The sequence below is a fragment of the Onychomys torridus genome, chromosome 9, assembly GCF_903995425.1.
Source record: "Onychomys torridus chromosome 9, mOncTor1.1, whole genome shotgun sequence".
Lineage (NCBI taxonomy): Eukaryota > Metazoa > Chordata > Mammalia > Rodentia > Cricetidae > Onychomys > Onychomys torridus.
The window spans coordinates 44,875,325-45,132,746 of record NC_050451.1 but is presented as its reverse complement, the minus strand read 5'-3'; the positions used below and the strand labels follow the sequence as shown (position 1 = coordinate 45,132,746).

The 257,422-nt window shown below is 42.6% G+C and overlaps 5 protein-coding genes and 1 long non-coding RNA gene across 9 annotated transcripts in view; 3 read left to right on the top strand and 3 right to left on the bottom strand.

The window, feature by feature from the left end:
- Positions 1-24,229: 24,229 nt before the first annotated feature.
- Positions 24,230-57,387, bottom strand: Mphosph8 (M-phase phosphoprotein 8). Its single transcript, XM_036200068.1, has 14 exons — positions 57,072-57,387; positions 52,561-52,716; positions 49,118-49,957; positions 44,846-44,945; positions 41,985-42,233; positions 38,201-38,326; positions 38,035-38,123; positions 34,608-34,748; positions 34,037-34,123; positions 31,990-32,144; positions 29,440-29,594; positions 25,910-26,037; positions 24,801-24,884; positions 24,230-24,515 (listed from the first exon to the last, which is right to left on the bottom strand). The coding sequence occupies exons 1-14, from the start codon at positions 57,288-57,290 to the stop codon at positions 24,474-24,476; spliced, it is 2,571 nt and encodes an 856-aa protein (XP_036055961.1). The 5' UTR covers positions 57,291-57,387; the 3' UTR covers positions 24,230-24,473.
- Positions 57,388-57,552: 165 nt separating this feature from the next.
- Positions 57,553-60,396, top strand: LOC118591375. The gene is made up of 3 exons (XR_004945923.1): positions 57,553-57,669; positions 59,773-59,818; positions 60,058-60,396. It is a non-coding gene; the product is annotated as an uncharacterized LOC118591375 (long non-coding RNA).
- A 3,038-nt stretch (positions 60,397-63,434) lies between these two features.
- Parp4 (poly(ADP-ribose) polymerase family member 4) lies at positions 63,435-154,413 on the bottom strand. Its single transcript, XM_036198507.1, has 37 exons — positions 154,177-154,413; positions 148,894-149,026; positions 146,058-146,256; positions 144,657-144,720; positions 143,924-143,999; positions 142,535-142,648; positions 138,885-139,034; positions 136,509-136,646; positions 134,815-134,988; positions 132,204-132,364; positions 128,040-128,177; positions 126,023-126,118; positions 121,002-121,185; positions 120,527-120,683; positions 114,284-114,408; positions 113,164-113,295; positions 110,875-110,961; positions 108,187-108,351; positions 107,518-107,564; positions 107,204-107,282; positions 105,344-105,481; positions 101,447-101,642; positions 99,447-99,514; positions 96,838-97,025; positions 94,219-94,318; positions 92,347-92,517; positions 91,710-91,790; positions 88,270-88,350; positions 86,358-86,453; positions 83,448-83,570; positions 82,263-82,325; positions 78,045-78,110; positions 74,538-74,891; positions 73,692-74,399; positions 69,738-69,837; positions 66,668-66,800; positions 63,435-63,691 (listed from the first exon to the last, which is right to left on the bottom strand). The coding sequence occupies exons 2-37, from the start codon at positions 149,023-149,025 to the stop codon at positions 63,499-63,501; spliced, it is 5,277 nt and encodes a 1,758-aa protein (XP_036054400.1). The 5' UTR covers position 149,026; positions 154,177-154,413; the 3' UTR covers positions 63,435-63,498.
- A 9-nt stretch (positions 154,414-154,422) lies between these two features.
- LOC118591374 (protein UXT-like) lies at positions 154,423-156,414 on the top strand. 2 transcript variants are annotated; one of them, XM_036199600.1, is made up of 2 exons: positions 154,423-154,481; positions 155,530-156,414. In XM_036199600.1, the coding sequence occupies exon 2, from the start codon at positions 155,636-155,638 to the stop codon at positions 156,107-156,109; it is 474 nt and encodes a 157-aa protein (XP_036055493.1). In that variant the 5' UTR covers positions 154,423-154,481; positions 155,530-155,635; the 3' UTR covers positions 156,110-156,414. The 2 variants fall into 2 exon arrangements, with proteins under 2 accessions (XP_036055493.1, XP_036055494.1); XM_036199601.1 differs by having other exon boundaries at positions 154,427-154,481; positions 155,575-156,414.
- Cenpj (centromere protein J) lies at positions 154,428-218,679 on the top strand. 3 transcript variants are annotated; one of them, XM_036199597.1, is made up of 17 exons: positions 154,428-154,481; positions 178,354-178,845; positions 179,568-179,691; positions 187,553-187,843; positions 189,924-190,035; positions 191,828-191,930; positions 192,048-193,659; positions 196,231-196,363; positions 199,250-199,415; positions 203,827-204,069; positions 209,868-209,952; positions 213,153-213,217; positions 213,435-213,548; positions 215,565-215,705; positions 215,778-215,862; positions 215,943-216,063; positions 218,358-218,679. In XM_036199597.1, the coding sequence occupies exons 2-17, from the start codon at positions 178,414-178,416 to the stop codon at positions 218,548-218,550; spliced, it is 4,020 nt and encodes a 1,339-aa protein (XP_036055490.1). In that variant the 5' UTR covers positions 154,428-154,481; positions 178,354-178,413; the 3' UTR covers positions 218,551-218,679. The 3 variants fall into 3 exon arrangements, with proteins under 3 accessions (XP_036055490.1, XP_036055491.1, XP_036055492.1); XM_036199598.1 differs by lacking the exon at positions 154,428-154,481 and adding an exon at positions 173,529-173,633; XM_036199599.1 differs by lacking the exon at positions 154,428-154,481 and adding an exon at positions 175,211-175,271.
- A 2,331-nt stretch (positions 218,680-221,010) lies between these two features.
- Positions 221,011-257,422, bottom strand: part of Rnf17 (ring finger protein 17) — a 112,973-nt gene continuing 76,561 nt past the window's right edge. Inside the window, exons 24-35 of the mRNA XM_036198506.1 lie at positions 255,588-255,703; positions 251,992-252,278; positions 241,612-241,775; positions 238,163-238,282; positions 236,227-236,307; positions 234,253-234,378; positions 232,250-232,306; positions 229,944-230,060; positions 227,748-227,916; positions 226,159-226,294; positions 223,515-223,704; positions 221,011-221,109 (exon numbers count right to left, since the gene is read on the bottom strand). Coding sequence (XP_036054399.1) covers positions 221,011-221,109; positions 223,515-223,704; positions 226,159-226,294; positions 227,748-227,916; positions 229,944-230,060; positions 232,250-232,306; positions 234,253-234,378; positions 236,227-236,307; positions 238,163-238,282; positions 241,612-241,775; positions 251,992-252,278; positions 255,588-255,703 — 1,662 coding nt within the window. The remainder of the gene's footprint in view (positions 221,110-223,514; positions 223,705-226,158; positions 226,295-227,747; positions 227,917-229,943; positions 230,061-232,249; positions 232,307-234,252; positions 234,379-236,226; positions 236,308-238,162; positions 238,283-241,611; positions 241,776-251,991; positions 252,279-255,587; positions 255,704-257,422) is intronic.

Below are 257,422 nucleotides of genomic sequence, written 5' to 3'. Positions count from 1 at the left end.
ATCAATTACTTGAAAATAATGATTTTTTGAGATTGTAAAATAATAGCCTGACTAATTTCTATTACATTTTTCATAAACATAAGGTGATGGGGAGTGGAACTTGTTTTAACTTGTAACATTATGAGTTCTTAATTGCATTTTTAAGTGATATATATATTTTTTTAAGAATATTTTCAACTGTCTCTGGTACTATCCTCCAGCAGTTTTTGCCAGTGTATTTGACTCAATCCTGAACTAAGAGTCTGAGATGCTCAATGTTTGGTTGTCAATACCAAGCTGTGGAGTAGTCCTAATCTCCTGAGAGCCTAGTGTCCAGGCTCAACTCTAGCTCCAAGAAAACCGTCTACACAGCCTTTCCTACATCAAGAAAACCCTGTACTTAGAAGGTTTCCCTGAGAAGAGTCACGTGGAACACCCCATGAACTCCTAGTTACTCAGTTGTTAGTGCTTTTTTATATCACAGCTGTTTTATTCAATTTTTTTCTCATTAATTAGCAGACCACAGATGATTTGCATATCATTTGCTTAAAATCAGTAGGAAAAATTCGGTATAGAAATTAGTTTTAGGTTTTCTAATTTAATGTGAAGTTGTATGTGCTATCATAATTCTTTCCAGTAAAAGTTAACATGACATAATTTCAATTTTTTAATACTACAGTCTTCTTTTTGTGTCTTGAAATAATCAAGTTTTGGGTTGGGGATTTAGCTCAGTGGTAGAGCACTTGCCTAGCAAGTGCAAGGCCCTGGGTTCGAGCCTCAGCTTTAAAAAAAAAAAAAAAAAAGAAGTAATCAAGTTTAAAGTCTTATAGAAATGGCGTTAGGGATTTAGCTCAGTGATAGAGAAGGCCCTGGGTTTGGTCCTCAGATGGGGTGGGGGGGGAGGGAGTCTTACAGAATTCAGGATGAATGTGCTAATTGTAGTTAATATAAAATAAAGGACCATCCAATTTTATAATTGTTTTTTTGGAATATCTTTTATTTTGTAAGTTAACACAATAAGTTTCTTCACAGATGTAGTTTTAAAAATGCTTGGATTATCTGTATTTTGTAAAATTTACTGTGACGTTTTTGGGTATAATCTGTAATCTATGTTCACCAAACATTTGGGGAAATATCACTTTTTTTTTATGAAATATCAGTGTATTTGGGCGATTATCTTAGCTTTGGTTGGCATTTACTAGCAATAGGATATATGGACAAGGACAAGGACAAGGTTTTGGCCCGTTTCTCAATCACTAAATTATAACTTAATGTTTACTCAGAAATATTGTTGACTACTAGAGTAACTTGATATTTAAATGTAAATTTTGTATTGCTAAATATCATTGTGAATGACTGATAACAGGAAGCTAAATTGACAGTTAACAACATAGATTATTAATGAGGGAAAGAATGCAATTATGTTATTCAAATGAGTGAAGTTTTGAGAAGGAATACGATCAGATATATGGTTAAACCTTTCAAGTATTGAAATTCATCAAGTCAGATGATACTAGGCAGAAATAACTCTTCATCCTTTGTTTACCTCTCTAGAGGCAGTGGGACAGGGAATTTGAGCTGTTAATGAGGTGGACCAAGGTCTCAGGCAATAGTCAACATCATTCAGAGTAGCAGACAGTTTATACTCTGATGGTTATTAAGAGGAGTCACCTGAATACAATCACAAGGACAAATTGTGTGTGACAAACAAGCCACACATGGCAGAAACATGTTTTTTTCATAGAGGCAGATAGACACATAACAATAGCCAGTTGTGATAATAATCTGAAATAAACTTATTCTGCTGCACCTGGGAAACACATTTCAAGAGCAATTCTGTTTTTGAAAGAACTGAGGTCACTAGACTCTTGTTTTCTTGGCGTTTTTTTCTCACAAACACTCAGAATTCTCCTCAGGTGACTCCATTCTTGGACTGTGTTCCTATTATCCTTAGCTTCACAACTGGTTATACAAGACCAGTTGGGATACATTTAACTCCTATGCCAATGCAAAATATGTGGGATATGTCCTTCAGGGTAAATGAAGGAAGCTTCCTTAAGAATTGAGTGGTGGTGCAATGTTTTCTGTATACTAATTTCATTAGGAACTCTTAAGATACTAAAATACAATCTGAAGGTTGACAGGATGGCTCATTGGATAGAGTCACTTGTCAAGCCTGTGCCTTGAGTTCCAGCACTAGAGTCCACATGGTGGAAGGGAAAAACTCTCTGGCAAGTTGTCTCTGGCTGCATGTGCCTCACACATAGGGTACATAAGATGTAATCCTCCCAACACCGAAGGAAAAAAAACGAAAAAATAAAACCTTTCAAAAATTGATAAACCAAGGTCCTGTCAAGTGTAATCCCAGTCCTCAGGAGGCTGAGACAGGAGAACTGCTTCAAGTTAAAGTCCGGCCCTGCGGTCAGGGTTTCAGGGCTGCTGGTCGTAGCACTCCACCTTGCCCGGTCAAGGCCCTGTGTTCATTCTCCAGTACCACTGAATGAAAAGGAAACAATTTTGTCAGGAGAAAGCAGTGGGTGCTTATCTTTTGGATACCAAAGTTACTGTTTTCCTGTGTTTACTTTCTAGCTAGCTATTTGTAGGCAAGGTTTTGGTTTGGTTTAGTTTGGTGGAGGGAAGTAAATGGATGTGGCTAACATTTTACATACATCACCTAAAAATACCAACGTTTTTAGGCCAACTTCATATAGTGCATTAATTTGTATATGTCAAATCTAAATGTATCTCAGTATGAAATTATTTTATGTTTACAGAAATTGAAAGTTATATTTTTGTTTAAGTATCAAATGCACTGTTTCTAATGGTTTTTTGTTTTGGGGTGGTTTTCTGATCACTACATAATAAAGCTTTAGCTGGACAGTGGTGACATGCCTTTCATCCCAGGAGGGATTATGAGGCAGATGCAGGTCGATCTGGGTGAGTTTGAGGCCTGCCTGGTCTACAGAGCAAGTTCCAGAACAGCCAGGACTATACAGAGAAACTGCTTCAAAAAGCCAAACAAACAAACAAATAAAGCTTTGAACTTTGAAGACACTTAAAATTCCTGGGGTTGTTGACTTTTTGTTGTTCCTATAAAACTATGTCTAGATTGTAACTACCTCTAGAAGTTACTCTTCATTGTTATGTTGTTTACTTGTAAAGTTAATGCCCTATTTTCTCCTATATTTTATTTTCCTTTTGAGTTACAGAAATTTTCAGTGTATTGAGTATTCAGATACACGTGCACATTGTAAAAAGATCCCTTCAGACATATTGTTGTATGGTTTGAAATAACTTTTGCTATTGCTTTCCTGTCTAGGAGAGTGTGAGAGATGTCTTGTCACTTAAAAAAGGCTAATAAGTCAGTTGTTCATTTTTCAATGTGTCTTTTGTTTTAAAAAGCAACTACTAGAGGCAGGGGAGATGGATCAGTGGTTAAGAGCACTCGCTTCTCATAGAGAGGACCTGGGACTGATTCCCAGCATCCACATGTCAGCTCAGAACCTCCTTTAACTCTGAGTCCAGGGATACTGAGTCCTCTTCTGGACTCTGCAGTCACCAGGTGCACAAGGTACACAGACAGACATACATGCAGGCAGAACACTCCTATGCATAGAATATGATAAAACAAACAGGCCTCTTATGAACAAACAAGGTATTAGGGGCTGCTTAATATTTACAGTGGCATTACTCCTGTCTTGTAGCATATAACTACCTCAATTCCCTATGAGGTACTTCAGATCCTAAATTAAAACTAGAATTAGTAGAATTGTTTAGAATTAAGTGCAAGCATACTTAATTTGAACACATTGTTCCCATATTTTAAAGTTCAATCAATAAGAAAAATGTCTAGGGTACTTTCTTAAATGCTGTGTATAAGCAATTTTGACAGTGTTGAAGACTTTAGCATTGATAATTTCACTGAATCTTTTCTGGCTCATGTTCTGAAAGATAAAGTCACAAATTTATGTATTGAGCATATCATGTAAGCTACATGAGTGTCAAACTTCAGAAACCCATGTTCATTCATTAAGTTCCATGCTTTTGTCCTCACTGGGTCTTTGAAATAATTGTTTCATGTTCTAGCTTCTTTTATGAAGAAAGGTACTTTATATTTTTCAGTCCACCATCTCAGTGAGATTTTGCATGTTTCTGAGTTTTCAAAGAACTGTGTAATCCTATACCTATTAACTTTGCTGTATTTGACTATGGGTTACCAACATATTAATTTTCTTACGCCTTTGTAAATGAGTTTTACAAGTTATGTAATTTCATGCAAAAATACATAAAATATCATTTTGTCCATTTTGGTATCATAATTAGAGTTCGTTTTCCTGTTTTCAATTACTAGATAATTATTTCACAGACTTCTTAGATTTAAATGTTAAGTGATATGTTTATGAATGAGAAAATTAAACTGAATCTCAAATTATTCTGTAATTATTAGTAATTTTTCTGAACTTTTTGGTGTTGATAGTAGCAATAATTTCCCCAGAGTTTACTTAACCTCTTCTAATTTTACATATAACTGAATTTGAATATCTTACACATTATCACAGTTTTGGGCCCAACAATAGCAGAATGAAAATGACCAGTGAAGTAATTGTCTACACATGACATTTTTTTAGCCAGAGTTTTGCCCAGTGGGGTGCTGGTAGGATGGCTCAGCCATTAAGGGCGCTGGCTACCCTTGCAAAGAACTATTGGATCTCTCCAGGGGATCTGATGCCTTCTGGCCTCTGTAGGCACTAGACTGTAGGTGGTGGACAGACGTGCAGATGAAACACTTATGTACCTAAAAATAAACATCTTTTTAAAAGGATAACACAGTGGGAACATAGGCTCTTCTAGCAGACATCCCCAATGATCATTTGCCCCTCTAAGTCAGTGTTTCTTGGATCTCTAGAGTAGTTCAGAACCCTGTGAGGCTCTATAAACATAGAACCCCTGTGAGGCTCTGTGAGCACAGAACCTTTGTGAGGCTCCCTAAACACTCTGCTCTCTTAACCTCAGTTTCTGATTTTCAGTAAAATCATAGAATCAAAGAGCACACATTTCTATGTACCAAGTTTTCACGTGATACTGATGCTGGTGGTTTGTTGATCCTACTTGGATAATGTGTTAGACTTTGTTTCTCAGGTACAGGGTTGGCAGGTAGAACACACTGCATGCACTTGTCTCTGGATTTGATCCCCTGCCTGGTAGAGTAGCATTTTGGGCTATGTAATTTTTTAACTTATTTTGGTCATAGCTTAATATCCCAGTAATTGTAGGTTGTTTAAGATTCCTGTCCTCTGCCAATCTTTTATACCCCTAAGTATTTTCACCTGTTCACAGTCAACAAGCGCTGCCAAATCTATTTTTTTTTTTATTAGAAAGTGTACTAGCTTCTGAATTGCTTCATATTAGATTAACATGGTTGTTACACTTTTTTTGAACTTGTTCACGAACCTTTTGGGGGGAGAAGAGGGAGGGTTTTAAGACAGGATTTCTCTGTGTAGTCCTGACTGTCTTTGAAATTGCTCTGTTGATCAGGCTGACCTCTGCCTTCCAAGTGCTGGGATTATAGGCCTTCGTGTGTCACCACTGCCTGGCTACAAACTTTCTTAATGAAAATGAAGAGGATGTGTAGAAAAGTACATTTTGTGAGGAGGGTAGCAACAAGTAGATTCCCTTGAGCTTATAAGCTCCAAGCCATGTAAGAGATCCTGTCTTGGGTGGGCAGAGGTGAACAACATCTGAAGTAGTTCTTTCTATCTCCATACACGTGCTCCTGCACATACGTACACACCTAAATAATTAAATTTTTGAAACTCTCATTAAGAATTTCACTTTGCTGATTCTCACCTGTACCAGTGTTAGTGATAAAACAACCCAACAGGTTAGCCTTGTTGTTGATATATTTGGACTTTCTTAGTGCCAGCTGAAGAGGCACTGGAAACTGTTCTGTTCTTTGCTTATATCCTGGTAAACATGCCTGGAATGATAACATTTTGCTGTAGTAGTAATCGGTTTACTGTGATAATCATACTTCCTAAGTCTATTAAGTATTCTGAACAATCTTCATTTTCTGGCCTTTTTATTAGTCGTGTTAGCCATCAAGGAATACAAGAGGAAAATAAGTAATTTTATTTATTTCTGCGACCAGCATCTGTATGTTTGAAGTTAATTCAAAATTATGTGTATAAAATTTTTAAATTGGTTTGTAATGAGAGCCCATAGTAGATTGATAGTAGATTGTTTCAGAAATGAAGGCTGACCAGCTATGTGGCCCAGCTGTCTGGAGGCAGAGGCAGGGGGCTCTCTGAGTTCAAGGTCAGCCTGGGCTAAAAGGTGAGACCCTGTTTCAAAACAAACAAATGATGAAGACTTTGTTTGAGCATTGTAATATCAGATGGACCTACGTCATTTTGTACAAAAAAACCCCCAAAAAACCAAAAACAAGTTTTCATTTGGAATCCAGATACTTGCCTTTCTTCCCAAAGGTCACTTTTGCATAGAATTTTTAGTGTTTCAAAAATTTCCTCAGGAAGTTTAAATTGCTGAAGCGTTTTGTGATGATTGTTTTTTTGTTTTGTTTTGTTTTTGTTGGGTGTGGTGGTATGCTTTAAAAAAAAAAAAAAAAAAAAGAAATGATTGGATCTTGTCACACTAACATGAGCTGAATCTCTCCAAAAGTCAGGTCTTTACTTTTAGACATAAGAATTCTGTAAAACAGGGAGAGGGTGCTTGGGGGCCAACCTAGTCACTTCATGTGTAGGCAGGTGCCTTCAAAGCTGTATCGTTGGTCCTAATGAAAACATTTTAAAAAGCAAACAGCCTGAACAGTGTTTGCCATCCTGAAGATGACTGAACTCTTCTGATTCCTAAGATGCTTTTCCGGGAATCCTACCCTACAGCAACCCCAAACTACTTACTGTTAAGCAATTGAAACTTTAGATTCTGTCGGTTATGTTTCTGGTGTTCAGCTCATAGTAATTAGCTGGGAAATTAACATTGTTGCTTAACTCTGTGTTATCACATGTCAAGATTTATTTGGAACCATTGCAGTTTTCTAAAAATGAGGGAAGTTAAAAATTCTGGAAAACGACATGTATTGATATTCTTAATTTCTTCCTTGAAATAAAATGTATTTATTTACTAATTTTGCAACAGGGACTAGCGGTGTAGTAAACTAAGCTCAGGGTTTCATACTCCCCTTTGAGACCACTTAATGGCTGCAGTATTCCATAGGGTGTTAGAAACGATGGTTCCCTAATGTGAGTTGCTTTGGAATATTGGACTGATGGAGTAGAAAGATAAGGTGTCACAATTTTCTGCTTATGTTTTTATAAGTTGGTATACCATTAAGTATATGTTAAGTTCTTTAGCAATATCTGAAATTCTTAGTTCAGAACTGACCTCCCAGGGCCGGTCTGTTGGGCCTTGCTGCCTAGGTGTTCTGGTTCCATCTGTGGGGGTGTATGGGCCAGTGCTTTCCCAGGACCCCAATGGGCTTGTGTGTTGTCGTTGAGAAGAGCAAATGCCATGGAAAGAGCTTACCGTGTAGGTACAGGGGAGAAGCAGTAGCAGCTACCCTCTCAGATAAGAGAATGGAAAGTTCTTGGAAAGAAAGAAGTCACTGCTGGCAGAGTGAATTGTGAAGAGGTAACTGGATGACGTGGAGCTTGCTTGAGCTGCCCTGGCCAGCAATATCATCATGTGTGGCTATTGAGTGAGTATCTGGACCTAGTGTGTCTGTGAGACTGAGTTTTTAAATCTGGTTTTGCACCTTCACTTTCTATATTCAAGTTCTTCTTCTTCTTCTTCTTTTTTTTTTTTTTTTAAAGAATGCTGAGTATTTAAATTAGATAAAGGCTAATACCAATAAAAATGCAAAAATGGCTTATGTTAGCTATTTGTTGGGCATGATAATTGGATATTTTGGGCTCAAACTATTTGGGTATCTCTTGCTTTTAGAAACTTGAAATAATCGTGTACTGGACAGGATTTGTCTAACACAGTGACTATGCCAAATTTTATCTCATGGTCAGTGTTCCTAGAATTCCACTCTGTTAAGACCATAATTATGGCTAATACAGGGTTGAATTTTCCATGCTGGAGTGTAACAGCAATTATTGATCATTTGTTGAGCATGAACAAGTCTCTTGTGCTCCCTGCCCTGTGACAACAAGAAAATCAGTTTAAATATCCACGATTTTGCATTCAAATTTGTGTAAGATCTGTTTCTTTAAGCAAAGAGTGGGTGTTTGCCATAGAGCAGGGAAGGGGTTGGAGCTCACACTTCTCTGGAAGTAAGTTATGCCATATTCTTTTTACTGTTACTACTTGTATTTATTACCTGCTTGATAATATCAGTAAAGAAATGTGTACATTCAGTTCCTGAAAAGGATTTGTCATACAATATTTCTCTTAAACGTTTGTATAAACTTTGTTCATTTTTGTTCCACCTCAATACCAGGCCAGCCAGGTGTGGAGAGGCAGGTTGATCACAAAATTTAAAGTCATCCTCAGCTACACAGTGGCTGAAATGAGTTAATCCAGACCTATTGCAAGAAAACTAGCATCAACAGAAATGGCGGGAATATAGCTCAATGGTAGTGGATTTGCCTAGCAGTTGAGGTTCACGATTCAGTGCCCAGTATCACAAGAAAAAGAGCACACCAACCCTTACCCGGTAGGAATCTCATCCATTACATAGTGATTTACTTTTGTTTCCTACAAGTCCTTACTGAGTGTCTGATGAAGGAATGACGCGAACTCAGGCACAAGTGGGGTATTTTACAATGAATGTACGCGAATCTACAAACTCAGGTCCCTGTTGTTAGGATTTAAAGTTTAGTCGTTTGTGGAGAGTGGTACTCTGTTGGTGATGAAAGATACAGAAAGTGCTTGAGGGTAAAGGTGCTTGCATGCACGCCTGCTGTTCCTAGAGCACACATGGTAGAAGGAGAACAGCCTCCCGAAAGGAGTTGTTCTCTGCTAGCACGGGTGCCTGTACTGCACAGTACTAATACAAAGGAAGCACTTTGAAAACCTGGAAGCAAAGAAACTACTTCCGTTTGAGAAGTTTGGGAAGAAGGCACTAGGACGATAACATTTAAACAGGTCATATAGGTGTCTTTAGGTAGCTTAAGTTTACACTGGCTGGGTTTATAGTAATGCTCTAGGAAGGAGAGACCTCAGATGTGTGCTCATGCACACATGTGCACACATACACTCCCTCTCAATGTCTGTTCGGGCATTTAATGACAGTAGGAAATATTGAGTTCCTGATGTAAATGATTCAGAGTGAATTTAACTGGGTAGACTGTTCCCAGAAAGAGGAAGATGCGTGGTATTCCACGGGTTTCTAATGGGAAAGGTAAGTTCAGGAACAATGGAAGTGAGCCCTAAAAGAAGATATTTTGCTCCTTTACTGCAAACAAGTCCTTAGCAGTGGTTTGCTGGGCTTTAAAAAATTTTTATAAAAAAACCAAAAAAGCTTTCTGCGTAATAAATAGTGTCCTCAGGGGCTGATGAGATGGCTCAACAGATAAAAGTGTGGGTTTGAGTCCCAGGCACCCACATGATGGCTTACAGTCATCTGTAAATCCATTCCCAGAGATCCAGCACTCTATTCTGGCCTCCATGGACAGCTGTGTGCATGTCGCAAACATACATGCAGGCAAAATATACACATACATTAAAAATAAGTCTAAAAATTATTTTCAGAGTATTGTCATTAGTTACTGAGACCATGACAACAGCCTTACCATTTCTCCCTTTTGTAATTGTCTCCACCGTCTTGATTGTGCCCTAGGAAAGGAGGAACATCTGGTCCCTTTTGTTGCAAATGCAGTAGCTCCCTATCCATAATGATACAGTTGTATTTAACTACAGGGCTTTGAGTTGTCCTCAGTCTTCTCCATGTACCTCTCCACGTACCTCTCCACCATGTTCACTGAACTATCTCCCAGAGAGCTTGGCGGGTTACTCAGTGGTGTTCCTATACTCTGTAAGTGTATATGTATCTAGTTCTCATGCTTGAATTTATTTATCGGTACTCAAGGTATTTTTACACAGTGCGTGGCAGTAGGTGCAGTTTGCCCTTTCCAAATTCCAAATTCATGGATTCAGTCAACATTATTCTGGCTATGTATAGGGTTTTTCACGTCACTCCCTAAGCAATACAGTATAGCTCATGTCTATGTAGCATTTTTTTTTAGATTATAAGTTGTGATTTAAAATTCTAGCATGTGGCATAGGTTTTATGCATAGTCCCCGTTGTTCTATTAGGGACCTGAACATTGGTGTGTTTTGGTGTCTAACAGTATTCATAGGATTCTAAGCGATGCTATGAAGTGAATTTCAGGAGAAAAAAGTTATCTAAATTTAAAAATGAGTTTTGCAAGACAAATGTGAAAGTGCACACCTGTAATTCCTCCGTCTCTCAGAAAGTCAGGTTAAGGATCTCATAAAGACCAGCCTGCACTAAGCTACACAGTGAAGAGTGGATATTTCAGTACCAATAAAAGCATGTTAATGAGAATCTGAGATAGTGTATTCATTCAATAAATATTTGTTGAACATTTGTGTCTCAGCCTGTGCCTGTAACAATGAAGTACAGTGAGTCCTTTTTGAGTTTAAGGTCTGCTAGATGGAAAGAGAAATACGGGAATAAAGCCCATAAAAAAGTCTTAACTACACCATTATACCAGAGTCAGACCAAGAAGAGCCAGACAAGAACGTGTTACTCGGTTTTCAGTAGAACATGTAAGAATAAGCACATGGAAGACGGGGGAAAGCTGAACGGATAAGCATCAAGGGATCTTTCTCTGAGGCTGGAAAATGAATGAGCAGGTCGGCAATCTGGGAGAAAACAAGATTTTAACAATTGAAATACAACTTAAAACTGAAATTACAGTGTATGTTCGGTATGTCAGCTCTACAAAATGCAATGGTGTGTGGTGTTGGATTCCTAAGCATGAAGACTGGAGGATCTAGAAGTTTCCTGGGCTTACTGGTAGTATCTGCAGAAAAAGTGGCCATTCTCTTTATTGAGAGCAAACTAAGCTAACCAGGTTATACAGCTTTCTTGTTTCCTTTTCTTTTGTCTGCATTGAAGAGAAGATTCAAACCGAAAGTGTAAAGGATGGCTGCTAGGAACCTGTCAAATCTAAAGAGTTAATCTAGCCATTGATTCCAATTCACACCATGTACATGATCATTCATTCTTTACATGACTATACACACTGATGATCTAATTATGTGAATTCTATTAATTGCAAGGACAGAGTTGTAGTCAGGACATAGTCCTTGAGCAGGTTTGGATGAGTAAGTTGGGATTTTATAAACAGCACCTGAGAAGCTGACTGCTGAGTGCTTGGTTTAGTGCAGGAGCACTTGACCTGCGTGCCTAAGGTACCCAGGAAGTGGGGAAATAAAAACCTTACAAACCTCAGTGTAAAAATACGTAATTCATAGTTTGGTGTTAACTTGCAAAACAGCAAAACATCCAGATTGGTCTTTTGTGATGATTATTAAAATACTTGGATAGTAGTATCTTTTGCCTTTAATCCCAGCACTCTTTGAGGCAGGTAGGACTTTGTGAGTTTGAGGCTAGCCTGTTCTATAGAGTGATTTCTAGGACAGCTACACAATGCTACACAGAGAAACCTTGCCTGTTTTTTTGGGGGGTGGGGTGGGGGGATGCTTTGGAGAATTCAAGTCACCAGGTTTCTTTGGTATTTCACATGCTTGCTCCCTTAACATCATGACCTCTGGGCTAGGGCTTCCACTGTGGTGTTGGGGAGTAAGCCCCAGGCTTGTGTGTCAGGCACACAACCTGCTGAGCTGTGTGTGCATTCCCCCTGGGTTAATACCTGATACTGTTCACTAGATGATTGTACAGACTTTAGAAGTTACTAAAGATCTCTCATAACGATTTTCAGTGTTTCTAAGGAGATGCTCCTTTAGGATATGTACTGATATTTTTCTTTATGGCGTATCCATCACTTGTTCGGTCTTCATTTGTAAACTGTGCGGAGTCCCCTCTCACTGTAGTACCTGCTCTGCATTCTATAGTGTGCTGCCATTAGCGTGCACGTGCTGCAGAGCCTGCAGCAGGTTCCTTTCCACTTCAGGTGCTGGCTGGGCCTTATGGTATTTGGGAGCTTTTCAAGTTATATCACTGATACATTGTGTTCATCAGCAAGTTCCACTGGTCATATCTTTTTAGTGCTTTTCCACAGAAATAAGTGGGCTCAACTTAGCTGAAACTGACTTGTTTCTATATAGCCAATACATATGTGAGATGTAAAATACATTTAATAAGAGAATGGTTAAATATTCTAATCTTTCTATACCAGAGTGAACAGCGTACGGTTTTTAAAGACAATTTGTTAGGTCTGTGGAGTATTTATAAACTCCATGGATTCATGCATAAAAACTCAATGTCTTTACTTTTTCTCTAATACTTTCTTATGCTCTTTCATATCATCCTGGCTCTGGTTCTTACTGTAGCCGGGTTCTTCTCTACAGGCTGGCCTTTTCTGCTCTGCTCTGAGCTAATTGTATCTAGAACAGCTGGAGTTCAGGAATGCCCCTCTGGGACAGAAGTATTTGTGGCTGCATTGCTAATTTAATTAAGTCACTTGACTGTTGGGATGGTTAATTGTCTGGTTGTTTTTTCTTTTCTTTTTTTTTTTTTTTTTTTGCTTGTCCTTCAATAGTTCTTCATTTTGGCCACTGCAGTCACAAACACAAATCAACTGGGTACTATATGCATAGGAATAATACAATGTATGTATAGGAATAATACAATGAGCCTGGGTTCCTTCGAAATAATCTTAGTACATTGTTTAAAGTAATTGAGAGTTAAGCATCGTGGCATACACCTTGTTCCAGTATTCAGGAATACAAGGCACATGGTCATGAGTTGGAGGTTAGACCTTTTTTTAAAGTCTGAAATTCAAAAGGTTCCAAATCTGAAACTTTGGGGCATTGGCATGATGCCACGAGTAGACAAGGCTATCTGGCTGTGTGAGGGCTAACAGTCAAAGTGGGGACATTAGAATACTGAGCATCACTCACTCTGTATGGAAAGCCTACATGAATCACTTTTCCTAAATATGTCATTTGCTGGCTCTGGCAGCCAACTCCAGCAGATCAATTCTAGCCTGATCTGCACAGTGAGTTTCAGGTTAGCCAGGGCTACATAGTGAGATCCTACAACTAAAACAAAAACAAACCCCACTTACTGTACATATGCAAACATTCCTGAATTCCTTCCCACTAGAAATTGCAAAATCCAAAACATTCTGCTTCCAGGCATTGTGCTGAGGGATGTTTAGTATATAGTAAAGGTTAATTTAATAGAAATAATTTATACCTGTCATGCTACTCAGATAAAGCAATAAAGGGAACATAGTATTTGGTCAATAAATGGCTTAAAATTGTGCAGGGCTTAAGGATGAATTATTCGAAGATGTTACTGTTGTATTTGTGAAGAATACACATTGTTTCTGCATAGGTAAGAAGACCAGCTGGGTGTAGTGCCAGCCTACAGATGGCTGAGGCAGAAGGATCATGAATTCTTGTGCTGCTGCTACATGGCAAGAACGAATCTCACAAAAGAAGCTACTAGAAGCAGTCTTAGATTATGAATGTCTGGTTCTGTAGCGGGCGTGGGAGCAAGTGTTTGTCTGAAGACCAAGGCAGCGGCATGAAATAGATGGTAGGTGTCTGTCTGCCAGAAACTCCAGCTCTCTGAAAGACGATGGCACACTGTTGACACAATGAAGAAAAGACCAGCAGAGGATCCAGGAAGCACTAGAACTAGATGGTTAACAACTCGAGACTTACTTTGCATACACATGAAGAAGGAAAAACTCAAGGATTCAGAGAGTTGAGTACACAATAGAAGTTGGAGTCCTATTGTACAGGGATTTGGGTGGGTGCAATTGCCTGTGTTGTTTTCCAGTAAGTTACGTCTGTTTTGGGTGGTATATATGACTAGATAGCTTCTCGTAGGATATGTTGGGATCTGGGAAGTGGGTAGGAAGCTGTAGGAGTCCATAGTAAGACTGAACATCTAGCTAGATCTAGTTCTGCTGTTAGGAGCCATTAGGGGATTCTCGCCAAGATATTCATGCTGGTTAAGTCTTGCACAGTGATTGGTACCTCTAGTCCCAACTACTTGGGAGGGTACAGCAAGAGTTCAAAGCCAGCCTGGTTAAAATAGTGACGCCCTATTTTCAAAAACAAACAGGATGAGAGAGCCTGGCTTGGTATTAAGCCTGAAGACCTGAGTCTGATCTCTATGACCCCCATGGTGGAAGGAGAGAACCAACTTCCCCAGATTGTTCTCTGATTCTCAAATGTATGCATGGTATACATCAACCCACACTGACTTGAGAAATGGTAAAGACATTGGGCTTTGTTTTTAAGATAACTAGGTGTTTGGGGAGATTTCCAGTTGAAGCACCTTACACTATAGACAGAAAAGTTAAGACTCAGGCCTTAGGGGCTGAGAGTAGAGAAGTAAGCAATGCCTTACTGCCGGAGTGTTGCAGGTTAGAGCATTGGTAGGTAGGGCACATGGGAGCATGCACACAGATGGAGCCCAAGCACACAGAAGACCTGTGGCGTCATTATCACTGAATTATGGTTAGGACTTAAGTAAACTGGCTGTTGGGGGCCTATGTGAAAGGAGTTCGGCTTCTTAAATCAGTCATAATAATTAGGAGGATCAGTGTCAGGATTGAAGGCTCTTGTGACATATAAAAGTATGTACCACACAAAAACTCTTGATGCTTAGGGAAGAGGTCTTCGCTGATTGTCCTCCGTAAAAGAAGTAGCAATTGGGCTGGAGAGATAGCTCAGTGGGGAATAGTACTTGCTGCTCTTGCAAAGGACCCAGTTCAGTTCCCAGTAACCCTTTTTTGACCCCTGTGAGAACTGCACGCCCACACCCATACCCATATTCATAGTTAGTAAGAACTGTAAAGGTAGCTCTGTTGATAATGAAAAGTGAGACACACTGGACTATGGTGGCACACATCTTTAATCCCCACACTCAGGAGGCAGAGGCAGGTGGATCTCTTGAGTTCGAGGCCAGGCTAGTCTCTAGCAGGTCTACACAAAGAAACACTGTCTTGGAAAACCAAAAAGGAGGGAAAAAGAGGCTGGGACAGAAGTCACTTTCCAGTAAAAACGTTTGCAGTTGAACAGTGCTGACGTGTCCTGTGTACACGCATGTAAAAACCTGGCCTTGTGTTCCATATTGGGATCTCATATTGGGATACATAGAAGACCTTCCTCAGAAGACTGCAGCTGCTCCTGTTTCGAGTGTGCTCCAGAATAGGGTGTTTAGAGTACATGGTTCATTTGTGATGAGCCAGTTGCCAGCGTGAGGAAATAGAAACCCAGAGGTAGACTAACTTTGTTCATAAAAATTAGGTATAGAATGCCACATAACAGCTAATTCCTGGACTGTCTGTGGGCCTCCCAACCTCTCCATTTAAGGCTAGCATTACTGGTTTTCTGTGTATTCCAGAAGTTTCTGTGTGGGCATAGGACACTAGATATATTTCAGTACACACGTTGTGTACAGTATTCTCTGTGGTATTTTAGGCTGTTCTCTTCACCCTCATGATAGGCTGTTTAACATATTCACAAAGTCTTTGGGCAGTTACTACTTTGTGTGTGCCCCCATTCTTCCACATGTGGGCATGTGCTATGAGAGTGTGTTTATAGAATAAACCATGGAGCTGTTTAGTTATTGGGTCCTAAAGCTCTTTTTAATGCTGTCTATTCTAACTGGGTGGGAATTTGTTATTCCCTATAATCCCAACCTAAGACCAATAGATATACTGGTAAGATATTTTAGGAATAGAAATTATAAGCTTGTGTAGTCATCTCATCACAGAAGCCTCTTTAGATGTTTCTTTTTTAATTTGCTTCCATGTAATCCAGGTGACAACCCAAATCACTGCTTATGAGCTGTGTTTTATATGTGCTTCAAATAAGACTTTTCACCCCCAACTCACCCCTGCTGAAGTAAAATCCATACCAGCAGCACTAGAAAAATTTGTGATGATTTTGCCTGAGAAATGGGAAAACAGTGGAGGAGGGCAGTTTGTGTTTTAGAGAGGTTGTTGCTTTTGGAGAATAAACCGGAAGAAGGTCAGAATGAAAAGTAGGTAGACGTTAGAGAGCAGGAGGGTAAGAGGTAGTGACAGGTAGTGATCTCTGAAAGATCATGACAAGGCTGGGTAGAAGGGAAAATGGGTACAACATTAAGTTGAAAATAAGCCAGGTGCTGCGGCTTATGCCTTGAATCCTAGCACTTGATGCCTTTAACCTAGCACTTGGAAGGCAGGTGGAGGCAGGTGGATCTCTTGAGTTCCTGGCCAGCCTGGTCAACAGAGTGGTGCCTGTCTTAAAAAACAAAGAGTGGGAAATAAAGTGATGTCTTCTGGAGACAGAATGATTGTGAGCTTGAGGCCAAACTGGACTGCAAAGTGAGTCTGTCCCTAAAACTTGGCACAGAAAAGTAGGCTTGGATGGTATTGAGCCCTGGACCTGCTCCCTGAACAAAGTGAAGTGGGTTGGGGGGGGGGGGGGGGGGGTCTTTCATAGTTACAAGAAGGGAAACAATGAGAAATGGATGATTGTTAGCCTTGAGTTCCTTTAATTTTTTTCTTTCAGTCCCTTCATCTAAGAAGAGGAAGGAAACATTTGGAGGTGGGTGAAGCCTCAGGCTTATTTCCTCGGCTCTCTGCTCTGAGCAAGCAGCTCGATGCCTGTTGTTTTTGACTTCAAGGTCCAGCCTTCTCTCCCAGCCTGTCTCTGTCCAGCATTGGGTTGTGAACCTTTTCCATCACTTGTAGCTCCCTGTCTGTTGGGTTAAGTGATTCTTAACTACTGTACAATTCTTGGCCCTCTGCTAAGGTGACTTCTCCAGGGCATAGGGACGGACCCTCATTGGTGCTGAGTGCACTTTTGTTGAATTATTGAACAGGCAATTTATTCAAGATAACACTGGGGTCATTAGCAGCATCAGAATGGGATTTCTTTGTACCATGTATTTTGGGCTGGTTGTGACAATGGGAATGTGGGCAATGGGAAGCCAGGGCCACAGTGAAGCCCAAGGTTGACAGGAATTAAGGGAGTTGCTGTTTGCACAGAGCTTGCACTGGGGAAGGCATTGAAGGCAGTTGCATCATTGACATGGAGGCAGACAAATTTGAGATGTAAAGTTTGAGTTTTATTATGATTGATTTTTTTGTGTGTTTATATATGGTTTGTGTGGTCAAAATGTTCTCAAAATTCGATAGTAACAAATAGGATGGCTGCCCTTGAAACTTCCCCGCTAGCCCAGCCGGGCTGGCCTTTTATTTGTGATGTACCTCAGCCTCCCAGGTTGCTGGGTTACAGTCCTGTGCCAGCAGGTGCAGCTGCTGCTCTCTTGGTCTCTGCTGTATCCCTCCCCAGTGGTCCATTGAGAGTGGCAAAGATTGTGGAACTGGATAAATAAGTCTAGAGTTCATACATTCAAATTTCATCATACAAAATCAAGGCCACCATAGCTGTTTAATCATATTAAAAATCTTCTGGCGGTGGTGGCACATGCTGCTAATCCCAGCACTTGGGAGGCAGAGCCAGGTGGATCACTGTGAGTTCGAGGCCAGCCTGGTCTACAGAGCAAGATCCAGGACAGGCACCAAAACTACACAGAGAAACCCTATCTCAAAAAAAAAAAAAAAGCCTTCACTCAGAGTGGGACATTGTGCACTCCAGGGTTGACGTGCTGGAGTCCTGCCTGCTGGCGAACATCCTGGCTCATCACAGTTCATGTTACTGCCTGTTTCATGACTGCACTTCAGTGAACAGTTGGCATAGTGTCTAGTTCCTATAGTGCTACACTGGGACGTTATTTAATGTGTATGACAATATAACAACACCTGCAAAATGTTCTTCCCTCATAGCTTGATTTTCATGTTTTCTGCAAGAGTGCTATTGTAGGTAAATGGTGAGGAAAACTTTACTACTTGATATTTTCCAATGCCTTTAACATTTTAATGAAAAAAATTTAAAGATTTATTTTTATTTCATGTGTGTGAGTTTTACCTGATGTATGTATGTATGTACATCACACAGGTGCTTGGTGCCAAGGAGGCCAGAACAAGGTCCCCTGGAACTAGAGCTGCCCTGTGGGAGCTGGGAACTAACCCAGTCCTCTGAAGGAACAAGTGCTCCTAACCACCGAGCCGTCTCCAGCCCCTCCCGTGCCTTTTATTTGCATGGTCGATACATGAAATATTGGCCAACCTTGGGGATGGAAATAATTTACTTGAAAATTGAACTTTTAAAGAAAATAGTATAACTCTTTATCTTTAAAGTTCATATTCCTCAAACTAAATGAGTTTTCTGGTCCAGGCATGCTGATGCCCACTATTAATTCCAGCACTGAGAGGCATGATCAGGAGGAGCTTAGGTTCCAGGCCAGCCTGCCTTACATAGTGGGATGCTGTTTTAAAAAGCAAAATAAATAATGTACTCACTGTGGTCAGACAAACCCTGATTACACACTCTGGTGGTTTTCTGTGACTGTATTTTTACTTTGACATGCTTAAGAAACTACATAGTGGTGCTGGGTTTTTGCTTTTGAAATGCCTCCTAAAGCTGGGTATTGTGCATCCCTGTAAGCCTAGCTGTTCCAGGAGTTGAGACAGGAGGGTCACAGGTTCAGTCCTGCCTGTGCTGCTGAGCTGGTCCAGGGATTTGGGCAACTTAGACCTCATGTTACCCCCCCCCCCCCAAAAAAAAAGGAGCAAGCAGGATGTGATGCTCACTGGTAGACTTGAGGCCCTAGGAGCAAGTCCCTGCACTGGTGTATGACACTCTCTCGGGAGGCTGGAACAGGGCAGTTACCTCACATTCATCACTGGCCTGGCTTACATACGGAGTTCTAGAGTAGACAGAACCATGTCTCAAAAGCACAAAGTAAAAAGGGGCAAGGTCTGTCAAGTCTGAGGGGTTTTGAGGAGCATCACTCCTTGCTGGCATTTCCCGTTTCCCTTACAACTGCACATCAGGCAGCTGCACATTTTTAATGTTTGTGCCAGAATTTGCTTTATTTATTTCAAGTCTGATGATCTGAACCTGGGATATTTATTTTTGCTTTGAAGTTGTTACTTATCCAGTTGAGGTGGTGCACACCTATAATTCCAGCACTCAGGAGTTGGAGGCAGGAAGATCAGGAACTCAGGGTCACCCTTAGCTACATAGTGTAAAGCCAGCCTGGAATACATAAGATCTGTCTTAGAAAACAAAGTTAAAAATCATAGCTGATTGAAATCATCATTTTGTAAATTACTAGGTTTTATGTATTTGCAAACCTAACATTTATTTGATAACTCAATCAGATGTTACCTATAACCATTAAGGAAAAAAATGAGGTGCCGAGAGAGATGGCTCAGTGGTTACGAGCACTGGCTGCCCTTCCTAATAGTCCAAGATCAATTCCCAGTACCTAGATGGTGGCTCTTTACCCTTTGTAACTCCAGTCACAGGCACACATGTGGTACACAGATGTATGCAGACAAAATACCCATAGACATAAAAGTTTAACTAAAAATATTAAAGGTAAATTTTTTGGGTTGGGGATTTAGCTCAGTGGTAGAACGCTTGCCTAGCAAATGCAAGGCCCTGCGTTTGATCCTCAAAAGATAATTTTTTTCTACGAAATATCCTATCCTACTCTTACTGCTTTAGTGACTGTCAAAATGGAAGGGGCCAAAAACTAACGTGTCTTTAATACACTTGTAATCATAGGAGTATGCATGGTACTGTGTATCTGAAAATATAAAAATGCCCTTGTTGAACTTTCAATGTGCTTAGAGATGCCCCCTTCCCACACTTTGCCAATACAATTATTTGATTTGATTTGTGGCACACTTAAAAAATGATAGAAACCATAGTTTCTATAAATCATCAAGGTACATGGTAGCAGTTGTGTGAGTCCCCAGTGAGCACTTGCAGAACTCTGTAAGCCTGTTTTGCGTGAATATTCATTCCATCCAGATTTGAGTTTGGAGCAGTACTTCTTGCGTCAGATTTTAGACCTCAGCAGCATTTCAGAACAGTACTAGTATAGACAGTTCCGGCATTTGTGGTTATATACTGCTAACTTAAAACTCCTACACACACACACACACACACACAATTAAATCTTTGGGGTGGGGGGGAAGGGGCAAAATTCCTAAGATTTCTTGTTACCTGTTTGCCATAGTGTAGCCCTGGCTGTCCTGGAACTGGCTCTGTAGACCTGGCTGGCTTTGAACTAACAGAGCCTGCCTCTGCCTTTTGAGTGCTGGGATTAAAGGTGTTTGCTACCACTGCCCAGCTTTTCTTTTTTTTTTTTTTCTCTCTCTTTTTTTGTTTTTGTTTTGTTTTGTTTTTCGAGACAGGGTTTCTTGTGTGTAGCTTTGCGCCTTTCCTGGAACTCACCTGGTAGCTCAGGCTGGCCTCGAACTCACAGAGATCCGCCTGCCTCTGCCTCCCGAGTGCTGGGATTAAAGGCGTGCGCCACCACTGCCCGGCTCTTTCTCATTTTAAAATGGGCAATCGATGACTGTGGGTAAAGGCTCTTGCTGCTTACATCTGACCCGTTTGAACTCTGCACTGACATGTTGGAAGGAGAGAATGTCCCCCCAGCGGTTGTCTCCTGACCTGTGTTGTAGCAGCATGTCCCCACACAAAAATTTGGACATAAAATTTTTCAGTTGTTAGCAGATTTGAATCTCTTAGAACTTAGGGTATATAGTTTACTGTTGGGAACTTTCAAGAGATCAGTCACAAGGTCTGATTCTTAAAGGGCTAAAATCTTACTTTTCTATTCTTAGGTTATTAAGACAACATGAAATTGCTGAAAGTCTAGCCACATACAGAAGAGTTTAAAAAGCCAGGAATGCTGGGCTCACACTGCTGCCTTAGGTCAGTTGGTGGCTCTTCCCTTTGGAAAGGCCCTTCCTTGTGGATTGTGCTTACAGCATTGGCATAGGTAATAATAGTCCCTGTGTTGGTGTGGCCTGGGTTGAGGCAGTCTTTCTATGTAACCCACTATGTGGCCCAAACTGGACTTGGACTTTGTTTTTCTTCAATTTTTATGTGTATGAGTGTTTTGTTTGCATGCACGTGTGTACACTACATGTGTGCCCACTGCCTACAGATGCTTGAAAAGGTCATTGGATCCCTGGAACTGGAGTTGCAGGCAGTTGTGAGCGACATGTGGGTGCTGGGATCAGACCTGGGCTGGTGGAGCAGCTGGTCTCTTTCCAGAGCGGTCTTTTTCTTTTGTATTGAGACAGTTTATTTCTCTGTGTAGGTTTGAAGCCTGTCCTGGATCTCACTCTGTAGTCCAGGCTGGCCTTGAACCCAAAGAGATACACCTGGCTCTCAAGTGCTAGCATTAAATGTGTGCGCCAACACCACTTGGCCAGCCACGCAAGATTCTTTTCAATTGTATCTGGTGGTCCTGTGGCTTTGAACCCAGAGCCTTGCTCATGCAAATGGCCTACCACTGATGTACACCTGGGCAGAGTTCCAGTGTTTCCCTTTCTTTTTTGATTGAGACAGTATCTCACTATGTAGTCCTAGCTGGCCAGTTTAACCCCGAGTTCATCTACACTTTTCAGCCCCACCTCACCCCGATGCTGGGATTAAAGGTACGTGCCACACCACCAGGCCCCAATCTTTTGTTGTTGGAAGACAGTTTACAGTTTGAGCTGAAACCTTACAATGCTACCTGTGTCCATGAGGCAACGCTTGTGTTGTCCTGTCTTTGAGAAGGATGTTTTCTGCTCCTTATTGCTCTCTTCCATTCTGTGGGTATAACATAATGTAGTTTTCAGGTATATTGGAGTAAGGGAAATGACACACTAACAGTTTCTTTCTTACACAGAGGAAATGTGTGTATATATGCTCCAGAACCTCCAGGGCTGGCTGCATATAGGAAGACCCTATTTCAAAGGAAGAAAAAGTATCTTTTCCTTCTAGTCTCAATATCCATACATACATGAGTTTTCTTCTTTGGGTTGCTGCCTACGATGAAGCATAGCACAGAAAGTGCTCACTGTGGCCCCAAGCTTCCCATAAGCTGCCTCATCTCACTCATGCATCAAGCTGGGTAAACCATTGGGTGGCTCTCCTTGAGGACCTTGGGAGAAGCACCCCCACATTTTGAATATTTGAAATGGCTACCTGGAGAGCTTGCTTTCTCCATCATCTACAAAATAATTTCTGTCCTTGATCTTGGGGATTAGTTGCTAGGTCCATGTGGCCAACAGAATACAGAATATAAATAGGGCCAGAACCTTCTCATTGCCAGACAGAGAGCCACACTTCAGGTCCTCTCTGCTAAATATCCCCATAGCATTGTGTGTGCATGGGTAGCTGGTTATCAAGAATGGAAATGTCTAGTGAGGTCTAGGGGAGGGAAGCGTCTTCTTGTATGAGCTGATTCAGACATAGGATTTATTTCCTTTTTTTGGCAGGAATCTGTAGAGACATTCCTTGGAACAGAATTGTCTGAAGACACGCACTCACCTGTTTGCAAAATCCCTGCTCAGGTACACCTATAAGCTTGATCATGGTCCTCTTAGCCCCAGATTTACAACTTTTACCTTATGTTCCTTTAGAAAGTGAAAGTATGATACTAAAAATGTTGTGTAATGTAAAGTATATATGTATATATGCTAGGGATACTGGCTCCATTCTCTTACCTGTTTAAGAGAGAATCATCAACTTTGTTTTGTTATGCCAACAAAATAAGATTTTTATAGAAATACTCAATATTTTCTGGTGTTCTTGTCCTGTTCTGGCTATTTCAGGTGTGGTGCTGCTGACCAGCAGTGAGGATGTTGCTTGAGACCTGAGAAGCACATTCACAGGATCAAGGGCTGTGCCACTACCACCTGGCCTATGTGGCCTTCAAAGAGGGAGAAAATACAGATTTTTTTTTTTAAAAGCTTGTAAGTGGATTTGTCATTAAAATACCTGCTTTATAATAGATAAAAATGTAAATCAAGTTAAATTACTAAAGTATCAAATGTACTTTTAAATATGACAAAAGTGACACAAAAATGCCATTTTGTTGGGTATAGTTAGTGTATGCTTATACTTGGGAAAACCTGTTTTGTGACAGGGTTTCTCTATGTAATAGCCCTAGTTGTCCTGGAACTCACTTTTAAAGACCAGGCTGCCTTCAAACTCAGAGAGATCTGCCTGCCTCTGCCTCCCAGTTCTGGGATTAAAGGCGAGGGCCACCACTGCCCAGCTTGATTTAAAAAACAACAACAACAACAACAGGGTTTGTTGGTGTACTTGGAGATAGAGTAAGATTCTTTTAGTTTGAAGATAGTCTGGTCTGCATAGTGAGTTACAAGAGAGCCAAGAAAGGAAGCAAACAGTAATAGCCATTGGATTAGAGAACACTGAATAGGTAAAAATGTATTGACTGTTTATAGCTTGCTGCTTGGTGATTCTAATTTCTTTAGGGCTGAAACCTCTTAAAAAGCCCAGACAGACAGACACATTGTGACCCAGGCATGGTAGAACATGCCTATAATCCTGAGGCAGGTCTGAGCCAGCAGAAATTATGTAGGAAGAGCTTCTCTAGAAACCAGAATAACATTCCTATTTACTGATGAAAGATTTGTCTCTTACAGGCCACAGCATGCTTTGAGAAAAACACCGAATGTCCCAGACAGCAGCAGACCAAAAAGCTTTATTTTGCAATTTATCCTTATAAGCAATCGTGTGCCACAGGACACATTTCTACAATTCATTTCTAACTCATTCTGTAGTCAAAGATGTCCTTGAGCTAACATTCTGCCTCCTCTCATGCACTTTACCAAGTGCATTCACTGCACAAAGCAAATGGGCAAGTTTTTTCAGGTACTTTAGACATGTCTAAATCCTGTCTTCTACATGCTGGGAACACGGGGTGCATCTGTGACTGACTCACCTTTTCAAAGGATGACCATGACATACATGCCTTACCACCTTCAAGAGCATCAGATTCCACTTAGTAAGTGGTTTACAACACCCAAACTGTTTAGAAAGGCTCATGTTGTAGGCCTGGGAGGCCCTGAACCTGCAGCGCTCATGCTTCGGCTGACAACCTGCAGCCACTGTGACCCAGCTTGGATCTGGGCTTTTTTGTTTTTTTCTACAAAGACAACTCACAAAGACTAGTAGGAAATTTCAAGTTCAAAAGTTTTTAATTAAATAGTTCTCATATGTACTGTTCCACATTGTGGAAATAAAAGTATGCAGAACATTGAACATTTTGAACAATGGCACAAACACGTGTAGAGTATGTATGGTGAAGCCCCTGTTGTACCTTACCAGGCAACAGGTGTAAATTGCAAGTTTACAGGGAAAACTACATCTGAACATTTCAGTACACCAGAATTCCAAACTGCTACACAGTTGCAGTCCTGTGGTCAATGCAGCTGCACTCTGTATGCACCTATTAGCAACTTAACCTAAAGAAAAAAAATGAATGTTAGTGTACACCTAAAACACTGGGGTACTGCTCTTCTTAGTAAGCTACTGTATTACATAATAACCATTAAGAGTGGTCTAAAAAGTCCAGCTTCCTTTCATGTGTGAAAGTCAGGATTTGGACTGCTCAGCAGGGATGCCCTCAGACTTTACCTTCAGCCAGGTATGCAGTGCACACCTGCCTCAGTGCCAACATTCAGACACATCAGTGCCCTGTGCACTGACTACCTGAGCAGTAACCCTAAATATGAAACAAAGATTTTCACCTTGGCAAAGGGTGCTTCTGTCAACCTGATAAACAATTTATTGGGGCCGGCCACAGGGCTGAATGAGTAAACAAAGTGACTATCCTGGAGGGAGAAGAGAAAATAAAGTCAGATGGACTCACATCTGTGAGACATCTATAAACCCAAGAACCTTTTACAGTAGAAACCAGAGAACTGAGGGGTTTTTTTCTTTCTCTAAGTTTTGGGATAGGCTCTCTGTGTAGCTCAGACTGGCCTCATACTGGATGGCTCCACAGAGCGAGATCCAGGACAGGCACCAAAACTACACAGAGAAACCCTGTCTAGGGGGTGGGGGAGAGATCACATCTCAGCACATGGGAAGAACAATGGAAGTTCAAGGCCAATGAGGGCTGCATGTTGAGACCCCACCTCAAACAACAAAAACATATATAGCACAATCACAGAAGAAATATGACTGTACTCAATTAACTATGCTTAATTTAGCCTTAGGAAGGAATTCCAAAGTGACAAAATGTACAATTTCCTTCTAAGTTAGGAGTGATGGTGCACATATATGTCTGCAGACCTCTGGAACTCGCTTTGGAGACCAGGCTGGCCTCAAACTCACAGAGATCCACCTGCTTCTGCCTCCCGAGTGCTCGGAGTAAAGGCGTGCGCCACCACTGCCCAGCTGACTGCAGAACTCTGATACTCAGCAATCATGTAAACGTATCAGGAGTTGAAGGTTTGATGATGGCTTTATTTTAACCAAATTATACCAAAAAGCATTCCTTTATATCAAAAGAGAATACACTAATTAAGTGTAAACACAACCACTTCATATATTCTGGCCTCATGTAAAAAGTTCCCAGGGCTATGAAATTGTCAGAATGTTGGTTCTAAGACATTAGTGATAGCATTAAAGTAAATAAATAGGTAAACATTAAATATTTTAATAAAAAAATTGGATTATTTTCTTTTATAATAAATGGGAATTGTCCAAGTCTAATATGGGAATGAACATTTTTTTTGTATTTGTGTGTGGGATGTGTATGTGTGGTATGCACACCCACTCAAAGGTTCTCAAAGCACCTACATGTAGGCATTTTAAAGACCTTAAACTTAAATGAACTATAGAAAAATCTTACCAGAAAAACAGGAAGTTGAAATTTATCATTTAAAACTACAGCTTGTACACTGCATGGTCCACAGAGCCGAGCAATAACTTCTTTACCCAAGAAGTTTGCATGGAAAATAAAGAGCAGGACACCAGAACCTGAAGAAGAGAGCACAAGATGAATGCTATCACAGTGTGGTGGGCAGGGTCATCTCTGCTGACAGGACAGTACCTGGGAGACCCTCCTGCCACTGTACTGAGAAGGCTCCCACTCACAACATTTGCACTGTACCCTACAGTTTACACACCACAGAACTCGAACAACCCTCAGGGAAGAGAGTCATGTATTTCTTCTCTGTCTGTACTGAAGGTAGTGTATGTGTTTGTGTATTTGTGTGTCTGTGAGTGTTTTGCCTGCATGTATATATGTGTACCTGCTGCCTGTAGAGACCAGAAAGGGGGTTAAGAACTCCTGGAAAAGGAGTTATAGTTGTCTGTCATGTGGGTGCTGGAAGCTGAATCCAGGTCCTCTACAAGAGTATCAACCACTTCTAACTGCTGAGCTCTCTCTCCAGCCTCAGTTACTCTGTTTTTAAAACAAAATTTACATGATTTGACATCAATGTGTGATAGTCAGAGGATTACTTATGGGAACGAACTGGTTCTCTCCTTCCATCGTGTGGGCTCCCAGAATCAAGCCCAGGCCTCAGTCTTGGTGGTAAGCATCTCTATGTGTAACATACACATACTTTAAGTCTTATCCCCAGAACTACAAACCAACAACAACAACAAAACCCAATATACTTGGGAGCCAGCAAGATGGTTTAGGAGATAGAAATTCATGTAACCATATGTAAACAACTGGACTTAGTTATAAGCAGTCCAGTTGTTAACAATTCTTAAGAATCGAAAGCCTCTCCAGAAACATATAAAATTCTACATTGCTTACATATCATTGAAGAGTTTTTTTTGTTTTGGTGGTGCTTGGAATTGAACTAAGGAACTTGTGGAAGCTAAGACAAATGTTCTACCACTGAGCTTTACCATACCTCCTTTGAACAGCTTAGAAAGCATGGAGTGGCACAGAATGTCCAGGCTGAGACTTTGAGCCTGCTGCTGGGGTTTGTCTGAAATGCCACATTCTGTGCCTATTAGGGCCTTACATTTCAGGATGACAATAAAAAGATGCTAGAAGAATGTTAGAATTTCTTCTTTATGCACGTAAGGAAAAGCAAAACACAGTAATTATGTAAGTGTGGATGGTCCAGTTATAATAATGCATGGTAGAAACCAAGCCAAATGACCCCTCCCTGCAATGCATTCAGCCTATAATATTCAAAACAATCATGATTCAGTCATGATATTATGTGCTCTAAGGCCAGTACTTAAGTGAATGAGGGATGAGTTGGGCTGTTGGAAGTTTAAGACGAGCCTAAGTCTAAAAATATAAAACTAAACCAAATTCATTAGTCATCAAGTGGCTATAAATAATAAGGCTGTATTTCCTTTAAAAAAAAATTTTTTTTTTGAGACATAGGATTTCAAGTAGCCCAGGATACCTTCAAATTCACTATTATCCAAAAAGATAACCTTGAAATTCTGATTCTCTTGCCCCCACTTCCTGAGTGTGGATATTCCACTAAACGGTTTATCTGATACTATGGACCAAGCTCAGGTTTTTTGCATATTAAGCAAACATTGTACTGGAATTGGTCCTCTTGCCTTAGTCTCACAAGTGCTAAGGTTGTATAAGGTTGTAGCTCAGTGAGTAAAGGCACCTGCTGCCAAGCCTGACCACATAAGCTGGACTCCCAGAGAACCCACACTATAGGAGTAGAGAATTGACTTCCCAAAACTGTTCTCACTTGCACATACATCCTGGCACTAGCACAAATGTAATGAAAAAACAAAAACTGTTTCACATGGTGTTTGTGTGTATGTGTGAGACAGAACAATGGCTTTCCAGGTATAGGGCACTTACTGACCAACCCTGACCACGAGGTCCACCCTAGGCTCCACATGGTGAAGGAGAAAATCGAGTCCTGCAAATCCTCTGACCTCTACCCATGTATCATGGCATGAATGCACACATGGGCACACAAATGTGTAATTTGAAAGTGTTCTAAGTGCTAGGATGATAGGTGTGAATAATGAATACACATTAAAAAATTTTGTTTTTATATTGGCATTTATTATATGTACAAATATCTGTTTAGGTTCCTAGAAATCTTCAAATGCATTATCAGTAGCAGTAATCCACTCATAAATAGCACATTATGATGTAGGTTACAGCAATGCTTTTAAAAAAAATTAAAAAACAAAACTTTTTATTCTATGTGCATGCACCTACATAACCCATGTTTGGAGGCCAGAGGACAACTTTTGGGAGTTAGTTCTCTCTTTCTACCACATGGATTTTAGGGATCAAAATCAGGTCATCAGGCTTGGTGGCAGAAGCCTTACTTAATGAACTACCTCACCAGTCCTAAGTGGACATCTTTAAATTGAGGGAAAAGATGTTTAACAGAATAGCCAGGGCCCTATTTCCCACTTAAAGGGAGAAATAATGTTATCTGCCCTCCTTGAATATGCCATGGTACAAATGTGGAAGACAAGAGGACAGCCCTCAGATGGGTTCTGGCGACTGAACTCAGGTCGGCCCTTCTGCTTTTATTTATTATTTCACAACTTCCTCTATTCATCTAGTATACCCCGATCATATTCCGTCATTACATTCCCATCCCCCATACCCACCAAATCACTTCTTCCCCAGTTTTTTCTCTCCCAGTTTTGTTTTTGTTTGGTGTTGAGACAGGGTTTCTTTATGTGTAACCCCTGGCTGGCCTCGACCTGACAGAGACCCGTCTGCCTCCACGTGCCAGGATTAAAGGTATGAGCCACTATTGCTGGACTACTTTTGTTTTTGATGACCCACTACGTTTAATTAAGGTTGTTGCATGAGCACAGCTAGGCTATCACTTGGGCAAGGGCAGCTTCCGAGCAGCTCCACTACTGAGGAGTATGACTCCCCCAGGCATCAGAACTGCTGATAGCTCTGTCATTCATTCTAATGGGGGGGGACAGCCTCAGAAGGCCCAGACAGGAGGTTTTGGAACAATACTATTAAACAAACAAGCATGGTAGAGCTCATCTTTAATCTCAGCACACAGGGAAGCTGAGCCAGGTGGATATCAAGTTCAAGGCTAGCTTGACTACATAGCAAGTTCCAAGCCAGCCGAAGTACATAGTGAGACCCTGTCTCAAAAACAACAAAAACAAAAACTGAGAAGAAACCAAACAAGGGGGAACCCAGGAGATACATTAAAATTTAAGAGGAAAAAAAAAAAGTTAAAACTCAGTAAACAAGTATGATTATCAAGACCGACTCCTAACCCGGGGAAGGTAAAGTGGGATGGGGAGGCCTCTTGCCAGAGTAGCTCTGCCAGCTATCACCTAGTGGTTTCTGCTACAGACTTCCTTCAAAGTGAAGGTATACACTTAGGAATACACTCATCTTTACAGATGATAGCTTCACACACTCACATTTGAAGGAGAGCTTACCTTCTGGTATGTTCTGAGGGGGCTTGTAATTGAAATCTGTTGAGAAGTCTGGTCCCTCACAGAGCCGATGACAGGCTATTGGGAAAACAGGCTCCAAAAGAGCCAGGCGAGATTCAAAGTAATCCCTTATTGTTTCTTCTGCAACTCTTGAAAGTCTAGTGAGAGAAGACACAAGACTATTAACATAATAGCTGGGTATGGTGATTCATACCTCAGAACTCAGTATGCTGATACACACAGAGTTTGAGGCCAGCCTGGGCTAGAAAGAGACCCTATCTTTTAATGTAGATGTACCCAATTATTACACTGTACCACATAAATATCAACAAATTAAAAAATCTCCACTACCCTGATTTGGTCATTACACATTGTGTACTGCATCAATATAATACTGTATCCTACTGTAAAATTGAAGTTTAAAATATATACATTAGGGGTTGGGGATGTAGCTCAGTTGGTAGGGTGCTTGCTTAGCATGCATGAAACCTAGAGTTTGATCACTAGCCCCACATAAATCAGGTGTGATGGCATGCATCTATAATCCTGGTACTTAGGAGAAAGTCAAAGAAGATCAGGTCAAGGTCAGCCTCAGCTACAGTGAGCCTGAGGCTAGACTGGAATACTTGAGACCCTGCGTTCTCTTCCCCCAGGTAAAAGGAAACCACAAAAAGATGTCTTTATGCCCATAAAGCCTTCTCACTAACTTTGCTTTTTAATCCCCCACCCCACCCCCCAGTCAGGGTTTCTCAATGTAGCCAGGCTGGCCTTGAACTCAGAGATCTGCCTGCCTCTGCCTCCCGAGTGTTGGGATTAAAGATGTGTGCCACCACACCACTCAACACTACTTTGTAACTTTTTATTTTTGGCAGTACCTAAGGCCCTTGCACATGGCTAAGACAAGTGCTCTACCACTAAGCTATATCCCTAGCCCTGATTTCCCCTTTTAGAAACTGCTTTTCTGATTCTGTGTTGTGTAGGCCAGAGCCCAGCACTGTGTGTCATCTTTATCTCTCTGCCTTATCCCTTTGAAGCTGTTCTCTCTGAATCTGGGATCCACTATCCAGCCACTGCCAGCCATCTCCTGTTTCACTATTGCAGTGCTGTGCTCACAAGGAGTGAACAAGACCATGGCCACCCGCCTTGTTCACGTGGGTGCATATCATGCATTCTTACCACTGTGCTCCCTACCTCTCCGGCCTCTCTTTACTTTTGACGTTGAGACTGGCCTTGACCTCATTCTGTAGCCCAAGTAGACTTGAACTTGGAATCTTTATGCTTTAGCTGCCTGAGTAGCTGGGATTGTACCTGAACCACACAACTCAGCACTACCTTTGTGAAAAGGAACTACAGCTGTGGCCTCAGTTGACTTCCCTCTGATGACATGCCCTTTAAAATGTCCTTTTCATCCATCTCCTCTTGTTGGAACAGTAGTTGCACAAGGGCAACTTTTACTCAGTCTTCTCCATAATACTGGCCTTCTTTGAAACCGAGTCATAAAACATGTAGCATTTGGCTAACGCATGAATGAAAAATCAGAAATGAGAGCTTCTTAGTCCTGAGGAAAAGAAGAAGGCTGGGTACCCCATTGCCAGGCACTCTGCAGTTACCCATGTGTTCAGAGAAAAAAATAGGGATGAACTGGCTTCCAGAGATTCTTTATGGGAATGTCAAGGACAGACAGGCTGTAAAATAGACAAACCAGGCAAGATGCAACTCAGTCCCTTGTCTAGAATTTACTTTACTTTCTGTTTAGAATACATGGTATCTAGTTTTCAAGCTTAGAAGGCCAGGGACCTGACTGAATAATAAGGACCCCATCTTCTCTAGCAGCGGTTTTGGCAGGCATTGTCAAAGAATTTTGTGTTTATGTGGTTGGGGGATGGAACCATAGGCTTTAGCACATGCTAGGCAAAAGCTCTACCACAGAACCACACCCCAGTCCATCAAAAGAATTCTTTAGTGAGAAAGATAAACTTCTAATACGGTTCAAAATGCGCTTGAAAAATAATGCACTTGAATAGAGTAGAGAGCCATTGAGGAAGACACAGATATCAACCTCTGGTCTCCACATGCATGCACACCACATACACATACAAAGAAAATGTTAGCCAAGTTAAGACTGGACATAACTTTTTTGAGAAAGAGTCTTTACAGTCTAGGCCAGCCCTGAATTAGCTATGTAGCTAAGGAGCCAAGCCTCCTAAATGCTATTATAGGCACATGCCACTATGGTTGGTTTTAAGAAGTGCTGAGGACTAAACCCAGGGCTCTGCACACATTAGGTAAGCACTTTACTGAGCTACATCTCTGGTCCTAGATTTAACATTTTAAGGAGATGTTCCCAGGGTTTTCTAAGATTTTAGTAACCTGTAGGAATATATACCTAATAAATATGCTAATTGCTAAATGCATGCTCTACTGAGGAGAGAAACCCAACAGGATAGTCTTTTTTGAACATTTTCCTACACAAACTATTCCAAATAAAATGGCTTAAATAAACAGCCATTATCTCACTCTGACTTAACCACAGCACATTCACCTGACACTTACGTTTCCAAATGGCTCTTCAGCAGTTCGTACACAAGCACATTGTTACACTGTTTTGCAAAGTACAATGCACTATTTTGGTGCTTTGACAAAATATTGCAGTCAGCTCCACATTCAATCACAAGGCGCACAATGTCCGAGTTTCCTCTTTTACATGCCTAGGGTCAGAAAAGAGGAGTGGCAATTTCTTCACTGTGAACCATAGTAACTTCAGTTGGTGTGGGTAGTTTTCTCCACATAGGTCTGGCAGCTCTTTTTCAAGAGGGCAAAGCATAATACAGAGAAGGGAAGACACCCAGTGCCAGGTCTTAACCAGCATTAGCAACAGGGCAGCACTGAAGAGGTATACTAGAGGCTTCGATGAGGAGGAGTCGCCCCCAGAGTAAATGTCCTGACACTTCTCTGGGCTCTAGACGTTCATCTACAGTCCCACCTCATCTTTCCCAGCACCCTGTTCTACCTTTCAGTGGTACCCTCTCAAAGAGGGACACTCAGCTTCTGCTTGGCCTTTGGCTGCCAGAGCGCCCTAACTCAGCAAAATCAGCCACCACCTGTTACCATGTTCTGCAAATTCAACCCCTAAAATGCTGGAGAACCGCTCACTTAATCCCTTTTACTATTTAGGTACAGATTAATATTACTTCACTTACTACAGGAACATCCTCTTCCAAGTTTGAAAGGACTGTCTTTTCCTGAATCCACCTTCCTTCTCAAACTAACCTACCTCTTAATCTTGGTATTTCTTTCTCGGTTTCCCAAGTGCCTTCAGGAGTACTCACAATCCTGGATGGTACTGTAGAAAATACTGTGCTTTCCTTCTTGTGCTTTCTTCCACTGAGGTACAACTGTCTGCTGTCTAGTAAGTAGTTTCTCAGTAAGGCAGTGCTCTGAAGTGCTACCTCTGGTCTCCATATGTGTAATAACAGACACACACACAAAGACTAAGACTCCTGCATAAAAGGACTATTTACACAGACTCAAACCAGGCACAGGAGGGCCTCGCAAAGCAATGATCAAGGCCTTATGGGTCTGACAGGAGGCCCACAAGAAGGAAAGAACCCGGGTTATTAGAAGACAGAGTTCAGGACAAGCCTGGGGTTGTACTGCAATCTACCTTACTGCTCATACCTGACAAATACAGACAAATCCCTGCTTAGAGCACAGCTTATGCAAGGCTGTACTTCAGGGAAGAGAGAAGACAGAGTCACTATGGACACCTGGATTTGCTGAGTCCTAGCAGCACTATGAACCAGAAACCTGGAACTACTGCAGAGGAAGGAAGCACTCTGGTCTGAGGCCAGGGAGGTACATGCAATCTACCACTCAAAGAGGAGTACAAGCAGGGAGGCTGGGAAGCAGCAGGAAGATTCAACAATCTTCAACTCAAAACATGTCTGCAAGCCACAATTCCAATGAGAGTACATCATATTCCTTTCCTATTCCCAGGCCTCCAAACCTCTAAAGACGGATGCTGAGCACCCTTTCATTTGACTACAGGATTCCTGGTTATATATATAGTCACGGCATCTTTGGAGTACCTTTGGCACAATTATCCAATTCCTGCTATATTCAGATGAATATGTATGGACCTCTGATGTCAGTTTCTTAACTGGCACCGGACATACTAATTGCTTCTAGGAAAAGCCTATCTCTGTCTAGCTTAGCACACAAACTCTTTCTCACTCTTAGGGAATGATAAGCCACCCAAGACACCTATTTGTAAATTTCTAATAAATTGCACTCTTTGCAGCCCTGGATCTCTCTGCCTCTTTCCAGTACCTTCTGCTTCTAGCAGAGAGTCCCACTCACTTAACACCAGCAGTCCCTTCCATCTCTCCTGACTCAATGCCTACCTCTTCCACCCCATGACTCTTGCTGGGTCCCTTAGACTGAGCTGATTCTAGCACATCACTGACCCTACCATACTCTACTGCTCTGCTGATCCACGTCTACTCCATGGGAGCTGCTGAATTCCAGGGACTACCTTGTTCCTATGATTTTCCCAGTCTGTAGTACCACATCAACACCCAGTGTGAAGCTGAAGACTTACTTTCATGAGTGCAGTCTCACCATTGCTTTGCTGGACATTTACAAAAGCTCCAGCTTCCAAAAGAATAGCCACAGTGGTTAAAAAATTCTATTAAAAAACAAGAAACAAATTTAATTCCAAGAATTCCTTAAAAGTCAGACAAACCTATCTTCAAGATATTTGAAATCAGGGAAAAACTCAGCAGATTGTATTCCATGCAGATGACTGGTCACTGTCTCCCTGACTCTTCACTGTAGGGCTGCAGGTGCCCACTTACTGAGCCTAGTCCCTCACTGATATGTTACCAAGTGCCACAGAAGTCTACCCCTGTGTAGAATTCTACATGTGAGTCTTCTAAATCACTTAAGATTGAAATAAATACTGTCAGGGTAACTAGAGTTTATACTCATTATAAATTATCAACTGGGTAAGTCACATTTTAAATCTGATTACAAAGTGCTACTAATAGCAAAAATTAATTCACATGTCACAGACTCACTGAAACCACAAAGTAAGGCTACATAACATATGCCCATTATATTTCACTACAAAAACTGGTCTCAGTGTTCCTTCACGCAGTCACGTCTCAGACCTTTTCAGCGGCATGAATGAGGGCTGTGGTCCCGTTTTTCTGACGCCCATTCACTTTTGCACCTTTGGTGATGAGGAGTCTCAGCAGGTCATCTTGCCCTCCTGCTGCAGCCAGCATCACCAGCGTCATCCCGCTAGAGTCCTGTGAGTTCGTTAAGGAGAAACCATGCAGTCTTTAATCAGAAACATTTTAGAAGCAAGTCTCTGCTGTCAAGATGTTTCAATGAGAAATCACTGAAGGACTTGATTTAAGCATCCACTTAGGCTAGTTAGCTACTTAGCCTAATAAGTAATCAGAAACTAATAATCTTTAGGATTTTTTCACATGTGTTCATAGTGGGGAAGGTGTACAGATGCCTATGTGTGCAGATACATACAGAGGCCATTGCTTTCATCAAATGCTTGCTATCTTAAGATTCACTTATATTATTGTATATTATTTTAATTATGTAGTATGTCTGTGTATCTCTGTGGGGGTGTGTATGTAAGTCCAGAATTCATCAGATCCCCTGATCTGTAGTTACAGGGATTGTGAGCTCTACCAAACAGGTATGCTGAGAACTGAAGTGCAGCTCTCTGCAAGTATGCCCTTAGTCACTGAGCCACTTCTCTGGCCCCTCTACACCTATTTTTTTGAAACAAAGTTTCTTATCAAATTCAACACTCACCGACTGAGCTACATTGACTGGCCTGTAAGCCCAAGGGATATACCTATCTCTGCCTCCCAGATAGGGGCTGCTATTTGTGCCAGGAATCCAATCTCAGGTCTTTCATGCTTGGGGGGCAAGTGCTTTTCTGACTGAGCCATATTCCCAGCCCTAGAATTTACAAAGTTTGTGTGTATGACGTGTAGGCACAAGGACTGTACATAGGTAGAGATCAGAGGCCAAACTAGGCACTTGCCTCTCACCTTGTTAAAAGCAAGGTCGATTCTTTGTGCACTATTGCACACAGAAGGATTTCTCCTGTCTCTACTTCCTATTTTGATGGCATCAAAAATGTAAGCGACTGAGCCTAGATTTATGTGGATTCTGGGATTCAAACTCGGGTCCTCACACTTGATGACAGCCTTTTATACACTAAGCCCATCTCCCTATCTCCTAGAGTTTTAGAAAGATAAATGTTGCTGTCAGGTATGGTGGTACATCTTTAATCCCAACACTCAAGGCAGAGGCAAGTAGACTGAGTTTCAGCCCTGTGAGGGATATACAGTGAAATCCTGTTAAATAAATAAAATAAGATAAATATTGCCATTAGATTTTACAATCACCCTGTATAAAAAAGAGATATAGTGGCTCATGCACTTAGAAGGTAGAGGCAGAAGGATTTCTACAAGTTTGTGGCTAACCTAACTACATATACATTGAATTTTAGGCCAACCTGAGCCAAAGGGGGACAAGTTAAGGGTCTGGAGAGATGGCTCAATGGTTAAGAGTACTTGTTGCTCTTACAGAAGAGTCATTTCAATTCCCAGCATCCACATGGCAGCTCACAACTAGCTGGCCCTACTCTAGCCTCTGCAGGGTCCTCCATGCACATGAGGCACAGACATACACTTAGGCACACACATAAACATTAAAATTAAATAAGGCCTGGAGAGATGGCTCAGCAGGCAGTATACTGGCTGTTTTTTCTGAGGTCTTGATTTTAATTCTCAGCACCCACATGGCAGCTAACAACTAGTCCCAGGAGATCTGATGGCCTCTTTTGTGTACAGGCACACAAGAACCATATGCATAAATAAACATACACACACACCTTTTCAGAAATGAAATAAATTCACTGTAAGAAATTCTCTATCAAGCTTTCTTGATATAAAATGAATGGCCAGTTTTGGGGCAGATATTGATCAGTTCTCTACCTATAAACCTAAAGCACGATTTAAAATGACCAGGGAAAGAATTTCACTAAGTGAGTGTGGTGACTCACACACATAACCCCAACACTCAGAAGGTAAAAGTAGGAGGATCAGGTGTTGGTCATCCTTGGTTCTACGTGACCCTGGCTCAAAACAAAAAAAAAAAATTCTTTAAGTGACTGAAGGCAACCTATATATACACTTCCCCTACCAATAAATAAAGATTACAAATTTTTAAAAAGATTTTTTCTCAAAAAAAAATCAATAAAAATTTTGTTAATAAAAGATTCTAAAAGTCAAAAACATCATTAAAGAAAAAAAAAAAAAAACACCTATGAGAATATAATCTTCTCTGTATCGTTCCAGTTTTACTATATGTGCTGCCGAAGCAAGCACAAGAATGTAATCATATGGTCTCTAAAGAAGACGAGACACTTAAAAGTCATAAAATACATCAACAGATGTACCTATATAATGTAGAAATTACTAGAGCCAGGTGTACTTGGGAAGTTTAGGCAAGAGAATCACTACAAGTTCAAGGCTAGTCTGGGCTATATAATGAGACTCTACATAAGAAAAAAATTCTCTGCACAATTCAGGTCTCACCTAAAAGGCAGAGGAAAAAACTCCAATATGCTTCCATGTAAAAAGAAAAATCAAAAAACCCACACACACTGGTTTATGAAAATCTTAAGTGACAATGGAAAGCTGGGTAACTGCTATATGGGCTATCATCAAAAGCATACAACAGCCACACGAAAGGGAAGTTCTTTTACACCCTTACACTGCAGCACAGGACAATGCCAGACATGGCTTGAATGATACATGTAGACATAAGTATTTAAACACTTATTTGCCAGCTGGTGGCACTCAATGTGCAGCCTTACTGGCGTACACTACCGGGGACAAGCTCTGCGATACAGCCATGCCGACTTCTAGTTCACTGTGTCTGCTCTGTGTTTCCTTGGGGATGTGAGCTCCTGGTGTCCTGCTGCTGCCAGGACTCTTTGCCATGGTGGACTCCTACCTTCTGGAACGGTCTGCCCAAACAAACTCTCCCTTCTTTAAGTGGCCTCTGATCATAACCTTTTATTACAGCAACAGAAAAGTAAATAACAGCCGGGCGGTGGTGGTGTACCCCTGTAATCCCAGCACTCGGGAGGCAGAGGCAGACAGTTCTCTGTGAGTTCAAGGCCAGCCTGGTCTACAGAGCGAGATTCAGGACGGCCAGGCTGTTGAACAGAGAAACCTTGCTTTGAAAAACCAAAAAAACAGAGGTAGGAGGATCTCTGTGAGTTCCAGGAAAGACACAAAGCTACACAGAGAAACCCTGCTCAAAAAACCAAAAAACAAAACAAAACAAAACAAAAAACAAAAAACTACTTAAACCAGTCATTTTAGAGAGCTGGAATTTCAGGGATTCTAATGTACACTTACAGTCTATAGAATTTTGACCTTTAAAATGTGAACATGTATTTACTTTTCTAAGAAAATAACTGAATTACCACACTGTGCCAGAACTATTACTTTCCATGCTTTTTGTGAGATTTCCCTCCCAAGAACAGAGTACCTCTTGATCTAAGTTATAATCTTCACTGGAGTTCAGTGCAACCTTCACACCAATATAATCGCCATTTTTCACAGCATCCCTCAATAAATCTATAAGGAAAAGAAAAGTGCATTAGATTTTATAAATCTAAATTTATGGAAGAGACAAATAATATGCAATCACTCACTACTTGGAATTGCATTTGTTGTGGTAAAGGTCTCATCTTCCCCATCTAGATGCTTTTGAAAATCTTCTAATTTCATCCACTCCAACTGTAGGTCCATACCCAAACTCAAAATCTGTTGCCTGCCATCTGGAATATATAAAGGAATCATTAACATATAATCTTATGAAGTATTAAAAAAAAAAAAAAAGCAAAACAAAAAGCCATACTGTTGATTTTAAACAAAACTTTTATGTATACTGCACTGGAGCGCACATGATCAACACTGTAACGCACACCTGATCTGCATACTCAGGGTAGTCTAGAACTCCAGCCCTTGAGAGCTCAGGCAGCAGGGCTATCTACGGCAAGCCTCACCTGGGCTTCAGTGTGAGACTGTCTCAGGAACAAACACAAGCTGGGGGGCAGCGGCAGTGCACGCCTTGAATCCCAGAGCTCAGGAGGCAGAGGCAGGTGGATATCTGGGAGTTCGAGGACAGCCTGGGCTACCCAGAGAAACCCTGTCTCAAAAAACAAAAAGAGAAAAGAAAAAACATAGAATACCAAAGAATGAATGCATAATGAATACAAACATTAATGCATGCTTATGACCATACCTGGCTACTCTTTATGGTGTTAGCTACATCGGGAGCCTAAGTTAGAATCTGGATTGATCACACCCTTTGTAAAATTAGTCATTGGCAATCTACCTAAAAATTGTATTTTTGCCTGTTTCTATCTTCCACCATCTTAAATGACAGCTTTGATGATTTATAACTGTTTTTACACTTCTTGGGGTAAGGGGGAGTGTGGAGGACACATGCCACAGCACAGCCAGTCTGTGTCCTCCTTCACACTGCAGGCCCTGGACACCAAACTCAGGTCACCAGGCTTGGTGACAAGCACTTTACTTGCTGAGCCCTTTTGTTGCACCTCTTTTTCTTTTGTTAAGAAATCTTTGGGACTGGAGAATGAATCAGCAGGTAAAAGCACTGGCTATTCTTCAGAGGACTGGGGTTCGATTCCCAGCACCTACATCGTAGCTCGTACTTCCTAGAACTCAGCCACACATGATACACAGACATACACGAAGGCAAAAGACCCATATACATAAAAATACTAAAATCTTTGGAGATAGTAAGATAGCTCGGCAGGTAAGGCAGTTGCTTGGCAAGCATGGCCACCTGAGTTCTGACCCCAACACCACTCCTAGAAGCAGTCCCCTGGCTTGCACACATGTGCAGTAGTACATAACTGTGTGTGCACGGTGTTTCACATATTTACAGTCTTTCCCTACACCAAGGTCAGAAACCTTAGCCCCAGGACTACTAGCATCTAAAGTGGCCCTATTCTATTAAGGATTTGACTTTCACATAAGAGTCTGTGTGTGGATAATCTATTATCCTAAAATAGTGACTAAGAGCTGTTTGTTCATCAGTCGAAATCTAGGACATGTGTCAACTTTTCCCTATCTCACAGCGATGGATGAGCCTTACTGAAGACTCTGTTGTACTAATCAATACAATCTTCCTAGTGCTGAGGAAATAGGGTTTTCTGTTTTGTTTTGTTTTAAAATAAAAAGAAATGTGTATGGGTGTTTTTCTTGAATGCATTTCTATGACATGCATGTAGTACCCTTGGAGGCCAGAAAAGGGTATAAGAAAATAGAATTATTGATGGCTGTGAGCAGCCAAGTGGGTGCCAGGAATTGAACCTGGGTCCTCTGCAGGAGCCGCCATCTCTCCAGCCCAACTGCTACAGTTTAATCTATATAGTAGACTTTGATCACTACTGACAAATTGGATTTGGCTTCTGAGTCTTCCACATAAATCTGAGAGTTGGTATTTGTAAACTCTTTGGGAAATTATTTTGTTTTTGCAGTGTTGATAAGTGGAAACCAGGGCCCTGCACTTTATCACTGAGCTAGATCCCTAGCCAGTGCTAGAGTTTGATTCTAACTAGAGGCAGGCTATGATCAGCTTGAAGTGACAAATCTGTAAAATGTTTTTCTATTAATAAAAATGGCAAAGATCTTAATAGCTTCCTTACAGTGCTGGAGATCAAACCTAGGTCTTCACATAAGCCAGCCAAGCAGATTTTAGTGACTTCCAAGAAATGTTTTACCATTTTCTTCATACAGATCTTATGCTATTTATCTCTTAAAATATTCTTAGCAATCTTAAGTATTAAATATTGCTTGGAAGCTATAGGAAAGGTGGTAAACGTGGGATGCTGACATAGAATTAGGAATTTGACGTAAGCACGGGTTATACAAGACCCCATCTTAAGACAAAAACAATTTTTTCAAAAGTCCATTATGCAAAACTACATCTGGAGATAAAATTTTCTACAACATCTAGTGTATTATATATTCTGAATTATTTTTTTTAAATTTCAATATAGGGGCTGGAGAGATGGCTCAATGATTAAGAGCATTTGTTGCTCTTGCTAGGGAACAGCATCAAGTTTCGGTTCCAAGCACCAACTTGTTGGCTCACTACTACCTTAAGTACAGCTCCATACAGCTCCAGGGGATCCAATAACCTCTTCTGACCTCCTTGGTGCGCGCGCGCGCATGCGCGCGCGCGCACACACACACACACACACACACAAAAACACAACTCATACAAATAACTCTAAAACATTTTTTTTCAATAATAAGACTAGGTCTTATAATCCCAGAACTTGAGATGCAGAGACAGGAGGATTTCTGCGCGCTTTAGGCCCAGCTTCATCTATACAGTAGCTCCTGGCCAACGAGAGCTATGTAGTAAGACCCTGTCACCAAAAAAAAAAAAAAGAAAGAAAGAAAGAAAAAAGTATTTAGAAGAAAAAAAGGCACAGGGCAGGGGTGGTGCACGCCTTTAATCCCAGCCCATGGGAGGTAGAGTCAGGCGAATCTCTGTGAGTTCGAGGCCAGCCTGGTCTATAGAGCAAGATCCAGGATAGGCATCAAAAACTACACAGAAAAACACTGTCTTGAAAAACAAAAAAGGAAAAACATCATCTATTCCTTGACATTCACAGATTATATAATTTCACTTAAGATCAAACTATCTATCTCCCCAGGTGGCAGTGGCACACACCTTTCTTTAATCCCAGCACTCGGGAGGCAGAGGCAGGCATATCTCTGTGAGTTCGAGGCCAGCCTGGTCTATAGAGCAAGATCCTGGACAGGCTCCAAAACTAGAGAGAAACCCTGCCTTGAAAAAACAAACAAACAAAGATCAAGCTCTCTCATTTATTATACAGGTACACATCTAAATTCCTCCTTCCCATAACTTTTGTATTTTGTATTCGACACATGACCCTACCTTTCTCAAAATGTTCCCAGGATAACATTTACAACGGTCTCACTTACATTTCCTATTTTCTGCAAAGTTAAAAATACACAGCAGGGAGTGATGGCACATATCTACTGTCCCAACAACACTCAGGAGGATGCTGAGTGCACAGCTACATGTCCTTGAATTCCCTATGTAGCTGTGGATAACCTTGAATTCTCAATCCTCTTGCCACTACCTACTGAGGGCTGGTGTTACCATGCATAGTTTTTATCTGATCATTTTTGGAATAAAATCTCAAGATAAAAAATTAAGCAGGAAAATAGAAATCTTTATAGTAAGTGTTATTATAAGAACTTAGAAAATATTTGATGCATTTAGATAGCAAAGAACCACCTAAGTCTTCAATATTAAGTTATTCAGGAGATCCAAATAAAATCTATTACATTCTGAGAAAAGAGTAGATAATATAGGGCACGCAACACTCCTGAGTTACTCTACTAAACAATGCCAAGCAAACTCACCACAATTCTCGTCCGTTTGGCATCCACTGTCTGAAACTTCCTGATCCCCTTCTGCAGCAATGTATGCCCAAGTGTCCGTCTCATCTCTAGTATTTCTTTCTTTAAGTGAACACTTGTCCTTGGTTTTGTGATCATCTGTAGTTTTATAATCCACGGGGGTTTCTTCTCTTTTCCAATTATTCTCAAGAACATCATTTTTGTCTTCTGTTTTTTTAAATAAATCAAATGCACTTCTGATTTCCTTAAATGCTAGTTCAAACATTAAAGCCAATGGTTAACTATAAGTTGCAAATTTATGTTACAATTAAAAAAATCTGTATTCATACTGAATAAACATCTTTTCTGTAGTTTTACTAATACTTGCCTTGATTATAAAGCAAAGTAAGATTTACTATCAAAGTCACAAAATCAATTTAACTAGTCTTTGAACTGGCTTCTCAGTATCCAGAAAGCTATGACAAAGGTGTATTCAAGTCTGCTTTGGTATCTTTTCCTCCTTCCTTCATGTTTTTTTTTTTGGGGGGGGGGGGGCAGGGGGAGATTGGTGATTTCCCTGTGCACACTAGACACATCCTATCAGACCAGATCCTTCATCTTTTATGCCAATTTCAAGTGCATTTTTTGCCTTAAATGAAACCACTATTTATTTCATGTATGTAGAGTACTGAGTCTGGTTTCCAATATCCCTGCTAGTAAAAACCTATATAACCAGCACTTAACAACCCTTCCAAATTGTCTAGTGCTTTATGTATTTTTCCTACCCCCTCGCCCATGCCCATTTTTGGTCCTCAGGATAGAAGCCAGGACCTTGCATGCTAAGCACATTCTACCACAAATCTATCCAGTTTCCCCATTTCCTTTTTAGTTCAAAGCTAATGGATTTGGTAGCTCTATCAGGTGCATTGTCTGTGCTCTAACATCATGCTCCTTCCCCCGTTCAGCACCAGTTTCTGCACAGGCTCTAGAACAGTCACTCATAGGCTGATGCCTTTGCCAGGAGAAAAGGAGGGGTGTAACCAGGAAGGCTGAGAGCCCTTCCTTCAGTAGTTCTTTGTCACAACACAGCATAGTAGTTCAGAACACCTGATCGGCAGTGTTTACCCTAGGCATCTTGCGCAAATATTGTTAGTATTTTGAATCTCCAACAAATCTCTGAAATGTAGTGTTTCTTGCACTGTTCAAAATAGATGCAGTCCTTATTGTTACTTTATGTAAGAGCCACTAAGATACATGGCATTACTGCTGCCATGTCTGAGTCTAGACCTAAGATAAAACCTACTTTTACAACTGGAGATGCAGCTAATAAGCACTTGCTTAACATGAATAAGACCCTGAGTTCCACCTCTAACCTGGGGAGGAAAAGGAGTATTAAAAATGTGTGCAGCTAGCCAGGTTCTGTGAGTCTGAGGCCAGCCTAGAAAAACAAAACACCTCAAGTCAGGAAAGCTGAAGAAATGACATAACGTGTAAGAAGGCCTACTGTGTAATCATGAGACCTGAGTTCAAATCCCCCAAATAAAAAAAGCTGGACATGCTTAAAACTCTAGAACTATGTGGAGTGTGGACAAGTGGATTGCTGGGGCTTGCTGATTGGCAATTCACCCCCAGACTCAGTGGAAGAAAGGCCCTGGCTCAAGGGTAGGTAAGGTGGGAGTGACAGAGCAGTAAACCCCAATGTCCTCCCCTCTGGCCTCTGAGTGCATGGGGCAAATGCCCACACACACCTGCCCACACACATACATATACATCAAACACTAGAGAAACTGGAAACACCCCCAAAATTGAACTTGAGTACCAATATGAAGCTTATAAGTAGAAAATTACACTTTTAATTTCATGAGGGCACAAAAACACTGGAACACTAAAAATGTTTATATATAATGTACATATAAAATAAAATTTGGATTTAGAGTTGGGTTTATTCCTAAAAAATCTAATTATATACACATGTGAATATCACTGAACCAGAATGAAAAATGAGAAACACTTTTTGTCCCAAATATTTCAGAGAAAGGACACTCAATCTTGATAGTAAACTAAATTTTTGTTTGTTTTTTTAAACAGGGTTTTTCTGTGACACTCTGGCTCTCTTGGAACTAGCTCTGTGGACCCGACTGACCTTGAACTCACAGAGATCCAACTGCCTCTGGAATTAAAGGTGTTTGCCACCACTGGCCAGCAATAAGCTAAGTTATTAAATAAAGTGTAAAGCTCTAAATTCCCTGAAGAACAAAATTTTGTAACGTGACAGGTAGAAAAGAGCTTATCTTCAGGATAAACTAAGTTCTTCATACAGAAGGTGAGTTAGACATTTACAGATCTTGCAAAGGACCCCAGCTGGGTTCCCAGCACCCATAAAGTGGCTCACAAACTATCCATAACTCCAGTTCCAAGGGATCCAATGCCCTCTTCAAACCCTCAAGGACTCCTGCATAAACGTGCACATATATACACCCAGGCACACACATATACATATAAAATCAATTAATAATTCTGTTTATTTATTAATTTGTTTGTTCATTTCAGGCAGAAATTCCTGGCTCTCCTAGAACTCCCTCTGGAGAGAAGACTGGCTTCGAACTCAGAGATCTGACTGCTTCTGCCTCTGAAGTGCTGGAATTAAAGGACCATCCAGCAATTAATTAATTAACTATTTATTTATTTATTTTGGTTTATGGAGACAGGGTTTCTCTGTGTAGCTTTGCGCCTTTCCTGGAACTCACTTTGGAGACCAGGCTGGCCTCGAACTCAGAGATCCTCCTACCTCTGCCTCCCAAGTGCTGGGATTAAAGGCATGGACCCGGCCAATTAATAATTTCTTAAATGATGGCAATGAACATAGAAATATTTTTTACACTTACATTTTAATCCCTTTGGCTCTTTTCGGCATTTTTCTTCTTTGTCCAAATCATACCTTTTCTGGTATTTTTCTTTGGGTTCATTTTTTTTTGTCTCTTTCTCCTAAAGACAAATACAAAACCCAAAACAAGAATAGATAAAAAGCTGATACTGTATATTTGCAAACCAAAATAGTCAAGCAGCCATGTCTGTCTAAAATACCTGAGCACATAACTGATGATTATTCAATTTTTCTCCCACTGCTCCTCCAATCAAGATTATACTTTAGACATAATAAGCCTATACAAAATGAAACTCAAAACCCAATCCCCTGGCTGGGCAGTGGTGGCGCACACCTTTGATCCCAGCACTCAGGAGGCAGAGCCTGGTCTACAGAGCAAGATCCAAGACAGGCACCAAAACTATACATAGAAATCCTGTCTCAAAAAAACAAAAACAAAAAAGCAAAACAAAACCCAAAACCCAATACCTAATACCCATTTCCCCATTTTCTTTTAAGAATTTATTATTTAAAATGTTTGTGCACAGCATGGTAATGCAAACCTTTCATCTTACACTAGGGAGGCAGGGACAGATCTACATGAATTCAAGGCCAGCTTGCTCTATGGTGAGACCTTGTTTCAAAAACAAACAAAAACACTTGAATATGATCAAAATTCACTATATACATGTATGAAAACATCATTGTGAAATCCAATCTTTTGTACAGTAAGAACTAAATTGCTACAAAATTAAACTCTATGAAAACCTTTAGAAAAAAAAAAAAAAAAAAAAAAAAAAAGCCAGGCAGCCCAGCACTTGGAAGGCAGATCTCTGTGAGTTTGAGGCAAGCCTTGTCTACAGAGTGAGATCCTGGACAGACACCCAAACTAAGAAACCCAGTCTCCAAATACCCCTCCCTAGCCCCCCAAAAAACCTTCATCTTGGGATTGCAGCGATGGTTCAGAGGTTAAGAGCACTTGGTGCTCTTCTAAAGGACCTGGGTTCAGTTCCCAGCACCCATTGTAAGAAACTCCATTCCAGGGGATCTGATGCCCTTCTCTAGACTTTGCAGGTACACACATGACACAGACAAAATATCCATACAAATAAATCTTTAAAAATGTAACAAAAAACTCAAAGCAACCATAATATTTCATTTCTCTACATTCCCCTGTATCCTTGTAAGCACAACAGATAATGCTTTTGTTTTTATTTACATTGTACATGTGGTGTGTGTGTGTGTGTGTGTGTGTGTGTGTGAGTGGTTTTTTTTTTTTTTCTTCTTTTCTCTATCACATTTTCTGAAGTTTTCCTTCTGGTACACTGACCTTACATTTCAATTGACCATTACAGTCCCCAGGTTGAAAAAAAACCCAGTATTTTCTGAACCATTTTCCCCATGGCCTGTCAAACTTACCAGTTTTTCACTAAGGATAAGACTACCACAAATAATCCTTTAAGTTTTTCCAGACAGGATCTTACAATGTAACCACAGGCTGGTCTCAAATTCCCAATCCCTCTGCTTCCCAAATTCTTAGATTGCAGTTATAGACCTGCAAACAGGGCCTAATATCTTCCTATAGACCACAGCTTCAACTATGGGGCTATATAAAACAAATGTCAAGGGAGCAAAAACATTTACAACAGAAACACATTTCTGAATGTTCAACAACCAAAAATTAGTTCAAGCTCAAATGCAATGTCAACTCTGCCAGATTCCTCATACTCAAGTCTATTGTATGTTTTTACTATAATCCTAGTTCAGTTGATAGAGTGCTTGCCTAGCACACACAAAGACCTTGGTTCAAGCCCTACTATTACATAAACTGATGAAAGACAAGCAGTTCAAGGTCATCCTCAGCTACACAGCCAGTTCATTCTAGACTGGCCTGACACATTTCATATCTAATCTTTTAGTCTGAGATTAGAACAATAATCTGCTTTTACTACATACTTGTAAGGGAACATTTTCCTCATCAACAATTATAAAATCAAGACATGGATCAATTCTCAAAAAAATACATCCTGCAGCATTAAATATTCAGCCAAGATTTAAATTTTTATATTAAAATAAGTATATTCATTAGTATGCAAACTTATATATATACTTAATGCTAAAAGTAATGAATACCAGAGGGTTTTTTTTTTTTTTTTTTTTTTTTTTGGTTTTTCGAAACAGGGTTTCTCTGTGTAGCTTTGTGTCTTTCCTGGAACCTGCTTCAGAGAGCAGGCTGGCCTCGAACTCACAGAGATCCGCCTGGCTCTGCCTCCTGAGTGCTGGGATTAAAGGCGTGTGCCACCACCACCTGGCCAGAGATTGTTTTTTTAAAGTAAATTTCTTTATGAATTGTTATTACTAAATGTTTGAATTTTATTATCTCCTTTATATACTTTATATGTAAGGTCACATAAAATTTCTAGGGGAAATGGCCTGGGCGGTGGTGGCACACGCCTTTAATCCTAGCTCAGGAAGCGGAGGCAGGTGGATCTTGAGGCCAATCTGGCCTACAGAGCAGTTCCAGGACAACTAGAGCTGTTACAGTTTGTCTCAAAGAGTGGGAAAAGTTTAACAAAGTTTTTGATATAGAAAGTTTCCTCCCCTTTGAAATGATTAAATTGCCGGGCGGTGGTGGCACACGCCTTTAATCCCAGCACTCAGGAGGCAGAGGCAGGTGGATCTCTGTGAGTTTGAGACCAGCCTGGTCTACAAAGCTACACAAAGAAACCCTGTCTTGAAAAACAAAAACAAAAACAAAAAACAAAAAACAAAAAAAGATTATTAAATTTAATTATAGAATTAAAAAAAGATTAAATTAAAACCAAGAATAATGGAAAGAAACTCATTTTTTATAGTTTTTGACAGATATTTTCATAACTTTGAAAAGTTCTATTTAAAAACATCAAAGTAATTATTATAATACTGGAATATTAACTTTTTAATAACTGAAAAATTTGTAATACTAATGTACTGTGTACTTTTTTCTTTTCTGTACTTAAAATAACTGGGAAAAATACAGAATGTGGCAACTAAGAGTTGGAGAGATGTCTCAGTGACTAAGTGCTTACTGCTCTTACCGAACCAAGCACAGTCCTCAGGGTCCACGTGTCCGATGACTCACACTGCCTCTGACTCCAGCGTCAAGGAGTCTCATACTCTCTGACTTCCCAGGTACCACAGGTGCCAGCATACATGTGGCATGCAGACACATAAACAAAAATCTTAAAAAAGAAAAAAGCACCATCACAGTGGTGCATGTCTTTAATTCCAGAATTCCTAGAGGCAGAGTCAGGTAGATCTCTGTGAGTACCAGGCCAGTCAGGGATACAGAGTGAGTTCCCAACTCAAGAAAAAAGAAAAAAAGTGAAAGCTAAACTTGTAACCCAACCCCCAGGCCCCAGGAGGGAGTAGCAGGATAATCAGTTCAAGGCTAGCCTGGGCTCCAGTGTACGACATTTTGTTAGAGGGGGCAGGAGGAAGTAAGAAAGGCATAAGATCAAACGAGCCAACATTCTAACATGAAGGGAAAGCAAGGGAGTCAGGAAGGATTGTGGAGTTGATGATTTCTGGGAGTGAGCTTTCTCTAAGGTGAAGGGTGACTCTATCATGTGCCAGGGGAGGCCCACAGTCAGGAGTATATGGCCAGTACAAATTGGTCATGACAAAGCTAAAGGAAAAAAAGAGACACAGCGTTGGGGAGGGGAGAAGTGGAAGTGGATCTGGGAGAAGTTAGGGGAGGAGTAGGGGGAAAAACAATGTATCAAATTCTCAAAGAACTTTTTTATATAATTTAGCTGTTATTTTATGAGTTGCCTGCATGTGTGTCTGTGTGAAGGTATCAGGTCTTGGAGTTACAGACAGCTGTGAGCTGCATGTGGGTACTGGGAATTGAACCCGGGACCTCTGGAAGAGCAGCCAGCGCTCTTCACTGCTGAGCCATCTCTCCAGCCCCCTCAACTACTATTTTTTAAAAAGAGAACACATACACCCTAAAATGAAGTTCAGTTGAATTGATGAAGCTAATAGGCCTGTCTCTACAATGCTATACAACACCTGAACACCTCTACAATTTGTCATGTTTGGTAAGCAAGGTGCAAACTTAACTCGGTGCCTGAAGGTCTGGAACATGTAGCAGTCCTCATGACATCATATTCAGTAAGTACCTGAGGAGTTACACTGTATTCTAGCTTGACCATTTCCTTTACCATTTCTCCTTCAAGTTCCTGACCATACAAAACCCAGGATAGTCCGTACCAATTATTTCTATACTCTACAAGTTCTCTACTACCCTCACCTCCTCTGCTGAGTCAGGGGCCCGTAGGCCCTTCTCTTCCCCAGTCAGGTTGGAACTCTTCAGGGCCTGGGCAGACACAGGTGACGGTAACTTACTTAGTAACTCAAGGTTACTTCGGCCCTTGTCCTGACCCCTTTGCTTTTTAGGTGTCATTTTCCTTTCTGAAAAAGTATTTGTGTTTTCTAGCTTCTTGGTTTCTTTTGGGTCCTCAAACTTCCTTGGCTTTTTCTTCTTCCTTCTGACTCTGACACCAGTATGCTCTTCAGGACTAACAAGGCTATCCAGATGTTTCTCAAAAATGCCCTCTTGCACTGTGTCCTGTCCTGCTTTCATCCTTGGAGTCTCTTCTCTGTTGTCAGAAAGGAGGTCCTCCCCATCACCCTCTGGAAGGAGGGGCTCGTCAGGTCCGGGGGACTCAGACTCCAGCGTGGATTCCATGTGCCTCTCTTTCTTTGGTTTCCGGTTGTCCTTGACATCCTCTCTTATTTTAAACTTTAAATCTCTTATTTCAGCCCGTTTAGCTTTCTTTAATTCCTTGGTTTCCTTTATTTCATCCTTTTTGGGCTTTTTGGAGTCCTTCAATTCTTCCTTGACTTCCAAAATCCTTTTCTTTGTCCTTACATCAAAACCTAAGTTTTCAGAGGTGCTCTCCAGCTCTGATTTGAACTTATCTTTCAGTTTTCCCAGTTTTGTTTTTTTTCTCCTCAGATCATCTGGACTTTTCTCTTCTTTGCACTTAATTTTTTTCTTTTTCTTCCTTGGTGAAGTGTCTTCTTTTGTGTCACTCTGCTGGTCACTATCACAGAGTGTCTCAAATATGTCACTGTTTAAAGACAGTCTCTATAAAACACAAAAGGTTAAAACGTTAATATAATTTCAAGAGTTTTGAGAGGCTGTACTAATGAAATCTAATGAAAACGCTTAAAAAGCAGATTTGACTTCTTTACCTAAATTTAACGTGTGTATTACTTATATTTCTGACTTAGCAAACAGGACTTGGAGGTGATGAAAGTCAATTTAAAAAGGAGATACAGCCGGGCGGTGGTGGCCCACACCTGTAATCCCAGCACTCGGGAGGCAGAGGTGGGCGGATCTTTGTGAGTTCGAGACCAGCCTGGTCTACCAAGCGAGATCCAGAAAAGGCGCAAAGCTACACAGAGAAACCCTGTCTGGAAAAACCAAAATAAATAAACAAACAAACAAATAAATAAAAAGGAGATACAAAGTAGAAAAATGTTAGTGCTTTGGAGGTATCAAAATGAAACATGAGTTAAAATAACAGTCTAGTGTATGACAGGCTATAGCTGACTTTTTAAATTATTTGTGTGAGCATGCATGAAAACACATAAATGACACAGTATACATGTAGAGCTCAGAGAACCACATGAGGAATTCTACTTTTTCCTTTCACCATGTGAAGTCTGAGAATTCAACTCAAGTTATCAGGTGTGGCAACAAGCACCCTTATCTGTTCAGTTATTGGCCCTTCTAGAATGTTCTTAAACTTGTTATATTTCAGTTAAATGGAGCAAGCACAGTAACTACATAGGAATCTTACTTGATTAAATGGTGTTACATGATCTTAAACAGTTCCTACTGAAATGCTGTTCTAATCTAAAAAGAAATTCAAGAATAAGGTATTTAGACAGGTATGCTGGTATATGCCTTTCTTTAATCCTAGCACTTGAGAGGCAGAGGCAGGAGGATCTCTGAGTTTAAGGCCTGTAGACCAGCCTGGTCTACAAAGTGAGTTCCAGGACAGCCAGAGTTACATAAAGAAACACTCTCAGAAAAGAAAAAAAGAATATTTGTATAAACAATAACAAAAAACTTGAGCAAACTAATTTTATGACTCATTTCCAAAAACTATACTAAAAGAAATGAACAGAAAGGATGAAAATGTTTTCCTATAGTATCACGACCGTCTTAAGCCTCTGAATCTTCCTGAACCTCTACATAATAGTGCAATGATGGTTGCAGAACAAATGCCCACAACAACATCTACTACAAAATTCAGTGGTTGGGGCTGGAAGGTTTAACTCAGTCATAAAATACAGGCTCAATCCCAACACTGCCAAAATCCATAAAAACTAGCAGAGGAACTAAAAACTGCTTAATTTTGGTAGGTGTGCTACCTGTAATTCCAGTACTCAAGAGACAGAGGCAGGAGGATCAGAAGTTCAAGGCCAGCTTGATCTGCAGTGAAACCCTGTCTCAAAAACAAAGCCAGGCATGATAGTGCACACCTTTAATCCCAGCACTGAGAGGCTGAGATAGGTTTATCTCTGTGAGTTACAAACCAGCCTGGTAGAATTCTAGGCCAGCCAGGGCTACATTATGAGAGCCTGTTTCAAGAAAGAATTATTTAGTTGGTTTGGTGGTGGCACAAGCCTTTAATCGCAGCACTCTGGAGACAGAGGTAGGCAGATCTCTGTGAGTTCAAGGCCAGCCTGGTCTACAGTATGAGTTCTAGGACAGCCAGGGTGACAGAGAAACCCTGTCTCGAAAAAACAAAAAAGGAACAATTATTTAAGTAGCAGAAAAGGGTAAAGATGGTAATAACACAGACTAAATATGAATGTATGTATTATAATCTAACAATATTGTGAACTAGAACAAAATAAGTAAAAAAAAATTATGGCAATAATCACCATATATAATGAATAGTTGCTTACAATATGGGCAAATATGAAATTATGAAGTGTCTGTCTTTATGTTCCTGCATTTTTATGTTTACTACTCCTGCTCTTCAGCATGGCACTGGAGCTTGAATCCAGGGCCTCCACATACTGGGCAGGTGCTGTGCCCCTGAATACACCCTTCTCTTTTGTACAAAACAAGGAAACATTTATTTAGTACATTCACATAGCAACGATTAAGCATCCTTATGTTTGCCTCAATCATCTTTCTAACTGTCCTGAGTACTAGAATCACAAGTATGCTCCTCTTATTAGCCAACATTCATGTCTACTGTGATTTGAGTGTTGAATGTCCTGCAAAGGTCATGTGTTAGAGGCCTGATTCCTGGGGAGGCACTACTGGGAGATGGTAGACTCTTAGGGAGGCGAAGCCTAATAAGAAACCTTCAGTTCATTCATAACATGACACCAAGGAGGAGTGGGGAGCCTGGTTTCTTCTGTGCTTCCTGGCTTATGAAAACAAGCTTACAGTACCGTGGTGCTCCTCATCAGAAGTAGACTAATGCCTCTAGAACTGTAAGGCAAAACTACACCGTATCTTTAAGTCATGGCAGAAATTTCATTAGAGTGTAAGCTAACAGCACAACATACAAACTACATCTATCTACCAAATACAATCACAGGATGGAAAAGAAGAGCTGTCTGTGAGGACAAATCAGCAACATGGAATTCACAACAGAAACACTGGACATTGTATTTTTCATAATTTACTATACATACTTTCTATAAATAAAATTATGATACCTGAATATCTTTCTTTATTGCCTTAGCTTTGTTCTCGGCAAGTTTCTTCCTAAATTCAAGAAGAACTTCTTTACAGTCCTCCAGATGAACCTCAGGCTCCCAGGTATCATCATCAGATGTATATCCTTTCCATCGAACTTTATAAAGGTTCTTACCCTGTAGTATAAGTGAAAACAGACATACTAATGATTAAAATTTCAAAACCATTCAACTACTGAGAACTTGAAAACTGGATCAAAATGAAAATTAATAAACATCATATTGAAAGTATACATATTTATCTCTTGAGGCCAGTGGCCTGGGGGGGGGTACTATTAACATTTTTTTTTTTAAACAAACAAAAGACTTATTGAGGGGGTGTTGGCACATGCCTTTTATCCCAGCAGGGGCAGGTGGAACTCCATGTTAGAGGCATGAGAGTGAGTTCCAGGACAGCCAAGGTATGGTGATATTTTATTTGTACTGAAATGTGATTTTATTTGTATATTAATTAAGTTGCCTTGGGATAAGAGCAAGCCATAGCAGAAGCTGGGTGGTGGTGGTGCATGCCTTTAATCCCAGCACTTGGGAGGCAGAGCTAGGCAGGATCACTGTGTGTTCAAGGATGCAGCCAGCATGGCGACACACACCTTTAATCTCAATACCAACCATAGAAGACCTGGAGGTCTGTACAGCCAGGCAGTGACGAGGAGGTCATGTGGCTGGGTTTACAACCAATGAGAAGGCAGAACAGAAAGTCTATAAAAAGAAAAAACACATAGAAGCAGCTTTTGGAGAAGAAAGACAGAGCAGCAGTGAAGGGTAAGGTTTTCAGCTCTCAGCTATTGCTCTGACCTCTTGGCTTGTAACTCTGCAATTGGCTCTGTGTTTCTTATTTAACAAGATGGTTACATCTACACCAGGGGCTACACAGAGAAACTCTGTCTCAAAACAAACAAACAGAAAAAAACAAACAAAAAACCCCACACAAAAAAGAAGTAAAGACTAATGTCTTTTCTGATCATAAATTATAAAACAATGTATACTCCTAAAATAACAATGAAAAAAAACAAAAAATGGCAAGTTACTCAACAGTGATTTTTAGTAATGAGATTATTCTACCATATAAGCAACACTGCTTAGATTTAAAAAAAAAAAAAAGAGCAGTGGTATATTTGTACTTCTTTGACAATGTTATTATTATTAAACCCTCAAACAGATCAGGGACGTTCTAAGACGGGGTTAGGAGCAGCAGATGGCTTAGCAGGAAAACTGCTTCTGGCATACAGCTGACCTGCGTTAAGAGCCCCAGACCATACTGAAGAGGTGATGGACTCTGACAACAAAATAGCAGCTGGGAGCTGGAGATGTGGCTTAACAGTTAAAAGCACTTTGCTGCTCTTACTCTTTCAGGACTAGAATTTGGTTACGAGAACCAACAGGCAGCTCACTACTGCCAGCAGCTCCAGGGATCTGCTGTCCTCTTCTAGTCTCCAAATGCACTCACATCCACATGCAAATAAATGATAAATCTTTTAAAAGCAAGTAAAATTTGCTGCTGGGTATGGTGGCACACACAATCCTTTGAGAAGCAGCAGAGGAAACAGTTGCAGAGTCTGAGGCAAACCTATGCTTCATAGTAAATTTCAGGCAATCCTGGGCTACATTATGAGAACTGTAGTTCTGGCTGTCTGGAACTCACTATATAGACCAGGCTGGCCTCAAACTCACGGATCTGGCCCTGCTTCATGAGTGCTAGTATTAAAGGGGTGTGCCACCATACCAAGCTTGGATTTTTTTTTTTTTTTTTAAGATATGGAGGCCATAAATTTGAAAAGGAGCAAGGGAGGGTAGATAGGAAGGTTTGGAAGGAGAAAAGGAAAAGGGGAAATGGTGTTACTATAATCTCAAAAAAAAAAAAAAAAAAATGTATCCCAAAACTGAAGCCAGAGCTATAGCATGAGTTAAGGCTGGTTATTGCTCTTACAGAGGACCCTAGTTTGGTTCCCAGAATCCATGTGTAGCAATGGGTTTGGCAAGGCTGCAGGTTACCCTCAGAGGACAAACTCAGTCTTGGATCTTACCTATTCATTTAACACTACAGCAGGAAAGTACAACAGAATTCTTCTCCTGTCTCCATCTCCCTGCAGGAGCACTATGATTACAGACACAGCTGATTGCACCCAGCTTTACATGAGCTCTGGGTATTTGAACTCTTGTCCTCTCTCTCTAGCTCCATAATAATGACACTGAATCTCAATGATTTAACTTGAACTTGATGTGAGAATTTTCCTGTGTCAGTAACTGCAGGAGGGTCTCAAGCTCTAAGCCAGCTTGGACTTCAGAGGAAGATGTGGAGGTGTGGAGTGGGGAATGCCGAGATAAACCTGAAGCGAGGCCTTCCTGGCTAAGAGATGGTTTCTCTTCACAAGATCTGGGATGACTCCCAGTTTCAGGGGACCCAGTGCCCTTTTCTCTGGACAGGCATGTGGTGCACAGATATACACACAGTCCAAACACCCATACACATAAAATAAAAATAAAGGGTAAAAAAACTCTTTTAAAAAGTCTGTACCATCAGGCCAGGCAGTGGTGGCACGCGCCTTTAATCCCAACATCCAGGAGCCAGAGGTAGGCAGATTTCTGAGTTTTAAGGCCAGTCTGGTCTACACAGAGAAATCCTGTCTCAAAAAAACAAGAGGGAGGCAGAAGCAGGAGGATCTCTGTGAGTTCGAGGCCAGGATTACAGAGTGAGCTCCAGGACAGCCAAGGCTGTTTGTTACACAGAGAAACCCTGTCTCCACAAACGAACCAACCAACCAACCAACCAACCAAAACAAACCAACCAACCAACCAACAAAAACAATGAAAAAGGAGCCTCTATTGTTGTTGTTGTTGTGACACAAACTTCTTTATTGCTACCTGATTATACGGACACAAGGAAACACAATAAGCTCAGAGACTCATTAACAAAATAAAGACAATTTGCCAATGGACATTTACTATGCAGATCCTAGGGACTGGCAACCCTTTAGGACAGGACAGGGACCTGTGTTGGCATTCTGGCCCGCCCCTGGGAGACTGGCCCTGTGTGTGTTCTGACTTAAAGCTTCCTTTTAAGAGAAAACTCCACCTTCTCCCCTCTCTCTCTGTTCAGAGGTAGGCACCTTTCCAGCTTGAGCTCCCAACCTCCCTATCTCTCTCTCTTTCCCTCTCCCATCTCTTCCCCCACCAAATATAACTCTTCACCAAGCACTGTCTGTCTGGCATCTCTGTCTCTCACCCGCCATGGTTCGCCTTGGCTACACTCGCCAGGGACTCCGAGTGCTGTATAATAACAGGACCTTTGTCTGTCAAAGGAGCCTCTTAAGATTAAGGCACCACCTTAAAAAAAATCTCTACCATCAAGCCAACATAGTACATGGTAAACAGCAGTTGATTTTAAAGTCTGTCAAAGGACAAAAAAATTAACAGATGAAAGAGCATAAGGCAGATAACAAACGACAGAAACAGGTCATATAAGCATGATACTTATCTATTGCCCTTGCTTCTTTTCTGCAAACCCACACTTCATTCACCCACTTAATAACCCGAGGGCTGGGGATAGAGCACGGGGTAAAGCTCCTGCCTAGCATTAATGAGACCCTGAGTTCAGTCCTCAGTATCAGAGAAAAAAAAAAAACTGGCAAATGCTGTTACTGGACTAAATATCAATGATTCAAACATTAATAAAAGCCACAACCCCAGATTAAAAGGGCCCCAAATCCAGAGCAAACAAGACAGATATAAAGATAAAAGACAATCCACAGAGCATAAGGCCAGAAATGAGAAAGCAATCTGTTCTGCAGGATTCGGGAAAAGGAACGGGGAAGAAAGGCATCACAAACAGATGGGCCCCGAGACCTGGAAGAACAGAGTAAGAATTTCTCCTGGGAACAAGATTCCCAGCAAGGAAGATGCCAAGCGCTCAAGCAGACAAGATTCTCCTTTCAACCTTACTCTACATCTCTGGGTTACAATCATGAACGCTCAGAGGAGAAGGGGATGACACCCAGGTTTCGAAACCGTTTATTTACAGTCCCAACCCCTCGGTGTGATAGGGGTTTTATTGCGAAGACGAATAGGAATTCCTGAATTGAAGGCACCGAGCATTTTCTACTTTTAGAAACTATCGGGACAACGGTGTGGAGGGCGGACCTGTGACAACGCGTATCATTTCCACCAGCCCTTCCTAACGGAGAGCAACAACGGCCCTGACCGTACGCATACCCCAAGGCTGGAGGCATACCCCAAGGCTGGAGGCAACCTAAGTCCCTCCGCCAGCTGTCCTGCGCCCTACGAGTCTCAACGTTACGTGCCACCGCCTCGTCCCGCCTGCCAAAACAACACGGGAAACTTCCCTGAGCATCCGTCCCGCACGGGGGCGGCCAGGGTCCCTTCCGACACGTACCCCACTCCGAGGCTCCCCCGCCGTCCCCGCCGTCCCCGCCCCGGCCCTGCGGCCGCGTCCCCGCCGCGCAGCCCCCACATACTCCCTCGCACTTCATGTCCAGGATCTTCTCCACCTCGAACACGTCGTCCCCATCCTCCTCGCTATCCCCAACGACCTCCGTTCCCTGAGTGGCTGCGTCCTTCTCTTCGCCCGCTGCTCCGACTCCTCCTTCGGCCTCGGGAGACCCGCCAGTGCTGTCGGGAACGGACATGGCTAGCGCGGCCACACTCGGGCTTTCCTCAGCCGCCGCCGCCGCCATCACAGACGCGCTGCAAACCGACGCGAAAAACCGCCGGAGACGCACAGCGAGACCGCTCCGCGCGCCGGCCGCCCCGCCTCGACCCGCTACAGCGGCGTGACTCGGACCGTGAGGGAAGCCAGCCAATTGTGGGCTCCGAGCCCCGGATCGACACACAGAGTAACCAATCACGAAAAGGCGTCCCTCTGCCCCCTCCCCGAGGGGCCCACGGGAAGTGGATGGGCGGGTCGAAGGGCGGAAGAACGCTACCTCGGGGAAGAGCGGAAGGGGTCGCCGGAGGAGAGAGCGGAGGGCGGTCCTAGTGTGTCTCCTGGGTGCTGGGGAGGCCCTCTACCTGAGCAGTCGTGCTGTTGGCTGACTGGAGCGTCCATTTTCCTAGGTGCGAGACCTCGAGGGTTCTGCGAAGGGCCCCTCCGTGTTAACGAGACCTGCCTGCGCGGAATGGCTGCCCAAGAATTATTACGTATAGTTCGGCTGGCTTATAGGGTGCCAGTGATCGAATCAATTAAATATAGCCTCGAGAGATGAATCGTTTCAGTGAGTAACGTTTAAAGATAAAGAACGGAGTGGGTGCTGGAGAGATGGCTTGGCGGTTAAGAGCACTGGCCGCTCTTCCAGAGGTCCTGAGTTCAACTCCCAGCACCTACAGGGCAGCTCACAACTGTAACTCCAGGTCCAGGGGAATCTGGCAACCCTCATACAGACATACATTCAGGCAAAACAGACATAAAAATAATAAATCTCAAAAAAAAAAAGAAAGAAAGAAAGATAAAGAATGGAGGCCAGAGATGGGCGGTGGTGGCACTTGGGAGGTTCGAGGCTCTCAAAAAGGGAAACTTTTTGTTTTTTGGCAATGCATTAAGATAAAAAAATCTCGCCAGGCGGTGGTGGCGCACTTTATTCCCAGCACTCGGGAGGCAGAGTCAGGCGGATCTCTGTGAGTTTGAGGCCAGCCTGGTCTACAGAGCGAGTTCCAGGAAAGGCGCAAAGCTACATAGAGAAACCCTGTCTCAGAAAAAAAAAAAAAGAGAGAGAGAGATAAAAAAAAATCTCTTCGGCTCAAAGAGACTGGAACTTTTGCTGGACCTCACACCAGAGTTAATAATCTGATGTCCTCGACTGGTCTCTGAGGGCACGAGGGCACTCATGTGGTCTATGGGCATACATGTGTCAGGGTGCACCATGTAGAAAGAAGAAAGAAGGCATTCCCAAGATGAAATTTTAAGGCCTAGGTGGCAGCTGGGAGGGCCAGCTTCCCTGATCGACTGAAACCCGAACAGTTTGTTACACCAAGTGTTTCCTCATACCAAGGTCCCTAATCTAATTTACATGTCTTACTAAAGAAGAGCACCACATGCCCCATGACTCTAGTCCTTTATTATGGCATTGTTTGCAATACACAATAATACGAGAGCCTCAGATGTGCCTGAGGCATCTTGTGACCAGTCATGGGATGGTTGCAATGGCCCTTCAGCAAAACAATTTTACAAATCATGGGAAACAATCACTGTTTTCCACAAGGATTCTTTAAGGTCAAAGTACTTCTAAAAGACAGCTGTTCGGTTCTAATATCTACCCCAATATAGTGACTCTGCTAAATTCCTACAGCACACGTGCAAGCAAAATATCCCCACATGTAAAATGAAAGGGGGTAGGCTGAGCGGTGGTTGCACACTCCTTTTCCCAGCACTCAGGAGGCAGAGGTGCGTGGATCTCTGTGAGTTTGAGACCAGCCTGGTCTACCAAGCGAGTTCCAGGACAGGCTCCAAAGCTACACAGAGAAACCTTGTCTCAAAAAAACAAAACAAAACAAAACATAACAAAAAAACGAGAGCCAGGTGGTGGTGGTGGTGGTGGTGGTGGCGGTGGCGGTGGCGCACGCCTTTAATCCCCGGCACTGGGGAGGCAGAGGCAGGTGGATCTCTGTGAGTTTGAGACCAGCCTGGACTACAGAGTGAGTTCCACGAAAGGCACAAAGCTACACAGAGAAACCCTGTCTCAAAAAACAAAACAAAAAACAAGGAAAAAGAAAGGGGGTGGGACTGTTGAATCCAGAATGTGAACTTTCCAATGAGGCAGTTAACACTGTTTCTTCACATTACAGGACAAAAACCGAAAGAGACGTGCATATTTATAAAAACATATAAGCATGCTAATTGATTTACTCCTTTGCCTTTGAGACAGGGTCTTGCTATGTAGTTCAAACTGACTGGGAACAACTTACTTCATAGCCTAAACTCATGGTAATTCTCCTGCTTTCAGTTTCCAAGTGCTAGGATTACAGGTGCACCACTGTGCCTTATCTTCGCTTGGGGTGTTTCATGTGTAAATAACTTTATATATGTCTTAGAAAGATGACACGCTTATGAAACAGTATGAACACTACAGATGAATTTCATGTTTTTTATTTATTATTATTACTGTTGTGTGTGTCGCAACGGTATTTGTGAGGCCTCAGGCTGACTGTGTATTACTTTCTTAGTTCCATCTGCCTGTGGGCTCTGGAGACGGAACTTAAGTCTTGGATGGTAAGTACAGTAAGTGCCTTAACTCATCCATCCATTCATCCACCCCAAATCATCAGCCAGGGAAGAGCCCAAGCGTCGCTTCCACAGCATACTCCTAGTACACGCGGGTGCTGATGGCTCCACCCCCTGACTATGTCTCCCCAGTCCAAATAATGACAGCTTCCCTATCTTGGGGACTCGTGACTTTGGAAGTGCTTCCAACTTCCTTATTTGCATAATTGTGTTGTTGTTCTTCTTAGATTCCCACTGAAAGGGAGTCCCGTTCTGCCATGACAGGCTAGTCCAGTAGAAGTCACTGGGAAAGGAGGCAAAGTGCAGTGGGAACGGAAATCCTGAACCGCTTGAATGAGAGACAGCCCCAGGCTTTAGGTAAATATTGATGAAGAGAACGAGAAGTCTCAATACCCACAAGACTGGATTTATTTTTTAAGTGTTTGCACAGGGGCTTTAGGCAAAGACCTCGCCAAGGAATGTCTGGAGCAGGAGTGCTAACTTTGCCCTGACTATGACAAATACCTTAGGGGAACTGGTAAAGGAAAAAAGTTTGGGGCTGGAGAGATGGCTCAGAGGTCTGCTCTTCCAGAGGTCCTGAGTTCAATTCCCAGCAACCACATGGTGGCTCACAACCCTCTGTAATGAGATCTGGCGCCCTCTTCTGTATTCATAGTAATAATAAATAAATCTTTTTTTTTTTTTAAGGTTTATTTTTGACCCGTTGTTTAAGACGTTTCCAATTACTTATAGTAATTTCTCTTTTTGAGCTGAGGACTGAACCCAGGGCCTTGCACTTGCTAGGCAAGCGCTTTACCACTGAGCTAAATCCCCAACCCCAGTAATTTCTCTTTTGTAATTCTTACACCTTTTAGGCCCTTTCCAACTAAAGAGAGATAGCCAAACTTCTGTGCTTCAAGCTACTTAAATGATTCCTATGTGGTGATTCAGCCATCACCTTGATACTAAGATCTGTCCCAGCTTGGTTTCTGTTTTCTACTTAAAGTGGTGGTTTACTTTGTGTTGTTGGTTGTTTTTTACTCTTTTGGGGGGCCTGCCACCCAGCTCCCAAAATAAATCACACACGGAGGCTTATTCTTAATTATAAATAACCGGTCTTAGCGTGGCTTGTCTTGCCAATTTTCCTTAATTTGAACTACCAAAAACCCAGGCTCCTCCCCCAAAGCTGAAGACCATGCCTACAGAGCCTACAGAGTATTTAAGCCCCCCGACCCTACAGGGTATTTGATTTCTCTCCTGCTTTCTTTCCTGAGTCACCTGGGAGTGCTTTGCTCAGATTAAACCTGGTCCTTTACTTTTGAGTTCAGCTCGATTTGGCTTACTGCATTGGAGGAGAAACCCACTACCGGGGATACCTATCAGAAAGTATGTGGCAGAGGTAAAGCGGGTTTACCTCCTGGCAGATAGGAAGTGGAGAGTGAGAGCAAGAATGAGAGATGATATGTCCTTCAAAGGTACACCTCTATCAGTCTTCTTCTTTCAACCAAGCCCTGCCTCTTGCTTCACAGCATTTTCCAACAAGGGCATCATATGAGAAATCCATCAAGGGATTACTCCAGTGATTAGGTCAGAGCCCCCAGAATGCAATCATTTCCCAAAGGCTCACCTGTTGACAACCAAGCTCCCAGTATGGGAGCCTGTGAGAGCCAAAGTTACATTTTAATTACTATGCCACAGAAATCCATACAACAAAAATGCCTCTGATGGGCAAGCCCCTTGCCCAAGGACAGATAATTCCTGAAATGCTGGAGTGTTGGAGAATATTATTTTAAGGTGTGTTACTTTTGTTTATGCTCTGGAACATTTGTTTAATGATTCAAAGATGTGTTTGATTAAATAAAATTCACCCGCAGTCAGGAGGCTGAGTCAGCAACTAGCTGACAGGAAGTGGGAGGAGCCAGGTGGGGAAGTGTTTGTAGGGAGGGGTGAGGAGAAGCTTGAGGGCTTTTTGGAGGTGGAGAGCGAGGAAAAGAGGTGAGCTACTTGCTATTCAGCCTCTCTGAAGAGCAGGTTCCACCTTAACCTTTGAATCTTGAGTTCTTTAGAGGGACAGAGATTTAACTAAGTTCTCTTCGTAGCTTTGCAAGAGGGAACTGATTTTTTCCTTCAGCTACAGCCCTTGTGGCCTAACCGCTGCTGGTAGCAGTGGAGTTGCAGTTGCTGATTCGGACAGCCATGGCTTAAAAGGCAGCAAAGATCAAATAAAAAGACAGCACTGGAGGCTATTGTTATTGGGAGATAACAAGCCACGTTTTCACTCACCCACTACACAACTTGTCTGCCCCATCTGCACCGATGTGCTCGATCACACGTGAGCAGGAGGTGCATAGGCAGGAAATTGCCCCTGATTGGACCTGAGGGGAAATGCAATGAATTATGGGTTTTCCTTCTTAAGTTCTAGGCCATTTCCTGGGAACCTGGGTATGGACCTGGCCGGAGCCCATTCACCTGACCAGTATTTAATTAAAGCTTGCTTCAAATTTGGCTTTAAACTGTGGTAGTGATCTTATTCTTGATCAGTGGGATTAACAAGCCTATGAGGGACATTTCATAGTCAATCCAAATGTAACAATAAAAAAATGTAACTCAATGTGGATCATAATCCTAAAGTAAAATTCAAGACCTAGGAGGTGAAATAGCAGAAGCTTTAGATGACCTTTGGCTTGTTGAGTTTTAGAATGTGATAACAAACCCAAATCCATGGAAGAATTGCTTATGATGCCATAAGAGGAAATGTGCATCAAGTCATACCCACTGGTGACCAGTGTTGGAATTCCTGGCCACTACCCCAGCTATGTGATGACACATATGCTGTCCAGTAGCCAGGCAAGATGTTTAGTCATTCTAGGGCTTTCTGTCCTATGTAATCTGTGGGCTGCGTGGTCACATAATCTCTGAGCATGTGTAACTATGTAAGCCCATATGCACATGTGCAGGGGAAGCCATAAAAATCGGTCACAGACTCCTCCCCTCTTCATCCTCTCTCTCCCTGCACAATCTTACATAGGCCTAAGTTGTCTTTCCCCTAATAAACCTTTTGTTTGTTTTTGTTTTGTCAAGACAGGATTTCTGTGTAGTTTTGGCTAATAAGCTCTTATAGAGGGCTCTGCTGTACCTCGTGGCTTTTCTTGCACAGTAAACGGCGCCACTTAATGAAGAACACAGCACCACATAGTAACTAACAGGCAGGGCCCCTGAAACAGGCACCGGCCTAGAACACAACTACTAACCAAAGACCAACTCCTTCCTTTACTGCTCGATCTGTTAGCCTCCCACTGGACTCCTGGGTGAAGACCCAGCGAACCCCTCCCAAGGACATTGAGACAGTTTGTAATGTTACAGTTTTTATTGTTAAAATGGTTCATCAATCCTACATCCATTTATTGTATTTTAAAGGGGCTGATAGCTACACTCAAAACAAAAAACCAAAACCAATTACATGTCATCTATTTGATTGTTTTCTACATAGAAATCTGAGAAAGGTAGCCAGGGGGTAGTGGCGCATGCCTTTAATCCCAGCACTCGGGAGGCAGGAGAATCTCTGTGAGTTTGAGGCTAGCCTGGGCTACAGAGGGAGTTCCAGGACAGTCAGGCTACATAGAGAAACCCTGTCTTGAAGAACAACAAAAAGAAATGTGAGAAATGTTTAAAATGCAATTTCATCGGGTTCAGCCCTGACTGCAGTGTAGGATTCGCTGAAGAGAACTGTTGGCTTGGGGCTGGATCCCCAGGAGCTGCTTTGTGGCTGACTCCCAGTCTTGACCCAGCTCGAGCCGCTGGCAGATGGATGGGTACTGCCCTTCTGTTCTTCTGGCCCATTCACTTGCTTTCTTAATGTTCTCAGAAGCCCACGGAATATTCCTAGATTAAAAAAAAAAATGTTTCTATTGGTCCAGAATATGTGAAAGGCAATGTGGTACCAAATCTGTAACATTGTATCAGATGAAATGATTCTGTCAAAAAGGAAGATATTAAATAAAGGCAATTCTTGAAATCTGAATAAAGCTCTCTCCCTCTAGCATGGGGCTTTTGAATGTACTCAGTACACTTCTGCATGACTCACCTGCCTCACTTCCCAGCTCCCACTGTGCACAGCAGTTGTCGTACCCCCCCCCTACCCCGCCCCCCCAGACAGCTGCAGCCTTTCCCTGCCTCTTTGTTTCCTGTTGTTCCTTTTCAGTGTCCACTCACTGTCTGGGAGTTTTCAACTTGTTCCAGATACTTGGAGAACACCCGAGAGTCAGCTGTAAAGAGCTACGTCCCCAGTCCTTTACCAAAGTTTTCAAATGTAATTTAATTTATGGTGGTGTGTTGGGGGGAGCCTGTGTAAGAAAGCTGTGAACTTACTGTGCACTGGGTATTGGGCAGCCCGCAGAATGTTCTTACCACAAGGTGGCTACGCTGAATAGTTTAATGTCAACTTGACACAAGCAAAGTCATCTGAGAGGAAGGAGTGGTAATTAAGAAAATGCCTCCATGAAATCAGGGTGTAGGGAAAGAGTTGCATAAACTATGATAAGCTTGAAAACAAGGACATGAAAAGAATACCCTGGTATGTATGACCTTGTTATCTCTGTGGGAAAGGCAAAGGCCTGGGAGGAATATTCTTGTCTCTTTTCACGTGACCAAAGATGATAAGATATAACACCAGGTGTGTTCCCTACTGTACTTGTCTTTGCTTAAACTAACTCTAAACATTACCTCCTGTTTGTTTGCTTTAATAATAAAAATAAGATAAAAACAAGAAGTGCTTTATTTGAACTTTTTTGTTTGTTTGTTTGTAGCCTTGGCTGTCCTGGAACTCACTCTGTAGTCCAGGCTGGCCTTGAACTCACAGAGATCCACCTGCCTCAGCTTCCCAAGCGCTGGGATTAAAAGCTTGCACCACCACTACCACCACCGGGCTTGTTTATTACATTACTCTGGAACTCCGCCGGGTGGTGGTGGTATACTCCTTTAATCCTGGCACTGGGGAGGCAGAAGCAGGTGGATTTCTGTGAGTTCGAGGCCAGCCTGGACTACAGAGTGAGTTCCACGAAAGGCACAGTGCTACACAGAGAAACCCTGTCTTGAAAAAAAACAAAAAAACAAAACAAAAAAGAGCATGCACCACCACCACCCAGCTTGTTTATTACATTACTCTGGAACCCTAATGCCTGGTACCCTACACAGGTCTTGGAATATTCTTCAATCCTCAGAAACTTAGTCTTGCTGTCCATGGGGCAAGCTGACGTGTATGTGTGTGTGTGTGTGTTAATCTTAGAAGTGCACACCTGGCCATGGTGTGAGTATGGAGGTCCAAGGACAACTTTTTCGATTCAGTTCTCTCCTTCCACCATGTGGATCTGGGAATTGAACTCAGGATGTCAGGCTTACGCAGTAAGTACCATTACTCACTAAGCCATCACACCTACCTTACCACAAAGTTCTTACCAAAAAATCTATTTGGGTGTGGCTCAGTTGGTAGAGACAGGAAGATTAGAAGTTCAAAGTTGGAGGCTGGAGAGATGGCTCAGTGGTTAAGAGCATCGACTGCTCTTCCAGAGGACCTGAGTTCAATTCCCAGCACCCACATGGTGGCTCACAACCATCTGTAATGAGGTCTGGTGCCCTCTTCTGTATACATACATAATAAATAAATCTTTAAAAAAAAAGAAAGAAATATGTTGGTTCTATGGGGCAAATTTAAAGATTCTAGATCTTTTCCATCTTCCGGATTTTTTTCTTTGGGGAAAGGGCCATCATGATGTGCTGTATGAGGTGTGGAGCTGCTTATCCAGGTGGTTATGGGATTGTATTTGTCAATATAACAATCCCAGTTGGGGCCTACAACCCAGCCCCGCATGGTCCAGAAAGCTCATCTTACCCTATTCCTCCCTGCTCCCCCTCTTCCTCGCTCTCCAATCCCCACCCACTTATATAGTCTCTGAACAAAGGACAGGCAACAAAAGCCCAGTTCTACATTCATGGAGGCTACTGCAGCCCCTCCCCCCCCATGCCACCAGCCACCCAAGTCCCCACCTAAGCGCTCAGCTCTTGACCACACTTGGGCACAGAACCAGCTTCACCTCTCACCTACAATCTATAAAATCTCACAGCCTTACTCCGAGTGCTTAACTTCTCTGGCCTCAATCTCTGGGACCAGTGAACCTGCCCAGATTACTGCTTCAGCAGAGAAACTTATCATTGTGTGGGCAGAAAACCTAAAAATAAAAGATTCTTGTTTTGTCCAGACAGAGTCTCTTTGTTATGTAGCTCTGGCTGTCTCGAACTTGCTATGTAGACCAGGCTGGCCTCAAACTCATAGAGATCCACCTGTCGCTGCCTCCTCAGTGCTGAAATTAAAGGCATGCACCACTATGCCAGGCAGAATATTCTAATGTATTTTATTTAATAGTTTGATAGTTTTTCTGTTTGTTTTGGGACAAGGTCCTACTATGTAGCCTGGGCTGGCTTGTAAATCATGACTTCCATCTGTAACCTCTTCAGTGGCTGATACTTTGATACACAGTGCCTGTGAGTTGCTCAGGGCAGCAGGACTGAGCCCAGGTCCCTGTGCACTAGGTGAGTGCTCTACTGAGCTACATTCCCAGCTGTGCTTCATGTCTTTAAATACTTAGACATAGGCACATGGCTCCCATTTATATTCTTGCGCCAGGCTGTGCAGTTGTATGGAACAGGCCAACAATTATATTGTAACTCTTTGAAAAGTCTCTTATTATGGGGTTGGGGATTTAGCTCAGTGGTAGAGTGCTTGCCTAGCAAGCGCAAGGCCCTGGGTTCAGTCCTCAGCTCCGAGGGGTGGGGGGGGAGGTTCTTATTAAAACATTAAAGCACCTGGAGATGAAGGTGTCATCCATCTTTATCAGAGATTTGGCGACCATTCCTTCTTGTTCCAACTTGGTACGAAGAAACTGCAGTACCAGCAACGTGGCAATCAGGTCCAGGAGACAGTCCCTTCCTTTTGTACCTAAGAAAGCAAAGGTTTCCTTTACTTCATGTGGTGGTTTGAATAGAAATGTCCCCCTAGGCTCATTCATGTATTTGAACACTTAGTCACCAGATGGTGTTGCTGTTTGGGAGGTTTGGGATGGTTTAGGACAAGGAGTCTCACTGGAGGACTTGGAACACTCTGGAACCATGAGCCAAGATAAACTTCTTAAGTTGCTTTTGGTATTTTAAGCACAGCAACAAAGAAGTGAGGAATACACTCTGTGCCTCATATTGTGCCAGGGTAAAGTTCTATTAAAGAATTACAAGCTGGGCGGTGGTGGCGCACGCCTTTAATCCCAGCACTCGGGAGGCAGAGCCAGGCCTGGTCTACAAAGCAAGTTCCAGGAAAGGCACAAAACTACACAGAGAAACCCTATCTCAAAAAAAGAAAAAAAAAAAAAAAAAAGAATTACACTTCTAATAAGCCAGGTGTGCTTCCTCATGCCTCTAATCCCAGCACCTGGGACCCTAAGGCAGGAGGATTGCCATGATTTCAAGGCCAGTCTGAGTAACATAGTGCTTTCTGGACCAACAGAATTATACCACAATTGAATCATGATATATTAATAGATCATAAAACTCTATACTATTCCAGAATTATGAGACAATACATTTAGGTTGTGCAAGCCAATAAACCCAACTCCACATATTCTAAAGGTCCTTAATTAGCATTTCATTTCAATAGAAATTGTGAGCAATCAGAACATGTACGCCTATCGCATTATCCTGATGGCTCTTTGGAGACTGATCTGTACCCAGAATCTCTCTCCACCACTTGCTGTCTTCAGTAACCAGAGAGGCATGGAGTATGATGAAGAACTTAGTTTCTAGGTTCTTGCTATAAATATCTCGGAGGAAACCTCAACACAGCATTTAAACAATAGACATATCTGACTATACCAGTGGAGCAAACTCATTCTGCCTATCAGTGACAGACAAATCCAAACCACAGTATAAGTTAGGCATAAGTGGAACTGGCCATTGAGCAGGGGTTACATGCTGTTGTGAGCAACCATGTGGATGCTGGGACCTGAACTTAGGTCCTCTGCAAGAGCAGTAAGTACTCTTAATACTCTAAACCAGTGACCCATCCCTCCAGCTCTGTTCACTTTATTTATTTATTTGTTTATTTATTTATTTTCCGAGACAGAGTTTCTCTGTAGCTTTGGAGGCTGTCCTGGAACTCGCTTTGTAGACCAGGCTGGCCTAGAACTCACAGAGATCCACCTGCCTCTGCCTCCTGGGTGCTGGGATTACAGGCATGTGCCACCACCGCCTGGCCTGTTCACTTATTTTTTAATTGTATATATACAGAATGTAGGGAGAGTCACATGTATGTCACAGTGTGCATGTGGTGATCAGAGGACAACTTTTATAGAGTCAGTTCCTTCCTTTCACCTTTAATGGTCTCTAGGAAGCATGTCAGGCTTGAGCATTAAGTACCTTTAGCCACTGTGCCATCTTGCTAACTCATATGTTATATTTTGAAAATCATTTTCAGAAGACTCATTAAAAAATACTCATTTGCCAGAGTGATAGTGGTGGCACATGCCTTTAATCTCAGCACTTGGGAGGCAAAGGCAGGTGGATTTCTGACTTTGAGACCAGCCCAGTCTACAGAGCAAGTTCAAGGATACCCAGGGTTATACAGAGAAACCTTGTCTTGAAAAATTAAGAAAAGAAAAAAAAGTATGCTCATTTCATTTTAGGGCTTGGAATATAACTCAAGTGGTAGACTGCTTGGCTACCATACATGAGACCCTAAGTTCAATCTCTAGTACTTTCAACAAAACAAACTAAAACACTAGATTTAGTCAATTGTGATGGTGCGCATCTGTAATCCCTACGTGTAGGAGGCTTCAGTAGTAGATTAGTAGCCAGCCTGGGCTGTATAATGAGACTCTATCACAAAGAAAGAATGCTTAAAATCTTTAATAAAACCCCATTTGCTTTAATATATACTATATACATACATAAACACATACAAGGGCTGGAGAGATGGCTCAGAGGTTAAGAGCACTGACTGCTCTTCCAGAGGTCCTGAGTTCAATTCCCAGCAACCACATGGTGGTTCACAACAACCTGTAATGAGATCTGGTGCCCTCTTCTGGCCTGCAGACATACATGCAGGCAGAACACTGTATACATAATAAGTATAAGGCCATGTGTTACGGATGGAAGAGCCATAAAGAAGAAAGTGCCAAGGTCTCAAGGTAAATCACCACTACATGGAAGAGAATGTCCCTGTTGGCCAATAGATACATATGTTGTGGTAAAGAAAGTAATTATTGAGTGTGTTAAATTGAGCTTTTGGATAGTTTTATTACTGGCAGGATCTTGTTATGTAGCCCAGACTAGCCTCAAACTCACGGTCCACCTGGCTTAGCTTACCAAACTGCAGGATTACAGGTGTGTGTCACTATTTCCAGATTTGGGGTTCTGCAGTAGTTGATGCCATGTACTCTAATAAAATTGCCTAAGTAATACTCTCATCATTGGTAAAGGCATGACTTTCCATTGATTGTTAATAAACCTAATTCTAGTAACTGAGTGTGTGGTGTACACCTTTGATCCCAGCACTTGGTAAGCAATGGCAAGCAGATCTCTGTGAGTTCAAAGCCAGCCTGGTCTACATAGAGAGTTCCACAATAGTCAGGGCTCAAAAAAAATCTAATTCTATTCACATGTAACTTACTACTAGGGATTGGGGATTTAGCTCAGTGGTAGAGTGCTTGCCTAGCAAGCACAAGGCCCTGGGTTCGATCCTCAGCTCCACATACAAAAAAAAGTAACTTACTACTAAATGAATGCACTAGTTTACAAAATAATTTATTACAATTAGGAGTTTGCCTACAAATGACTGGAAAAAGGAAGGAACAGAGTGACTTAATTAACTGAAAAAACAGTGACTTACCTAGAGATCGAATGCCTTTTTCTTCAAGAAAATTGCATAGAGCATTTACATTAAGTTTTAATATAAGTCCCAATTCTGGTGTCAGTTTCCAAAAACCATCCTGTAAAATTAAGAAAAAAAAAATCACATTGTTAACCAGAGGTTCTATATCATACAGTATTTTCCCCTTTTCTTTTCTTTCTTTCTTTCTTTCTTTTTTTTTTTTTTTTTTTGAGACAGGATTTCTCTGTGTAGTTTTAGAGCCTGTCCTGTATCTTTCTCTGTCGACCAGGCTGGCCTCGAACTCACAGAGATCTACCTGGCTCTGCCTCCTGAGTATTGGGATTAAAGGTGTGCACCACCACTGCCCGGCCAAGACCATTCTTATCTACATCATGCATTCTGGGCCAGTCAGAGATACAGTATGAGACCTTGTCTCAAAAACTACACAGATGGGGCTGGAGAGATAGTTCAGCAGTTAGGAGCACTGGCTGCTTTCCCGGAGGACCTGGGTTCAATTCCCAGCAACTACATGGCAGCTCACAACCATCTACAACTCCAATTCAGGGAGATCTAGTATCCTCTTCTGTCATCTTCAGGCGCCAGGCATGCACATAAATAATTTAAAATTTTTATTAATGTGTGTGTGTGTGTGTGTGTGTGTGTGTGTGTGTGTGTGTGTGTTTGAGGGAGAGAGAGAACATAAGCAGGCATGCATACAGTGTAGGGGAATAAGCAAGTGTACATGCATATAGTGTAGAGGTCGGAGAAAAGCTTTTGGAAGTGAGTTCTCTTTCCACGGTGGGTCCCAGGGATTAAACTCAGATTGTTGGTTGGGCTTCTGTATCAAACACTTTTACTCACTGAGCCAGCTCACTGGCTCCTAAAACTGATCTACTGAAGGTGCCTTTTAATAATAAAAATAATAATAATAAAAAAGATTTATTTATTATGTATACAGTGTTCTGCCTGCATGCTCATCATAGACGGCTGTGAGCCACCGTGTGGGTGCTGGGAATTGAACTCAGAACCTTAGGAAGAGCAGCCAGTGTTTTTAACCTTTGAGCCATCTCTCCAGCTCCCTGAAGGTGTTCTTAAAGCTACTTTCCTAATATGAAACTCAACAAAACAGACAACAACAATAACAAAGCCCAGTTGGTGGAAAGATGTCTCACTGGTTGGGAGCACTTCCTGCTCTTCTGGAATCCCCAAGTTCAGTTCCCAGTATCCATGTTGGGCCACTCACAAGTACCTGAATCCCTATCTCCAGGGGACTAAACACACTCTTCTGGGCACTCCATGGGCACCCCCCACCCCCCCCCCAAAGGCATCATACACAGAAATAAAAATAAGTCCCGCAAATCCCAAACAACTTTATTTTTTTTGTTTCCCCCCACTTCTTTTTTTGTTGTTGTTTTTGTTTTTGTTTTGTTTTGTTTTTGTTTTTCGAGACAGGGTTTCTTCTGTGTAGCTTTGCTCCTTTCCTGGAACTCGCTTTGTAGACCAGGCTGGCCTTGAACTCACAGAGATCCACCTGTCTCTGCCTCCCAAGTGCTGTCTCTGCCTCCCGAGTGCTGGGATTAAAGGCATGCGCCACCACTGCCCAGCTACACTACTTTCTTAACTAAGCATAGTGGGAAGGTTTATAATCCCAGTCATTCAGAGGCTGAGGCAGGAGGATTGCAAGTTCAAGGCCTGACTGGGCAGCTTAGTGAGATTCTGTCTCAGAAAATGTAAGAGGGCTGAGGACATGACACGGTAAAGTTCCTGGTGAGTAAGCACAGGGACCTGAGTCTGGATCCCAGGCACTCAGATAAAAGCTGGGTGCAGTGTGTGCTTCTGTAACCCTAGTGCTAGAGGGGCAGAGGTAGCAGACCCCAGGAGCTATGTGGTCAGGTGGTCTACCAATGTCAGTGAGGTCCAGGTTCAGTGAGACTCCCTGTTCCAAAGTGGGGCTGGAGAAATAGCTCTTGCTGCTGCAGAAGCGAACTGACTCCACGGAGATGACCTCTGACCTCCACGTGCTCACCTTGATGTGTGTGTGTGTACTCGCAGTCATGTATCATGCACACACGCATAAAATAATTATAAGAAATAATTTTCCCCCGAGATGACAAGGTTTCTCTGAGTAACAGCCTTGGCTGACCTAGAACTTGCTCTGTAGACCAGGCTGGCCTCGAACTCACACAGATCTGCCTGTCTCTACCTCCTGAGTGCTGGGATTCCACCACAACTGTCTATAAATAATTTTTTTAAAGTGGAAAGCAACTGAGGAAGACACTCACCATCCACCTCTAGCCTCTACATGTACACGTGTACAGTCACACTCACCTCCGCACAAACACCTGCACACACACACTTGGTACACACACACAACACACACAAAGAAAAAAAGTCAAAGGAAACGAGAAAGGGCTAGGGTTACAGCCCTGAGGCAGAATGCTTGACTGCATGTGCGATGCCTCATGTCAGTGCTGAAAAACAAAAACTGCATCAAGCATGGCGGCTTATATTCGTAACCCAGCACTTGGGACCTTGAAGCAAGTAGACTGCTGCAAGCCTGAGCCCAGCCCGTGCTACAGAGGGGTTCTAGACCAACCTGGGCTACACGATAAGATCCTATTTAAAAAAAAAAAAATTAAAATAAAGAAGAAGCTGGGCAGCGGTGGCACATCTCTTTAATCCCAGCACTTGGGAGGCAGAGCCAGGAGGATCTCTGTGAGTTTGAGGCTAGTTTGGTCTATAGAGAGAGATCCAGGACAGGCACCAAAACTACACAGAGAAACCCTTTCTCTAAAAACCAAAAGAAAAAAAAAGAAAAAAAAAAAAGAAAAAAAAAACCCATGTCAATAATTCCTGGTACTTGGCAGGCAGGTACTTGGTGGGTCTTAACTTCTAGCCAAACTGCACCACACATAATGTTCCAACTTACCCTGGGCTATATTGCAATATTCTGCTTCAAAAAAAAAAAAAAATTAAAACTAGACCTGGGGAGATGGTTCAGTGGTTAGAGCATTTAATGTTCTGGCAGGGGACCTAGGTACAGTTCCCAATACTCAAATCAGGAAGTTTACAACCACCTGTAAATACAGTTTCAGGGATCCAATGCCTTTTGTCCTCTGCAGACATCTGCATGCACATGGTACACATAAACACATGTAGGCAAAACATGCATACATAGAAAACCCACCTTTATGTGGGTTCCAGAGATCAAACTCAGGCCATCAGGCTTGTGTGACGAGCACTTTTCCCACTGAGCCAGCTTGCCAGCCCTCCACTACACTTTTTTATTAAGATTTTATTTTATAAATATAAATAAATACCTTTTAAAAGCCCTCACTGTATGTGGTAATTATTATTATTATCCCTGTTACGTTGTGGAGACAACCGAAGTAGTATCTGCCTTGCCCACAAACACAAAGTGGTAAAGTCAGGTTACTCTGTCACTGAATGAAGTCCTATCTGCTTTACTAAGTGATTGCCCACTCAAACCATTATGTATGTGAGGCTGGATCTCAGAGCCAGTGCCAGAATTACAGGATGTTGATTAGCTTGACAGATGGAGTGCTGTGCCCCTCCACACCACTACATATTCACTACTATCCATAGCTCCAAGACCCTATAGGAGAAGATTTAGAATACTCACCGCACCTAAGTTTACTAGGCAATAGGAAATTTCTATCAACTTCAATTCCCGGTAGTAGAGCTTAGGAAGCAAGTCCATTCCCCCTCAGGGATGCTAATTTTCAACTGACAAATACTAACAGTCGTTAACAATGAATGATGGACAGCATCCAACACTATGCAGAGAGTTTTGTTCAGCTGACTATCCACTGAGAGACACATTCTTCCATGCTGACGCACACCCCGAGCCACTACAGACTGGCAATACACTGTTCTGTGATCAACTGCTTCGAGAAGCATTGTTGTCAACTGCGCAGCTAACTGACCACAGACTTGAGAAGAGACAAATACCTCGGTTTGTAGAGCAAACAGTGAAGTCCACGGTGCAGGACGGCTTTCTTCGCAGACTACCCATTCCGCATCTTCCTCTGGGGAGGCGTCCCTTGTTACAGAAGATCTCTCAATCCTTTCTAAAATCGTTCTATGGCATGGTCTATACCCTCTTGCTTCACCCATTTCTGCTTTGAAAGAACTTCCACCGGATGAGGCAGGCAAAGCCTCTTCTAGAAAGACGTCTGGTGGTGCATTGCTGGTAGAACCAGCTGATTCCAGTGAATCCATTCTGGTCTCTGCAATTCTGTAATTAGAGCTCCCAGGGACTGAGAGACTTTGAAAACGAAGTGAACAGGGCTCAGAGCTGAGAACATCGGTGGGAAGAGGGCAGACAGAAGGTGCCTTAGGAGGACTGTAAAGAGGTGACCTGAAGGAGGTGAGAAAACGTGACCCATGATGGGAATCCGGCTCCGGGGCTTTGAGAGGGAGTTGGGTAACTTTCCCTAGATCAAAATCCTTTGAACTAGAGATGCTATCTGAGAAGGTAGTAACACCGCCAAAGCCTGAGAAGAGCTGCCCCTGAGAAGACCCTGAGGCCTGGAAGATGCTGGTACCTCCGACAGGCTTAGGGCTTTGGCTGAACTTAGGTGAGGCCAGTATAGGTGGGATGAATCCTCTGGAGGGAGGAGGAAGATGGCTGCCAAAAAGGAGAGGGGGAGGGGGAGGAAGAGGGCTGCCAACAGGGAGAGGGGGAGGGGGAGGAAGAGGGATGCCACCAGGGAGAGGGGGAGGGGGAGGAAGAGGGATGCCAAAAAGGAGAGGGGGAGGGGGAGGAAGAGGGATGCCACCAGGGAGAGGGGGAGGGGGAGAGGGATGGGGAGGAAGGTGGGGGCCACCAGCAGGAGGGGGACGTCCAGCTGAGACCGCAGGGGCAGAAAAACCCATGGAAGCAGGCACTGTTCCTCGTGGCTGAGCTGCCATCAGTCTTTTAAATCCCTGTCTTTCCATTGACTCCTTGCGATTCCCACCTAACGGCTGTTCCACGGCTTCCCATAGCGAGTGGACCTTGAGAGACCTCGCTGTTGCATGCGACTGTGGCTCGAGGATCAAGTCTTCAGGACAGCCGTTAAGTACTCCATGACATGCTTTTAGTCGTTTTTTGGATTTTTTAACTAACTGTGGCTGTTTCTCCTTCGCTTCAGAGGAGGCTGGGAAGGGCTGCCCAGGTGGCAAAGTTGTGCAGTTGTGCGTGTGAAGAGAAAACAGAACAAAATAAATTAGCAAACATTCTTCCAAGTAGCTGGATGGCACCCAAACATCTGGTGCCTTCATTCACGTAAGACCCGACAAAGATAAAAAAGGTTCTAAACACACAATATTGGCGTCAAACGTGGCTTGCTAGTCTCGTGTCTCTCATGATAGCCCCAGTGCAGAGAGGCATCTCCCAGTCACTGCCTATGGGCTGGAGCAGTCAATGCAGCAGCTCCAGAGTGGGCCCGCCAGCACACGTGAACTAAGTGGTATGGTGGGTTTAAGTTTTGCTCATGCAGACAGAAAAGATTAGAGATAGGCAGTAAAGACAGATCCAGACAGAAAAAAAACCTCTAAACGGGTTAAAATGTGTTTAAAAATGTACATAGGATTGGGACAGAAAAGAGAAATGGTATAGACAGTCAAAGAAAATAGTGGCTTATAAATAATAAAGTCTTTAAAGAAAGAATAAAGTAATATAAGAGAAAAGGCCACACAAATGGGAAATACATGGGGAGTCTGGATCCTGCATGTTATTGTGTTGTCTTTAAACTTTCTGATTACTGATGAGGGAATGACAGCTGCTAAGACACATTGGATTATGAAAACTGCTAGATTAAACCAAACTATATGTTTAAAAAATATTTTGGGTTGGGGATTTAGCTCAGTGGTAAAGTGCTTGCCTAGCAAGCGCAAGGCCCTGGGTTCGATTCTCAGCTCAAAAAAAATATTTTGACTTCAAAATGGAAGTCAAAAGGTGTGTTGCTTTTGGGGAGAGGTTATGCTTTCATTTCCACAGAAAGTGAAAGGCTGTGGATTCATTCAAGGTTAAAGATGATCAGGTAGCCGGGCATTGGTGGCACATGCCTTTAATCCCAGCACTTGGGAGGCAGAGGCAGGTGGATCTCTGTGAGTTTGAGACCAGCCTGGTCTACCAAGTGAGTTCCAGGAAAGGAGCAAAGCTACACAGAGAAACCCTGTCTCGCCAAAAAAAAAACCAAACAACAACAACAACAACAACAAAAAAACAAAAACCAAAAAACCAACAACAAAATGATCAGGTTTGATTGAGAAGGACCCCCTGAAAATTCTGACTACAGACAACAAGAAATAAACCTAGAAGAACTACAAGACATGTGATGTTTATTTTACATGTTCAAACATAAAACAAAAATCGTCTTCAGTGAACTTGTGTACAATACACAGTCTATACTTGTATTAATACAGACATGTATGTTATCTTTAAAAGTTTATGTATTTTCAGAAAAAGGGTCCAGACACCAATGAAAATGGATTGGCCAGGTGGTCCAGCATCTCAAAATGCCTCTGTTACAGTCTCCTCAGATTTCTGCATCCAGAACAGCTTCAAGGCTGCTGGCTGAGATACTCAGTCAAGACTTAACACATACTCCAGTCAAGACTTAACAATTATTCTGATTTTCTTAAGGTTCCCCCAAAGATACCAGCACCCACAAATAACAGTGAGTAGTCTAGAACACTATGTCCACATTCCTAGGAGATGGGGTATGCATGGGTTTTGGTTATTCAATGGATAATGAATGTTTATCATTTAAGGGGAGGGTTGGTTACAAGTTGTTATTGGTATAGTCAGGAAAAATGATGAACAAAGGAGATTAGATTCAGAGATCTTGTTCTGAAAAGAAAAAGGGGAGGGGATATAGAAATGATAGGATAACAGGGTAGATTATTGGATCTACTTTTATACCAAAAAAGCAACTACTAGTCTTAAATATTTTACATTGGTATGGATTTTGGTTTATTGATACAAATTTAATGTTATTTTTATTATACTGTATGTATATTTTTACTCTTGTTTGGGGGTATTGTGCTTATGTAGCTCATTTAAAAATATAATGTATAATTAAAAAATACAGGTTAGTAGTTAGTCATCTATAATAAATTTACATAGATAGGTAGTCTTCAAATGCTTCAAAGACCTACAGAATATGGCATTTAATATGTTTAATACTGAAGGCTTTTCATGACAGTGAGACACATCTGCTCCTGACAACACCAATTTACTTCAAAAGAGGATGATGGGCATAGAAGAAACTCCATATGGAGTTTGTTTTCTTTATGGCAAAAGCTACCCACTTGGGCAAGGAAACTGCCCTTGCTTCAGTTGCTGACAGTTACTGTCCAAATTGGACAAGCAGGATAAAAAAAAAAAAAAAGTGACTGCCAAGATTTGCCAAGACAGGGTAGGACAGCCCTTCAAAATTCCCTGCTTCTCAGAAATGTCTATCAGATATACTATGCCTGTAGGCCAAAGTTGGATGCCCCAGTGTTTCAGAAGAACTTTGAGTGGCTGTCAAGGCAGCCAGATGTCCCTATTGTTAGGTAACATTTCACCCTTCTGAGGTGTTTGAAAGACTTGAAGACTAAATAATTCCCACCTGCATTGGCCTATACACACACCTCTTTCTGGATAATATAAAGTTTCTTCTCCTTTACTAACAACAATCAAACTTAGACATTTTCTGTTCCAAATATCCCTAATGTATTTGGATAAGAGACCAAAAAGGCTAATCTGGTCTGAACTGGTTTTAGGTGCATGGGCAGTAAGGCAAACAGTGTCCTCAAAGTGAACTTGTAGAGAGAAACCTCTATTTACTATCTTATGCCTATGCATAACTGGACATGTTTATGATTAAAATCAGAAGGGATATGTGCAGTAGGAAAATGATTAGATGACCTAATCTATCAATTAAAATAGACAACCACCTAAATTATGCCCCTTAGATACAAAACTCCTTTTTCTCTGGAAGTATGCCTCAGATAATAATTGGGGCCTTTAGCGTCTTTGCTTATGTGGCCTGCTATTCCCTCAAAGTGTATTCTCACATATTCTATAGCTCTGCCTGTTGGTTTTATTTATTATGATGATGATTATTTTTATTTTGAGATAGGATTTCACCCTGTAGCCCTGACCAGCCTGAAACTTGTTACATAGACCAGGTTGGCCTCAAACTCACAAGAGACTTGCCTGTCTCTGCCTCCTCAGTACTGGGATTAAAGGCACGCTTCACTATGCCTGACCCTATTGCTTTGCTTTAAACAAGTTTTCTTGAAGCCTGCCTTTCCAGGCCCAGCACCTACCTTGGCTGAGTCAAAACTGTCTGATGTAGCTCCAGCTACAGGGTATCCCATGCTTATTTCAGGCACCTGCATGCAAATGCACACAAACATACATAATTAAAACTAAAAGAATATATAAATAACATTATCTTATTTATGTTGCACATCTACATAAGTCCTTATTGTCAACTCTTAAACCTGGAAACACCTTGCTTAGACCCAGACCTCTGGTAACAGGCCTATAATACCAGCATTTGGGAGGCTGAGGCAGGGGGATCTTGAGTTTGAGGCCAGCCTGGACTACATAGGGATTTCTGGTCAGCCTGGATTACAGTGAGACTCTATCTCAAAGAACAACAACAAAGAGAAAGAGAAAAGGGGGCGGGGAATTGTTTCTCATATTTTATTTAGGGCACTAGGAATAGAACCCAGGACTTCTCACAGGGAAGCCTGCTGGTGAACTACAACCCTAGGCCCTCTTTGTTTGAGAAAAGGCCTTTGAAATTTTGTTTCATTTGTTATTATGCGCGCGCGCATATGAGTGCCATAGTGCATTTGGGAGAGGATAATTTCTTTCTACTGTGGGTTCTGAAGATCATATCCAGGCGGCCCGGCTAACAAGGCAAGCACTTTCACCTGTTCAGCCATCTTGCTGGCCCATGAGACCTTGTTTCTCTTTGTAGCCTTGGCTCACATAAAGCTGGAGAGGTAGGCCAGGCTGGTCTGGGATGTGCTATGATCTTCCTGCCTTAGTCTCCTGGGTTAGGAGTACAGGCCTAAGCCTTCATCCCTAGTGCTATGGTTTAAATGGGAAATGCCTCCCATAGAACCATGAGTTTGAAATCCATGGGGCTTGATGAAGTGGAGCCTTGATGCAGGTGATATGTCACTAGGGGTGGGCCTTGAGGTTTTACAGAAATGTCCCTTTCTCTTTCAGCTTCCAGACTGCTAATGTAATGTTAGGCTATCCCCATGCCCCATGCCTTTCTAATCGAAATGGACAGTGTATCCTCTGGAGCTGTGAACCAAAATAAATACCCTCTCCCATAAGCTGTGTTTGTCAAGGTATTTTATCACAACTGAATGAGACAGGGTCTCACTGTGTAGTCCAGGATGGCCTGGAACTCACTATGAGGCCACGTAGACCCAAAACTCATCACAATCTGCCTATTTCTTTCTCCCAAGTGTTCCTAAGATTAAAGACATTGTACCACCATGTATGGCTTTTATTTATTTATTTTGTTTTTAGTTTTCATTTTGAAACAGTTTCAGTAAGTTGCCCAGGCTGGCCTTGAACTTGCTCTACAGCCTAGGCTGGCCACAGACTTGCTGTGATACTCTTGCCCTGGCCTCTTGTATCAGGGATTATATATGCCTGGGCCATCATGCCTGCTGAGAAACTGGAGTATAAGAAAGATGAGTAATGGGGTTGGGTATTTAGCTCAGTGGTAGAGTGCTTGCCTAACAAGCACAAGGCCCTGGGTTCGATCCTCAGCTTAAAAAAAAAAAAAAAAAAAAAAAAAAGATGAGTAACAGTGGACTAGACCTCTCACATATTAAAGCTCTTGTTAACATTATAATAATTAGAATGTTACTGCAGAGTAGATAGTACAGTCACAGCTACTAAGGCGCAGGACCTTGTCAAGAATGCAAGTGGCATTTTGAGTCAAGTGCTGGGGAGATCAGGTGACTCACTGGAAGAGTGAGGTCGGCTTTACACTTTCATCTTATACCAGGACAAATTTCAGTGAGATGGAAATTTAAATGTAAACATTGGGGCTGGAGAGATGATGGCTCAGAGGTTAAGAGCACTGGCTGCTCCTCCAGAAGTCCTGAGTTCAAGCCCCAGCAACCACATGGTGGATTACAACCATCTGCAATGAGATCTGGTGCCCTCTTCTGGTGTGCAGGTGTACATGCAGGCAGAATACTGCATACATAATAAATAAATGAATAAGCGAATGAATGAATAAATGAATGAATGAATGAATGAATGAATAAATATAAACATAGAACTAATGAGGTGAAGGAGGAAGCTCCGTGGCTAAGGGCCAGCCAAGAGCGTGCAGGCCTTGGCTTCTCTCTTTAACACAGTGAAACCAAAATAAAACAGAATTCCTAAAGGAAATGAAAGTATAACCTATGAATAGGAAAGGTATTTTTAGGCACATCAAAGCAAAACAACCTAAACAAAAGCAAGAAACTGAGAGGGAGAGTTGGGGTGGATACGATCAAGATTCATTGTATAAACGTATGAAACTGTTAAAGAACAAACATAATGGGGTTGGGGATTTAGCTCAGTGGTAGAGCGCTTTCCTAGCAAGCGCAAGGCCCTGGGTTCAGTCCTCAGCTCTAAAAAAAAAAAAGAACAAACAGAAGGAACCTAAACACACACACACACACACACACACACACACACACACACACACACACACAGAAAGAGATTAAAAGAATTTTTAGGGCTGGAGAGGTGGCTCAGTGGTTAAGAGCAATGGCTGCCCTTCCAGAGGTCCTGAGTTCAATTCCCAGCAACCACATGGTGGATTACAACCATCCAACCATCCATAATGAGATCTGGTGCCCTCTTCTGGTATGTAGGCAGAACACTGTGTACATAATAATAATAATAATAATAATAAATAAAAATCTTAAAAAAAAAAAGAATTCTTAAATGTGACAGAAGGGCTGGAGAGATGGCTGTGAAATTATTTGTTTTTTCTTTCAGATGATCCAAATTCAGTTCCCAGCACCTGTAGCCACCTGTAATTCCAGATCCAGGGAATCCAACATCCTCTTCTGGCCTCCACAGATACCTATAAACTTGAGTGAATGCACACACATATGCATACACACACACACACACACACACACACACACACACACACACACACACGCACATGAGCATATGCACAGAAATAAAAATAAAATAAGTCTAAAAAGTGTAATAGGTACCAGCTGCTTGGAAAGCTGAGACCCAAGTATCACAAACAAAAAACTCTACATGACCAAATGATAATAAATAAAATTACAAAACAAATGGCAGCCAGTGGCCTATGCCAGCATCCTTATACTCAGGGGGCTCAGGCTGGAGGATCAGAAGTTGGAGGGCTACCTAGTGAAACTCTGGCTTCAAAAATATAAAATGGGGGGTGAGAGGGAAGCATTGAGATGGGTTAGTGGGTAGAGGCACTCACTGATAAACCTGTCAACCTGACTTCAATCTCTGGACCCATGTGGTGGCAAGAGAGACCTGACTCCCCCAACTTGTTCTCTGACCTCCACACGCATGCCCTGGTACATGCACACAGGAGTACATGTACACACACACACTGTGGGCAGAGTTTTCCTGTCCCAACAGCCTGTTCCCAAATAACTGGAAGCCGTTTCCCAAATAACTGACTCAGAGACTTAATATAAATTATAAATGCTTGGCTGATAGCTCAGGCTTGTTACTAACTAGCTCTTACAATTAAATTAACCCATTTTTTTAACCTATACTTTGTCACATGGCTCATGGCTTGTGTTGGTTTTAAATAATGATAAGTGGTGCTGTCACCATGCGAGGAAAGGTCATGAGCCATGACAAAACCCAGTGTCAGAGCTTTATTAGGAGGAGGGGGTAGACAGAAGAGAGTGACGAAGCCTGGGAAGAGGCACATGCAGAAAGAGAGAGAGAGAGTGTGTGTCTGTGGGGGGGGTGAAGAGTAGAAGAGAAGGGACGAGTCTGTGACCGGCTTTTTAAGAATTTCCCTGCACATGCACAGGTGGGCTTATGGAGCTACGCCATACATGGTCAGATTGCGTGACTGCACTGTGCATTTGAGCAATCACACAGCGCACTGATGATATAATACACCTTGCTTAGCTACTGAACTGTACATGTGTGGTCATATAGCTGGAGTGGCAGAATCCTAACAGCTTATAACCTCATTTTCTACATGGCCTGCTTCCTTGGCAGCTCACTGGCATCTCTCTCTGACTCTGCCCTTCCTCATCCCATCATTCTCTGTTTGGCTTTCCCGCCTAACTTTATCCTGTCCAGCTATTGTCCAGTCAACTTGTTTATTAAGTCAATCATAGTGACATATTCACACAGTGTACAGAAGGATTATTCCACAGCAAGACACATACAGATAAATGTTAAAATAAATAACTATAACCGGCAAACTGGAAAAACAAATTTTCTTTTTTTTTCCATGGAAATTCACCATGCATGCACAGCTCTGTTTAATGGTATACCTGTAACAGTCTGCTGCCATTGATGATTTTATCTTGCATTGGTCCTGCACACTCAATTTCTGCCTATGGTATAAAAGTAAAAGTATGCAAATGAATGTTTTATCAACGTAAGTGTTCTCTAACACCTCCTTTCCCCCACCCTGTGCCATCTAGCTGTCCTCCTGGGAGATGAATGCACTTCAGTTTTAAGGGGCAGTGTAGCCCTTGCTTAGCATATACAAGGTACTGGGTTCAATCTCCAGCACCACTAAAACAGGAAATTTATACAATAAATAAGAGCAAAACCAAGAAAACGAGCCAATAAGCAAATACATTTATGTTGTGTTCTCTTTATAGAAATAGTGGAAACCGCCGGGTGGTGGTGGCGCACTCCTTTAATCCCAGCACTCGGGAGGCAGGGGCAGGTAGATCTCTGTGAGTTCGAGGCCAGCCTAGACTGCAGAGGAAGTAGAAATGGTCCTCACAATGTTTTCCTTGCTTCTCTTGCTCATTCCGCCTTAGGGAATCTTTCCTGTACACAAAGGGTCTCACACTTAATTGCCACACAGATGTAGACACAGTGACCTAAACACATACATGCAAGAAAGCCAAACATTCACACACGTAAAAAATGTCTAAAAAAAGTTTAAATGATAACCGTTTTCATTCCTTTGAGACAGAATCTAATGTATCCCAAGCTGGCCTAGACCTTTCCATGTAGCTGAGGACAACTCTGAACTCTGTGTATACCCACATTCAACTCTTAGACTCTTTATAAATTATCTTTTAGGAGTATGTTCCTTCTGTGGCCAGGTGAAGTGACGTACACCTTTATCCCAGCCTTTAGGAGGCAGAGGTAGGCCAATTTCTGTGTTATAGGACAGCCAGGGTTATGTAGAGAAACCTTGTCTCAAAAAAGAAAAAAGAAAAAGAAAAGGAATGTATGCCTTCTAATCGTTTAATTCAAACAAGGTTACTGTTTGGATTAACAGTCTGCCTTGCCCTAGCAGCAGCTTCATATGTCTGGTGTTCATTGTGTCTCTTGATTTCATGAAGGCCACACATTCAGTAACTGCCCTGGACCACTGGGCCTGTGTGAGTTCACTCCAGGATGTTCACACAGGCATGAAATTTCTTCTGACATACTTCTCAGAACACATCCCCACCATTAAGCAATAAATGCCTGAATTTGGTGATTGTACTTACCTCTGCTATGACGGCCTCTGGATGCTTTTCCTGCCAACTCACGTATGACAGAAAATCTACATCTTCTTTGGCAACAAGTTCCGAAATACTTGGGACATTAGCAGAAGGAATCTCATCACCGTCCTATATAGAATGACAATTGGGTTAAAATTTTTTTTAAAGATATAATCAAATTAAATAATTAACACATTCTTTTTTTGTTTGCTTGTTTGTTTTTTGAGACAGGTTTTTTTCTGTGTAGCTTTGTGCCTTTCCTGGATCTTGCTTTGTAGACCAGGCTGGCTTTGAACTGACAAAGATCCACCTGCCTCTGCCTCCTGAGTGCTGGGATTAAAGGCGTGCGCCACCACCACCTGGCAATTAACACATTCTAAAGCCTTGTGATGTTGGGTTTAGAATATCTGGGCATTTACTTGCATCATATGTCTCTTAATATGAGGGCCTTTTCATATCAATCATTAATCAAGAAAATGCCTCATATGCTGTGGAAAAATCCTCCTGTACACTGTGAATATATATTACTCTCATTGGTTAATAAAAAACTGATTGGCCAATAGCAGGGCAAGAAGAGATTTGGTGAGACAGCCTGACACAGAGAATGATGGGAGGAGGGAGGGTGGAGTTAGGAGAGTCACAGGAGATGCTAGCCAGCCACTGAGAAAGCAGGACCTATAGAAAATGAGGTAATAGGCCATGAGCCACATGGCAAAGCACACCTAGAAACGTGGGTTAATTTAAATGTAAGAGTTAGCTAGTAAGAAGCCTGAGCTATTGGCCAAGCATTTATAAATAATATTAAGTCTCTGTGTGGTAATTTGGAAGCAGCTGATGGGATAAAGATTGGGAGGTCAGGACAGGAAAACTTGCAACTACACCCATAGGCTTTGCTTAAAGGCCAACCTAGAAATTAAAAAAATAATAAAATTATAGTATGTCTTTTTTGTGTATGATTGCATATTGGGGATTAACTATAGTATGATACCACATCCCAGCCCAAAACTACTATAGAGGTTGTGTTTATTTTTGGTTTTGTTTTTGGCTTTTCAAGACAGGGTTCTCTGTGTATTCCTGGCTGTCCTGGAATTCACTCTATAGACCAGGCTGACCTCCAACTCAGAGATCAACCTGCCTCTGCCTCCCAAGTGCTAGGATTAAAGGCATTTGTCACTACTGCCTAGCATCTATAGATGTCTTAAAATATACATATAACTAGTTAATAATCAAAACATTAAAAATACTAACACATATGTGCTGGTTAGTTTTTTGTCAATTTGACACAAGGTAGAATCATCTCAGAAGAAGGGCCCTCAACTGAGAAAATACCTCTATCAGACTGGTTTGTAGGCAACCCTGTGGGACATTTTCTTGATTGACGATTGATTTGGAAGGCCCCTCCTAGCTATGGGTGGCGCCATCCCTGTCAGTTGGTCCTGTGCAAGCCAGGAGAAGCCAGTAAGCAGCTTTCCTCCATGGCCTCTGCTTCAGTTCTTGCTTCCAGGTTCCTACCTTGGTTTCCTTCAATGAGAGACTATTACCTTTAAGATGAAATAAACTCTTTCCTCCCCAAATTGCTTTGGGTCGATATGTTTTATTATGGCAATAGATACCTAACCAGAACAACATGCAATTCATTTAGAGAAATTAGGGCAAGTGCTGGCATGAACATCCTTCTAGGAAGAAGGTCCTGGCTCCTGCCTCTGGGCTCTATCCACTTTGCCCTTCATAGCCCCAAGTGGCCACGGTCATTACTGGTCAGAGCAAGAGTGACCTTCCAGGTTTTGTTCTTTTCTTAATATACAGCCTCCCTGTGTAGCCCTGGATGGCCTAGAGCTCACAATGTTGATCAGGCTGCCCTCACACAGAGGTAACCTGTTTCTACCTCAGAAGTGCTAGGATTATAGGTTTGCGCCACCACAACTGGGTGTTGCTGTTTTTGACACAGAATTTTCATGTGTAGCCTAGGCTGAGCTCGGTCTCCTCCTGCTTCTACTTCCTAAGTGCTAGAATTATAGGCATGCCTCCACACCCAGAGAAATGCTTACTGTTTTTTACATTTCTTTTTATTTATTTACTTTTTGTTGTTGTTGTTTTGTTTTGTATTGAGACAGGTTCTCACTATGTAGCCCTGGCTGGCCTGGAACTCACAGCAATCCACCCGCCTCTGCCTCTCAGTGCTAGAATTAAATGACTGTATCACAACTTCTGGCAGTAATGAGTTTTTAAAAGTCTTTTTAGCTGGATGTGGTGGCACATACCTTTACTCCTAGCCCTCAGGAAGCAGAGATAGGTATAAGTAGATCTCTGTGATTTCAGACAGCCTGGTCTAGTAGTGAGTTCTGGACCAGCCTGGTCTACACAGTAAGATACTGTCTTAAATATATGTATATATATACACACACACAGTAAGATACTATCATATATATATATATATATATATATATATATATGAATATATATATATATACACACACACAGTAAGATACTATCATATATATATATACACACACACACACACACATAAAATTTATGTGTGGGTACCTACAGAAGCCAGAAGAGGATGCCAGATTCTTTGAAGTTAGAGTTGCTATTGTAAGTTGCTATTGTGGGTCTGTGTGTGATGGGAACTGGATTTGGGTTCTAGCTGAGCCATATCTCCAGTCCAATAGTGACTAAATAAAAGTTTAAAAGTTTAATCTTGGGCTGGAGAGATGGCTCAGAGGTTAAGAGCACTGCTTGCTTTTCCAAAGGTCCTGAGTTCAATTCCCAGCAACCACATGGTGGCTCACAACCCTCTGTAATGAGATCTGGCGCCCTCTTCTGGCCTGCAGGGATATGTGCAGACAGAACACTGTATATATAATAAATAAGTAGATCTTTTAAAAAGTTTAATCTTAAATTAATAATACATACCCTTTTCTCAACTGCCACAAAACTTGTAAATTGTGTAATCAGAGAATTTTCTTTACTGAGTTCAATAATCAGAGATTTCATGCTTTTTTTCTTCATCTAGGATAGAATGAAACTGTTAGTTTATGTGTACTGAGATTGAAAAGATATAAAATAATCTAAAGCGTTTTTCTATGACAAATAATTTAATGTATACATTCACTTCCTTTCCTTCCTTCTTTAAAAAAATGTCTTCTTTTGAGACAGCCTTACTATGTACCCCCAGAATTTGCTATGTAGATCAGGTTGGCCTTGAACTCACAGAGATCCACCTGCCCCTACCTCCTGAGTGCTGAGATTAAAAGGTGTGTGCCACCATTCCCAGCTCATCCATTTCTTTTGAGACAGCATCTCATGTATCTTAGGCTGGCCTGGAACTCAGCTATGTTGCTGCTGATGACTTTGAACTTCTGAACTTTCTGCCCATACTTCCCAAGTGCTGGGAGATTATAGGTATGCACCATCATACTTTATTTATCCAGTGCTGGATATTGAATTCAGAGCCTTGCAAAAACTAGGTAAGCCCTCTACCAACTGAGCTATATCTCCTGCCTTAAGTAAATAATTTTATTTTTATTTTTATGTGCATTGGTGTTTTGCCCACATGTATATCTGTGTGAGGGTGTCAGATCTTGGAGTTACAAACAGTTGTGAGCTGCCATGTGAGTGCTGGGAATTGAACCTTGGTTCTCTGGAAGAGCAACCAGTGCTCTTAACTGCTGAGCCATCTCTCCAGCCCCCTAAATAAACAATTTTATAATTAGTACTTTGAATTAGACACTGAGTCAGGGGTCCTGTCTAAGTATCTTGGGTATGTTTTCAGTGACTTGAGATGGCTGGCTTAGCCAAGTCATAGAAGAACATTAGCTACACAGCTCTCTACAGTTTCAGAGTTCTCTCACATGATGTGAGTCTCCCCATTCTCTGAAAGCTCCACTGTGAAGCTGAAGAATCATTACTGGTTTAGGATTATTCAAGGCAAAGCTAGTCAGATGCACTCAGGGATAAATAAATGGGCCTTAAGTCAAAGAGAACGTAGTGCTAACCCAAGCGGTCACTGAAGGAGCAGACAAAGGCACCTTGGCCTGAGGACTGCCATTTTTACTTCAGACTCAATTTTTCCGGCAGGGTGAAACACAGTTCAAGTTTCCAGACCCTAGGGGAGCTGGGAACTTTCCAGTAGCCACTAACCTCCTCCTTAAACAATAGCAATGGTCTGCTATGTCCCTTAGTTCCCTAAAACATTGTGGCTCTTCTTAACAACAGAAAGAACAAATGAATCTGATTGGTTGGACTGAAAAGCTTACATTCTGTGTCAGTTGGTAATGATGGAACACATAAGGAAAGCCCCTAATCTTTGAATCCTGATTGGTGGAAAAATATAACCATGATCTGGCAAGACGCATTTGTGGCTTCTGTGCGTCTAAGCTGTGCTTCAACCCTGGCTTGGGGCTGCCAGGAGAAACAGGGCTCCCGAGTCCTTGTCTACAGTCCTGTGATGGTCAGTGGTGCCTACATGGTATGGCATCCTTTTTAGGAATGCCATTGGACACCAATGCTTGAACCTCATTTAAGAACACAGCTTGACTGTCACAGTAGCTGGCCACGGGGGCCCCTCTGTCAGGACCCCTCCAGACTATTTCTCATGGGGAGAAAATCACAGAAGTCTCAGAAAGTCATTTTCATTAGCTCTGTCATTAGTGAATTCCACAAACCCACTGAGCACCTGCACCCCAGACTGACATTACAGATGTTGATGGCTGCCCTGACGTCACTTCCTTCTTTAGTCAGCCACCCCCACTTTGTGTTGATATGAACAAATCAATTTAAGAATGACACAGAACAATGCTTGATGGCTTTCACTGGGAGAACAAACCTCGTGTTTGGTTTCGTTGTCATGGAGAATACCATCTTCATAATCTCTGATCAGCGCCCGAGCTGCCAGCTTGTGAATCATCTGTGTTTAAGCAGTGAGGGGAGAAGAGGATTAAAATGGCTTTATGTGTGTGTGTGTGTGTGTGACGTGTGTGTGACATGTGAGTGTGTGTGACATGTGAGTGTGTGTGAGAGAGAGACATGTGAGTGTGTGTGTGTGTGAGAGAGAGACATGTGTGTGTGAGAGAGACGTGTGTGTGAGAGAGACGTGTGTGTGAGAGAGACATGTGTGTATGAGAGAGACGTGTGTGTGTGAGAAAGACGAGTGTGTGTGTGAGAGAGACATGTGTGTGTGTGAAAGAGTCGTGTGTGAGAGAGATGTGTGTGAGAGAGAGACGTGTGTGTGTGCTCATGTGTGTGTGTGAGAGAGTGACGTGTGTGTGTAAGAGACGTGTGCGTGTGTGAGAGACGTGTGTGTGTGTGTGTGTGCGTGCGCGCGCGCGCGCGCGCGCACGCTCATGTGTGTGGTTCAGACACACTAGAAAAGTATGCATGGAGGTCAGAGCACAGCCTTCAGGTGTCTGTGCCCCCCTTTTGACCCTGTTTAAGACTGGGTCTCTTTGCTGCTGTGGAAGCAAGGCTAGCTGGCCAGCAGGCTTGGCGGGTCTTGCATGTCTGCTGCCTTCCTCCTTCCTCCTCCAGGACTGTGCTGGGATTGCAGACATGCACACTATTCTGTCTGCCTTTTCCACGCGTGTTCTAGGGATCCAAATGGAGGTCGTCAGATTTGCTTTTACCCACTGAGTCATGTCCCCAGCTCCCTCCCCTACCTAGGCTGGTCAAACATAATGATTCTTCTGCCTCAGCCATTTCTGGGCAGGAATCACAGGCAGGAGCCACTGCAGCAAGCTCAAATAGGTTCTCTTCTGCCATGCCAGCAATAACGATCTTACTGTCGAGCACCCAAGTGAGTTCCAGGACATCCAGGGCTATGCAGAAAGACTCTTTCAATCTCACACACACTCCCAACCCCAGCAGAACAACAACATGCAGCAAAGAATACACAAGGGATAGACAGTATTCTTTAAAAAAACAAACAAACAAAAAAACCAAAAATTAAAAAAAAAAACCCAAACAACCAACTTATTTATTTATTGTGTGTTTACTCCCCCCCCCCCCCGCCTTTTTTTTTTTTTTTTTTTTGTAAATGAGATCATAGGTAGTTTATAGTACACTGTGAAGTTTACTAGGCTGATGAGATAAAAACACAGGGCTGATGAGGTAGTTCAACGGGTAAAGGCTCCTGCTGCCACACCCAAGGACCCAAGTTCAGTCTCTGGGACCCACTCGGTAGAAAGAGAGAAATGATTCTCACAAGGTGTCCTCTGATGTCCACACTAATGCAGTGGCAGGCAGTGGCACACACACAATAAATAAATAAATGTAATAAAAAAAAATTTAAAGATAAGAACCTAGCTCCACAGGGCTCATCACAGAAGAGAGGGCAGAAAGATTCTAAGAGGCAGCGGTAGTGGAGGGCTGCTGTGAGTCAGCGTTCTATGGCCATGGCAGGGCTGTGGCACACATGAATATATGGGAAGCTCTGACTGCACACACAAGACCCGCAAGATCAAGCCAGCCAAAATTCCAGCGTGAGGGAGGGCCTCAGGAACGCCCACTCCCAGCCGAGGAGCTATTGGTGACGCTGCTATGTAAGGAAGAGGCCGTTTTCTTCAGGGACGCTGCCCTGGTGGGTTGTCCATGCTCCAGGAGGCAGTCCTATACTCCTGCGCACGCAGGCAGCACTAAGTGGGTTCACTGGGTTTACAGGAGAGCACGTGAAGTTGCAAGGGAAAGGCAGTGGTGCTATGGGAAGAGCGGGAGGGAGCGGGGTTGGATTTGATCAAAACACAAATTCATGTATGAAATCCTCAAACAATAAATTCAGAAAATAGGTCCAAAAAATCAAAAGAAGCTGGGCATAATGGTACATATCTGAATCCCAGCATTTAAAAGGTAGGGGTCAAGGGCCTTGACTACCTGAGGAGGCCAGCTGGTCCTCATGGGAAAGTAGGCTCTGGCTCTCTGGCCGTGCATTACCAGCAAAGTAACTTGTTTGTTGTTATTTTGGATTGAACCTACAGTTTGCCAAGTACTCTTCCACTGCTCTATGAGATGACTGTAGAATTAAAAGCAAAGCCAGTGAGGATCTCTAAATTCATAGGCCTTACAGAGCCCCCTGACAGATTATTCAGTTCTGTGTGGTCAGCCCTAAGCATGTGTACATAAGAGCAACAGTAAATGGGCTCAACAGGTTTTATTTATTTGTGTGTGTGTGTGTGTGTGTGTGTGTGTGTGTGTGTGTGTGAGAGAGAGAGAGACAGAGAGAGACAGAGAGAGAGACAGAGAGACAGAGACAGAGAGAGAGAGACAGAGAGAGAGAGACAGAGAGAGAGAGGAGAGAGAGAGCACAAGAGAGAATAATTATACAAGAGGTCATGAACTTGAGAGAGTGGGGGAGGAGTCGACACAGGAGTTGGAGAGAGAAGGAGGGATAGAAATGATGTAAATACAGTACCCATGTGTGAAATTCTCAGAAGGATAAAAAAATTAGTTAAAAATGCTGTTAGAAAAAAAGAAAAAAAGATCTTTAAATTGCTGTAATTTGGGCCTTCACTGTAATAATCAGCAACAGTAAATGATCCATTTTCCTGAGTTCTGAGAAAGGGCTTAGGGAACCTCCAACTCCTATCCAATTTTGCCAAGCTGGACAAGTGCGTAATGTGAGGACCAAGACTGGTGTTTGGCATTTGAACTGGGGAGTCTTGTGGGGCTGAGCCCTTACCCAGGGGGTCTGTGACAACTTCTGTTAGACAGTGTCAGAATGTGGTGGTGTGTGCATGGACCATTAGCACTCAAGAGGCTGAGGCAGGAGAAATGCTTCATATTCAAGGCCATCTTGAGCTAGACAGTATCTCAAACAAAACAAAACAGATGATCGCATTTTGTTTGGAGAAAAGGTCTCATGTAGCCTAGGCTGACTTCAAACTTGCTTTGTATCCAAGGAGGACCTCAAGTTCCCAATCTTAATGCCTCTGCCTCCCACGTGCTGGGTTGTAAGTATTGTATACACAATTACACCTTGAAGTTACTCATAATCATGGATACCTGTAGAGATACACCCAGATCCACGAATCCCAGATGAAGACCCATCCCGATGGCACAGAGAGCCCCTGACCACCCTTCATGTGTACTGACACATCAGCACGGAAAACAAAGGAAGTACATGGAGCTTATAGGTGAAAACTGAGAATTATTACTTTCTCTCCATAGCGTTAAGCGTGTGTGTACCTGGAAATGGAAGAGAGACTTCCACCTGCCTGGCTAGGCTCTCCCACTGAGTTCTACCCACAGCCCAGTACTTGAAGGTTTGAATCTTACAGTCCCAGTTGTCTTCTGGAGCTCAGTAGTTGACACCATCGTACAAAATTCCTTCTCTTGGATGAACGCACACAGAGTTGCCTGAAATAGGAGTGTTTCATTAGCTTTTTTTTCTTTTCTTTCTTTCTTTCTTTCTTTCTTTCTTTATTTCTTTCTTTCTTTCCTTTCTTTCTCTCTTTCTTTCTTTCTTTCTTTCTTTCTTTCTTTCTTTCTTTCTTTCTTTCTTTCTTTCTTTCTTTCTTTCTTTTTCATTTGGTTTGGTTTTTCCAGACAGGGCTTCTCTGTGTAGCTTTGTGCCTTTCCTGGAACTCACTTTGTAGTCCAGGCTGGCCTCGAACTCACAGAGATCCTCCTGCCTCTGCCTCCCGAGTGCTGGGATCAAAGGCGGGCGCCATCACCGCCATTTATTAGCATTTCTACTCCCACTGTGTCAGTTAGTTTAACAGCAGCTCTTCTGGTAGCATCCTCCCCTCTCAAGAGAAATCAAGAGCTTCCTTGAGGCATGGGGAGTGGGGTGTGTGGCGGGTGTGGGGGGGTTCGGGCCATAATGCCAATAGGAGGCAAAGGGGTGGGGTGGGGAGAAGAGCAGTAGCAGCGTTGTCTTTGCCATGGTGTAAGGAATTATGCATCTTCTTACCTGTGTGCAATGAGGAATGAATCCGTAGACAAGGAGTCGGTCATTATGGAACAAGGAAGGCACCTGGACTGGAGCCTGCAGAGGCTCAGGGGCGTCTCTGCTGAGCTGCTGCCACTTGACGGAGACAGAGTGGCAGCCTGGGGACCGTACCCTGGTCATCTGGGCTTCTATCTATAATAAAAGAAAATGCTTCTCCTTCACTGTTACCATCTGACAAAACAGGCCTGGGGTATATCTCAGTTGGCAGAATGCCTTGTATGGATGATTAATCCCCAGCACCCTAAGGCCAACAAACCACAAAAAATAGCTACTTAACACTTGAAAGCTTAATTCTGTCTTTGGGATTTTATAGCTTTTTTGGTTTTTCTTTTCTTCCTGCCATGGAGCATTTTTCCAAAGTGGGAACAATTTGAGACGGGGTCTTACTATGCAGCCCTGGCTGGCCTGGAACTCGCTTTGTAAACCAGGCTGGCCTCAAACTCATAGTGATCCACCTGCCTCTACCACCTGAGTGCTGGGACTAAAGGTGCCACCAGCTTAAATATATATATTTTAAGTTTTTCTATTTCAGTTTGTGGTGAAGGCTAACCAGTGGAGGCCCTTGCCACACAAGCTTGACAGCTCTGGAACGTTGCCAGTGGGAATGTGAACTGTGTAGCTGCTGTGGAGAAAAGAGTGATAAATCCTAAGAAAACTAAACAGTTACTCCATGAGTCAGTAATTTCACTTCTGAGTACAAACCCAGAAGTGAACCAATGGAAGGGCCAGACAGGTACTGTAGGCCAGCGTTCACATCAGGGCCTTTCACAGCAGCATATGGTGGGAATGAGCCACGTCCATTGATAGGTCAACGAAGAAAACGAGTGTGTGTGAGATCTGTATCTATCTATCTATCCATCACCTATCTATCTACCTATCATCTACCTATCTACCTATCTATCTATCTATCAATCATCTATCTATCTATCTATCTATCTATCTATCTATCTATCTATCATCTCTCTATCTATCTATCATCTCTCTATCTATCCATGATGGAATTATTTTATTTGCATATTTGATAGACTATTATTCATCCCTAAAATGGGTATTGTGGAACACACCTGAAACCTCAACACTGGAGTAATGGAAACAGAAGGATCAGGAGTTCAAGTCCAGTCTCAGCTCAGCCTGGGTTACATGAGACTCCTTTTTCAAAACCCAATATAAAAATAATAAAATATTTGGCCTTAAAGTGAAAAGAAATCTTGTCAAAAACATGACACAGATGAGTCTTTTGGACATTACACTGAGTTTAAAAAGTTAGACAGAAAAGAACAAATGCCTCAGGCCTCAACATCTACAAGTATCTGGAGAGAACAAATTCATATAGGTACTGTGCGCTAACCAATTGCCACTGGAGCTCTGAGCAAATTCATAAAGACCAGAAGTAGAACAGACATTGTGTCAGGTGCTGGAGGCAGAAGGCAATACAGAGTTACTATTTAGACTTTTGTCAGGGATTGTGAAGAAGTTCTGGAAATGGCTGGTAATGCTGGTTACATAACACTGTGGATAAGTTTATACGAATGAAATGGACTTGTAAATCTCATGTGTATTTTATCCCAGTGAAACACTAGCGTCTGGGTGTGGTCACCTCTGTAACACCAGCACTGTAGAGAAGAGAACAGGAGTGCTGTAAAGGCATGAACCATCACCTCTGGCTTGGCCCTTCTTATTATTTATGAAAATGTTTTTAAAAGCTTTGGCCTCCTTGTAGGTCTTGTCTATTCACAAAAGGACAGAAGTTACTACAGACTTGCAAGAAAACAGGATTTGCACATGTAAACACAGGAGTACAGATAAGATGTTAAAAAAAACAACCCCACATACCTGTTTTTTCCAACTCTGTTTGGATTTTGAGTTAAAATATTCAAATACTCCAGCACCATACTGAGACAAGGTCCTCAAGATGTGATGATTTGCTGTAGAACTGATCACATTTCACACATTTTAATTTTTGTTGTTATTATTTTTGTTTGTTTTTTGAGACAGGGTTTCTTTGTGTAAAAGCCCTGACTGTCCTGGAACTCTATAGACCAGGCTGGCCTCGAACTCAGAAATCCACCTGCCTCTGCCTCCTGGGTACTGGGATTAAAGATGTTTGCCACCACACCTGGCTTCCACGTTTTAAATGTTAAGACACTTAGGGTTGGTTGTCTCTTCAAAGGAATAGATGTATAACCTGTTTTCTACCCAGAAGGCTGGGAATGGATGTGGTTAATAACCTGATGAACTCTATCCTTATGCTTGAGGCTACACTTGGTCCCTCCAGACTCTTACAAACAGGATCAGAGGTGGTTAACAGCCTAGGTGACCTCTGTGCTATCTGTGTGACTGAGGCCACACCAGACCCTCCCCCAAGCCCTTAAGATAACACAAAAGAAGTGACAGGTACTTTAGAAAGAGTTTTGATATAATTATGCCTTAAGCTTTATTGTGCACATGGGGTTGTATTACACCAGGAAACTTTTCCCCCCCAAATTGTACTGTACTTAAATATGCCTAAAATAAAATGCCTGGTGTCAGACTCTAGAGTTTGAACCAATACCGGCTGCTAAGTCATATTGAACCAGACTTTCTTCTTGTCTCACATGGATGACACTTTGCAGGCCATGGTGCATTAGCAGAGACCTCCATGGCAAAAATATTAAACAATAAATAAATAAAATCTAGTACTTCCATACTTAAAAACTAACAACAACAACCCCAAAAGGTACTGGGCATGATGTCATACTTGGGAGATGGAGGCAGGGGGGAATCAGGAACCCCAGGGGATCCTTGGTTACATTTTGAGGCCAGCCTGGGCCACACAGAGACCTTTCATAAACTAAACAAACAGAAAACTCAACAGATATCAGAATGATACTTGATAAAGATAGCAACCTAAAGAGCTAGAATGTAGCTCACATTATAGAGTGTTTGCCTGGCATGCACAAGGCACTGGGTTCAATCCCCAGCCCTGAGCAAACCAGGTGTGCCAGAACACATCTGTAATTCCACCCTTGGGAGGCAAAGGTAGGAGGATCAGAGTTCAAGCTCTCTCTCTGCTATTTTGAGAGTTCATGGCCAGCCTGGGCTACATGAGGCCCTGTCACAAAACAGAACATATCAGCCTAGCCAGGCATGGTGGCATATGCCTGTAATCTCAGCATGCGACGATCTGAGGGGAGAGGACCACAAGTTCCAGGCCAGCATGGTCTGCATAGTAATTTCCTGGCTAGCCTGGGCCATTGAGTGAGACATTGTCCTAAGACAAAACAGTTGATACAAAGGGAAATAAGCAGACATGGAGAGTTGCCGGGGCAGCAAGAACTACTTTAATCACCAATATCCGTGGAGCGCCTTCAGGGCTGTGAAGGGACAGGAACGGAATGCTGGGAAGGTATGTGGATGTCCTGGACACCAGAAAATGGGGGCTTGTAGTCAGAGCTCATTTGTGAGGACTGCACAGCAGTCTACATGTCACCTCACTGATCTGGCTCATGTCCTGCCTCGGAACAGGGACACCTGGTGTCCTGGGGAGGGAGTGTGCAGGAAGACCATAGGAGCTTCAGGGGCAGGCTCCAGATGGGGGGCTCTACACAAACAGTAGGAGCCCCCCCAATTTTCCTTACACAGATTCTAACTACAATTTGTAATGGAGTTTTCCTGTCCTGACCACCTGCTCCCAAATAACGAACACAGAGGCTGAATATTACTTATAAATGATCAGCTGAAAGCTCGGGCTTGTTTCTACCTAACTCTTACACTTAAATTAACCCACTTATCTCTGCTTTGCCATGTGGCTCATGGCTTGTTCCTTCATTTTCCATACATCCTGCCTCTTCGGCAGCTGGCTGGCTGGCGTCTCTACAGACTCCGCTCTTCTTCATCCCAGTATCTTCAGTTAGACTGCCCCACCTAACTTCATCCTGCCTTGCTATAGGCCAATCAGCTTCTTTATTAGCCAATGAGATTCATACACATTCACAGTGTCTAAAGGATTATCCCACAGCAACAATTGGCGAGTCATTCCAACAACTTGTGGAAAGACTGTGGCTCCAGGATTTCAATGCAAATGTAGGAAACTGATGGCACATGAGCAGGAGAAGGCAGGTGTGAGGCAGGGGTAGCCCCAAGTGCAGGCATTGCTAACCGTACCCAAATCAGCCCCAGGGAGCTGTGCCAGGCCCCCAAGGACAAGCTAGTCACCTGAATTCTAATGCAAAATAATAATCCCATGACGTAGGTATTTCTTTTTCACCTTCATTTTACAAATCAAACAGCCTGCCCAAGATCCCTGTAGCTGTGAGACCCTGGCAGCATGGTCCCAAGCCAAGAGCTCGGCCTCTGCAATGTATAGATTCTATATACTCATACCAACTTCCAAGCTTGCAAAACCCCCGACAGGCCAACTAAAGACTTGTCCACTGCCTTTGTCACTTCGGTGACCAGATCTCTGGGACTTACCCAACAGCACAGGTGAACAGTCTGGTGTGCTGGGTATTTCTTCTCACAAGCTGCAATGTCAGACTCTCACTTTGGAGGTGCCCATCAGATATGAGGAGAATGTTCCGTAACCCTTCAGATGGGTACAGGAGACTTAAGTAGCGGAGAATTTTCCAGAAGTCTGTGTTCCCCATGTTAGGTTCTGCGGACTGCAGGGGAGGAAGCGTCATATCATCATTAACTGTGGGGTGAACATAGTAACCACTACACTCTGGATGTGATGACAAATTAAGGCTCCCTCCGGCCCCCTACTGAGGATCCAAATACCCAGGGACTGCTGCAGAAGAGGCTCTTTGATAATAGTGCCTATCTGGTTCCAGTGACTGTCCAAAGAGAAACTGGTCCCAAACAGAAATCCTGTACAGCTTGGATAGGTTTTGAGCTATAGCACTGCACAGACGCTGTCACCTGGAAATCTCTGATAGGTCCTAGATCCAAGTCACACTCTGAGCAATTAAACATGTCTTACAGAGACAGAAACTGCAAGCTTGGCCATTTTGGACAAAGGGAGATTTACACAGCAAAAACATTGTCCCGGTTGTTGTTCTTGGGTAGTTGTTAACCCAGGTCCTCCTGCCTGGCTGGCAGTCTTGGTGAACAAAGCTTAACAGAAATGTATCCTCGGTTGTGATGATATATTGTGTACCCTAATAAAATCCTGCCTGAGGATCAGAGGACAGAACAAGACACTAGATTAAACATAGAGGTCAGGCAGTGGTGGCATACAACCTTTAATCCTAGCACTAGGGAGGCAGAGATCCATCTGGATCTCTGTGAGGTCAAAGCTACACTGGACTACATGAGATTGACTCAGTCTAGGAGAAAAACAGAGCCAGGCAGTGGTGGCACACACCTTTAATCCCAGCACTTGAGATCTCATACCTTTAATCCCAGTGTTTGGGAAGCACACACCTTTAATCCCAGCACTAAGAAGGAAGTGATATGGCTCAGGTAGAAAGGTATAAGGTGTGAGGAGACAGGAAGAAAAAGGCTTTTTCAGGACTGAGGACTGAGGCTTTCAAACAGGATTTGTGGAGTTGTCGAGGTGAGACAGGCAGTGGCTTGTTCCTTTGTCTCTCTGATCTTTCAGCATTCACCCCACTATCAGGTTCTGGGTTTTTTTATTATAAGACCATTTTAGATTTCTAGCAACACTTGGTAACCCTGAGCTCTAATTACATTAGAGGTCAGCTCTGCTTTTCTTATCTTTCAGTAGTTCCTAAGAAGCCTGGTTAGTGCACTACTTACCTTACAGTCAGATTTGAGGCAGCGTTCCTTTAACTAAATTCTACCTCTGTATAACTTAAGATTTCCTAAGCAAGTTTATTGGTAAATCCTTTATAACATCAGTTTATTACTTCCATCATGGAGACCTGCATGCTGTCATTAATTCCTCATTCATTGAAACAAGCATGTCAGAACATAGTGTCATAAAAAATTATATACTCATAGAATGAAGATACTTATAACCTTTTAGTTTATTCCATGCCCCACAGCAACTATAATATTACCACCGAACATCTAGAAACTAGTTTTCAAAGAACTAAACATCTGTGCAGAGAAACATGCCGTCAAATCACTATTGACTTTGCTGGCCTAGGTGATACCACTGTTCATTTTAAAACAATGGACAGAAGAAAAATTTCCAAAATGCTTATGGGATCATATTGAGGGGTAGGAATGAAGGCAATTTTTCTTCCTGGTTGTTTAATTTTTTTAATTATATTTTTGATGTGTGTGTGTGTGTGTGTGTGTGTGTGAGGCGGGGGTCACGGGGGTGGGCCATGGTGCATGTGTAGAGGTCACACAGCTTGTGAAAGCCAGTTTTCTCCTTCTAACATGTGGGTCCTAGGGTGGAACTCAGCCACTGCCTTTACCCACTGAGCCATCTCCCCAGCCCCCCTTTTTTAGTTTTTTTGAGACAGGCACAGCTCAGGCTGGCCTCAAAGTTACTAGGTAGCTAACCTCCTTGTTCTTGAACTCCCGATCCTCCTGCCTCTGCCTGTTGAGTGCTGGGATTGCAAGTTTGATTTTTCTCTTTTCACTTTTGCTAAATTCCAATTAAAGAAAGGTCAAACCATCCTCACCATCACCATCACCATCACCATCACCATCACCATCACCATCACCATCACCATCACCAGAGTCACTGCTGTGGGATGGACAACTGACTTCTCCCACCCCACAAGGTTTTATTATCTGCCTGTGGTGCTATTGAGAGTTGATGGGACCTAGTGTACTAGGATTCAGACTGGGGTATGCCCTTGAAGAAGGGGATACTGGGCCCCTGGCCCTGCCTTTCTCTGCTCCTGAGCCCTTGGGTGAATGACCCACCTCCCCCTGCTGTAACACGCTGTGCTGCCAAAGGACCAAAGCCAGAGGGCCAAGCAAATATAGACTGGGACCTCTGAAAGTGTGAGCTAAAGAGACTTCCCTCCTTATAAATTGTTTATATCTCATGCATTTATAGAAAAAGCTGACTCACATCCACCAATGTGCAAACATCCCAGGATTAAGTCCTGGACAGCACCTTCGCAAAGACTCGGGGTGGGTGGGGATAGTTCTCTTACCATAATGAATTCTGTGGCCATTTTATTGCTTGTAATGTACTTAGGATATGAAAACAGCTCCTTGTAACCTGTGTAATAAGAAGGTATGATATATTGCCATTAAATACTCACCAGATTAACCACTAACAAACACCAATGCTACTTTATACTACTACTTCTACCATAAAGAACATAAGATATTTATGTGGTATATGTTTCCTTTTCAGAAAACTATGTACAAATACTTTAACATACAAACACCACTCATGTTTCAAGCATATTCTATAAACTCTACTATATGAGAAGTTCTGAGTCAAGCTCTAGGTAGAGATCTGTGCATCATCCATGGAAAGCAAAGTTCAGGACACTTCGGTGGCATGGGTGGCTCAGCCCTGGCAGTGCAGAGTCCCCAGCAAAGTGCTCGCCATCCCGATATAATCATGTTCCTGGCAGAACAATCCTAGCTTCAATGTAAAAAAAGCTAGGTGGATGGCATAGAAGATGAGACTCAATGGGATAGGACTGTCCCTGACCCTACTCTGTGCTCCTTCTTTCATCCCTGGGATGCCTTAATTATTTATTTCTTTGAGACAGGGTCTTGCTATGTAGCTCAGGCTAGCCTGGAATTCTCAATGTAGCCCAGGCTAGCCTTGAAGTCTTGTCAGTCCTACTGCCTCCGTCTCTGGGGCTCTAGGATTACAAAGCCACTGTGCCCAGAACAAAGGCACCATTAACCATATGATTGGTTACCCTAAGATTATTTTTGTAATCCCTTTGCCAGTAGGTAATGCCCAACTAGGATGGCATAGCCAAATAACTGTGTTTCAAGCCATTTAAGTAATTTGGTGCTTAAGTCATTAACCTGATCCGTAGATTTGAGCCACCACTCCAAGCTCTGCCCTGTCATAGTCTTGAGTTGTCCCTGCTGTCCTTCCTGGAGGGTGACACTGACCTAGTAACAGCGTTGGCCTGGTGCTGCCTGAGCCCATTCCTAACACATTATCTATGACTGCGCTGGTTGCAAATGTCAGTCTTGACTCTTTGGACCTTCTATTAAATAAACCAAGGTTCTTGTGTTTTGTTTAGTAGATGATTACATTGGTCACACTTGTACCCACTATATAGCAAAGCTTAAAATCTTTTGTGGTGGTATTGTGTTCCCCACAATATTGTGCACCCTAATAAATTTTTCTGGGGTCAGAGAACAGACAGCCACTAGAACAGAGCCAGAAATGGTGGCTAGAAAATGGGTCAGAGCAAGCCATAGCAGAAGTTGGGCGGTGGTGGTGCACGCCTTTAATCCCATTTAATCCCAGCACTTGGGAGGCAGAGCTAGCCGGATATCTGAGTTCAAGGCCACTTTAGAAACAGCTAGGCATGGTGACACAGCCTTTAATACCAGAAACCCAGCCTTTAATCCCAGGGAGTGATAGCAGAAAGCAGAAAGGTATATAAGGCCTGAGAACCAGGAACTAAGCTAGTTAAGCATTTAGTTAGTTAAGCATTTGGCTGGTTTAGCATTCAGGCTTTGGAGCAGCACAGTTCAGCTGAAAGCCATTCAGATGAGGACTCAGAAGCTTCCAGCCTGAGGAAACAGGATCACCTGAGGAACTAGCAAGATGAGATAGCTGTGGCTTGTTCTGCGTCTCTGATCTTCCAGCGTTCACCCCAATAACTGGCCTCGGGTTTGATTTCATTAATAAGAACCTTTAAGATTCATACTACAATCTTCGGCCTACATTAGCTCTATACTTACAAGACTACGATGTAAGGGCTATCATCATGCCGATGGAAGAACCAAGGCACCAAAAGTTTAAGCAGACTTGCCCAAAGTGACTACTGAGCTTATGAACAGGAGAGGTGGGATCTTCTCCAAGAGGCTCCGATGTAGCCTTCTGTGCGTCAGATTCATGCTAAGCTGTCTCCCACTGACAGACAGGGCCAGCCGGGCTGCAACACTCACGTCTGCACATGCTCGCATTAAGGAAGAGATACATGAAGGACTGGGACAGTGCACTCACCTGTGCCAAACTGCAGAACATTCACTTTTTGCTCTCTACCCACCAGAGACAGAGCGTACAAGGCGACTTGCTTGGCTTGCACGAAGGTCACACCCTCCATGGAACTGGAACAGTCAAGACAAATAATCACTTCATTCTTTTCACGGAGGCCAGGAAGGGTGGCCGCAAGATCTGGTTGAAAGACGAGCATGCAAGCCTAAAAGGAGAAAAAGACACTGGGTCAGAGGATTTTGGAACTTAAATGGTGAGACACCTGCAATTCTGAAAGTGTCTAGGGCCTGTGAGATGGCTCAGTAGGTAAAAATGCCTTCTGTTTAAGCCTGATGACCGGACTTCAACCCCAGAAGCCACAGGGAAATAGAGAACATGCTCAAAGTTTTCTTCTGGCCCTTCTAGGCTTTCTGTGGCACATGTTTACAACACACACACACACACACACACTCTCTCTCTGTCTCTCTCTCTCTCTCTCTCTCTCTCTCTCTCTCTCTCTCGCACACATGAGAAGAAAACCTTCTGGTAAACCAATGCTACCAAAATAAAACAGAACAGTTTCTCTTTTTATTCTTTTGAGGCAGGGTCTCCATTATGTGACAAAAGCTAGCCTAAAAATGCTATATAGTCAAGGTCACCTTGAACTTTTGATTCTCTTACTTATTCTTCCAAAGTTCTAAGACTACAGGTATATATCACCACTCAAAGTTATTATTTTTCCAATAATAAAATGACCTACTAGGAGTTAAAGGAGGGGGCATCCCAGGCATTCAAATAAAAAGCCGAATGTAGGAGATGGAGATGTAAACACATAGGGCAAAACCAGGGAGAAATCACAAGTCTACATGGGGTTGGGGGATGCAGCTCATTGGTACAGTGTTGCCTAGTAAACACAAAGGCCTTGGTTTGATCTCCAGCACTGCATAGAATGGAGGTGGTAGTTCCTTATAATTTCTTCCATGGGCAAGAGAGGCAGGGAGATCCGAAGTTTAATGACTTTCAGGCTAGCCTGAGCTACATAAGACTCTGGTACTGAAACACAGACTATCTAAAACAAAACCAAACCAACAAAAATCACAGGACCTGGCCTTGTGCCAATAATGAATGGCCACATCTCTCTCACTCACACACTACTATCAAAGGAACACAGATGCTGTGGTGATTGCTCAAGTCCATGCACAGACAGACCTCTTATTAGCCAGTATGTAAACTAGTCCCCCTATCTTTAGGTTTCAGTTTTAAGTTCTGTTTTAATTGTATTTTTCTGTGCATGGGTGTTTTGTCTGCATGATAATTTATATGTACCACGTGGATACTGGGTGTCCCTGAAACCAAAAAGAGGGTATGGGATCCTCTGAACCAGAGTTACAGAGGGTTGTGGTCACCATGTGGGTGCTGGGAATCAAACCCAGGACCTCTGGAAGAGCAGCTAGAGCTCTTAACCACTGAACCATCTCTCCAGCCCTTTAAGCTAATTTTTTTTTTTTTTTAGATTTATTTATTTTGTATACAGTGCTCTGTCTGCATGTGTGCCTCCATGTCAGAAGAGGGCGCCAGATCTCATTACAGATGGTTGTGAGCCACCATATGGGTGCTGGGAATTGAACTCAGGACCTCTGGAAAAGCAGCCTGTGCTCTTAACCTCTGAGCCATCTCTCCAGCCCCAGCTATTTTTATTATATTTTTCCTTATTTCTAAATTTCTTTGTTTATTTAGTGTGCATGTATGTATGGGCACATGGATGTGGACGTGAGAGGACAGTTTGTGGGGGCCTGTTCTCCTACCAAGTGGGTCTCTGAGATCAAACTTAGGTCTTCAGACTTCCTTCTCAGCCCCAAGGTTCAGTTTAAATTTTAACCGAAGTAGCAATTCTTTGTTACAAACGCACACAATTGGAACCTACATGGGACTAGACTAGGCCCTCTGCATAGGGGAGACAGTTGTGTAGCTGGGTCTGTGATCAGGATCTATCCCTGAGGCATGAGCTGGCTTTCTAGAGCCCATTACCTATGATGGGACCCTGCTCAGCCTTGATGCAGGGGGAGGGGCTTGGACCTGCCTCAACTGAATGTACCAGGCTCTGCTAACTCCCCGTGGGAGGCCTTACCCCCACATAGACTGGAGGGGGTAGCTGGGGAGGGGAGTGGGAAGAGGGCGAGAGAGGATCTGTGGTTGGAATATAAAATGAATGAAAATATTTTAAAATAAAAAACAAGCAATTAGAGCCGGGCGGTACTGGCACATGCCTGTAATGCCGGCACTCGGTCTGAGGAAAATTTATGGGAGTCATTTCTCTCTTTCTACCATGTGGGTCCCAGGGATCTAAACTCAAGACTGTTAAGACTGGGCAGCGAGCACCTTTAACTGCTGAGCCATCTCTCTGGCCTTTAGTAGTTATTTTTTAGTATCAGCTTTTTTAAAATTTCTATATTTGTATGTGTGTGCACATGCATGTGTATATGTACACACACACACACACACACACACACACACACACACACGACATGTCCTCATGTGGAGAGTGGAGGACAACTTGCAGAAGTCAGTTCTCTTTCCACCATGTGGGTTCCAGGCAACTGAGGAATACCGGATGTATTTTAGTAGCTGTGTCTCCTGGCATATAAAATGCCTCATGAGGTGAAACATCCTTGAAGCTATAGTCAGGTTGTTCCGGCTATATCAGAAACTAAGGCACCAAGGCATTTCGTGTGCACTAAGATAGAGTCTACATCCTTAAGAGACCCCCACCCTGACTGGGTGGTAGTGGCACACGCCTGTAATCCCAGCACTCGGGAGGCAGAGGCAGGTGGATCTCTGTGAGTTCGAGGCCAGCCTGGCCTACAGAGCTAGTCCAGGACAGGCTCCAAAGCTACAGAGAAACCCTGTCTCAAAAAACCAAAAAAAAAAAAAAAAAAAGACTTCACCCTTGTAACATCACTTAGACTGTGATTATGTACCACTTACTCTGTGGGATTTTCTAGAAGATCATAGGAAGAAATGCCCCAAGAGGAAAGTCTGACCCACCATGATTTGGGAGGCAAAGGGTCACCTCACCCCATGAAAAAACCACCACTTTGTAAGTGTTCATGAAACTTGTTGAAAATCCATGAAAAAGGCACTGGACTGCTTGCCTTTGGGGCAGCCCATTGAGTCTCTTTGGAATGTTTGCTTTGCTTAGCTTTGCTAAACAAACTGGTTAAACTATGTCTCTAGACTGTCTTCTTTCCTTCACGGAGACAAGGACCAATATCTACCCTCACCCCATCAACACTGGATGGGGTGGCACATGCCTGTACTTCTAGCATCTGGGAGACTAAATCAAGAGGACCACAAGTTCAAGGCCAGTCTGGGATAGAAAGAAAGTTCAAGACCAGCCTAAATTACATAGAAAGATCCTGTTTCAAAATACAAACAGGGTTGGGGATTTAGCTCAGTGGTAGAGCGCTTGCCTAGCAAGTGTCAAGGCCCTGGGTTCGATCCTCAGCTTCAAAAAAAAAAAATACAAATTCCAACTTTAGTAACATATTTATTCATACATTTTTCCAGTATACAGTACCTCCTACTTCTATTACTATCATCATTATTATATTTTTGAGACAAGGTCTCAGAAAGCACATGCTGGTCTTAAATTTTTATGTAAGGATAACACCAAACTCCTGATTTCCCCTTGACTCTATTTCCCAAGCATTGGATTAATAGGCATGAGGCACTATGCTCAGCTATTTCATGTATGTATGTATGTATGTATGTATGTATGTATGTATGTATGTATGTACGTATGTTGGTGTTTTCTTGCTATATAGTTAAGGCATGCTTTGAACTAGTGGTAATTCTCCTGCCTCAGCTTTCCTAAATGAACTACCACATCTGGCAGTGTTTCTGACTCCTAAGTAAGAAGGAACGTACCTCACTTTCTTTTTCTGGATGTTTTTCAACCCACATTCTTGGGAGGTAGGCATCACGCAGACCAATGTGGAGAGAAAATCCATTCTTGTCTAGGGAGCTGCCTTCCACAGTGCTGATCACAGCTTTACAGTCCGTACTCTGCAAAAGAGAACAAGCACATACACACAGTTCAGAACGACAGCATCCTGTCTGTCTGTAATGACCTGCCAAGTGGTAAGTATCTGCGTTAGTTACATAGCTCCATTATGAATCAACACTGCAGTAATATATCCCAAAGTTATTAATGACCACTCTCAGATGGGCTAAGTGTCTGAAACTCTCAGGTAGAGTTATACAGTCAAATCTAGTTAAGTCTGAGACAATTCTGTATCTAAAGATCATAGATCAGTATGTTTATCTGAATACAGCAGAAAGCATACCATATCATCAGAACCTGGAATGATAAAACACATTCACGAGACACCTAGGGATCACACTTGTAAAGCATGTATTTATAAATATGAAACATCTTTTGAAGACAGGGATGATAAGTTTTAAAATAATGAGGACAACACAGCACACTGTAAAATGGCCACAGGACTCTACCCCGGGACACTGAGCATTTTGCAGTGACTTAGAGCTCCCCCGTTTAGCAGTGGTATCTATTGCCAATGGGTTTGACCATGTGACTTACTTTGATCAATACTACTGGCAAATACGATGCAAGCAGGAGACTGAACAGTATGCCATAGAGCTGACCTTGACTTATTGCTAACAGGTGTTGGAGAATATTATTTTAAGATGTGTTACATTTGTTTGTGCTGTGGAACATTTCTTTTAATGATGCAAAGATAGGTTGCATTTGTTTAACTCTGTGAAGCTGGGTTACTTTGCCTGTCTAAAACATCCGATTGATCTAATAAAGAGTTGAATGGCCAATAGCAAGGCAGGAGAAAGGATGGGTGGGGCTGGTGGGCAGAGAGAATAAATAGGGGAATTCTGGGAAGAAAAAAAGAAGGAACCAGAGAAGGAAGGGGACAAGCCACAGAGTAAGAAACAAAGAAAGATATATAGGAATAGAGAACAATAAAAGCCCAGAAGCAAAAGATAAATGGAATATTTAAGTTAAGAAAAGCTGGCTAGAAATAAGCCAAGCTAAGGCCAGGCATTTACAATTAAGAATAAGCCTCTGGGGTTGGGGATTTAGCTCAGTGGTAAAGCGCTTGCCTAGTAAGCCCAAGGCCCTAGGTTCGATCCTCAGCTCAAAAAAAAAAAAAAAAAGAATAAGCCTCTGTAAGCCAGGCAGTGGTGGCCCATGCCTCTAATCCCAGCAATCTAGAGGCAGAGGCAGGTGGATCTCTGTGAGTTCAAGGCCAGCCTGGGCTACAGAGTGAGTTCCAGGACAGGCTCCAAAGCTACACAGAGAAACCCTGTCTTGAAAAACCAAAATAAATAAATAATAAAAAATAAAATGCCATTGTGATACTGGCTCAATTACAGACATTGCTTACATACTCCCATCAAAACAGGATGTCAAAAGGCAACTTGCCCCCCCCCCAATAATGAGGATCAAAGCCAGGGCTCCATATGTGCTGGGCAAACAATTCACAACTGAGCTACCTCCCATCCTTACATGAAGCAGATGAATCAAGACAAAACAGTGAGAACCATTATTAACAGCCCCGAGGCTACGGCAGAGAAGCAGCTTGAACATCCAAAGTGACAGCTGGACTCCAACCTGGGGAGCAGCAAGGGACACTGGCGGCCACTGTGGAAGCCCATGTCGCGCTAGCTCCCTTTTATACCACGTATGTATATTCTTGATACGATAACATGGATGGGAAACGAAGCTCTCCAGAAATCAAAGGAGGATTCACTGACCTTTTGTCTCAGTTCATGTGTGTCACTGGAGATAAAGTCGATCTTGTAGGGCATCTCAATGGACATGGCCAGGGAGAAGCTACCGAAAACGAAGAGGTCATATTAGTACAAGAGCTTAAATTCCCACTTGCAGTTGTTTCTAATTGTCTTTCTTCTTTTTTGCATCACTGAGAATTAGTCACACGTATGAGCACACAGTCTAGCACTGAACCCTACCTCCCAGCCTCTCCAACAATTGTAAATGAAAATTGAAGCTATACAGCCAATGCCCATTGCATGAGGTTGTCCACAGGATCCATATTTTAGGTACTAACCTTTGCTTTGTCCCTATTTCCTTTACACAGACCTTCTCCACTGTATCCTGTTAGAAGAAAAGCTTATGTGAATAACAGAATCCAGGAAGCTTTTAGGGTACTACGGTGATGAGCCAGGCATAGCAGACAGCACCGAGAATTTCATTTCCAAGCGATGACACAGGGCATTGGGTCAGGAGATGACATTAGCTTCTGACATTCTACTGTGTCAGGAACACCTCTGACCATTACCACAAAGATTTTTTTCTTTTTTGAAGATTTATTTATTTATTTTTAATTTTATGGGTATAGGTGTTTTGCTTGCATATGCGTAAGGTACACGAGTTCAGTGCCTGAGAAAGCCAGAAGAGGGCGCTGAATCCTCTGGTTACAGACACTTCTTAGCTGTCACAAGGGTGCTGGGACTTGAACCCAGGTCTTCTGCAATAGCAGCAAGTGCTCTTAAACCACTGAGCCATCTCTCCTGAACCCGCCCACCACCACTATATACATACATATGGGCTTTTTGAGACAGAGTGTCACTATGGTGCTCTGACTTTCCTAGAATTCCCTCTGTAGACCAGGCTGGCTTTGAACTCACAGAAATCTGCCCACCTCTGCCTCCCAAGTGCTGGGATTAAAGGCATGCTGTACCTGGCTTCCATCAAATCTCATCTTAAGCACACCCACCTGAAGGTTCTCATTCAAAGCCTTGTCCTGTTGCCAGGGCGCCACAGTGGCAGGCATGAAGAAGATGGCCACAGGGCTTTGGATGCTGAGTTCCGTGATGTAGGTGATTTTGATGAGAACCTTCGCCCGAGGGGGTAAGTTTCCAACACTGACAGTGAAAACATCCTGAAATGCAAACGGCGACTGAGAAGCACATCCACTCTCTGCTAGTTGATGCCTTGTATTCACTAGAGTGACTCAAAGACAGCCAGCCAAGTTCTTCCTGAGAAAGTGGTGATATATCATTGCTAGTGTCCAGGGGAACTCTGGAGCAACTCGCTAGTGATGGGGACAGGGAAGAGGGTGGCCACTGGGTAAGTGCTCACGGGACTCCACACTGCAGGCACATACTTTGCACTTGGCCACATGGGTGTCTCCATCCAACCCCTTCGCTGAGGGACCTGTGGCTTCTTTGACTTGATGGCAATTGGCACCAGTGGGTGCAGGCAGCAGCATTCACCTCGTCCTAAGCTTAATCTGCTCACTAAAGGGTAAGCTTATGATCACACTTTTTAAAGTATTTAACAGCCTTTGAATGGAATGCTGGTAATTAGTGTAGAAGCCGGCAACCCAATGAGCAGCAAAGATGGAAGAATAAGAAGTATCTTTCATTCCTTTCCTGTTTTCTGTTTTGCTCTCTCCCTTTCTTCCCTTCTCTCCAGACAGTCTCATTGACCCTACGCTTGCCTCAAACTCACTACCCAGCCAAGGATGACCTTGAACTTCCGGGGCCCCGCCTTACTCCTTTCAAGCAAAGATTCACAGGTGTGTCCCACCAGGCCTGGTTTGTCTGGCGCTACAGGGACTCAGGGCTTCAAGCAAACACTACTGCCCGAGCTACTGATACAGGAGAAACCGAGAATAATAAAGTGAATTATAAAGCCTCTACTAAGACTGTTCAGGAACCATGAGGTCTCACAAAGTAGAATTTAACTAAAGGAGGGCCCCCAGCTCTCTCACTATCAGGAAGGGCATATTTCTGCCAGGCAAACAGGAAACAGAACAACCCTGGTTGACAGCTGCCTGGGAGAAGCAACCCTGGTCTGTCTTAGGGTAACTATGGCAGTATTTTACTTTGTAAATCTCCCCATTTGACCAAACAGCCAAACCTTGGAACTTCTGTCTCTGAGAAACAAGTTTAATGACTCAAAGTGTAACATGGGGCTGTGAAACTACACAAGCTAATTCGGGTTCTGTTCAGGGATGGCTCTCTTCTATGCATTAGCCAGAGCCCGTCACGCACTGTTAGTAAAGAGTCCTTACTCACCTCTATGTGCTGGACTCCTTTCTCACTGGGAAGGCTGTCAATTCTGTAACAATATGTGCTCAGTTCTAGATATACCTTTTCCCTGATATCTAAGGAGCTCATTTCAACATCTCTAAGTACACTTGCCATTCTATCTCTATGATAAAAATTTAACACGGCTGGATTAGAAGAGTAGAAGATTAATGATTAATGTAGGATTAAGTGTTAGTACTATTTTGTTTGTTTCTAAACTTAGTGAGTCTGTGTATGCATGATGTGTGTATGTGTGGCATAAAGTGTGTGAGTATGGATGGGCATGAATTGTGTGTGAATGTGGGCGTGTGTGTGCAGTGGTGTGGATATATGAGCACTGCCTTCCATATGCATGTGGAGGTCAGATGACAGTTGACCGAGGAAATCTATTTTCTTGTGCTACCTTTACGAGGGTTCTGGGGAGCTAAATCAGAGTGCCAAGCTTGCAGAGTGGACACTTTTACCTGCTACCTCACCAGCCCTAAATTACTGCTTTTGACATTAAGTACATCCTGTAGGAAAGAGCTAAAGCAATGAAGGGGAATTATTAAAGAATTCACAGTGCCAATCCTTAAAGCAATTGAATGGGGGCCAGAAATGGCTTGGTGTGATGGTAAAGGCACTAGCCACCAAGCTGATGACTGAGTTCAGTTTCCTGGACCTATGTGGTAGAAGGAGAGAACTGACTCCAGAAAACTGTTCTTCGACTTCTGCATGCTGCGTTGTGAGTGTGTGTGCACACACAATGAATAAATGAATGTGAAAAAATTAAAGCAACTTATCCCTTAGATCTGCATTAACGTTCAGTGTGTTCTTTCCTCAACCAAACATGAACTTTCTAAAGCTCTTACAGGAATGCCTTCTGGGTTTATAAACTTGGTGAAAATTGGACACGTTGATAGGTGAGTTTAGTTCTGGGAAAAACATAAATATATTACACTTTACAGTTGGGATGAAAATCATGTACTCCAAATGTGTGCCATCAGTTCTGGCAAGCCAGTGCCCAGTGGCAGTACCAGCTCTTCCTGTTTCCCATAGTTTGTCTCCCCCTTTGTTTAGACAACTCACAGAGCTGGCTTGGCCTCCTTTACTTCTAGGGGATTTTCATTAGTGTGTTTGAGACAAGGTCTTGCTAGGTAGCTCTGCGTAGCCTAGAGCTCACTATGCAGAACAGGTGGGCCTGGAACTTGTAGCAATTCTCCTGCCTCTCCCTCTGAGTGCTGAGATTATGGTGTGTGGCACCTTGTGTGGCATTTACGAGAGATCTTATAAGCCCAGAGTACTGTAAATGATCTTGGTTCCGATTATGGATTCCTATTTCAAATAATTTCCCATAATACGCTAGCTACTGGATGAATAATGTGCTGTACCGTAGTGTCCTGGTCCATCAAGTAAGCACCGTGGCCTTGGCTGATAGCCTCTCTGTATTTCTGCTGGGCTTCTTCCTTCTCCTTTATCTGGAAAAGACAATTATTATTGAGGAAAAAAATTAGAGATACATTTTACAATTGCAAATTGCTGACTTTTCTTCTGTAAACTTGCTTGAGTTAGACACTGACCCATCCTCTCCCTGGAAATAAGTAAAAAGTTTCAGAGCCCAGCCGTTGGCCTTGGGACAAGGTCTGCAATTACAGATTAAAATAATAATAAGTCTCTGTTTTAAAAAATTCCTCAAATGGGACCCAAGATAAGGACCACCTGGCGAGTCCAGCAAACTAGGTCAAATGTCAGCCAATCACAAGCCTGTAACTATGCAAACTCCCCTCCAGAGTAACCGCTCCCCCTAGACCTCCCCTGAGCCAACCAGTTTATGACTAATGTTACAAAATTTCCCGTGTAACAAAATGATTGCTGAAATATATGATGATTTTTAAATTGGGCCAAACCCGGGGCACCTGGTCTCTTATGCTAATTTTGTAGTTTCTGCCTTTAAAAATGCTTGTAACTGCTGCTCCGGGCTCTCTGACTGACCTGGACAGAGAGCCCACTTCCGCCAGTGCTGAATACATTCCCCATGCGTGTTGCATCTGCTGGTTTGGAATCTTGGTTTCTGGGGGGCCCTCTCGCAGACGAAAGTATCCCAGGGCTCTGGGGTCTTTCAATTATGATGATTTGATTTGTTTTGATTTTTTTCCAGACAAAGTCTCACTCTGTATTAGACTAGCCTACAATTTACCACGTACCCCAGACTGGTCTTGAACTTGCAACAATTGCCAGGTGGTGTTGGTACATGCCTTTAATCCCAGGCAGAGCCAGGCAGATCTCTGAATTCATGGCCAGCCTGGTCTACAGAGTGAGATCCAGGACAGGCACCAAAACTATAGAGACCCCCCCCCCCCAAAAAAAAAAAAGGAACTTGCAACAATCCTCCTGCCTCTGCTGAGGTCACAGGTGTGAGGTGCCATGCCCAACTTTGGGAAAGGCTTTTGAAATGTTTATTATAGGATGTGGTGATATTTTATTTGTGCTGAAATGTGGTATTTTATTTGTATGTTAAAAAATAAAGTTTGCCTGGAGATCAGAGGTCATGGCTATAAATAGAAGTCAGGTGGTGGTAGCACACACCTTAATCTGATCCCATGGCAGGCAGAGTCTCTGTGTGGTCAAGGACACAGCCAAGTGTGGTGATACACGCCTTTAATCCTAGTACCAACCATAGAGACCTGGAGGTCTGTATAGACAGGCAGTGATAAGGAAGTGATGTGGCTGGGCTTAGAGCCAATGAGAAGTCAGAACAGGAAGGCAATAAAGGTGCAGGTTAGACAGGAAGAGGTTCTCTTGGGAAGCTACGGTGACGTGGTGAGCTAAGGTTAGTTGACGGTTATTAATCTGATGTCTATGGCTTGTACTTCTGTATTTGGCTCTGTGCTTCTAAGTCCAGCTAAAGTGAATCCTCTCTAAGTTAGGTCCAAATTCCAGTCAGTAGTTGAAAGTTAAAGTTTGGAACTTTGGTCAGACACAATAAAAAAGTGTATTTTACTTATTTTTTTAATGTAGTGATTTTTCAACTGTGCCTGCTTTACACCGTGTTGTCCAGGCTGCCTGCAGCTCACCTTATTAGCGAGACTTATCTCAGCCCTTGTCACAGCCTCTGGGGGCTAGGACAGCCTATGTGCCTATGTCCTCCTCTGTCACTGTGTCCTCCTGTCTGTCTGTCCTCCTCTGTCAGTCTGTCACTGGATCCTCCTCAGTCTCTCTGACCTTGGACACTAAAGTAATTCCCTCTGTGGCCAGCAGGTGGCTCGGTGGAAGAGGCCTGCGTCACAAGCGGAATGATGGGAATTTAGTCCTGGGACCCACATGTAGAAGAAATGGCCAGGCACGGTGACACATGTCTTTAATCGACTCCTGCAAGTCATCCTCCGACCTCCACACAGACTGTGGCATGTGTGCATGTGCACACAAATAAAAACACAATAATTCTTTTTAAAAAAAAAGACAGACAAAAAGGAATTAACTGTCTTTGTTTAAATTACCTAAACAAAGGTTAGGGAGGGACAGTGGAGGCTGCCTGTAGGAGCCATTCTTCAAAGAGTGTTTGGTTTTAATTTCCCAACCTTACAGTCCTGGGTACTCCGATGATGGAGATTTGGGAACACGGGGACTCTGCGCTTTCTCTTCTTACCTCTCCTACTATGTGCTTTGCTCTCTCTTCTTACCTCTCCTACTATGTGCTTTCCGTTGATGAATGCCTCGAAGCCACACACAGCTGCCTTGTCATCCAAAGGAAAGATGTATTTTGCCTCAATAGGCACGTGACTTTGATTTGTGTATGTCTGAAAAACAATGACCTGAAAGAGGAAGGGGAAAGAATTCTGCATAATTGATAAAATCACATGGAACATTTGCAAGAACAACTAATGAAAATAATTATACACACTCATTTCCTAAAATTTTTTTGGTTTTTGTTTTTTTGCTTTTTTCAGATAGGGTCACATGCAGCCCAGGCTGGTCATGAACTTGAACTCAGGACCCTCCTACCTTCCTTCACTTTCCAAGTGCTAGGGTTACAGGTGTGGACCACTGACCACAGTTTAAATCCCTTAAATTTTCAACATGCCCTCCAAATTCACAAGCCTGGTTTCTGGGGTCCATGTTTCCTACCACCACAAGGGACTGTTCATGCCACATGACCCAGGGCACCAGCTGCATATTTGGGTAGTTATATACACCTGACCAGAGCAGAAGTCAAAAAGCCCCCTCATGATAAGAATTTTGCTACCCTCAAGTGTCATGAGGCTGGGGACACCTGGAATACTGACATTCCTGGCCCTATGATGGGACCATGCCCAATAAGTCCAAAAGAAGTTAAAAATGTAAGTGGAAAATGTGTTTAATGAATATATTTTAGAATAATATACAATTGGTATTCTGTATCTGCAGATGCCAATTCCATGATGGATTCAACCAACTATAGATAGAATAGGAAAAAAAACATGTGTTTGTACTAAATATTTAATTAAGACAATTTCCCGGCTGGGCAGTGGTGGCGCATGCCTTTAATCCCATCACTCGGGAGGCAGAGCCAGGAGGATCTCTGTGAGTTCGAGGCCAGCCTGGGCTACCAAGTGAGTTCCAGGAAAGGCACAAAGCTACACAGAGAAATCCTGTCTCGGAAAACAAAAAACAAAACAAAACAAAATTTCTTTCCATTATTCCTTAAATAAGTGACATATGTATTTCAATGTGTATTTCATTTAGTTCATGTAACTGTAACCAAATTCTCATTTATGACTTATATTCATTTATTTACCTGTCATAAAACCACAAAAAGCATACCTGGGCTACAAAGTCTATTATTCTTCCCTTGATGTGAACACTTTCAAGAGGGACAGAATTCGCTGATGCGTCCTGAAGGCCAGCTTTGACGTTGGTGAGGGGCTTGATGTCTGGTAACTGGAAATCTGCAATTCACAACCATGTCAGCTTTAAAACGGCCACATCTCTGTTGGTATCACCTTCATCCCTATTACCTACTCCATTGTTTAGACATTATAGTTAGGAAGAGATGGAAAATAGTACTATACTCATAGTATCCTATGAGTTTTTGTTTAAGGTAAGATCTCCCTATGGAGCTAGCCTCGTCTATTCTCAAGCAGGAAAGCTGCCTGCCTCGGCCTCAGGTGCTGGGATGACAGGTGTGTGCCGCCGCATCCAGCTGTTCTTTCTTATTTGTTGTCTTTTTGCTTCTGTGCTGGTGGTGCTCAGGGCCCGACCCAGGCTCCACTCAGATGACACCAGCGCTCAGCGACACTGAAAGCCACCGTGGGTTTTAACCTCCGGCTAGGAAATTAAACCCAGGGAGAAAGAACTCTCAAATACATTTCTCCTTTTTTATTTCGTTAAAGAAGTTTGTTATTGGGCTGGTGAGCTGGCTTGTTGAGTAAAGGCATGTGCTCTCAAGCTTGACAACTTGAGTTTGATCCCTAGGGCCCATGTGGGAAGGAAAGAACTATTTACCATGGATTGTCTCCTGATCTCCACATGTGATCTCCACACACACATTAATTTTTTAAAAAGTATTTATGGGTTGGGGATTTAGCTCAGTGGTAGAGCGCTTGCCTAGCAAGTGCAAGGCCCTGGGTTCGATCCTCAGCTCAAAAAAAAAAAGTATTTATTATTTGGAGACCAAAGTAGGACCTAAATCTTTCTTCTTTCCCAAAACCAACTCTTTGTTTCATTGATTCTTTGTATTTTCTTGTTTTCTGTCTGCTTCTATTTTTAAATTATTTAAAATTTTTTTTATTTTATGTGTATGGTATATTGCCTGCATGTATGTCTGTGTACGAAGTGTGTGCCTGATGCCCACAGAGGCCAGAAGAGGGTGCAGGATCCCCTGAAACTGGAGTTACAGATGGTTGCGAGATGCCATGTAGATGCTAGGAAGTGGATCCAGACCCTCTGGGGGAGCAGCCAGTACTCTTCCTATTTATTTATTTATTTATTTATTTGAGCTGAGGATCGAACCCAGGGCCTTGTGCTTGCTAGGAAGGTGCTCTACCACTGAGCTAAATCCCCAACCCAACAGCCAGTACTCTTAAGCACTAAGCCATCTCTCCACCCCTCTGATGAATAGTTCTCTTCCAATGTGATAAGATAGAAAACACGGAATCCTTAGATTTTTCTGATATTTGTAAAGATAGAAAAACTTAAATTAATAAAATTAGTGATGAAAGAGAGTCATTAAGACAGTTAATAATCAAATTCAAAGCCACTATGATATACCTTAAAAAATTCATGCCACTAAATTTGAAAAACCGAAAAAGAAATAGATGGAGTTCTAGATGTATATAATCTACCAAACTTTTAGAACTCTTTATCTTTGTGTATGGGTGTTTTGCCTGTATCTGTGTCTGGCACTATGAGTGTTCCTGGCCTTTGGAGGCCAGAAAGAGCATTGTATCCTCTAGAACTGGAGTAACAGACAGCTGTGAGCTGCCTTGTGGGTGCTGAGAACAGAACCTGGGTCATCTGAAGAATAGCTGGAGTTCTTAACCCCTGAACCATCTCTCCAGCTTCTGACTGACCAAATTTAAACCAAGATTAGATATATAATTTATATATATATAATTTAATTTATATTATATTTATATTACTATGTATAAAATGTATAATTTAAGCATATCTATAAGAAGAATGATGCAGCGATTAAATATCTCATAACTTAAAAAGCTCAGGCTCCCGCTCTTACTTGGTACAGTGCAGGGAGTCACACCCAGAGCATCAGATGGGAGACGCAAGAAAAGGGATGCAATGGGAAAGAGCCAGCCTACCCTTACTGCAGACACTATGATTCTCTATAAAACCCCAAATCCACACCAGAAAACCCTTAGAGCCGATAAAACACGCTGAACAAAGACGCAAGATTAAAAATTAAAATAGAAAAATCTGTAGCTTTTGTATATGCCAATAACAAACAGCATGTTGAGAAAGAAATCGGGGGAAAGAATCCCATTCCTAACAGCTTCAAAACCCCACCACCATCCTGGAATAAAGTGAAAGACCACTATAACAAAAACTCTAAAACACTTAGAGGGGGCTGCAGAGAAGGTTCAGTAATTAAGAGCACTTCCTGCTCTTCTGAAGAGTCCCAGAATCATGTGGGGCTCCAAAAAGCTGCTTTTAACTCCAGCTCCAGGGGAGCCTATGTCCTCTTCTGGCCTCTGCAGGCACCTAAACACATTAGCAGGGACCTTGAACATGGAGGAAATTCTGGTCCTCCTGCCTCTCTGTCTGTGTGGTAGCCCACAAAAGCTTCCTAGTGAGATCTGAGCTTGCTTTACACAGCCGGGCTGCATTAGGGGATGGCTGGACCATGTGCATCCTCATTAGGTATCTGGGATGGTCTGCACTTGGCTATGCTGGGAAGAGGTCTTTTGCTCTACCCCTTGGCATTCCTTTAAAAAGCCCTTTAGTAGAAACGGAAGAGGCCGGTGGGTTTGACCCAGGCCTTTCTGAGCTATCCTATGTTTCTGTCTGTCTTTCTCCTTTATATTTTTATCTACATACTCCTCACTTCTCCCTCCTCAAAAGTACCCTGGGGGAAAAATAGGGAGCTAGTCTCCCTCATGCCTGCTGAGATTACATGGATTCCCAAACGTCAGTTTTTCTATTTCTGCTTTTTTTTTTTTTTTTTTTTTGGTTTTTCGAAACAGGGTTTCTCTGTAGCTTTGGAGCCTGTCCTGGAACTCACTTTGTAGACCAGGCTGGCCCTCGAACTCACAGAGATCCACCTGCCTCTGCCTCCCGAGTGCTAGGATTACAGGCTTGCACCACCACTGCCCAGGTTTTTTTTTTTTTTTTTTTTTTTTTTTTTTTTTTTTTTTGTTAAAGATTTTATTTATTATGTATACAGCATGTATGACTTCCGGCCAGAAGAGGGCACCAGAACTCATCTCAGATGGTTGTGAGCCACCATGTGGGTGCTGGGAATTGAACTCAGGACCTCTGGAAGAGCAGTCAGTGTTCTTAACCTCTCAGCTATCTCTCCAACCCTATTTCTGCCTTTTAAAACTTGAGGGAGGGGTTGGGGATTTAGCTCATCAGTAGAGCGCTTGCCTAGCAAGTGTAAGGCCCTGGGTTCGGTCCTCAGCTCTGGTTAAAAAACAATTAATAAAACCTGAGGCTTTGAAGCATCAACTTGAAGTCTAGAATTGTATATTACTTGAAAGACTTACATTTAAACACACACAAAGATACAGAGTTCCTGAGACGGTCTCAGTAAGCATAGTGAAATTCAAACAGCTATGTGTATTCCCTGATTATCATTTGAATTGATCAGTCACTATCATTCATTGTGCCAAAATGGCTTTTGGAGCAAAATGAAACTAGAATTTTCAGTCCAAGGAAGTCTAAATCAAACTACTATAGCATACTGGAAAATTATGGGCTGGTGCACATCTTGAATCCCAGAATTTGGGAGGCAGAGACTGAAGGATCTCTACGAGTTCCTGGCTATACTGGCTTATTTAATGAATTCCAGGTCAGCCAGGAATGCATAATTAGACTCTGTCTCAAAGCAAACAAATAAAAAATTTAATATCCTTTATTAACTGATATATGGTTATTTATCTATAAATAGGCAACATCTTGTCAGACAGTTTGTTTAATGACTCCTAGTGAAAAATTTAGCAGCATCTCCTTGAACAGATTTGAATGCATACATTTCCAATTAAAAAAATGATTTGGATAGTGTGGTTTGAAAGAAAATGGCCCCCAAAGGGAGTGGCGATATTAGGAGGTGTGACCTTGTTGGAAGAAGTGTGTCACTGTGGGGGTGGGCTTTGAGGTCTCCTTTGCTCAGCTACACTCAGTATGGCACACAGTTCATTTCTTGTTGCCTGTGGATCAAGATGTAGGACTCTCAGCTCCTTCTCCAGCACCATGTCTGTCTGCATGCCACCATGTCCCACCATGACAATAATGGACTAAGCCTCTGAAACTGTAAACCAGCCCCAATCAAATGTTTTCTTTATAGGAGTTGCCATGGTCATGGTATCTCTTCACAGCAACAGAAAACCCTAAGACAGATGGTATAGACCTGTTATCCAAAATATTCGTGAGACTGAGAGAAGAGAAATGAAAATTTCAGAGCCTGTGTAGACTATAGAGTGAGTACATGGGCAGCCTAGGCAACCTGAAAAACCTTGTGTCAAAAATAAATAAAAGTAAAAAGGGCTGGGATGTAACTCAGTAACAGAGCACTTACTTGGCTAGCATGTATGAGGCTCTTTGCTCAATCCGTAGCACAGGAAAGAAATAAAGGAAAAAAGAACAAATAAAAAGCCCTGGGATATGGGGCTCAGTGGGCCAGTTCAGCATGTCCAAGCATCTGGATCAGTCCCTAGCATCACAACAGACACACAAACTAACAAACCCAAACAAACTTGGTTGTCAATAGAAGTGCTAGCTTTTGGGGAGGGGTGTTGTCAGGGGTCTTGCTGTGCAGCCTTGGCAAGCCTCAAACTTGTGGCAAGCATCCTCCCTAAGCTCCTAGGTGCTGGGATTATAAGCATGCATCATCATGGCTGGCTTCTAACATGTTTTCACTGTTTTATTAGGTGGGCCATGGTCTTCTAGGAAATTAGTATTTTCTGCTATTTGACCTAAGTGTGCATTACAATTTGTGGGCCCCTTTCTCTTTTCTTATTCATCCTTATTGCAACACTTAACAAGAACATGTGCTTATGACCATCTGAGAGGTCAAGTGTCCAAGAAGCTTCTACTTGTTAAGTGGGAGTCACAGTCAATACAAGCTTCCTGACTCTACAGCCACATCTGCTAATTCCACCCACCTTTACTATTGTACTCTGGCCTCGTTCTGTGGATGCCATGGCTTGGATGTAGTTCATCTCCCAAAGGTTCATGGGTTAGAAGCTTAGTCACCAGGGTGTGATGTTTGGGGGTGGGCGGAACCTTTACAAGGTAGGACCTAGTGGGAGTTTGCTGCTGGTCTCATTCCTGCTCTGGCTGACTGTCTCTTGGTGTGATCTCTCCCATGTTTCCGTTGTGAGACCATCTGCCTTGAGGTCCAGAACCAAGCTTATGGCAGCAGCATCAGGCCCCCAAACCTCTGAAACTGTGAGCCAGACAAGCCCTTCCTTGTTCCGGTTTGTTCTGAGACACAGGCTTGCTGTGTAGTCCAGGAGGGCCTGGAATTCAAGGCCCTCCTGCCCACTGAGTCCAATCCCCAGGGCCTACAGCTGAAAAGAGGAAAATCCTTGCAGGTTGTTCTCTGACCTCCACATCTGCACACACACACACACACACACACACACACACACACACACACACAACATACACACACACACACACACACACACACATACACACACAAAAGCAAATATTACAAACATTTTTTCTTTATAACACATTTAGTATTTTGCTATAGCAATAAAAAAAACGAAGACCCATAAAATGAATTGCATTATTAGGCCATCCCCAAGAACAAGGTAACTTAGGCATGCCAGTGACAAGGCAGGAGATTCTGAGATCACTTGATCTTTCTTAAGCATCTTGTTTTTTGTTTTTTTAAGATGAGGTCTCTCTGTAGCTTTGGAGCCTGTCCTGGATTAGCTCTGTAGACCAGGCTGGCCTCGAATTTACAGAGATCCACCTGCCTCTGCCTCTGAGTGCTGGGATTACAGGCGTTCCCTCACCCCCTTCCCGCCCCCCATCTTGGTTTTTATATGTTCAAGATACAATGAAAAAAGGAGGTCATAGATGCTGCATACCAAAAATGTATGTACAAAAAACAAAAAACAAGCCAGGTGGTGGCGCATGCCTTTAATCCCAGTACTTGGGAGGCAGAGGCAGGCAGATCTTTGTGAGTTTGAGGCCAGCCTGGGCTACCGAGTGAGTTCCAGGAAAGGCGCAAAGCTACACAGAGAAACCCTGTCTCAAAAAAACCCAAATCAAAACAAACAAATAACAACAACAACAAAAATGAATGTAAATGTTTTCAAAAAAAATTTCCGTTTTATATTATCTCATAAAAAAGAGCACTCAAGAAACTTGTCTTACCTTCAACCTTTGAAACATTTGAAGGCTCAGCTCTGGGTTCCTCTAATTCAGTATTTTCATGAGGATGGAAGTCCTTTACTTGATCTCCAGGAATGCAAAATTTAACAATGTACTTCATTTTAACTTGATTAGTTTTATAAACAACAAATTCGTCATCCTAGAAATGGAAATCGATGAGGGGTAACTAAGCACAGAGAAGAACAGCCAGGTGTCCCAGAGAAGCAGAAACTCCCATTTGCTAATTTAGCAAAGACTAGATTTGGGTGGTGGATGGCTGGGCATGACTTACATGAAAACATATTTAATAAAAATAGAAGCAACCCTCTGGGGCTGGTCTTTGCACATTTGGGGCCCATTTTGTTTGTTTTGGCTTTTTGTTTGTTTGTTTGCCCAACTGATTTGTTTTTAAGTGCTATGCAAGGTCTTGGCTACTGACCCACAACCCTGGGTCTGCGCGTCTCCTGAAATAAAATACCTCAAAGTCTGTAGGGACAGAGGCCATTTCCGAAACTCCATGCACACTGTCATAGCCTGGTGGTGCCTCAGTTAAAGAAAAGTCCTTCTTGAATAAGTCCATACACTTTCCCAGGGCAACGTCACAGATAACCAGGAGTCTGGAGCCATCCGTCTCTCCTGCATGTGAGTACTTAATGCTTGTACTGCATGAAGAAGGAAATAAAGCACAGGTTATACCAGCTACGGCCAGCCTCACTTCGTTGTACAAGAAGCACAGGTTGGCCATCTGAAATTCAAAACTGTGAATCAAAATCTGAAATGACTTTGAAATTGAAAACTTTGAGCACTGGTGTGATACCACAGTTGGAACATTCTACCCCAACCTTGTGATGGCTGCAATCTGAGGGATGGCACACCAAACATACTGTATAAAATCACCAGCAGGTAGCCAGGCGGTGGTGGCGCATGCCTGTAATCCCAGCACTCAGGAGGCAGAGACAGGTGAGTTAGAGGCCAACCTGGTCCACAGAGCTAGTTCCAAGACAGCTAGTGCTATTACACAAAGAAACCTTGTCTGGAAACAAAGAAACAACAGCAAATCACCAGCAGGCTACACTGATCAGTTGTAGCAACATAAACGAATTTCACATTTGGATTTGGATGTTCCCAAAGATATCTCCTCATGCATACACAAACAATCTCAAATCTGAAACAAACATCTAACTCCACAGACAAGGGATACTCAAGCCTGAACTGTCGAAAGACTTTTAGGGAGAACCTTCCAGAGTCTACCACCAAGACACAAGTTAGAACTTCACTGTGAAAAGTTGGGCAGGTGCGCACCTATAGCCCAACACTGGGGAGATTTAGGCAGGAGGATCAGGAGTTCAAGGCCATCTTAGGCGACTTCGTAAAACCCCCGCTGAAGAAGAGGAGGAGGAGGGGAGAAGACAAAGAGAAGGAAGAGGAGCTGTTCATTACGTACTTACTTGAGAACTTCAGTATCGGACACATCTGTGATTCTAGTTCTTAGAAAGTTGAGGCAGCAGGATCACTGCAAGTTCCAGGCTAGCCTAGGGTACATCATGAGTTCCCAGACAGTCTGGGCTAGACCCTCAGGAGACCCTCTCTCAAAAGAATAAAAACGGGCTGGAGAGATGGCTCAGAGGGTAAGAGCACCGGCTGCTCTTCCAGAGGTCCTGGGTTCAATTCCCAGCACCCACATGGCGGCTCACAACCATCTGTAATGAGATCTGGCGCCCTGTTCTGGTGTTCAGGTGCAAGCAAGCAGAACACTGTGTATAGATAGTAATAAATAAATAAATAAATAAACAAATAAATAAATAAATAATTAAAACAAACAAAATCTTAGGTTGAAGTATGATAGTGTCCTTCTTTACAGCAGTCAAAGCCCTTTGTTCTCAGGGACTCAGTCTATACTGTGCTGTGAGGAATGAAGAAAAAGAAAAAACTTTTTCACGTAAAAATAGCTAGTTTACTTTACAAACACCGTCCTCCTCCTCCTTCTTCTTCTTCTTCTTCTTTTTTTTTTTTTTGAGACAGGGTTTTTCTGTGTAGCCTTGGCTGTTCTGAAGCTCACTCTGTAGACCAGGCTGGATTTTGAACTCACAGAGATCCGCCTGCCTCTGGCTCCCGAGTGCTGGGATGAAAGGTGTGTGCCACCACTGCCCAGCTACAATCCCATTTAAAAAAAACGGATAAGAAATGTGTGAGACAGTGGTAAATCAAAGCTCTAGCCAGTTTCCTTTCTTTCTTTCTTTCTTTCTTTCTTTCTTTCTTTCTTTCTTTCTTTCTTTCTTCCTGTTTTTCTTTCTCAATTCTTCTCTCAAACATTCCATCCTGACTGCAATTTCCCCTCCCTTCACTCCTCCCAGTCCCCCAAACACCTCCTCTCGCCCCCAGATCCACTCCTCCTCCACTTCCCTTCAGAAAGGAGCAGGCCTCTAGGGGATATCAACCTAACACAGTGTAACAAGTTGCAATAAAACTAGGCATAGACCCTCATATCAAGGCTAGGTGAGGCTACCCAGTAGGAGGAAAAGGGTCCTAAGAGCAGACCAAAGAGTCATAGACACCCCCACCCCAACTGTTAGGAGTCCCACAAAAAAAAAAAAGTTACACAACCATAACATATATGCAGAAGATCTAGTATGTCACCAGACATACTGATTGTCTCTTCAGTCTCTGTGAATCCCTGTGAAACTTGCTTAGTTGATTCTGTGGACCATGTTCTCATGGTGTCCTTGACCCCTCTGGCTCCTACAATCCTTCCTCCCTCTCAAAGAAAAACCGTTTTGTTAGATAAGAAAGCTGTATTGAACTTGCTTGCACTAAAGCTCACAAAGATCATTAAATACTAAGCAAGTAGGCACTGGCCAAAGGAAAGAGGCTTCCTAGTCTCCTAGCCTCTGAGTCAACGTGGAGAGTGACGTTTCCTTGTGACAACCAGATCAGAGATGGGGACTCAACAGCTTCTCTCTCTCTCTCTCTCTCTCTCTCTCCTTTCTTCCTTCCTTCCTTCCTTTTTTTAAAACAGGGTCTTGTTGTAGCTTAGACTGGTCTTGAATCCACTACAGGGCCAGGGCTAACCATTAACTCTGAATTCTCTTGTCTTCACCTCCATAGTTTGAGGATTATGGGAGTGTGCTGCCATGCCTGAGGGGCCTGCTCTTTTTTTCCCAGAGAAGGGGGTCTCACAGCTACCACACTAGCCCCCTACCAACTGTTTTGCTCGCATGTATGTCTGTAAATTACATGTGTGTCTAGTGCCCATAGGGGCTGGACAGACATACACGTAGGCAAAACACTCAAACACGTGAAAAAATAATAAATACTTTAAAGATTAAAGTAAAGTAATAAGTAAAGTAACTCAATTGGTAGGGTGCTTGGCTAACACATGAGGCCTTGGTGTCCATCTCCAGTGCCTGACAAACCGTGTGTGTGTGTGTGTGTGCGCGCACATGTGTGATGGCTGGACACCTGGGCCACAGCATGACTGTGGAGGTCAGAGGACACCTTTGTGGAGTCACTTCTTGCCAGGCATGTGCTCTAAGAGCCTTTACTGGCTTGATGGCCCCTATACTATGAATTTTAAGAATTACAAGGAGCCGTGGGTGGGAGGCAGAGGCAGGCAGATCTCTGTGAGTTTGAGGCCAATCTGATCTGTATAGCAAGTTCTAGGCCAGCAAGTGTTAGTTATTTTGGCGCTCTTACCCTCGTGGAATACGTCCCGAACACGACAAATCCACAGAAGAGCTGTTTATTAATATAGGATAGAGGATAGAGGTGACAGGCCTGTGTGAAGCACACACGTGGGTGAGAAGACAAGAGAGAGAAGAGAGAGAGAAGAGAGGAAAGAGAGAAGTGAGACCTATGCAACATAGCGCTGGCTTTTTAAAGAGTGAGCCGCGCATGCGTACAGGACCACATGTGGCTACTCCATGCATGCGCGTAGATTACATGTGATAGACAATTACATGCTTACACGGTTGGGCTTGCCCGGGGGACCGCCTAACTATTTCCGGTGTAGAATAGCCATCTCTGGGTCAGACATCTCGCGGGACCGGGACTCTGGCCTTACGCGGTTGTGTAAAGCGCGCGCGCAGCCATGTAATCTACGCACATGCGTGGAGTACACACAGGAGTCCCTGTACGCATGCGCGGCCCAACCTTTAAAAAGCCGGCGCCATCTTGCATGACTCTCTCAGGCGCTCAGGCTCTCAGTCTCTCTCTCTCCCTCTCTCCTCTTCCTCCTCCCCCCCTGGTCTCCTCACCCATGTGTGTTTCACCCAGGCCTGTCACCTCTATCCTCTTTAATAAAACTCTCCCGTGGTCTTGTCGTGTTCGGGACGTGTTCCTAGCGCCGCTTAACTACTAACAACATGGCCGCGCGCGCTTTACGCAACCATGTAAAGCCACGGAGTCCTAGTCATTCGAGATGTTCTGACCTGGAAATGTCTATTTTGAACCGGAAATAACTAGGCAGTCTGCCGGGCAAGCCCAACCTTGTGGACATGGGTTACACAGGGAGACTCCATCTCAAGAAAAATTAAGTAACAAGGAGACAGAGTCCACTGGATGGAGAGTGGGAGAAAGCAGTGGCCAGCAAAAGCAAGCAAGGCTGGTGTGATATTTGAATGAGATGTCCCCCCTAGTGAACACCTAGTCCCCAGATGACAGCACTGTTTCTGGAGACTCAGCAGTGAGTGGAGTTATGGAGGAAGTGTGTGCTGGGGGCTGGTGTGATATTTGAATGACATGTCCCCCCCAGTGAACGCCAGGCCCCCAGATGACAACTCTGTTGGCATTTTCAGCGTGCTCTGTTTTGTGCTCAGGATGTGAGCCCTTGGCTTCCTTCTCCTGAAGTCAAGTCTCCACCATAACGGACTCAAACTCCCAGGAACCACTGGCCCAGACAAACTCTTCCTTCTATTGTTGTCTTGTGGTGTCTGCAAAGGCCTCCTCCCTCACGGGTCCTACTTTAGTTCATGTCCTGAGGCAAGCGCCCCCTGGTGGCCTTAAGGTCCTGTGATATGAGAGGGGAGTGGGAGTAGAGGAGGGGAGGGGTGCTGGAGAAGATCCAGCCAGGAAATACATGTAAAAGCTGAGGTGGCCTGGCAAGACGGCCCAATGGGTAGAGGAGCCTGCTACCAAGCCTGACGACCCGAAGTGGATCCCTGGGACCTACTTGGTGGAAGGGAAGAACTGATTGGAGGTCGAGTTCACCTTTGACCTCCGCAAATACACTGTGGAATGCCCAGGTCTCCCCCACCTCACCCCCAACCCCACAGCACATCCACATGTCCACAACCCTAAATAAACAGGTAAGAGTAACAACAACAACAATTTAAAAGGCCCAGAGGGGAAGGAAAACACTAAGAAGATTTCAAACACAATTTCCCAGACGTTCACCACAGAAGCCATGCTTTTACAGCGTGGTGAGGGAACTCCCTCACTAAAGGAAGAGAAGGAGCTTTGTGTGAGGCCTCAGTGGTGGGGGATGAGACAGAACACTCTAACCTGAGTGAGTCGCTGAAGTAAATCCCGCTCCCCAGATTCCCAGCGTCTGTTCTTTGCACACCTCGGTCTTCGGCTACTTTAGGTAAAAGCAGCCCACTGAAAGAGAAGGGCGGGATCATGATTTACCAGAAGAAAGGACTCTTCCACACAGCCTTTAAAATCAGTGACCAACAGCAAATTCACCTGTCTTTACAAACCTCAGGTCAGAGTTCAGTTGGCCCTCCATACCTGCAGTCAACCAGCCATGGATTCAAAATATTCAGAAAAAAAAAAATCTGCACTGAATATGTAGATTTTTCTTGTCATTAGTTTCAAACAACACTTCCTGGCAACAGCTTTCCTAGCATTCACACTGTATCAGACACTATTAAGCCATGTAGATCTAATTTAAGTACATGGGAAAACCCACTTCTGTGCTATGCAGATTCTACACCAAAGCTGACTGGTTCCCTCCACTGCTCAGGATCTTATACAGGTTCCCACTGGATTCTGAACATTCAGAATTTTCTCAGCACGAAAACATGACCTTCTCTATACAGACAGGCCAAGGCAGGCTTCTGTTCTTGATCACAGAAATAACAATTGTTTGAATTTTGCACCAGAAGATTGAATAGATTTTATAAGATGGCTTTTGGGATTTTGTCCTATTTTCTATACAATTAATTAATTTGTTTTCTAGCACTTGGGATTGAACCCAGGACCTCACTCATGTGAGGCAAACATTCTACCTCTAAGCCACATCCCCAGCCCTTGAGTTTTGGCTCCTTCTTCTTCCTTCTCTCCTCCCCCTCCTCCTTCTCCTTCTTGCTTCCTCTTCTTCTTCTTTTTAGACAGAGTCTCACTAGGTAATCCTGGGAGAACTGGAACTTGCTATGTAGACCAAGTTGGCTTTGAACTCACAGAGATCTGCCTGCCTCTGCCTCCAGGATGCTGGGATTATTGCATCACCAGGTGGTACCTTTTAATTTTCCTAGGTGCTTGATAATTCCCCTTGTCCCTATAACTTCAGGTTCTCCTCCAATATTAAGAAATTATTCAAAGCAACCAGAAAACTAAGGTTGTACTTTGGATAAGTAATTCATATTCCCTGGACATTCTGTGAGATGTAGACTGGCTCTTTTTTATATGAGGAGCATACTTGTGAAGGAGCAATTTATTGTTTTGGTTTTTGGTGTGTGTGTGTGTGTGTGTGTGTGTGTGTGTGTGTATGTGTGTGTGTTCATTTGCAGTTTTGTTTTTTGAGCTAGGGTCTTGGTACATAGCCCTGGCTTACTGTGGAACAATCTTTGTACACTATAAATATGTATTACTCTCATTGGTTAATAAAGAGCTGACTGGCCTACAGCTCGACAGCTGGGTAGGAAGAGATTGGGCGGGAGAGCCAGACTAGGAGAATGCTGGGAAGAAGAAGGGCAGGGTCTGAGGAGTCGCCAGGAGATGTAGAGGAAGCAGGAAGTAGAATATGCCCTACTGAGATAAGGTACTGAGCCACATAGTAAAACATAGATGAAATATGGTTTAATTTAAAATGTAAAAGTTATCTAGTAACAAGCCTGCTTGAGCTATTGGCCAAGCATTTATAATTAATATTAAGTCTCCGTGCATTTATTTGGGAGCAGCTGCTGGGACAGGAAAACTCCGCACACACTTGCTGGCCTTGAATTCATTCTGTAGCCAAGGCTGGGACTGAACTAGATGCAACCGTCCTGCCTCAGCCTGTTGAATGCTGGGATTATAAGCATCACCATGCCCAGATTTCAAGGAGCATTCATACCTATGTAGGACACTTAAAAAAACCCACAAATATATAGATAATCACAAATACAAAACTCAAATGACATATAATTTTTTCCATGTATAGATTTGCTGCTTTTAACTGCAAAGCCTATGTGATTTGTTTATTTACTTTGGTATTGTTTAGGATCAAAGACACACAATTTAGATAAAAGTAGACAAGAAAGGGGATATTTCACATTCATGAGTCTGAAAACTAAAAACTAAAGAAGGCACATCTTACCGAGACAAGATTCCAAGAATGTTCCGTACACGAGATCCATGAAATAAGGGCCTCACATTGCCCAGTTTGCTCAAAAACTCTGTGGCTTCATTCACTCTGCCAACTCTAAATATCTGCAAGACATCTACTGGACTTTCACTGGAAGAATTAGAAGGAAAACGTTGAGGTCATACAGTTAGAAGAAAAGTAAATCATTAATAAGTGAAATCTCAAGAAAACTCATATGTCCATAGTTCAGCAGTTAAAGGCTTGCCAGTAAGTCTGATGGTCTCCAGAGCCCACATGGTGGAAGTGGAGGGGGGGGCAGCCCCAGCAAACTGTCCTCTGATCTTCAAGAGGACACTGTGGCAAGTGCATGCATTTACACACACACACACACACACACACACACACACACACACACACACACACACAGGTTTTGCTTTCTGTTGCTATGATCAACACCATGACCCAAAGCATGTTTGTATTATAAGTTACAGTCGGGGTTGGGGATTTAGCTCAGTGGTAGAGCAGTTGCCTAGCAAGCACAAGGCCCTGGGTTCGATCCTCAGCTAAAAAAAAAAAAAAGAAAGAAAAAAGTTACAGTCCATCACAGAGGGAAGCCAAGGCAGAAACTCAAGCAGGAAACCTGGAGGCAGGAACTGAAGCAGAGACCACAGAGAAATGCTGCTGACTGTCTTGCTCCCCATGGCCTGCTTTCTTATACAACCCAGGACCACATGCCTAGGTCTGCCACTGTCCACAGTGGGCTGGGCCATCTGTACCAATCATTAATCAAGAAAATGTTCCAGAGACTTGCCTACAGGTCAACCTGATGGAGGCAACTCCTCAGTTGAGGTCCCCTCTTCCCAGATGACTCTAATTTATGTCAAGGTGACAGAGACTAAGCAACACACACATATAATATCATCTGTGCTCTAAATCCACCATCCATGGGCTGGGCCAAGCTATAGCAGGATCCCTCTGGCCATGGGTAGGGCATGCATTTGTTTGTGCTTTCACTCATAATCCACGCTGAGTATTTCCCCAGGATTAGAAATAAGACAACGGGGCCTCTGGCTTCATTGAGTCTACATTCTAATGGGAGAGACAAAAATTAGGAAGTTACTAAATTATTTATGTTACTTAGAAAACCAACGAGGTCCAGAAAAAGGCGTGGTGGAAAGGCCTTTCTTTTTAGGTGACATTTATTGGAGTATGGCACGGTGCAGTGCACATGCTATGATCTAACTGGTTGTTATAGGAACTCAAGTGGATGGGGCAGGAGAGGAAAACATATCAGGGGGGATGTGGCAGACCCTGGATGGGATGATATCATCCTAACCAAAGATGACTGCAGAGTAAATGGAGAGAGGCTGATAAATAAAAGGTGCTTTGGAGGAAAAATGGCTAGGATGTAACGAAAGAATTCATGATGGCTGGGAATGGCTGGCCAAGACTGGGAGGCACTGAACACCAGGACACTGCTGGGGGACAGTGGGCTTGGTCAGAAGTATTCTGCTGTACCTTGACATTGGCCATGGGTGGAGTATTTATACCACAGAAATGAACAGATGTCACTCAAAGCTGTGTGTGCATGGTGGTGCACACTTGCTATCCTAGCAGTTGGGAAACAGGCAAGAGGATTGGTATTTCAAGGCCAGCCTGGTCTACATAATGAGTTTCAGATTAGCCTGGGCTACATAGTAAGACCATGCTCGAACTCACTAACTGTCAGGGTATTTAATCCAGAGAGCTGATTTACCAGCACATCAAAGGTGAATCAAAGGAAGAATAATTCAGAATGAGGTATGCTCCACTCCATGATACTACAGTGGTTATGTTTTGTGGGTGATTCCTTCTTTGTAGTTACATGGTTTCTAAACTTTCATGAAATACATTAGTCTTAGCTATACATGGTGTTCAAACCTGTAATCCCATCCCCGTGGAGGCTGAAGCAAGAGGATCTCTCTAAGTAAGTTCAAGGCCATCCTGTGCCAAAGAATGAGGCCCTGTCTCAAACCAAACCAAACCAAACCAAACCAAACCAAACCAAACCAAACCAAACCCAACCCAACCCAACCCAAATCAGACCGTCTCAGCCAGGGGAAATGTAATGTGGAGGAATTATTAATCACAGGCTGAGGATGGGAATCAACTCATATTTAATGGCCTGTGACCTGGTGTCATCTCTGTTGCTATTATAAAGTACCTTGACCAAAAGCAACTCAAGGATTCACTTGGTTTACAGTTCCAGACTAAAGTCTATTGCTGACAGAGGGTCCAGGCAGAGCTCAGAGCATCTGGACACACCACATCTACAACCCAGAGCAAGGAGAGCGAGAAAGGGCAGAGATCCTCGCTTGTTTGTTTCCTTTCAGCTAGCTTTTCCCTCTCTTACACTATTCAGGACCCCATCCCAGGGAGTGGTGTTGGCCACTCTTCCTAGCTCAGATAACGACCAAGACAGCCTCCTACAGAAGCACCCACAGGTGACAGGGTATAGCAAGTTGACGACCAAAAACTAAGCAGCACAGAGTTGGCAGGCTCCAAATGTGACAACCTGAGTTTCATCTCCGAGGCCGTCATGGTGGAAGGAGTTACCTGACCCCCTGACACCACTTAAATAAAATGCAATAATAATAAAAATTTCCCAAGTTTTTCAATTGCATTTTTTTCATTCCATAGATGGACATGTCAGAAGAGTGCACACATATGCTATTATCTGTTTAAATCTGAACTAGAATAGACTTTTTTTTTTTTTGGTCAGAGCTGAAGACTGAATCCAGGGCCTTGAGCTTGCTAGGCAAGTGCTTTACCACTGAGCTAAATCCCCAGTCCCTTAGACTTTCTTTTGTAATGCCCTTCATAACACAAACTCAAACACTGTGTATGTGCTGGTGTGATGCTGGGGATGGAACTCAAGGCCTTATGGATGCTAGAGAAGCTGTGCCACCTTTAGTTGAGCTACACCTTTAGCCTTTGGAAGTTTAAGTCTAACCTTCAGCAAGATTAGGTCACAGGCTGGCAAGATGGTCCAGTGGGTCAAGAGCTTGTTGAATAAACCAGAGATCACAGTGAAGAAGAGGGACGACTCCAGAACATTGTCCTATGACATCTACATGGGTGCTGGGATATGTGTGTACCTACACTCACACGCACACATCATATATGCACACAATCAACATAATAATAGCAATAAACTTGAAGTCACTGAGGAAGCAGAGTGGGAGAATGGGAAAACTTGTTAGCACAGGATACTCCCCCAGATAAGACTGATTTTTCTTTTTAAAATTGCATTTATTTATTTGTCATGTGTGCATGTATGTACGTATGTACATACGTGTGTGTGTGTGTGTGTGTGTGTGTGTGTGTGTGTGTGTGTGTGTGTTTGTGTGTGCCCATGGGTGTCATGGCACTCCTGTGAAGGTCAGAGGACAGCTTGTGGGAGTCGGTTCTCTCCTTCTACTATGTGGGTCCTGGGGATCAAACTCAGGTCCTGGGTTTAGAAACAAGTGCTTTGACCCACTGCATCATCTTGCTAGCCCCTCAAGACAATATTGTAAACACAGAAGAAAGCACTTCTCTGTCATCATGTTACATCTATCTTGTTTGAATGTAGAGGGTTACTTTATCTTCCTAGATATCTTTTAAAAGGATCTCAAAGAGCAACACTGTTGTAGAATATTATTCTAAAATGTGTTAATTTTGTTTATGTTGTATTTTTTAACTCTACGAAGTTGTGTTACTTTGCCTATCTAAAACACCTGATTGACTAATAAAGAACTGAATGGTCAATAGCAAGGCAGGAGAAAGGAGAGACGGGGCTGGCAGGCAGAGAGAACATATAGGAGGAGAAATCTAGGAGGAGAGGGAGAGGAACCAAAGAAGAAGGAGGACTCCAGGGGCCAGCCACCCAGCTATACAACCAGCAATGGAGTAAGAAACCAAGGAAGGTATACAGGAATAGAAAAAGAAAAGCCCAAAGGCAAAAGATAGGCAGGATAATTTAAAGTTAAGAAAAGCTGACAAGAAACAAGCCAAGCTAAGGCCAGGCATTTACAATTAAGAATAAGCCTCTGTGTGTGATTTATTTGGGAGCTGGGTGGCAGGCCCTCCAAAAGAACAAAAACAAACAACAACACAACACTGTTACAGATCCCAAGAGACTTGCTTTGTGCTTACCCATGATTACTCTGCAACAGTTCTTTTCTAACCCTGGAAAATTCTTCAGTATTCTGTTCAACATGTTCTATTTTGCATCTCAAAGCTCGGTATTTAGCAAGAGATGGCGGGTTGGGTTTGGATAAATTAGTTTCACAAACATTCACCATGTCTCTTATTAGCTGTGGGTAGAAATGGTACAGAGATGTTAGAGATACCACATATCAAAGTTAATATCTATATTACATTAATATTTTCCACAAAGATAAAAATTAGTTTTTTTCCCCCCCGCAAAGTTTTAGATTAACATTTGGTATTGGTAGTATACTAAACTGAAGAAATGCTGGGTACAAAGCTAGGCATGGCTCACATCTATAACCTTAGCACTTGGGGAGAGGCAGGAGGATTACCATGAGTTCAAGGCTAACCTAGGTTAAATTCCAGGCCAGCCCAAGTTGCAGTGCAAGACTGTTCTCAAAAGTAAAAATGAAGTTTCTAAAAGTCAGAAGGCTTGGTACAATGCTAGTTTTCCTGGCTACTTGGGAGACTGAGGCAGGATTACTTGAGCCCAGAAGTTGAAGGCTAGCCTGGGATGCATACAGAAATCCCCATCTCAAAGATAGACAGACAGACAGATAGACAGACGGACAGAGAGATAGATGGTAGATAGATAGTAGATAGATGGTAGATAGATAGATGGTAGATAGATAGATGATAGATAGATGATAGATAGATAGATAGATGATAGATAGATAGATAGATGGTAGATAGATGATAGATAGATAGATGATAGATAGATAGATAGATGATAGATAGATAGATAGATAGATAGATAGATAGATGGTAGATAGATGATAGATAGATAGATAGATGGTAGATAGATGGTAGATAGATGATAGATAGATAGATAGATGGTAGATAGATGGTAGATAGATGATAGATAGATAGATAGATAGATAGGTAGATAGATAGATAGGTAGGTAGGTGAGATAGAATTGCCTCACTGATAGCACAGTACAACTGTTCATTAGCATAGTACTTTAAATTAGTTACTTTTCCTATTGCTGTGTCAAAATGCCCAACAAAGGCAACTTAAAGAAGGATTTCCTTGGTTCCCGGTTTAGGGAGGATACAGCCTGTCATGGCAGAGAAAGCATGGCGGCAGGATTGTGAGACTGCTGGCCACACTGTGTGCAGACAGGAAGCAGAGTGTCCGTGCACTGTCTCCTTTTATTCAGTCTTGGACCCCAGCCAGTGGGGTGCTGCTGCCCACATTCAGGGTGAATCTTCCCTCCCCAGTCACACAATTCTGGAAACATCCTCACAGATATGTCAAGAAGTGTGACTCCAAATCTCAACAAATTGACAGCAAGAGTGCACACAACCATCACAGGTATCACATTTTGTTTGTTTTGTTTTTTTCACTTTTTTGGAGACAGGGTCTCTCTACATAGCCCTGCTGTTCTAGAACTCGCTATGTAGATCAGGTTGGTCTGGAATTCAAAGAGGTTCACCTGCCTCTGCCTCCTGAGTGCTGGGATTAAAGGTGTGTGCCATTCTGCCCAGCACATGCATCATGTTTAAAAGATTTGTTTATTTTTTATTTTATATGTACAAATGTTTTGCCTGTATGTCTGTATGTGTACTGTGCACATGCCTGGTGCTGAAGTGGAGATATGGATGGCTGTGAGCCACCTTGTGGGTGCCAGGAACCGAAACTGGGTCTTTGGCAAGAGCAACAAGTGCTCTTAATCACCGAGCTATCTCTCCAGCTCCTCCGCTTTTTTTCTCCCGAGACAGGGTCTCATGTAGCCCAGGCTGGCCTCAGATTTGCTATGTAGTTGGGACTGCCCTTGAACTCCTGATCCTTCTGCCTCTGCCTCCCTTGAGTGCTGGGATCACAGGTGTGCACCACCATGCCTGGATATATTATTGTTGTTGTTGTTATTATTATTATTATTATTATTATTATTATTATTATTATATCTTTGTTTTTTGAGACAGAGTCTTTCTACATAGCCCTGGATATCCTTGAACTCACTCTGTAGACCAGGCTGGCCTCGAATCCACAGAGATCTGCCTGTCTCTGCCTGCTGAGTGCTGGGATTAAAGGTACGCGCCATCACATCCAATTTTATTTTATTTTTTAAAGGTTTATTTGTTTTTTTGTTTTGTTTTGTTTTGTTTTGTTTTGTTTTTCGAGACAGAGTTTCTCAGTGTAGCTTTGCGCCTTTCCTGGAACTCACTTGGTAGACCAGGCTGGCCTTGAACTCACAGAGATCTGCCCACCTCTGCCTCCCACGTGCTGGGATTAAAGGCGTGCGCCACCACCGCCTGGCTAAAGGTTTATTTGTTTTATTTTTATCTGTATTAGTATTTTTCTCACATGCATGTATGTATACCACACACATGTCTGGTGCCTACAGATACCAGAATATGACTGAGTCCCTTAGAACTGTAGTTAAAGATGATTGTGAGCCACCACGTGGGTGCTGGGAGCTGAATTCAGGTACCCTGAAAGAGGGGCCAGTGCCCTTAACCACTGGGCAATCTTCCTAGCCTCAATTCACCATAATTTAAAGACATGACCCTGCAACACACTTAAACTGAATTCTTCATTCCAGGGGCATACCTGACAAAGGTCCTCTTTCTGAGCTAACAACCTCAGGTTAATTTCTTCTGATGCCGGGTGCTTGTGAGGAATTAATCGGTAGAAATCGGCCATTGTCTTTTGCAGCTGCTCTGCTGTGTCTCCATTCTTCAGAGCTGATTTTACGAGAAGGAGAATCCCCTCTGCTTTACTCACCTGCAAACAGAAAGCAAATGTGATTATTAAAAAATTTAAATCCTGATAATCATAGAAGAGACATGCATAAAAATTCCTAAAACAGCTGCTGGAGACACCGGATCTATGAGTTTCTATAGATCGCTGACTCTGCTACAGTTTAGGCCTTTTGAAAAACAGAATATCTTTTATTAACTCTTTCATAGTTTCAATCCTGTTAGTTTGAGTCTTAACTGTTTTTCTAAGCTTAGTCCCTAGGGAGGTGCTTTGGGGAAGTGTGGGGACCTTTAGAGGAAGAGCCTAGTGGAACCCCAGTCCACTCTTTCCTTTGGTTTCTTAGCCTTGAACCGAGTGAGTTCTGCATCACTATAAACTCCTGATACGATGCGCTGCCTCATCAGAAGCCCGAAACAACAGGGTCAGTCCATCACAGCCAGAGATCTACTACCCTGTGAGCTATAAGAAAGCTTCTCGTTATAAACAGACTGTCCTTGGTATTTCCTTATAGTGACGGAAAACTGACTAACACAGCCTCTAGAACAAGTGCTGACCTTGAGGTCCGGCTAGGCTGTGACTGATGCTAGGGAGGAGATGCTTGCAAAACTGGTCTCAGCTCAACTGCGGGGACCAACCAGGGGCTCTTCGCTTCTTTCTTTTGAAGAACAATTTTTAATGTATCCTTGGACAGTCTTATACACGTATGCACTCCTCTAATCCTCTCCTGTTCCTTCTGGATCCTTCTTCTTCTCAACACGTCCCCCTGCTACACAAACATCTTCCTAAAAAACGACCCACCGAGTTCACTTAGGGTCGCTTGTGGTTGTCCAAGTGCAGGGCTGTTCTCCGGATCGTGGGCTGCTTATGAGTGGCTAACCTCTGAGGAGACATGCAGCATCATGTACTACACATATGTGAACACGAACAGACAGGAATACAAGGCACCGGTAGGAGACTTGCTTCTCATTGAGAAACGTAGAGCGATGTCAACATCAAAGCAGGGCCATGTTCCTAATTATGAGAAGGCCTTACGAACTGAACAGCAGGGAATCTGTTTCTCCCTGAAACAATTAGTCTCACTCCACAGGGAAAGCTGCCTGCACTGTCTTCGTTTGACTGCTCAGTTGCATGAGTTGGATCATTGGGAATATCTTCTGTAAGTCACGTGTTTTTGTCAATCACCGTGATACATGATGGAAGAGAGAACAGCATGTCCTGGTGTGCTAGAAGCAAGCCTGCCTTTCCTAAGACAGTGAGGAGCTGAAAGGCTGAAGGGATTGTTTCCAAGTAGGTCAGGATCTGGATATCTAAGCGGGGGCACTACCACTCTGTTCCCTGACACGGTGCTTAGGCCCACACTGACCATCACCGAGAACTGACATGACAGAGACATCTGGTTCTCCCGATGCTCCCTTCCTTCAGAGAGCGAGAAAAGAGCAGTGAGGGGGTGGACTTCGGAGTAAACCACCAGCACGTGACTGTCAGCGCTAGTGTTCACGCCAAGCCACAGGAAGTAGGTCCATTCAATGACACGCCTGACTTACGTCATTCAGGCTTATGCTGGTCACTGGCTTGAGAAGTGTGTGTTCCAGGTGTCCCAGAGCTTCTGCCCAGACCATCTCCACCAAATGGCTCACCTCCTGGCTCAGAGTGCCTGAACTTATGACCTCCTCCAAAAGCAACTGAAACAACAGAGCAACAAAGAATTACCACCACCACTTCCAAAAAAAATGTCCTCGTGAGCACTGTGTAAGACGGACACAGAAGCTGGCTGTGGGTCAGTAGTCAAGCACCTGCTTAGTGTATCTGAGAACCTGGGTTTCACTTCCAACCTCACAAACAACAACCAACAAAACAACAGTATAGACCTGGAAACAAAGTTTAAGAAAAAAATAATGACAGAGCCCAAGAGAGGCACCCACTCCCATAGCCAGACACTATGGTTAAATGGCTTGAGTGTCCCTCAAGGCTCATATGCTGGCAGCTGGGTCCCCACTGTGGAGTAGTGGGATAGTAGACCCTTTAAGAGGTGGAGACTGGGGGTTGGGGATTTAGCTCAGTGGTTCGATCCTCAGCTTAAAAAAAAAAAAGGGAAATAACGAGGGCTGGAGAGCATGGCTCAGCGGTTAAGAGCACTGACTGCTCTTCCAGAGGTCCTGAGTTCAATTCCCAGCAACCACATGGTGACTCACAACCATCTGTAATGAGGTCTGGTGCCCTCTTCTGGCCTGCAGTCATACATGCTGTATACATAATAAATAAATAAATCTTTTAGGAAAAAAAAAAAAAAAAGAGGTGGAGACTGGTGGAAGTTACTCAGAACCCAGGGCAGAGCTTCAGAGTACATGGATGCTTTTCTTGAGGGAGGAACTTTGCTCTCCATGGTATTTTTTCCCTCTCTCTCCATGGTTGTTGTTGTTCGGGGTTTTTTGTTGCTGTTGTTGTTTTTTTTTGTTTTTGTTTTTTTGTTATTTTTTTGTTTTTGTTTTTTTTTCTTCAAGATGGTTTCTCTGTGAAACAGTCCTGGCTGCCCTAGAACTCACTCTGTAGACTAGGCTGGCCTCGAACTCTCTGCCTCCCAAGTGCTGGGATTAAAAGTGTGCTCCACCACCGCCCGGCTTGCTCTCCATGGTATTATGTAGACAAGGGGCCTTCCACAGGATGCCAGAGCCATGGGGCTTATACTTTCAAGCCACTAGATGGTGAGCCAAGCAACTTCTTGATAAGGTTTTTGCCTCATGTGTCTTGTGGCGGCAACACAAACATCCTGGGATCCCAGCCAGGCTTCCTGTCCCCACTGGGCTCCTGCCCCCCACCCCTCTGCCATGTACTCCTGTTGGAGGGCCCCCACTACCACCTTTCTCCTGTTCTCCTCTTCCTCTTGTCTTTTCCTCTACTCTGTAAGGTGTAGGCCCATCAGTGGCATTAAACATATGCAGTAAGAGTTAGGGAGCTTGGAGTCATAGCCCCGACTGTAGTGAAATCTTTCAAAGATGTGAGAGCTTGTTGCTGAGATAAATAATACACCTTGTGGCTCGTCCCACATCTCAACCAGTGGTCATGTCTTCCTTTTAAGTTTATTTTTTCTTAGCTTCCCTTCTCCTCTGCCAGTTTTTTTTTTTTTTTTTTTTTTTTTTTTTAAATAAAGAAAGTATTTCTGCTGGACGGTGGTGGCTCACACCTTTAATCCCAGCACTTGGGAGGCAAAGGCAGGCAGATCTTTGAGTTGAGGACATCCTGGTCTACAGGGCAAGTTTCAGGACAGCCAGAACTACACAAAGAAACCCCATCTCTCCCCGCCCCCCCAGCCCCCCAGGGTTTCTCTGTGTAGCTTTGCGCCTTTCCTGGAACTCGCTTTGTAGACCAGGCTGGCCTCGAACTCACAGAGATCAGCCTGGCTCTGCCTCCTGAGTGCTGGGATTAAAGGCGTGTGCCACTGCTGCCTGGTGAGAAACCCCATCTCAAAACCAAAACAAAACGAAAACAGACAGCCTGGTCTACGTCATAAGGTCTAAGTCTGCCAGAGTTACATGGTAAGACCCTACATTAAAAAAAAAAAAAAAAATTAGCCGGGCGGTGGTGGCACACTTGGTTGGGAGGCAGAGGCAGGCGGATCTCTGTGAGTTTGAGGCCAGCCTGGTCTACAGAGCAAGATCCAGGACAGGCACCAAAACTACACTGAGAAACCCTGTCTAGAAAAACAAACAAACAAACAAACAAACAAAATTAATCAATCATCAGCTGGGTATGGTGCCCACTGAGAAGGCTGAGGCAGGAGGTTTGTTTGCGTTTGATGCCTGGACTAAAGAGTGAGGAGTATCTAAAATAACAAACCAACCCCAACAACAATCACAGCACTCCCTCCCTCCCAGTTCAGCCAAGGCTTGAGAGGACACAATCCTATCAAGCAGCTAGCTTACTGCTTGCAGCTTTTCAGATGCTAATTGCGTTGCTTCAGCCGTGAAGTGTTCCTGGAGCAGAAATCCTTGTCTCTTCAGGTCTTCAATGTAACGCTCATAATACTCACTGGCACCTTCAGAGGTTTGCTTTCCAGCGCTCTCTCTTCGAGTCTGGGAATTACAGTGCACAGAAAGGACATAGGAACTTAGGAACACACTCATCCTCAGTGAACACCTACACTCTGCTTTTCTTTTCCCTTCCTTCCTTCCTTCCTTCCTTCCTTCCTTCCTTCCTTCCTTCCTTCCTTCCTCTCTCTCTCTCTCTCTCTCTCTCTCTCTCTCTCTCTCTCTCTTCCTTCCTTCCTTCCTTCCTATTAGGACACTGTATTGAAACAATATTTGCACCTTGCTTTTCTTAAAGAATTATGTTGGTTTGAATGAAAGTACCCCCCACCGGCTGATCTCAGTGCTTGGTCTCTAGTTGGCAGGTGTTTTTGGAGGAGTCTCAGGTGTGGCCTTTGCTGGGGGAAAGTACATCATGGAGGCGGGGCCAGCTTTGTTTCAAGTTTCAAGTCACAGGGCTCATTCCTCCTTCCCTCTCTGCTTTCTGTGCCAGGCAGCAGCTCTCAGCTTACCTTCCAGCTGCCTTCCAGCTGCCTTCCAGCTGCCTTCCAGCTGCCTTCCAGCTGCCACACTTCCCTGCCATGACTGTATGATAAGACTCTTATTCCCCGGAACGGAAAGTCCAAATCAGCCCTTCCATCTCTAAGTTGCCTTGGTCATGACGTTTTGAATCGCAGCAACAGAAAAGGAACACTTAAATTGTTCAGTTTTCACGAAGACAGCCTTAAAGGTGGAGAGGAGGGAGCAAATCCCGAGTGGGCAGAACAGAGGAAAGACTCCTTGCGGGACGCATTCATTCAAGCACTCGTTCAGAGCCTGTGGCTGCATGAACTTGGAAGACTGGCATTCCACCCCTTTTTGGAAATGTAGAAAGTCAATCAAGGACAGGGAAGAAAAGGAAAACTACCCTGTAAAGGATGCCAGCCGGGGACAGGCATCAGTCAGGACAAAGTGAGCTCCCAGTGAGGGAAGGGGCAGGCAAGCTCTGGTCAGGCAGATGATGTGAAAGGCACAGGCTTCTCCTCAGCCAAGACAGCACTCACACGTGGCACTTTCTGATCTTCTACTTCCCTTTTTTAGTTTATGTACATAAGTGCTCTATCTGTATGTATGGCTTTATGCCTGAAGAGGGCATCAGATCCTACTATAGATGATTGTGAGCCACCATGTGGGTGCTGGGAACTGAACTCAGGACCTTAACCACTGAGCCATCCATCTCTCCAACCCTCGGCTCTTCTGGGAAACCCATCCCATGACTGAACAACTCAGCTTACACTGACCCCAGATGATGGAAGAAAATTGAGAATCCTGGTGTCCCCTAGATGTTGGCTAATCCTGACTCTGAGGTGCACAGCTCCAGACAGATGTCACATTCACAGGCTGTTCACTGGGGGGTGTCTCTGAAACCTGTAGAAACGAGTTATACTCCCAGGTCACTCCATTTAAAAGGTAGATGCTGGAGTTTGGGTCTCAGTTGTCCCAGGGCCAAAGAGAACCACACGGGCCTCAGATCTGCTAGGCAAGACTCTTACTGCTGAGCAACAGCCCTGCCCTTAAAGCTTTTTTTCTTTTCTTTTAATTGTTAAACACGAGTGCTGGGAGCCAAACTCCTCTGGATAAGAAGCAAGCACGTGGCCTCTGAGCCATCTGTCTAGTATCTACCTTTTCTAAGTTAATTATTTCAGGTATTTGTTAAGTGATGGAGAGTGGCCTAGGGATGAATTTTTTTTTTTTTTTTTTTTTGAGATTTATCCTAAGATGGCTTCATGAGGCTGGACAAGCCTCTTCTACAGAACATCTCTCATTACTGCTTAGGTGAGGCTTACTCCTGGCAGGTGGACACCTCAGCGAGCCTCTGCTGGAGTGCTTGAGTGAGCTTGCTAAGCCTGGTGGGAACCAAGATGCACCAGGACGGTCTACGCAGCGTTACGCTTCTTTCTTAAAGATATAACACAGTCCATTGTGGTTTTTTGGTTTTGTTTTATTTTGAATTACTTTTTATCCAAATAACAAAATAACCACATATTTTGGGGCAGAAGGTTAAATATCTTCTACTTGGATACACCTGACCCTGGATTAAGGGTCTAGCTCTGTTTCCATGGAAACCTTATTAAAGGCAGCTATAAGGCTGGTGCAGTAATGTAGGCTTGCAATCCCAACATTTGAGAGGTTGAGGCAAGAGTAAGAGCCGTCTCAAAATGCAAACCTTCCACCCCTCCCAAAACAGTCGGCTGTAACTGTAGTGACATCTTTGGTAAGTCTGCACCAAGATTAGGACTTCAGTGAGTGCAAAGAGCTTTGGAAACCAAAGCTTTTGACTTTCTTCAGAGTAATTTATAGAACAGGGTGCATCTCCAGGGTCACCTGGAATCCGTGCTATGAGAGATATGAGCTTCTGAGGGTCAGGGCTTCTGGGATGGTCCCATTTGACGTGTGTGTCTTTACTCCTGAGTGACATCCGGGCTAGGGGCCAGATGAGAAGCTTCCAGAGCCAGTGTGGACCCGTGTGAAGGCCTCTCTCACTGAAGAATGGACTCTGTGCCCCGCCGTCTGTGTTTCGGGCCACAGTAGATCTGCATGGCTGAATATCTATGTGAGAAGGCTCCCCAGTGGGCGATGCTTGGTGCATACTATATTTAATCGTTGGGCGTTTGTTCTGGATCTATTTTTATTTCAGAATTGTTTTAGACCACAGCTGGGCTCCTGGCTTGACACTGAACTAGGACAAAGTTTATGGCTTCTGTGAAGCCTTCCTTGTGATTTCCATCTTTGTATGACCATGAGCCCTGAGTATTTCACATGTACAGCAGTGCCAGAACTGTCACAGTCAGTCCCAGGGACGCATCTGATGTGAGGCAGGAGTGGTTCATGCCAGTAATGGTGACACTGTGGAGGCTCTGAAGGAGGAGTGCCATGTTTGAGGCAAGCCTGTGTAGTGGATAGCCATCCCAGCATTGGCCTGGAAGTTCCAACCCCCATTGAGGCTTCGGTAATGGTCACGCCCACAAGGCGGGATGGAGGAGGAAGCAGAAGACGAAGGATCTGGAGGAGGTCACTCTCTTGGTTCAGGGACGCTGGACGCTGGAGGTAGACCGAGCAGAGTTCTCCAGAGAACACCGCTGGACTGCGCTATACCTTTGCCAGACCCTACAACCTACCCCTTCATTTGTAAGTTACCCCACAAAATAAACCTCCCTTTTAACTACGTGGAGTGGCCTGAATAATTTCACCAATAAGCCTGGAATCCTCTGTCTCATTTTTAAAGGTGGGTGGGTGGCTGGGTGGGAGGAGAAAGGAACAAAGGAGGAACAGATAGAAGAAAAGAAGGACAGATGGAGGAGGGAATGATGGACGAGGAGGATCTCTGCTACCTTTTCATCTTCGACGTTCAGCCTCCAGCACAGGGAGAAACAGATTCTGATGCTTAAGCCACCTAGGCCCATTCCAGTCATTTCTGCAGCCCCAGCTGACTACGGCCCCAGATAAGGAGAAAACTTCAGCATGCTGGCTAACAACGGGAAGAGTAAAGGCACAGGACTCTAACTCACCTGCGTGCTGCCAGCCAGGAGGAAGTGTGCCGATACCACAAAGGGACAGGCCCCTGGGTCCCGGGGGCACTGCAGCTCTACTACCACAGTCTCCTGGCCTCCGTCCACTCCCACCTGCAAGACAGGGTACATTTCAGAAGCGGAGCTATGGAAACTAGCCACTCTCCACATCAGAAAAGGCTGCCTACTATGCTGGAGCAATGCCTGTTCATTTGGAGAAGTATATTAGAAAACACAAAAGTATCCAGAGAGTAAAAATCACCTGAAACCCTGTCACAGCAATATAATCACTATCAGCATGTTTGTATATTTTTCTCTGTGTGTTTATAATATGTCACTTTTCACATTATAGAAGGAAATATCCTCTTAAATTTATATTTTATTCAAACATCTAAAAAGTGTTTGAAGGCAAGTGTTGATTTTAATTTGTGTGACTCTGTCCATAAAGTCTTCTTCTGTTTCCTTTAAAGCAAAAAGAACAGTTCAACATGGTATAAATATTTGGTGTCAAATCTGTCCTTTCCAAATATGAGAAACAGTCAATAACAGGGTAGAGGTTTATTTCTAATGCCATATTGATGCTTTATATTGTTTAATATTTGTTGTAAGTGGCTAGATTGTAGCTCAGTTGGGAGAATGTTTGATTAGCATGCCTCTAACTTGGGTTTGATCTCAGACACTGCACAAACTGGATGCTGCATAATTATAATCCTAGCTCTTGGGAGGTTGAGGCAGAAGGATCAGGAACTCAAAGTCATTTTTCACATGTAGCAAGTTCAAGGCCAGCCTGGGATACATGAGATCCTGTCTCAAAAAAAAAACAAACAATATATTATGAGCAAGAATTACTTTCATTAAGAACACTAAAAAAGTTTCTTTTTCTTCTTTAAAATTTATTTAGTTTTTGGGCTTTATTTGAGAGGGGGTTTCATTGTGTAGCTAGGGATGTCCTTGAACTCATAACCCTCTGGCTTGGCTTTCTAAGTGTTGGGATTATAGGCATGAGCTACGACACCAGGAAAAAATTTAAACAAACATTTTCTTTTCTTTCTTGCTTTTTTTTGTTTTTTTGTTTGTTTTTTTGTTTTTTGTTTTTTGAGACAGGGTTTCTCTGTGTAGGCTGTCCTGGAACTTGCTCTGTAGACTGGGCTGGCCTCAAACTCACAGAAATCTACCTGCCTCTGCCTCCCAAGTGTTGAGATTAAAGGTGTGTGCTACCACCGCCCAGCAAACAAATATTTTCAAAGTAGTAAAAACCAACTCTTGTTACAGGAGTTATGATATTTAGAATATGAACAACTTTTCAAAACAATGAGAAAAATCATCAAAAATGAAATGTTTTCAGAAATTATTCAGTCTCTTTTCTCTAATTAGAAATCAGACTCTTACTTTTTCCAAGATGTTATATTTCGCAACTTCAAAGTCTTGAAGAAAATGAGGAATTTCAACATTCTCTGCAGAAACCCTGAAATTTGTATAATTAAACGTTTAAAATTGAAATGGAACTTTAGACCACACTGAATCTCCCAACAGATCCCCTAATTCCTTATGAGGTACGTAGTAAGTCCCTGATGCCTCCTTAAATAGTCTAGAAATAGTTAAGCAATTACGAAAAATGAGCTGGATTCATCCTCTGCATAACTAATTTATTAGTTATTATTTTCTGATTTTACATATTTGTGGGTGGAGTGTGATAATTTAACCTGTGCATTCAGTGAGGGATGATCAGGGAGATCTCCATCCTCCTCTTCTGAATTTCCAAGCACTGATGCCCAGAACCTTGAGTGCACAGGGAGTCAAGGGCAGATACAGAAGCAGAGATACCAAAAACACGGCCACCTTCTCTGGTCGCCACCTTCTCTGGTCACCACGTTCTGGGGCTCTGACTCCTAGCAATGGTTTTCTGGGCTACATCAAGTCCTTTTATAATATAAAGGAGTCCAGTGTATATCACCTGTCCTTTGCTTGTTCGTTTTTATTTTTGTTTTTTTGAGACAGGGTCCCTGTAGGTAGCTCAGCCCTGCCTCAACCTCCCTAGTGCTGGTAACAGGCAGGCATCACCACCCTCAGCATATTTGTGCTTTTAATACTATGAATGAAGTTTACAAAATATTTTGCTTACTGAATGACTTCAGTGTTGTCATTCTCTGGGGTGTTGTCCAAAGACACATCTTCTGTTTCCACCTCTAGAAATAAAAGGAAAACTTGTTGACTGTTCAAAGACTTATAATTAACTGTGAAACTAACTGCTAGAATTACTAAGTTCTTTTGTTTGTTTTGTTTTTTCTTTTTCTTTTTTAAGATCTATTTATTTATTATGTATACAATGTTCTGCCTGTATGTATGCCTGTATGCCAGAAGAGGGCACCAGATCTCATTCTAGATGGTTGTGAGCCACCATGTGGTTGCTGGGAATTGAACTCAGGACCTCTGGAAGAACAGCCAGTGCTCTTAACCTCTGAGCCATCTCTCCAGCCCTTGTTTTGTTTTTTTTCAAGACAGGGTTTCCCTGTGTAGCTCTGGTTGTCAGTGGAACTCACTCTATAGATCAGTCTTGAACTCAGAGATCTACCTGCCTCTGCCTCCCAAGTGCCGAGATCAAAGGCATGCTCCACCACCACTTGACCTAGTTATGATTCTTAAGTAGAGCTGTTTGCTCTATAATTCCCCTCCCCCTTCAATGTTCTGGGGACTCAAACTCAGGGCCTTACGCATGCTAGGTAAACACTCTATTGCTGAGCCACACTCTCAACCTGTTCTGTTTTGTTTTGTTCGTTTTTTTGGATACTTTTAGTTGAAGGTTTCACCCTGTTGCCCGAGCTGGCCATGAACTCTGAGGCTCCTGTGATCATCCTGTACCATCTTACCAGTACAGCTATCACTTTCTTAACACCAAGGATTATTCTACTCCAGGTTAAAATTATACACAGGCCTGGGGATGCCGTAGATAGTAAAGCACTTTGCAAGCATGCGGACCTGAGTTTTATCCCCAGCCCCTAAGCTAAAGGTTGAGAATGGCAGGGAGATCTAGTAATCCCTGGTGCTGGGGAGAGGAAAATAGGAGGCTGCCTGGGGCTCCCTCACAAGCCATGTTAGATAATTAGTGAGTCCACACCAGTCGGAGACCCTATCTGAAAGGAGATGGGCAGCATCCCAAAGGACAATACTCATGCTTGTCCTCTGATCTTCACAAGTACACCATAGGACATACATTTACACACATACACAAAATAAAGAAATTAAAATACAATGATTTTTAAAGAAAATTACACATCAAATATTTTTAGACCATCAGGGTTTTTTAGTCATCTTGAGTCTGACCTCACTAGACTTCACATTGAAAAATCTATTGCTAAGCTGGCCTTTTATCCTTCAGGACTTTATTTCCTGTTTCTGAGGTAAAATGAAGCATAATTATTTTGTAGTATTCCTGGACGATTTGTTTTTCTCATAACATTGCTGACGTCCAAATGTCTACCATGGCATCTATAATCATAACTTGTGCTAGGTAGGAGGCACTCACCAGCACAGCTCTTTTCACTTGGCGGTGGCATCATAGCCAGTGACTGGAGATCATAATTCTTCACGTCCAAAAGTCTCCTCTCTTTGACAGAGTCCCAGATGAAATCTGGGTTTGCAATCTGGACATCATTCTTTTGGATGGAGTTCAGTTGACACCGACTCAGGACGATGTCAGCATTGTCTAAGATTATGTGTGTGCACTAAGGAAAGACAGTAAGTTCATTACACAGCAGCAAAAACAAAATTAAACAACAGTGTTTGTATCTGTAACTTTAACCCCCTAAAGGTCTTATTCCAAGGCAGTTCATAGTGATTTTTTTCATTAAACATTAAACATTAAAATTTACAGTTCTAGAAAAACTTTAAAAAATAAACAGGTTATTGTATCATCCCTCCCACCCCCAACCATAGTTCTAGAGCAAACCTAGAGCCATGATCATGCTGGGAAAGCGCTCTACCACTGAGCGACATCCCCTGCCCTATGCCAACAGTGATTACACTTTGGGGTACGGATGGTCTACATCACAGGTTGCTTCCAAGTTCTTCATGCTGTGAATGTACTCATGCATACATCTTTATGGACTTGTCCTGTTACTTCTTGACACAGAGGCAGGCAGATCTCTGTGAGTTTGAGGCCAGCCTGGTCTACAGAGTGAGTTCCAGGACAGCCAGGGCTACACAGAGAAACCTTGTCTCAAAAATAAAAAAAATGAAAGAAAGAGAGAGAAAGGAAGGAAGGAAGGAAGGAGGGAAGGAAGGAAAGAAGGAAGAAAAGGTAGCTACCAAAAGGCATATTTTGCTACTTTGTAGTTCTACCTTAGTTTTTTTAAAAACGGAGTACACATGTGTGCATGTGGGTGATGCGTTTGTTCACCTGTGTGAGTGTGGGTGCACACATAAGCTACTGTGCATGTCAAGGTCAGAGGACAACATTGGATGCCAGTCTTCATGTCTACCTTGTTTGAGATAGGATCTTTTTTTTTTCCACTTGCCACAAATAATGTGTGTGTGTATGTATGTATGTATGCATGCATGTATGTATATTTGCATATGTTTGCATGTATGTATGTATGCATGTGTGTGTATGTATGTATGTATGTATGTATGTATGTATGCCAATAACTTACAGGGATTCTTTTGTTTCTTCTTCCCATTTTACTGTAGGAGCTCAGGGATTACAGACTATGTTTCTTCATTTACATAGGGTCTGGGGGTCGAAACTCAGAAATTTATGATGGTGTGGCAAGCACATTGCCCACTGAACCATCACCCCAGTCTCCAATTTTTTTTTATATAGTGTGAGAAAGAGTTCATGCATATTGTCAACATCTATAAAGTAATAATAGGGACCTGCTAACCCTCCCCCATTGCTCCAGTGCCTCCCCCAGAGGTACTACTGTGGTTTGCTCCTCATAGATATTTCCAGAGCTCTTCTTTGCAGACAATGGGTATAACTGAACAAAGGGTAGCATGCTCTCATACTATCTGAGCTGCTTTTCCACTTCAAAAAAGTTTATCTTCAAGTTCATCCCTCATCCTTAGGTATATGCAGACGTTTACTTATTGTTATGTCTGATTGTATTTTTCCCTTTTAAGTCCGTCTTGTGTAGCCCAGCCTCGTCTGGAACTTGATCCTCCCACCTCAGCCTTCCAAATGCTGAGATTACAGATGTGAGCCACCACATCTGGCTTTGTGTCTCTATCTCTGCTGCCATGCACATTTCAAACATTTATAGACATTGGCAAAAATAAATAAAAGTCTGAAAGGTCTCATACACAGTATGTGAGAGTTTCCCAAACAGCAGAGACCATGGGCAGCTCTTTACTCAGAAGACAGCTTACTTATTACTTCTTTTTTCTTTTTGTTTTTTTTTGAGACAGGGTTTCTCTGTGTAACTGCCCTGGCTGTCCTGGAACTCACTCTGTAGACAAGGCTGACCTCGAACTCACAGAGATCTGCCTGGCTCTGCCTCCTGAATGCTGGGATTAAAGGCGTGTACCACTGCCTCCTGGCTTATTTACTACTTTTAAGTGGATTATCTGTCCACCCATGGAAATGGTGAGGCTTGGGAAGTCGGGAAGCCGTGTGATAGAAGAGCTGTGCCTGAACTGGAGGGAAGTGGGGATATTCTCCTTGTGGTACCCTGATGGGATTGAACTTGCCTCCGGGAGTAGATGAGGCTCTCTATGGCTAGTACCTGGGATAGACCCAGGGAGAGGCAGCCAGGGTCAGACCTATCAACAGAGGGAAGAGAAAAAGACAGGGCCAGCAAGTCTGGGACATAATACCTTAAGACTTCCATTTTGTCTTCTTAAAAAAAAAGGAGGAAATTGCCTTAACATTTTTAAGATAGGGTCCACTTGTGAAACTGTATCTGAATGCTTAGGCCTTCAGTTCACCTCTTGAGAAGCAGTAGCTTCCTTCAGCTCTTATGAGATAAACTCCCGCCGAAAGGGCTAACTAGTTCACATTGTACTTCGGCCCCCAGTGGTCAGTCCTGCGCTGACCCACTGCCAGTGACAGAGCGGGCCGTTTGCGAGCAGGTACAATATGACGTTTCTCTTTTAAGAACAGGTGTGGCTGGTCTGAAATTTTATTTACATCTTTGGCTAAACCCGAATGATAGCAGATTCACAGGTCCGGGACAATGTTGGGAAACTCCCAGAGCAGAAGACTGGGCTGGGTCCTCTGGCATCCTCTGCTTCTTCTGGTCCATCCTCCAGGGGACCATGGCCCAGCGTCTCCTGTGGCCAGTCTTCTCTGCTTACTCTTTAACGAGCCGGGTTCCCTGAAAGTTCATATTAATCAGAGAGTAATCAGTGAGACTTGGAAATACCTGAGGATTTAATAAAAAGGAAAACTCTCCACCATTTTCTTTAATATCAGCTTGCAGCTTTTTCTTCTGTTGACGAGGTAAGTATTTGACTTTCAAGCAGAATATACAGTTTGCAAAGATTCCCAAAGTCATCCTGAAAGAAAAGATGGTTTTGAGTCATAGGCTTCTGCTTGTTGTGGCCATTATTTGATCTTTAAGTTTCATATATGTGTATATTATACATGGAGCACACTCCCTTTCATATCTCTGTCCCTTTCCACTCCTGTTGATCTTCTCCATCCTCCTAGACAGCTTTCTTCTACATGCACACACACACACACTACACAGATACACATACAGGTGTGAGCTGAGATATTTATATGAAATTCACCAAGCACAAAGGACAGAAAACATATTTGTCTTTCTGTGATTGCTTTAAGCTACTTGTATCCATTTTTCTGCAAACAACATGATTTTGTTCTTCTTCAATGCTGAAAAACAATTCGATTGTGTATGTACATCACATTTTCCTTATCTGTTCCTGTTGTTGGATACCTAGGTTGCTTCCATAATTTAACCATTGTGAATAAACACTGATGTGCAAATATCTCTGTGATATGTCAATTTGCTTTTTTTTTCTTTTCTTTTCTTTCTTTCTTTCTTTTTTTTTTTTTTTTTTTTTTTTTTGGTTTTTTGAGACAGGGTTTCTCTGTGTAGCTTTGGTGCCTTTCCTGGAACTCACTCTGCAGTTCAGCCTGGCCTCGAACTCACAGAGATCCGCCTGCCTCTGCTTCCTGAGTGCTGGGATTAAAGACGTGTGCCACCACTGCCCGAAACTTGGTTGTTTTTTTTGAGACACTGTTTTACGTAGTCACTTTGGACCCCTGATTCCACCTCTAAAGTGCTGGGATCACAGGCATGAGCCACTACAGACAGTTTATACGGCACTTGAGGTTGGAACCAGGGCATGCCAGGCAAGCATTCCAGCAGTCAGCTACATCCCCAGCTTGATTATAGATTTTGACACTTTATCCCCATTTCACAGAGGAGGAACTGTGTCCAAAGTCTCATGACTCAGTATAACAAAGGTACAGGGCTGGAGTCTAGTTTCAGCCTTCATGCCCCTCCCCCCACCACCCCACACTCCTGTGCAGAACTTCCCATCTTCCCAGAGAATGTGACTCACTATTTTCTGAGTGAGTCAGACTTGAATAGAAGCAGACTACAACCCAATGAGCGATGACCAAGATTACTGTATCCAGCAGCTATAATTTACATTTGACTGAGAAGTGAAGGCATTTCAGGAAAAGCACAGTCTAAGTTCATGGCCAACAAGCCAGCACTGCAGAAGATACTTAGAGAATGATGTACATACTATCCACAGAGGAGGGAAAAATATTCTCAGTACAAGAGCAGAAGAAATAATAAATTTCTGGGAGGAATGAAAGACAAAGCTGGGTCAACACAGTAAACCAAAACACTCCTAACAGGAATGAGAAAAGAAAAGGATGAACACTATCCACCCAACCAGAAAAACAACCACACGAGGACAGGAAGCAGTACATCTCTCAGTATCAACCTCAGAAGGAAATGGCTTGACTCACCGATCAAGAGATACAGACTGGGAGACTCAACCAAGGCCAGTCTGGGTTACCAAAAAGTTGTTTCTCTGAAAAGATAAGCAAGACTGACCACCTCCTAGGCAGGCCGACCAAAACTAGAGTTTGTAGAGTGCTTAAGCAAAGTCGTGGGTTTGCTCCCCAGTGTCAGCTAAAACTGGGCATCCCTTCATGACAAAGCCGAACAGGGCTGTACCTCAACACAGGAAGACTAAGTGTGACATTGCACTAACTGGGGAATTTCCTCTACAATTGGAAAGGAGACAGGGGTAAATAATGCCCACTCTTTTCAACATAGTGCTACAAGTTTACTGGACTAGTAAGGCGAGAGAGAAGTGAAAGAGACACACATCTGACAGAAAAAGCCAGTTTATCCCTGCTTCCACGTGATGTGATCCTTCCTCAAGAGATCTGAAGACTCCACCAGAATCTTTGCATTGTTGTTTTTTGTTGAATGTATTTGGTTTGCTTTAGGTTTTTGTTGTTTATTTTTGTGGCTTTGGCTAGCCCAGAACTTGCTATGTAGACCAGGCTGGGCTTGAACTCAGAGATCTAGCTGTCTACCTCTATTGCCCAAGTCCTAGGATTGAAGGCATGCACCACCACACCTCACTGGCCTGGTTTAGTGTTGAGCTAGGGTCTCATTGTTGTATTGGTACTGGCTGACCTAGAACTCACTGGGAAGCCCAGGCCTCAAACTCATGGTAATCCTCCTGTCGTAGCCTTCAGAGTGTTGGGACTGAAAGTGTGTGCTCCCATGCCTGGCTCCTACCAGAAAATCCTTAGACTTGGTAAACACTTTCAGAAAAGGGGCAGGGAATAAAACCAACAAAGAAGGTAGGCATCCTTTTACGAACCAACAACAAACTTATCAAAAAGACCTGGGCGGGGGGAATCATTTCCAATAGCTTTTAAAAATCCAATTGGAAATAACCCTAATAAAAGGAGGGGAAATACCTGTGTGATGGAAAATTAAAACACAATGGGAAGAAGAAAGAGGAAGGAGAAGCCTCCCATGGGAATGTACTGACAGGATAGTATAAAAAATAGCTGCATTATTGAAAATGATCCACAGATTCAAAGCAATGCCCATCAAAATCCCAAAGTTATTTTTCAAAGAAGTAGAAAAAAAAATTCATGTGGGAGCACAAAAGGTTCCTAATAGCCAGAGCAATTCTTAGCAGAAAGAGCAATACTCATCTCAGGTTATACTGGACATCATAGTAACCAAACTCTATGGAACTGCCGTAAAAACAGACATATACATGGATGGAATAGAGGATTGAGAGCCCACCTAGTGACAGAGGCCTGATTTCTGACAGAAGTTTACAAAACACACTGGAGGAAAGGCTGCCTCTCTAAGAAGTGGTAGTGGGGAGTCTTTACCAGCTACACTTCTTCATTTTTGGAAAGTCCCAGTGCTGACCCTTCAAGAACTGTCTTCCTATTGGTCACCTGCCATCGGTCCCAGAACTGACCGACTCCTACTCTGTGCTTATCGGCTCTTCTCCACCCTTGTCATCATGTCTACACGAAGGCTAATTCTACTTAGGAACTATGCTTTATTTATATGCCTCGCTAGAATCCAGATCACTTTAAAACACTCACAGATAAAGCCCTGGATTCTAGAAAAGCCTTCTGACACCATTAGCATGAGCAGACTAAATGACATCCACAACGCACCTCTGCAATGAGAAGCAGATGTTCTGCATCTCTTTGGCACACAGTGTTAAACCTATGTATCTAAAAACTACTTCCTGAAGAAAGATGGAGTCGAAGGTGACAAAAAATTCTGCAGTACGCTCATACTCAGAATGACTTTCTCCCTTAAAACACCACACTTGATTTGCTGCTATTTATGTGTTATCATTTACAGTCCAGAATCCATAGAAGGCTGAGGGCTACCACTCCACCTTCCAATGAATCATTCTGAATCATGGCAGGAACTATTTTACTTACTTGAATGTGTTATAACCTGGCCTTGTGAAATAGGATCCCAACAGGAAATACCACTGTAGGAATTAAGGAATTAAGAGACCTGCTCAAGAGCCTTGTTTTAATTAGGTTTCTATTCTTTTGTTTTGTTTTTTTTTTTGTTTGTTTGTTTGTTTTTCGAGACAGGGTTTCTCTGTAGCTTTGGAGACTGTCCTGGACTAGCTCTGTAGACCAGGCTGGCCTCGAACTCACAGAGATCCACCTGCCTCTGCCTCCCGAGTGCTGCCACCACTGCCCGGCCTATTTTTTAAAAAATATTATTATTTTTAAAGATTTATTTGTTTATTATGTATACAGTATTCTGCCTGCATGTGTCCTTGCAGGCCAGAAGAGGGCACCAGATTTCAATACAAGTGGCTGTGAGTCACCATGTGGTTACAGGGAATTGAACTCAGGACCTCAGGGAGAGCAGTCAGTGCTCTTAACTGCTGAGTCATCTCTCCAGCCCCAGGTTTCTTTCTTTCTTTTTTTTTTTTTGGAGCTGAGGACCGAACCCAGGGCCTTGTGCTTGCTAGGCAAGTGCTCTACCACTGAGCTAAATCCCCAACCCCTATAGTGCACGAAACTATTCTTGTAATAAAGACCATAACCAAAAGCAACTTGAAGAGGACAGAGTTTATTTCCTCTCACAGATTATAGTCCATCATGAAAGGAAGTCAGGGCATGACCTCCAGACAGAGGTTCTCCATCTGTGGGTCGCGTCCCCAGAGCCAACCGATTCTTCCACAGAGGGGTTGCCTAAGACCGTTGGAAAACAGATATTTACATTATGAGCAAAATTACAGTTATGAAATGGCACCGAGAATAACTGGCTGGTGGTCACGGTCAGCATTAGGCAGGTGGAGAACCACTGCTAGAGACAGAGGCCTGGAGGCGCGGTTTACGGGTTTGCTTTCAGCTCTGCTCACCTGGGTGCCCAGAAATGACACCTACAGCGGGCTAACCAGGTCGCAATCGAGAAAATGCTGGGCAGACACACCCCAGAGGCCAATCTGACGGAGACAGTTACTGAACTGAGGTGCAGTCTTCCCAGGTGCGTCAACTGGACAACCAAGAATATGGCTATAACGTGAGAAGGACCTCCTGGTAGGGCAGAGGCACAAATTCAGCGCAAGGACAAACCTACATGGGCGTATTTCATGCCCTTTCTCTTTTCCTTTTAAATTGTAACATTGCCACAGGCGAGGCCCAGACAGATTAAGAATTTCTCTATTCCCGGTCTTGGCTAAAACTGTAAACTAACCTACCCACCCCCTACCTTTTAAAAGTATGTATGTATGTATGTATGTATGTATGTATGTATGTATGCATGCATGTAGTTAGTTAGTTAGTTAGTTAGTTAGTTAGCTAGTTAGTCGTATTAGGACCAGTCAGGTTTAGCTAAATTTCAACTCCAGACCTCAATGAGCCCATTTCTTCCACTACCGTGTTTCCTGCATTCTCTGCAGAATACTGCAGTATTCACAGAACTATCGTGCTTTTGCCTAAGTTTCCTTGGAAATCCGACTTGCAGCGTCAAGAAACGTAGCGATCGCTGCGGCTCTCGGGGAGGTCTGGTCGCGCAGACAAGGTTGACTTCCCGGCCCACCCGGCCTAAGTGCGTCAGCGAAGGTCACGGCCACCCAGCCAGGGCTTCCCGGCCCTCGGAGCGATCCGACGGCCTCCTGGGCACCCTGGGTCACCCACGCACCTGCTTGGAGGTCCCGCCTGGACGTCCCGGGAGCCCGACGGTCCGCTCCTGGGTTCCCCGAAGCCAGCGTTCCTGCCGCGGTGCTTCCGCTCCGGGCGCAGCGGGGCGCGGCGGGGCGGTACCGAGCCTGCGCCTCCTGAACCCCGAGCCGGAGCTGCTGTCAGCGTCCCTCTGCGACTGTCTCTATCACTTCCGCCTGCCGAGAGAAGGCGTGACACCCTTCGCCCGCCGAACTCTGCTTCCAAGATCAGCCAAGGCGTCAGGACTTTCAGTTTCGTCGTTGAGACTGTCAATGGCCAGTAGAGGTAAATCCAAAATTTGAATCTGGGAGACGTAATGTATGGCGATTTTGACAGAGAAATAATTGTGGATGGGTGCTAGGTAGAGTGCCGGAATCCCAGGACAGGGAAGAAACAAGTTTCCCAAAGGTTTGGGATCAAACAGGATTTTAAGGCTGAAGAGGGAGCTCAAAGGTAGAGGCCCTGGGTTCGCTTTTCAGAATCCTCAGAGGAAGAAAATGAGAACTTCTTGAGTTTGAAGCACATGATAGCATCCACCACTAATCCGAGACACTCAAACGGTGAGCTAGGGCTATATAGATCAGTTGGTTGATCGCATGTGTGGGCCCTGTGTGCTAGGATCAGAAATGGACTGAATAGGGACTAATTTGGAAATAATTTGATTCCTCAGAATAAGATGAACTAAATGAGAATAAAAGGTCTAGAATTGAGAAGTGAGTGTAAAAGGTATGGAGCTGAATCCTAACGCCATGATTTATGGCTGGGGAGTTGTAGACAAGGTACTTTACCTGGGTGTGGGGTTCAAATTTCATCATACAACCCACTTTATGAGGTTGTATCAGAATCACTTTATGCTGAACATGACTGCTCACTTTTGTAATCCCAGCACTGGGGAGGCAGAGGCCGGAAGAACTCAAGTAGAGCTGGCCAAATAGCTAGTTCCAGGCTGGGTGGGGCAGCAAGGGAGACACTTTTTTTTTTTTTTTTTTAAAATAGGGTCTCTCTGCATAACCATGGCTGGCCTGGAACTTACTATGTAGACCAGGCTAGCCTCAACCTCACAATGATCCATCTGCCTCTGCCTCTGGAGTTACTACACCAGACAGAAACACCCTATCTTTAAAAAAGAAATCAACTTATGATTTAATAGACAAATGGAAATGTGTAACACAATCATTGCAAAGCATACTGTAAAAAGGAAGGATTTGTGACATTACAGGCACTATGTAAAAAGGTATAATTTGTGATAAAACCCTGTAGGTGTGGAAAAATGGAGATGTATAATGAGCATAGTTTTTGTATGTTTTCACATGAGTTGATCATATTTTTATAGGAAAAGACCAAGGCACCAGAAATAATCTATGTTCAACAATTCTAGGAAAATTTAACATAATAAAAATCATAGAGTTATTATTGCCAGTGGCACTAAGGAGCCCATTATGGCGACACCCACCAATCGGCAGGCCTTGGATACTGCAGGAGAGAAAGTGCTGTTGTACGAGGCCTTTGTCAGTGATGTACTGCAAAGGGACTTGCGAAAGGTGCTGGGTCACCGAGACAAGGTGTACGAGCAGCTGTCTGTGTACCTTCGACTGAGAAACGTCATTGAGCGACTCCAGGAAACGAAGCGCTCGGAGTTACGTATGCAGGTGGATTTGGGCTGGAACTTCTTCGTTGACACAGTGGTCCCCGACACTTCACGCATCTACATGGCCCTGGGATGTGGCTTTTTCCTGGAGTTGACACTGGCTGAAGCTCTCAAGTTCGTGGACCGGAAGAGTTCTCTCCTCACAGAGCTCAGTGACAACCTCACCAAGGACGCTGTGAATATCAAGGCTCATATCCGCATGATGCTAGAGGGACTTAGAGAACTTCAAGGCCTACAGAATTTCCCAGAGCCATCTCCCCATTGACTGCTTCTTCCCACCTAATATTAAAGAGCCGAATACCTTGGGAAAAAAAATCATAGAAAATACCATCTCTGAACCATAATGAAATGAGACTGAAAACCTGGAACAGGGAAAATTGACAGCATAAAACATATGGCAATTAATGTTTTCACTTACGGTGAAAGAAGTCACAAAGAACAGTAGGAACCATTCTGAGATGAATAATAAAAGAAAAACAACACACCAACATTGGTGAGGTAGAGTTATTGTTGTGTTTTTGCTCTTTAAGGGGGTCTGCCACCCAGCTCCCAAATAAATCACACACACGGAGGCTTATTCTTAATTATGAATGCCTGGCCTTAGCTTAGCTTGTTTCTTGCCAGCTTTTCTTAACCTAAATTAGCCCATCTACCCTTTGCCTCTTTTCTTTTTGTATTCCTGTATAGCTTTCTTGGTTTCTTACTCCATGGCTGGCTGTGTAACTGGGTGGCTGACCCCTGGAGTCCTCCTCCTTCTCTGGCTACTTCTTTTCTCCTCCCAGATTCCTCCTATACATTCTGTCTGCCTGCCAGCCCTGCCTGTCCTTTCTCCTGCCTTGCTATTGGCCATTTAGCACTTTATTAGAGAGCATCAGGTGTTTTAGACAGGCACAGTAACACAGCTTCACAGAGTTAAACAAATGCAACATAAACAAAAGTAACACACCTTAAAATAATATTCCCCAACACTTTTGTGCTGCACCACAGCACAGAGTAAGGCAGAACTCTCCTCTTTTGTGTACTTGAACATTCTAGAATTGGTAGACCTGATAAACCTTTGCTATACAGACTTATTTGTTTTAATGATCTTTTGCTGCAAACTCAAGGCACCAGTAATAGTTAAATCTATACAAAAATAGTTTTATAAAATCTTTTAGCATCCAACATTGTTGTTAGAAGCTGTGTGTGTTCACATATGTATGTGTGTGCTTGGTAATCGTGGAGGTCTGTGCTGTGTGGAGGTTAGAGGACAAGCTTGTGCTGGGGGATGTCTTTCTGTACACTGTGAATATATGTTGTTCCCATTGGTTAATAAATAAGCTGAGCCAGGTGGTGGTGGCACACACCTGTAATCCCAGCACTCAGGAGGCAGAGGCAGGTGGATCTCTGTGAGTTCGAGGCCAGCCTGGGCTATAGAGCTAGTCCAGGACAGGCTCCAAAGCTACAGAGAAAACCTGTCTCGAAAAACCAAAAGTAATAAATAAATAAATAAATAAATAAATAAATAAATAAATAAGCTGCTTTGGCCTATGGCAAGGCAGCTTAGAGGCAGGCAGGAAAGGAGAGAGACAGGAAGAAGAAAGGCAGAGTAAGGAGAGACACCAACCTGCTGCCCAAGGAACAAGATGCCAGCAGACTGGTAACCCATGGCCATGTGCCAACTTATAGATGAATAGAAATGGGTTAAGATATAAGAGCTAGCTAGCAAGAGGCCTGCCATAGACCATACAGTTTGTAAATAGTATTAAGCCTCTGAGTGATTATTTTATAAGCAACAGTGGGACTGGGCAGGACTGGAGAAACCTTTCGACCACAAGCTTGGGTGTTGTTCCTCAGATGTCATCCACAGGGACTAGAACTCATTTAAGTGTGTTAGATTTGCTAGCCAGTGAACACTAGGGATCTACCAGTATCTGCCTCCCAGCACTGGGATTACAAACACATACAACTATGCCTGACTTTGTGTGTGTGTGTGTGTGTGTGTGTGTGTGTGTGTGTGTGTGTGTGTACATGTGTATGCATATGGGTTCTCTTCTTTGACATGGGTTCTGGGATGGAACTCAGGTCATTAGGCTTGTAGGGCAAATGCTTTATCCACTGAGCCATCTTGCCAGCGTCCAGCTTTTTTTCTTTCCAAAATGCTGGTATTGTGGGTTGAACTCTGGTCTTTATGCTTACAAGACAAGCTCGGACTGAGCTATCTGCCCATTCCTAGAAACCTCTCTACAGGGCTGGGGATATGGTTGAGTAGGTTGGAGTGCTGGTCTAACCTTTGTGAAGCCCTGGCTTCAGTCCCTAGCAATGTGTAAAAAACAGGCTTGGTGGTATAGGTCTGTAATCCCTGCAATCCAGAGGCAGAGACAGGAGGAGCAGAAATTGAAGGTTATCCTCAGCTAATTAATGAGTTCAAGGTCAGCCTGGGCTATACGAAACCCTGTCTGAAAAAAGCAACCAGAAAGAGAAAGATTTTTACTGTATAGTTACTTGTCTTATGGCTGTGACATTATTTGACAGAAGGGGTGTCAGGAAGGAAAGCTGTGCTTTGGCTCACACTCCTAGGGATACAGTCCATCACAGCAGCGACCGTGGCTCATCACATCTTGTCCACATCAGGAAGGAGAGAGTAATGTCTGTTTCCCTTTAATTCAACCCAGGTCCTCAGCCTGTGGAATGCTCCCACCCATGTTAGAGTGGGTATTGTCACCTCAATGAACCTAATGTAGAAAGACTCACACATACATGCCCAGAGGTTTGTTTCCATGGTGATTTCTGAATCCTGCCCAAGTGACAAAACTAACCATCATGTTCTAATGGAACTTTTTAGGAATCTGAGGTTGACTCTTGCTCTCCCTACAAGTGGAGTTGCTGTGGGGTTTCTTGCGTTTACCTGGGGGCCAGGTACTTTGTCACTCAGAGTGTTTCCTCTTTATGCTAGAATTGACCTTTCAAGCCTGGATCTGTCAGCTCTCAGCAGTTCTACCACTGGTCTAGAGAAGAAAGGGCCTCTGAACATCTCTTCACACCTGTCTTTCATAATTATACTAAGAAGAGCTGTTGAAGCCAAGCACTGTCCGAACAGGTTCCACGAAGCTGTGCGAGGGGGATTCTGATTGTTGTGAGAAAACTCCTGAAGCCAGGGCTCAGCCCTTCAAGCACAAAATTGTTCTTGGAATGTGCTTTCATGCCCCTCATTGGTGTGTAAAGTAGCAGTGGGTTTCCTGAAGATTATGTTACTGCTCAGATGATATTCCTGATTTTTGGTTGTCCTTGGGATCATATGAACATGCATTCATGTGAACATGCATTCATGACTTCATACAGCTTGAACTCGTGCGAATTTTGCTCATATGACCTTGCTTAACCCTCAGAATATCAATTGTCTGATGCCCTCAATAAAGTTAGTTATTGCATGAAACGTTAGTTTGGCTCATTTTCAGGTGTCACTCTCCCAGGTTTACACCACTAATTATAATGGTAACAAGGCACGATGGTACAGTCCTGTAAACTCAGCACTTGGGAATTATGGGAACTGTAGGATCAGGCATTCAAGGCTAGTGTTGCTGAAATGGTATGTTCAAAGCTATTCCGGACTATACAAGATCTTGTCTCTCAAAAGAAAAAGTAAATTTAAAATCTAACAAAGGCTATTGGGGTCCAGCCCTCGAGAGCCTTTTCTCAGGGTCCATGGAAGAATCTACAACCAGCTGATAACCTAATCTTAGATGATATCAAATGAATCTACATACATGAAACTCTTTCGTTCATTCACTTTATTCTTCTGAGTCAGTTCTTTGTCTACACAGCTTCTTTTCTGCTCTCAAGCCTAGCTCCTTTCTTGGCTGATTCTCTCTACATTTTTCTGCTGTTTCCTCTAAATGCTATGTTAATTCCTTCATCTAGTTCTGCCCCATCTTGGTTCTCATCCATCTAGTTCTTCCCCATCTTAGTTCTTCTTTGTCCTTAGTTTCTCTCTTTATTCTTCTAAGTTCTCTCTCTTGTTCTTCCCCATCTGACTCTTTCCCATCTGCTGTGGGATGTCCTGTATGCTGTGAATATATGTTGCTATGATTGATTGATAAATAAAACGCTGATTGGCCAGTAGCCAGGCAGGAAGGATAATGTAGGCAGGATAAGGAGAGAAGAGAATGCTGGGTGGAAGAAGGCAGAGTCAGAGATGCTGCCAGCTGCCACCATGTAAGATACCAGTAAGCTACAAGACATGTGGCAAGGTAGAGATTTATAATTTTTTTAAACAGAGGCTCTGTTAGTGATTTCTTTTATTTATTTATTTACTTTGGTTTTTCGAGACAGGGTTTCTCTGTGTAGCTTTGCGCCTTTCCTGGAACTCACTTGGTAGCCCAGGCTGGCCTCGAACTCACAGAGATCCACCTGGCTCTGCCTCCCGAGTGCTGGGATTAAAGTTAATTTAAGATATAAGAACTAGATAGCAAGAAGCCTGCCACAGCCATACAGTTTATAAGTAATATAAGTATCTGTGTGTTTGCTTGGGTCCATACAGTTTATAAGTAATATAAGTATCTGTGTGTTTGCTTGGGTCCATACAGTTTATAAGTAATATAAGTATCTGTGTGTTTGCTTGGGTCCATACAGTTTATAAGTAATATAAGTATCTGTGTGTTTGCTTGGGTCCATACAGTTTATAAGTAATATAAGTATCTGTGTGTTTGCTTGGGTCCGAGCAGCTGCGGAAATGGCGAGTGAGAGATATTTGTCCTGACCATGGGCCAGGCAGGACCGGGAAACCTTCAGCTACACCCATCTAGTCCTCTTCCATCTGGTCTTCCTCCTCTAGTTTTTTTTCCATCTTCAATTCCATTCTCCTAGTTCTCAATCTAGTCCTCTCTGAGGTTGTGATTATAAACTCTTGTAATAGCAATGCTCTGGCTAAGGCAAGGTCACTGGGCTTGAATTCCTTCTGGGTCAAAGGGAGGGGCAATAAGGTCCCTACAAAGAGCAGTAATTGTCAGCTATCATTTACAACTCCAAAGGGAAGTGACTAATAGGGAATAGAATCAACTGAGGGTCAAATTCTGTTAATATCTAAGCAAAGGAGATTTTATGAACTCAAGCTATGTTCTTAGAAGTGGTTTGGTAAGGTGTTGGGAGTCTATCAGTGATGAGTGAAAATAAAACTGCCTTATTTTCCTTTGGCCCCTTATCTGTCCAAGCTAACTCGGCTGCTGCCATTTTCTGGCAGGGCAAGGGAGTACACTTGGTAGCTAGGCAACCTGAGTCACAGCTTGAAGTACCTGGTAAGTAAGAACCCTTTACTTCTGAGTTAATTGATCTAGAGCAAATATAGCATTAGAAGAGAAGAAAGTTAAGCTTGATTAGCACATCTGCCAGGCCTCAATCCAGACAGTCTGGATGTTTACGTCTATTCTTAGAAAGTCTGGGAGGCATCTCAGAGAAGATACTTTCTTCTGGAGAAGGTCCTGGCCAGATATTGCTAAGGATGATAATTACAGAAAGGCCTGAAATTAGGGATCTTGACTGTGTTTGTTGTAGGCATAGTTGGCGAAAGTTATAAAAATACTTTAATTGTAGAGGGGAAATTATGCCCAATGAATGATCAAACACACTGACCTAGGAATGGAAAAGCTACAATAGCACAGGAGAAATCCATAGCAGGAAACAGCTAATATTCAAAAGCCAGTATCACCAAGACTCCTGGAAAGACTCTTGATTTCTTCCAGGTATAACTTTGTCACAGTCAGCCAAATTTCTACTTCATATTTCTGTGTCCTGCAGCAAAAATCAAAACAGTTATGGAGGTAGGCCTGATCCCCAGTACCAAATAAACCAAGCAAGGTAGGGTAGGCCAGTAGTCCCAGCACACAGGAAGCAAGAAGATGAGAAATTCATGGTCACCTTCAGCTATGCAGCAAGTTCAAGGTGGCTACATGAAACCCTCTATCCAAAAAAAAAAAAAAAGTTATTGAAGGAAGAGGAGAGGATGGAGAATTTGGTTGGCCATCGGGGCATTAGTTAGACAAAAGAATAACTTTGTTTTGTGTTTGTGTGCTCATGTGCTCATGAGGCTGTAAGCCACAGATTGTCATCATCAGGCATTTTCCTCCATCGCTATCCACCGTATTTTTTAAATTAAGTCACTTTTATGTATGTGCATGCATATGCACATGTGTGAAGAAGACAACATTCCTGAGTCACTTCATCTTCCACCATATATATGGGTTCCAGGGAGTGAACTCACGCAGTCATTAGGCTCAGAGGCAAGCACCTTTACCTGCTGAGCCATCTCACTGGCCCTCTAGCTTACTTATTTAGTTTATTTATTGTTTATGTTTTATGTGTGTGTGCTGTGGAACAATCTCTGTACACTGTAAATATGTATCGCTCTCATTGTTAATAGAAAGCTGATTGGCTGATGGCGAGGCAGGATTTTTGGGGCAGAGAGAATGCTGGGAAGAAGCAGGGCCAGACACAAAGAGGAAATAGGAAGTGCAAGATGAAAGAGAGGTAATGCCATATGGCAGAATGTAGATTAATATAAATGTGTTAATTTAAGTTGTAAGAACTAGTTAGTAATAAGCCTGAGCTATCAGCTGAGCATCTATTTATTTATTTATTTATTTATTTATTTATTTATTTATCCAAGACAGGGTTTCTCTGTGTAGCTTTGGGACTTTCCTGGGACTCACTCTGTAGACCAGGCTGGCCTTGAACTCACAGAGATCTGCCTGGCTCTGCCTCCCAAGTGCTGGGATTAAAGGCATGTGCCACCACCACCCGGCCCCAGCTGAACATTTATAATTAAGTCTCTGAGTGGCTATTTAGAAGCAGCTGGCGGGACAGACTGCCCTGACAGAAACTCCACCTACATATGAGTGTTTCACTATATGTATGTCTGTGCCTTGCGTACATGCCTCGTGCCCTGGCACGCCAGAGGAGGGGGTTGGATTCCCTGGAAATGGAGTTACGGATAGTGTGAGCTATCATATGGGTGCTGGGAATTGACCCTGGTCCTCTATAAGAGCAACAAGTGCTCTTAACTGCTGAGCCATCTGTCCAGCCCACTTCTATCTCATTTTTTGAGACAGGTTCACTCACTGACCTCTGGCCAGGCAGCATGTCTCTGGGACTCTCCTGTGTCTACCTTCCTAGCTTCTGTACTGTGGTTATGATCATGCACTGCTGTGTTCTGTGTTTTATGTGGATGTTAGGGATCTAGACTCAGGTCCTCATGCTTCATAGCAACCACTTTATTGTGACTGGGCTATCTTCTTAGCCTCAGGACAAATAAATTCTAATGTTCTCTAGCACAGTAATATACTTATATGCTGTGGAATATTATTTTAAGGTGTGCTACTTTTGTTTATGTTACATGTGTTTAACTCTGTGAAGCTGTGTTACTGTGCCTGTCTAAAACACCTGATGGTCTAATAAGGAACTGAATGGCCAATGCTGAGGCAGGAGAAAGGATAGTTGGGGCTGGCAGGCAGAATAAATAGAACGAGAAATCTGGGAAGAGAGAAAGGAGAAAAGAGATGGAGGAGAAAAAGAAGGAAAGTAGCCGGAGGAGGAGGAGGACTCCAGGGGAGCCACCCAGCTACACAGCAAGCCATGGAGTAAGAGTAAGATTTGCAGAAGTAAGAGAATGGGAAAAGCCCCAAGGCAAAAAATAGATGAGGCTAATTTAAAGTTAAGGAAATGCCAAGCTAGGGCCGGGCATTTATAATTAAGGATAAGCCTCTGTGTATCATTTATTTGAGAGTTGGGTGGTGGGCCCCCTTAAAAAACAAAAAAGCCAAAACCAACTAATATCTTGGCATCCAACCTGGGGCTCATATTTCCATGTAGGGCCTGAGAAAGCTGAACAACAAGAAAGGGGTAGGGCTCCTTTAAGAGTTTCCAGCCAGACAGTTTCTGCTGGTAACTGAGCCCTAGAGCAGCTAGTACCTTAAGTAGGAAAAAAAAAGTAAGTAAAAATGCTTGCCACAATGCACGCATTGGCATTCTAGAGCTCTAGGAAGGTTCTGACCAACTGGTCTCGAGTTTCACGCTTGATTTCACAACCCAAGAAGCAGGCTGAGCCAGCTGAGAATGGCGCACACAGGATCCAGATGTACTTAATAGTCTAAGGTTTGCCAGTATGGTCAAAAAAGACTAGAGATATGCAGTAAAAGAGGTCCAGGCGGAAAAACCTCTGAACAGGTCACTGTGTGTTTAACAAGGTGCTTAGGCTTAAGAAAAGGAAAAGGGCTTAGTAATAGTAATAAAAAAATGAATAGTTTATAAAATAAAGTCTTGAAAGAGAGAGTAAAAGAAAAAAGCCGGGGCTGGAGAGATGGCTCAGTAGTTACGAGCACTGACTGCTCTTCCAGAGGACCTGAGTTCAATTCTCAGCACCCACATGGCAGCTCACAGCTGTCTGTGACTCCAGTTCTACGGACCTGACACCCATGTACATAAGAGAAATATAAATAAATTAGCCGGGTGGTAGTGGCACACGCCTTTAATTTCAGCACTCAGGAGGCAGAGGCAGAGGCAGGCAGATCTCTGAGTTCGAGGCCAGCCTGGTCTACAGAGTGAGTTCTAGGACAGCCATGGCTACACAGAGAAACCCTGTCTCAAGAAAGAAAAACAAAAGAAAAGAAAAAAGCCACATAAGATAGAAAATACACAGGTAGTCTGGATCCTGTACGTTATTATGCTGATCTTGAATTTTTTGATTGTTGAAAAGCTAAGGACAGTTGCAAAGAGACCTGGAATTGAAATAAATCAGCCTATATACTTTAGGAATGCCTTAACTTTTAAAACGTCAAAAATATATTTGTTGGGGTTGGGGATTTAGCTCAGTGGTAGAGTGCAAGGTCCTGAGTTCGGTCCTCAGCTCTGGCAAAAATATACATACATATTATATATATATAGGTGAAATTATTAAGGCCATTCCACGTAGTTAAAAGGGAGGTTTATTTTGTGGGGTAACTTACAAATGAAGGGGTAGGTTGCAGGGTCTGGCAAAGGTATAGGGCAGTCCGGCGGTGTTCTCTGGAGAACTCTGCTCGGTCTACTTCCAGCGTCCAGCGTCCCGGACCCAAGAGAGCCACCTCCTCCTGCTCCTCGGTCTTCCGCGCTCCCTCCTCTGCCCCGCCTTGTGGGCGTGATCATTACATTTGTTTTACATATGTGGAGTGTATCCCATATGTAACTACTGCTTTCTTTATATTTTTAAAGTCCCTTGTTGAAATTGGTTGTAATGTATATGTCGTATATGGCTCAGGGTGTGTGTCATCTGCTGGCTTCTCATGGATGATAACAGGATAAGCCATTGTGTGAGAGCCATTTGGAGATGTTACAACCTGTATGGTCTTGCCCTTTTGCTTATTAGGTCCCTTGTCATGTTTATTGAGAGTTTCCTCTAGGGCTTGTAAACGAGCTCCTAGGGTCTGTTTCAGGGAGTAAACCTCCTCTCTTGTAAGGGATTTTAGATTTTTCATGGAATCATGGAAGTTTTTATGTTCTTCTGAAACACATGATTCCATGGACCTTATCAAGTAATGATAATTTTTCTTCCTTATATAGTGTCTGAGTAGCTACAACTTTACTCTGGAGAGTTAGTGTTCTATCCATTAAATACTCATATTTATTATCAATAAAAGCAATTTTGGGTACAAGCTTGTTTTGTAAATTCTGGTTAGCAGATTCCAGAGAGAGAATCTTTTTATGTAAGTCCTCATTGCTATCTTTTAAAACCTGTAATTCCTGGTTAGCAGATTCCAGAAAGAGAATCTTTTTTTGTAAGCCTTCATTGTTATCTTTTAAAACCTGTAATTCCTGGTTAGCAGATTCCAGAAAGAGAATCTTTTTTTGTAAGCCTTCATTGTTATCTTTTAAAACCTGTAATTCCTGGTTAGCAGATTCCAGAAAGAGAATCTTTTTCTGTAAGCCTTCATTGCTATCTTTTAAAACCTGTAAATCTTGGTTAGCAGATTCCAGAGAGAGAATCTTTTTATGTAAGTCCTGGTCAGCAGATTCCATAGACAGAATCTTTTTCTGTAAGCCTTTATTGCTAACTTTTAAAGCCTGTATCAGTCCCAATAATGACTCATCTTTGTTCTTACTATTAAACCAGTGTTTGAACACTGTGTGAATTATTACAATGAATGTCAAAATGGTACAGTCCAGATATGTCTTAGGGAGGTCGTATATTTCCAGGAAAATGTCATTCATCATACAGGCAAAAAGGTTTTTAAATTCTTGTGAGGTAATGTTGTCAGCCATATTACAAGAATTACTCAAGATTTGTTAGTCAGTTTTAAGGTGTAAAATTATCAAGTACTTTTACTTGAAAGAAGCTTACCTTTCCGTGGTTTTGGGGGGTGCAGTAGCACTTTTCAGCCAGCAGGAGGCGTTGGTATAGCTCCAAAGCAAGGCCTGCTAGCGACCTTGGCTGGCGGCAGCTGAAGGCAGGAGCCAAGATGGCGGGGAGCCGGCACTCAGGGAGGAGTGGGAACGCCTCACTCACAGCGGGTTTTCGCTGGTCTAGGGGCTAAGCTAGGGAACTGAGACCGGACTAGCTGTTCCCTTTTTCGGGAATGGGACTGTGTAGGCGTCCCCTGGTTAAATGGAATTTTGCAGGCGGGTTTAGGTGCCTGCCAGCCGCCAGCCGGGAGGAGGCTGAGGGAGGGAGCCGCCTGGGCCTTTGGAATTTGCCCCACGTTGGGCGCCAGATATTGGTGAAATTATTAAGGCCACTCCATGTAGTTAAAAGGGAGGTTTATTTTGTGGGGTAACTTACAAATGAAGGGGTAGGTTGCAGGGTCTGGCAAAGGTATAGGGCAGTCCGGCAGTGTTCTCTGGAGAACTCTGCTCGGTCTACTTCCAGCGTCCAGCGTCCCGGACCCAAGAGAGCCACCTCCTCCTGCTCCTCGGTCTTCCGCGCTCCCTCCTCTGCCCCGCCTTGTGGGCGTGATCATTACTGAAGCCTCAATGGGGGTTGGAACTTCCAGGCCAATGCTGGGATGGCTATCCACTACATATATATATATATATATATATATATATAGTGTCAAATGGAAATCAAAAATGTGTTGGAGTTTTGTTCCACAGGAGATGAGAGGCTGTGGATTCCTTCAGGGTTATTATGGATCAGGTTTGATGAGACAAAACCTCCTGAATCTTGACAGGTGATATCTATCAGCAAAGGTTAATGCTCGTTTTCCCAGGACTTGGTTGGTCATTATCTTAAAGTTTTCTCTCTGGGACCCCCGAAGATACTTCATCCACAGACAGCAAGAAGCAGTATGGAGAAAACTATGCCCATATTCCCAAGTGGGGTGTGGGAGGCTTTTGGTTATTTGGTGGGTTATGGATGTTTGTTAAAACTTAGGGTATTAGCCAGGTGGTGGTGGCACATGCCTGTAATCCCAGCACTCGGGAGGCAGAGGCAGGTGGATCTCTGTGAGTTCGAGGCCAGCCTGGTCTCCAGAGCTAGTCCAGGACAGGCTCCAAAGCTACAGAGAAACCCTGTCTCAAAAAAACCAAAAACCAACCAACCAACCAAACAAAAACCAAAAACCAAACTTAGGGTAATATAGGAATATAGGATAAAAAGACAACTATTAATTTCAGATATTTTGCATTGGCATGGATTTTGGAATATTGATATAAATTTGAGGTTAATTTTGTTGCACTGTATATATGTTTCTACTCTTGTTTAAAGGACTTTTATATATTGACACAAAATTAAGGTAATTTTTGCTAATAACATACTGTATATATGTTTTTACTCTTGTTAAAAGGATTTTTGTGTATTAATAATTTTTTTTTTTTTTTTGCTTTTATCGAGATAGGGTTTCTCTGTGTAGCTTTGGAGCCTGTCCTGGATATTGCTCTGTAGACCAGGCTGGCCTTGAACTCACAGAGATCCATCTGGCTCTGCCTCCCGAGTGCTGGGATTAAAGGCATGTGCCACTACTGCCTGGCTGTATATTAATAAAATTTTAAGGTTATTTTTGTTACAACAATACTGTATTTATGTTTCTATTTTTGTTTGTGGTATTGTGCTTATACACTTCATTTGGAAATGTAGGGTGAAGTTCTAGTTTTTGAAAGCTATTATTATAAACTATATAAGATAATCAGGAAACATAGGTTAGTGTTTAGTCATTTATAACAGTCAAATTTGTAGTTATGTTAGGTATGTTTTCCAGATTATATGTGTGTGTGTGTGTGTGTGTGTGTGTGTGTGTGTGTGTATGTATATATATATATATATATATATATATATATATATATATATATAAAATTTACTTATTTATTATACATAGTGTTCTGCTTGTATGTATGCCTGCAGGCCAGAAGATGGCTCCAGATCTCACTACAGATGGCTATGAGCCACCATGTGGTTGCTGGGAAATGAACTCAGGCCCTCTGGAAGAGTGCCAGTACTCTTAACCACTGAGCCATCTTTTCAACCCCAAAATTGATTCTTTTTTTTTTTTTTTTTAGCCTTTCTTTTTCTTTTCTTTTTTTTTTTTTTTTTGGTTTTTTTGAAACAGCTTGGTAGCCCAGGCTGGCCTCGAACTCACAGAAATCCACCTGCCTCTGCCTCCCGAGTGCTGGGATTAAAGGTGTGCACCACTACCACCTGGCTGAGATATATTTTAGATAGATAGATGGTCTTCAATCCTTTCAAAGATCTACAGAATATGGCATTTAAAATGTTTTTTGTTTTGTTTTGTTTTGTTTTTCGAGACAGGGTTTCTCTGTAGTTTTGGAGCCTGTCCTGGAACTCATTTTGTAGACCAGGCTGGCCTTGAACTCACAGAGCTCCACCTGCCTCTGCCTCCTGAGTGCTGGGATTACAGGCCTGTGCCACCACCACCCGCCTTAAAATGTTTTGTTAACATAGGGTTTTTCATGACAATGAGATACATCTGTTCCTGGTAGCACCAATTTACTTCAGAGATGATGGGCACTGAAGAAACTCCTTATGGAGTTTCCTTTCATTGTGGCAATGTTAGCCACTGGGCAAAGAAACTGTTCTTGCCTTTGACTGCTGACAACATGTATGCAGACTGGACATGCAGGACACAGAGGAAAGTAACTGTTGAACTTTGCCAAAACAAGGAAGGACAATCCTACAAAATTCCTGCTTCACAGAAGAGTCTGCCAGATATTCTGCAGGACACACAGGAAAGTGACTGATAAACTTTGTCAAAGCAAGGCAGGATAGTAAAAAATTCCTGCTTCACAGAAAAATCTGCCAGATATTTATTCTGTAGGACACAGAAGAAAGTGACTAATGAACTTTGCCAATACAAGGCAGGATAGTCCAAATTTCCTGCTTCACTAAAAAGTTTGCCAGATATTCTGGGCCTGTAGACTAAAGATGGATGCGCCAACATTGCAGAGGAACTTTGGGTGACTATCTAGGCAGTTAGATGTCTCTATGTTAGATAATATTACATTGTAATGGATAGCCAGCCATCCCAGCATTGTCCTGGAAGTTCCAACCCCCATTGAGGCTTCGGTAATGATCACGCCCACAAGGCAGGGCAGAGGAGGGAGCGGAAGACCGAGGATCAAGAGGAGGTCGCTCTCTTGGTGCCGGGACGCTGGACGCTGGAAGTAGGCCGAGCAGAGTTCTCCAGAGAACACCGCCGGACTGCCCTATACCTTTGCCAGACCCTGCAACCTACCCCTTCATTTGTAAGTTACCCCACAAAATAAACCTCCTTTTTAACTACGTGGAGTGGCCTAAATAATTTCACCAATATTACATCCTTCTGAGTCGCTGAGTTGCAGTTTTCCTTAGTTATGACAGAAAGTAAATTAGGTGTAAAGTTTTGGATTCACTAAGATAGGATAGATAATGCATTATTTTCTCTGAATATGCTAACTACAAATGGACAGAATATTGTGAATGTAATTCTTACTTGATAATTATTATTGCATATAGTCTTACTATGTTTAAGTTAAAACCCTTTCATTTTTATTTAGACAAAAAGAGGGAAGTGTTGTGGAATGTCATGTTAAGGTGTGTTACTTTTGCTTATGTTACATTTGTTTAACTCTGTGAAGCTGTGTTACTGTGCCCGATGGTATAATAAAGAACTGAACGGCCAATAGTGAGGCAGAAGAAAGGATAAGTGGGGCTGGCAGGCAGAGAGAATATATAGAAGAGGAAACCTGGGAGAAGAGAAAGAAAAGAGATGGAGGAGAAACAGAAGGAATGTAGTCAGAGAAGGAGGAGGACTCCAGGGGCCAGCCACCCAGCTACACAGCAAGCCAAGGAGTAAGAAACAAAGTAAGGTTACAGACGTAAGAAAAAGGGAAAAGTCCCGAGGCAAAAGATAGAAGATTAATTAAGTTAAGGAAAGCTGGCAAGAAAACAGCCAAACTAAGGCCAGGCATCAGAAGTTAGAATAAGTAAGAATAAGCCTCCATGTGTGTTTACTTGGGAGCTGGGTGGCAGGCCCCCCAAAAGAGTAATAACCACCACCACCAATTATAGTTGAGCATAACTAGATATTTCAAAATACCTCAACAGTTTGTAGCTGTTCAAGGGATGACCTTGAACTCACTCCTCTTGCCTCCTTTGTCTGAGTGCTGGGATGACAGGTGCATGCCTGTACTCTACTAATTTTTAAATGTAGGTTCCAGGTCATAACTTACATATTAGAATCTGGTTTTTGGGAGGTGGTCAAGACAGGATTTTTCTGTGTAGCCCTGACTGATATATTAGAAACTTAAATATCTAGTTTAAACTTGAGTGTGGAGTCAAGTATTGTGGCACCTACCTGTGATCTAGCTCTTGGGAGGTGAAGGCAAGAGGATCATGAGACAGAGAGGGGTGGTGCTGGTGAGTGTGACAAAATTCATCAGTCAACAAGTAATGTGGCAATGCGGCATAACATACTACAGAGAATGGTGAAGAATTAATTAATCAGTCTTTATCAATAAAAAAATCAGTATTTGGGAAAGAACCTGAAAGATGAGAAGTCACCAGTTGCTTCCTATCTCTACTGTCCCTCTGTTCAAAAAGGGCTGAGATGTCTCTCAGGTCTGCCTTAACACTCCCTGTCTCCTGTCTGTCTACAGTCCTCCAAACCTCTATGGTCAGCTAGTGGCTAGCTCTGCCCTCTGACTCCAAGCAAGCTTTATTTGTCAGAACACAATTAAAACATCACATAACAGAATAAAATGTAGGCAGAAAAAGCGCAAGCTATTGTGATTACTCTTAAAGACACACATTTTAAGAAAATGATTTTTGGGCATCCTTTCAGGCCAATTGAAGACCATTTGAGTCCTTGTCCAGCATCTTAATTTATTGGCTGATGGATTGCAGGGCCTCCAGCATATTAGACAAGGGCTCTGCTACTCACTGAGCTCTGCTCTCTGTTTAGCATCTTTTTTTTTTTTTTTTTTTTTTTTTTTTGAGCTGAGGATCGAACCCAGGGCCTTGTGCTTGCTTGGCGAGCACTCTACCACTGAGCTAAATCCCCAACCCTCTGTTTAGCATCTTAAGTGTGTGATCTTGGAAGTCTTGTGTTGTTGGGGATCTTCTGGCTCTTTTTGGGGGGCCCACCACCCAGCTCCCAAATAAATCACACATGGAGAGACTTAATATTATTTATAACTGCCCAGTCTTGTCTTGTCTTGTTTCTTGTCGGCTTTTCTTAACTGAGATTATCCCATCTACCTTTTGCCTCCGGGCTTTTCTCATTCTCTTACTTCTATAAATCGTACTCTTACTCTGTGGCTGGCTGTGTAGCTGGGTGGCTGGCTCCTGGAGTCCTCCTCCTTTTCTGGCTGCTACTTTTCTTGCTCCTCTCTCTTCCCAGATCTCTCCTCCTATTTAGTCTCTCTGCCTGCCAGCCCTGCCTATCCTTTCTCCCGCCTCTCTATTGGCCATTCAGTTCTTTATTAGACCATCAGGTATTTTATTTTTATTTTTTACTTTTTTGGTTTTTTGAGACAAGATTTCCTGTGTAGCTTTGTGCCTTTCCTCACCTGCCTCTGCCTCCCCAGTGCTGGGATTAAAGGTGTGTGCCACCAACGTCCAGCAAAGATTTATTTATTTATTATGTGTACAGTGTTCTGTCTACACATATCCCTGCAGGCCAGAAGAGGGCGCCAGATCTCATTACAGATGGTTGTGAGCCACCATGTGGTTGCTGGGAATTGAACTCAGGACCTCTGGAAGAGCAGTCAGTGCTCTTAACCTCTCAGCCATCTCTCTAGTCCTCCATCAGTGTTTTAGACAAAGTATCACAGCTTCACAGAGTTAAACAAATACAACATAAACAAAAGTAACACACCTTAGAATAATATTCCCCAACATTCTTGGGCTTTGGTTTCCTTGTCTGTGATGTAACCTAACAAAACAGATCTCTGAAAACCTTTTCCGAAGTCTCCAGGTTTGAGGCCTCTATGCAAAATTTTAAAACCACTTTAATAGTAGTGGCTTATTTGAGCTAGTTAACAGTTATAAAGGGCAATTTTGTTCTTGATTTCTTTTTCAGATAGTCTCATGTTCCATGCTGGCCTCTAACTCACTATATGTTCGAGGATGATCTTGAATTTTTGATTCACCTTCCCCACCTCGGAGACCGGCCACAAATTCTGCTTTATGCAGTGCTGGAGAAAGGACTCAAGGCCCAGCAGACACTAGGCAAGCATTTGATCAACCCAGCTACATCTTTAGCCCTCACGTGATTTCTTTAAAGACGCTGCTTGGTTGGAGGGAGAAGGGAAGGCGAGATGGCTCAGTGGTTATGAGCACTTCCTGCTCTTGCCCAAGACTGGGTTCAGTTCCAAACCCTACATGGTAGCTCATAAACATCTGTAACTCCAGTTCTATGGGATCCGAAGCCCCCTTCTGACCTCCGAAGGCACCAGGCACACATGTGGGGCTTATACTTACATGCAGGAAAAACATGCATGCACATAAAGTAAAAATAACTTAAAAATAAGAACAAAATCTTAAAAAATAGATGCTATTTAATCCACAGTGTTGTTCAACTCAGGACTGTACACTGTGGTAACATGAAGTACTGTGGCTTCTATATTAAAGGGTCCTGTCTGAATCCCGAAAGCCCTCTGGTGGCAATACAAATAGTGAAATCTGCGTTCATTATTCCACATTTTAATATCTTGCACTTTTAGTATTCTATATAAAATTTAAATACCGAATGAACACTTTGTCAAGTCACCTAGTACCCACATAATAGATGATTATTTTTGGAGTTAATTTTTCCACTGTTGTCTTCACTTAATCACCCTGCCAACAAAGTCATTTTTGTTTTGTTTTGTTTTGTTTTTTTTAAACAGGCCTTTATTAAGTCAAATCAATCCAAAGGAAAAAATGAAGGCAACAAAACTCTTCCAAACCTTTCATCTTTAGGTTAGGCTTGAGTTTCCGTGTTCCTGGCACCGGGGATCACGCCTTCTGTTACACCAGATGTCAAGACTGCACGGGTTTACTCCGGGACAACTTAGCTGTTGACCAGTGCCCGCCGCAAAAGAGCGCGCAAAGCTCATCCCCTAGCAACGTTTGTGGCGGTGATGCTGGGAGTTGTAGTTTGCGTGTGCCCGAGGGGCCTGCGCGCAAGCTCACAGGGGCGGTAGGAACTACACTTCCCAAGAGTCATCGGAGCAGGGCTGGGCGGGGCCAGGCGAGGAGGCGGGGCTCTGGCCGCCGCGGTGGTTGTGGCGGCTCTTTCGTAAATGCCGCGGCTACTCGATGGTGACTGTCTCATTGGTTGGAGTGGTCTGAACGGCTGGCTCTTCGTGGAACGGTAACTGGGGGGCGAAAGGAGCGGAGGAGCCCGTCGGTCGCCCGGTTCTTGAGAGGCCAGCTCGGGCTTCGGGCTGGCGTGGCGCGGAGGGCCGGGCGCCGGCGGGCGGCGGTGGTTCCGGGGCTTTTAAACCCGCTTTGTTCTTCCGAGTACCCGGGAGATCGCGCCTCAAGGGAGGCTGGTGGGTGTTTCTGTCCCGGGGGAGGCGGACGAGAGGGACACTGTCTCACCGGGTCGGGTGTAGTGGCGCCACTTGATGTCCTTCAGGGTCCATCCGGCCTTCTCCAAAAGCTTTGTTGCTTTCCAGAAGAGTTGTGCTTTGGGGGGAGGCGGACCTGTCAGCCGAAAGTTTTCAGGGTCTGAATTGTCCCTTCATATCTTCCTCCGCCTCCAGTGCAGATATTTTATGTTTTTTCCAGATAGCTTTACAGATGTCAACCTTTCAATTAGTCGACTTTTAAAATTTTTGTATTTTTAAAGACAGCTTTATCGATGTGTAGTTAATTTGTGGCAATGCCTACAGTTTCATGAACAGATACCATGTACCTCAGATTTTAATGTCTGTGTCCGCATTACCACAATGCCCGACTGTGACTCAGTATTTCTATACTTAAAAATGGCAGTAAGTGTATTTTTAGGATCATAGTAAGGAAATTGTTGCAATGGTACAGACGTTTTAGTCCTTTAACAAAGGGAGAGAGAGACAGAGTATGTGTGTGTGTGATTTTGTGTGTGTGTGTGTGTAAAGACTGTTAAGATACTGCCTTAAACCAACATTACACTTTTGTCAGTCCAGTAGGGAGTTATTGACTATTTTCATATTACAGAGTGACTTTGCTTACTTTCTAAATTTAGATTTTTCTTATTCATCTGATGATGACTATTTTTTTTTTTTTTTTTTTTTTTGAGCTGAGGATCGAACCCAGGGCCCTGCGCTAGCTAGGCAAGCGCTCTACCACTGAGCTAAATCCCCAACCCCATGATGACTATTTTAAAGTATTGTGTCTATGATTTGTGTTGGGTTTGTCATGTCATGGCTCATGTGTGGAGGTTCCAGTGCTAGCTCAGGCTTAAGCACATTACCCACTTTGAGCCATCTCTCCAACTCTTGAGTTTTTGTTTTTAAGACAGTTTCTCACATTAAATCACACTGTCTTCTGGAACTTGCAGTATAGCCAGACTGTCCTCACGCTGATGATTGGCTTCTTTCCTCAGTGCTGGGGTCCCCTGTGTGAGCCCCTAGGTTTGGATTTAAAAAAAAAATTCTTACTAAAGATGTTGAAATTTCACCAAGGTTGACTGGAAAATCCCTACCTTACCTTTTTAGGTAGGTTCCTAATGTAAAAGCAGTTAGGATTAGCTTTCTTACAACAAGAAATGACTATTCAGGAATTAGTAGATACGGATACAGCCAGTCAGTTAATGTATGCTACTCTGAAGTGTATGTATAACACTGTGTCTGTACTCCCTCAAGGCAGGAGCCTTTCCCAGGAAGTACCAGCCCCTTTCTCTCGGTGTTCTAGTTTGGTTTCTGTGCTGTGACAAAATACTGACCAGAAGCAACCTGGGGAGGAGAGAGTTTATTTCAGCTCACACGTTATGGTCTGTCATTCAGAGGAGCCAGGAAAGGAGCTTGAGGTAGGAACTGAAACCATGGAAAAGTGATGCTTAGTGGCTCACTTCCTGGCTTGCTTTCTTCCCTAACCCAGAACCACCTGTTCGGAGTGGCATTACCCACAGTGGCTGGGCCCTCCCACATCAGCCATTAATTCAAATGCATCCAGCGACTTGCCTAAGACCAGTCTGATGGAAGCGATTCCTCAGGGGAGGTTCCTTTTCCCCAAATACCAGTCTGTCAAGGTGACAAAACCACCACTGGATTTTATAACTCGATTTTTCTTCTCCTCACGAGTGAACTTTATGTATGTGCATCATTTGTGTGCCTAGTCCCCTCACAGGTCAAGGGAGGGTGTTGAATCCCCTGGAACTGGAGTTTTGGATGGCCTTGAGTCACCATGTAGGTTCTGGAACTTGAACTCACATCCTCCACAAGAGCTCTTAACCATTGAGCCACCTCTCCAGCCCCTGTCTATATTTCTTATAATAAAATTGCTCTATACTTTATGATTAATAGTATATCTTGGATGGTTTTTGAAGGTTTTTATTTGTATTTATGTGTATGTGTGTAAGTGTAATGAATGTATGCCCTATGAGTTCAAGTGCTGGCAGAGGTCAGAAATGGGCATCAGATTCCCTGCAGCTGGAGCTAGAGGTGGTCGTGAGCTGTCTGTCCCATGTGGGTGCTGGGAACTGAACTTGGGTTTTATGGAAGAGCAGGAAGAACTCTTAACCACTGAGCCCTCTTTCCAGCCCCTTGTGGTTTTTTGAGACAGGGTTTTACTTACTCTGTGGGGCAGCTAGCCTGGAATTCACAGTGTAAGTTAGTTTGGTCTGGAACTCATGGTAATCTACTTGCCTCAGCTTCCTAAGTGCTGGAGTTATAGATGTGGGCTTGTCTTGTCTATTTATTTTAGCATGGGATACTGAATCCAGGGTCTCACATGGTAAACCAACATCATAAAGCTCCATCTTGAGGCAGGGTCTCACATTGTATCTCAGTTGGCCTGGAACTCCTACTGCTTTAGTTTCTTTGGTGCTGGTATAACAGGTGTGGGCCACAATACCTGGCTTACTTTCAGTTTATTGCAAATCTGAGTTTGAATCAATAAGACAATGGCACACAGTGCCTAGAGGCAAAATTGCTAGATCAAAGCGTTTACAGCTTGGATAGGTAACTGCCTCACTTTCCAAAATATGTTATATTTCTAAGGAATACTGACTAAAAGAATTTCTGTCTCGTCATACTGTCTTTATGGCAGTCTCTAGTCTTTGCCCACCCAGTGCCTGGGGGCAGAAAAAGGTATATTGTTACTGCCATCATTTTTGGCTTTTCAGTGGCATGAGAGTGAGCATATTTTGACGCTTAGACATCTGTTTTCTGTTTGTCTCTGTCATGCACCACTTGGAAAGCTAGATGTGTTTGTTAGCCACAACATTTCCAGGTTTTATTTCTTTGTGTGAGTGTGTCCCTCTCGTGTGTGTGTGTGTGTGTGTGTGTGTGTGTGTGTGTGTGTGTGTGTGTGTGCGCGCGTGTGCGCGTGCGCGTGCGCGTGCGCGTGCGCGATTAAACCTATGTCCACCAGAGGCCCTAGGCTCCCAGACCACCCTCCCTCTTCCACTCTACCTTCTTACTTTTTTGTCTGCCTTATGCTCTCTCCACTTCCTGAGCGTCTACAAAGCCAGTGCATGGTGGGTGGACTAGGGATGGGTGGGGATGGGAACATGAGGGATCAGGTAGGGAGATGGAGGAGAAGAGCACTCAAAGAGGTGACTGGGAAAGGGGGGCATTTCAGGGGGAGGTAAAAACCTAGTTCAAGGGAAACTCTCAGGAATCTACAAGGATGACCCCTGCTAAGACTCCTAGCAGTAGGGGATTTGTAGCCTGAACTGACCAGGCAAGACTTCCAGTGGAGGGGTTGAGACACAACCTGGTCATATAACCTTCAACCTACAGTCTGTCCTGCCTATGGGATGTACTGGGGTAAAGGTGGCTCAGAGATTGTGGGAATGGTCAGTCAATGACTAGTTCAGTCTGAGACCCAGATCATGAGAGCGAGTCCACCCCTGCCTGACACTGCCTGGAGCACCAGGACCCAGAGGTGGATGGCCCAGAGGCCTAGGATAGAACTACACATGACTAGGGAAAAAAAAAGAAAGAAAGAAAAAGTCACTGTACTGATGCCTATTGATATTCTGCTATACTCAGAGATTGGTGCCTAATCCCAATTGTCATCAGAGAGGCTTCATCCAGCAATTGGTGAAAACAGACCCACAGCTAAACATTAGGCAGAACTCTGGGAATCCTGCAGAAGCGGGGAAGAAGGATTGTAGGAGCCAGAGGGGTCAAGGACACCACAAGAAAACCCACAGAATCAGCTCACCTGGGCTCATAGGGACTGAACCTATAACCAGGGAGCCTGCATGGAATGACTTAGGTCTTAGGTCCTCTGCATATATGACACAGTTGTGTAGCTTGGTCTTGTGGGCAAAGAAACAAGTGTATAATAGTACCTGACATTGGCTGTGCCTTCTTGATATATATATTTTTTGGTATTGAAGAACTTAAGGGTGTCTAAGATCCTATAGTTTTAGGTCAACTGATCTAGCATGTGTATATCTTACTAATTAAATGATTAGATCGTAAATGTCCTGAGGTTTCTGATCTACTCTCTTTAGATTTCTGAAGTAAAACTCAAATCAACCAAGCAGTTTACTGCTCAGTTGCTTTCCTCATGAAAGTCTTTTTCTTTTATGCTTGCCTATATATATATATATATATATTGTGTGTGTGTGTGTGTGTGTGTGTGTGTGTGTGTGTTTGCACATGTTTGCATGTGTGCTGTGCGAGAATGCTGAGTTCAGAGGACAGCTTGAAGGAGTTGTTCTCGTCTTCTTCCATGTAGGACCTGGGGATTGAACTCATGCCATCAGGCTTGGCGGCAAGCATCTTTACCACTGAACCAACTTGCCACTCCCTGTGACAGCCTTCTGTGTAGCTACTATTAATTTTCAAGCTGGGTTGAGGCTTGGGCTACTTTGGGCAGAGCATAGGTATGTAACAATTTTAATGAAGACTCATTGTTGGCTTTCTTTTTTACAGGTGCTGAAAGTCAGTAGGTGTTCTGAATTTCCCCGTGTTTAAAAGGATCATTAGACTGAAATGTTCCTGATGCCAACCTCTTCAGAATTAAACAGTGGGCAGAACTTCCTAACCCAGTGGATGACCAGTCCTCGGGCTGGGGTCATATTAAATCGAGGATTTCCTACTTTGGAAGACGAGAAACAAGCAGTTACAAATGTCTCTTCCAGCTTCCCAGTTAAAGCCACCCGCTTTTCCAACAGCTTCAGCTTTAGTAGTGAAGAGAGTTCATTCCAGGAAGAAGAGAAGTTGGAGGCTGGAGGACTTTATAAACTACAGCCAGGAAACTCCGAAGTCTATGCAGTCTTTCCTCTAGTTAAAAAGGAACCAATGGTGTCATGTCACGATGCCCCTGGATACCAGGAAGACAACAAAAGCGACTTTAGGCCTGATCTTGGGAGTGAACTCAAAGAAGAGGCTAATAAGAGCCTGCTTTTTAGAAAACTGGAACAGGTAGGGTTTGGCCTGAGCCATATTTGTATTGTTACAGGTGTTGTGTTATTGGTTATCTTGTCTTCCCTTTTTGTCCTCTGTCTAATGTGAAACGTTAAGATGTGTTTGATGCACATATACAGAATGTAGCAGTTAAGACAAATTCATGGTTTTAAATTGCCATCTTGTTTGGTAAAAATGAAGTCAGAAATGGTTGATCAACTATCAGGAAATATTTGATGTCCTGCTGGGCGGTGGTGGCGCCTGCCTTTAATCCCAGCACTCGGGAGGCAGAGGCAGGTGGATCTCTGTGAGTTTGATGCCAGCCTGGGCTACAGAGAGAGATCCAGGAAAGGTGCAAAGCTACACAGAGAAACCCTGTCTCGAAAAACACCAGTATGTATGTATGTATCTATATCTATATCTATATCTATATCTATATCTATATCTATATATATATCTATATATATATATATATTTTTGATGCCCTGGTATACCCATCCCCTTGTAAGACGGGAAGGAGTTGCTTTCCCCGTTTCTTATTTGAGATACTGATATGGTTTCCTTTAGAAGAAATTAGATTTTCATATTCTTGTGGCAAATTTACTTATTGGTGGGGGTGAGGGGTATCTTTTTTTGAAATGATTTACCAGGGACGATCTGGGAAGGGAGCATGAAGGAATGAAGATAAATGGTGAGAGGTGTCGTGAAGTATAATATTACTTGATTTTACATGTAAAAAGCTGAAAGAAATACAGCAGAAGAAGCAGGAACAATTGAAGAGGCAGCAGCTAGAACAGCTGCAGAGGCTCATGGAGGAGCAGGAGAAGCTGCTCATCATGGTGTCTGGGCAGCACACGCTTCCAGGTATGTCTGGTTTGTACACAGCCATCAGTTAACACAGTGAGACAAAGTTACAATGTTCCTTACCTTTAATTGTGTGGCAGATTATTTCCATGTTCCTCTGTCACAGGGAATTTCAGCTTCTTCAGGACCAGGTAGCTGGACACCAGTAATTCTACACAGAATCCCCCCCCCCCCCCCCCCCAAATAAGTGAGTGCTAGCTGGGGTTGTAGCTCAGTGAGCACATGCCTAGCATGTGTGAGGCCCTGGGTTCAGCCCCCAGCACCATGTGTATGTGAGAATGCCTTCAAGCATGGTATATACACTCTAGAATTCTAGGTAGCCTCTCTGATCCCAGTATTATATAGACCAGGTTGGCTTCAAACTAACAAGAAGAAAGGCTTTATTTCACCTTACAGCTTATAAATCCATGACTTAGAGAAGCCAGGGCAGGAGCCCAAAGGCAAGAGTTGATGCAGAGGCCACGGAGGAGTGCTGCTTACTGGCTTGCTCCTCATGGCTTGTTCAGACTGCCTTTTATTTTTTTAAATTAACTAATTAGTTAATTTATTTTACCACATTTCCCCTCTCTTTCTCCTTTCAGTCCCCCTTGCCCTCCAGCCACATCCCTTTGTGCCCCCACTCCTCTGTTTCTGTTCAGAAAAGGGCAGGCCCTCCCATGGATATCAACAAAGTATGGCATGTCAAGTTGCAGTGAGACTGAGCATCTCCCCTTGTATTAAGGCTGAGCAAGGCAATCCAGTATGAGGAGTAGGGTCCCAAAAGCTGGCAAAAGAGTCAGACAGCCCCTGTTCCCAATGTTAGGAGTCCCACAAGAAGACCAAGCTACACAACAGTGTCATATATACAGAAGGCCTAGGACCTAAGTCAATCACATGCAGGCTCCCATTGTGTCAAAGCTAAGTGTTCCAAACTGTATAGGGCTAGATCTCACATTAGTAACTGCAATCTGCTCCCATCATTCAATCATACCTGTACTTTACAGTAAAATGTGTCATAGCCTGTTATTTGAATCATCTTTGTTCATGGATTCTACAAAGCAATTATAAACTATTCAATTATTTTAAGATAAGCTAAGTGTGGTGGTGCACTTGGGAGGTAGATCTCTGTGTGGAAACTCTTCAGGGCTACAGCAGGAAAGCTGTAGAGCCCATTCTGCCTGATTGCGGAGCCGTGTTTCCTGGGTGGTAGAGCTGGGTATTAGATCTGGGTGGTAGAGGTGGGTGGTAGAGCTGGGTAGTAGAGCTGGGTAGTAGATTTGGGTAGTAGAGCTGGGTGGTAGAGCTGGGTAGTAGATCTGGGTAATAGAGCTGGGTGGTAGAGCTGGGTAGTAGATCTGGGTGGTAGAGCTGGGTAGTAGATCTGGGTAGTAGAGCTGGGTAGTAGATCTGGGTAGTAGAGCTGGGTAGTAGAGCTGGGTGGTAGAGCTGGGTAGTAGATCTGGGTAGTAGATCTGGGTAGTAGAGCTGGGTGGTAGAGCTGGGTAGTAGAGTTGGGTAGTAGAGCTGGGTAGTAGATGTGTTGCCTCTGCTAACAGAAAGCATCTGGAGCTAACCAGAGAAAGCAGCATTGAAATTTGACCTGGAACAGTGGTTTGAAAGCTTTTCTGACCTCATTCCATAGGAACAAAAACATTCTCAGTCATGGCTGAGGACAAGCAAATTCTATATCATCAGTGCTTATTAGTGTGCCTGGTGTGAGTAGTAGGGATATTTTTCATTTTGTCTGTGCCTTCAAAGTGCTGAGATTAGCCGGGTGGTGGTGGTGCACACCTTTAATCCTAGCATTTGGGAGGCAGAGGCAGGTGGATCTCTTTGAGTTGGAGGCCAGCCTGGACTACAGAGTGAGTTCCAGGAAAGGCTCCAGAAGCTACACAGAGAAACCTTGTCTCAAAAAACCAAAATCAAACCAAACCAAACCAAACCAAAACAAAAACCAAAAAAACAAACAACAAAAAAACCAAAAACCAACCAAACAAACAAAATGCTGAGAGTATAGGTGTGTACCACCATGTTCAGTTTATTCAGTATTGGAGATTGAACCCAGGTAGGCAAATACTACCAATTAGAATGTATTCTTAGTCCAGCCCTACTTGTGTAAATTTTTAAAAAATAATTTATTTTTATTTTATGTGCATTGGTAGTTTGCCTGCATGTATGCCTGTGTGAGGGTATTGGATCCCTGGAGCAGGAGTTACAGATAGTTGTGAGCTGCCATGTGGGTGCTGGGAATTGAACTTGGTCCCTTTTGAAAAGCAGTTAGTGCTCTTAACCATTGAGCCATGTCTCCAGTACTTGTGTAAATTTTTATCTGAGGTGGTGGTTTGAATAGGTATGGCTACCATAGACTCATGTGTTTGAATGCTTGGCCCATAGGGAATGGCACTGTTAGGATGTGTGGCCTTGCTGGGAGAAGTGTGTCACTGTTGGGGTGGGCTTTGAGATCTCATATGCTCAAGCTATGCCCAGTGTGCCTGTGGATTAAGATGTAGAACTCTCAGCTCCTTCTCCAGCACCATGTCTGCCTGCATGCCATCATGCTTCTCACCATGACAACAATGGACTAAACCTCTGAAACTGTAAGCCAGCCCCAATTAAATGTTTTCCTTTATAAGAGTTGCCTTGGTCATGGTGTCTCTTCACAGCAATAGCAACTCTAAGACAGATGATAACATTGCCAGTGGATCATGTTTCACAAACTGAAAGAAGTGATCTGGAGCAGTATGTTTGTTTCTTGGCACTACCCTTTAAGAGACATATTTTAGATGTTCAGAATGTGCCTGTTTTGTTCAGATACTGTGCTGGACACTGAGAAGACATTGGCAATGAGTGTGCTGAGTGTGGCAGGGTGAAGAGGATAGGTGGGGTGGGGGTGGGGGTGGAAGGAAAGAAATGTGGATGCTTTTTTTTTTTTTTTTTGAGAAATATAGACAGCCCGTTTTTTTTTTTTTTTTTTTTTTTTTTTAATCATTATCTATTGATCTATCGACAGGTAGATAAAGAGATGGGGACAGGTACGGGGGTCTTACTATGTAGCTCTGGCTGGCCTGGAACTCTTTATGTAGACCAGGTTGGCTTCAAACGTACAGAGATCTACCTCCCAAGTACACTACCACACTTAGCTTATCTTAAAATAATTGAATAATTTATAATTGCTTTGTAGAATCCATGGACAACAAAGATGATTCAAATAACAGGCTATGACACATTTTACTGTAAAGTACAGGTATGATTGAATGATGGGAGCAGATTGCAGTTACTAATGTGAGATCTAGCCCTATACAGTTTGGAACACTTAGCTTTGACACAATGGGATTTTGAATTCCACAATTTGATTTTCATTTTTTTATTTTGGTCCTGGAGGTCAGACCTAGAGACATGTACCTGCTGAGCATACATTTTATTATTAAGTGACACAGGAGATTTGTTTTCAGACTTTGTGGTCTCAAGACTCTTTGTTTTTTTTCTGTGACAAGGTCTAATTTGCTGCCTTCTCAATCTTCCATTAAAGATAATAGGTTTTAATTATGGCATTTTCATGATATATATTCATTGTACTGTGGCCACATTTTCTCTCTCTCTCCCTTCCTCCCCAGTTGCACTCTTAACTTATAGAAGATACTAGAGAATTTTTTGTTGTAAAGGATGTATTTATGAGTAAGTTATGGTGTTAGTTATCCCTTCATTGCTGTGATGTAATACCCGAGATAAACAATGCAAGAACTGTTGAATTTGGCTCACTGTTCTGAGGTTTCCGCCCATGTTGCTTGGTCCTGATGCTGTGGGCCTGTGGCAGCTTCCTTTGCTGTGGTGGGAGTAGGTGATGCAGGAGCTGCTTGCTTCATGGTGATGGCTAGGACGCAGTGTCTTCTTCAAGGCCACACCCCCAGTAACCTGATTTCTTCCCACTAGGCTCCACTTCCTAAAGGTTCTGTTATGTCTCAGTAGAGTCGTCAGCTGGTGACGAAGCTTTTAGTTTACGTGTCTTTGTAGGGCTACATTCTGGTAGTCAGTGTGGAGTTTCCTCAAAAAGTTGAGAACTGAGCTGCCACAAGACCTAGCTATACCATTTTTAGGCATCTACCCAAAAGACTCTATCTTTTTTGAATTAAAAGAAGTCAGGTAATTCTCATTTACTTCTACATCTGGTCTCCTTTTATATGGCTATGTTATTAGGGGAAGGAGTACTTAATATCTTTTTCAGATAACTTAGGTTGTTTTTCTTTGTGTGCTAAGTAAGTGGTCTTTTCTTTTCTTTTTTTTTTTTCTGAGACATGATTTCTCACAGAGATCCACCTGCCTCCTGAGTGCTGGGATTAAAGGCATGTACCACCACGCCTGGCTGCAAGTGGTCTTTTCTTAGTGGCTGTTCCCAGCATGGAATCTAAAACCTTATCGATGAACTCTTCACATTTTAAATAAATTGACTATCTAGACATTGTGAACATTGTTTTTAATATATGACTTAGTGTATTGGTTATCCAGAACATAGTAATTCATTGACTTATATAGGTCTTTAGAACATTGGCAGATTGCACACAGTACAAAAAATTTCATGTAGCTGGGTGTAATGGTGTATGCTTTTTAATTATAGCCTTTTGGAGGCAGAGGCAGGCAGATCTCTGAGTTTGAGGTCAGCCTGGTCTACAGAGTGAGTTCCAGGACAGCCAAGGCTACATAGTGAAATTCTGTCTCAAAACAACAACAACAACAACAATTGCATGTGTTAAATATTACGATGAACTCAATCTTAAAAGTCCTGAAGTACTGTAAAGCTGCAAGATTCACCATGGTAGCCATTTTCCAGAATTACAAGTTTTACTTGAAAGGCCAAATTATGTCTTTACCATTAGATACAATGAGCTGCTTTCTTTGAAGTCACAGCATTCTTTTTTGAAAAAATATCCATTAAAAATACAAGTTTTGGGTTGGGGATTTAGCTCAGTGGTAGAGCACTGGCAAGGTCCTGGGTTTGATCCTCAGTTCAAAAATAAAAAACAAAAACTAAAAATACAAGTTTAAATAATTGTGGTTTGCCTGCCATTCATTCTCATAAATCAGAATGATATTCTCTGAGTAAGGTGAGTCTGCAGTTCAGTTACATAGCCCCCTTTTGATCTGCAGTAGGAATGATTTATGAATAATTGCCATTGTTCAAGGTTTGAGATTTAATAAAATTATTTTTTATATTATTTGAGAACATCCCTTTATTTACTTTTGTCTATCTATTTATTTTTTGAGACAGGATCTTATTCTGTAGCCCCAGCTGGCCTGGATGACTGTGATGACTAGATTGGTCTTAAATTTATTATTTGAGAATTTCATACATATATATATTTTCACACACATATATTTATATGTATATATTTATACATACACACATACACATATATATTTTTACATTTATTTCCACACTCTACCTGACTGCACCCGACAAACTCTGCATGGCTCACTTGAGTCTAATTAGTGTTTCTTGTATATGCAAGAGTATGGTGCCATCTGCTGGAACATGGACAACCTACCAGGGGCCACGTGCCTAAAGAAAACTCATTCTCCTGTATGGTGGCCCATGCTTTTTAATCCCAGCACTCAGGAGGCAGAGGCAGGTGGATCTCTGGGTTCGAGGCCAGCCTGGCCTACTACGAAGTGAGTTCCAGGACAGTTAAGGCTGAATACAGAGAAACTGTTTCTCAAAAAAGAAAGAGAAAGAAAGAAAGAAAGAAAGAAAGAAAGAGAGGGTGGGAGGGAGGGAGGGAGGGAGGGAGAAAGGAAGGAAGGAAGAAAGAAAGAAGGAAAGAAGGAAAGAAGGAAAGAAGAAAGAAGAGAGGGAGGGAGGGAAGGGAGAAAGGGGAGGGAGGGAGGGGAGGAAGGGAAGGAAAGAAGGGAAGAAAAAGAAAGAGAAAGAGAGAAAGAAAGAGAAAAAGAGAAAGAGAAAGAAAAAGAGAGAAAAAGAAAGAAAGAAAGAAAGAAAAAGAAAAGAAAGAAAGAAAATTGACTTTCCTTTTTCCAGTAGTTGTCTAGCAAAACAACACTAATGAGTAGGTTTATTTCCCAAGGCCTATAACCTCCCCAGCCATGCGCTTTTGACCAGATTTACAGTATTATTAGAATCAGTTCCCTGCTGTGAAGCAGGTGAGAATTCAATAAGAAAACAGTTAATTAACAGGCATTCCCCTGTTGCACCAGTGGTCACACTTTGCCTGGTAGTTCAGTATTGTAGCATAGGAGACCCAGCACCGGTTTAGGCAGTTGATGACCTTGCTCCCTCAGCATCCTGCATAGCATCTTTGGGCACTATGAAGCGTGACTGCAGCTTTTCTTTGCTTTTTAAAATTTTATTTATATTGCTTTTTTTATTTTTATTTTAGTTTTTTTAAGACAGGGTTTCTTCTCTGTGTAGTGTTGGTGCCTGTCCTGAATCTCGCTCTCTGTAGACCAGGCTGGCCTCGAACTCACAGAGATCCCCCTAGCTCTGCCTCTCGAGTGCTGGGATTAAAGGCGTGCGTCACAACCACCTGGAAACTGCTGCACTTCTAAGTCAGCCTTATTTGTGAGCTGTGATGCACAGTGGTGGCAAACACTGACGGCTAACACAAAGCTGCTGTCCTTCCGTGAACTATGACTCCTGCAGTTTGTAGTTTGCCATTGCCTTACCAACGGATCACTTATGAAAATAGTTCGGTGGTTTCCTGAAAAGGTCTTGCAGATCTTTAGGTCATACTTTGAAAACAGCTACCCTGGGATATTTTATCAAGGAACTCATTAGATTTAGCTGGGATATCTGCCACTCCAAAATATTTTAGATGCTGGGGTGGGTGAGGGAGGGGGTAATAATGAAAAGTTGAAGCTGACTTTCTCATTTTAGATGTGGGCTGGGGATGAAGTGGATACAGAATGGGCAGCATTGATTACTTTATGGTTTTGAGACAGGTTCTCATGTGTCCCCGGCTGGCGTTAACCTTGGTATATAGCTGAGCATGACTGACTTTCTGGTCCTTCTGCCTCATCTTGTGTGCTGGGATTAAAGTTACGCACCAGCATGTCTGGTTTTATGACTTTCTGGTCCTTCTGCCTCATCTTGTGTGCTGGGATTAAAGTTACGCACCAGCATGTCTGGTTTTATGCATTGCTGGGGATTGAACACACTCTAATTCATGCTAGGCAAACACTGCCAACTGAGCTGCATCCCAGCAGCAGTGACTGTTTTATTAACCACTTCTCCATGTGTCTTTATCTCAGATTTAGGTGAGGCAATCAGGTGAACAGGGCAGGTGGCAGGATTTCAGGGACTGGTCTGGCAGACAGCATCTGGTATGCCGTCCATCCTCTGAGAAGTGATGTTTAGAGGCATACAGCTGGGCTGAGGCTTAAACAAAATAGACAAAAGTAACATACACTTAGAAACTAAAAAGTTAGTCATAATTTCTTTACCCAACAATACCAAAATTTTAGGGTTGCTCTGAAGGAGAGGTGACTGGTTACTAGTCACAGTAGCTAATGACAGCCCAGATGGTTGTCACTGCACTGCTTTGCTCCTGTGCCTGCCTGTCCCTGATCACAGTTGACAGCTGCCATAGTGTTTTCACAGCTGGAATGGCCGCTTCTGAGCTAGGCATGCTGCAGCTGTGCCATCTTCACTCTGTAGAAAATCTAGTATAAATATTCTCTAACCTTAAAGTATGTGACATTTGTTTACTTTGAGTAAAAATGTTGTACTTTTGTTAAACAATGTACTAATAAGGAGAAAAATGCTTTTATTATTTGGAAACTACTTTATGGGATGAGTGATCACTACTGCATAAAAGTCAGAGTGTTGTAAGATGGTCTCAGCTTTGTTGGATTTTTTTCTTTATTCATCTGTAAGGTACCCTACTGCCTGATGACCAGAGCCAGAAGTACAGGTCTCCAGGAAGTTCAGCCTTGGGAGAGAAAGCCACTCCCTTTCTTCCATCCCATAGCTACGCAAATCCAACCCAAGAAAACCTGCATGCTTCCAACACTTTACCCGACGAACAGAGCGATTTCTGTAGAGTTACTCATCAAGATTCTGTTTTAACGTCAAAAAATGCTTCTGATCCGTTTGATGAGTCCCCATATCAGGAAGCACATGTGAGAATAACTGACTTAAAGGAAGAAAACCGTGACCATCCTTCAGGTGAGTCACATAATAGGGTCATCAGGCTGTCCGAAGACCAGGGTCATCCTTCATATTTTTCCTCCATCCTCTGCATGGTCACTGAACTGAGCTGGGCCAGGATTCGACAATCTGAGAACAGTATTGATACTCATGCCTGTTCCAGACTTTACAGGTAGCATGGGGTCTTCAAAGAGGGAGGCAGCAAGTTCTGCATGGATTATTATTGGAGAGCTTAGAGTTTGAAGTTGATAAAAAAAAAATCTGATAGCTTTGGCAGGTGAGAGCTGACACCCTGCAGGTCAGCTGTGACATGTGAGAAACAGGTTTGTGATGGGAACTATTACTCATAATACTTGGGTTATCTTTGCTGTACTTCTGCGTTCCCAGCAATGAGACACATTCCTGCCAGAGAATTGGTCTCATCGATGGTAACCAACTCCTGGAGCTCACTTGGCTTTTCTGATGGATTTTCCCTACCTTCTGTCTTCTGTGTGTGTGAGTGCCTGATAGAGAGACAGAGAGAGAGAGATGGGGGAAGAGGCAGGCAGGCCAGGGATAGGATCTAGAGCCTTACGCATCCTAGGTAAGTGTTCTACCAATGTGCTATACTCCTCTAGCTAATCTTTTTGTTCTTTTTCCATTTTACTGTACATGCATGTGGGAGTGCATGCATGTGTATGTGCACATGCATGTGGAGGCCCAGTGTTGATTTGGGAATCACCCTCTGTCACTCTTTCCATCTCATTCATTAGGGCAGAGTCGCAGTCAAACTCAGCTTCTCCAGTATGGCCAGTCCTGCTCTGGGGATCACCTGAATTGCCTTCTGAGGCTGGAATTATTAGGCATGTCACCATGCCCATTAGCACTTGTGAGGCCCTGGAGATCCAGACTCCAGTCCTCATGCTAGCATGGCCAGAGGTTTGGTTTGGTTTTCGTTTGGATTATGGGACAGGATTTCTTTGTAGTCCCGGCCATCCTGGAACTTGCTTTGTAGACCAGGCTGGCATCCAATTCATAGAGATCTACCTGCCTCTGCCTCCCAAATGCTAGGATTAAAAGTATCCACCACCACTGCCCAGCTGATGGCCAGAGTTTTAATCATTGACCCATCTCCTCAATCCAGTCCATTAAAAAAAAGTAACAACCATGCTTCTTGTCCCATTTTCTTTTCTTTTTTTTTTTTACATTTTTGCAATTGTGAAGATCATAATACTGTGGTTTTTTTATTCACCATGGAAAAATATGGAATGTTCTGTAATCATCATTATTAGAGTAACCATCAAATAATACATCTATTTAATACTTTTTGTGGAGACAGTTATTTTCAACATTTCTGAAATTTAATGTGTTTTCATGAGTTTTTTTTGTAATTTATGTTACAGAAAAACACAGCATCATAAAAAGAGTCTTAGAATTAGTTCTCTTTATGCCCAATGTGTTCTTCCCAACCTGGAGTAACTCATTGATAAGGAAAGGTCAAATGCCCTTTCCTTCTTTTTTTTGTTGTTGTTTTTTCTTGTTTTTCAAGATGGGGTTTCTCTGAGTAGCCCTGGCTGTCCTAGAACTTACTCTGTAGACCAGGCTGGCCTCGAACTGAGATCCACCTTCCTCTGCCTCCTGAGTGCTGGGTTTAAAGGTGTGTACCACTACTACCCGGCAAACATCCCTACCTTTTAAAACACAAACTTTTTGAAGAATGTTATGTATCTTAACTTTTTTTTTAATCTTATTTTAAAAAAATCCTTGAATTTTCTAAATTTTTTGGCATACATTTTTTTCTTGTTTTTTGATATAGAGTCTTGCTGTATAACCCTGGCTGGCCTTGAATTTATGGCAATCCTCCAGTTTCTGCATCCCAAGTGCTGGGATTACAGATGTAGGACAGCCTACTTGGCTATATTTTTCTTTTACAACTGCTTTCTTTTGTTTTTGTTTTTGTGGTGCTGGGGACCAAACTTAAATCCCCTGCTCACAGGGCAAGTGTTTTACATTGAGCTAAATCCAAAGCCTGTGGACTGTGTAGTAACTTGTGATTTCTGATGTCTTAAACCTTCATTCTGCATGTTTTGAACTAAACTGTTCCTAATTCTTATTCTAGGAGAAGGTGTTTTGCCATGTTGGGAAAAGAGGATGGGGAAGAGTCAGGAAGGGAAGGATATGAGCTTACAAAAAACTGGAGATTCCTCAGAAGTGGTTAATATTGAAGAAAGGTATGACTCATGCTATTTTTCCTTATTGAGCAGTATATTCAACAGACCTGTGCTTTTCTTGTTTTCACTTGACTGTGCTTGCAGGCATAAGGTTGATGATATAAGCTATTGGATACTATTAAGCAAGGGACCCTGGTTTGGAAATAGACAGTTCAAGTAGCTATGACAGAGTACTGGAAAACTAGGTGGAGTTTTCTCACTTAAAAACAAACAAACAAACAGCGGCTGGAGAGATGGCTGAGAGGTTAAGAGCACTGACTGCTCTTCCAGAGGTCCTGAGTTCAATTCCCAGCACCCACATGGTGGCTCCCAACCATCTGTAATGAGATCTGGTGCCCTCTTCTGGCTGCAGGGATACATGCAGGCAGAATACTGTGTACATAATAAATAAAACAAACAAACAAACAAAACCTTCTGCTGGGCATTATGACTCAAGCATATAATCCTAGCACTGAGGCTACAGAGCAAAATCTGAAGACAGCCTGGAATATAGAGTATGAACATGATGTGTCCCTCCCATTAAAAAATACATCTTAAATATAATTGTGGAGAAAAGGAAAGCCAGATGTTGAAATTTCATATTTGGTGTCAGTTATAAATTAAAATTGCATAATTACTTTAAATTAGAGAATTAAAAATGTTATTTCAAATAAAAGTTTCTTTTAAATAGGCCTTTTAATAAAACACCTTTGAATTTCTAATATATATTATATAATATATAGGCCAAATAACTTCTGATTATGGCTTTACTTACATTGTTAAGGACCTTTCTTTCTTTCTTTTTTTTTTTTTCCAGACAGGGTTTCTCTGTGTAGCTTTGCGCCTTTCCTGGAACTCGCTTTGTAGCCCAGGCTGGCCTTGAACTCACAGAGATCTGCCTGGCTCTGCCTCCCTAGTGCTGGGATTAAAGTGTGCACCACCAACGCCCAGTGGACCTTTCTTATTTTACAAATATGTTACTTATACTATGTTTAAGGTTAAGTAATGAATATGTTACTTTATACAGTGAATGTTTGCAGTCAGTGGATGGAGTTCAGAAGGGTTCTTTAGTCCCCCAGGTCCTGTTCAGAGTTAGATATTTCTGTATTTTGTGGGTTAGATAAGGGTTGTAGATTTAATTAGATTTTCAGAGGAGAAGGTAAATAGAAGTCTTTTGTTTATTTTGTTTAAATTTTACTTTCTTTATACTCTCTGTGTATGCCACAGTGCATGAGTGGAGGTCCTAGGATAAGTTTTGGGAGTCCGTTGTCTACTTCTACTGTAGGTTCTGGGGACTGAACTCAGGTTGTGGCTTACGCAGCAGGCACTCTGACCTGCTGCCATCTGGCCAACCCTGTTTTGCTTTGAAACAGTCTCCCTGTGTAGCTCTGACTGGCCTCACACTTGCTGAGATTACAGGTTTGTACCACTATGTCCAGCTTAAAAGGAAGTCCTTGATGTCCTTTAAAAAGTGTTTTGTAACATGGTCTTAGCATGTAGCCATGGCTGGCCCGATTACTCTGTGGAGCTGAATGGCCTTGAACTTGCCGACTTCTGCCTTAATCTCCTGAGTGCTAGGATTGTTGACATGTCATCAGAGCTTACTCTCGCTTTCTCTCTGGGTTTTTCTTCCGGTGATTGAACTGGGGTCTTGTGCATGCTAAGCCCATGTGTTGCTGTGAAACTGTACTCCGATACTTGGTCCTTATAAAATATTAGTTTACAGTGCAGGCTAAGGTATTTAAATAATTTTACACAGCGTATAAAATCTTGCATTCTAAGTTGAGTGTTCTGTCCCTCGTTTTATGATTAGGCCTATCAAAGCTGCCATTAGAGAGAAGAAGCAGACTTTTGAGGACTTCGTAGAAGAGCAGATGCGGCTGGAAGAGCAAGAGCTGGAATTGAAGCGGCTGCGGGTGAGCGAGCATCAGTGCTGTTTCCGTTAGTGGTTTCCATTCTCAGTGAGCACCGGCTTTGGAAATAACTGCGATCACTTGTATGCACATTAATTGGATTTTGTCTTTTTACTTTAGGAAGCAGAAGGACCATTGCTAATGAAAGCAAAACCCAAGCAGCCATTTTTAAAACGAGGGGAAGGCTTAGCTAGGTTTACTAACGCTAAATCTAAGTTTCAAAAAGGGAAAGAAAGTAAACTAGTGAGTAGCCAGAGCCCACCAGAGGACCAATCAGTATGTAAAGCAGACAGGCAACACTTGCAGAGGAAAACTGCTCTGATAAATAAAGACCTGTGTGCAGAGACCCCCATTGTTAAAAAGGACAGTAAAGCTGGAACCAAGGCTGGCTCTGCTTCACTCTGTCAGAAATCCAAAGTGGCCAAGGTCAATATGAGGGAAAGTCTCTCTCCACCAGGACTGAAAGTACAGATGGGGAAGAAATGTGATGGACAGTTTAGACACCAGGTCAAATCAGAAAGAAATGTACAAGCTAATAATAAGGAAAATGTACCTGTATGTGTAAAGCCCTGTGATCCTGGTTGCCAGGTGTGGAACAAGACACGGGGGAGAGAGAGACTTCCTCTTTCCACAGAGCCAGGTGACCGTGTGGCTTCTAAGAACCTGATAAGTGAGGCAGTGAGAGAGACAGAATCGTCCCTTGACATTTCTCTTCAGAAGAAATTAGAGAATTGGGAACGAGAAAAAGAAAAGGAAAACTTGGAATTAGATGAATTTTTATTTTTGGAACGGGCTGCTGATGAAATATCTTTTTCTAGTAATTCCTCATTTGTATTAAAAATCTTAGAAAGGGATCAGCAGATCTACAAAGGTCACAGGATGTCTTCTACTCCTGTCAAAGCTGCGCAGCAGGCGGGTCCCAGTGGGCAGAGTAACCGTGGTGAGGTTCCCCACCAGGATGTTGCCTGTGAGAGTAAGAGTGAGGCCGGACTCCCGCCACGGGGTCCAGGGCCCTCCCCTGATGGTTTGAGGGCCCTGGCCTGTAAGATTAGTAAGAAAGCCTTCCCAAGCAGCCCTCCTGACAGTCAGAGCCGATGGGATGCAAGCGATGACGATGTTGCCAACAGTGACAGCAGCACTGATTCCGAGGAGCAGCCTGATGTCCCCGCAAAACCATCCGCTGAGGCTGGGGAGAGGCTCTTCAGCAACAAAGAGGATAGTCCACACGTCTGCAATGCTAAAGGACCTTCTAGGGACACTGAGACTCAAGAAGATAAATGGAGAGATGCTGATCTGGATCTGTCTGATAAAGAATGTAGCAGCGATGAGTCTGTCATAGTCGAAAGCCTGAAAAATAAAGTATCTGAGCCATCAAGATTCCCCTTATCTCAAGATGTGAGTAAGATTGACTTTGATGACGAAAGGTCGTGGACAGACCTTGAGGAGAACTCATACAAACATAATGTTATTCTCAGAGATGAAGCCACATATGGTGCCCCCCAGACACAGCACCCCAGTAAGAGTGAAGTGTGTGTTCTGGACAAAACAATAAAAAGGAAGGTTGCTCCGGTCAAGAAGGGAGAAGACTTCAGCAAGTCTGACAGGGGCAGAAGCCCCCCTCCCCCATCTGACTTGATGATGAAATTCTTCCCTTCTTTGAAACCAAAGCCCAAATTAGATTCATACTTGGAAAATGAGCCCAAGTTAAACATGAGTCAAGATCAACCACCAGGTAAGTCGAGGCATAAAAATGTTACAGGCATGTGCCACTGCACTGCTCTTTGTTATGTGCATATAATTTTCATGTGGTTTATCTTTGGCACAGTCAAGTGGCCAGCACCACTACTCTTGCCCTTTGGTGCCATGGAGGGTTATTTAAATGCACACATTGCAATTCCACAACAGTGGATCCGATAACCTGATTTGCCCTTTGGTGCCATGGAGGGTTATTTAAATGCACACATTGCAATTCCACAACAGTGGCGATAACCTGATTTGGGTACTAAGTAACTTTGTGAGTTGCATGGATATATGCTGGTGATGTTTCGTGTGACACTGGTATTTCCTTGTGTTGCTACTCAGAATGGAATGCAATTTAAAAATAATTTCAGGAGTTTTCCATGGAATATTTGTGGCTTGTGGATTGCTAGGAACTGAAACTGAGAAATTCCAAGTTGTTGATAAGGTGAAGCACATGCATGAGTGGGAGTCTGTGTGTGTGTAAGAGAGGGGGGAGGGGGGGGGGAGGGGGGAGAGAGAAGAGAGACGAGACATTTTTGTTTCTTTCCTTACACTTGACTTTACTCCCTTTCATGGTGGTACAGACATTACCATGTATCCCATTTTTACATTCTGAAACAATCCACACACACAAAAGTGTATATATATATATATATATATATATATATATATATATATATATATTCATATATACACTATTTCTACAGAAATGAAAACATGCTTCTTAGAGATATTTTCCCATGACTTAAGATACTTTAAAAAAAGAACTACGTGTGTGTTTGCCATACATATTTGGGTGGCTGAGGAGGCCTGAAGAGGGCATCAGATCCCTTGAGCTGATCCTATGGGTGTTGTGAACCATCTGAATGGGTACTAGGAACCAAGTTCAGATCCCCTGGAAGAGTAGCAAGTACTCCTAACAGCTAAGTCATCCCTTCCAGCCCTATGTTTAAGGTAAAGTTTTAAGGTTGTTCTAACATACATATAAACTCTAAATACCTGGCTAAAAGTGTTGGATGCTTTAAACAGAAATTATAATTTAACCAATTTAGAATAAAAATAATACTTTTTGTAGGAATTTTGAATTCTTGAAAATGTAACAAAGTAAAAGCATTTATAATTAAAATTTCCAAAAGTAAATTCCATGCCATTTGGGGAAGGAGGTTTCCTTGTAGATGCTTTCCTATGTACTTTTATTATGATAGGGACAATGTTCTGTCTGCAACAGACTTTTATCTTGTTGTATAGACCAGATGTGTCTTTCAGGAGCGTAGGACTAAGTGATGAGGTGATACTGAAGCCAAAGGGTAAAGCATTCACTGTTTGTGGCTGGAGAGATGGTGCACAGTTCAGAGCATGGCTGTTCTTACAGAAGGCCCAGAGGAAGTTCCCAGCACCCACATGAGGAGGCTCACAACTGTCTGTAACTCCAGTTCTAGGGGGTCTGATGCCTCTGGCCTCAGTGGGTACCACACTCATATATACATATCTACATGTGGACAAACATACCTACATATAACTTAATAAAAATAGTTTTAAAATTTAGCTATTTACTTATAAAATAGCAATCTTGGTAAGAGGAAAAAAAAATCTGAATCTACCACCCTCCCCACCCCTGTGTGTGTGTGTCTGATAGGATGTTGATAAGTTGACCAGGCTGGCCTGGATTTGCTATGTACTGTTGGGCCTGCCGACAGTCAGCTGGGTAGCCGGGTAGAGGTGTGTGGATTGAAAAGACAATGAAGAAGACAGAAAAGAGCCAAGAGGTCTGCCAGTCAATGCTGGACAGCTCCGAGTTTATTTCACAGCCAGCTTATATACAGTCTTGAAGGACAGAGGTAGATCAATGCACAGCACAGGCATTCAGCCACTATCTATCCTGCCTTGCATTCAGCCACTATCTATCCTGCCTTGCATTAAGGAGCAGGCAGTTTCTTTTTCTATCTCAATGTACTTTCAGCTGGCATCAGCAGCCTGCATCTAGCTAGATAATGTGTTCCCTCTTGTGGGCTAATCAGAACTTTCTCACAGCCCTTCAAGGAGACTCTGTGGGCTAATCAGAACTTTCTCACAGCCTTGGAGCAAACAAGCTTGAACTCTATTGACTCAGAATAGACTTCAGATTCAAACTGGGAAACTTGAGTGAGTTGTGGGCTCCCACAATGTACCCCAAGCTGCCTTTGAACCTGCAATCCTGTTCCTTCCATTTCCAGAGTGCTAGGATTACAGGTATATGCCTACGCCCAGCTGTGTTTCTTTGGTATAATTTAATAATAAGGCTTACATTTTGGTTTGGTTATTGATTATCCCTTAAGATCTCATGTTAATTATTCATATTCTGTATTTGCTAGTTTTTTTAAAAAGATGTGATTTAAACTTTTTTTTTAACGTCTAATATCAGTGCTCTGTTGATCTGGAACTCGTTATGTAGACCCAGCTGGCTTTGAACTTACAGCAATCTTCCTGCCTGTGCTTCCTGAGTGCCAAGATTGCCGGCAAGCATCAGTCCATCTCACCTTTGTAAGCCTCCTGTAAAGTTCAGAGTTTATCATCTGTTTTATAGGTGACAGTGTTCGATCTCAGGTTTTGAGAGAGAAAGTTATTGAATTGGAATCAGAAATAGAAAAATTTAAAGCCGAGAACACATCTTTAGCTAAACTTCGAATTGAACGAGAAAGTGCCTTGGAAAAACTGAGGTAAGTTTTTGTCTATGAGAAGGAAAAATACAATGATTTGTTTCTTTAAGAATATGTTAGAAGTTTTGACCTCTTTTAAATATAAAGATAAATAATAAATATAAATGAAAAAGAGGACAAATTTCTGTTATATCAATGTATTTTTAATTAAGGGTATGTAGCTCATTTGCTAGAATGCTTACCTTGCATGCCTGAAGATCCTGGGTTTGGATCTCCAGCACCCATGAACTTGAGGTGTGACACCATGTTTCTATAACCTCAGGATTTGGGAGGTGATGGCAGGAAGATCAGAGCTCAAGGTCACCCTCAACTATAGTTCATTCAAGACCAGCTTGGATTACATGAAATCCTGCTTCAATTTTTTTTAAAAAATTAAATGAAATGGCCCAGTTTAGCCAAATATGTTAAAGGGAAATTCTTACTGGTTAGATTATAAATTGAAATTCAAAAATCAGTTTGTAGTTATGAAGTACATTGGCTAGCAAGTTTATTTCCCAGGGCTGTGGTAACAAAGCCCTGTGACTTGGGTAATTCAATAGAAATTTGTGTTTCTAGAAGCTGGAAGGCTGATGTCCAGACCATCAGCTGGGCTATGTTACCCATCCACCTTCTGGTGGCTGCAGGCGGTCCTTAAGTGTTCTCTGTTTGGCCTGAGCATCACTGAGGAGATCTCTGCTTCTCCCTCTTGTTTATGTTTACTCTCTTTTCTTTTGTGTGTCTGATTCTATGTCTAGGCAGGATCTATTTTCACCCCCCTCTCTCTCCCTCTCTCTCTCTCTCTCTTTTAAATTTTGAGTGTTCCTATGTAGTCAAGGCTGGTCAATGGCTGAATATACAAATGTGAGGCCCCGAGTTCAGTCTCCACTACTGCTAAAAATGAAAATAAATAAGCCAACAAATCTGGTTGTAGTGGCTCAGAACATCAGCATTTATTTACTATATTGAGTGACTATATGCATTCCCAAAGTCTAAACACCCAGGGATATTCAGTCAGATCTTCCAAAATCAATGAACCTGATTAACCCTTTATAGACACACATACTACATTTACATCATCTTGTTCTTACATCTGCTGTAGAAGGGAACTCTATTTTTTGTCAAACCATAGGGGTTATCATGGTATTCATGCTGTGAACATACAGTATAAGTGGTAATGTATTCTGAGTCGTAGGCATACTATTTAATTTCACCACTTTGTTACTTTGTACAGTGGCCAAGCAGACACCTCAAACTCTAGCATTTACAGGGAGTGCATTTGTAACACATTAGGTCACTGGATCCAGATTTTATGTTGGCAGTTACCAAGGGCAAAAGCAATATAAGGTAACAATGTATAAATAGTTTTGATAAAAGTTTATTTTATGAAGTTATAGTAACACTAAAGGTGTACCTTAAAACTCTCACAACTAATTTAACCAAACACTCTACACGAATTAGAGGATCCATGTGTGGCAGTCTTCCATTCATACCTTCTATTACAACTGGGTAGTGTGTAATTGGTGTATAGATTAACCCTTGAGGGAGGAGACAAGAGTATGTCTTCACCTAGAGGTGGGTTGCATTCTTCCTTTTTTTGAGAGTATAGTTTAGCTGCAACATTTCTCCTTCCCTTTCCTCCCTCCAAACACTCCATATACCCTCCTTGCTCTCTTTCAAATTTGGCCTCTTTTTTCATTGTTATTTTCATGAATGCATATGCATATACATGTATATTCCTAAATATAACCTGCTCAGTCTGTATAATGTTACTTGTATATATGTTTTCAGGGCTGACCATTTAGTATTGGATAACTAACTGGTCTCAGTTCCAGCCCGGGCAATCAGGTTCTGAGTCTTGGGCTTCCTTAAATATCTTCTTTAACCTGCTCTTTAAGCACACTGTTAGTGCACTCCAATCTTCTGCATTTATTTATTATATTTAAACAATTACTTTTACATTATTTTTGTATGTTCATGTGTGTATATGTGTGCACACTTGTGTGTATGTGGTGGTTCAGAGATAACCTGCTTCCTGGCTTCCTCCTTACTGCTTCTAATGTTTCATACATTTATCTTACTTGTTATTATTTGTGTGTGTGTGATGTATGTGTTGTGTGTGAGACTGTGCAGTGCCATGGAGCTGGTGTGGTCAAAGGGCAGTGTGAAGTAGTCTGTTCTCTCTTTCCACCAACGGGTCCGACTCAGGTCGTCAGATTGGTGTAGCAAGCACTTTCACCTGCTGAGCCATCTCGCTGGCTCTGTTGTCTGTTTTTGCAGTGTGAGAGGCTGTGGTGTCCCGCTTTCTAGATTCACAGTGGGTACCTAGTAGATGCTTGTTGAATGACTGGTAGAGAAAGTGTACTGGCTAATATTGGAGGCCAGTGGGTTGTAGGTGGAGTTACTTGGACCAGTAACTTTCAGGTTGGCCCTGGGTTCCATTCTGGTGGCATTTATTTTATTATTTTTATTTTTAGCATTGGGGATCTGGGCCTTAGGATTTAGCATCAGGCCTACTTGTTTAGTTTGGAGATAGAGGTCTTACTGTGGTGCTCAGGCTAGTGTTAAGTTCTCTTGTACTCAAGGTATCCTGTATCCACTCTGTGCCACCCAGTGCTAGGAAGAAAGGTGTGTGCCATCACACTTGGGTACACGTGGGTCTTAGACTGAGGCTGTCCCAGTGTCAGGAAGAAAGGTGTGTGCCAGCATCACACTTGGGTACATGTGGATCTTAGACTGAGGCTGTCCCCAGTGCTAGGAAGAAAACTGTGTACCATCACACTTGGGTACACGTGGGTCTTAGACTGAGGCTGTCCCAGTGTTAGGAAGAAAGGTGTGTGCCATCACACTTGGGTACACGTGGGTCTTAGACTGAGGCTGTCCCGTGACACTGGGGCGTGTTCGTTGTAGGAGAGACATCGCTGACTTTGAGCAACAAAAGGCACGAGAGCTGGCTCGAATAGAAGAATACAGGAAGGAGGAGACGCGGAAACTGCAGAAGGAACGCAGAGTCTTTGAGAAGTACACAGCAGCTGCAAGGACATTTCCAGACAAAAAGGAGCGTGAAGAAATACAGGTATTTGGTTCCACACCACTGTCAAGGGTGAACAAAAACGGCAGTCTTGGAAGAAACCCATTAGAGTTACTTGATGTTTCAGAAACAAAGTGTGAGCTGGGTATCACATGTGCCACTAATTCCAGCTCTTAGAGCGCTGAGGTAGAAAAGGCTACTGGGTGAAACGCTATCTCAAGAAGCGGGTAAGTGGGGAGAGAACTGGGCGTCTGTGACATGCATCAGAACATCTTCTCGGTCGACTCTGAGGTACAGTCACTAGTCCTTTACTCACTAACAGAGTTCCTGCAAAGACTCCGCAGAAGCCAAAACTTGCTGTGTCCCAGCTCAGTGTTGTGCTGTCAGCTGACCTGTCATGGTGACTGCTGCTGGTTCTTTCCATTCACAGTAATTTATGCCCATGTACTGACTCGAGGGTTAGTTCCCAAACTTACAAAATGACAGGGCAAACAATGCCCCATCTCAGAGGTGGACATGGGCATGATCAGAGGAAACTAGTAGTTGAAAAGAATGAATGCATTTCTTTTTTAAAGTTACTATATATTTTTGACATGTGTGGGTGTTTTGCCTGCATGAATGTATGTGCATTACCTATGTATAACCTCTGGAGATCAGAAAAGGGTGTCATATTCCCTGGGACTAGAGTTACAGATGTTTGTGAACCACCATGTGGGTGCTGGGGCTCTAACCCGGGTCTTCTGGAAGAGCAGCCAGTGCCCTTAACCACTGAGCCGTCTCTCCAGCTCCATGAATGCATTTCTTATTAGAACTATAAACCTAGGGAAAACCAGATGATATATCTATATCTTGACACATACAAAGCTTTCTAAAGAAACTCATTTAGCTAAGTATAAAAACCTAGTACATGTATTAGATTTTAACAACCTCAGCTTCTCAACACCACAGTTTCACATGGCTGTCCATTGTTTCTTGCATAAAATGTGAGCTCACTTTCTGCTGTTCATTAGTGCTGTGGATTCCAGCCTTTGCTTTCTTCTTTCCCCATGCTGCATGGCACCTGGGGCAATGTCATCATGTCATCTACACAAATGTCATCTCATCTGCACACCTGAAGCATTAGCAACCACACACCAGTGTTACTTATGGCTTTATTTGATTTATTATGTATTTATTTATAAGACAGGGTTTCACTGCACAGCCCACACTGGCTTTGAGATCCTAAGCCTTCTAAGTAGTTGAGATCACAGTGTACACCACTGTAGCTAGTCCTCTAGGTATTTGATGCTATTAGTTTATTTAAGTAAGGGGAAGGTGCTGTTACCTTCTGGTACATCAGTTTATTAGTTGTAGTAGGTTAGATTTTGATACTCTGTTAAAAAATTTTTTTTTTTTTTTTTTGGTTTTTCGAGAAAGAGTTTCTCTGTGCAGTTTTGGTGCTTGTCCTGGATCTTGCTCTGTATATCAGGCTGGCCTTGAACTCACAGAGATCCACCTGGCTCTGCCTCCTGAGTGCTGGGATTAAAGGTGTGCGCCACCCCCACTAAACTTCTATACCACCCTTTAAGATAGAATTTTTAGCCAGGTGGTGGTGGCACATGCCTTTAATCCCAACACTCGGGAGGCAGAGCCAGGAGGATCTCTGAGTTCAAGGCCAGCCTGGGCTATAGAGCGAGTTCCAGGACAGCCAGGAATACATGGAAAATAAGATGACTTCCCACACTCAGGTCACCAGAATATATTGTGAAATGACAGAATTATCAAAAGTAATATTCAGATTTGGTGCAGTCCCTAATGACATTCTTCACAGAAATAGGGGGAAAAAAAATCTAAAGTGCATCTGAAAGCACAAAAGACCCCCAAAGCAGTCCTAGACAGAAAGAGCCTTGGGAGGTACCGAAGTACCTGGTGTCATATTCTAGAGCCATGGGAACAGAAACTGGCCCAAAAACAGGCAGGCAGACCTGGGCTGCAATAGAGAACCCCAGTTAATTCTACACAGCTATAACCACCTACATTTGGAAAAGGTATTGAAAACACTGTGGGCACCAGGGAGATTGGCCAAGTTCCACATGGTGGAAAGAGAGAGAAAACTCTGTAAGTTGTCCTCTGGATTGTGCACACGCCTTCTGGCACAGATTAATGTAGTAAAGATTTTAAGGAAAAATAAAGGAAGATTTAAGTGGTCAGAGCAAGGCTGAAATAAAGATTTTCTTCTTTTCATACATTTGTAATGGAAATATATATTACCTTTATTCAAAAGAAAGAAAGGTTTATTGAGTGCATTATAAGGAAACAGTGAGATGGGCAGTAACTACAGAGCATGTCCACATTCTATATCACTTTTTTTTCTTTTTGGCTTTTTGGGACAGGGTTTCTCTGTGTATCCCTGACTGTCCTGGAATTTACTTTGTAGACCAGGCTGGCCTTGAACTCACAGAGATCTGCCTGTCTCTTCCTCCTGAATGCTGGGATTAAAGGTGATAAATATATATTAAAGTTGTTATAACTGAGATTGTTTTCCTGATTTTTGTCAAGTTCCCATTAGTGAATGTGATTAATGTATTAGTGAATTAGTGATCTTTGTATATTGATTATATAGCCTGCCACTCTGCTGACTGCATCAGATCTCAGGGTCTTCTGGTAGAGGCTTTAGGGTTTTTAAGAATAGGTTCATGTTATCTACACAGAAAGACAGTTGAACTTGTTCCTTATTTCTACCACTTTTCTCTTATTGCTCTAGGCTTTTGTTCCTAGTTTTTTCAGGGCTTTTATTATGAAAGGATATTGAATATTGTCTAAGGTTTTCTGTATCCATTGAAGTGATCATGTGATATCTGTCCCTGAATCTATTTATGTATTGTATTGCATTTATTTATTTGCATATTTAACCATCCTTGTATCCTTGGAATGAAATCACCTTGATCATGATGTATAGCCTTAAAGTATTTAATTTGGTCTTCATATACTTTTATTGAGAATTTTTAAGCCTGAAGATGTAGCTCAGCACTTGCCTACCATGCTCAAATCCCAGGGCTCAATCCTCAGCACTGAGTATCCTGAAATCCCTAAGATGGGGCCTGAAACTACATAAATGAATTTTTGTTGTGTACTTGTATAGGTTTGGTATCAGAGTGTACTGGTTTCACAGAATGAACTTGACAGTATACTTTCCTTTTCAGTTTTATGAAATAGAGGCACTAACACTAATTAGGCAGTCCATGAAAGCCACGTCTCAGCCTTGTGAGGCGAGCCTGCTGCACTAGTCTCCAGGGGTCAAGATGAGCACTTTCCCTTCTGTTGGGAAACACCCGATAAGGCGGCCTTCCTCTGCTGGTCCTAGTAACCCCTGCTGAACTCTCAGTCACTCTGTGCTCTTGGGTCTTCCCTAGTCAAAACAATGGCCTGCCAATAATATTTGATGGACTATTGTGTGCTGTTCTGAGCTTCTTTGTTGTAGTTCCCAATCACTGATGACATCTGTCCTGACTTTAGTCTTGATTTCTAGGTGTACATTTCTGTTTTGTTCATAGACAAGTCTAGCGGTTTCTTCACTCACTTCCTTTACTCCATCTAGAACAACTCATTTCTTTCTTTTTTCACTACTGGGGATTGAACCTAGGATCTCACACATGCTAGGCCAGTGTTCTGCCTTTGAGTTCCATTCCTAGCCCCTTCTTTGTTTGTTTGTTTGTTTGTTTCCTTTCCTTCCTTCTTTCCTTCCTTGTACCACTGGGGTTCAAACCCAGGGTCCTGTACATGCTTGGCAATCACTCTACCACTGAGCCACATTCCTCCATCATTTTCTTAATAGTTTATTTTCATTAATTTATTTTTATGTTTTTCGAGATAGGGTTTGTGTAACAGCCATGGTGTCCTAGCACTCACTCTGTAGACAGGCCAGTCTTGAACTCAGAGACCCACCTGCCTCTGCCTCCCTAGTGCTGGGGTTAAAGGTGTGCGCCATCATGCTGTGCTAATAATTTTTTTTAAAGGCTAGTCAAGTGCAGCAGTGAGAAGGGGGTGGGGAACAACAAATGTAATTTGGAACTGACTGTGAGCAGTCAATTGAGGTAACTCAGCACCTTTGGACAGCGTCCTCGTGGATTTAACCAGTCTATTTTCAGGGCAGGAGGCTTTGACTGTGGATTCAGTCTTCTCTGTTCAAGAATTCATGTCATTTGTTTTCTTGCTGCTGCTTTAGGAAGTGGTTAGGTTAGGTTAGGCTGTGTTCCCTCATGCCACATTCAGTGCCGCCTGTTTTCTCCGGGCTTCTCATTAACTGTTGACAATGTAAGGTGAGTACTGACTGACCTCCATGTCCCAGCTCCCGAAAAACCTAGTGTCATTGACTGACTAGGCATCCTTTCTTGCTGTCTGTGGTGGGCTGGCATTTTGTTTTATTGATGCATCCATCTCCCATTACATTAATTCTAGTAACTTTTTCTTTTGAGAGGCTTTGAAACAGCAAATAACAGATTTACAGGAAGACTTGAAAAGAAAGGAGACAAAATGGTCGAGTGCACATGGTCGCCTCAGAAGCCAGATAGAAATGCTAGTCAAAGAAAATACAGACCTCCGAGAAGAGATAAAGGTAATGGAAAGATTCCGACTGGATGCCTGGAAGAGAGCAGAAGCCATTGAGAGCAGCCCTAAGGCCTGCCAGCATGCGACAGCTACAAAAAAGGATGACTCCGTGGTAAGTGTGGGGGAGTTGGTTTTGCCAAATCAGGGTGATTGGAAATGTTCGTACATGTAAACTCTAAAGCCAGGAAATGGAGTGGTGGATCCAAAGGGTGAGAAGTTAGTGTCTAACAAATCCAGGAGGACTGTCACAAGACTGGAAATTCAGGCAATGTTCAGGGGTGATAATTGCACAAGTCAAAAGCACTGCAGTTCCAATGTCAACTTTAATTGCTCAGGAAGGGACTTTCGGATGATGTGTAGTTTACCACTTGTCTTAATTACTTGGCTTTTGCTGTGACAAAGCATCATGACCGAGGAAACTTATAAAAGCAGCATATAATTTGGGGCTCATGGTTGCAGGGCTAAAAGTCCAGGAATATCACGGTGGGGAGCATGGCAGCAGGCAGGCATGGTGCTTGAAGAGTAGCTAAGAGTTTACATCCTTACCTTCAAGCAAGAGGCAGAAAGAATTGGGAATGGTGTGGACTTTTGAAACCTCAAAGCCTATCTGCAGTGACATGCCTCCTCCAACAAGGCCACATTTCCTAATGCTTCCTGAACTGTCCCACCAACTGGGGACTAAGTATTCACATACAGGAGCCAATGGGGGCCATTCTTATTCAAACCACCCTGGTGTTCAGGAATGGTGAGGGGAACATGACAGGCCCCCGAGCCATCTTGTAGAGATGCTGCCTTGGACTGCTGTTAGGGGAAGTGTAGCTTAGAGATGACACCTCGATGCTTTCAGAATTTGTGTTCCACAAGGCACTGGTGGAGAAGAACTGGCTTAGTGATAAAGCAGTGATAAAGTGGGAGGGGACTGGCCAGAGAGTGAGGAGGGAGAAGGCTGTCAGTGTCCTGAGCCAAGGGAAGGAAGAGTACCTTGAGATTCAGAGTGGCCTGCTGTGCCTGTGGAGGACTAAATTGGCCAGGTTATTTCCAAGCCCAGAATGGTGCAGCACATTAAGAACCTTTTCCAGGAGGAGAGGAGGACTCCAGGGGCCAGCCACCCAGCTACACAGCAAGCCACAAAGTAAGAAGTAATGAAAGGGTTATAGAAAGGTAAAAGCCCAAAGGCAAAAGATAGATGGGATAATTTGAGTTGAGAAAAACCAGCTAGAAACAAGCCAAGCTAAGGCTGGGCATTCATAAGTTAAAAAAAAAAGACCCTTTCCCTGGAGTGCTGACATGGGAAGAGTGGAGATATGGGCAGAGTATAATAGCCCCGTAGAGTTAGTAGTTGATAGTAGTCGAAATGATTGGGGTAGTGGCTGGTATGTAAGGATTTTGATATTTTAGACAGGAAAAGGAACATACCTGTCTGGCTCAATGAGGAGGACATTACCTAGGAAGGAGCAGTGAATAGCGGGGCAGCATCCTAAAACAGATAGGACTGGCCCTGGCCAGATGTAGTCTGTTGTGAGGTAAGCCCAGACCAGGCTGATGCACAGTGGCAGCTGGTGGGAAGTCCCCTAAAGCTGTTTCTCAGGGAAATAGGAGCTGGAAGAGTGGAAGAGGCAGGAGGTGGCTGTGGGGAAGTTGTCTGAGTGGAAATCAAAGGTCTTAGGGAGGTATTACTGGTCAAACTATAGTCATCTGGAACAAGGGAACCTTAGTTAAGAAGATGCCTCAACCAGATTGGCCTATGGGAAGGTTTACTTGATTAATGATTAATATGGGAGGGGCCAGCCTACTGTGGGCCTGGCTACTGCTGGGCAGGTGGTCCTGGCTAGTCTAAGCAAGCCATGATGTGTAAGCGAGTAAGCAGTGTTCTCTGCCTCAGTTTCTCCTACCTTGAATTCCTCCTTAGCTTTTCTCAGTATGGACGTGATTGGGACTCCCCCCCCCCCCCCCCCCAGTTTCTGGCCATGGTCTTTACCACAACAATGGAAACCGAACTAGGACAGAAGGAGGCTGTTTTGTGGCTGCTGTGGGCCACGTGTGGGAGACCATGCATCTGAATGATAACCGCTTGTCTCGGCAGCTGTGGAGCTCTTTTCGTGGAGAGTTGGGTTGTGGCAAGGTGAATGCTACTGTGTAGCTAGAGTTTTCCTGCCTGGCCCAGTCAGGACAAATCTCTCTCACCCGCCAGGCCCACAGTCGCTCAGACCAACCAAGTAAGCACACAGAGACTTACATTGCTTACAAACTGTATAGCGGTGGCAGGCTTCTTGTTATCTACTTCTTCTATCTTAAATTAACCCATTTCTATTAATCTATACTTTGCCACGTGGCTCACCATTAGCTTACATCTTCATTTTCATGGCGGTGGCTGGCAGCAACTCTTTTTCCGCCCCAGCCTTTACTTCCCAGAATTCTCTTCTCTCTTGTCCCGCCTATCCTTCCTGCCTGGCTACTGGCCAATCAGAACTTTATTTACACAGAACACTTCCACAGCACTTCCCCTTTTCTTTTCTTTTTTAAAAAGGAAGGTTTTAACTTTTATATAGTAAAATTATATATAACAAAACAATTATCAAGCAAGAATTAGTTACAATATTAGAGAAGATATCCTATCTATCTTATATTTGTGAGTCTAAGGTTTTATATCTAACTTATCTTTTATCATAACTGAGGAAATTGTAACTATCTAGTCTTCAACCACATCAAAGACCTCAGAAGGATATAATATTACCTGAGAACCGGGAGAAGGATGCAAGCAACTTTCGGGAGTCTTGTAGGGTAGACAGAGACAGCTGGCAGCCTGGACAGTCACCTAATGTTCCTTTGTAAAGTTGGGGCATTTGTCTTCAGCCCACAGGGCTGGAGTCTCTTGGTCACTTCTCTCAGTGTCCTGTAGAATGTCTGGCAGTTTCCTCTGTGAAGCAGGAACCTGAAGGACCATTTTGTCAAGCAAAGTTCAGTGGTCACCTTTCTATGGGTCCTGCATGTCCAGCTGATCAAGCAGTCCAGGCAAGAACAGTTTCTTGCCCAAATGGCTGTTTTTGCCAAGGTGAAGATAAACTCCATATGAAGCGTCTTCGATGCCCATCCTCCTCTCTGAAGTAAATTGGTGCTGCCATGAGCAGACATGTCTCACTGTCCAGAAAGTCTAAATTTTAAAAGTATTTTAAATGCCATATTCTGTAGGTCTTTGAAGTATTTGAAGATTACTTATCTATGTGAAATATCTCTATGTATACCTAGAAGACTTAACTAACATGGCTATGAGTATGATTATCATAGATGACTAATTATTAATCTATTTTTAATTATCCATTTCAATTTAAAATGAACTATATAAACATAATACCTTAAACACGAGTAGAAATATACATACAGTATAATAAAATTAAGTTTGTATCAATAGACTAAAATCTGTATCAATGTAAAACATTTTAAACAAGTTGTTGTTCTTTAAAAGTAAGTTCATTAATCTATCCTTTCATCCTATTATATCTATATCATATGCCCTTTTCTTCTTTAGAAAGAGATCACATTTATAATCAACCCAATTTACCCAATTTAAAGAAAAATATTGGTTTTTCTCTGTCCCACACCAGAGGGCTCTTCTGATTTGGGACTCAAAAATCTCCTAACCTTTTCTTTTAAGAAGGAATGAGCCAATTCCATCTCCAAGGCCAGCTTGATAATTTTGGGAAATTGGGCGTAGTTTTTCTTACTACTTCCTGCTGGAGGGGGGTGCTGTATCTTATGGGGACACAAAGAAAATTTTAGGAATATGGAGTAGTCTGTGAGGGTAAACCTCTGAGCCAGTTGCCTTGAAACCACTGTGGATGTTGGATCATCTGGGCCATGGTGTCATCGGAGACCTTTCAGGTGGTCTTGGCTGATCAAACCTGATGTATCTTAATCTGGAACAAATCTGTGGAAACAAAAGCAGAGACTCTTTTCCAAAGCAACATATCCTTATATCCAAATTTTGAAGTCAAGGCACCTTTAAAATTTACATATTTGTTTAACTCAACAGCTTTTACAATCAAATCTTTTTCTGCAGTTAAAAATTCCAAAGACAACACAAACCAGATTTTCTGTGTAATATCCATCTTTGTAAGACTGAAATGTGGGCTGCAGAGATGGCTCAGAAGTTAAGAGCACTGACTGCTCTTCCAGAGGTCCTGAGTTCAATTCCCAGCAACCACATGGTGGCTCACAACCATCTGTAATGAGATCTGGTGCCCTCTTCTGTATACATAATAAATACATAAATCTTAAAAAAAAAAAAAAAAGTCTGAAACACTACTGTGGTTGCTGGCTCCGCCCACCTCAGCTTTCCAACATGGTGGTGGTACAGTTTACCGCCAGCTCTGGGTTTGGAGCCATGTGTACCATCAACTATCAGAAGCAGTTTTATCAAAGCAGTGCATGGCCCCAAAACCTTTTTTCTTTCTTTTCTTTTCTTTTCTTTTCTTTCTTTCTTTCTTTTTTTTTAACTCGCAAAGGCTAAATCTACCACGCAGCAGAGTAAAGTGCCACTTGTAGACTCCTCATTCCAGCCACACTGCAGGTCAGATGCACATGCCCAGAACCCGCCACAGTAGCTCAAACCAGCAGGCTGCTGTTAACTTGAGAGAGACAACTAGGAAGCTGTTTTTAGCTTACAAATGTTGGGTGCCATTTGTAGTTAGTTTTCCTGCCTGGCCCACAGTCAGGACAAATCTCTCTCACCCGCCAGTCCCACAGTCGCTCAGACCCAACTAAGTAAGCACACAGAGACTTATATTGCTTACAAACTGTATGGCCGTGGCAGGCTTCTTGTTATCTAGTTCTTAACCCATTTCTATTAATCTATACTTTGCCACGTGGCTCGTGGCTCACCATTAGCTTACATCTTCATTTTCATGGCCGTGGCTGGCAGCAACTCTTTTTCCGTCCCAGCCTTTACTTCCCAGAATTCTCTTCTCTCTTGTCCCGCCTATCCTTCCTGCCTGGCCACTGGCCAATCAGAACTTTATTTACACAGAGGGATAGCCACAGCACCAGTGCACAGGGGAGGAGGAAGCAGGTTGCCATGTGTGAGAGTAACTCTTATGAACCATGAATGTATCAGAACACTGAAGGTGGAGGACACAGCAGACATGCATCCACGAACAGACTGTTAGGACCTTGTGTGCTCTAGGCTGTGGGCATTGACTGGGTGAGAGTTTAGAGGAATGATCTGGAAAGACAGGATACAATATCTTGGGAGAGGCATTTGCTTGTCCTCTACAATACTTTATCATGGAAGCTTCCCAGTGGAGAGGAGATGAAGGAGGGGTGTGATAAAGCCCCACACTGCCACTGCTCCGAACATCTCACTGTGCTGTGTGTGTGGCCAAAGCAGCTGAAAGGAGGTGTAGAAATCATGGCCTCCTAGCCTTTGAATACTTTACCATTTTATGAAGCAACCCTGGCTTTTTAGAGAGATACCTGGCCATCTATTTGGTGGAATACCCCAGTCTAAATCTTTGTGATTTATGTACCTGCTTATTGAAGGTATTGTTAGAATTGATGGTGGCAGCTTCTGGGATTATCCTAGCTGAGGGCAGACAGAGCTCAGATTGTTGGCGGGGTGAGCCTGACAGTGCTGGTAATGGGGACAGATTTGGGAATGGAGGAGTGTCAGGCAGCCTCATCAACCAGTGGGGATAAGAGGGCAGCTTGTGAAAGAGGCTGATTGACATGAAGGTCTGTTCTGTGTCTTGAGTTGGGAGATAGTGTGTGGTTCATTCCTAGGCAGCCACCAATTTACCTGGCCTACTGTGGTAAATGAGAGTGCAGATGAACAGCTCTTACTTTTTTAAAAATTTTACTCAGTGACATTAAATGTAGACTAACAATTATATTAAAAAATTATCTCTCATATTATAGAGCTCATCTATTCAATTTCAAAAGAGTCATGTTTCTTCAGGAGCCCCGGTAGAAAAACATAAGAAAAAGTATTTGCCAGCACAAGGTAAGAGACTGCATGGTCCTTTTATATTTCAGAACTCAATAGAGAATTTGAGCTGAGTGGTACTCCACCATCAGGAGGATCACTGGCAGTTCAGGCCAGTGTGGGCTACCAAGTGAGACTGGTGTAGAGCAGGTGGATGGGAGCAGCAGGAGGAGAGAGGATTATATCAAGGAGTTAAAACACAAAGGATCTTGAGTCTGCATCACCAGCACATAAGCTGCTGCCTTAGTTCCTGTTTCAAAAGCAGTTTGGAAACAAACTGGTAAAGGAAAATGGATTCATTTATAGTTTGGGCAAACTGTAATAGTTAAATTTTAGAGGAAAGACAAGACAAAGGCCAGGAAATATGCATTTACTCATTGAACTGTGAGATAAGCTATCAGAACTGAGTGCTCTTCCTGAGGCACATTCTTTATTTAGAGCCTACACTGTATGTAGCCTTTCCCTACCCCACCTTGAGTTTCCGAGAGACACTTGAGCCCTGTGTGAGAGGGGTATATTGTTTAGGGTCTTTGTGTAGGTCTTATTTCTCAGATAATTTCTGATAGCATTCATGCTTGTTTATTCTTTTACACTGCATGTGCCCTGGGCTGGAGAGATGGCTCAAAGGTTAAGAGCACTGGCTGCTCTTCCAGAGGTCCTGAGTTTAATTCCCAGCAACCACATGGTGGCTCACAATCATCTATAGGATCTGATGCCCTCTTCTGGCCTGCAGGTATACATGTGAAGCACTCATACATTAAAAAAATACAAATAAAATTAGAAAAAGGAACAAACACTAAAAAAAAATTTGAAAAAATTGTTTTACACTGTTTCAGTCTGTAATTGTTATAAGTTTGCCATGTGGATACTGGGAACTGAACCCAGGTCCTTTGCAAAATCAGCCAGTCCTGTTAACTGTGGGGCTGTCTCTCCAGCTTGAACAAATTCATTTGTCTTAGTGTGTGCTGCAACAATACCATGGACATTCTTATCTGTATCTGGAATAGACACATGCATTTTTCTAGACATGTAGCAGGGGCTGGCCTAACTGGGCAAGTGATAGTTATCTTTAACACCACTAGACTGTACCAAAACATGCTAGTACACTCTTAATATATTGTGTTGTTTGGGAGCTGCACGTGTGAACTGAGAAGATACTTGTAGGAGTCAGTTCTCTCCTTCCACGTGGGTCCTCTAGATTGAACTCAGATGTCACTTCTGGCAGTGTGCATGCTTATCTGCTAACCCTCACTAGCCCTGACTTATACTCTCAATAGCTAGCAAAGTACTTGATTCCACACTTGCCCAATATTTAATGCTGTCAGATTTTAATTTTTGCCAGCCAGGTAAGTGTGTAATTCTTATAATCGTTGTTTTAATTTGCATTTTCCTGATTATTTAAATACATTGAACACCACTGCCTTTGCTGGTTAGCTAGATGGATTTCTTTCTAGTTACAGGGAATTGAAACCTTTATGTATATAGAAGGCAGGTGTGTATACTCAGCTCAGCCATCTCTTCAGCCATGGATTTCTTTGGTAAATAACTTACTTAGAACTTTAACTATTCTGACCTACCTTTATTACAGATATCTTTTCTCAGCCTATTGCTTGTCAAACCCTTAAAAAAAGATGGGGTCTCACATAGCTTAGGTTATCCTTGAGCTTGCTATGAAGCTAATTATCTCTTTTGATTAACCCAAATTGTTTTAATGTTGCTGGGCCTCTTTTCCCCTGCATGATGTTTGTTTTGTTAAAAGTATGTGTATGGATGTTCTGCCTGCATATATGTATGCATGAAGAGGACATTGGATCCCCTGGAACTGGAGTTACAGAATGTTGTTAGCTGCCATATGGGTGCTAGGAACTGAATCCGGTTCTTAACTGCTGAGCTACCTCTTTAGCCTCCTATGTTCTAAGATTTCCTTTATCAGGTTATGAACCACACCACCTGGGGAATCTGTCTGGCTGTTCTTGCACATGAACTGCAATCCTAATTAGTCTTATTAAATAAAAACCCCGAGTCAGATATTGAGGGTGAAAGCTGAAATATCAGAGAAGCAGAGCAGCCAGCCACCTGAAACATCCTTAGACTGAATGGGCCAGATCTGTCTCCACTTGCCGTATATGCCTGTCTCCATCTCCCTAGTGCTGGCATTAAAGGTGTGTGCCACCACGGCCTGGCCTCTATGGTTAGCTAGTGGCTAGCTCTGCCCTCTGATCTCCAGGTGATCTTTGTCAGAACACAAAGTATCTCACACCATGCACCACTTGCTATTTTCTCTTCTCCCTCTTATGTCATGTGTGTCTTGTACCGTACTGCAGATGATGAGCCTGCACCTAGAAATCTGTCCAGCGGCAGATGGAGGGTTCAATTTCATGTTCGATTATAACAGAGAATTAAACTTGGTATGTAGTGAGCTGGCAGGGCTCTGCCTCTGGTCCCCCTCATATATAGATGGTAATTTATCCTCTCAGCCTTGGTTTCATTCCTCACCTGTAAAAGGGAGAGTTACCTCATCTCTGGGGAGGTAAAGGTTAGAAGTGCTGACAGCTGTCGTTGTATAATACAGTGTGCACACTTGCCCTGTGAAGTAAAGGATGACATTCTTTGTCCTATCCAAAGAGAGCAAACATCCTGCTAGCACCAGAGCCCTGGCTACCACTTGCCCACTGGTAGGCTTAGTTTCTTTTTATCTCTGTCTTGTCTTCCATCTTCCATCTACTAATTTTTCAGATGTTAGTGTTTCCTAAATCCATTACTGTATGGAATTGCCAATGCTGGCAATTTGGACTCTAAGATAGGGGCTTTACCTGGTGTAGTGGGCTGGAGAGATGGCTCAGTGACTGAGCACTTGTTGCTCTCAGTGCCATATTGTATAGCTCACAACTGCCTGTAACTCCAGCTCCAGGAGATCCCATGCCTTCTTCCTGCTTCCTCTGGTACCTGAATGCCTGTGTGCATTATGTATATGTAGTCAGATTCCCACATGCCGTGCACATAAATAAATGAGACAGTACCAGTAAAAGAAACGCTTTGTGTCTGGTGTAGGTGTGTGTGTGTGTATGTGTGTGTGTGTGTGTGTGTGTGTGTGTGTACCAGTTCTTTTTACCTGCTGAGCCATCTCATACTGGCCTCCAAAGGAAATTTTACCAGACCAATAAATTAAATATTTTCACTAAGTATTAAAACTAACTCTGGCAATTACATTCTAACAGGGAATCCATCTCGAAGATCCAAGTCTGTGCCTCCTCGTGATTTAGGCAGCTCGGATAAAGGACAAGTAAATCTTTTTTATTATTGTTAAATATGTGAATGTACCTTATTTAGGATTGAAATGGACTTGTTGAGTTTCTAAATCAGGTATAAAGGAGGGATTTTATTTAACACTGTAAATGATATACAACAATGAACACTGGACATTGAATTACGTATTTTTAGAATCTGGCTTTTAATTTAGTAGGTACAGTTGTAACTGCTTAAAATATCTTGTCTTCTAGGCTGCCTTGCCCAGAGAGCCTCATGAAACAGTGAACTTCCCAGATCTTGAATATAAAAACAAAGAGGAAAAAGAGGAAGAAATTCAGGGAGAAATCAATCATCCTGATGGAAAGGTAAAACATTCATTTAAAATAATGAATGTGTTGGTGCTGGACAGATGGCTCAGTGGTTAAGAACACTGGCTCTCTTCCAAAGAACCACAGGCTCAGTTCCCAGCACCCACATGGCAGCTCACAACTGTCTGTAACTACAGTTCCATGGGATCTGATACCATCACACAGACATGCAGGCAAAACATCGATCCCCATAAAAATAAATCATTAAAAAAAAGAATATGGTACAATACAAATAGCCATGCATTAAATAGTCAATACTCAGAAAAAAGAGCCGCTTAACAGGAACCTCTTTTGAGAACTGCATTGTTATAGATTACATTATCACAGGAACCTTAGAATGTGCTTACGCAGAGCTAAATGAGATCATTTACCTCACTCAGGCCTGGGGCATGCCGTGTCTGTGTATGAATGTATATGGAGTGAGCACAGGTATGTGTGGTAGAGCCTAGGTGAACAGAGTGGCAATGTGAACAATGCGAGCGGAAGCACCAGAGACAATGGTGATATAAACACTTAGTACGGTGTTCATGTAAACTCTTTTATGTAAGGAGTAGGCTCTAAAATAAGAGCACAGTACAGAAAGCACATACGCCAGCACATACCTGTTTTATATCACCCAGTATTAGGAGCTTGACTTGGTTGTGTGTTGTACTTTTCTATAACTGTCAGCATAGGCTTACACCATCACCACAAACATAAGTCACATGATGCCGAGTTGCCTGATGATGGCTAGGATGCAGGGGACAAGGATTTTTCTGTTTCACTATACTAATAGGGGAGAACATTTATGCATGTAACCCACCAGGGACTGTGATTCGAGATCCTAATTATTCTTAACCAATAAAAATTTGGAGTCAGATATTGGTGAAAGCTGGAAGATCAGACAAGCAGAGCAGCAGCCACCAGAGACTTCTTACTTCTAGGAAATCTCAGATCGAATAGGGCACCCTGTCTTTATGAATCCTCAGACTGAATGGGGGCGATCCTGTCTCTACCTGAGTTATTCCTGTCTTCACCTCACTAGTGCTGGGATTAAAGGTGTGAGTCACCACTGCCCAGTTCTGTTTCTCATGTAGCCCAGGGTGGCCTTGAACTCCTGATCTTCCTGCTTCTTCCTCCCTGAGATTAAAGGTGTGTGCCACTACTGCCTGGCCTCTATGGTTAACTAGTAGCTAGCTCCGCCCTGTCATCTCTAGGCAAACTTTGTCAGAATACAAACAAAATATCATACAACAGACTCTTCTGGTATGTGACTAGAGTTGATCTTGAAAGCTATGGATAGTGCTTAGCTTCAGGACTGTGGAGTGTGATATTCCAAAGGAAGAATCTCGTTCCTTTATCTTACATCACACAGAGGTAGAAGGTCTCCTGGATTTTCTCTTCTCTGGTCTTTGTAATACTGTTCTGGAGCCAGACCTGTTACCGGCCTGCATAACTTTGTTCTTGGCCTTACAATTACGTGTGTGGGCACAGAACAAAGGGAGTCAGAGCACAACTTCCAGGAGTTGGTATTCTCCTCCCAACATATGGGTCCTGGGGACTGAACTAAGTTTCTCTGGCTTGGCAGCAAGTGCCTTTACACTGTAAGCGTCATTTGGCCTTACAAATGTTACTAAGTGGAAAAAGTGGGTATGCTGATCAAAAGGAGTAAGAAGGGACATAAATGATGTTTGTTCTGGGGAGGTGACTAAGGGACAGATCTGTCTTATATGCCCTAATCTTGTTCATTTTTTAAATGAAATGATAAGCCAAAGTTCAGGCTAGCCTTGAGGACTGAGGAGGGAAGTCAAGGGAAGTAGCTATGTTTTGAGTCTCCTGTGGGGTACCGAGTTGATGAGGAGAGGTTTTGTTTTAGATGGGTTCTGTCAATATAAATGGCAAATGAACAACAAACTCGGAAAAGCATAACCCTGATGAAATAGGATATGTGTCAACAGTCAGGGAATTCCTATCTCTGCTGCATGGTCTCAGGAGGAAATCTTACCTAGCGATAATCACCTTGTGTCTTTTTAGGTAGAAAAGGTTTATAAAAATGGGTGCCGAGTTATACTGTTTCCCAATGGAACTCGGAAAGAAGTGAGTGCAGGTGGGAAGAGCATCACCGTCACGTTTTTTAATGGGGACGTGAAGCAGGTCATGCCAGATGAGAGAGTGGTACGTATGCTCGGGTGCTGCTTCTAGCTCATCATGTCAGGAGAAGGGCGACTTGACTACATGTCTTTGCAGGTCTACTACTACGCTGCTGCCCAGACCACTCACACCACATACCCAGAAGGTCTTGAAGTCTTACATTTCTCCAGTGGACAGATAGGTACAAACTTACTTTGCCTACTCTGTTAAATTCTAACCCTCTTTTAAAAAATATATTGATAACAACCATTTTTAAAACAGAAAAGCATTTCCCAGATGGAAGAAAAGAAATCACATTTCCTGACCAAACCATTAAGAATTTATTTGCTGATGGTCAAGAAGAGAGCATCTTTCCAGATGGCACAATTGTCCGAGTGCAACGGTATGGCGCTGTTAAAAACACCTGAAACATTTGGGGCCGGGGATCTGTGTCAGGAGAGAAGAGCACTTGCTGTGCAGTCGTGAAGATCTGAATGGGAACCTACCACTCTATGAAAGACATGGCTACATGTTCCTGAACCTTAGCACTGGAGATGCGGGAGGGGAAGACAGATGGGCTCTGAAAGCTCATTAGTCAGCAAGCCTGGCCCAAATAGCAAGTTTCCAGTTTAGTGCAACCTTATCTTAAGGGAATAAAGCAGAGTCCTCCTTTTTCTCTGCATGCAAGGGTGCATGCACTCTCTAGATACAAAACAAAATACACCAGTAACTGGAACTTTCAATGTGTTGAACGAGAAGTGAACAGACAGTTTGAGAATAGGTGAGACACATGCTTGCACTGTGAAGTTTAGAAGCAATGTGAGCAAAGGGATTTAGAGGGTGTCTGCTCCATACTCAGGAGAGGAAGAGAGAGGTAGTAATTTGTTTAGAAGTGTAGTGAACACTGAAAACAGAATGAGACACAGAAGGCAAGCTGCCCTCAACTGTGCAGTGGACACAGCCACTGAACCATGTTTAGCCTTTCCTATCTTGCTTGTATTTTTAATTTCTGAACCTCGCTGCCCATTCTGTTACAGTTTACTCTCTTGACATATTTGATCCAAACCTTTCAAAACCAACAAACTCTTCATTTGCCCTCCTGAATATTGTCTTTCTGAAAGTTAGCTCTATGTGGTCCTTGACTGCCCAATCTACAATAAACTTTAAAAGCAGAGTCTCTTGTAGCTTAGGCTGTCCTCGAACTCCTGATCTTCCTGACTCCACTTCCCACAGGCTGAGATTATAGGTGTGCCCTATAACCAACCTGATGAAATAGAGCTTCTTATTTTAATCACAGCCCTGGTGAAGTTCTGCCACATCCAATTTTGAGTTTTCCCCTCTTGATTTAGGATGTGAAAACAGTTAACACAACAACCAATATGAAGCCTACAATACGAATGGGCCAAGAACGCTCAACTGTCTCAGGTGGTACAGTGACTCTTATAGTCATGGCAGTGGTCCCCCTTAGTGTAGAAATCTGATACACCTGCAAATAAATAGTAGTTTAAAAGACATTAGATATCTATACATTGAGTAACATTAGAACAAGTTTAACATTTTTTAACTCATTTAAAATTTTGTATAATCAGAAAAATAAAAAGTATTTACCTATGTATCTAGCTTCAACATAGATTAATCCCAGGTATTATTAGTTAAGAGCAGTGGTTCTGAAAATGGAGTGTGCCATTGAATCACCTGGATGGTAAAAATGCAGCTGTGCTAGGGTGGGGATTCCCCAGGAGAAACATTAACTCTTGGAATGGATTATTGTGTCTCACACATGTATGTGTCACAGGACCGTTCTGCTAGCAACACCTGCCCATCTATGTTTCAAATTCCTGATTTCCAGGCTTCTATTGGTCATGGCACTTTGAACCTAAGCCTGGAAATTCATTGTGAATGTCCCATTAACATGCCCAACATGTCTTTGTGTTAATTTTTTCATATTTTGACTGTTTGTTTTGTTGTTCAAAGTACTTAGGTGGTCTTCAATTTAGTGAAAAAAAGAGAAGCCATCCCAACCTTCCCCCATGGAACCTGAAGAGCTAAATTTTAACACAATGACCAGCCTTGAGTTGGGCATGGTGGCATACACAAGCCTTTAATCCCAGCACTAAGGATGTAGGTGGATTGCTGGGCATTCGAGGACAGCCTGCTTTGCATTGCGAGCTGCAGACTAAGTAGGGCTACATAAAGAGACTCTGTCCAAAAAAAAGAAAAGTCTTTTTAGAGGCTGAACACATCCAAAATTTAAAAAGCTAAACACTTATAGTAAAACATAAGCGAATTCATTGAGAGAAACTTTCACGGTCACGTGTAAAGGCTAACTTGTAGCTGGAGCGGAACTGCAATGCTGCAGACAGAACTTGGGCTCGTATTGGGAAGAGGACAGGAGAGTGTTAGAGAAGAAACAACTGCCAGAGTCACTTTTAGCTTGCTTTCCTGTTGGGTTTCTTCCCTTTTACTCCCCCATAGTACTGAGGATTGAACAAAGGTCTCATGCACAGCAGGCAAGTAGTTTTCCGCTGAGCTACCTCCAGCTCTCTGTCCTATTTCAGGGCAGTGAGGCAGGCTTTGGCCTCTGTAGCCCAGGCTGGTCTTGAACTCCTGAGGCTGGAACTACAGTCATGTACCCACCACTGTGCCTAGTTCCTGTTGATAGAGTATTTAAGAAATGTTCTGGTTTACACTTTACAGTGATGGCAACAAAGTCATAGAGTTTAATAATGGCCAAAGAGAGCTCCATACTGCCCAGTTCAAGAGACGGGAATATCCAGATGGGACTGTTAAGACTGTGTATGCAAATGGTCATCAAGAGACAAAGTACACATCTGGCCGAGTTAGAGTGAAGGACAAAGATGGTAATGTTCTAATGGACACAGAATTGTAAAGATCTTCGTGGGATTAATCATGAACTAACACTAAGTGGTTTTTCTGTTCAGAGTATGTACGCTTCTTGTGTGTTCAGTTGTTTAATTTATATAGTGTGTGTGTGTGTGTGTGTGTGTGTGTGTGTGTGTATGTGTCTAAATGTAAAAGATTATGTTTGATTTTTAAAATTAAAGATTTGCCACAGTTTCTTCCGTTTTACATTCTTTGAAACAAAAGCACCTTTAGGAAGAGAAATCTTTATTATTTTGTTATAAACTGTTTTGTTGTTTTTTAAACATCTTTGCTTTTTTGTTCTTGTTTTTTGGAGACTGGGCCCCACTGTGTAGCCTTGGCTAGCCTGTGTAGGTCAGGCTAGCATTAAATTCAGAGAGATCCACCTGCCTCAGTGTCTCCAATGCTGGGATGAAAGCTGTGTGCTACCACACATGGCTTGTGCAGGTTTTTATATTAAGAAGTAAAAGAAAGGTATCACTGGGGTCCCTGGCAGCAGGACCAGGACTTATCCCAGGTGCATGAACTGACGTTTTGGAGCCCATTCCCTGTGGTGGGATACCTTGCTCAACCTTGTTTCAATGGGGAGGGGCTAGGTTCTCCTTCAACTTGGTATGCCAGAATGTTGACTACCATGGGAGGCCTTACCCACTCTGAGGAGTGGATGGGGGTAGAGTGGGAGGGAGGTGAGGAGGCGGAAGAAGGGGAGGGAGGGGGGACTGGGGTTGGTATGTAAAATGGAAAAAAATTTTAATAAACATATTTAATAATAATAAAAAAAAGTATATCAGATACATATTCCACAGGCACATCAGCCACAGGATGTGGACTTCCCAGAAAGTGAGTATCAGAATATCATGCAGCCAATTTTACTACAAAGACTCGTGACCTGAGATGAACACAAACAGCCTGCAACATATTACAAGTCGTAAGGAGTCTTAGGAGAAAGCAGTTACAGCCAAGGTGCTGTATAACTTGTCAAAAACACAAGTAGCTGGTGTGAACACATCCCAGCCTTCATGCTGTTGCCCGAGAGGTGGTAGGCAGCACAAGCAAGCTATACTCCAAGAAAGGGCAAATTTATAACTGGGTCAATATATTGACAATTACTCATTAAAAAATATCAGTTCCAGGTGATTTAAGAGCTGAATGTGGCCAGCCAGGAAGTGGTGGCGTACACCTCTAATCCCACACTCAGGAGGCAGAGGCAGGCGGATCTCTGTGAGTTGGAGGCCAGCCTGGGCTACAGAGCCAGTTCCAGGACAGCCAGGGCTGTTAACACAGAGAAACCCTGTCTTGAAAAACCAGAAATAAAGAAAAAGAAAAGAAAAAACAGAATGGGAACAACAACAACCCAAAAATATATTACTTCAGGCTGTGGAAGAACTTTTAAGTAGGACACAGACTTCAGACGGGAAGGTGTCAGCTGCCTCTTCAGGAATGTGCAACCACTTTTTCAAAAGTAACCCTGCCCAGCAAATCCCACTACTACGCAAATATCGGGAAAACCTCTCACGTGTCAGGGCCTAGAGGAGAATGCAACTGAGAAGAACAGCAAAGCCCAGTAGCCACCTGAGCACCTCACAGTGAGATCATGACTCAGATGGGCAGTGAGGTTAGTGCAGTGGAGGTGCCACCAACACAGCAGAACCACAGTGGAAATGCTACCTGGGTTTCACATACTCCTGCAGACTCATGCAGCTAAAAACCACAAAAACTTATGTAACTGTAGCTCAATCATACTCCCCTCTGTAAGGGAGTTGGGGCGATGGGGTGAGATAGTGCAGGACCATCAACAGTTCTGATATTTCATAAGTAAAACCTTAATTAATAACACGAACTAAAATTTCTGTGTGCCTAAATTTTATTTTGAAATTATAGTAAAAACAAAAATGTTTCAAAGAAAACATTCTTTAACACTGTAACAAGTAAGACTAAAGGAGGGAAATGATGCCACTGCAGAGCACGTGTAAGTCAAAGCTGAAATGGCACAAATCTAACTGAAAACTTCCTTCTGGGCAGCTACAGGTGCTTGTGCACACCTGAAAAACAGAAAATGTTCCTGTAAGACTTGCCTTTATGCTTTAGTCAAGTCTAGCTGAACCACTGGCTAGCTGGCTCGGTCCCCCAGTGGTTCTGTATGACTGCTACTTGGTGATGAGCATAAGTTACTCGTGGTGCCTACTGTCCTGTTTGACTTGTCCCATTCCCATCAGCACTAGGGCAGCCATGACAGCCATTCCCGACCATATTTAGAAATACAAGGGGTCATTCATAATGGTGTTCAAGAGGCAGAAAGGCCGAGGGTGACAAAATCTGAAGGAGAGTTCTTGTAGAACTTCATCTTTTGAGAAATTAGAATATCTGAGATGCTTTCATAAACAATTTAGCTTTAATCTCTGCCATAGTGGTCATGTATAGACACATGTGTGCTGACTCTATAGGTGACCAAGGATGTTCACTTACATCATTCATCTTTATCTGCAAGCCCCATTTCTACCAAGGACATATGAACCGGGTATTGTTCATCTTCATACAACGTCACTATCTGTTCTGGTGCTTGGGCCTAAAATTAAAACAGAGTTATCAGCCGGGTAATGGTGGCACATACCTTTAATCCCAGCACTTGAGAGGCAGAGGCAGGGGGATCTCTGAGTTTGATTGAGGGCAGCCTGGTCTACAGAGAGAGTTCCAGGACAGCCAAGGCTACATAGAGAAAATCTGTCTCAAAAACAAGCAAACAATAACAATAACAAAATACAGCCATCAAAAAAGTACACCTGTAATCCTAACACTCAGAAAGCAGAAGCAGGAAGATCACAAAAAACCAATACCAGCAAATAAAACGCAATACTGTCTTGGCTGCCTTTGTCCTCCTCCATGGCTTTGACTAGGGAGAAAGGCATCTAATTTATACTCTACCTTTAGAGGGCACCTTTGATAGTTTCCTGCCAAATCTGTATTCCTTCCACTTTCCTCCTCTATTAAAGCTAATGAAATCTCAAGTCTCCCCTGCCTAGATAGAGTCAATGGTCTTTCATAACATTGTACCTGTTAAAGTAATTTTACATTTGATACAGCACATACTATATCTGCTATGCATAAACTGAAATTTGACTGTTAGTCATAGAGGTGAAGAAATCAGTATTTGTAATAAGTACTTAGCTTGTCTGTATTTTCACTGACTTCTTGAGAAACACCCTATCTAGACTATGTACATCAAGCATGATATATAACAGGAGTTTTCCAAAAGCATTTCTAGTAATAGCTTTGTCTCATCATGAACTCATTCTTGGAGAAGGCAGTGTGCATGATTCTTCATCCTAGGACCTGGCATAGAACACGAAGGTGGGAAGCAGGTGGACCTGAGCCAGTCATAAAGACCAAGGGTAATCCAGAGGGGACCTTCTACATCACAATCCCAGCTTAGGGCTGTGATAAGGTCTGGGAATCCTGGGTTCTATAATATTAAGCCAGAACCCAGAAATAGATATGTGTGTGTGTATGTGTGTGTGTGTGTGTGTGTGTGTGTGTGTGTGTGTAAAAACTTTCCAGTTCTAGAATACTATGCAAAACAAATTTTTTTTTTGTCCCCCCAAGACAGGGTTTCTCTGTGGCTTTGGAGCCTGTCCTGGACTAGCTAGCTCTGTAGACTAGGCTGGCCTCAAACTCACAGAGATCTACCTGCCTCTGCCTCCCGAGTGCTGGGATTACAGGCGTGCACCACCACCGCCCCGCACAAAACAACTTCTTGCTTGCCTGTTGGATACTAACAAGGTTCCTGCTTGCCTGTGGAATACTACTGTGTGGTATGCTAAGCTTAAAAAAAAAAGGTCTGCTACTTTAGATATCATCTGGAGATTTTTTTGTTTTTGTTTTTTAACCTTTTAACCTAATCTATCTTTATGTGTATGAGTACTTTGCCATCATGTATCTAAGTTCACAGTGTGCATACAGTTTCAGCAAGCTCAGAAGAGGGCATCTGACAGGAACAGGGGTAGTTGTAAGCCATTGGGAACCAAACCTGAGTCCCTCTGCAAGAGAAGCAAGTGTGTGCTCCTAACCGGAGCCAGGTACCCAGGCCCTAACCTCGAGTTTTGATACAGGTCTAGACGCCTTACAGTTTCCAGCCCCTCTGACCATAGCTCTCCTCAGCTTTCAGGATGCAGTGTTATTTTCTGGGCACACTTTCTTAGTGGGTTACTTGAGTGCCTACTAAGAAGTTTCTTAAACACCTTTCCAGGTCTCTTCAGATGAAATAATCATTTCTTATATTTCTCCCCAGCCTACAAAGTTACCTATACTTCTACTGTACTTTGATCCTACCTCTGATTAATGTTATGCATGTCTGTTTTTCATTAACTTGAAAGTTCTTTGATTAGAGGATATGCATCTTTATTATTTTATATTACTCATTATGTATCACTTTAGGATAATACAGTTTGTTAAAACTAACTTTTTTCTTTGGTAGGTATGACAGGGCCCAGGGTGATGACCTTGAACTTCTGACCCACCTGCTTGCATAGCCTGAATGGCGGATTACAGGTGTACGTCACCACACTTGTTTTACCAGGGTTTTGTGCATGTGAGGCAAGTGCTCCACTGAGTTCCATCCCAAGCCCCCAATAAAAATAACTAGCCTTAAGATTTAACTTCTATAGTCTATGTAGCTTTATGTGCTTTAACTATTACTTTTAAGCAGAAGCAAAACACTTTACAAAGTTAGTAGGTCTTACGGAAATAGCGTTAAAATAATTTGGCTAGCCGGACGGTGGTGGTGCACGCCTTTAATCCCAGCACTCGGGAGGCAGAGGCAGGCAGATCTCTGTGAGTTTGAGGCCAGCCTGGGCTACCAAAGTGAGTTCCAGCAAAGGTGCAAAGCTACACAGAGAAAGCCTGTCTCAGAGAAAAACAAAAAACAAACAAACAACCCCCCCCCAAAAAAAAGAAATAAGTAAAATAGGTAATTACCACAGAAGAAGCATAAAGTTGTTTTCCTTGGAGACAGTCTATCATAGTCCATAATGCTTCCATGCTCCACTTGGGACAGTATGGTATTCTTGCCTTTCCCGAGTCACTTAAGGGCGGTTTAAACCCTGCCAAGAGAACCTTTATGGCTTGGGCTGGATACTGCATAAGCTGAACAGGAATTTGACGTAGTCTGTTAGAAAAGAGATTGATAAAATGATCACAATGCCACAATTCAAATCTCCTATTTAAAACTATATCACTCTCAGTAGGAAATGAGAAAAGTTTCATGACACTGGAATTTGCAAAGGTGACACCAGGAGCAGTCATGAGAGTTAGAAAAACCGAAGCCTGTAGGCACTGTTAGTGATGTAAAGTGGTATTGCTGCTATGGAGAATCATAGTTCCTTACATAGTAAAATAGAGTACGTGGTGGTCCAGCAATCCCATCTCTGGTATATATTCCAAATTGAAAGCAGAGTCTCAACAAGGAACCTACACACTCATGTTCACTAGAGTCTTGTCACAATGAACAGGAGGAGGTAAAAGCAGCCAGTGTCCCCGTGGAGGGTGACTGAAGGTGAGGCAGACTCGCGGCAGCCTTAGGAGCAGACTGTGGCCCGCGCCACATGGTGAACCAGAAGGGACAGAAAGGAGCGCACTGGGTGGGCTGAGAGTGGAATGGAGCATGACCATTGAATGGGCAGAATTTCTATGTACACTGATTTAAAATGTTTTGGACATGCAAAGTGTAAAGTTGAACAATATTGTGGATGTATTTAGAAGACAATTAATTGTACATCTAAATACTAAGATGGTAAATTTTATACGTATCTTATAAAAATAAAAATCAACATTAAAAATTCCAAATTTGGGGCTGGAGTGATGACTCAGTGATACACCTGCTCTTGCAGAGGACCCCATGTGGAGCCCAGCACCCGTGTCTGGTGGCTCACAACTACCTGTAAGTCCAGCTCCAGGAGGGTCCAATACCTGTGGCCTCTTCTGACACCTATGTCAATTTACACAAACCCATATACATACACACAATTAAAAATAACAAAATGGATATATTTACAAAATTCTCAGTCTGGGCTGGTAACATGGCTCAGGGGGGGGGGGGGGCTTGCTGCTGAGGAGCCTGAGACCTGAGTTCAGTTCTAGGATCCCATGTGGTGGAGGGAGAGAAATAACTCCTATAGGTTTTCTTCTGACCTCAACATATGCACTGTGGCATGTGTGTGCACACACATACACACACCCATAAAATAGATGTAAAATTAATGAATGCATTAGTGTAAAACCTAGTCACCAATAAAGTAGGTGTTGCATTAAGGGAAAGAAAAGCACTTCCCCTTGGAGAAATTTAACCAAGAACGAGCCCAGATTGAATCCTCTACTCCATGTACTTCATGTCTCTGTCTTGTCTTGTTGTATGTGCCTGCCTGAATGCTGTCTTATGAATCTGTCTGTCCCTGTGTCTCCGTGTAATCCTTTACGAAGGGCTTTGCTCCCTCTTTTACTGAATAGTACAGAAAGCATCACATGGGAATGAAATGAGGGAGGCCTTACAGAAATTAACAGACTTTTGTGAAGGATCAAACCTTACTGACTCTGACTCATCCCAACTGGCACAGATAATAAACTCTATAAAGCAACATCTATATGTTGCTCTCAACATATATGATAGATATTCATTTTTATAAGGTTGATTTTTAACCTATTTGTTGTTCCAACAAATGATTTCTCATAGCACACATACATTGTTTTCTGAGTCAGAGGCATGGAAGAGCACACAATTTAAAGCTCTGCATTAGCTTAGGTTGTAAACGTTGATTACCTGGGAAACCCAAGGCAAGTAAGGTTTTTTTGTTTTTTGTTTTTGCTTTTGTTGTTCTCTCTCTGATTTTCAAGATAGGGTTTCTCTGTGTAGCCCTGACTGTCCTGGGACTCACTCTAGACCACGCTGGCCTGGAACTCCCAGATCTGCCTGCCTCTACTAGAATCAAAGGTGTGCGCCACCACTGCCCAGCTGTTTTGTCCTTTAAGGCAGCTTAAACAGGCAGCTTAAACAAGCAGTCTGAGTATACAGTTGCATAGCAGTCTCAAGTCTTAACAACCTCATAATGTGTATCATAATTCTGGCTGTGAGGTCTAGCAAAAGTTCCAGGCTCTTAGAATCAAGAGGTATTTTCATAATAATGTATTGCTAAAACGAAGCAATTCCTAATTTATAACAACTTTAAAAGAACTTTTTTTGTTTAAAAACAAGGCAGTTTTCCCACTTACTCCCATCCAGATAAAACAAAGACTCCTTATTTAGGGCTGGGAGACAGCTCAGTGAGTGAAGTGCTTGCCATGGAAGCATGAGGACCAGAGTTTGGGTCCCCAGCACTCACATAAACAGCTGAGCCTGTGACCCCAGAACGGATCCTGGGGGCCTGCTGGCCAGCCAGCCAACCGAGTTGAAATGGAGAGTAAGCTCAGTTAGAGACCCTGTCTCATAAAGCAAGGTGGAGAGCAATAGAAGACACCAATATTGACCTTTGACCTCTGCATAGGCACACACATCCCCACAGAAATATATACTACACGTACATAAATATGCTTTAAAAAGCATTTCATTCAACTTTTTCTTCCCCTTTACCTGTTTATTGTGAGCTTCTCTGTGGACCCATAATCAACAAATAGTACTAGGACAGATAAAGGATTAAATTCTTTAATGGAAACAATCTTTGCTCTATACCACAAACCATCAGCATATTCTGCGAGGCAAGGCATTTCTGGAAAGGCAGAAAAAGGGAACAAATCATAAAACTTACTGATTTTCTTCCAAAAACTGTAATACAAAAAGTACAAAGAAATAAATGTAAAACATATGGTCACCACACAGAACTGAAGACTTGAGTGTCTGGCCTTGTGATGGCTTCTTCTTTTCTGCCTATATTTATCAACTTTTCTCATGAATGTCTAAGGATTATGTTCTGAAGAAAGAAAGGCACCGGCCCATCCTCAGAGTTCCTGTTCCACTTCTACACAGGTAAGGTCACATTGCCAAGGGTGTGCTGGGGATGGAGCTCACTGCAAGAGCTCTTGCTCAGCATGGGCAAAGCCCTGGATTACATCCTCAGAATGAAAAAAGAAAAACCACCCCGGAGGCATAAGGTAGCTATGAAGTTAAACAGGCCACGTGTGTTTAGATCCAGAAATTACATTATGCCCCAACTAGGACTTCCCTCGAGGTATGAATGAGGAAGGATTTTTCCTTCTGGACTGGAGATCTGTGTACACACAAACCGCACCTAATGAGTTTCCTCCTACACTCACTGGTAACTATGAGACCTAAGTGCAGAGTGCCCTTCCAATCACTGCTGTGCACCTGAGTGGTACTGCTTACGGAGCTTCTGTTGTCACAGGGTGAGGAGGGTGATGCTGCTTCAGGCTGGGAGAGGTAAGAGAAGATAAGAGAAGAGAAGATGAGGGGAAAGCTGAGCAAGAGGCTTTAACTACGATAGATAGTCTGAGGAAAGGACATCCCAAGCAAAAGGAACTGTAACAAGTTACCAGACAAAATAAGTTATGGCCTATCAGAAGATTACTAAGTTAAATCAGTCAAGAAGTTAAACTGATATAACTTTTCCTTTGCTTAAACATATTCTTATATGCAACAGACCAAGAATAAAAACAGCTCTATGCCCTACACAGAAAAATGTGCAGACAATCTTGGTATTCAGGGACTGTTAATGGCAAGTGGGTAAATTTTCCTCAGAAGAGAATCATGGATATTTAATAAAGATGTAAAGAACAGACTGGAAAGAAAAACAAAGAATTTTAACTTATCCTGAAAAATCATCACAGCATGAGCACCTTCCTCAAAAGCTGTCAGTTTAGGTAGGTGATTTGTACTTAATGTCATTACCACTGTAGTCTTGAAAGTCAACTTTCACAATTAGTGCTAGTGGTAAAGCCTCAAAGTTAAAAAAAAAAAAAAATCATTCTTATACCCTTAATTTCCAGCTCATCCGACTCTGCAGTGAAACTGTCCCCACAGGAGTGACATGTTACTTAGCTGACTTGGGTCACCTTCCTAATCTAGAAAACAGATGTCTTTAGAATTTAGAGATCCTACACATGAAGCTGAGGAGAGGAAATGCCAGTTAACATTGTAAGTTATCCACCAAGCTAGTGGATAAAAGGCAATCTCACCAAGGCCCTGGGCACTCAGCATGAGCATACCTGAGCTAAAGTCTGTCAGGGGAGGGAAGGTCTCCACACTCTTGTTAAATCTCTGCAGTGCTTCCTCCAGGTTCTCGGACTCAGATTCCCAGCTGACCCCACTGTCATCGGTGTCACCATGATGGTTACACTGAGCGCAGCTTTCCACAGGGTCAAGGCAGATATACACCTACACGGGAGCGGCGGGGGGGAAAAGGAAAACAGCCTTGCAAATTCTGTCATTCTGAGTTCACTTACAGGTGGTCTCCAACCAGGGCCCAGACCCCTGCCTCCTGTTCCGTGACCCTGTGGAGTGCCCTGTGTCCCGCCACACTGATCTTGTAGCCGAGAGACTACACTGAAGTAGGGTGAGGTTGTGAAGACTGTAGAGATGGATGTGTTCTGGAAGTATGAAGCCATGCTCCCTGAAAGGGCCCCAGAGCCAGCAGTGAGCCTTCTGGACATGTCCTATCAATAGTTACTTGTTCTGAGATGGTGTCATGTAGCTGATACTGGCTCAAACCACTATCTGCTTCTACCTCCTGAATTCAAATTACAGACCTGTGTCACCACACTTGGCAATGTGACTCTTCAGAGGTAGATTCTATAGTCCCCATCAGTATCTTCACTGCAACACAATGAGCTCTTGAGCTAGACTTAATTAAGCAACTATCTGGTTTTGGACCATAATGTGCATTTTTAAAAATTATTTTACATGTATTTCTATTGTGGGGGAGGCACATGGGTAACAGAGCAGGTGTGTGGAAGACAGGACAACTGTGAGTCAGTTTCTCCTTCTACCTCGTGGATTCTGGGGTCTAGGGATTGAACTCAGACTATCAGGCTTGGTGGCAAGCACTTTTATGCACGGAGTCATCTTGCCAGCCCCCATATATATTGTTTCAAGCGGCTAAGTTTGGAATAATTTGTCACCTAGCAATAAATAACACAAAAATTATATGACCCAATGGTAGTTATACAAAATGTGAAATTAGGCAGCAAACCCTTCCCTTGCCTGGTATACTTTGTGAAGGCAATGGGCTGCCAAGGCTACTTGCTATTTTTTCCTCACTTCCTTGTCAGTCAGGAACATCAACTCAATTTTCTTCAGCGCATTTATTTAATCAACAGTTACCAACTGACTCTTCTATATATTCTTCAAGGTTCTGAGGCTATAATGGAGAAGATTATACCACCTCTCATGGACTCACCTTCTTGAGAGGAAAACATTCAGACACAGTGGATAGACAGTGTGGGAAATGGTTTTGTTTTGTTTTTGTTTTTTGAGACAGGGTTTCTCTGTAGCTTTGGAGCCTGTCCTGGACTAGCTCTGTAGACCAGGCTGGCCTCGAACTCACAGAGATCCACCTGCCTCTGCCTCCCAAGTGCTGGGATTACAGGTGTGCACCACCACCACCCGGCAGGAAATGTCTTAAATAGTTTAGAAAACCGAGCAGGGAAAAAAGCATTAAAGTTCAGTGCAGGAAGAGATATAAGGGTGAGATGTTCAATATTTCACAGAGGGGGAAAGATTCACCTTAAAAGCACACATAATTAGGCAAGTAGGATATGCTCACTTGGCTACACATTTGGGGCTGGAGAGATGGCTCAGTGGTTAAGAGCACTGAGGGCTGTTCTTCCAGAGGACCTGGGTTTGATCTCAACACCCATGTGTTGGCTCATAACCATCTGTAACTCCAGTTACAAAGAATCTGCAACAGCCTCTTTTGACCTCTGAAGCACGACTCCCATATATGTATAGTAAATTAAAAATAACCTGGAGTTGGGGCCGTAGAGATGGCTCAGTAGTTTAGAGCAGTTGTTGTGTTTGCAGAGGACCTGGGTTTGATCCCCTGCACCTACAAAACAATGACTCAAACCATCTAACTCCCATTCCAGGGGACCTGATGGGACTTCTTCTGATTTCCACATGCAGGAGGAATGCATGTGGCACACACACATATATGCAGGCAAAATCAATAACATTAAATAAATCTAAATTTGAAAAATCTAAACAATCCATATAAATATATGTAAATAAAGGAACACAACCCTGGGAAATCAGTAGGTGCTTAAGAAACACCAGTGTCTGAAGAATCCCCAAATATCTGAAGAGCTGACAGAATGGGGCTAAGTAGAGGCCATCTATCCCATTGTTTACAGCTCAAAGATGGAGAAATGATGGATGTGAGCACTGTCTCACTGCCTGACACGTACTTCATCAGGTGAGACGATATGCTTCACTTGCACAGCATACAGCTCCTCTGGTGGAGGTAGAAATGAGGACAGATACGGAGGTAAAATGGGAGCCTCCATTTCAGGCAAAAGCAATTCCTAAAACATCATAAAAAATTAAATTTCAGAATGGCAATCATGAAAATTAACACAAAACTTCATTATGGTGCTAACTTACTTTAATTACCAGAAACCAAGCTTTCCTATGTACTGAACACCACAGAAACAGTTTTCTAGGAGCAAGAACAAAGTGGGCTGACTCATCATCTTCAGTGTTCTTTTATTCCTCAGTTTTTGTTTTTTGTTTTGTTTTGTCTTCTGAGACAGGGTTTCTCTATGTAGTTTTGGTGGCTGTCCTGGAACTCACTCTGTAGACTGGGTTGGCCTCGAACTCACAGAGATCCACCTGCCTCTGCCTCCTGAGTGCTGGGATTGAAGGCATGCACCACCACCACTGGTGTTGCTCAGTTTTAAAAAGGCTTTAAACAAACAACAGCATGCATGTCTACTGAGGTGGAGACACAGTGGAGACAGAAGGTAGTTGGCACATGCTCCCAATAACTGCCACTGAAGAGTGGCACTGGGGTGCTGCAGCAGAGTGGGCGACACCCCCACACATACACCTTTTTTTTTTTTTTTTTTGAGACAGGTCTCACTGTGCACCCCAGGCTGGTCTGGAACTCCTGGAGATCAGCCTGCCTCTACCTCCCAAGTGCAGGATTAAAGGAGTGTGCATCCATGGAGACGGGGCGCACTACTCTACTATTCTATAGCATTCATTTACATGCACTTACTTTGTAAGGAAACTAAAATAACCGACAAAATGCTCACAGGAGGTAAATTAGTCACTGAGAAGGTAAGAAGTTCCTAAGTTCTATAAAGTACTAGGAAAAACAAACACATTTGATTCTCAAGAGGATCATGGGAGTCAGCAGTTAAGGAGTACACATACATGGTATGGATGCAGGTTTTCTGCAAAGGCCAGCAATCTCTTTCTCTTTAGGAATGTAGTAACATAAATAAAATAAAAAAGCCATCATATTCAAATTTGTAGGTTATTTCATTACTATTTAATATTGTGTCTGAAATACGGTATGTACATGCCCCACACCCAATAAATAAATATAATGAAAAATAAAAAATGTTATTTTAAAAAGAAAGAGAAGATCAAGGAAAAAGCAAGGCTACAGGACCACATATTGTTTGACTTCACTGAACAGAAAGATCCACACAGCCAAGACTGAGTGGTAACCAAAAGCTGAGGATGGAAAATGACTGTGGTAAGTTTCTTTTTGGAATATTCTTTGTTTAGTAGTGCTAGCTGCCAAAAACTCAGTAAGTATTAAAATCCAATGAATCATGTAGTTGAAGAAAGTGGATTTACAGTATGTAAACAGTAGCTCAATGAAATGGCTATATGAGAAAGAAAATTTTCTTGGATTTTTTCTTTTAATTAATTAATTAATTAATTAGAGACAGGGTTTCTCTATGTAGCCATCCCTGACTGTCCTGGAACACCTCTGTAGACCATGCTGTCTTCCAACTCAGAGATCCACTTAACTCTGTCCCCTGAGTGCTGGGATCAAAGGTGTGCCCCACCACTGCCTGGCTCTTCTTTTAATTTTAAAGTAATGTTTGTGGGTGGATATGGTAGCACACACCTTTAATCCTAGCACTAGGAAAGTTGAGACAGGAAGTGATATGGCTGGGCAGAGAAAGGAATATAAGTCAGGAGGAGACAGGAACTCAGGTCCTTTCAGGCTCCTGCAGGCTGAGGAGTTGGTGAGGTAGGAGTCCTTGCTCTGCTTCTCTGACCTTTCAACTTTCACCCTGATATCGGCTTGGGGGTTTTTATTATAATACCATTTAGGATTTGTGCAATACTCTGCCTACTGAGTGCTGGGATTAAAGGCGTGCACCACCGCCACCGCCACCACCACCACCGCTGGGCTCTTGTAATTTTAAAGTAATGTTTGTGGCTGGATATGGTGGCACACACCTTTAATACCAGCACTTGGAAGGCAGAGATAGGTGGATCTTAGTGAGTTTGAGGCCGGTTTGATCTACACAGCTTCATAGTGAGACCCTATCTCAATTTTTTTTCTCAACTTATTTTTGTGGGGGCCAGGTCTCTCCTCCCATTACTTGGGCTCTGGGGACCAAACTCAGGTGTCAGCCTTGACAGCAACAGCCCTTGCCAAGTGCCCTTGCCCGCTAAGCCAGCTTGCTGGCTATGTATTAGATGCTTTCTACTCTGAAAGTTTCCAAATACCTGGGTTGTAACATACCTCAAATCTTATTTTCCAGTTTTCATCTTCATATTTTTTATTCTGACCTCTTGGTTTCTGAAACAATATAGTATCATTCACAAGTTAAAAACAACATTTTCTAACAAAATGCTTCTCTAAGGCATTTTTTGTACTTTATAAAAACTAGATATATAAGTCATGTTGGCATTTACTTTGTAGACCAGGCTGGATTTAAACTCACAGAGATCTGCCTGCCTCTGCCACCCTAGTGCTGAGAAATAGCTTATTGCTCTTGCGGAAGACTTGGGTTCAATTCCTAGCACCCATAAAGAAGCTCACTGTTGGGGACACAAAGGTCCTTGTACTCACAGAGAAAGCACTAAGAGAATTAGGAATCAAGTATCTGCATTCCACACAGAAAGCTGAGAGTAGATTTTGTTAATGATCTGGTGGCCGTTTGCTCTCGTGGGGCAGACCTTATCTACTTGCTGCTACAGAGGCAGACCTTCCTTACCCAAATTCCCCAGAAAGATCACCTGAGACTCTTCCCTCCCTGGACTGTTACCCATCCTTAGGGGAGATGTCACATGTGCTTTATGGCCTGATGACCACTATGCTATTGGTCAGAGACCACACTAGACTTAAGCCTTTAAGCTCTAGAACCCACCCGCATGGTCACATGCACTTTGTCAAAGAGTCTCTATGAAGTCACACCTTAAGCTTTATTGTGCACATGGAATTGGACTGACTGGACTGATTGTTGCCTGGAAACCTTTTCCCAAACTGAACTGTGTTTTAAATATGCTGACAATGAACCTGGCATTAGACTCCGCAAAGTCTGATCCAAGCTGACGAAGTCAATCTGTGCTGGGTTTTCATTCTTATCTTTGTGCAGTTTGCTGTCCTGTATGATACCTACAGGGACCCAACTCAGCTCACAAGCATCTTTAACCCCAGTTCCAGGGGATCTAGCACCCTCTTTTTGACATTACTGGGGCAATAGGCATGCATGTGGTCCATATATATAGATGCAGGCAAAACACTCATACACATTAAACAAAAATTTAAAAAAATTAAAACTTTAAAAATCAAGATAAAAATCCCATTTTATTTTTAAAGTGAGGGTCTCATGTGGCCCAGGCTGACCTTGAGCTCATTATGTAGTTTAAGGGTGACCTTGATTTTCGAATAGCATTCCTGTTTCTACCTGAAAATGCTGCCTGCTCCGTCGTCGTACCCAGCTAAAATTTGCATGCTGGGATTCAATATCTTTTGGCACTCAAAACATTTTCAATTTCAGATCACCATATTTTGAGTGTTTGGATTAGGGACACTCATGTTGTAATAGAAGGCTTCTAGATCAAGTCAAAAGACATTTTATTTATTTTCATGCCTTTACTGGCATGAAATTTTATACAATGCATCTCATGCTCAAATTCAACAACAGTGGCTAACATAAAGAAGCCTTACTAGGGGAGAAGATACAGAAACATTAGTAGAGTTTTAATGTAAATAAAAATGTTTTTCAGGATATATAAATCATTGTAATTTTTTTAAAAAAGGAATTGACAGCTGGGAGGTGGTGGTGTACGCCTTTAATCCCAGCACTCGGGAGGCAGAGGCAGGTGGATCTCTGTGAGTTCGAGGCCAGCCTGGTCTACAAAGCGAGTTCCAGGACAGCCTCCAAAGCTACAGAGAAATCCTGTCTTGAAACAAACAAACAAACAAACAAAACCCAACAAAAAACAACAACAACAAAAAAGAAATTGACAAATTCTCACTGTGGATCCCCTTAAGAGATCAGGTAGACCTCTTAAGGTAGATCAGACAGACTTAAGACTTGCAGTGTAAGCAGAATGTGGTAGCACCTGACTGTAATCCCAACAGGTGGAGGAATTTTAAGGAGGAACAAGGATTACAATCTTTAAGGCCAACCTGAGCTATAGGAGACACACCAAAAGACTTGAGGTGTAAGACAGATTATGACATTTTAATTAGAATCAATTAAAATGTATATTATTTATAGGAAAACAGTTACTTACTTCTTTAAATATCTCCTCAGAATGTTCAAAAATACAGTATTTATGATGGGCCATAAAATGAGAAAGTGACATCCCATCAAAATAGAGATGAACAGACAACTTTCCCCATGGATTTTCAGGCAATTCCTATTAAATTCAATAACGAAGACTGTTACTATAAAAACTTTTACTCAGTGCCTAAACTTTTATAGTTAGCAAATATAAAACGGGTTTCTGACAATAATGGCAGCACCAAATAGTCTGGTGACTCACAGCGAAGAGTTTTCTTCCTGATATTTTGATGAAGCAGATGATGAAGCAGCAATGCTACTCTTGGACTTATATAAAATATACTTGCATATCTATACCATACAGATTTCCTAGTTATTAAAAACTACAGATAGGTCACCTTTAGATGATACTAGTTTGTACTAAGAACAGGTTAAGAAGCAAAGAAATGAATTTTAACTAAAAATCTCCAAAATGTCAGGAATCAGAAGAAATCAACATTCTCAAGTGAGAAATCACAATAACGGCTTTAACACTGACTGTAAAGTCCACTTACAATTACCACCTATTGGCCTGTCCACAGCTGGTTAAGCTGGCTATGTCTTTGGCAGTTTCTTTCCCATTTCTACTAGTCCCACTATTCTCCAAATTAACATCCTCATAGAGGAAGGAGAAACGCCTTTGGGCAGGTCTATCTACTTCTGTTTCCTTCTAACCAGCCATAGGAGGCAATACTAGAACAAATACTACAAGGAAATACTAGAACACTTTTGTGTCAGATCCTATGTGCCTGTCCTTGAAAACATGGCTGCTTCTCTTAACAATGATATGCCCTGTCCTGCCACACCTTATGTCTTGACTGAAATGTTACCTGACAGCCATGTTAATGTGGAGACTCTTTCTCAGCTGCATCTCTTAATACCAGAGTCTCTGCTGCCAAGCCCTTATCTGCATAATACACTGTAGAGGTTACTGAGGTCACTGCATTTTTATCTGCTGGCTGGTTTCCACCATGAACAGCTCAGCTCCACAGACAGGGTTTTGGACTGTCCAAGCCTCAGTAGCATTTCTCAGTGTATCTAATGCTGGAGAAGCATGTCTAGGCAAGGCATGAAACCAAGTGGGCTAAGGAGCACTGAGCATTCCGTCTGCAAAACCAAGTGGTGGTTTTCCTGAAAGTTAATTTGTAAAGAAAGATACCTTGACTAAGTAAAAAAATTAATTTCTACCTTGCATTAGGTGACTTGACAAGTGTTCTTGTGTAGCTGGGTAGGAACCCTCAGCACTAACCTACTGGCTTCCTTATTTAGTTTGAGCCTGTGGCTCTTGAGTACAGAAATATTTTCCTAACCATTTTCTTCTCTCCCAATGCTAGGTCTCAAACAGATGCAGATGAACTGTACTCATTTCTGCTCAGCATCCCTCACAGGGCCACTCTGGCATCCTACTCACCATTTCCTCCCCTTTCTAGAAGTCTTTCTCCTTCTACTAGACAGTTGTGTCCCTGTCAGGATGGTCCCCTTCAGCCCTCCACTCTGTAAACCCTGCTGTGCTTGCCTCCACTGTCCTGACTCACGCTGTTCTGCAGTGCAGATGTCCTGCTTCACTAACTAGAAGGAGGCCTTTGAGGACAGGGACCGTCTGCACCTTACACAATGCTGTATGGAAGCAGACTCGGCACATTGGTACCTACTGATACATCAACAATGGCACATTGCCCTGTATCCACATATGGAAACTATTAGGAACAAATCTTTCAATCATCCAATTCAATGCTTATGGAACTTCTCAGGAACTTGTTCAAAATCAGGCTTATTTAAAACAAGCATAGGAACCAAGGCAGTAATTTCTTATACGTTAACAATTTATATTTGTATATGAACACATATAACATGGTTTGTCATCAAAACTATTCCTCAAATGATATTGATTGTGGTATTTCATGATGAACAGTTTCAACATGACTATACTTTAAAGACAACTTACCATAATGTGAATGTCCACCTCTCTCTTTGAAAGCAGCTCTTGAAGTAGCTCTATGGCATCTGGCTGCCACACATTCCCAACCTGTATGGAATGAACACACTTATACTTCCACAACATGACACCAAGCAAGAATAAATTAAAACACAAGTACACGAGTATTCCGGGCAGCCAACAAGCATCATCTTTAAAATTTCCTATCTAGGGCCAGAGAGATGGCTCAGCAGCTACGAGTGCTTCCTCCTCTTGCAGAGGACTAGAATTTGGTTCCCAGCACCTTTGCTGGATAGCTCACAATTACTTGTAATCCAGTTCCAAGACTCCCCTTTCTGGACTCTGTGGTACGCTTACTTATGTACATACCCACACATGGACACATATTTATTAGGAAAATAGAGGACATCTTTTAACAAATTCCTATTTATCTGAGCTTCTCCCTATTGTAATCAACATTTTATGCTTTCAAAGCATAAACTAGGCGGGGATGCAACTTAGTGGGTAGAGTGCCTGCCTAGCATGTATGAAAGCCTGGGTTTGATCATCAGCATCCTATTAACTAGGCATGGTGGCACACACCTATGACTCTGTTATCTGGGAAGTAGAAGTAGAAGGATTATAATTCAAGGTCATCCTCTGCTACAAAGGGAGTTAGAGACCAGCCTGGGCTACAAAACATCCTTTCAAGAATTACAAGGCTATTCCCCAAAAGGAAACCTCTAAAAACACCCCCCCCCCAACTTACATTAAAGACAGCATATCACGTTTAAAACTTTAAAAACAGTTCAATATGCCCATGCAGTGCTTATATAGGCCAAAAGTATATATTCACCAAGTGACATATTTCTTAACATGGCAGAGCCTCTAGGTAAGAAAACAGCCATGTTTCCTTTACAAGTAGCTCATGGATCTCCAGGGATCCTAAGAATGGATATACTTCATTGATATGTTGACTCACTATCACAAAGGACTCAATTCCAAACTACTCAGCTGAGCCATTCCTAACCCTGGAGCCCCAGAAACTGCAACAGGAAAGGAGTTTACAGTATGAGTTTTGTTATTGTTAAAATTGAAGAAATAACTGCTTAGGGCCGTCCCAGCAGAGTATGACCAAATGCTATGCTGCCATTTACTCACAGGTTTTATCTATTGCAGTATAATTTTGTAGTCTTCCTCATTAAAGGCCTTTGAGATTTTACTTGTAGGTATTTTTAAAATTTATATTGCTGGATGGGGGCTGGAGAAAGAACTCAGTAGTTATGAGCACTTACTGTTCTTCCAAAGGACCTGGGTTGGTTCCCAGCACCTACATGTTGGTTAACAAACATCTGTAACTCCAGTTCCTTGGATTCTACTCCTTCTTCTGGCCACCCTGAGTACTGCATGCATATGGTGTATTTACATATATGCAGGCCAAGCACTCAGACACATTACAAACAAAAATAAACCCTTTGCCAGGTATGGTGGCGCATGTCTTTAATCCCAGCACTTGGGAGACGAAGGCAGGAGGATTTCTATGAGTTTGAGGTCAGCTGGCCTACTTTGAGTTTCAGGATAGCCAAGGCTACACAATGAGACCCCGTTTAAAACAAAAACAAGCCAGGCAGTGGTGGCGCATGTCTTTAATCCCAGCACTTGGGAGGCAGAGCCAGGCGGATCTCTGTGAGTTCGAGGCCAACCTGATCTACCAAGTGAGTTCCAGGAAAGGCGCAAAGCTACACAGAGAAACCCTGTCTTGAAAAACAAAAAAACAAACAAAACAACAACAACAACAACAAAACCCCAAAAAACAAAAAACAAAACAAAACCAACAACAATAAAACTTTAAAAGAAAAATTTGTATTTACAATTGAAAGGGATTTAATTATATACACTAATTTCTAAAATATCACTAATATAAGACAATATTTAAAATTAACTGCCCACACATTCCTCTGCTCACCGGTAAGGTCTGATAGAGCTGACAGGGAATACAAAACTGGGGTGTGTCAGGATACAGCAAAATAGGATAAAGATGGCACTGTGGAATCTTCTCAGTGAACCCATGATCTAAATACTGCACCTGAAACAGACCAAGTAATTTTTCTGATTAAGATTTATTACTAAGCTGGGTGGTGTGGCACATGCCTTTAATCCTAGCAGAGGCAGGAGGATATCTGAGTTTGAGGCCAGCCTGGTCTACAGAGGAAGTTCCAGGACAGTCAGGGCTACACAGAGAAACCCTGTTTTGAAAAAAAAAAAATTACTAAAAGCTGGATGACAAAGGGGATTTTCTAGTTTAAAAAGTAGGATAGGGGTAGGATGTTATGGCCTATCAGTAAAGAGCACCAGCTGCTCTTCTAGAGGACCTGGAATCAATCAATCCCTAGCACCCACATGATAGCTCACAACTGTCTATAACTCCTGTTCCAGGGGATCTGACACTGTCTTCTGGCTCCTGGGGGCATCATATGGACATGGTGCACTGACATACACTCCCCCACTCCAAGACTGAAGACATGAGTTTGATCCCTGGAACACGTATAAAGGTGAAAGGAAAGAACTGACTCCACAAAGCTGTCCTCTGATTGCCATATGTGACAGGAAGCATCCTTCCTAACACACCCCTGATAATGATAAATAAAATCTTAAAGTTTAAAAAGTAGCCGGGTGGTGGTAGCGCACGCCTTTAATCCCAGCACTTGGGAGGCAGAGCCAGGGGGATCTCTGTGAGTTTGAGGCCAACCTGGGCTACAGAGTGAGTTCCAATCAATCAATCAATCAATCAATCAATCAATAAAAAGCAACCAAACCTCTGGGTCTTTTGGCGCAGATCTAACTCTGACAGTTGGGAGAGAGGCAGAAGGACAGCCACAAATTCAAGAACAGTCCAAGCCACACAGTGTGTTTTATGCCAGCCACAGCTAAACAGCAAGACCCCGTGTCAAACAACAAATGGGAACAAAGGAACAGAAGGCACAGGTGCCTGTCAATAACCTCAGCACTTGGGAAGCTGAGGCAGGGGCTTGGACTTTGAGGCCTGCTTGGGCTACATAGTCTCAAAAGGACAAAATAAGCAAAAAGTTTGTACCCAATAACAGGACATCCCAGCACCCAGGAGCAGAGGCAGCTGGATCTCTACTCCCTCATCCCATAGAGAATGAAACAATTGTTGAAATAAGTTTTCATACAGGTAGCCTATAAGTCAAACCTTTCTATTATTATTATTATAAGTTGGGTATTAAGGAGCTGGTAAGACACTCAGCAGATAAAGTGCTTGCTGAGTAAGCCTGATAGTCTGAGTTAACTTCCTGAAACCCATGTAAAGGTGGAAGGAGAGAACTGACCCCACACCTATGCACAAATAGTACACTACAATAGGGCTGCAGAGATGGCCTAGCAACTAAGAGCATGAGCAGCTCTTCCAGAAGACCCTAGTTAAGATACCTAGCAACTACGTCAAGCCACCTGTAATTCCAGCTTCTGGGGATCTGACCTCCGAAGGCACCTGCACTCACTTGCACATATCTACACATGAACAGGTGAATAATTTGAAATAAAAATAAAACTTTAAAAACAAAACCATTGAGTATTAAATACCTCAGCTAGCTTTTTTTGAAATGCTTTTCCTTTGATCATCCAATTGTTAAACTGTCTTAAAATAAGGAATACTAATAAGTTTTTTTTTTTGTTTACTTTTGAGATAGGATTTCTCTGCATAGCCTAGGAAAATAACATCTCTCCAAATGTTTTTCAGTGTGGTAACTGTGTTCATCATGCAGAAGAAACTTGAAGTAGTAAAACTGACGCTATAAAGTAAACTGGATAGGGAATCTCAAGTTATACAAAGTTGAATTTAGCTAAAGGAATGCTGCCTCCAAGACAGCTGGAAGATTAGCTGTGCATTAGCCAGGCTTGTTAGAAGCTCTAGGAAGAAAATCCTGCACCATAACTGAAACATAGATCTGGTTTCTGCACTAAGATTTCTTCAATTAGGCTCCACTCCCACAACACCCAGAGACAACCCTGACTTCCAACAGGCTATTAAGCCCATCCCCTTATTTAATGCCTCTAAGGGGCAGCCTAATGGCTAAGCCCTGAGTCACAACTATTACTAAGTCCTAGCCTCCACTCCGTCCCCTACTCTATCAGGAGAAGCATAATTCTGCCAGGTGGGCAAGATGACTGTGGGTAACAGCTATTGGAAAAGAACACCACCGGTGTGTCTACTTAGGAAATAATTCTAACAATATCCTTGCTGTGTAAATCTCCCATCTGCCCAAGTGGCCAAACTTGCAGTCTCCTGTCTCTGTTGAACATGTTCCAAGAGTGACCTGGATTGGGACCTGAATAAGAGGTAAAAATAATAGCACACATGGAGTGTATAAACCTAAGGTGTATATAAGCTCATAAAACTTTTTGTTCAGGGTTGGGGATTTAGCTCAGTGGTAGAGTGCTTGCCTAGCAAGCGCAAGGCCCTGGGTTCGATCCTCAGCTCCAAACAAACAAACAAACAAACAAACAAACAAATGCAAAATGCTTCTCTTTAATATTTTACCTCACCCCAATTAGTAGTAAAAATTTCCAGGCTGGGCGGTGGTGGTGCACGCCTTTAATCCCAGCACTCAGGAGGCAGAGCCAGGCAGATCTCTGTGAGTTCAAGGCCAGCCTGGTCTACAGAGTGAGTTCCAGGAGAGGCACAAAGCTACACAGAGAAACCCTGTCTCGAAACAAACAAACAAAACAAAACAAAAATTCCAATATTATATATCTGATGAAATAGTTAATCAATTTCATCACTTTACTTGTTAAATGGAGGTATTTATATCTCTATTTTACATTTTCATTTTTTCAATTCATGAAGCAATTTTTAAAGATTCTGAAAGAAATGTAAGAGCTATCTCACTGTTGTGTAAGGTAAACTAACCCATAACTTGGAAAGATTAGCTAGGTCTTAAACAAATCAGCCAGGGAGCTAATTAACATGTCACAGAATAAGTTGTTTTACTTAATACTTAATAACAGATGTGCTATTACATAGGGCTACCAGTTAAGCTAAGTGGTATGCCCATTAGGACTAGCAGTCGCACATCCCACCTGCAATGATTTCTTCATTATTCAGTTTCTTACATATTTGATAACAAAGGTTGGGTGTAGTGGTTCAGGTCTGTAATGCTGGCACTTGGGAGGCTGAGGTGGGAGGATCCCTAATTGCATGGATGGCCTACATAGAGAGACTGTGTTTCCAAACCAAAACCCAAACAGAACAACAATATCAAGAAAACAAAAAGAAAATAAAAAGGAAAATCCCTGTCACAAACAACAGTATAATATAGTGTATTTGATCTTCCTAAGTTCACCAAACTTTTAATCTAAAGTCTGGCCACATACTTCTCTAATGTTTAGACTCACCCTGATGGTGCCTCCCACAACCTCCATGACTTTGCCACGGTACCACAAAGTATCAGATCCTCTCACTGCACAAGGTTCTCCCTTTTTCCAGATGTATGGCTCCAAAAGACCAAGGCACTTTAAATTACTTTGAATTTCATCCATCATTTTGATGAGCTTAAACTCTGTAGAATTTATTGAAAATATAATACACTTAGGAAAATGTGTTATTAGTTACTTCTTACCAGCAACCTACTAACTTCCTAACTTAGGTAATACAAAGAATTATGATCAAGTTTCCAATAAAATTTTCATAAACATTTAATTCAGTCAACACTTAATACATGTTTTTAAAATTTCACTAGCAGACATAAACACTTTGCTATTCTGAGGATACAAATATCATAAAGCACTCACGGAAGAACTATGAGTTTAAGGTATCACTCTGACAGCACGGTAAGTATAGACAAGTCTTGTATCAGTCTATGCTTAGGGAGAGATAATACTGAAGATACAAGTTAGAATTCTAACTTTTGTGGGTACACATGTGTGAAGGTGCATACAGAGGTCAGAAGACAACCTCAAATGTCATTCCCAGTCTTATTGAGACAGGGCCTTGCACTATCGAGGAACTAGCTATAAAGATTAGGCTGGCTGGCCAGCGAGCCCCAAAGACCTACTTGTCACTGTCTACTCAGTGCAACCATGCCTAGCTTTCTAAAACAAAAAGTGTATTTTCTAATAGTGTGCGTGTTATGTGTGCATGCCCATGTGAGTGCTCATGGAGCCTGACACTGATGGCCAGATTCTTTCCTCAATTGCTTCTTCACCTCACTTTCTGAGAAGGGGTCTCTTTCTGAACATGGAAATCACTGTGTTAAGCTAGCTAAACTGGGCTGGCTAGTGAATCCCCAGAATCTACTTACCTGTGCTCCCAGCTTTGGGTTTACAGACATGTGCTTCTATACTCAGGTTTTATGTGGGTGCTAGGTACCTGAGCTCAACACCTCATCTTTGTGCAGCAAGCACTTGACCCACTGAGCCATCTTTTCAACCCCGCATGTGGCTTCTTTATGTGGGTTCTAGAGATATAACTGAGGTTCATACACTACCTGGTAAGCACTTTACTGACTGAACTATCTCCTCAGTCCAGCCCAATTTTTCTTTTTACTACAAATTGCCTCACTATTTCCACAGTATCTATATGCCCTCTTATAACTGACTCCATTGAAGGCAAGCTCTGGAGTCAGTGATTACTTCATTCTTACTTCTTTAGTTCTGCTATCTTAGGTAGGTGTAAAAGCCTGAGTTTGTTTTCTGTAAATTGGGTCTAACCGCATCTACCCACATTATTGGTACCCAAGAGGACTAGACAGGCTATCAGTTCATGACAGTCAAATAGTTTTAGTTAGGGGCTGGAGAGATGGCTTAGTGGTTAAGAGCACTGGTTGTTCTTCCAGAGGTCCTGAGTTCAATTCCCAGCACCCACATGGTGGCTCACAACCATCTGTAATGAGATCTGGTACCCTCTTCTGTATACATAATAAATAAATAAATCTTAAAAAAAGTTTTAGTTAATGATTAAATATGTCCAATAAAGCTTCTCGATTAGTTGTTGTTATTCTACATCTCAATTATTCACAGGCTTACTCTTTCAGGTGCTCAACAAATGGGAGGAAAACGTCAGTAAGTTCATAGCTACCAAACCCTCATCCTCAGGTGTCCCCTAAAGGAGCTCCTGAGCCTAAGTCTGTGAGTGCTAGGGTTGCATGAGTTAGGGATCATTTTGGAATGCACACATTGCATTTGCACAGAAACCCCAGGCAGCCTTAAGAACTTGCAGACATTTGCTGTGACTTCTTATTTTAACAAATTCAAACTTTCGTTTTCTAATTTCATAGAGAGCATCCAAACACACTGGTTTATGACCGTTTTGTTATGTGAGTATTGAAAAAAATCCATACAACTACACTGGAACACGTCATTTGGGGAAACTTGACTCCATGTTCCTGAGCCATGGTCACTCATATATTGCTCAGAATAAATGATTTTTTTTATTCCCACTGGAGCAAGCAATGCGTTTTGCACTGACATATGGGACATAGAACAAGTAACTATGTGCACACTACTCTACACAATATATATTGAAGAGGGAAAAGGCTACAGTATGATTAAGAGTAATCCTTTAGTAAGGTGCCAGAACAGAGAGAATAAACGAGAATTGTTTAGAAAAGCCCATACATATACAGAATATTCTGAGAATTTTATACTTTTACACTGTATTTGCATCCTTTCCACCTCCCTCCCCCTGATCCAACTCCTTCCCATGCCCCCTCTGAATTCATGAGCTCTTTTATACATTTGTATGTGTGCATATGGCTATTCATCTTGAAGAGGGGCTTGTGAAATCTCCTCCACCTATTCTGTGTGTCGGCTGGTGTGGTCTTGGCAGACCCTGTCTGTGCAGGCAACCACACTGCTGAGAACGGTAAAGGCAGCACTACCTAGCAGTGGGGAAAGTGAAGCAAACTCAGCCAATGGGTAAGTCAAAATTATTCAGTCTTTACAAAACCAAGTTGAATGGTCTTTACAGCTCTCTAAATATCAATTCTGGAATACTTTAAAGACTTAAATGAGCCGGGCGGCTATGGCGCACGCCTTTAATCCCAGCACTCAGGAGGCAGAGCCAGGCAGATCCCTGTGAGTTCGAGGCCAGCCTGGTCTACAGAGCGAGACCCAGGACAGGCACCAAAACTATACAGAGAAACTCTGTCTCGAAAGACAAAAAACAAAAAACCAAACCAAAACAAAACGACTGAAATGAAAAACAAATCTATAAGGCCGGGTCTAGTAATACATTCCTGTAATCCTACCACTTGGGAAGGAGTCCCAAGAGACTCAAATCAAAGGCCAACCTGGGCCACATAATCTCAAAACATTAAAAAAACAAAAAACAAAAACACTCTTGCTCCAATGACATTTAAAAACAAGCAAAACAAAACATTAAAACAAAATTAAAAACAACAAAAAAAAGAAAAATTAAAAAAGCAGAATTGTAGATGTCTTCTATAAAATCATTCAGTAGAACATGTTTCTGATCTCAGAATAGGAAAGATTTTTCATGGTACCAGGGATCCAAATCCAGGTCTTTAAGCAAGTTAAGCAAACACTCTAACAGCAAAGCAAGCTCAATCTCTAGTCCTCTAGCTCTATCTTGACTCTTCAGGACTGGTACTGTAGCAGAAATCTGTGCCTAGTATGTTATTAACTTAGGGACATCTTGGGCTTATCATTCCACATATGGTATCATCCTTCAATTTCTTTCAGGTCTGGGTCCTAGGTTACATTTTGAACAATTTAAACAGAAACTGAATTGCAAATCTGGCCATTTAGGCATATGGGAGATTTACACTGCAAAGGTACTATTGCCAAGATGATTTTTAAATACACCAGTGTCGTCATTTTTCGAACAGCTGTTGCCCAGGCTCATCTTACCCACCTGGAAAATTATGCTTTTCTTAAGAAGGTAACTGAGGACTTTAAGGCAGGCCAGGACTTAAAGATGGTTGTCACTTTGTGCTGTCCCCTTGGCTGTTTAGAGACATCTCTGACAGCAGGTTGTAAGTCAGAGCTGTCTCCTTGTTATGGGAATGGAACTAATGGCTGGTCAATTCTGGTGAATAAATATTACATCTTAGCATCCTGAATTTTGCCTATCTCTAACAGTCTGGTTAGCACACTACTTAACTTTGAGGTATTTTGGAGGCAGCCCTCCCTTAGCTAAATTCTACTTCGTGTGACTCCATGTCTCTTATGCAAGTTTATTAGTAAATCCTTTATAACATCAACTCTATTACTTGAGTTTCTTCTACATCAGTACCTGAGCTTGGCCTCTTTGTTTTTGTTGTAAAGCTCCACTTACAATTAACAGAGCTCTTTGAAATCCCTAGCACTCCTTGATGCTAAACACCCCTCTCCGCCTTTAAGCTTAACCCTTATGGTCAGGACCTTGATTTGTTTGTGCTCTTGGTACCAATTAGTAAGGAAGGGATGCCTGAAATGCCTGTAGATTTGAGGACACTGAATTGTGTGCTGAGTGGCTGTCATGTAATAGCCAAGTGCAGACTCAGTGTGGCAGAGCATTCACTTGGCTTTTCAGTGTAGCCTGACTTGGCATGCACCTTTAGACTTTGGCTTTGTTTTATCTCCACGTCTGGACCATTTGGCTCTTTCTTGGGTCAGTTTACAGTATAAGCTGATATAAAGTATCTTCACTGTCAGAGGCTTGAATAGTCATTCCTTTGCTGTGCTGTGGAATCAAGATGGAGATTCTTAGGAATCCTGTCTCACTTATATTTGAATTTGAATAAAAATATGCGAGATCTAGCCAGCATGGTGGTGCACGCCTTTAATCCCAGCACTCAAGAGGCAGAGGCAGGTGGATCTTTGTGAGTTCGAGGCCAGCCTGGTCAACAGAGCTAGTCCAGGACAGGCTCCAAAGCTACAGAGAAACCGTGTCTCGAAAAACAAAAACAAACAAACAAACAAGAGTGCTTTTGACTTAATGTTTGTGTCGTTTTATGTTTTAATGTGGATCTCTAACAGTTGTCTAATGAAGGCTGAAAATTTAATGGTTGTAACATTAGAGATTTATCTACATTGGGTGTCCCTGGGATTCTATAGAGAAATGCTTCCTCAGGCTCTCTAGGCATCTCTAGGTAACTTGGGTTTTAACTCAAGTCTTGAAGTGTCTGGCCACATGAAATGCAACAATCTCACAGGAATTACATGTTAAAAGAGAATGGGATTAAAAACTTAATCTGCTTCTAAGATTCCTAAAAGTAACTACTGAACGTATGTTTAGCTTTTTTTCTTTTTAAAAGAATCACTGCATACTAAAATTATTCTTGGTACGTCTAATTTAAAAGTATGAACATTTTAAAGATGACTTAGACTTCTAGGAACTGTTGCCTACTTTTTTTCTTTCTTAAATAAATGTGGTGATTCAAGGTTTTTATTTCAGTCAGGCTTAACTGAAATGTAGTTATTCAAGTGTTAACTATGGGATCCAGTTTTTTTAAATGTTAATTTTGGAACCTAAGACTGAGGGGAAAAGCAAACAAAACCAAACCTCCTGTATGGTTACAAAAGATCTAGCAAAATTGATTTACAGAAAAAGTTTTGAAAAGATGGCTTAGTGTTTAATAGTACTCACTACCCTTCCAGAGGTCTACAGCCCAGCTTACAAACTACTTATCTCAGCTCCAAAGTATCTGACTCCCTCCTCTGGTCTTCACAGCACCACCTCACCCCCATTTATATAAAAATAAATAAATAGGTTTATGGGTCTGGGAAAATGGCTATAGTGTTCTTGTATAGGACCTGAGCTTGGCTGGGGTGGGTGGCAAATACCTACAACTCCAGCAGATCTAATGCCCTATGGTCTCCATGGGCATCCAAACACACATGTATACCTCCCCCAACACATACAAATAATTAAAAATAACTAAATAAGAGGTTTAGAATAAAAGAAGGTGATCTTAATTTCTTTTATTCTCACATAAATATATTTAACATTTAATTACCTGTTCAAAGACCTGACAAATCTTTACTGCCCTATAAAAAACATTTAGGTATTCTATTTATTTATTTGTTTGTTGTATTTATAGTGTTCGGCCTGCACATATGCCTGCAGGCCAGAAGAGGGCACCAGATCTCATTATAGATGGTTGTGAGCCACCATGTGGTTGCTGGAAATTGAATCCAGAACCTCTGAGGAAGGGAAGCCAGTGCTCTTAACCTCTGAGACATCTCTCTAGCCCCACATTTATGTATTCTTAATTTCTTAAAAATCTATTAAAATGGGGGCTGGAGACTGCGCTTAGTGGTTAAGAGTGCTTGCTGCTCTTCCAAAGGACTCACACTAGAGGCTCACAACTGTTGGTAACTCCAATTCCAGGGGATCCAACACCCTCTTTCTTCCTCTGGTACCAGCACACATATGACAGACACAAATGCAAATAAGATAATCTTTAAAAAGAAAAAAAAACTAAACAATGTTTTTTCTTAAAATGGAGGCTTGCAAGAAAGATGGCTGGTGGGTAAAAGTGCTTGCTATATGGACCTGACCATCTGAGTTCGATTCCCAGATCCCACAGTAGAAAAAGAGAACCCATTCACAAAAACTCTCTTCTGAGCTTCATATGCATGTTGTGGCACACATATGGCCTCACACAGATTTGAACTTTCTTTAAAGCCTATTAAAATGTTATATTTGAATCTGTTAAGTAAATTTAATAAAACATTGAATTTTTTTTGTTTTGCTTTGACTACAACACTAAGATTTCTGATCTTTAAACCAAAATGTTAGAGAATAAATGTAGTGGATGACTGTTTGAGCCCTCCCTAAAGCCGGCCCCTGTGAGGCAGCTGTAGCTGTTACACCTGCCTGTGACCTTGAGGTACCGCCTCTGGGGCAGGGCCACCAGGGACCCTTAAGACTGGGGATGCACGTATGCCTGCTCTTCTTGGCTGCCTTGTGGTTCTGGATGCTGAGGTCTTGGACTAATCTCTTTAGCGTGGGACATAGCTCAGCTTTCCCAGATCCTCTGACAAATCTCCTGTGGTTGTGAGTTTACCCCCCAAATAAATTCCTTTGATCTTGGACAAAAATCTCTACGAGACAGTTCCAAGATGAGATGGTCCATCATACTACACGTGTAGCCAGAATCTCAGACCTTACCCATTACTCTGAGACTGGCTACAGAATCTATAGTTAGTCCAATTGAGACCTAACTATCTGAGCTTTCTTACAGGACCCCACAGAGATACCATCTCCCCCTAAACAGTGGAAGCAATTTTAAGAAAACCATGGCCTTTTTCGAAAAAGTGTCATGTTTCTCAGGGTTATGGATGATGGTTATAGGGTTGGGGGTAGAAGAAAATATTAGACTCAGTATTCTCCTTAAGAAAAGAAAAAGGGAAATGGATAGGTATAGGATATTAAGATAGATTATTATATATACTAGTAAAATATCAGGCTTAGATAAATGGTACTGTTATGGATTCTTGTATATTGATACAAATGTAAACTATTTTTATATTCTTACTTTTTTTTTTTTTGGAGCTGAGGATCGAACCCAGGGCCTTGCGTTTTGCTAGGCAAGCACTCTACCACTGAGCTAAATCCCCAACCCTATTTTTATATTCTTATTTAAGATAATTTGTATATTGATACAAATACAGAACTATATTTGTTGTAATGTACATATATTTCTACTCCTATTTAAAATATTTTGTATCTTGATACAAATGTAAAATTATATTTTTCATACTGTATGTATGTTCTACCTGTTTAAGATGTTTTATATATTGATACATATTTAGCATTGTTGTCATATTGTATATTGCACTAAACATTTCTACCTCTGTTTAAGAGTATATTATCACAATTTTGAGATCATTGTCCTTTTACTGTACATTTGTTTACAGACTGTTTACTTTGTTTATATGAAGCCTTAGTCCTTAGGTTATTTTAGGTAGATAAGACTTGCAGATTTAGTCACCGTTGCTTGTCATCTCTATAGTTATGTTAGGTGGTCCAGATTTACAGATACATAGGTCAGAAGGACAGATAATCTTCAAACACTTCATAGACCTAGAGAATATGGCATTTAAATAACTTAGAATTCTGCTGACATGAGACACTCTTGGCAGCACCAATCTGATCCCAAGAGAATGTCGAGGCTGCCAGCTGTCTGTCTATTCTTGTAAGATTTTCGAAAGTTGCTTTCGTGCATTTCCTGTTTTTTCAGGTATTATTATATTCTTCTCAGGTCTTTGATGGGGTTGAAGACTAACAGTTATAGTTACAATCTTCTCATATCTTAGCTAGAACATACTAAGTACTAGATTCAGATTCTTCAAGGACAGGGCAGTTTTTGGAATAATCTCTCTAATTTACCATTTACCTATGTTCTGGACATCTCTGGATGCTAGTATGTGTCTCTCATTTGATGTTGTTCTTGTTGGTTGTAGCTCCAATTGTTTATGTCATGACCTTTTTCCTCCTTGATAATCATTCCTATTGCATATAGTTTTATGTTAGGTTAGAACTTTCTTATTTGGACAAAAGGGGGAGATGTAGGGGATAGCTGTTTGAGCCACGCCCTAAAGCACCCTGCGTTACCTGCCTCTGGGGCAGGGCCACCAAGGACCCTTAAGACTGGGGATGCACATATGCCTGCTCTTCTTGGCTGCCTCATAGTTCTGGATGCTGAGGTCTTAGACCAAGCTGTTCAGTGTGGGACATAGCTCAGCTTTCCTGAGCCCTATGATAAATGGTCTCCTGTGGTTGTAAGTTCACCCCCAAATAAATTCCTTTAATCATTAAATTGACTCCACGGACTAATACCATTAAATAAACAATTGAAACAGTACAGTTTATTGAAAGTATAGGTTTTTTTACTTAAAATAAAAATATTCATTGAATTTTATTTATTTATTTATTTTTATTTATTTTTTTTTTGTTTGTTTTTTGTTTTTTTCAAGACAGGGTTTCTCTGTGGAGTTTTGTGCCTTCCCTGGATCTCGCTTGGTAGCCCAGGCTGGCCTCGAACTCACAGAGATCTGCCTGCCTCTGCCTCCCGAGTGCTGGAATGAAAGGCGTGCACCACCACCGCCCGGCCTAAGGATGTTTTTCTAAGAAAGATTCTAAAAAAAAAAAAAAATTTAAGTGGCTGGAGAGAGAGCTCAAGAGTGCTTGTTGCCGGGGGTGGGGGTGGGGGGTGGGGGTGGGGGTGGGGGGTGGTGGTGGCGCACGCCTTTAATCCCAGCACTTGGGAGGCAGAGCCAGGTGGATCTCTGTGAGTTTGAGGCCAGCCTGGGCTACAAAGCGAGTTCCAGAAAGGTGCAAAGCTACACAGAGAAACCCTGTCTCGAAAAACAGAATAAAAAAAAAAAAAAAAAAAGGTGTCTTCTGTCTTTAGGTTGGGGATTTAGCTCAGTGGTAGAGCACTTGCCTAGCAAGTGCAAGGCCCTGGGTTTGATCCTCAGCTCAAAAAAAAAAAAAGAGTGCTTGCTGAGAAATCATGATGGTCAGAGTTCAAATCCTAACACTCATTATATAACAAGCCAGAGGTCCTGCAAACATCTATAACTTCAGCTTCAAGGGATCTGATACATGCCTGTCTGTTCAAGCAGATGTAGACAGACAGACACATACACATACACATACATATACATACACACACACACACACACACACACCCTTATTCATGTTGACAGGCTATAGGAGGAAAGCTTTCCCTTATTATTCTCTTTGAAGGTCATTCTTAGGCTCAGCCTCCTGTGGTACCTGCTATTAGGTCACAGAGTGGGCCTTGAATGACAGTGCTGTTGACATGTCCTGAAGAGGGCCCAGGCCCAAGCCAGGCAGATTCTTATAAGGTAAATAGAAGATTCTTATCAGATTAACAGAAACCAAAGCTAAGCATTCCACAAAAACCTTGTAATGATGGTTTCTCTTCCCCAACGGTCATTTGATGGGGGCAAAGTGCATCTAGCAGTGGAAAGCCCACCTCAGCATAAAGACCCCCACCCTGCTCATGATCACAAAAATACCCACTTGCCCTTAACTACTGAGCCACCTCTCTAGCTCATTCTTTTGCTTTTTTATTTTTAAGATTTATTTATCGCCTCCCCCCACCCCCGCTTTAAAAAAAAGATTTATTTATTTATTATGTATACAGAAGGGGGCGGCAGATCTCATTACAGATGGTTGTGAGCCACCATGTGGGTGCTGGGAATTGAACTCAGGACCTCTGAAAGAGCAGTCGGTGCTCTTAACCTCTGAGCCATCTCTCCAGCCCAAGATTTATTTTTTAATTACATGTATACAAGCATGTCTATGTGGATGTATGTGCATTAAGTGTGGATATCTAAGGTCAGAAGACAGTGTTAGATACTCTGGAGCTGGAGTTAAAGGCAATTCTGAACCACCCAACTTGGGTGCTGAGGCCTAAACTTGGGGCTTCTGCAAGAGCAGTATGTATGTACTCTGAACCACCGAGCTGTCTCTCCAGCTTGGATTTCTCCATAATGTAGACAAGCATTGGGACCCACAGACAGTCCTTTGGCTGGGGAGCTCTGGTAACAGTATGTTGAAATAATTTATTATTTAAAACAACAACAATAACCCCTCAAGTAGCTTAGCTAGGCATTGTTATAAGCACTCTGCGTGCGCTAGGTGAGATCATCTAATCCTTCTCAGAGCCCCTTGAAAATGAGTTTCAGAGAGGGTAAACATTCCAAAGATTTCCAGTTTTTTCCTATCATACTAGAAAACTTGGGTTGCTAGGCCCAGAGTTACTGAAGACAATTTTGTAACATAAAAGACCTTACCTGATAATTTAGGCACTACAAATATAGTTCCATCATCACCAATGCAGCTCACCACTGCCTCAAATGCATTAGTGTTAGGAATAGCTGGTGCTTTATAGCATCTGGTGGTTCTAGTTTCTGATTTTTTCTCCTTTGAATCAGGTACTTTGTGTTCATTGGTTTTATCAGCAATTTTCTTGTTAGTGTCAAAGTTAATTTTTAAGCACTTAGTAACTATTGAATTTCCTTCTTCCAGGGAGATTTCCAAAGACTTCTCAGATGAATGGCTATTATTTGATTTACTAATTCTGTAACAAGCAAAACAAAAAACATATCTAAATGGGAGCAAAGACAAAACTGTGTAGACAAAAATATGAAAAAATCATTCAAATATGCTAACATTTAATTAAAACCTTTGCTCTAGTCCAGGATGAACCAGTTTTTCATGAAGGGGGCTAGACAGTCACAGGAGGAAAAGAAGAGGAAAATGGCGTGGTGGCTCTACACAGCATCATACAACTGTTAGATCACTCTCTGGAAAAACAGACCACGCCTCCCCTGGCATCTACTTCTCTAGAAGAAACTGGAAACTATAAGAAACCTGCTTCTTTGATGCTGTGCTTTCTGTCAACTTGACACAAGCTAAAGTCATCTGAGAGGAGGGAACCTCAACTAAGAAAACGTCTCCATGAGAGAGAGGGCTGTAGGCTAGCTTGTACAGCATTTTCTTAATTAGTGATTGATGGAGGAGGGTCCAGCCCACTGTGAGTGGTGCTATCCCCGGGCAGGCAGTCTTAGGTTCTATAAAAAAGCAGGCTGAACAAGCCTTGGAGAGCAAGCCAGTAAGCAGTACTCCTTCATAGTCTCTGCATCAGCTCCTGCTTCTGGGATCCTGCCCTGTTTGAGCTCCTGTCCTGACTTCCTTTGATGATAAACTGTGATGTGGAAGTGTAAGCTGAATGAACCCTTTCCTCCCCAACTTGGTCATGATGTTTCATCTGTGCATCATAGCAATAGAAACTCTAAGACAGGCACCCATTCCTGGGGAAAGTTTTAAAAGTAAGACAGGTTCTTGGAAGCTCTGTATATACTAGTATTTGTGTCTTCTCTCTCCCCTCTCATGCTATCCAGGGCAGCTATTTATTTCTTCTACTCTTTTATCGCAAGCTAACTTTAATGTAAAGCTCTATCTTTTAGGTTCACTTTGGTGAACTTCATCCTGTCTTAGGACTGCTGAGCTCTTTCTAAACCCCTAGCATGGGGCTATGACTCTCTTGCCAACCTACTTGAACCTCTCTGTTCATCTTTTGGTCTCCACCCTGCCACCCTGATTGATATACAGGCAATCCTAAGATCAAAAAAGTTACCTTTGAGTTCCCAAGAAAAACATGTATCTGAACATATTTGTATCTATAGCTATATCCACTTGCATCTATATGTATCTGTATCTCTACCTAGCTGTTCCTGTATCTATTTTATCTATATCTATACATCTGTTGGTATCTCCTCTGCAGGTAAAATCCAAGGTGTGAAGTGAACATTCAGGGCCTCAGATAGCTTCTTTAAAACCCATTGCTGCTGCTCAAGAGGTTGTGACTATCTTTAAGTCTTCAGTAAACCTGCCTCCAGAGCTGCGTTCCTTGAAAGCAGACACTGCTTCTCCAGGGGAACATATGTCAGCTTTTACTTACAAATGCTTAGCCTTTCCACAATGGTGAGTCGGCCCCTTCTCCTGGTGATTCATGCCTAAGGTGAAACCAGGTTTCACTCCCTGTAATAGTCAGACTAGAACAGAGTTCCAGATTCCTCAGTGCCTAACTGTACTTGGCCCTCACTGTGTTATAGTTTTTTAAAAAGCTAATCTATGAGCCAGGAAGGTGATGCATTCTTTAATCCAGCTTTCTAGGAGTTCTAGGCCAGCCTAGTCTATATACTGAGTTCCAGGCTAGACTACATAGTAAAACCCTATCTCAACAAACAAACAAACAAAACAACTAGTCTAGGTTCAATACACACTTCTAAATACTTTCTCTAGCCTACCAGCCGCTTCCACTCACACCTCTCCCCTCCCTCCACACAGCTCCCACCCCACTCTCTTGTTGCCCGCCCTACAGCGACTCTCGACTCTCGGTCAAGCAGCAGGCGCCACTCCTAGACTGCTCAGAAAAGCGTCCTGGCGCACTTCTTTAAGCATTCATGAGGGAGGAACAGTCCTTCAGTGCTGTCTTGTGCTGGGGAGCTGTCATGTTTTTCTAAGGGTTTTACATAATCCATTTCATGTGATTTGTGTCCTGTTAGTTTATGTTGATAAAAGAAAGATTAATTCAGATAATAAGGCCTGTAAGTGACTTATCAACTCATATGACACTTATGCTTGATTTTAAGATATGTAAATCATATAGATCCAAATGCATGAATATATATACACATATACAGGTTTTACATTAAATTAAACACCCCCTTCTTCCAACTGTACTTGAAATATTTCTTTTTGTAAAATATCTTTTTCTGGGGTTAGGGATTTAGCTCAGTGGTAGAGCGCTTGCCTAGCAAGCAAAAGGCCCTGGGTTCGGTCTTCAGCTCCGACAAAAAGAAAAAAAAATATCTTTTTCTGTGTCAAAGTTCAGCATCTCGAGTTTTCATTTAAATGCAATGGTTTTACTCACAAAAGTTGTTTTGAATATTTAAAAATAATCAACTCCAGGATTAACATACAAAATGTTTCTGCCTTTTTTGGTAATTAGATAATTTATTGTTCAAAGTTGTTCAACAACCTCCATCCAGCTCTTGCTACAAATGTAACTTGGAAATAACCCTCTTTTAACAGGGTAGTAAATTAATTTGTTATGTTACTATGATTTATAATATTAAGATTGTTTTTTAAATACTTATCTTCTAGAATTGGAGTTACAGATGGTTGTGAGTCAGTGTGGATATAGGGCACTGAACCCAGGTCCTCTTCAGGAGCAGCCTGTACTCTTCACTACTGAGCCATCACTCCAGCTAAGGACGTCCCCATGCTCTCACTCTGTCCTTCTCTCTTCCTCCCTCTTCATGTCTTCCTGCCATGATGTTCATGCGAGCTACCTCTTTCACCCTAACCAAAGCTCCTTAACAAGCACTCACACAGCAAAGACAAATCTGCCCAAACCAGCTGGAACCAGTTAGAGACAACTGATAACTACTCTTTGCTCCATACCCATCTGCTTCCACAATTGTGGGTTTCCACCATCATGGATCAGATGCCATGGCACATGTGAAAACCACACATAGGAACAAAACGGGAATAGGCCCGATTCTGTTTTTCTCCCACCTTATCTTATGAGTAATCCTCCCTGTGTTAACATGCTCGTAAAACTAGCTCTCTTCAGAAGCCTACATGTATCCTTGAAAGCCAGTATGTAAATAGGCTGGCTTTCAGTTTGTAAGAGCTTACTGACGTGACTAAAGAAACAAGCAATCTATTTCTGGGGTAGCTCATTAGGAGTTAGATTATAAATCATCTTTAAGAACAAGTAAGATGCAGCTCAGGTTTGAAAACACCCACAGAAGATTACATAGGCAATTATGAAGCATCATTAGAAATGGACATCAAAAAGTTACTCAAAAGTCTGTACCTTCTTTCTCTCAAAGCCAAACCTTTTTTAATCAAGTATTTAGAGACATCAACACGTTCTCCTTTTTCATCTCGGCAGAAAATTTTCACAGGTAATGGCCATGTTGTGCTGTTTTCCTGAAGAGATTTGTTGGACAGAAAGTGAAATCTCACAAGCAGTGTTATTCAAAAGAATTTTTTCTACATTTTCTATGCAAGAAACAATTCCAGCTAACTTTATTTTGACATCTAAATATATAAGGGAAACAGCATGGAAGGGAGTCAATAATGACAGAAAAACATTTTAATTTTTATATTGTATCTCTTTTCAGGTATGTGTTTTGGGAATGTATTAGGAAGACCTCATTACCAAGGAAAATATACCAAGAACAAAACAAATAAAAAAACGGTCGCCACCAAAACCCCCAATCAAGTGAACTGGAACAAAAGTCCCCCCTCCCTAACTGAGGTGAGAGTTAGCACACTTCTCTATTCCCTTCAACTCTAGAAACTTTCCAATGTGTGCTTTACTTTCCTACAAAACACAAAAGAAGCTACTACAACACATGTTCTACTTCACAGGAAAAGGCATAAAAGAAAGTCTATGTAAAAAAGGTGATATGGAAAATGAGTTACATGAGAAGATTCAATGAGGCAGAGCAGAAACAGAGGAAACTACAACACTTTCTTATGAAGACATGCTTCTTAAATCCATACCCACAAACGTGCATATTTTATCAGTTCTTCCCTTAGGAGCTTAATTTTCTTTTTCTTTCTCTTTTTTAAAAATACATTTATTTACTGACAGCTGGGGAACCTGCATGGGACCGAATCAGGCTCTCTGAATGTGGGTGACAGTTCTGAGGCTTGATCTGTTTGTGGGATCCCTGGCAGTGGGACCAGGACTTATACCAGGTACATGAACTGGCTTTTCTTGTTCAGTCTTCATGCAGGGAGAGGGGCTTGGTCCTGCCTAAACTTGGTATGCCAGACTTACACGCTCTGAGGAGTGGATTGGGATGGGATAGGGGTGAGGTGTCGGGGGAGGGAGAAGGGGAAGAAAGTGGAATTGGGAATGGTCTGTAAAATTTAAAAATACATTTATTTAATTTTATTTCATGTGCTTTGGTGGTTTGTCTGTGAGGGTGGATCCCCAGGAAATGTAGTTACAGACAATTGTGAGCTGCCATGTGGGTGCTGGGAATTGAACCTGGGTCATTTGGAAGAGCAGGCAGTGCTCTTAACCACTGAGCCATCTCTCCAGCCTGAGTTTAATTTTTTAAAGACTTTAGAAAGATAGTTTAGTTTATATGTTATCTTCTAACATACAAAATCTCAACTCAAGCACATGACTTTAGAAATACTTTGATTCAGCCACATGAACACTTGTGGGAGATCTATTTAATTCATTTACTTATTTAACTTTTCTAGGTGGGCAAGCTAGCTAGCAGGTAAAGCTGCTTACTGACAAGCCTGATGATCTGAGTTCAAATACCCAGGATCCACAAGGCAGAAGGAGAACCTACCACAATAAGTTGTACTCTGACATATGAGTCATGGTTTGTGCTTCCATACATGTGTGTATGTATTTTAATATACACACACACACACATATAAAAATATGTATACACACATCTATATCATCTATCTATCTATCTATCTATCTATCTATCTATCTATCTATCTATCTACCTACCTACCTACCTACCTACTTACTTACTTACTTACTTATAAGACAAGAGTCTTACTATGTAGCCTAGAATTTGCTGTGTAGACCAGGCTGTCCTCCAACGATTTCTCTGCCTCTTGAGTTCTGGGATTAAAGTAGTGTACCAACACGCCCTGCTAGGCCTTTTT

Coding starts and splice junctions, on each gene's coding strand:
- Mphosph8 (XM_036200068.1), bottom strand. CDS start 57,290: ATGGCGGCGGCGGCGGCTGAGGAAAGCCCGAGTGTGGCCGCGCTAGCC. Junction 42,234..44,845: donor AGAGCCAAAGGGATTAAAAT/GTAAGTGTAAAA, acceptor TGTTTGAACTAG/CATTTAAGGAAATCAGAAGT. Junction 24,885..25,909: donor TTCAACTTCCTGTTTTTCTG/GTAAGATTTTTC, acceptor TTCTCCCTCCAG/GATAGTCACTTTGTTTACTC.
- Parp4 (XM_036198507.1), bottom strand. CDS start 149,025: ATGACTTTGGGAATCTTTGCAAACTGTATATTCTGCTTGAAAGTCAAA. Junction 144,000..144,656: donor GACAACACTGAAGTCATTCA/GTAAGCAAAATA, acceptor TACAAATTTCAG/GGTTTCTGCAGAGAATGTTG. Junction 78,111..82,262: donor ATGGCAGCAGACTGTTACAG/GTATACCATTAA, acceptor ATTTGCATGCAG/GTGCCTGAAATAAGCATGGG.
- LOC118591374 (XM_036199600.1), top strand. CDS start 155,636: ATGGCGACACCCACCAATCGGCAGGCCTTGGATACTGCAGGAGAGAAA.
- Cenpj (XM_036199597.1), top strand. CDS start 178,414: ATGTTCCTGATGCCAACCTCTTCAGAATTAAACAGTGGGCAGAACTTC. Junction 215,863..215,942: donor TTTCTCCAGTGGACAGATAG/GTACAAACTTAC, acceptor TTTTTAAAACAG/AAAAGCATTTCCCAGATGGA. Junction 216,064..218,357: donor ACAATTGTCCGAGTGCAACG/GTATGGCGCTGT, acceptor TACACTTTACAG/TGATGGCAACAAAGTCATAG.